This window comes from Amblyomma maculatum, chromosome 4, assembly GCF_055883805.1.
Source record: "Amblyomma maculatum isolate TAMU_Amacu chromosome 4, ASM5588380v1, whole genome shotgun sequence".
Taxonomy (NCBI): Eukaryota; Metazoa; Arthropoda; class Arachnida; order Ixodida; family Ixodidae; genus Amblyomma; species Amblyomma maculatum.
Window position 1 is genome coordinate 124,831,474 of NC_139347.1, and position 248,518 is coordinate 125,079,991.

The 248,518-nt window shown below is 46.9% G+C and overlaps 4 protein-coding genes, 3 long non-coding RNA genes and 3 pseudogenes across 11 annotated transcripts; 5 read left to right on the forward strand and 5 right to left on the reverse strand.

The window, feature by feature from the left end:
• Positions 1-25,817: 25,817 nt before the first annotated feature.
• Positions 25,818-27,057, reverse strand: LOC146192306 (uncharacterized; annotated as a pseudogene).
• Positions 27,058-27,165: 108 nt separating this feature from the next.
• LOC146192307 (uncharacterized) lies at positions 27,166-36,574 on the reverse strand (annotated as a pseudogene).
• Positions 36,575-74,240: 37,666 nt separating this feature from the next.
• LOC146192308 (uncharacterized) lies at positions 74,241-75,605 on the forward strand. Its single transcript, XR_014706393.1, has 2 exons — positions 74,241-74,524; positions 75,117-75,605. It is a non-coding gene; the product is annotated as an uncharacterized LOC146192308 (long non-coding RNA).
• Positions 75,606-99,949: 24,344 nt separating this feature from the next.
• LOC146192309 (transcription factor E2F3-like) lies at positions 99,950-125,813 on the reverse strand. Its single transcript, XM_084602430.1, has 7 exons — positions 125,300-125,813; positions 123,633-123,741; positions 123,042-123,127; positions 115,372-115,649; positions 113,818-113,932; positions 112,986-113,175; positions 99,950-103,186 (listed from the first exon to the last, which is right to left on the reverse strand). The coding sequence occupies exons 1-7, from the start codon at positions 125,516-125,518 to the stop codon at positions 102,960-102,962; spliced, it is 1,224 nt and encodes a 407-aa protein (XP_084458556.1). The 5' UTR covers positions 125,519-125,813; the 3' UTR covers positions 99,950-102,959.
• On the forward strand, positions 107,540-109,454 carry LOC146192310 (uncharacterized; annotated as a pseudogene).
• A 447-nt stretch (positions 125,814-126,260) lies between the features above and the next one.
• On the forward strand, positions 126,261-179,810 carry LOC146192311 (sialin-like). Of its 3 annotated transcripts, none has more exons than XM_084602429.1 (11): positions 126,261-126,619; positions 130,407-130,621; positions 149,019-149,221; positions 155,051-155,287; positions 156,632-156,809; positions 159,152-159,285; positions 161,319-161,468; positions 162,407-162,539; positions 166,173-166,328; positions 171,343-171,428; positions 173,612-179,810. In XM_084602429.1, the coding sequence occupies exons 3-11, from the start codon at positions 149,117-149,119 to the stop codon at positions 173,828-173,830; spliced, it is 1,398 nt and encodes a 465-aa protein (XP_084458555.1). In that variant the 5' UTR covers positions 126,261-126,619; positions 130,407-130,621; positions 149,019-149,116; the 3' UTR covers positions 173,831-179,810. The 3 variants fall into 3 exon arrangements, with proteins under 3 accessions (XP_084458555.1, XP_084458554.1, XP_084458553.1); XM_084602428.1 differs by having other exon boundaries at positions 130,407-130,513; XM_084602427.1 differs by lacking the exon at positions 130,407-130,621 and having other exon boundaries at positions 126,269-126,619.
• A 3,378-nt stretch (positions 179,811-183,188) lies between these two features.
• Positions 183,189-186,990, reverse strand: rb (adaptor related protein complex 3 subunit ruby). Its single transcript, XM_084602426.1, has one exon. The coding sequence runs from the start codon at positions 186,835-186,837 to the stop codon at positions 183,688-183,690; it is 3,150 nt and encodes a 1,049-aa protein (XP_084458552.1). The 5' UTR covers positions 186,838-186,990; the 3' UTR covers positions 183,189-183,687.
• Positions 186,991-190,215: 3,225 nt separating this feature from the next.
• On the forward strand, positions 190,216-199,331 carry LOC146192313 (uncharacterized). Its single transcript, XR_014706755.1, has 3 exons — positions 190,216-190,443; positions 191,176-191,283; positions 199,117-199,331. It is a non-coding gene; the product is annotated as an uncharacterized LOC146192313 (long non-coding RNA).
• LOC146192314 (uncharacterized) lies at positions 192,415-202,792 on the reverse strand. Its single transcript, XR_014706756.1, has 2 exons — positions 202,557-202,792; positions 192,415-192,776 (listed from the first exon to the last, which is right to left on the reverse strand). It is a non-coding gene; the product is annotated as an uncharacterized LOC146192314 (long non-coding RNA).
• A 9,649-nt stretch (positions 202,793-212,441) lies between these two features.
• Positions 212,442-238,190, forward strand: LOC146192315 (uncharacterized). Of its 3 annotated transcripts, XM_084602432.1 has the most exons (5): positions 212,526-212,759; positions 215,615-215,734; positions 216,823-217,002; positions 230,549-230,908; positions 235,657-238,190. In XM_084602432.1, exons 3-5 carry the CDS (start codon positions 216,842-216,844, stop codon positions 235,964-235,966), a joined length of 831 nt encoding a protein of 276 aa, XP_084458558.1. In that variant the 5' UTR covers positions 212,526-212,759; positions 215,615-215,734; positions 216,823-216,841; the 3' UTR covers positions 235,967-238,190. The 3 variants fall into 3 exon arrangements, with proteins under 3 accessions (XP_084458560.1, XP_084458558.1, XP_084458557.1); XM_084602434.1 differs by lacking the exons at positions 215,615-215,734; positions 235,657-238,190 and adding an exon at positions 234,148-234,323 and having other exon boundaries at positions 212,442-212,759; XM_084602431.1 differs by lacking the exon at positions 215,615-215,734 and having other exon boundaries at positions 212,533-212,759; positions 235,657-238,189.
• The last annotated feature ends 10,328 nt before the right edge of the window (positions 238,191-248,518 follow it).

The window sequence follows — 248,518 nt, forward strand, 5'->3', positions numbered from 1 at the left end:
GCTGGATGTGGTGCGCCTTCGTGCGCGTCTGTGCTTCGTCCCGTCTCGGCTCCGAATGCCTTCTCCCCGAGGCGTCGGATCCTCGCGTTTCTTCTCCGAAGTTCGAGGGGAGACATAACTCAGGCGGGGTTCGCGGGCCGCGAAGTCTCTGCGCGGTCGTAACGGAGGTGTGAATAGATAACAGACCGACCGAGCGAACGTGCTCTTCGCGGTATCCGCGCGGTCGTAACCGAGGTGTGGATAGATGAACAGACCGACCGAGCGAATGTGCTCTTCGCTGGGTTCCGCGTGGCGTAAGCACGCCCTCTCGGGTCGCCGCGGTTACGGGAGAGTTGGGTCGTCTCGAGCGTGGTCTCAAGTGATGAACTGCGTGCTGACACTAGCTTATGTCATGGCATGAAAAGAACTGCAAAAGAGGTATTTCAGCAGGCAAACACTTTAAAAATGTGACAATGTGACTTTTTTTAGCATACACTGGCATAAGGTACCATCCCGATGAGATTTTTTTACGCTCAGGCAGTTTAGAATATAGATCGAATACTTACGGCCTTCCTTCTACGCTATCCTTCAAGAATAGCATCTGTTCATAGCAGGGCCATGAAACGTCTAGCGCATCTAGTGCTTCGGTCCCTGCGCCGCTCTTCTGTGAATCCTTCCCCGCCTTTAAAATTCGGCGAAACTTATCCCACAAGGATTTCCACCTCTTCTGCAGCAGTTTCTTCTGAAAGCAACCCATTTCTGAGCTTCATCAAGGCCTTACCGCACTCAGTCCACTGAAGGCGGTGCAGCACGATAGGCTTATCTGCATTAGGTACATTCGGCAGCACGGCAGCCGCAACCTCTGCCCACAGCGCGGTCTTCTTTGGTCAATTTTTGTGTTCCTTGTGTCTGACATCCCACAGAACGGGCCTATACTCAATATTCCTTATCAAACATTCATTATCAATGCTTGAAAACTACATGTTCATGCGCTAGAAGCGATATCCACAGCGCGCGGGTGCGGAGTACAAGCACTGTACGCGGACATATTCTGTCTGTCTGACTCGGACTTTGTTGGCGCTGTGCACTTTTAGGCATAAGGCTAGAATGTCTTGGAATGTAAGACAAATATAATTCCGTCGAAGACTGGGCACGGGATGCGAAGTCTTTTTGTGCGCCGAGCTTGCGTCCGATCGGCTTGCCAAATAGATCTCGAAGCTTCTCCTTACACATATCCCAGGATGCTACACCTTCTTTATGCGCCTCAAACCAGACGCGTCGTACCCGCTGACCAGACGCAGTACATCTCCACAAGGCATGCGCACACAGATTAATAATCAACATATCAGGACTCACCCTCAAGCAGTTGGTGAGCTGAATGTCTGTGATGCTCGCAGCATAATACATCAGTTAGCGTAGATGGGGCGGCACTGGAGTGCGTGCTCAACCTTACTGATCGATTCAGTGCCGTCTCGCTGCAAATATTCCACGGGACCAGCGTTCTGTCTTCCTAACGCCATGGGTGGCTCCACGTTCAGGTAAGCTGCGATCTCGAAGTTCAACATGAGGTGGATGTGCCCCGGCTCAGCAGAAGACTCCTTCATGTCGGCCCGAAGCCAGCAGCAACTCTTACGCAGACTTAACGAGAATGAGCCGTCTCACGTATAGCTGTTGCGCAGAGAACTTCTTATCTTCTGCCCAAGGGTAGCGCACTTTAGCATGTGTGCACTGCTTCCAGGCAAGACACGTGTGTACACCCACCGAATTTTTTTAACGGTATCACTCAAGCCTCGACCGTTCGCTTGATCAGGGCCATATGACGGAACGAACCGGCAAACTCGCCTAGAGTTGCCACTTGCGTACCAAAAAACAGACCGCGGCGGCCGTCGCCTGCTAGGCTATTCCAAGAGCTGCGCGCAACCCCTGTCTCGTTCCTTTGATCGTAAACTGCTGGCATACGCGCCCGATATTCAGAAGCCGCGTTCCGCCCAGCTGCAACTCAGTGTTTCTTGAGCTGGCGATCAATCCTTCGTTTGCTCTTGTATTATGTGCAGTTGTTTGCGCTTATGGTTGTGGCTCATGATTTTGATAAGCGTGAAACGCAGATAAAGAGATTTGTTTGGGGAATGCTTTTGCACTGCTACAATCAACAACCTCTCACTCTCTTCGCTGCTTTAGCTGCTGATTGGAATGTCAGGTAGTGCGGTTAGCAAAGAAAGGTTCGGGGGCTGCGCGCAGCCGCTGGAACAGCTTAGCAGGCGACAGTCACCTCTAAATACAGCGCCTAGAATATGTCCGTATATTCTAGGCACTATACCTCTAAAGTTATAGAGCGTGACGTCAAAATGACGACGCCGTGACGTCTCGGCGAGACGTCAACGCGTGACGAAAATCGGAATCAACCAATGATCGCCAGGGTGCCGCCCCGGGCCGCTTATTTTCACGGCAAGAAATTTATGTGCACGTCGAGGGGCCGTATACTATTTTTTTCTACATATATACGCAGTGAATATAATATTGCCGCATGCCTCTCTGAAAAGAGGACAAAGAAGAACAGAGGACAAAGAGGACGAAACTGAGGTAGCGCGTGAAACGGTTCCGATCAGTGATCGCTGCCTTGTACTCGTTACATTTTCTGGTGGAGCAGCCGGGTACGATTTACCTTTTTGCTGAGTGCAACCCCTCAAGGGCAACCGAGAGCCACCACGGATTTGACACCGGTCCATCGCAGTTGCAGCCGCCGCCTTCGAGGTCAGTCGCCAGAGTTCGGGCCTCTTTCCTGCACGCCTGTGGCCAACATGCATGGATCCAACACGAACATTGCTGCTAACGGAGAGTCTTCACCCCATTTCGTCGTCCTCCAGTCTCGGACGCCACCGTCCTTCCACGGCGAGCTTTATGAGGACGCTGAAGACTGGCTGGACCAATTCGAACGGGTCGCCAATTACAACGGCTGGGATGAGCAAAGGAAGCTCTATAATGTCTACTTTACTCTTGAAGATTCAGCGCGGACGTGGTTCGTGAACCACGAAACGACACTATCAACATGGGACCTCTTTCGTCGCCAGCTGTTGGCGACCTACACCGCCAACGACCGAAGAGAGCGTGCGGAGTCGGCGCTGAAATCTCGTATCCAAGCCCCAAACGAGAGCATTGGAATGTTCTACGAGGACATGATCCGCCTTTTTAGGCGTTCTGATCCAAATATGTCAGAGGAGACGAAAGTGCGCCACCTAATGCGCGGGGTGAAGCAAGAACTATTTGCTCGGCTTGTGCGCAATCCACCTGGCACGGCATCAGAGTTTCTAGCGGAGGCCACCACGATAGAACAAACACTTCGACACAGGGCTCAGCACTATAACCGTAACGTGTCCGCCATGTCACCGGTCGTCTACGGTTCCGGCATCAACGGTTCTGATGATGCCTTAAGGGAGCTGATTCGATCTGTGGTCAGGGAAGAGCTGAGACATATTCAGCTACAGGGTCTAACATCGTCGTCGAGGCTTTCATCACTCGCGGAGGTCGTTCGCGAAGACGTGAGGCAAGCCGTCGTCCCGGAACCGTCTGTGCCTGGTGTGCAGCCACCGCCACCGAGTGTGCCAACGTACGCGGCCGTGCTTCAGCAGCATAACCTCTGTGATCCTCCAAGAGGGAACCCCACTGTGCCGCATCCAAACCAGCACCACAGTGGGTACGGCTCTCCCAGAGCCAGAGTGAACCCCCTACTCTTGATCCAAGCCCACGCCATCCTCCTCTTCTAGCCGAAGCACGATTCCGAAGGACTGACGTCTGGCGTACCCCTGACAATCAGCTGCCCCTTTGTTACCACTGTGGTGAGGCCGGTCACATGTTAAGGTTCTGTCCGTACCGCCGCGCCGGACTTCGTGGCTTCCATCCGCGTGCACGATGTCCTCGGAGTGGTGAACGACCACCCGAGATCGAGGAGTACCTGTCGACGCATACGAATCCTCCGGACGTCCCACAATACGGGTCCCGCGTCATTACCTCTTCCCGTTATCGTTCTCCAAGTCCACGGCCCTCTACACACCGCACTAGCCGCTCGACGAGCCCCCGCTCCCCAAGGCTTCGGGAAAACTAGGAACAGCGACCTGCGGAGGTGAGGCCGCTGACGAGCGAAGTGCTGAACATCCTCCATCAAGCTTAGTACTAGATAACGGCTATCAGACGTCGACATGTAACGGTGATCCTGAGTGCGCAGTTTCGGACATACCGGTTTCTATCGACGATTGTCTCATTACAGCTTTAGTTGATACGGGGGCGGACTATTCAGTTATGAGCAGTGGGTTAGCCAGGAAATTGAAGAAAGTTTTAACCGATGTTACGACCGTGCATCCGCATTTGCGCGCTCTATTGTTCGCCTGTGGGCATGGAAAAGTATTGTGAATATGTGGTGATGGTCCAATGGCTCTAAGTGAGCCTGTTTCCAGGAATCCTGTTTTGTAAGCCTGTTTTGCTTTGTGGACAACCTGCAAATGCCAAATTGACCCTGCCAAGAGAACGTCTGGAAAAACACAAAGAAACGTCCCCCTGCGGGAAATAGCAGGAAGTGCTTTCGTTCAATTGTTCACCCTTCCAGTGGAGAAGTGCTATCCTCCAGTGATGAATGCCTCCTTTCCAAAGGAGACGACAGAGTGACATGTCCGCTGACGTGCAGGACAAGAAAGGAGCATGACGCATACAGCCATTAAGTGATTTCCCAGGAATGCAGGAAAGATTTGCAATTGTCGAAAACGGACAATGCTGGGAGCGGATGCGGCGCCACGTGCACTCGGGTTTCTGAGAAGTAAAACCACTTGTCAGAACCAGCCTGTGGTTTCTTTGCTGAAGAATAGAAATGTACCTCCTCTCCTCGCCGTTCCCAAGCTTTTCCCGCCAACAAGTGATCACGCCCAACGAATGAATGCCGGACCAGTCAGTGCTTCAGACCATCAGTGCAGTGATGTGTTCGATTGGATGCCGATACCTGAGGGGCGTGCCCTGGATTTGGTTGGTCAGCATCTTCAGAGAGGGGCTGGACATAGGGGGTTTTAAGGACGCTGCAGAGCACGAAATGTCGCTCTGGGCCCTGGGTAAACGGCTCATCCAGTCGCTTCTCGCTATGAACTCTTAACGCTTGCCATTTTGCCGATGTACCCTTCTTTTTCTTGTAAATATTCATGTAAATAAGATTTCTCAAAGTGCCATTAAACCTGCTTGTACATATTTCACCAACTTCGAAGATTCAGTCCTTCTTCAACCCCGAGTCTCTGCACGCTACCAAGTGAAGGCCGGGTCGACATAGCCCCAGCGTCACGACAACTGGTGACCAGCGGTGGGATCTGAATCTACAAGCCACAACATCTGATGACTGGAGGTGGGATCTGGATCTACAAGCTACAACATCTGGTGATTCGAGGTGGATCAGAATCTACAAGCCACATCTTGTGATCGGAGGTGGCATCTCAAGCAACAAGCAGGCGCAACAATCGGCCAACAAGACAGCAGCTCGGAACATCGATCGCATGTGTGGGTGAGTGCTTGGCTTTTCTTCTGATGTGGACCAGGTTCTAGAACAGGGTTAGATTTTAAGAACTGGTAAAAAGTGTTGAAACGCCTTTAGGTTTGGTAGTTTGCACTGTTGTTTTGGAAGTAGCCGACACTCGGAGCGATCATGGACCTACAAAAGCTGCAGAAACCGGAACTGTTGCTATTGTGTGAGGAATTGGGAATTAATACAAGTGGTTTGGCACGAAAACCCTTGATTATAAAGGCAATCACTGATCTGGGAACCGATGATGAGGAGCTCAGTGAAGCATGGAACCTCATCGGGCAAAAAAAGGAACAGCTCAGACAGCAGAAAGAGGAAAGGGAGCGTGAACTTGAGAGGGAAAAAGAGGAAAGGGAGCACGAACGTGAGAAGCTTGAAAGAGAAGCAAAAAAGCTGGACCAAGAAATTGAGCTCCGGAAATTAGAACTAGAGTTGAGCAAGAGGTCGGGCGATTGTCCCCAGCTAGCGGTACCTCTTCTCAACAAGGAGGCAGATTTCAAGATGTCAAAGTACATGCAGCCATATGTGATATCAGGGGATATCGGTCTGTATCTGGCTAACTTTGAGCGAACCTGCGAAAAACTGTCCTTCCAGCGAGACACTTGGTCTCAGAGATTATTGACGGTTCTGCCCTGCGAGGCAGCGGAGGTTGTCGCGCGGCTAAGCAAGGAGGACGCGGACAACTACGAGAAGGTCAAAGCTTGCCTTCTGAGAAAGTATAGGCTTAGCGCCGAGGCGTTCAGACAACGTTTTCGGAAAGCTACTAAGTCCAGGGACGAGAGTTACCCTGAATTCCTGCACAATTTAAGAGTTAATTTGGGCGAGTGGCTAAAGAGCACTGATTCCTACAGTGATAGGGACGCTGTAGTCGAGCGAATTCTTTTGGAGCAGTTTTATAGCTGCCTCCCAGAAAAAGAAAGAAATTGGTTACAGGACCGAGGCGACGTTAAGTCGGCAACTGAAGCTGCCGAACTCATTGAGGAGTACGCTTCGCGCCGACAATTCAGCAGCCCAGCAGTGGATAGGCCCCGCAATCCCAAGTTCAGTGTAAATAACCGTCAGAAAAGGCACTTTGCTAGATTTGGAAACGAAGAAAGGAAGGCTTCTTCAGGCAAACGCCCTAAAAAGGACGGCAGTGAGAAAAGTGGGGAAGTGACCAACGCGCAGAACACAAAGAATAAGCTTGAGGCTAGGAAGCCGCTCACATGCTTTAGGTGTAATGAGCCGGGTCACATTGCCGTCAACTGCCGGAAAGAAAAGATTGCTTTCTCGTATGTCAGTGACTGCGATGAAAATATGCAGCTTTTGGAACCTTACATGCATGACCTAGTAGTCAACGGGAAGCCTTGCAAGGTACTGCGCGATTCGGCCGCAACGATGGATGTTGTCCATCCGTCGTATGTGTCGCCTTCCGACTATACAGGACAGTGTGCATGGATCCGCCAGGTAGTGGAGGAACAAAGTGTGTGCTTGCCAATCGCGAACGTGGTCATCGAGGGCCCTTTCGGCGAATTAACAACCGAGGCTGCCGTGTCAGGAAAGCTTCCTAAGTGCTATCCGTATTTGTTCTCCAACAAATCGGACATGCTACTGCGAAAGAGGGGCATCCTTTTCGGAGACAGAGTTGTGCAAGCCTTAACACGTTCAAAGGCGCGAGAACTAGCTACACTGCTCATACCAGAAAATTCCACAGCGGAGGAAACGGCAGTTAAAACAGTGGTAGATGCGGAAGATAGCAGGTCAGAAAACTTTGAGAGCGAGACATCTCAGATAAGTCAACTTGAAGGTGAGCTTGATGAGACGCGGAATGAGGACGTTCTTGAGAGTAACCTCTTGCCGCCAGTGTCTAGTAATCTCACGAGACTTTTAATTGGAACCCGAGAGGACTTAGCTATGGAGCAAGCCAATGATCTCAAGAATAAGCTCGAAGTACAGTGGGAAGGACCTGCTAAAGTCGTTGCAGAGCTTTCTGACACTAACTACGCAGTGAAAATCCCCGATAGGCGTAAAGAAGTGCGCATTTATCATTGCAATCTTATGAAGCCTTATGTGCAGAGGGAAGCCGTGGTAAATCTAACGTTAAACCTTCCCGAGGAGATGGGGGACAACTTGATTTGCCTCAGCGGAAAAGGAAGCAACGCTCAGGAGCTTCTCAAAAAGACGGAGCAGAGAGGAGAACTAAAGAAATCCCAGCTGTCCGATCTGGGCGAGATAATAACAGAGTTTGAGGCCTGCTTCGTGGACAGGCCAGGCAGAACTGATTTGACTGAGCACGATATTGAGCTGACTTCAGACGTGCCAGTGCGATCAAGGTGCTACCGATTTTCTCCAAGGCAAAGAGAAATTCTGGATAGGGAAGTAACTCGCATGCTGGAATTGGGAGTAATAAAACCCTCGGAAAGCGATTATGCTTCGCCTATGATCTTAGTAGAAGCTCCAGGTAAAGACCCTAGGCCTGTGGTAGACTACCGAAAGCTAAATTCTCTCACCAGGGATCAAGTGTATCCTATTCCGAATATTGAGGAGAGAGTAGAACAGGTCAGTAGAGCGGCATATGTGACTACGCTGGACCTTACTCGAGGATACTGGCAAGTACCGCTCACTGAACGCGCCAGCAGATACGCGGCTTTCGTCACTCCGACGGGCAGCTACCAGCCAACAATGATGAGTTTCGGGCTCAAAAATGCTCCATTTTGTTTTTCCCGACTCATGGATAGGGTTTTAAAGGGGTGTGAAACATTCGCAGTGCCTTATTTAGACGACATTGCGGTTTTTTCCGACTCATGGGCGGACCATATGGTACATCTAAGAGCTGTACTGAGCCTTTTGCGTCAAGCTGGACTAACCGTAAAGGCCGAGAAATGTTGCCTGGCAAGGGCGACCGTGGACTACTTGGGTCACAATGTAGGTCAGGGTTTCAGGAAACCCAGCGAGATTAAGATTTCTGCGGTAGCAGACTATCCGCGGCCGAGCACGAAGACGGAAATTCGAGCATTCCTAGGTCTGACTGGGTACTACAATCACTACATCCCTAACTATTCAGCTTTGGCTAGCCCTCTGACCGACGCTCTCCGCAAGACAGAACCGACAAATGTAGTCTGGGACGAACAAAAGGAAGCCTCCTTCGTAAACCTGAAGGCTGTGCTGATTAGCCGTCCGGTATTGCGAGCTCCAGACTATGGCCAAGAATTCACGGTCCAGTGTGATGCCAGTGATCGAGGGTTAGGTGCTGTTCTCTGCCAGAGAGATGACGACGGTAATGAGCACCCCGTGCTCTACTTGAGCAGAAAACTGAGTTCTAGAGAGAGGGCTTATTGCGCGTCAGAGAAAGAATGCGCTTGCATTGTATGGGCCATTCAAAAAATGCAGTGCTATCTTGGAGGGGCCAAATTCACCGTAGAGACGGACCATTGTCCCCTGGCTTGGCTGCAAACTGCGACATCGAAGAACAGTCGCCTTCTTAGGTGGAGCTTGATTTTACAGCAGTACAATTTTGAAATAAGATACAAAAAGGGGAAGTTAAATGGGAATGCGGACGCGCTTAGCCGCTCTTTCTAAGCGGTCCGAGATGTTCCTCACCATGTATCCAAATTGATAATCAGGTTTTTTTTTTTTCGTGCGCTTGTATATGTGTGACTATGTAAAGCAGCACGTTTGGTTTTCTAGGAATACGTGGGTCCTGAACGTCTTGAGAGTGGGCTTTTCTCGAACAACAATGGCAGTTTTCTTTTGACCTGGTCTCTTCAGACGGGAGCCGAGTGCTTGTTTAGACATGTGGTTGAGTTTCAGACAGCTCGAGCAATTTGGCCTACAACAATCAAGACACCGCGACAAGCAACAGCGAGCTTCAAGCGTTCACGTGCAGGCCATTAAGTCGTCTCTTCATGCAGTAGCTGCGACTGCTGCCCTCCGAGACTCTTCTGGCGGGGGAGGAGGCTGTTACGACCGTGCATCCGCATTTGCGCGCTCTATTGTTCGCCTGTGGGCATGGAAAAGTATTGTGAATATGTGGTGATGGTCCAATGGCTCTAAGTGAGCCTGTTTCCAGGAATCCTGTTTTGTAAGCCTGTTTTGCTTTGTGGACAACCTGCAAATGCCAAATTGACCCTGCCAAGAGAACGTCTGGAAAAACACAAAGAAACGTCCCCCTGCGGGAAATAGCAGGAAGTGCTTTCGTTCAATTGTTCACCCTTCCAGTGGAGAAGTGCTATCCTCCAGTGATGAATGCCTCCTTTCCAAAGGAGACGACAGAGTGACATGTCCGCTGACGTGCAGGACAAGAAAGGAGCATGACGCATACAGCCATTAAGTGATTTCCCAGGAATGCAGGAAAGATTTGCAATTGTCGAAAACGGACAATGCTGGGAGCGGATGCGGCGCCACGTGCACTCGGGTTTCTGAGAAGTAAAACCACTTGTCAGAACCAGCCTGTGGTTTCTTTGCTGAAGAATAGAAATGTACCTCCTCTCCTCGCCGTTCCCAAGCTTTTCCCGCCAACAAGTGATCACGCCCAACGAATGAATGCCGGACCAGTCAGTGCTTCAGACCATCAGTGCAGTGATGTGTTCGATTGGATGCCGATACCTGAGGGGCGTGCCCTGGATTTGGTTGGTCAGCATCTTCAGAGAGGGGCTGGACATAGGGGGTTTTAAGGACGCTGCAGAGCACGAAATGTCGCTCTGGGCCCTGGGTAAACGGCTCATCCAGTCGCTTCTCGCTATGAACTCTTAACGCTTGCCATTTTGCCGATGTACCCTTCTTTTTCTTGTAAATATTCATGTAAATAAGATTTCTCAAAGTGCCATTAAACCTGCTTGTACATATTTCACCAACTTCGAAGATTCAGTCCTTCTTCAACCCCGAGTCTCTGCACGCTACCAAGTGAAGGCCGGGTCGACATAGCCCCAGCGTCACGACACCGAGTGGACTGGGCCTCAGATCGGCACTGCAGGGGGACACCTTATTACCCCGGCTGGAAGATGCGTTGCGAGAGTTGCAATTGACGGATTTGTTTATGTTTGCGACTTCGTTGTACTTACCCACTGTTCGCGAGACGTCATACTCGGCTTGGACTTCTTACAGGCTAATGGTGCGATACTTAATTTGCAAGAATCACGAGTGACATTTTCGCCGAGCCAAGCCATTGCGAGATCTAGCGTCGACGGTTCATCAACGTCCGCTTTACGTATTACAGCTGGTGACGTTACGGTTCCGCCACGGTGCAGCATTATGGTCTTGGTAGAAAGCGACTCACCATGCGACCGAGACGTACTGGCAGAGACGAACGTGGGTTTGCTTCTTGAGAAAGGGATCTGCGCTGCAAGAGGACTTGTTCGCTTCCGGGACGGTTGTGCGAAGCTCTGGATTACGAATTTCGGGACCGAGTTTCAGCACATTGCGAAAGGAACGGCCATCGCGTATGTTGCCGACTTTATTGAGCCAAGGAACATCTGTACTCTGGCGCCGCCGTCGCCAGCCCGATGTAATGCACCCGACATTCTATTGAGCGGCGGCGACTCCTAGACCTCCTTCATAAATTTGCTGGATGCTTTGCAACGTCTTCGAAAGTTGGGCGTACCCCAGTAGCCTAACACCGCATTATGGTTGACGCGGAGACCAAGCCGATTTCCCAACACCCATACCGAGTGTCGTCAACGGAACGAGAGGCTATTCGAAGACAGGTGCAGGAAATGCTTACCGATGACGTGGTACAGCCGTCTACCAGCCCCTGGGCTTCGCCTGTAGTGTTAGTGAAGAAAAAAGACAACACCTTGCGTTTTTGCGTCGATTATCGTAAGTTAAATCAGGTAACGAAACAGGACGTATACCCGCTCCCATGTATCGACGACGCATTGGACCAGTTACGCAATGCCAAATATTTCTCGTCGCTTGACCTCAAGAATGGCTACTGGCAGATAGAAGTGGACGAAAGGGACAGAGAGAAAACGGCGTTCGTCACCCCCGACGGCCTTTATGAATTTAAAGTGCTTCCTTTCGGTCTCTGTTCTGCACCAGCAACCTTCCAGCGAATGATGGACACCGTTCTCTCTAGACTGAAGTGGCAAACGTGCTTAGTGTATCTCGACGATGTCGTCATTTTCGCGGCTAGTTTTGAGGAGCACCTTGACCGACTGCGAATGGTACTACAGGCACTGCGTTCAGCCCAACTGACGATAAAACCACAGAAATGCCATTTCGGATTCCAGGAGCTTCGCTTTCTTGGCCATGTTATTAGTTCTGAGGGCGTGAAACCAGATCCCGACAAGACTGCTGTTGTGAAAAATTTTCCGCGCCCAACCGACAAAAAGTCCGTTAGAAGGTTTTTGGGGCTTTGTGCCTATTACAGGCGTTTCGTAGAGGATTTTTCAGTGATTGCCGAGCCTCTTACGCGTCTTACCCGAGACAATGTTCCTTTTGCGTGGCAAGAAGATCAAGAGGATGCTTTCAACGAGTTGCGCCGGCGACTGCAGGCCGCCCCGATACTTGCTCATTTTGACGAAAACGCCGCTACGGATATCCATACCGATGCCAGTAATTTTGGACTCGGTGCCGTCCTGATTCAGTGGCAAAATGGCACTGAGAAAGTTATCGCTTACGCAAGTCGCTCTCTTTCAAAAGCAGAAACAAACTACTCAACCACGGAAAAGGAATGTCTCGCGGTAGTTTGGGCCATAACTAAGTTCTCACCCTATATTTACGGCCGACCTTTTAGGGCTGTGAGCGGCCACCATTCGTTATGCTGGCTAGCCAACCACAAAGACCCCTCTGGACGGCTTGCATCCTGCGGCTTGCATAAGTGATCCTTGGATGGCGACTATAACCTTCGAAATGTGATGCATTTATAAAAAAAAAAAAAATACACAGCGGCACAAAGCCGCGGTGTATAGGCACCGTGCAGGAGTAACTCGCGGTGCGACGCGCGCGCCCCTCGCGGCGGGAACAGTTTGGTAGGGAGACGTGCGTCCGGCCGTGCAGTGGAGACGCGGCAGATCTGCTGTGCGTGGGGCGCATTCGCCGTTCGTTCTTTCGATTCGCAGCATTCTATGGTCACAAATGAATTGCTAGGTTGCAGACCTTGGATTGCTGCTGTTGCACAAATTTTCACTGGCCTGATAAAATATTTTTCGCGTCACCGAATGAGCTTTACGAAGCGAGCGACGCTAAGGCGAATCGCTGGCTTCCTACGAGCAGTGAGCTGGCAATCATGCCCGGGTATTGCCGCGTCCAGATTTACCTCGAAGCATTTTTCCCGAAAGAGGACAGACTATACCTTCACCTGCATTAGCATCCTTTCTCAACCCGCAAAAAAAAAAAATAATATTTAAAGAAACTGGGCAGCTCATAGGCATCAGCGCTACTGGGACCGCCGTGCGCGCCTGTGGGCGGCGCTCGTAGATGCAGTTCTTCATTGCATAATTTTTATTTATGCTGTCCTGTGGTCTATATTTCCCTGTCTACGATAGCTTGCATAAGCACCAGTACAATGCAGAGAGTAACCAACAGGAATGGAGTGTTTAAATGGCGGATTTACTATGTCTTGCGTATTAGTTTCGCGAATTTGCCTTGGAAACTTTTTTTTTGCTTGCTTTCATTATTTTTTTCCTCTCAGCTTGTTCCTTTTCTTCTTCCCACACCCTTTCCTTCCACGCTTATGCCGCTACTTTCCTTCTCCTCTTGGGCGGCTTCCTTTGTCCGTCCCCCAGCCTGATATTTTTTTTTTTTTCCTCGCCATCCTTCGCTGTCCACTTCGCCCTCCTCTGTAGATGTGATTCAGGAGGTGTCATTCCATACGCTTTATTCATTTAGTTGTGTTAATGACATTTCGATGTCTACTGAGTTGTTGAACCTCGAATGATAAGCTGTTTCTCATGCGATACTGCTCAATCGAGACTATAATAAAAACTAAGTAAACAAAATTTTTTTTTTACTTATTCGTGGACACTCTGAACAGATCTTGCATTCATTACATGCCATCCTGCTCCAAACAAGTTGTCGAGCGGCTGGCTGCCACCTGTTACCTTCCCCTGTCAAAACTTAATTTTGTGGCAGAGGACTTGAAAGCACCGTTAAAGAGGCATTAAGGATCGTTAAAAAAAAAACAATAAAAAACGAAAGAACACTAGCATTCAAGTCGGGATGAGGCAGGACGTTCTTTCAACGAAAAAGAAAATTAAGCATGGTACAATTCTGACATGTGACAGAGAGGAAGACATGAATGCGTATTAGAAACTGTGCGGTGCTGTAAGGCAGTTTCCATTCTCATAGCTGTGTCGCTGTATCAGCGACCGCGTGCCATCTGCCATCATTTCCTTTATCGTAAAGAAAAATGTCAACCACCTCACCAGAAAACAGCTAAAGCTCTTCAAAAGCTGTCTGCGTAATATAAGTGCCTGCGGCATCTTCAGGCCCCGGTAATCGCGTTCTCGAGTTTTCAGGCTTGTCCCTTTTTTTTAGGCTTTTTTCTCTTCTTCGACTACAGCTTCATTCATTCCTATTCTTCTCCCATACTCGTTCCACCCTTCTCGGCCGCTTGATTCCCCACAGCTTGCTTTTTTTTTCTCTCACCCACCCCAGCTTGAGGCGTTCAAGCTGGCCTTTGTGAAGCTGTACCACACTTGGGAGGAGGGGCGTTCGCCACAAATGTTTTTTGTATTTTTCTACATTTTTACCGTGTTTTTTACGCCCCCGCCCTCCCACCCCCTTCCTTCGTTTTTTGCTCGGCCTTTTCCAACTGCGCGCGCTTCTCCTGTCGTCTTCCGTTTCGCGTGTTTCCAGCCTAGAAATAAACACCTAGAGGGCGGCCAGGGCTCGTCTCTGTCTCTGCGTCTTGTGTCGTGTGGCTCTCGCATCGTTTGTGCTTCGCTACGTCGCTCGAGCTGGCTGAAACTCCTACCATTTCGTTGCGCAGGCCGCCTTTTCAAGAGCGCGCCCTGCCTAGGCGGCCGCGCGTCTCCCTATCAAACTGTTCCGGCGCTCACTCTTGGCGCTGCCTGTTCGCCGCGAGTGCTGCCCCCTGGGTTTCTGCACGTTGCCTATATTGTAGCCTATCGCGAGGCCTATAGTTTGTCGTCACTGCAGCACTGGAGAGAACGACGCTGGCCACGTGCTAGCTGCAGCAGCTGTGGAATGCACGAGGTAAGTGAGAATTAAGCAGTACAGTACTTTATGAAGCAATATTCAAGACGATTATGCAGTTGTTATATAAAATGTCGATACTTCCATTAACATCGCCGAACAAAGCCGCACCACACTGAGAATACTCTAGCTGCTAACCCTGTTGTGTCACGGCAGCAGAGTGACGCTTGCCACGTGTTCTGCAGCTGCTGCACGAAGACTCGGAAGAATGCGTGAGGGAAGCAGGTAATAAGCACTGTAGCACTTTATTAAATCAAATTTGACACGATTATGCATGCGTGTATTTACGTATAGCCTGGTAAAGAGGCCTAGCGCGCAAGTTATTTTGGTGGCCGCGGCGATTGATACGAAGCCAAGTACAACGTAGAGAGGGAAGAGGAATACGGGATGTGCAGGTCTGCGGTCTGCCAGGAAACATTGGGGCGGCCCTGAAAAGGGCAGTTTGGATGCGCAGCGACGTGACGGCGTGGCGAACACAACGCCCTGCACTCGTCGGCCCTTTGCCGTGCACCGTCAACAGTGGTGCACTACGTCGTACACAGTGCCTAGTTATATGCTGCCCTGGATGCTGTAGCGATGCTTCTACTGTAGACATTTACGAAGGTTGCGGCGATGATCTTGGAGAGCTGATCGATACCGCGATCCCTGACATGGGCTGCTGCGTAGAAAGAAAATCCTCGGCCTCTTCGCAGCATACAGGAAACGGTGCTGTAAAAGAGTAGAAATAAGTTGCATTATGAACATAGTGATTTGATGAATGCGCAACATATTACAAAACCTTCGAAAAAGAAATCTGCGTTCTTGTACCTCAATCAGGGTTGAGAATGCGCACGGCAGAGGTGCGCCTCAACATAGCAGTCAGGCAGCGGTTAGTTGCCGACGGCGGATGTTTTCGTGGAGGTCTCCGTAGCCGCGTGGCCGATTTTTTTTTTTTTTTTTTGAACTCGAGGAGCGTCCATGCCACGAGCTGCTGCTGCACGAGGTCCTGGAAGCACGTGGGGAGAGACAAGCGACACAGCACTTATAGATAAGCAAAATGCGAGACAATTTTGCGCAATTTATACTTACCTTGACGGTGCTTGCGATCTCGCGCAGGTCGTCGCCATTATCAACGTCATTCCGCCGAACGTACAGCACGGATCGGCGTGCTGAAAGCGCATTCACGTAAACGCCCAGGCCCGCCATCGTCGAGCACCTCGGTGACCGAACGCGCCGGTGCCATGCAGCGGCGAGATCCACGAACCAAATGCCGGAATCGCGCGCGTTGCCAGAGCGGGGGGCACCTAGCGATTCCCTAGAGCGTCTAGGGACGAAAAAAAACAAGCAAACCCAATTTTTGACTACGTCGCGTCCGGTTAAGCATCAAGCCCGACCCAAAAAACGTCACGCCTGGCCGCGGCGTGTCCACCAATCAGCGTTTCCAGCCGAGCTACCCCTAAACGCTTCTATAGGAGCGGGCGTTTTAGAGCGGTCCGTAATACGGCCCCTGGTCTTCGTGCGAATGCAGCAACTCTCGCCAAGTTTGTCGGTTTGTTCTGTCATAGGGCGCTGATCAAGCGAACGGTCGATGCTCGCATGATACCGTTAAAAAAATTGGAAGGGTGTATATTGCCATCAAATGAAATGACAGCCCATAGCGATAGACCCGATTGAGACCGCCTGCCTGTCGTTAGACAGTTTTAGTTTCACGTACGTGAGGCGTTCACGGACGTGAACGTGAGAAGTCTACGTAGCCGACGCGCATGTCGTTTGGAACCCTTATAGTTACACGTTCGCGACGCACGCTGCACGTCGTTCCTAGCGCCATCTATTGACAAATACAGACACTGTTACACTCATATTGACGACGTCTTCGTTGACTTTTGACCACGGCGTGCTTCTGACTCACGCTTGATTTTTCCGCCTTCTCACCAAATCTCACGAGATCTCGCAAGCTTCCGAGTTTCACCAGGGGGCACTGGTTTCGCTGTGCTTCGCGTGATCTCGCGAGACCATTGCTATGGCAACGGCAAAAGCTTCTTCGTCAGGCTTAACAGCTGTAAAATCGTGCTTCTATCTAAAAAATAAAGGCTATTTGTCACTTGAAACATTATGCGAGGGTAAGGTTGGGCAAACTGAAGGCGAATACAACAGTTTAGAACACGATATCACGCCGAGGAATTAGCGACGAAGCTGTTATCGATGTGAGGCGGGCGCTCTGGTCGCCGCCATGTTGTCAACGCTACGAGTACGCCAGCAACGTGAAGACGCCAACGTGAAAATCCGAATCTCACGTACGTCCGTGAAACTCCCGCGGACTCTTCACGTTCTGCGCATGCGCACTGGTGACACGTAGGCGCTTCACGTACGTGAAGGTCCCACGTACGTGAAACTAAAACTCTCTGTTGTCAGAGATAGGCGAGGGCATCCGGTTCGCAATAGTTCGCTTTTTTTTTTGGCGTTCATTCATGCTTGCCACCGATCGCAGCCACCGCAGCGCGGTTTCTCTGGCGACAGCAGCTGTCGCCCGCGTGGGTGAAACGAGCGCTGATAGCTCCATTACAGCGCTTTGAATTTGCTCCTATCATTTTTATGTTATCAGCGCCTGGTTGCGGTGCAACCAATAAAGGTTGACCGGTTCAAGAAATAGGTTTTGTCGATGCCGTCGGGAGCACTTACATGTGGAATCAAACGTGCTCTGGAGTCTGCATTTTCTCCATGCGCAGACGAGGCTTTATTATCAGTAACTGCAGCGCCACACTAGACACACTCATAGAAGCCTTGCCGATGTGTCGGTGAATTATATTCGATGAGAAATCTGCAGCTGTCTCTTGATGCACAAAGAGGGAGTTTTAGAATAGGTGCACCGGTATCGGTTAGGCGGATAGAAGGCTCTAGACGAGCAAATACCCCAGAGGAGTAGTCATCCTGCGGGCGCGCATTCTAAAAACGTAACCAATAGTTTCCCTCTTCTAAAACTCCAATATACTTGGTGAAATCATCTGCAGTGGTCCTTCGTGGCGGAATATTGTCGTGCAGCCGGGCCGCAAGTCCGAAGTGCGTAGACGCCCACTTGTACAACGGCTCACATGGCATACTGGGAGCCGCAATAGAGCTAGGGATGCATGAAAAGCAGTAGAAGGTCGCAGGGCAAAGTGCACCGGATCCGGATGAAAGCTCATAAAAGCTCACCGCCTCTTTTCTTGACCCCGTACGAAATGTAAACTCACGGAGGCTGCGAAACGAATTTAAAGGCATTTAGGATTGATAGGTTTCGAGGGCACTGGCAAACGTAATTGACGGTCAACATATAAACGTTAAAGGCACGTGATCTCTCCGGTTTACCGTTGGTTTGCTTAGGGTTATGTTATAGGTTAACTTTATGATGAGGTTGTTTAAATTCAGAGGTTACCATTTAACCATAAAAAAAAAATGAACAATAACATTCCTAGGTTCATAGCAGTTCACCTTAATACTCAGTATGCTTCAAACAGACAATCAGCGCCTACCAGTTCACAAATTCAAGCATAAGTTCATAACTCGCGATCAACTACATAGTGTACCATACCCGCCGCGGCTCAATTAACGCGCGGTTAAAGCTTTATTTCAAAATATGTATAAATAACAGTTAATTTCACCTTCAGTTGCGCAATGTATAATTCTATCAGCAGGCTCAAATGATATAGTGTATATCATGCACGCGGTATAATTCAATGTTGCATAAAAATAGCTGTTTCAATGATACGAATTTTTCACTTTTCTCCTGCTACGCCGACTGCCTCATGGAACGTAGAGGGGAAACCTGCTGTATTGCAGGAGACTTTACATTGATATGCACAATGTTATTTAATGATATATTATAGCAGCAGTGAATACGCGGCTGTGGAAAAGGGGATTCGACGAACTTTATATATATTCTGCATTTCATACCATATTTCTGCGTGTGAGGCTGACGTTGAAGAATTTAACACAATGTAGACCGCCACTGGTGCAGGAGCCGATCGATCCTCGTCATGTTGCGCGGGATTGTCAAAACGCAATCCCTTTGAATTTTCTCAAAAGAACCAAAGGTTACTTCTTGCACAACGCTTGTGTTCGCAGGAAGTTACGTTCGACAGGCGAATCGTCCGGGCGATCGGCTCTTTGCGTGCCTTTCATTATTATTTGGAAACTATCAGGACCACATTTGTGTTCTGGAGCAAGATCAGTCGGCCTCGGCATATTGATATATCAGGAATAAAGCTTTCCTAATCCCCGTGTTTTAACTGAGGCGGGCAAATATTTGTCCCAAGCTGTTCCATTTATCCTCATGTCGGCAATACACTCAAGTTTCGTCTATCGAGAGTGCAGCATATATATGCGAAGCGTTACAGCTCATTTGGTCCAAAAGCCACCTCGCTAACCCGGTTTTCGCTTGAGTATTGTCGAGTTTTGTCTGAAATATTCGGAATGTGGTATTAAATATGGAGATGCGGTTCAGGTTCCCACCGTGATCTGTGACAGATGCTGCGCCTTTACTTTCCTATAACCAATTTACAATTAACTGCGGTTGTCCACCGAAATAGAGAGATAAAGAGAAGAATGAGAAGGCGTTGTATCCCGTCGAATGTTAAGGGGAAGCTTGAGCGTCCCCCTAATTTTTACTTCCTTCTTTAAATTATTTTTAACTATTCCATCGTACCGCTGTGTAAGGTCGTGGAACAATTTACTCTGTGCGACTGCAGACGTGCGTAAGTGTGTGCGTGCGTACGTGCATGCGTCACACACGGCTTCGTGCCGATGTCGGGATAGACTATTAACTCAATAATCTCGGATATCTTGTTCATCCTAAAGTTATAGCTAATGAACGTATGCGCGAAACTTCTGATAAAGCCTAGTGCACACAGGTGCCAACTTTCCCACATCTGTGTTCCTTGATTGTTTATTGATCCAGCCTCCCAATTATACGACCCTGCTTGGCTTAGTACGTGTTTTCTTGTGTATTCCTCTTGCAAAGTCAATGTACTTTGATTATATTTTCACTATAGCTAGGTGGTGGCGCCTATTTGGGTTCCGCCTTGTCTTCATTCTGCCCTTTGTTGTGCGCTATTGGGTATCCGAGTTAGTGGATCACATAGGTTACGTTGGGCGGCCTTAACTTTTATACTGGCTTGGAAGTAGAAGGCAGATGTTTGTAGTGCATGGTCAGGGGAAAGACAGGCGCACGTGTTCGCATAGTTAGAGGAGATGTTTGTAGACGGAGCATGGATAGCCATAACAGTGTCTAATCTCTGCGAAGCGCTCTGCTATTCTGCGCCCCTAGACATACAGTAGAATCTCGATAAACGGAACCTCAAAGGACCGGGAAAATATGTTCCGTTTATCAGGAGTTTCGTTTAAAGAGAGAATAGGTTCAGCATCGCGCAATCCGCTTCCGCGTGAACCCTACGCGGCTGGCGCGCGCGCGCGCAGTTGGCTGTCTCAGCGGATCCCAATTTGCGAAATCTAGGTAATAAGGAGAACGGTACACTATGAGAACAAACTTTATTAGAGAAAAATAAGCAGTGAATTTTTGTTCCAGTAGTACTAGTACTGAAATTAAAAAAAAATGTCAAAAGAGTGGGAATTACCACTTATTGGCTAGTGAAAAAGGATTCCTGAAGAATTCTTGTTAGGCTGCTTTTGGGGACGGCGTACTTCGTCGCTAGCGCCGTTTTCGTGAAGCCACCACTCTCGAAGTCGTTGATGATCTCTATCTTCCTTTCCAACGCAAGTGCATTGTGCGGTCGTTTTTGCGCTGTCATCGGACCGAACAAAAGCTCTAGGGCTCTAGGGCTTAGGCCTAACTGAACACAACCGCCGTGAACGCGAGCGAGCGATGCGGAGGGCAGTGTACGAGCAAACCGGAAACCGCCGGAGACTGAATTGGTTCACAGGAAGGGAAAGGCGCAGTAACTGTCACACTTGCTCTGTGGACACCCGAACCGCGCCGTAAGGGAAGGGAGGAAGGTGGGAATGAAAGTGGAAAGAGAGAAAGAGGAGCCGTAGTGGAGGGCTACGGAGTAATTTCGACCACCTGGGGATCTTTAACGTGCGCTGACACCGGAGTGGTGACGCGGGGAGCAGAAGGAGAGGAGCATTGATGCGTACCGCGATGGCACTGCGCTTGTCCAACTAGTTGCGGTTTCGAGTTTTTCGGTTCCGTTAACGCGGTGGTCGCAAAATTTGTGTTCCGATTAACGAGATTTTTTTTTTACATTGGCTTAATACAAAACCAACCAATCGCGAGGCGTTTGTTCCGTTTAAGCGGTAGTTCCGTTTAACCGATTTCCGTTTATCGAGATTCTACTGTATGTGCCAAGGGTATGCGAAATGGGAGACGCCTATTGCACCCAATCTCCCGCATGCTGTAAGAGACTTTCGGTGGCGCACTGAGTGTGGCGTATTCGATCCCCACCGAATTAAGACAGGCTTTACAGCTCGCATATTGATCCGCACTGTATCAACTTTGGTAAGGTCGAGTCTCACACGCTTCGCAGCTTGGACATTCCGCTGCCTAGCGCCGTGAGCTTTTTCGTCGCACAGTGGAAGGCAGCGCGAAGCGTTCGAACAAAGTGGAGTGAAGTCCGTGGGATTGATCATTTGGCAGAATAGGAACGCGGTCGATTGTATTCTTTCGGTGACCCCGTTGTCTACTGTTCCCCATGCTAGTGCGTCTCACCTAGATATAGCCAGCTGTTAGCTCTTGGAGAGCAAAGCTTTATCCTGCGGTTGTTGACGCGGCACATCCACCTCACGAAGGCCACTTGTACATCGAAGTGATTTGAACTCGGTTCTTGTCTTGAAAGACGCAAGCCTGCGGCTCACGCGTATATGTGAGCACAAAGGATCGAGCAATCGACTGTCTGGAAATTCGTTAGGTGGTCAGAGCTCCCGAGGGATTCCTGTTGCAGCTGCGCATTATTAATATACAACGTGTGACCAGAAACCCACTGCATTATATATTTCTTGTCGCTACCTTATATGTTCGGTACTGTTTGCTGTTTTACTGAAACATTATTTATTGTACCAGTGTGCTTTGCTATTTCCATGTTTATCAATAAGATTTCTTTGGTTCCCTGCTATGTAAATGGTCGAAGTTCACGCCTATGACGTCATGATCGTTTCTATTTCTTATCCCGGTACTTTTCAATTGCAGAAGTCAAGTTTCTGGACCTATGCAGCATTCCTTCCATATGCAGGGCTATTCTACAAGCGATCTCTCGGCTTAGTACGTACGACAGATAATTCGCTTTAATCACTTCCGATACATGTTCACGCCTTAAAACTAAAAGTTCTCCATATTATTAGTCTGTAAGCCACAACAAAAACCCGAAATTGCGGCAGCTGCTTCAGGAAAGAATTCTTTTCAATTAGCTTCTTTTATTGCGCGTACCTCGTCTAGCTCTCAATAAATATTCTTAATTTTCAATCACTCTGTCTAACATAGGGGTCTCAAACTCATATTGATATGCAGGATGCGTTGAGAAAATATGTCTCTCGCGGACCAGGAGTGGACAGTAACAAGCAAGAAAATATAGAAGCCATAATTCAAAACAATCTGTAAAACAAAAGCGAAATGCTAATAAAATAAATAAAAATCATCTGTTTCGTTCCTATGAAACCACACTCCCATTCTTTGAGCAAAAAGAAAAAAGGAACAAAAAAAAACAGAAAAAGCGGAGCATCTTCGATTTTTTGTGTCCAAACGCGCCGGAGGAGCGCGTTACTTCAGGATGGCTTGGCGGAGTTACTGAAAGGATACAGCAGTTGAAAACTACTACAGTCACTTGTCCTGACAGAATATAAATGCGAATGAAAAAGAGGTCTGGTTGTCCAGCGCCTAGTTATTGAAGGTAACAAAGTTGACTGTCTTGTAATTTTAACTAATAACGCGCAACTTTGGAAAACGCGCTTACATTTCCAACATTTCGTTCGCACGTACAGCGTCCTCGCGCGCTCGAGATCGTCTCTTGGTCGCGCTCTACACTTCTGCAACGAGCTTGAAAGCACGCACCCACGAGCACAAGCTGCCGAGTCTTCCAAGAACTGTTGACAAGAAGCGGGGGAGGAGATGGGGGTAGTTTCCGGTCCATTGTAGAATCGGACCGCTCACTGCGAACATGCGCCCCTCCGACTTCCGAAAAAAAAAAATGAAAAGAGCCGCCTGTCCCACCCCGGCAGGTCGCAAAAGAGGATGGATGGGCCACACGCAAAGAAACAAAACCAAATGACAAGGACGCTGGCCCGTTTTCTCGCGGCTCTTAGCTTTACCAGACTGTTTTGAGAAAAAAAGTATGCGATTAATAACCTGGACAATAATCATTTTCCTTCGTTTTTTTTTCTTCATGTATTTGATCGTAAGACAACTATGTTCGAAAAGAGCTCCTTCAAAAATAGTATACAAATACCACAAAACTGCATGCTCTCTTCAAAGTCGGTGTGTACACATCTCTTCTCTCGCCCAGTCAGGAACGCTCGCCACCAACTTTCGAGCTGCGGGGGTGACACAGTTACCCCGACCTTCCCACCATTTCCCCCCTCTTTTCCGCCCTTTTCGAAACGTCCGAGCGCGCGGTCGGTTTGTTTCGTCCGGGTCTCCCTCCGTGTACGCATTTTTTCTCAAGCTGCGAAGTCGTGTTTTTAGAATTTGTCTCTGCTTGCCTGCCGGAGCGTTCGCCGCGGCCAAGGCTTGCCAGTGCCCTACGCATAATGTCTGCCCCCGTGTGCTTTTTCTCTTCTGTCCGCTTCTTTTATTTTACACAATAGCCTTTTCCTCCCTTACAATGCGAAGTTGCGTCTACTCAAGTGCCCTGCCATATAGCGGACGAATTTCAGTGAGTGATACGGGCTAAGTGGGGTGTACGGGAGCTTGTGCGCCAAAATATAACTGATGTTACATCACCTACTTCTGCGCTTCGTAACAAGCAAACAGTATAATGACATGATCTACACATGAAATCGCGGTCACCTTGTGGCTTCCTGTTTATCAGAACTCGGTAAATAATTTTACTAACAGCTATAGGGTTCACTAAAAATGTGAGCGACAAGTTAAACAAACAATAGCATTAATTAATGTAACAAAACATTTACACTAAATAGCATGTATCATTTTGTTCCATACTAAGCGCAAATTACATAACATCGCGAAAAACCAAAGCCAAGTAACAGGCAAATTTAAAAAAAAAGTAGCAGTCGTGCTCTTCATAACTTTTTTTCAATGTACCGCCTCAACAGTCGGGCCGACGCATTGCCGCACTCTTGTCATTAACCTGGCGCCGTGCGCGGCATTTAGTCCGCCCGAAAAATCGGGTCAAAGCCCGCTGCGAACTATTTGCCGAAATGGCTGGCGGCCACCTCCGGGCCGACCGCTTGCCGTGGTTTACTAGCCGACTAAGTAGGCTGCCGACCATTTTCCGAACGTTGGCCACAGGTAAATGGTCGGCCAAGGATGCTTGGGTAGAGGCCTTCGGGGAATGGGACGTCGAGTGCATAAGGCACCATGACGCTCGCGATGACGTCGCAGGAAGGTCCAGCATTGAATCTGCCTTCCAAACGAACCAGCAGACCAAGGCCATCTTTAGCACTGCTCCTCACACACACACACGAAGCAGTGACCGCTGTTGGCAACGCGTTACGGTTAGAGGGCTCAAACCTGAATAACGAAAAAATGGAGAATGTCATATATAATGATCTGTTTCCATCACCAGAGACAGCGAAAATGCCTAGGAAAGAAATTGCGCAAAAATATGCACATAGTTGCCTAATATATCGATACACTACAAAAAAAAATAAAAGCTTGCGTATCCATTTGGGACTTCAACAGTGACAACTTTATTCCCTCGATTAGCTCGATATGATTCCGTTCGTTTTATTCTTCGTAATTATAATCGATTCGCTAGCGTAACCAACTCGCCTGCCGTGGTAAATGTTCTCGTCTCTGTTGGTTGGTTGGTAACAACTTTATTTATAGTCTTGCAGAGCTTTCTCCGATGGGACCTTAAGTCTCCCACGTGGGGACATCAAGGTGATGCCTCGTCGTCGCCTCGCGGGCCTGCTGGACGGACCAGGGTTGATCACCGAGGCTGGGGCTGCCCAAGGCAGCGGCCAACCGCGGCGGGAGGGTTCCGGAGTTATCACCGTGCGGGTTTTTGTTACAGTCCCAGAGCATGTGACTTATACCGGTTTCCATTAGGCGATCAGGAGCGAGAGCAACAAGGAGCCAGAGCTTTCCCCAACGGAACATTCACGCTGCTCGGCGAGCGGCGTAGCGAGAGGGAGCGCGTGACGTCAGGCATCATGTGATCAAACTTGTCCCGCGCTCGCGTTCACGCTGCAGCGTAGCGAGGGGGAGCGCGTGACGTCAGGCGCCATCTTCCTGCCCGGGCTCCGGGCGAATAATCAGAAGTGACGTCGAAAAGGTCACGTGACTTCCTCTGTTCTTCCTGTACTCCGCCGTTGGCGACGGAGCACAGAGGACTGCTCTCGGCTGCTCTCGGGACCCCGACAGCGCGCCTCCTCTGCCAATAGAACGCAACGCTACTGTTGATGGCGCTTCCTACGCTGTTAGCCCGGTCGCACGATCGTTTCACAGCCTGCGCTCCGCGTTTAACAGCGATTTACGCAGGTAATTTCGCCATGATTGCGCTTCAAGAGAGATATTTACTAGAGAGCGCACACGCATCATTTTGAGTGTTCAAACACAGTGGCGTTAAAGCTGCGAGAACAATCGCATGCGGCAGAGACGTGATTTAAATGCCTGGATCGTTAGGTAATGCTACACGGGAGCCTGATTCATGCAGCTTTGAAGATGAATCGTGCTCACATTCTTTGGGAGGGTATCGGGGGTTGTTTTTAATTCAGTCCTGCACAGAACTGCTGCCTACAGCGAGCCACGCAATAGTCGTAATATCGCACGTCGCCGAAAACTCTAAAACCTAAAGCCAAGAACCACTGGTTTGTTGCAGAACACTCAATTGCTAGGATAAGCGTTTTTTAAAGAAAGATACTGATTGATTTACCTCTATGAAAGCTCGCCGTTTTTAAGGTTATAAAGGCCTGAATGACAGGAACAGTAAAAGTACTTCATTTTGAAAACAATGTACTGAATTGACGAAAAAAAAAACATTTTATTGGAAGCAATTTCAGAGGGCCAGAGTCACAGCAAGCGCGCTTTTTTGTTTGCTACAGCCACCTTTTCTTTGCTCTCTAGTCGGTTGTTCACGTTTTGGGAGAAAAAGTGCATCCTTGTCACAATGACAAAGTTCGGTATCTGGCAGTTGAATGATGGCATGTGCTCAGTACAGCCCAGCTGCAGTTTTCCAGCTCCTCTATCACCTTCCAGAAAAAGTCGGTACAGGCACCAGCTTCATCTAATGTAGCAGACACTACACCGTATACCAATTTCATCACACTCAACATCTTAGTAGTTGGGTGCTACATGCAACCTTCCTTGAAACTCCGATAAGTAGTCAAATATGCATCGGAGCCAACAACGGGCTCTGGACTGCTGATGTCTGCAAGCACAGGAGGCATGACGTGTGCTTCTGAAACTTGTAAACGACATATCCACTTAAATAGTAGATAATAGCATCGTCCACTTCCCCTTTGAAGTATGAGTGATCGTCGCCCTGCTTTTCAGGTACCCTGGCAGGATCTGATGTTAACTCGGTTAGCTTTTCTTCAATGAAACCATGCAAGGAACCATTTTTGGTTTGCTGCAGCTCTCTTGTCATTTTCAGTGTGTCCTGTACGCTGACAAGCACATTCCCCGGAACACCTTGCACACTGCCACGTAAAGCAGTCTTTATAGGAGTGTACAAACTCAGAAGGCGGAATATCTGGGTGAAGTTGACTACCGTATACGCTGAGATTCGTCCCCTCCAAATGAACGGACAAGTCCGAAGGGGTGCTGGAAAAGATATTTAGTTTTTTAGACTGCAAGCATATTTATCACTCATAACTCAACACTCATAACACATCAGCAATCACATCCTCACCTCCAAGGGGTCCTGGTTCAACTTTGCTGTTAGGACGTAATGGGCACCCTGATCCAGAAGATACTTGATGATATCAAGTGTTGACAGCAAAATCACGCAGAGATTTTGTTGTGAGTTGAAATGCAAATAGCTTTAGGCCTTTCTCCATGGAGATATTTTCTGTTGCATTCAACATTTCCAGGAAGCTTTTGATGACCTAGATAAATGGGGCAAAATGTCAGCATCTGACGTCAGTCAACATGCATGGAAGGATAGGGACAAAGGGACGAAGGCATTCTGACGTGCCTGAATTTCTTTTGAGCGACGTTTGATGCCTCTTTCTGGCAGCTTGATGTTCAAGGCGTCAAAGAGATCATTGAGCATCTTCGTGAAGGCTTCCGTTCCCTCAGAACCACTCATGTCTTCGGCACCTGCTTCTCTGTATATCCGGATGCCAACAGCTGTCACTCGGCTGAATAGCTGCAAAAAAAGTACATTGATACATTAGGTAAATAACAAAAAAAAAGATTATGCACTGACTTCCAAGAGTACCACCTGTGTAGCAAGCCGGACGCTCATCTTCTGCGGGTTGTCAGGTGCAACATGGGCACTAGTGAGTTTTGGCACGACTCTTGGTTGTTTCCTCTTTTCGGATTTGTACAAAGCAACATAGTGTCCGAAGTTGATCTGATGATCACCAGCCTGAAAGAATCAAAATAGTTTTTGCACTCCACTGTAACTAAAGTAACATATTTCCTCTTACCATTACATATATGTGTGCTTTTTCAAATGGTTTCTGATGCACTTGACAATGTGTGGCACATCACAGATGAAGACGATCTTCTGTGAAGGCTCCCAGGGGTGCTCGATGAAGTTGCACGGAGACATCATGTTGCCTGATATTCCTAGATTCGTCCACATTGATTGGTTATTACCAGCTCCGTCACTTACAACAGCAAGCACTGAAGCACCATGCTTGTGCAGCTGCAGCACAGCACTTAACAGAAGCTGCGCGAGGATCCGTCCAGGTGCTGCACCTTTTGTGGCAAAGGATGTTATGGGGTTGAACCCAGCCCTCAAAAAGCAGGACAAACATGAAAACAAGCGCGTGATCAGCGAGCCCGTCAGTGTCCGCATCTGTCACATCGCCATAATCAACAAGACCATCAATCTTGTAAGATATCTTGCTGAAAGCAACAGATTGCCTTAACCTCATCAATCAGTAGTACACCGCACCTTCTAAGCTGGCTCTTCTCATGAAAATGCTCCTGGATACTCTTCAGCGAAACCTCATTGAAGCCGTACCAGCGAGCTGCTGTTTAGCGGGAAGAATGTCAAGTGCATGTTCCATGCTGTCTTCTGTCATATTCTTAAGTTGTTTCTTCATGGCGGTTACTTCTTTCTTTATCTTTTCTCTCCGCATTGTTGCTCGTATTTACCGTCGACGCAGAGACTTCACTTTGATGTTTTTAGATTTCAACGTGTTGGTTTTGCAGAGGCGCCGGGAAAAAAGCTTGTGCAGACTCTTGCATTCCGGGCATGTTGCAGTCAGACTCAGACTGGTGCATGATTTGCGATATCATGTTTTACCATCTTTGATGGCCACAGTCGATGACAGGACATGTGGGTAACTATCAGCAGGGTAACGTTCACAAACCTTCAGCTTATCAATGTACGAAAGTAGGCATTCTAAGTCATCACAGGATTTCAACTCAACATCTCTGCCATTAGCATACACAGCGGATGGCACTCGTTCACCTTTGGCACTGACACGGTTAGGTGTTTGGACACTACCACAGCCCTGTCAATTTGTGGAATGTCTTTCCTCACTACGAGCTTGTACGCCACAACTGAGGTGCCATAAGCCTCAAGTGACCAACCCTGCATTCGTTGGCCTGCTGCTGCCAATGCAGGCAACTCATCGAATAATGCATGTTGTTCTCCAGCGCAACACTGTTGTCAACACCACCACAGATTTCGCCAGGGTCGGAGTTCAGTGTCGTGGCCTGCTGCCCATTTACTTTTTGCTGCTTTTGCCGCTTAAGACAAGGCGGCGCACGCACGGTAGGGGCCTTGCGTTTTCGTGCTGGCTTTGTCAAATATTTTGGGCAATTGGAAAAAATGCGCGGCATAGCATCTTCCTAAGTGCCCACTTGTCACGCTGTATGACAACTATGTCACCGTGAACTTTGTGGACGAAGTCTTTAAAGATGTCTTCCTCGTGAAAGTGTAGGTCGCAAACAGAGCAAGAGCTGGACTGGACAACTCCTTATCCAGTCTTGGAATAGCCCGCCGCCACTGTTCAAGGCGCGAACTGTCAGCGGGTGGTGTTACGTTTCGCCACCGACAAGTGTGTCAGCTGACGCGGCCACCGCATAGCAACAGTCAGAACAGCGAGCGGATCGGCCATTTCGGCGCCGTCCATCGGCCGCCCAACTCTTCCTCCCACGGGCAAGTCTCGACGTGATCTTGCCACGCGCCAAATGTGTGTGCGTGCGTGTGTGTGTGTGCAAACGCTGGCCAAGCCTGGAGCTCGAGGGAGAGTGCGTCGCCCTCGCCCGTCTGCTGGATGTGGAGGAGATGTGGTCGCGCCACCTGCGATTGAGTCATCGTCTTGTCTGAACTTGAAGGGCTCTCTCCCTTTCCCTGTGAACTGGCAAGCCTATAAAAAGCAGCGGCCGACTCCGCTGAGACAGAGACTACTTTGACGCGTCGCTGTGACGACGCTAGACACCAGCTGTGTGAGCGTGTGTGTATTCTCTCCGGGTCAGCTTCTCTGCCCGTTCCTTCATGATGTTTTAGTAAAGGCTGTTTCGTTAGAAGACGCCTCGTCTTTGCTGCGACCGTTGATGCCGTCCGCCGAGCCACGGAGCCTGCCAACGCTACCGAGGGGCCGCGAGCCGCATGTAATAACGGCTGTCAGCGGTACGATACCAAGGCGCGCAAGCCCGAACATAATAACTGGTGGCAGCGGTGCGATACCCGGGCACGCGTAACTCCAAACCTAACAACTGGCGTGAGCGGTGGGCTGAGCCACGCGAGCCCCAAACCTAATAACTGGTAGGCAGGGGTGGGTTGACCAAGCCGTAACCGTGGTCGGAGGGACGAGCCAGGCGATACCGTCGTCCAACAACTGGTGAACAGCGGAGGGACGAGGATGACCAAGCCGTGACCGTGGTCGGTGAAACGAGCCAGGCCTGACCGAGGTGCAACATCTGGTGGGAAGAGCGGAGGTGTCCGAGGCGTGACCCGTGCAACAAGCAGCTGAGCGGAAAGTCGGGAGCAGTGCAACGAGCCCTGTGTGATGACTGGTTGCCTGCAGCGGAACGACTGCGTTGCATTCTTGGCTGCGAGGTTTGGTGAGTGCGGGACTTTCTTCTACTGAGTTTTGCCAGGCTTTTTTTAAGTAGAGAACAGAGCTGGTAATTGGGTTGTCCTTGTTGCTGGTTTAATTGCAGCAAGGCAATAGTGGGCAGTAGAGAAGGCAGCACTCGGAACAGCCATGGATTTGGATTTGAAGTCGCTGCGCAAACCGAAATTGCTGGAGCTTACGAAGGAGTTGGGTATGGATTTGTCAGACAAACTCAGAAAACCAGAAGTGTTAAAGGCTATTCTTGCATTGAAAGCTGAAGATGACGAGCTTTCGGAATGCCTTGAGATCATTGAAGAACGTCACGAGAAAGAGGAACGTGAACGTTAACGCCAGGAAAGGCTAGAGAAAGAGGAGCGAGTCCGTCAATTCGCTATGGAAATGAAGCGTCTCGAAATAAACGCGGGACGCGCTGCTAGTGCAAGTTGGGCTCACGGTGCAGGAGAACGGGAATCGTTCAAAATGAGTGACCTGACGCGGCCGTTTAAGCTTGGAGAGGACATTGGTTTGTTCCTGGTTAACTTCGAGCGAACGTGCGAGAAGCAAGGGTTTTCTCGGGAAACGTGGCCACAGCGCTTGCTCACTTTGTTACCCGGTGAGGCGGCAGACGTAATCGCTCGCTTGACAAAAGAGGAAGCAGAGGATTACGACAAAGTGAAATCGAGTCTGCTAAAAAAAGTACAGGCTGTCGGCAGAAGCATTCCGTCGGAATTTTCGGGAGTATAAGAAAAGCAAAAGTGAGTCCTATACAGAGTTTGCCTACAAGCTTATGTCAAACATGTATGAGAGGCTCAAAGAAGAAAAAACGTATGGTAACCACGATAAGGTTCTGCAGTGTTTCGGGCTGGAACAGTTTTACAGTCGGTTACCCGAGAACGTGCGATACTGGGTCATGGATAGGCCAGATGTTAGTACGGTGGATAGAGCCGCCGAGCTAGCTGAAGAGTTTGTGACGCGTCGGGCTCGTGGAGCTAAGGACGGTCAACAGGGGGAATTCGGCTCTAAGTTTGAGAGGCCGAAATTCAAGCCCTTTAAATCTAAGGAGAATAAACGTGGTGCAGATGCGAGTGAAAGCAGTCTGGCCGACGATAAAGCGACGGTGGTAACCGAAGCCGAACGGAAAAAGAGGTTCGAGCCAAGGCAATCGCGCGTCTGTTATACGTGCCAGAAGCCTGGTCATTTTTCGGCGCAGTGTCCAGAGACAAAACCAAAGATCGTGTTTTTGTCATTATGCAGAAGTGACGAGAACATGAAGCTTCTCGAACCGTACACTCGAGACCTCCTCGTGAACGGGAAAAAGTGTCGAGTGCTTCGCGATTTTGCGGCTACCATGGATGTGGTTCACCCCTCTTACGTAGAACCAGAGATGTTCACGGGTGAGTGCGCGTGGATCAAACAGGCCGTGGAAGCTCGCAGCGTGCGTTTGCCAATAGCTAAAGTGCTAATTGAGGGACCTTTCGGGGCACTTGACACAGATGCGGCGGTGTCATCTGTGCTTCCTCCTCAGTACCCGTACCTGTTTTCAAACAAGTCCGATCATCTCTTGCGCGAAAGGGGGTTTGTGTTTGGAGAGGGTAGCGTACAGGCCTTGACCAGATCTAGAGCTCGGGAGCTTGCTGAAAAGGCGGTAGTTCCGGAGAGGTGGTCAAGCAATGAGAAAGGGTCGAAGGCACAGCACGCTGAGATTAAGACCACGTACGCCGTAGACACAAGTGAGCCTGAAAAATCAAAGGTACCAGAGAGTGAACTACAGCTTGGGGAAGCGGCCGAGCAACGTGACCGCAGTAGCGAGCCGACCGAGCCTCGAACAAAAGAGCATCGTGTTACCTTGGTCGAGCCACTAGCTGAGAAGGTTAGCGCCGGCTCCAACGGCGAGAAAACCGCAGGGACGCTGTCCAGCGAGGTGAACTGCACGCCGACCCAGGTAGCTGTAAAAGATACAGTTCCATCAAATGAGAGTGGGGAACTGGCAATAAATGAACCGCCTCTCGAGTCAGAAGCAGAAGCTTGTGTAGAGCGCGACGGGGATGGAAAAGAGCTAGGAGTGGAGAAACTTTCAGTTTCCGAAATCAGCTGTGTCGTAGAGCAGGGCACGCAGAAAAACGAAGTGCCGATCAGGGAAACTGCGCAGCCCGCGAGTTGTGATCAGCCAGGGCAGACCGACGAGGAGTGCGCGTAAGCTGAAGAGCGCTGTAGAGAGCGAGACTTGCGAACGACCAGAGCAGAGTCAGAATCTTTCGTGCCCCGATACCACGCTAGGTTGTCTTCACGAGAAAAGCAACCCCAGTGCGAACGCGGACGTGGCACATATGGCCCTCACGCAATCCGAAGCGCCCCAGCTATCGAAGGAGCCTGATCCTGCGCCGGTTTGCGCTGAGCGAGACGACACACTGAGTGGCGAGCCGCCAGATCAAATTCCTAGCTAGGGGTCTGACAGGAGTGGTTGTCGTTCGGACTTGACTGAAAGTGAGTCATGCGCTGCTGGCCGCGAATCAGACGCGGCGCCGCACTTTGACGCTTTGACCGCTTCGACGACACCCGTGCCCTACTAGCTCCGGTTACCGCTAGAACGGTTACCGCTAGCTTGCCAGATCTCGCGCCGAAAGAAAGTAAAACTAGATCGAGTATTCAAGTGCTGCCGACGAAAAACGCGGAACGGCAGGCGCGAGAAAGATTGCCGCCATCGTAAGGAGAGCACTAATACGGTTGCGAAAAGAAAGCAGAAAGCCTGTGTTACAGTGCTGCCGCAGAAAAAAAGCGGAAAGGCAAGCGCGAGAAAGAATGGAGCAAGTTGAAGCTATCACGAAAAAGAAAGCGACTATCCCAAAGGCACAAATGCACCAGTGCCAAGAAAATGCGTGACTGGTGCGCCAAGCGTAAAGAGAGGGATAGGTTGTTTAGAAAAGCGAGTGACTCGTGCTCGTATGTTTCTTTGCTCAGAAACAGGAACGTAAGGTTGTTCCGTGAAATGGACAGCCGAAGCTTTAGTGAAAAGGGTGATCTCAACGGTAGTGCCGATGGCTTAAGTCTGAGCCCATAACGTGAGAAGAAGCCTCAGTTTTCACTTCTTGGCGTTTTTCTTCCTGACAGGATTTTGAACATTTGTATTGCATTATCTTTGTTTGAGAGTGATGTTTTTGAAAGCGCAATTTTCAAATTTGTGGACGCGTTCCAAGAGCTGCTGAGCTGCCCTTTAATATAGGTGGGGGCATAAGAGGGAAATAGTATGGCATAACTTAGTGAAGATTGTGCCGTGCTTGCTGGCTGAACGGTTGAGTTTTTAGCGTGGTTGTGACGTTGTGGGTTGTCAGAAAACTCTCCTGAAGACAAGTTGCAGAGTGCCTTGGAAACCCGGACTTGCCAAAGACTTCTTCAGGCTGACTGGCTCGAGAGAAGCAGAGTCGGATGACCCCGGCTAGCAGCAACATCCCGATCACTCCGGACAGCGGATGCAGTCCCCTGCCCTTCGGGATCTCCCTTCTCCGGCGGGGCAGTCTGTTACGTTTCGCCACCGACAAGTGTATCAGCTGACGCGGCCACCGCATAGCAACAGTCAGAACAGCGAGCTGATCGGCCATTTCGGCGCCGTCCATCCGTCCATCGGCCGCCCAACGCTTCCTCCCGCGGGCAGGTCACGGTACGTGATCTTGCCACGCGTCAAATGTGTATATATATATATATATATATATATATATATATATATATATATATATATATATATATATATATATATCCCATGCAATGCAAAAAGTTTATCCCATCTGACCCACGTGAATAAGATTAGTATTAGAAATAAAACAAGCCAGTTCTTACTATATATATATATATATATATATATATATATATATATATATATATATATATATATATATATATATATATATATATATAGTAAGAACTGGCTTGTTTTATTTCTAATACTAATCTTATTCACGTGGGTCAGATGGGATAAACTTTTTGCATTGCATTATGGGCCTATGCGTGGTAACGTGGTACCCATGTAGGCCTTAAAGGCCCACTGTCCACCCACCCTCCTGTCGAAAATATTTTCTTCCTCGGTGACTGTGAGACTTCGCCCCTAGAACGCAAGGCCGCAAAATGTTTTTGAAAAGAGTAACTAATAACGCAGTTACAGCCGCCGCAATCACCCGATTCTGTCATGCTTCTCTCCTTCCGTTCCCTCGCAAAGGTTTTTCACTCTCCTGCCCGAGGTCGTCTAGCCTCCGCAAGACAAATTCCCCTTCCTCCTCCGCGTTTGGCGGGAGGTGGGGCGTGGCACTCCGCGAGCGCGAAAAAAAAGAACAGCCGAGGGAGCGCGCGCCGCTGGATTTAGTCTGGCCGTGGCGAGGGACAAGCACGCAGCGAGCGGTAGACACCCATTCTTCTCCCGTCAGTAAGCGAGACGGACCAATGGACGTCGTTCGCGGTACGTACGTCATTATTGTGGCTCGTCGGGCCAGCGCAGGAAACGGGGAAGCTGGCTTTCCGAAGGAGAGCATGAGAGAGCTTTGAATTGTATTTTCGATGCTTTGCGGCGCGCGTGTCACTGTAGCATTTTGCACAGACTATCTCCGGTACCTGATCGAAACACTGGGCTCCTTTATTTAAAAGGACCTTCCCTGGACAGTGGCCCTTTAAGGGCGTTCACACTTGCGACTAGCAGCGGTCGCGCGACCGTTTTGGTCGAAAAGCGACAGTCGCAAAAGGTCGCATCGGTCGAAAAGCGACTGCCGCGGGCCGATCGGGCACTGCTCGAATTTCCAGTTGCGCGACTACTGTCGCAAACCATTTCACCAATCAGCGAGGTCCCGGAGTACTCGATCGAGCACCTTCTCAATACAATTAAAGAATACCCCTACCTTTTCAACAAACGGCACCCGGAATTCAAAGGCAGGGAGAAGAATATGGCCTGGGAGGAGATTGGAAAGATATTCAGACTATCTGATGAATACCATGAACTTTTGAGAAATGGGTTTTTCATGCACAACATTTTATATTGACGTACCACGGTGATTGACACCGTCTATTCGTCGTCGGCGTTCTCCTGGAAACACGAGGGCGCGGCGTGCGCACGGGCTCGCCTGAAAAAGCTGAAGTGTCTGGCAAGCGGCTGCTACCGACGTTCACTGTCATCGCCCAGCAGCTCTCCTACTCCCAACTCGTTCGGAACAGAACGAGAAGGCGACAGTCGCAAGTGTGAACATCAGTAATGGCTGGTTCACACTGGCGACTCGCAGATGTCGCGCGGCTCGATTCGTCACGGAGGGGGCGACCCGCGACAAGCGCCGATCGACAACGAGTGTTCACATCGGCATGCGACTCGCTTCACGACAACCCTTTCACCGAACGAGATTTGAACAAAGAGCCGACTTTCGCGCCTTTACGGACTCTGCTACAGTGCTAGTGGTAGATCACTTCGGACTCATTTCGGGTATGAATATGTGCAATTATCAGCGAGGAAGTAGATCTTATGGTTATGCCCATGCTTAGGGCTGTTTCGACAGTCAAAAGCGCTCTAGTTCAACGAAGACGGAAGCGGCGGTGGTGTGCGCGCTGTTGTTTGCAGTCTCGTGCAATAGCAGATCACGAAATCACCTCATGCCAGAGCGTCGAGCACATGATAAAGAGTGCGAGTGCAAACTCGAATTAGTACGTTTCATTCTCGCAGTGATCCTTGACATGTGTGCCCAACAACAGCGAGCGCAGTAATTCGTGCACATGCGCGCATGCACACTTGAATTTTCCCGCCCAAGGAAGAAGGAAGAAGCGCCGCGGGTTGGCTGAGGAGTTCTGCGCCTTCAAGTCGCGTCGCAAGAAATTGGTCAGCGAGCGACTCTCTCAAACTACCTGAAACGGGTCGCTGGCGACTCGTTCGGGTCTCCCCCTCCGTGACTAATCGCCCCCTCCGTGACGAATCGTGTCGCGCGACCTCCGCGAGTCGCCAGTGTGACCCAGCCTTAATGGCGAGCTCCTCTCTGGTCGCAAGTGTGAATAGACCTTTAGAATGAAAGCGACCACAAAAGGGTAAGCGAGGAGGGGTAGAGGATTGCCACATTAGTGCAGAGTTGTACATGCAGTCTCCGGAGTTTTCTGCTTTTATCCGGGATATTAATTGTTGCATAAAATTAAGAGTAAAATGCAGCCTTCATACGACAAAATTCTAGCTTGCCTATATATCTCAGGGTTACCAAGAAATGTATATTTGCTTTAAGTTACTGTTTAATTTAATGATTTTTTTTTTGAGGTCGAGCGCCCGACCTCAACATCACAGTTTGAGGTGAGGTTGAGAGAGGTCGCCAATGGTCACCTGAAAAGTGAGGTGAGGACGCCTGGGGGACCTCAACCTCAATTTATGAGGTTGAGGTAATGAATGCTAAGTGAATTGGCGCTCATATCTATTAACATGCAGCAGGCGCTTGCAGTAATTCACTGCACTGTTCATGGGCATAAGCACCATAAAGCAGCATTTTTTCGCCAGCCTTCAAGTCCACAGGCCTTGTACCTTTCATCGGGACTGCTGTCCGCGCACTGAATGCACGCTTCACGTGATGTCGCTGCATTGTCCATGCTTAACTATGTGGTTTCTACGTGGGCTTAGACCACCAACCACCGCGGGTTTGAGCGTCGCGCGAGCCGAAGCCCCGATCAACCGTCACCACGCGCACACTGAAACACTGCAGCGCGCACTCAACCTCCACCGGGAGGAGAGCACTTTGCTGCAAGGACACAAGCCTCCAAGTTCACAAAGGAGACGTTTATTGAAACGCCATCCTCCAGCGGCACACACATGCACATACACAGACACACACACATACATACATACACATATATACAAACGCACATATACACACACATACTCAGCCACCGTGTTCCGGGAGCGCGCGAGGAGCAAGGCTCCCCTGCGCGCACGAAGTGACACGGAGTGCGCGCCGCAAGCACGAAAGGGCGTGCTGTGATCTCTCTCTCGCAATGACCCTCTGGTCTCGCAGTGACCAGAGGGTTCCATCGAGAGAGAGTGGGCAACCACCGCAAGGTACGCTTGTCGCGGATCGTTGGATCACGATCGACAGACTCGAGCTTCGCTCTCAGGTACGACACGGAGCGGACGAACTCGAGTACACACTGGTCTGCGCGGACAAAGGCCGGCAGACAAGAACAGTCCCGTACGCACCTTGCGATGTCTCGGAGGGGTCTCCTTGAGCTCCGCTCGGACGGTCGCGCGAGCGCGGCCGTCGAAGCGGTGCCGTGTTCCCGCCAAAAGGCGCCGATGGGAACAGTCACTGGAAAGCCAGGGCGGAGCTGTGGCCCGAACGACAGTTACAAGTCGTCCGAGCCTCTCTCCGCCGCCTCAGGCGGGAGAAAGGGAACGAGGAGAACAACATGGCACGGCGGCGGCCGCTCAAAGGGCAGCCGCGGCAAGCCCGAATCCCACAACTAATACTTGCTGTCGTCGCTAAAATTTCCGGAAACTAAGCCCACGTAACTGGAGAATACGTTGGGCGTAGTGTGTATAAGAATTTGGCCATTTTAAACTTTCCTTGTTACATCTGTTACATGATTGTTACGACCTCGCCTTTGGTTCTTTTCTTTGCTAATGCTCCGCCATTAAGGAGTTATCTGAGCTTACACAACTTTCCAATTTTTTCCCAGGGACTACAACAGAACTGGGACTGCAACTGGCTCTGGAGCCATTGAATGCCCAGTCAAAAAAGACCATTGGAACCAACTGGAAATTTTCAATTGGAACCATTTGGTTTGCCAACTGGAACCAATTGTGTTTTCTGACGCTTAACCCATTGCAGCCAATGGGTGAGACCAACTGCACACAATTGAATCCAGTGAGTCACGCCAACTGCATGCAATGGGTCCAAAAGGATATACCAATGGGCCACACCCATTGCATACACTAGTGTCCAACTGGACGTATCAATTGGGACAAAAGGAAGACTGGGGATATGCATATTTACTAGGCATGTGGAAACTGATAATTACATCTTTATGCAAATGAAGGTGTACAGTCAAGCATACATCACACACAAGAACAATATACAGTTGCACAGTAACATATATAACACAAGATCACTACATACACCCAACAAACACACTTCTGCTCCTGCTTATATACACCACTCGTCCTACTCTCATGCTGGGGTCAGTGACTTTTGCCATTTGAGTGCAGTTATTTTATTTTATTTTGTTGCAGCAATAGGCAGATGATGAATTTAGTTTAACAGATGAAGCTGCTGATAGTTGTTATTATGAAGAGAATATTGTTTTTGCTTTCTTTGTGAAATATACGAATGTTCCCATGGATGCACTTAGTGCAGTTGGACAGACCAATTACACTCAATTGATGAAACCCATTGCATGCAATAGGTTTGACCAATTGGACTATGCAGTTGGCAAAGATTCGTTGAGCGGAGTTTTCTTTCGAAACATGAACTTATTAGTACTGTAGTTATGTACAAATGGTGCTCTATAGAGTTTGCACAAATAGCAGATCCAAGTGGCCTTTCCAACTGGAACCAATTGGAATGCTAGAATTCTAAATTGAACCAACTTGACTATTCATTTGGAATGTGACTTCCAAATGGACTTTTTAATGGGTTCCAGGTGGGATGGGAATTCCATTTGGAACCCATTGGAGAGTCCAATTTGTTTGCCCATTTGGAAAGAATTACAACAGGTACCCATTAAGAGTCCAATTAGTTCCAACTGATTTTTTTTTTGGTTAGGTGGCCCCATTTCTCTAGACTGCATTCCTTGGGGTCATTGCCTGTCAATGACTCCTCGCTTGTCCAGGAGACAGGCTGCGCTGGAGCATCCACTGTAGAGCAGGTATGGAGGTCAAACAGCACTAAAAGTTGCACTATTCTAAGCAAAAATGTTGCTGCAATGTAGTTATTGTATTGTATTTTTATATTAATCGGCACCCTGCTAACTTTAAAAACTGTTCTGTATGCGATAGCTATAAGCTTGTGATCATAAAGTAATATGTGCCACATGGAAACGCGAAAAAGATTGGTTAATGCCTTATATAAGGTATACTCAGCATTACGTTTGTGTTATCCCATATTTTATCAGTGGCATGTCACACAGGTCACGGCATGAACTATAGTTCCACTTTCACTACAGTGAAGCTTACTTCAAGTTGCTTCTCAGCATTATGTATGACAGCACTGTCGTGTTTTCTTTTAGCACTGCAAATATTCACTTAATTCAGAGCACCAGCAACTTTACATTTCAAGTGTGTTCATGCTGAAAACGAAAAAATATGCCAGGTGATTGTCAGAAACCAATCGTTAAGGTGATAGGTGAAGGAATCGTGCCTTGTAAAAAGGTATTTCGAAAGCCAGATTGAAGCCTAACTTTTGAGAGTTTCTACTTCCTTTTATAGGAATCAGTAAGTGTGTCAGAAATATTAATATAACTGTATTGTTTCATGACTACTCACTCAAAGTACTGAGTTTTATGCATATTGCTTTGAATGCCATTGCAGCACTGTATTGCATTGCATTGCAGCCATTGCAGCACCACAAACTCGTATTTCATAAAAATGAAATCATTGTGTACTAATCCTCCAGGGGCACCTAAGAACTTCTTGAGGCTGTGATGGTGCAAGTCACAAGGTGAAAGTTACTGGCTTACGAAAATATTCCCACACTTTTCATGCACCTCTTCACCGAATAGAAACCAAGAGACTATTATTGTCAATTCAACTGAAATCAATGTGTTTTATTACCTCCATGTCAATTGAATTGAAATCAATGTGTTTTATTTTCTCCATGAATACCAAATTATATGCAGACCAGTGCATGGGCCTATAGTTGAGGGTCCATTTAAGAAAAGAGCATGGTCACAAGGAGTTGTCACGAGACTTGTGTGGGGAAGCTACAGTAATGAAAAACAAGTAACACAGATATGATTTACAGACAGAGAATATTAAACAAGCTGGAATAACATATTGTTACGGACGAGGGAAGCAGAAGCGGGCACTGGCGTGGGCAGGCGCGCTCACGCTAGGCCCGCCAACATTCATTTAAGCTCCATCTATCATTGCCATTGGTCATGTTGTTTCCTTTCTTCATCGGCTTGCGGCCTCGCAAAGTTACTCATACTTGTTCAATTTTCTAATGTAATTCGTGTCTTTTTTATACTCCATGCAGATCATCCACGACATGATTACCAGCACAGACAGCACAGCACATGAAGACAGTTGTGACAAGACAGTGTGGTTGAATCCAGCAACTGGTACAGATGATGGCAGTCGTCATAGTGAACTCATTTCAGCCGATATGGAAAACAACAGAACTGAGTGTGACGGAGAAGTCCCCCAACCGCAGGTAGCTAGACAAAGGAGGCGAACCACCTCTGCATCCGACTTCAGCAGGCGCTTCACTGAGCAGAGGCTCCTTCGGGAATCTTTGGAGCCATGCCATGCCAGAGAGGTCGAGCTCAGGCAGCGACAGCTGAACCTGCAGGAGAAGTTAGTGCGGTGACAAAACTGTTTGAGTGGTTTTTTATTGCTTACTTATGCTCGTGAAGTTTTTTTTTTTTTGCATTTGCTTGCTTCTATGTCTGACCACGCCTGACCACTGTCTTTCTATAATGATAATTGGTTCACAGGAAGCGAAAGGTGCAGTACCTGTCACACTTGTTCTGTGTACACTTGCACCGTGCCGTGAGGGTAGGGAGGAAAGAGGGAAAGAAGGAAAGGGGAGTCGTAGTGGACGGCTACGGGGTAACTTTTACCACCTGGGGACGTTCTACCTAGACCGGGAATCCATCACAGTATGACAGTGTGCGGATGTAGTTTGTTGAAACCTTCTTGCAGAATGCCCCATAGTTGTTCAGAAATCTGCCCCATATGCGTTGCGCAAGTAGCCTGTATCGAATCGGTATGCATGATATATCTAAGGGTTGGACTTCTCGGTTTAAACCGAAAAACACCGGTAAAGATACGCAGAAAGCATTTTAAGAAGTTCGGTTTAAACCGAAAAAGGTCAGTACCTTTTCATGCACACCGCGAACTTTCAATGACGGGAGAAAATTACAACAGTAGTGGTATGATGTGAGGCAATGGGATCGTTGGTTTATGTACAGCGGTTGAGGGTTTCGACGCATAGTTCATGGTATCACGAGTGTGAAAAAAATGGCAGTCGTTCTTCCCGACCCTCATAGACATGTCAAGCGTTTGAGAAGGGGCGCCTGTGGCGAGGCAGGCACTTCGAGGGGCGGAGGATAGACCTGATAATTTGCAGCGCAAGCTAGTGCATCTAAGAAATCGTGTAGACGAAAGCCCGCCAGTTTCTTTCCACGCGACACTTCTTAAACACAAGCCGAGAGAAGCGGGTTTCTTTTTTAAGTAATTTGATTTATGCAAAATTTGATTGTAATAAGTAATATTTCAGTTACTCCTTTGTCAAAACGTGTGAATTTATCTTTTATGTATGCGTTTTGTCTTAACGCTAATTTTCATCATGACAATAGCATTTTCTTCAAGGTTCTTAACTGTATATATAAGAAACAGTACATTAAATAAAAGTGGATAAAACAACGTGGAAGAAAAAAGAATCCAAAATGTACACTACGCCACTTTTAACTGTACACGGATGCCTTTATCTCACCGAAAAAAAAAACGATATTTTATTAAGCAAAAAATAATAACCGAAAAAAAAAAAACGAAAGTTGTGTTAATAAACACCGAAAAAAGTCAGCCGAATTGTCAGAAAATAAAAACCGAAAACTCCAACCCCTAGATATATCCTCAGAGGCTACAGGCCCAGGATACTAGTGGTTATTTGGAGTGTCTTTGCAAGAGGGGGATCTGTGTAAGGGTGAAGGGTGTATCACAAATTGGTTGCCGCTTGGGATGAAATAAGCAGGCATTCCGACCTGACTGTGTGATGCGCCTGTCTAGCTTTGGTCGTGCCTGTAGGATGAACATGGTTGTTAGCACAAAGATTGTCAGCATAGGTCGGTATCTGTTGGGTAGTTTTTTAATGGAGCTGATTTGAAGGTTATCCTGGAGAGGGGAAGGGGTAGTAATTGGTGTGTTGTTAGGTTTGACATCAGCTTGTTTAGGTATGCAGCCCCATTTGGAAGCTTTTCCTATCTTTTTAGACAAAGGCACAAAGCATACCGCTTTACCCTTTGGTTCATGCCGACAGCGGCCAGGTCAGTAAAAAAGACCATTGAACCCAACTAAAATCTCAAACGGTACCATTTGGACTCAGTGGGTTCCAGATGGAATTTTCCTTCCAAATGGGCAGCCCAGTTGGACTGTTCAATGGGTTGCAGTTGAAATTCACATTCCATCTGGAACCCATTGGAAAGTCCATTTGGAAGTCGCATTTCAAATGGATAGTCCAGTTGGTTCTATTTGGAATTATCATTCTAATTGGTTTTAATTAAATAGATCAATTGTACATAGCAGCTAATTTTGCAGTCTATAGACTCTCATTTGTACATAACTATAGTATTAATCAGTTGTTCATGTTCCAAATGAATACACAGTTGGACGAATCTTGCCAAATGGTTAGCCCAATTGGTCTAACCATAGCCTCCTTTATACTCTGTGCCTGTCAATGCGCCGCGAGAACAATAGAGCGGTTCCGTCGGGCAAAGTGCGGTGCTGCCGCTCCCGTCGCTGAGGGCGCCACTGACGTAACTGTCGATGTGCACGGGTACGAATTTCGGCGCGGGGCGGGAACGCTGTTATTCGCTCGCGGGATAACTGTACCTAAGCATGAATCGTGCATATTCAGCCTATTTACTTGTAAGGCCGACATCCTGTAAGCATAACAAGTGATCATGATACTTGTTAGGCAATAACACCAACGCTATATGACATTTTATGTGAGACGCAGTTTCAAGAAATTGCACATGGCTCGAAAAACTGCATGACTGCTCCGCTTGCGCCAATGGTAATAGAAAAATTACAATTCTAGTCTACGCTGTAGTAAAAGAAAATTTAAGAAGAAAGGCACCAGCATTTATTTACACTGCTACAAGAGTACCATGTAGAAGTGGTGTGATGAATAGTTGCCACGAGTAGGGAATAATGTTCACGGTGACTGCTGTCACTGATAGCACTTCAGAAGCTGCAGCTTGATTTACAGATGATTGGAACAACTGCATCGCAGTTTGCCATTGAGATCTGTAAGGAGAACAATTTTGGTATCAGCTTTTACTTTCAATGATTCAGCGCGTCGTACAAACGTTTTTTGTTTTTTTTTAACTTGAAAAACAAGGAAGGACAAATATATGCGTTACATCTTTGTTTTCGCTTGCTCCAAAGTAATCGTCTTAATAGCAAAGCTTGTGTTTTTATTTTTTCACAGAATTGCGCAGTTCGAGAAACAAAAAATACTGCGCTGGAGCACATATAACATACCACACAGACGAGCTAACCAGGGAGGAAGTTAGCACCGCAGTCCAGAAAATACACGTGCACATTTAATGTTATCATCACCTTACTGACGTGTAATAAACACACCTCTGGTGCTGTCATTATTTTTCACCGGCCTTAATGCGGGTTGAGTGCGGGTTTTGGTGTTTCCGATGCTGGACAGCGATTTAGTTGACAACTAAAATTAATTTAGGCTTTGCACGATTCGGTTTAACTCAATTTAAAGTAGTCATCTTCACAACAGGTAAATCTTGTGTTTCTATTTTATCATAAAATTTCGTAATTAGCGTATACTGCAAAAAATAAACTTCACAGGAGCACATCCAACACACTACGCAGACGAGCTAGGCAGGGAAGTAATTAGCATCTCAGTCCAGAAAGCACACGTGCACATCTAACATTACTATTGCAGTATTGACGCTTAATAAACAGTTTGTGGTGCTGTCACTATTTTTTACAAGCCTCAAAGCAGCTGAACACTACGCAGCGATCGCCGGAAGGACAAAGCACAGCTGGCGGTTACCACTTGGTACAATGCTGCATTCCTGCAGCACCCGAAGGCAGAGAAAAGTAGAAGCATAAAATAGTCCACGAAACAGCGAGAAAGCGAAACAGCGGGACTGATTTGCAACACGGGGCACCCAGCACTCGCCTGGTGAGGGTGGCCCTACATCGCTTTCGCCATCTCTCGACAGCCAGTGCCGTAACTTCTCAACGGAGGAGGAGCGACGGCAGCGGAGCGCGTTGTTGCCAGGCGCAACAAACCCATTGCATTCAATGGGTCTTAGCAATTGAGTCCAGTTGGTCTGTCCAACTGCACTGAGTATATTCATGGGAAGATTCGCATATTTCACAAAGAAAGTACGTATATTTTATTCACAGTAACAACTATATGCAGCTTAACCTGCTAAACCAAATTCATCATCTGCATTATCATTGCAAACAAAATTAAACGAAACAACTGCTCTCGAATGGCCAGAGTCACTGGCCCCAGCATGAGGGTAGGATGATAAGCAGGAACAGAAGTGTGTTTGCTGGATGTCCATAATGATCTAGTTTTATGTTACTGTGCAACTGAATATTTTTTCTTGTTTGAGATATATGCTCGCCTGTAGTACTTGATTTCTATATGCATGTAATTGTCAGTTTCCACATGCCTAGTAAACATGCAAATTGTCAGTCAGTCTACCTTTTGTCCCAATTGGTATGCCGCAATGGTCCAAAAGGTGTTACCGATCGGATCCCATTGGACTCATTGCATGCAATTGTGTGACCAATTGGGTCCCATTGTGTGCAGTTGGTCGCACCCGTTGGCTGCAATGGGTTGTGTTCAAAATTACCATTGGTACGTTCAAGTTGAAAATTTTCAACATGGTTCATAGTGGTCTTTTGTTGACTGGTAGGGGAAGTTCGCTGCTGTGACACTGCTGTCCGAAATCAATTACCTATCCACTTTTAACGATCACTGATTCCTATAAACCTGGGGTATTCGCCAGGAGCTGAGGCATGCCATTCCTGCGGCAGTTTTCTCTCTCTCCACGAAACGAACGAGGAAATGTGCCTGACGACTTTCCTTGCAGACGGAGACATCTCTCCACGGAAACCTTTGTCTTCTCAGTTTTAAGCTACTCTGCGTTATCCTAGTGCAGTTTATAGACGATTTCAGTTTCGACGCCTCGGCGCAGTTATCTTATTTTGATGGTGGCGCCCCGTATGAGCCAAGCTGGGAAAGTCCGCTCCGGCTCGCCTTGCCGCCATCTTGGGCTGTGCGTACGCTAGCGGCAGTGTAAAAGGGCAGTTTCGCGGTGCTCGTAAAAGCTATCCGACGCTTTGGTGCTATTTTGTGTATTGCTTGAGCGTGCCAGTAAACCGTATACCATCCGTATGGCATGGCGGCAGCTGTTAGAACAGAAGGAGCGGTCGGGGCGACTGCGAAGGACTGCACTCCGCTTCCGCAGACAGTTAACAGTGAGTACGTATCTGTTGCATCTTGAACGATACATGTATTTTCAGTGATATTTTATAATTACAGGGGTAACTGTGGACACAAACACACAGCGAATGGACCGTACAGGCAGCTACCGAACGCGGAATACAGACACTACGAGGATGCTTTCCAGTCATCGCGGCATTGATTTACCGTGAATGCGACCAATTTCATGTCGTGTATTTTCTCTCGGCAGTGCATATTTATATTCTATGTTGCACTGCTTTCATTTCGCATTGAAGACACGGGCAGCGTTCGCCGCGTTTAAGCATGGCCCGCATGGAGCGTTTTTCCGGGCCATTCTTCGGCGTCGACGACAGCAGAGCGTTTTTTTTTTTTTTTTTTTTGCCGTCGGAGAGGGCGATTTTGTCAAATCGTCGGGATCTGGCTGAACAGAAAAAATTGGCAGTGGCTTAGCTTGGTTTAGCCTGGTAATTGCGAAAGCTACGCCTAGGTTCAGCTGATGGTGTAACTGGTTGTGGCACGTGCTAGTGGTTATGCAGTGATTCACTCTAGCCACGGCATCTGGTTCAACTAATGTTTATTGCGGGGTGCCACCTGGTTATTCTATGTATAACTAGTAGCGAGGCAAGGAGTGCCGTGGCTGCAACGATATACTTGGATGTGGGTGAGGTTAAGGCAGAATGTACAACTGCCGCTTCCGGCACCGGCTGCAACGGCAGTCTTTACGCCAGCAGAAATGAAAGCATCCCTTGAGACTGCGTTGGTTCTACCTGCAGCTAGGCCACCTCCTATAGTATCCAAAGTTGCAACCCCGGCGGTAGCTGCGGTAGGAGCGGGAGTTACTCCGACGTTTTCGGCGCGCAGGCGCGTGCCGGCTGAAGTCGGATACGTCAAGTCGGCGACGCTGCGCCAAGCGGAAAACCGGTCCCCTAAAGTGCAACAGACTCCACATGCGCAAAAAGCTCAAAGCGTCCAGCCTGCCGCCTGTCGGGAAACTTGCGAAGCAACTTCCTTGTTCCCGGAGGTTCCTTTTTCCCGCTACATCCGCGCAGCCGCGCTACTCCTAGCTCTCTCGCGCGGAGTGGAGCTGTTCGAGGTTGTTACCGTATTCCTTTTAAGATGGCCTGCACGTATCCGGTTCGAAGGAATATAATTCTAGCGTTACTGCTCCACCGTCTGCGTCGAAAGAGGAGGAGGGCTCTCTATATAAGAGAGATCTTCGACAGACGTCCCGAGCATGGAGAGTACCACCACCTGGTACAGGAGCTGCGGCAGAGCGATCCAGAATACCACTTCAAGTATTTCAGGTAAACGATAGCGAAGTATGCTCGTGTTGCTTCCGGGATTATGCAGCTCGAGTACGTGCTGAAATGTGCTGTGCTGGATTTATTGAACGCAGGATGACAAAGGTATCTTTTGATAAGCTGTTGAGCCTCGTATATGAGCGGCTCATACACGCACCAACCCATAGAAGGCCGATTTCTCCGGGAGAAAGGCTTGCGGTGACATTGAGGTAAGGATATATTCCGTTCATATTTTTCTAGAAATTATCCAATGCAGCAATGTGCATGCATAGTGTAGTTTTACTAACATACATTATTTTTCTTTCGTATGCTTGAGAACTTGAGTCGCATAATTTTTAATATGGCGTTGGTCAAATATTTAGGGGAAACCCCCAAGGTGGAGATTTCTAATAAGAAAGTAATTACTCATTATCATACACCCGAGCGCAGCCTTATGGCCACAAAGGAAAGCTGAATAGCTTTCTCAGAAACTTCGTAGTTAAAGAAAAAAAACCATGTATGGCTGCGCTCGGATGGATGACAATGAATAATTATTCCCTTATTATAATTTTTAATATATTGCGCGATTTTATTTTTATTTGGCGATATCAGCATATCTGTAGCAAGCTGCATCACAAGGCTTCTGGGCTCACAGCTGGGCTCACAGAAAATCATCCCAGGATGTTTTTCGTCGCACTTTGCATTTATTAATGTTTCTCCCTAAAACCATCACAGGACTATTTCTGGTCGATATCAACTACAAAAAAAAAACCATCCACGTTTACCTTGGACTCATAGACTTGGCTTCCTTAATTGTTATCACCTTGTCATGTCTTGAGGTTGAAAAACATTTGTTTATTTCAAGTCCCTGTTTCTCAGAATTTTACAGCACCTATATATTTGCTTCTCTACACTTCAAATTCCATGTCTGTTCCTCATGCTATAGTCCTGTAACTGCCCTTATCCTGTTTGTGAAACATGATGCATGTGCTTTTCATTCTTAAGACAATGTTTACAGCAATAAAGTTGTTAGATTAATACTTGAACATTACTACAAAACAATGGTTCTCTTCATATCTTGTTTTGCAGATACCTGGCAACAGGGGTTCAATAGCCGACATCTCAATGAGCTACCGTATGCATGCCTCAACTGTGCTAGGAATCTTGAAAGAGACCCTACCAGCAATCTGGGATTGTCTAAAACCAGTTGTGCTTGGGCGTCCAAGTGCAAAACGATGGGAGAAAATTAGAGAAGAGTTCGAAGTACAATGGAATTTTCTAAATGCCGTGGGAAGTATAGACGGCAAGCACTTCGCCATCAAATGCCCCGACAATAATGGCTCTGAATATTTCAACTATAAAGGGTTCCACTCTGTTGTGCTGCTAGGCACTGCAGATGCCAATTATCGGTTCATAATGGTGGACATCGGTGCTCAAGGACGGCTTTCGGATGGTTCCGTTTTCCGAGATAGCATCTTGAAGACTAATCTTCAACAGGGAACTTTGGGAATTTCCTCCATAGTGAATAGGTGGCTGGCTTGTTTGCTTGGTGACGCTGCGTTCCCGCTACAAACCTATTTAATGCGTCCATATCCAGGGAGGAAGCTTGACGAAAGAAAGAAAGTTTTCAACTATCGTCTTTCTAGGGCACGCAGGTGTGTTGAAAATGCTTTCGGCATATTAGTTGCAAGGTGGCGGGTGTTCCTCGGAACAGTGGAAGGCGAGCCAGAGCTCCTCATGCACATGATAGAGGCAGCTGTGTGCCTTCATAACTTCCTCATGGATGATGCTGCCTACCGCCCATATGATTACGGTGACCGGCTGTAAGGGATCGTCAAGGTGCGCGCGGGGGCGTACATTGCCCTGTAGACTGGAAGTCGACAAGAAGAGGCTGAGGAGTAAACCGGCGCCTAGCGCGCAGGTGGCGGCGCATTGCTTAGTTAATCCCCTTCGAGTTCCTGAATGGGAAGCGGGAGCCGCTCCCTATCTCGTTCGAAGGAATGCGCCGCAAAGCCTCGGCAGCGTCTCTTAATCACTCCTGTGTAGAAGCGAAGGAGACAGGTGTCGTCCGCGGATGGTCAGACAGATGCGTGCCAGATGCGTGGGAACGAACATCTTCGCGAGTGCTCACAGGGTCAACTCCCCCTAAACTAAAAAAGAAAAAGGAAAAGAAGCTCCATGGGTCACCTGCCTGTACTGTTTCAGTGTCGGAAGAGCGCTGGAGACAATCGGTGACCGGGCACGGGGCGAGGGTGAATTTTCTTGGCCCAATCACGCCGCTTATGGCCAGTGATTGGATAGCTCGGGCCAAGGGGTGTGAACCCGAGGTGTAAACTGAAGTTGCCGAAGGTTCGTTGGGTGTTCTTGGTTGGATCGGGTCTTCGGTAGGTGCTCTGCACCATCGGCTCTGTCGAATTTGGGAGTCTCTCCCGGGAAGACCGACCAACAGGTTCCAGTTGTTGCCATGTCTTTGCAATCTTGTAAAAGTGTACATATGTAAATAGATGTACTACATAAAGCTCATAATCAAGTTCATCTGTCAAGACCCTTCAGTCTGGTGTTAAGATACCCGTCCCTGACGGAGCAGCACCGCTGGTGGTGCAACGGGTCCCTGCCTGGAGAACGAACCAGTTCCCGCCAACCCCTGGTTGGGCGGAACGACGGTACAAAATTTACTCCGGCCATGTGAGGAGGTTGTGCAGCACGGAGAGTGGAGGCGCAAGTTGCCCAAGTTGGCACACCTGCACCACCATCGAACCACCGACCGAGCTCAGCTGCCACGGCAATGAGGGATGAAATTGCAGATTATTTCATGTCTGCAGAAGGTTCATTACCATGGCAGCTGAGTGTTGTCAGGCGGAGCTAATAAGCTAACACTACATTGCTCATGATTAGACTGCATGAAAAACCACAGACAGAGACAGAAAATCTGCGCTGTATGTGTGTACGTGTTTTCTGCCTTTGTCCGTTTTTTCACGCAGTTTAATCATGAACGACAAGCACCAACTAGCCCGCCAGAAAACCACATTGCTGTTAATATGCCTTTTTCATAAACTATATTACCACAGTTCAACCACAACCATATATTTCATCTCCCCTAAACCACCGCCCAAAAGTGAATTCCACGTAGTAAGCTATTCATATTCCTTTCCTCCCCAAACAAGCAAATATTGAAACAACTTACCTTTGTCACTTACTAGCATAACCAGCACTGAAAATTTTAAAACAGCCGTTCAAGGTTTTATCTTGTAAGATATAACAAATGACATTGTGCATAATAGCTATGTTTCTTTTACAATGTATTTTGTACTCATAGTTCCGGTCGTGCTACCATGTAACACTCGGGACGATTGATATTTTTGTGTTGGCATTAGTATTCTTGTGGTGTTTTCTATATTTTTAAATTTTTTGTATTTTTACGTTTTATATTTGCTTTCTTGTGTTTGTTTTCTTGTGCAATTCGCCTTTGTTATTTACCCCTCCCCTCTAAATGTACGATACGATGTACCTTGAGGGTATAACAAATGAATGTATACATGTGAGTGCTTTTCTCTCATGATCGTATAGTCTTGTCATTGGGTTTTTTTTTCTGACTTAAGGGAACTCATTGCATGCACTGAATAATGATACTTTTGAATAGGGAACCATGAGCCAAAGGGTTCAAGGCAAAGTGCAATACTATAAACACCACTTGCCGAAAACAGAATCACAACACACTAAATCATAAAAATAACGGATTACTCACGGCTCCTTTTTTGTGTATTATTCAATTCTTTTCATCCTTACCAGGTATCTATTCTGATGTTCAATGCACTTTTGAAACATATGAGATTCCGTTCTTATTTAATTATATGCAAATTCCTGATCTATTTCCATGTAGACACATTTTCAGCACTGTATAGTAGTTTCTTTGAATTTAAGCTGCCAATTCTTGCTATCCATTGCACAACATTCTTTACTTTTTGCTCTTATGCTCGATGCTGTATGCTACATGCTGTATCGTGTTGTTGCCGATACAGTTCCTATAAATTATCTGCCTTTGAATAGCAATCTCCAGTCTGGCTGGATGTGGGTTTTCATGCTTTGGCATAACTACATACTTTCATTAAAACAAAGAATTTCAGGAATCTATAACAGTACCCACAATCAGACACCCATCAGTAAGGGTTTAGCTTTTTCAAAGATAACTAGTCCTTTCTCACAATGGAGGACTCTCTTGAATAATGGTAAAACTGGTCACAACTGTTATATGTGTAAAAAAAGTAATCTAGAAAATAAGCCACAATGGAACTTAATGTTGCAACATTGTGGTGTATAACAGTTCGTGAATAAGTCAAACCACAACATTGCACTTCAACAATAGTATGTTTTTCATCAAATTTATGCCCCTCAAAAAGTAACACAAACAAAACATTGCATCACATATATATTGCACTTTATATACGATATGATGCTTGAAATACAGTAATCATCTCACACTTGGTTTGGACTAACATTTGTGCCAAGGAGCATTGATCGCTCGGTCTGAGGCCCACTGCATGGAACATTTGTGGCGACCGAGGATGGTAGGTGCCTTGCAGCTACCTTGGCTTGGTCTCAGACCCAGCGGCCAACACTCACCAGCGCTGACGCCAGTTCAGGCCACACTATCGAAAAGCTGTTTCAAGTTAGCATGTGGCATTAGCACTTTACTGAAATGAGATCCAATATCACAGCATGCATAATTGTCAGTAAGCCAAGATAGTATTACCAAACAAGTGAATGAAATAAATATTGCACTTTTTTTAATCTGTCATAATGCTGAAATGGCTATATGCAAAATAGAAACATAACTATTAACTTAATGCAACAATGAGATCTGGGACAGTAATGGTATACACATTACTATCAAGAAGCAAATACCCGTAGTTGCACACTATGTGGTGCCTCGGATCACACTGTACAGCCATTAAATAATCAATGTGTTTGAAGCATTCGCCCTGTTAGATACTGCTGCTCTAGTTGTTGCCCTTGTAATACCAAATGTACGCAAGAAAAAGTGTCTTCTGCATGAGGAATGTAATGCCACAAGATATTGGTTCTTGTTAAAGGACAGTAGTTCAACAAAAACATCTCGCCTCCAAGGCAATTCCTTGCTTGGTAGATAATGGATAGACAACTAAAACCATAAGACAGATATTTGTTTCATCCTTCACTTATGTTCTATCAAAATGATGCCTTGCTATTCTTAGTGCCACTTAGAACCACAGGTGGTCAAAATTTCCAGAGCCCTCCACTATACGGTCCCTTGTAGCCTGAGTTGCTTTGGGACTTTAAACCCTATAAATTAAACCAAACCAACACCTGAGTTGCTTTGGGACTTTAAACCCTATAAACTAAACCAAACACCTCAGTTGCTCTGCGACTTTAAATCCTATAAACTAAACCAAACCAACAAAGAAAATGAGCTACATTCATACAGTTTTGTACTTCATCAAAATTAGATTCAATATTGCACTGTTAATATTTGTACTGCTTTATCACAGCATAGCTTAACAGCATGTCACACCCTGAAACACTCAAGCAATTCATGCAGCCTTGTGAGAATAAATGAATTACACTGAAAATTTTGCGTTCTCTCCATTATTCAGCTAGGTAATCTAGCTTAGCATTAATAGAAGAAAATTTAAATCAGTACCATAAGCAAAACATAAATGCACACCTTATATATATATATATATATATATATATATATATATATATATATATATATTCAATTTGTACCTAATCATCTTAAAAATGGGGTAATTAATGCCACATTCATCGACTCTGGGGTATCATTCTATTTCTTCTTCCAGCTCTGCAAGGATCTGCATGATTCGAACCTTACCTTTGGATGCCAATTTACGAGGCATCCTCTCTAAACTCATGGCTACAGTTAGGCCAGATGCCTCACTTTCTGCCATTTTTTTTTCGAGCTGGCCCAAAAGTTAGTCCTCAAAGCTGTCTGTTTTTTTGCCCTTCTTTTTTTGCTTTTGTACGGCCTCAATTTGCCTTTCTGTTGGTGGTGTTGCCAATGGTGGCGGCGTTATTGGTCATTGTTGCTCAAGAGAAGCATCCAGGAACCCTTCCATTGTTGTTGATGATGGTGGGGCACTCAGCATTCTTCCAAAGATGCCCTCAGCAGTCTCGCCAAAATCACCAACAGACTGGGCGCTTCTATGCTGCATGTAGTTCTGCAGAGAAAAGGCTGACATTGTTCAAGGAAAAGCAAATGTGCGTTTGTGAAGCTAAAAAATTGATTTCGGCATATTTTATTTGCATGCATTGTTCCTTAAGAATGCTGAAGACTTCTTTGGAGCAATAATATCGTATATACAATATTGATACACAAACAAGAAAGAAAGTTACAAAAGTCGCTTGCACAATCGTAGGTGTCATGCTGCAAAAGGAGAAGTTAACATCAACGAGACAATCAATTCTGTCGAAATATTAAGTGTTCAATTTATAGTTCTGTGTAAGGACCAAAGACATATGAGAAAAACAGCACTCTTAAGATTTTGTGTTTAAAAAAAAATTAAGATGCGGCCAACTAAAATAAACTCATCTATCTTAAATGAATGCACGCAAAACTAATAATGACGCAAACATGAAAATTCAAAACGCAATGCGAATCAGGATCGCTAGGCTTGCTTCTCCGCATGACAGCAATGTCGTGGTAAAGAAGCTTTACAAAAACAAAGTATGTATGATTATGGAACACAGTTATCAAAGGAGATGAAAGACTAAACAACAAAAAATGCTTTCTGAAAACTGTGAGAAAGCACAAAAACTCACTTTCTTGAACGGCCGCAATCCCTGTAAAAGGCCATGGATTCAGCGAACTCCCACGTTCGCCATGAAACAGCCGCTGCCGCTCCTCTTGGTAGCCTCAATCGCCTTCAATTCGCGCGTGTATCGGTCCCTCAACCGTTTCCACAATTTGAGGCACTCTTCAACTGAAAAGAGAAAAGCAAGCCAGACCTGCCGATGGTGACCGTACCAGATCCGGAGAAGTATCCACACGAGCACTGAAGAGAGACGAAGCATTGACGTACCTGTCGCGAGGCCTGAGTGCAGTCGGATACGCTCCCATGCATTGTTTTTTCGGTCGACGTCACGATAATCAACTCTTTTCGTGTCGTAGACGCAGGGGTGCTGTTGCACGGCGTCCAAGAACCTCTCTATTACGGACCCGGTGAGGTCCACCATTGACACGGAGTCGTTGGAGGCGGCCATCTTGTGCTGGTAGGAAGCGACGGCGACAGAGGGCGCGCAGTGCGGACGACCTTGGTCAGCCGGTGGCGCTCGCGTGACGTGAGCCTGTTGTCGTGAGCCCGTCATGTCATGTTTGTGCATCTAGCGTAAAGCTACGCCAGCGTCACCACATACGCGGCAACTGCGCCGAAGCCTGTGATGACAAGCGGACAACGGTGACCACAAGCGCGGGGTACGTACTGCATCTTCTCGCCTCGCTAGTGCCCGCAGGCGTAGGCCTAAGCTCACTGACAGAGCGAGCAGATGAAGGGTGTAATTGCCGTTCACGATCACAGAAGGCGCCAGCCGACCGAATGACCGCGCCGTAAGCCGCACACTTCGCATCTCCCATCTCGTCTCTCCCGGGCTTTTTTCGCTGCCGGTCCCGTCCCATGCGCGACATGGCGAAGGGAGCGAAGCGACGTCATCTCACAGATGAAGAGCAGGTGCGATGTGACGGTTGCGGCAGGTGGGCTTACCTTGAGGAGACGGGGTTCGACGATCTGAAGGCGGCGGTGGCGGGTCTCTTCGAGTGTAGGCTCTGTAGCGCGCTGGAGGAGACGAAAAGAAAGTCGCAGGCTACGGACGCAGAGGTTGAGGCACTGCGGGGAGTGATTCACGAGCTACGGGATCAACTCCAGGCTCTTCGGAACAGATATGCTCAGGGAGACTTCTCCGACACAGAGGCGGCCTCTGAGAACCAAGCGGCTACCCTCATGCGCGGCGCAGGGCCGCCTAACAGCCCACAGATAGAAGAACAGGCGCGGCCCCCGGCCGCGATTGAGAGCCAAGGGGAAGAAAACTCGCGATCTGGGCAGTCGAACGCAGACCAGTCACTGCCCCCAGTAGACGAGCTCGACAAAGCCATGTCCGCCACCAATGGGAACGACAGTGCAGGGAGGGTCGTAAGGATGGCCAACGCTCAGCCCGTCGGTGCCAGCCAGTCGGGCCAACTGCAAGGGGCCCACCTGGAGGCAGACAGCCAGAATGAGGGAAGAAAGGGAGGTCCATCACTGGGCACTGATGAAGCTAAAATGCGATCGCCGCCTGATAGCAAACCATCCGGCAAGAGGCAGTCTGGAGAAGCTCGTCAAGGGACGCACCCGTCTTGCGCAATGCTGATAATCGGAGATGACAATGCGCAGCGAGTTGCTGGAGGACTCCGGCGTCAGCTGGGTAGGAGGGCGGAGGTGAAGTTCATCCTGGAGCGGCGCATGTCAGTGGCCAATGTGCACAGGGTATTGAACAAACATCAAGGCGCTTCAGTAAATACCAGTCATCTTCTAGTATTGCACATGGGGATAGCCGACATATTAAAGGGCGTCCAGCCGGAAGTGATTGTGCAGGAGATCCGGGAGTTTATGGCCTCGTATAAGCAGCGCCTGGTAGTTTGCTCTGTCCCGGAGGTAGCGACACGCGGAAAGGAGATACAGGCAAGAGCAATGCTCCTTAACGCTCAGCTAAAAAAGCTGTGCACGGAGCAGGCCGCGTTTGTTGATGGATCACGGTTACTCGAGGGTGACAAACGACTGGCGAGGGACGGGTTGCACTACTTAGCTGCCACAGCAAGGCAAGTAGCGAAAGAGGTGGCATCCGTGGCTCGGCCTTATTTAGGGCTACAGCAGCCACCGCGGAGAGAGTCTCGCAGTCCCACACTGACGAAAGTGCAGGCTCTAAAGGGTGCTGGAGGTACCCGAGGAATGTATGGCTCACCTCAAAACAAAAAGAGCCCGGCCGACAGGAAGGGTGGTACGCAAGAAAGACTTGTGTCCGAGGAACTGGAGCAGATAGGAATACTGGGCAGTCATGTGGGAGTGGGCAAGGCGGGCTTCCCAGTAACACAGTCTTGCTCAAGCACAGCCCAACTCAGCTCAGTCACAACGGTGGGACCTGCCACCCCCCGTAACGCAGACCATGGCACAGATACCTATTGCGTGGCCCCCGGGACCGGAGCGGTTACCTGTGACGCCGCCACACAGGGCCCCTATCTCCCTCCGGACGGCCCAACCACTCCCAAGACGGCAGCAGCTTCAACAGTTCACGGGGCCCTTGTGGGAAACTCAGAGCAGCTCGGAACTCTACAGAATGGTAGCCGAGTTGGTCGGCTACCACTTATCTCAACAGTGGCCCCTGTTGATCCAGTAGTGGGAGCACACCCTACGCAGAAAGCGCAAGATAACTCTGCACCACGTTCAGTACAGGAAGGTGGAATAGAGGCAGCAGATGAGAGATGGGGGCAACAGCCTCACTTGGAAACCCATAAGCGTCACGGTAACCTTCGAAAACCAAAGCATCGGCGTGCTCGCCGCCGCGGCCAAGGCTGACGGAGTAGTTTCAGAATTGGGTTTTTGAATATGCACGTGGCTCGTCGCGCCCAAAAGTGGGCAGAACTATATCGTGTACTGGAACTTGAACACATCGAGTTGTATGGCGTTGCTGAAACTCACCTCCGGGATATGGAGGAGCCCCCAATTCACCCTGAATGGTGCTGGATAGGGCGGAACAGAGTATGCCGGGAGCGTGGTGGTGGGGGTATTGGATTCCTTTGGCGGCGGGGCCTTGAATGGTGTCGCCTGGAGGGAGAATGTATGGACCACCTGTGGATTGAAGGCACCACCTTGGGAGTGCCGACAGCAGTGTGCGTGGTGTACCTTGGCGTGCATCACACAATGCACAGCTGCTGGAGTGTGTGCGGGCCGACGCCCACAAGTGGGCTACTGGCAGGCAGATAATCATCCTCGACGATTTCAACGCCCACATAAGTGCCTTGGATGGATACACCGACGTCAATGGCCGATTGCTTCTAGGGCTGGTGGAACAACTTGATCTGTCGGTGATGAATCTGGACCCACAGTGCAAAGGACAATTTACGTGGTGCGCCCGCGGTAGTGCCACATGCATTGATTATGTGTTGGTTTCTGCCCATCTCCATGCCCTTTCCCCAAAGCTTCACATTGATGAAGATGGGGCGGCCAGTATTGGGAGTGACCACAACCGCCTTCTACTACAGCTTTCGCGCCCAGGAACACATAATGCTCGCACACATCATCGACGAGCGAAGTGCCTATACCTGCCGAATCGGGCGCTGGAGGCGGTTTCCGAAGGGTTTGAACTCAGCTCGCAGCGTATGCAGGCCACAACCTATGAAGAGTATGTGGCTGCTTTGCGGGGTGTTATGGAGAGTCACATGGTGAAAGCAAGACAGCCGGCGCGGGGTACACGGAATGCGTGGTGGGACGCGGAAGTTGTGCTGTTATCATCTGTTTTGGCTTGGATTGGCTTGGCTGGCAGCTGCGACTGCGATAGTGGCGCAAGTGTATCTGTGGCGCAAGTGTGGCGCAAGTGTATAAAAGAGGAGTGCGAGAATAAACGGGGGTCATTTTCGTCGTCTGGGAGCGCGGTGTCTAGACTGCTTTCTCGGGCAGCGTTCCGGCGCGGGTGCAGCGGCGCCCCCCCTCCCCTGCCTGGGCTAACACGACATGGTGTCAGAAGTGGCCGTCTACGACATGATGTCAGATGGTCAAGAATCTTCCCACTGAGCCAGGCACCTTACATCCACGATGTCGAAGACGCCTTCAATGCGGCTGCATGGACTGCAGCAACCGCCACCGCTGGACTTTGACCGCACGTCAGAGTGGCCTGCGTGGATCGAACATTTCGACGACTTCCGATATGCAACGGGACTCAACGAATGCTCCGGGGAGGCTCAGGTACGAACGCTGTTGTACACAATGGGGAGGCAAGCTCGTGACATATTCAAGACGTTTTCACTATCTGACGAAGACGCCAAGAACTATGAAACCGTAGAGAAAAAGTTCGACGGGCACTTTGTAAAAGAGAGGAACATCGTGTACGAAAGCGCCTATTTTCACAGACGCGTACAAATGCCAGGAGAGTCGGTAGACCAGTTCGTCACTGCGCTACACGGCTTGGCGGAACGTTGCGACTACGGTGAACTAAAAGAACGAATGATCCGAGACAGGCTGGTTGTCGGGCTCCGCGACGCAAAGCTTTCGGAAGCTTTGCAAATGGATTCTCAGCTCACGCTGGCTTCGGCGCTGTCGAAGGCTCGCTTAAAGGAAAGCGTCCAACAGCAGCAAAGTACTCTACGAGGACAACACAGCCATCAGTCAACGGAAATTCGTGACCAGGACCCCAATGTGGACGCGGTGGTTCAACAGAGGCACAAGGGACGTCTGCATGGGCAACGAACGCCGGAGGTGCGGTGTCCTTTCTGCAGTGGCGACGCCCACCCCAGGACAATGTGCCCAGCCAGAGCTGCCAAGTGTCTTCACTGTGGCAAGAAGGGACATTTCGCAAAGGCCTGCTTGAAGAAAGCAACGGCTTCCGCTCAACGAAAGGTACGCGTCTCAGCGGTCAACCAGGAAACTGGAGAGACTTTCATGGGATCAATAGATGCATGCAGAAAAGCGCGATTTGTTCAGGTGCGCATTAATTCTGTGCCCATTTTTGCAAAGGTTGACTCAGGTGCTGAAGTGTCAGTATTACCATCAACGTTTCCGGGATTACCGTCCCGACTGGTAAAAACCGATGAAATCTTGCAAGGTGCAGGAGGCAGTAAGCTTAACGTACTAGGCAAATTCGTAGCAGAGATCGCATGGAAAGAGAAAACTGTGTATCAAACATGCTACGTTGTCAGTCCGTTACGCGACGTCCATCTAGGATTATCTGCACTTGAGGTCTTAGGTATCGTGAAATTTGCAGACGCGGTCGAGTCGGGAAACCTGCAGTACGAGACGCGTTTTCCAGAAATGTTCCGCGGTCTAGGTACGATGCCAGGGCAGTACACCATCAGGCTACAAGCTGGCGCTATCCCGCATGCCATAAGCGCTCCACGCAGGGTCCCAATTCCCCTGAGGGAGTCCCTGAAGCGCGAAATAGATAAAATGGAGCGGTTAGGCATAATCAGGAAAGTGGATGGGCCCACCGAATGGTGCGCCGGAATAGTTCCGGTAGTGAAACCCTCAGGCGACCTGAGAGTTTGCGTAGACCTCACTAAATTGAACAAATGCGTAGTTCGAGAGCGATTTACGTTACCAACTGTGAATCGCCGACTACCGGGCTTGGCCTTCGCGGACGACCTTGTCTTGATGGCGGAGACACCCCAGGATCTGCAGAGTCTTCTGGATATCTGCCAAAATGAGATCGGTTGCCTGGGCTTGCGGTTCAACGCTAGAAAGACCACGGTTGTCCAGCTGGCAGGACTTGACGGTGCGGAGACTGAGCTGACGCTTGGAGGAGAGCTCCTTATCCGAAGCTCGGGAACCAAATACTTGGGAGTGGAGCTCTGCGACTCTGCAGCCATGTATTCCCGGCACGAGGCCAAGTTGCGACAGACTGCACTGCGAGCCCAATGCGTCCTGCGTCGTCGGTGCCTCTGGGGCTGCAATCGGTTCGTGATGGTACGCGACCTGTGGAAGATGGTCCATCTCCCAGGTATAACGTTTGCGAACGCAGTTGTGTGCCTGACAGCGGATACCCGTGAATGGCTGGAGCGACAACAGTGAGAGGTTGGCCGCACGGCGCTTGGATGTCATGGCCAGGTGGCAAACGAGGCAGTACAGGGAGACGTAGGTTGGTCCACCTTCGAGGCTCGAGAGGCGTACAGCAAGCTGGCGTTCTATGGGCGTCTTCGCTGCATGCCTCGTGCGCGTTGGGCTCGCCAGGTGTTTGACTACCTGGCTGCCACCTGTCTCCGCACGCAGTGGACTAAGCGCCTGTACCAGCTGGAAAAGAAGTATGGCTCTTTCCAGAGCCATATTGACACCGATTCCGCAACAAAATGGGCAGCGGAGGTCCGTCGGCGTGTCGGGGCAGCTGAGAGCGAAATGTGGCGGGACGCAATGAGCAAGAAGACCACGCTCGCGTTGTACAGCCGCCATAAATTAGCTCCCAAGCCCGCAACACTGTATGACAACAGTGTCGGGAGTAGCCTCCTATTCGAGGCAAGAGCGGGGGCTTTGCGGACCCTGGTGTACAAAAGCCGGTTCGACACAACGATACACGACACGGCGTGCAGAGTGTGTGGTGCGGCGGACGAAAGCGCAGAGCACTTGGTTATGCACTGCCAGGGCCTCCAGCCGCCACAACAAGAGGGAGCCACGTTCCTGAAAGCGCTTGGCTTGGCTTCTCGACCCCATCTACCAAGCAGCCGCAGGAAGAGGACGCGGGCGGCAGCGTCAGAGGTGGAGCTGTGGAGACCACCAAGAAGCGCCTAGCCGAGTGGTGGAAGACTGTGCGCCGCCGATAGGGGGTGTTTGGTGGCAGCTACTGCTTGTGTGTGTGCTTGTGTGAGTGACCGATGTGACCTATGTGCGCGTGTGTGTGTAACTCCGCAACTCAGTGTGTAACTTTTTTTTTCTCCTTTTCTCTTTTTTTTTCACTCTGGCCGGATACTGTGTGAGTGTCCACCCGCTTCAAAGGGCATGGCCACCAGTTCATCATCAGTTCATCATCATCATCTCTGACCTCGGCGCGGCCCGCGCGAAATGCATTCGGCGCCGGACGCCGTCGGGCCGCGTCGGAGGCCGCTGAACACGTCGGCGCCGAGCGCCGCTGGAGTTTAGAGGGTCGCGTTTTGGCCGACGTGACGACGCTGTGCCGCGCGCGCGCTACGTCGGAGTATAGGCGATGCGCAAAACGCCGACAGCGCCACCTGTCGCCAAAGCCGCAAAGCGTAGGCGGGCTCGGTCGGGCGCTGTTCGTTTCAGCGTCTATGCGCGCGCGTCGTGTTTTCGTCTTTGGTCGCGCTTTAACAGATATCAGGCCGCTGTCAACCTTTAGCAATGTCCGGGAAGAATTGCTGCGTAGTTGGTTTTTCGAACACGCAAAAAACCTTGCCAGGAACTTGTTTGTATAAGTTTCAGTGATGCTTCACGAGAACGACGGGGGCCGTGAATCGCGGCTGTTCGACGCAGAAAGCAAGCAATCGCACCAAAATGACATTTGTTCAGGTTAATGTCATTATTTCGACGCGCTGCTACACGACTAAAGCTAATGCAATTTCCAAATTATGGTAACTGTGATTGATATGCAAATATTGTAGTGCGTTCATTATGTTGCGAAGATGAAGGTGCTGTCAACGAAAGCAGCCTTTAAATTGACATTCATGTCTTGCATACCTTGTAACCAACCTTTTGATTAAGACTATCAATTACGAAGTTAGCGGCTGTGTCGGCGGCGTTTGTTTACGAAAGGACACGGAAGGTGCGTACGTCTGCGCTTGACTGCGAAGAGCGTATGAGTTTCAACCACATAAACTTTGCGCACTAAAGCAAGTGTCAAGAGCAACACGTAAAATAAGGAGTATCTAGTTTACTGTCTGGCGGCAATTTTATAGAACCTTTGATTATCGCCCTACGGCGCAGCATACAACAGCCCCGTTGACTCCCGTAAATTTTCGCCAAATCGTTCGCTCGGCGTATTAAGGCCCGTCGAAAAATGCTCGAGCTTAGCCTCATCAAGAAAGAATACCGCAAATTCGTAACGCTTGCTACATCAAATGCCGCGAGCTTACCGCAACGACGCTGCCCGCGAAAGCGGCCGACGACGGCGCTCTGACCGTGTGCAAGGCCCTAGTCGTCGCTAGGCCTAAACGCCTAAACGGTTTCGCATAAAAGCCGTTGCTGGAAGTGCTTTGGAAATAGTAAATTTTCTATTCATAATCTGCCTTATACTATCAGTTCAATTGTCGCACAAATTCTCTTACAGTACACGGAAGGTGTACCTTCGGCGACGCCTTAGCAGCGGAGCTAGAGAACGAAATCGGATGAGCTGCGTCACACCGGCGGCAGCTGCTAAAAGCAGAAATTTGCTTGTATTGCTGGTATCACTTCTTCCAAAATCTCGTTACATAACAGCGCTCCTCAGTAACGATAATGTTGTTAGATTCCTTTCTCAAATTAAGCCCGTATTATTTAAGATGGACACAGCATGCTTTCCTGAAGCCTGGCGAAAGAAATCCGCCGTGTCGGCGACTCGGCCCCGGCGGACCGCGGCAGCAGAAGCGACCTGTTCCGCCCGCGCTGAGTGCGGTGGCTACGGGCTGGCTGACAGTGATGGTGCTAGTTCTTTTTTTTTGTGATGCTATTTGGCATATTCCACATAGATGACTAGCTGCAAAATTATAAGAGCACAGTAATATTTAATACAGGTGGCACTTTTGTAGTTTATTTTGGGTGTATCCTCTCACCGAGTGCGACATAACACATTTCCTCGTTGATCGCATTCGGATGAGTACCTCAAAATCATTCGATACCTAATGTCGTTTTCTTCGAATGTCATTATATTTTTTTGGGTAGCAGCAGACATATAATTTTGAACGAGCGTCATTCGATGGAAAAGTATTAAGTTTGCCGTGTAGCAGGGCCGAGTGGTAACTATTTTTCAGTGTTTTCTGCTTGTCATTGCACCTTCCGTGAACACTTCTTGTTTAAACGTGGTCGCGTACGCTAGCCGGGAAGATACAATACGCATTAGATTTGTGAAACGCTTAGCCAGACGATCTTTAGCGTGCACTGGCATCGCACAGCACACAGTCGCATTTTGCGTTTCGCTTCCACCTAAACGCGGGCGGCGCGGTCGACTTCGGTCCGGATAACTCGATCCTCCTCAGTAGTCTGAGCCACTGCGGCGGGTTATTGAACAGATATTTGCCAATATGCGTTTTGAAACTTGCCATGCAATTACATTGAAGACCAGAGCCAGTGTTCCTGTTGTCTGGCAAGATTACGAAAATATAACACGTCGCTGCACTTAATATTCAAAATAAAGGCTCTAGAGCTTGTTATAAAGCGCCCTGTAATTCTGCGGTTGGGCGTGAGGGTGATACAAATGAAATTAAGATGATACTAGAGTAATAAAATAGGGTATAAAACTTAAATCTAATATGTTCACGGCTAATCTGTTATGGAGCTTTTCAGATATTATCTCTGCTGATATCTCACTCCCCCATGAAATTATCTACCCGCTCTGCCTTTTTGACGACGGAATACGTGCAATCCATGCTGTACAGGCAGTGGTAAAGCGCAAGCATGAACAATCTGAACTCTTGCTACAGGAGCCCAATATGCGCTATTTTTTTTATGCTCAGAATACTGGTTTGCAGGCTCGCTGGCTTTTCCTGCGGTCGCCCGGATACGAAACCGTTCGCAGTTTCGACGACGCTGCCTAGTTTACTGTAGCAATATATTGCATGTAAACGAAGTAAGCGTGTACCATTAAGCAAGGAAAGAACATTGGTTCATAGGCCAAGGATGAACGAATTAATGAAAGCGGGACACTCAAAATCAGCTCCACTTCGTACGCAACCTTGTTGACGCTCGTCTGCAGCAGACACTTGATTCATATGGAGGCGATGTAGTTCCAGATGGCCGTGATATCGAACACATGTCCACTATTATAAAGTGAGATCCCTTTGCGCACACTGTCACCGCGGAAGTGCCCGCGAGACGCGCACAAACAGCCGATAGCACGCGCGCACCACGGCCACGCTTGCCGCATGAGGCCCGCCTCGGGTTCCGACGGCCGCCGCTACGCGGCTTTCAGTGGCGCCCCTATAGGCGCTGCGCATGGCGTATAGGCACCGTGCAGAAACCCAGAGGGCAGCACCGGCGGCGAACAGGCAGCGCCACGAGTGAGCGCCGGAACAGTTTGATAGGGAGACGCGCGGCCGGCGCGGCCGCCTGGGCTGGGCGCGCGCTTAAAAAAGGCGGCCTGCGCAGCGAAATGGTAGCAGTTCCAGCCTGCTCGAGTGACGTAGAGAAGCACAAACAATGCGAGAGCCACACGACACAAGGCGAAGAGACAGGGACGAGCCCTGGCCGCCCACTGGGCTTTATTTCTAGGCTGGAAACACGCGAAACGGAAGACGTCAGGAGAAGCACGCGCAGTTGGAAAAGGCCGAGCAAAAAGAGGGTGGAAGGGTGGGGGGGCGTAAAATACGCGGTAAAAGTGTAGAAAATGCAAAAAACATTTGTGGCGAACGCCCCTCCTCCCAAGTGTGGTACAGCTTCACAAAGGCCAGCTCGAACGCCCCAAGCTGGAGTGGTTGAGAAAAATAAAAAACGAAGTGTCTAAAGGTACGTCCGACGTATCCATTCGATTCTCGTAAAGATACGGCGGACGTCGATATGCTCATGGCTATATGCACGTCGAACGCGGCCACATTCCGCTTGCTACGCGTGAATGAATCGTATCCTCGATGATACATCAGCTAGCCGCGACTCTCGATGAGGTGCTACGAAGAGTGCATCCGTTCTAACGTAGATCACGGTCTTCACTTAGGGTTGTGTACGGCAAGCATCGCTGTCACGCATATAGCTGCAGGCGATGCCACGTACTGCACCAGCTCCACCAGCTGGCATCGAGATACGCACATTCACGAGCAGCTTTCGCTTCGCACTAAACTATCACCTCGATCTGGCCGTAATGCGAGCGAGCTATTCCTAGCATTTACGCTGTCTTAGGTCCTGCATTGACCTCCGAAGATCTAGCGCCGGCACAACACACACGCACCTCGCCGTGCAGAACATTCGGCAGTCCAAAGTATGTATATGAAATGGCATTATGCTCGTTCCTCACACGCAGACCGAGGAAACAGGATGTTTCTAGCTAAATTCTTCGTTTAAATTCTACCTCAGAGCCGTGGCAGAAGACATGCCGAATCTACTAGAGGCCTGTGCTGCTATTGCGGCGAGCTGCACATCGACTCGTCGAGGCGAAGACCTACTGCACCGCACCGCAAGAGTGCACAACCGGAAAGCCGGAAGCGCGAATGATCTGAATTCCCTGTGAACAGCAATGTTATTTGGTATTTATGGGAATACTAGAATAGCCTGCATCTTTTTCTTGGCGTTGAATTTTGTGTACATGTAGTTTAAACCCCCGCATGCTCGAGGTTAGCGTGACCCGACTTAACGGCCGCGCAGCTTTGAAACGATCGGGATCGATATGCATGCATCGCCGGTCTTAGGTACGCGGTAGAAAATGTGCGCTGCACATTTCGTTGCAGAAGCTGACTCTTGGAATTTTGCAAAGTGTGCCATGCAAGTGATCGTTGCTACAACCACGCATCCATGTTCCAACGGCTGGCCTACCCCGAGGCGCATAAATGTTCAACCGTGGACGTATCAGTGAACGAAGAGAGGACAGATTTTAACAATATTTGGCGCGAAATCGATAGCTACCAGTTCTCAGTGTTAGAGAGATTCTGCCTTGATCATGCGCAATTCAGTGTTTCAGGTGTGATCAGTAGCTATAAGTTTGAACAGTTCGCCTGTCAAGCCAGCGGCGCCAGCGATGGACCGGCGGAGCGATTTTCCACGCTACACCGCTGTCTTGCTAGAAAGCCTACCTATGCGGCGTTTGACATTCAGCTGCTTTTTGTGGGCCCCGTAATTGAAAGCAACGCCTTCAGAAACGCGTTAAATGTTCAAAAATGTATTCTCTTCAACAGTTTCCCTCCAGGCTGTCAAGGCAGGCGGACGTTGATAAAACAGTTGAGCACTCTAGTCTTTAGAAATCTGTAGAATCGCCTTCAGTTTGTAAAATTATTGGAATAGGTCACTTTCCGATCGCTGGGACATAGACCCTCATGACAGCGCTGTCACGTGAATAAGGACCACACCAGACCGAAAGCTTGTCTCATATAACATAGCTAATCAAGGTATACCTTACAGCATTGTGTTGATTTTTATGGTGCATAAGCGACTAATGCTGTCATGCACCAAGAACAAGGTTTAATGTATTTATTTTGTGTGTAATGACCAAAAATGTATCTTCAGGATGTAGCTTGTTTAGGAACATTTTAGATGTAGCTTGTTTAGGAACATTTTAGGAAACCAAAAATGCTGGAAAGTTGCACGTCTCTCCTAGGATCATGCTGGGATGGAAAGGGATCTGTTGCAAAATTGTACAAAATGTTTCCTCTTATTTTCTCGACTCTGGCGCACGTGTAAGATATGGTTTATTGTTAGTTCATCTCCACACTCCATGCATATTGGTTTGTCCTCTTTCATAAGTATGAAGCTGTGTGTGAGGTGTGGGTATGTGTTTTGTGAAGATTACCTAAAATGGCCTCCATGTTGTGTTTTTGATTACTGCATGATTTCCATTCCTTAATGACAGGTTTGACAAGTATAGTTTGTAGTTTATTTCAATGTTACAAAAATCCTGCCATTTCACTCTCACTTTTCTTTGTACAAGCTTCTTGGTATCTTCATGCAGCATATTCACCCTCTGTAATTTAGTATTGCGTCAAGGTAACCTGGTTATTTCTTTTCATCACCTTTCAAGACAACTGTCCCGATTTCATAAAGTGTAGGGTTTCTGACGACAGGAACTCCTTGGAAGTCATAGAAATAAATGAGATCCACAATCATGAGCTATCTAGGGTATGCATATACATGTCCATTGCTCAGTGGAATGGTGTCAGTACACTGTTAGAACAGGTCTTGTGGTAACAACAACCATTGTCTGAGGTGGTCCTTTAATGGGCATTGAAATGCTATGTAACTACAGGTACTGATAGAACTTTTGATCATGTTATGTGATGATGCGATCCTTGCGTGCATATAGGTATATATTTCAGAATCTGCAGTGCACCACTTGACCATTTGCCACCAGTTTGTGTGAAAATGTATTTTTCATGCATGTTAAACAGTTTTTAACAGATGGCCCCTGCGCACAAGCCAAAAGTGCCACGAGCCAAATGTCACAAAGCCACGCGACATGGCAGGAGCTGTTAAGTCAAGCTTACAAAGTTATATTTAAAATATGTTCTGGGACGTTTCAGCTCCAATTAAGAAAGGTTGAGGCTTACAGAGGTCTATGCCAGGTTGTCTATCACCTAACAGGGCAGCCTACGACCGTATGCTAATTAGTATATCTGAGATAACAGAGACATGAATTAAGGAATTAGTAATTATGTTTGTAGCAAAGGGCATGTAAATTAACGGGAATCCACAGTGGGATCTGCAGACAAGAACCATTAACGCTGGCACACCATACCCTTACAGTTGGAGATTAGGAATCTCCCTAATTTTTTTTTCTGCTCAAAGCTTGTCATTTCCTTCGTTCTTCCAGATGAGGAAGATGTGAAAATGATAGCATCGAAAATTCCAGAGACCATCGTTAACAAGGATGCTGATCCCAACAGCGTAAAAAGGAATTTCAGAAAAGATGGGTGACTAGTAATGCTGGCAACAGTTGAAGCTAAGTGGAAAGGCATGAAATTGAAATGCAACATATGCAGAGATATGTTGCGAGACGGCCAGTCTGTGGTGTGCGACATCTGTCTCCGTTAGTTTCATCAAGTGATTGGCCAAAGCAGATGGGGCTTGTGGTTTTGTGATAAGTGCAGTGTAGTAGCATAGATGCAACCTTGCCCATTAATAATTGGAGTGGAGTAAGTGCATTGTTTTGTTTTTGTAGGATGTTCATGGTTTCCGTGCAAACATTGAGAATTTTTTTCCTAGAGAATGTTTGCTGAAATGTGAATATAATGTGCAATAAAACTACTGTTTTCTTGCTATTTACTTTTCCTTGTATACATTAGTTCTGTGAAGAAAACCACAGGCTAGAAGGAAATGTAATGGCATGCATTTTAATACTTGGCCCCGTTGTGCTGGCTCAGTAGTTAGAGTGCTTGGCTGCTGAACCCAAAGATGCAGATTTGGTTCCAGCCACAGCAGGGGCATTTCAATAGAGGCGAAATAATAGGCCGTCATGCACCGTGCGGTGCCAGTGCATGTAAAAGTACCCCAGGTGGTTGAAATTATACCGGAGCCTTCAACTATTGTGTTCCTCATAGCCGTAGTTATTTTGGGATGCTAAACCAGATATATATCACACCATACTCTGAGTAAGATGCTATTCATGGTCAGTTAATCATGCACTAAATGATCAATTTTTTTCTGCATGGTACAGCAGCTGTTGTACAATTTTACTTTAGCCTTCATGAAGAATATCACACTGGCTCCACATGGCCTTCTGTTGACCCTTGATATGCGTCACAATCACACACCCGAGTATGTATTTGTCTAGGGCACCTATGCATGCAAGGAGGGGACCGTTGCTTTCCATTTGTCAGAACTGAAATGCACGATCCACATCATTTCTGTACTTCAACTGCCTGCTATTTGAACTGTCCAGCATTGATGCAAGTTTCAAAGAACTGCAATTAGCAAATTAATCCAAGCAGGAAACCATGCCAAGTACTGCTTCGGTTTCATCTTTAACAACTGTTTGAGAACTAAAATTAGCCAAATGTTGCAAAACATAAATGAGAGGTTACAAAATCTAAAAAACAATGCAGCGTACCTGTAGTATGTAAGGTTTCACATCCTAAAGTGACATATGTAGCTATGAAAAATACCGTAGTGGAGAGCTCCAGACTAATTTGACTGCCCGGGCTTTGTACTTTGCGTTGACATCTTGCAGGAAACAGAAGCATTTGCATTTCACCTGCACCAAAGTGCGACTGCCATCACTGGCATTAAACATCACGACCTTGGGGCAAGTAGCCGAACGTGCCACTAAGATGTCGCAGCGTCTACGTACATGCTATACACGTCAACCTTTCTAGCATGAAAGCTGTCACATGCATGGCAGATATTCATGTTCAGCTTTGGACTGACAAGTTTAAAAGTGTACTATTTATGTTTGTCTAGCATGAAAAACAAAGGAAACTAAGGAAAAACGAAAAAAAAATGAACATATGTTGAAAAAGCACTAGTCATTAGCACATAAAGCATATTCGTTCCTTTATTAATTATAAAGTGGCCTTCAACAATAGTACAAAGCCTGAACTTTTAGGAAGGTGCTGTGCCAGGCAGCTATTTTACAGAAACCTGAACCACTTCACCTGTAGTAATGCGCATCCCGGCGGTGTGGGCTGGGCACTTATTTTTCGGTCCACTCCAACATGCGAAAACTGCATCATGTGCATTCCCATTTTCCGAGTTTTGAGCTCTGTAGTGCAGGCTAACAAATTGTCGATGACTTATTTTCGTCTGATTGTTGCACAGCGTGTGTAAATAAATTACCACTGCGCCTAATAAACACTGACATGCACGTGCAACATCGCCGATCATAAACGGACACACTGATGTCCGTCCGGACATCGGCGCACTCATCACAGCACTCTTCGTAGTCTCACACAGCACTCTAGCAGGACGTAATCCGTACATCACAACATCTCACGGTAAACAAACCACACCTCCAACAAACACGAATGACGCGATGCTTGGACTAGAGACACGACACCGGCACCCAGCTTTTTCAACGCCGCTTGCATATGTACAGGGGGGGTCAAAAAATCCCAGGCCGCTCCGAACTGTCGCGGAGCAGCTGCTCACCGTTATCGCGGCGCTGTTATCGCACGCATGCCTCGCCGCGCTCGGGTTGCCAGGGTATACTGTGAGAGGGGGTGAGGCCTCCCTCTTTTTCGCTCTCCTCGATAACGAAGATGACAAATAGATAGTGCGGCGTGCGCCTTTACGTTTCGCTCTTCGAGCACGGCTGTGATGCAGCGCTTCGCAGAGCAGGCGGCTGTTTGCCCAAAAGAAAGCGCAATGCTAGCGGCTATAAAATTTAGCGTCTGCTTCATCCTACTTTTCTGCTTACGATATCTTGCGTTTACTTCCAGTGCTCCTTACTTCGAGGTTGTTGTCGCAAGTCTTGTATTATTGAATGAGTTAAGTGCTTCAGCGCAGGTAAAGCAAATGAATTCGCTTGTGTCTGCGCAGTTAGGACGTGTCGCGGATGGTTCTGTGGGTACTTCACGCGTTGCTATTAATATTCTGCAGCTTTCATGTTTACATCTCGGGCCCTAGCACTCATCCGCCCATACTGAAGATACCGAGAATAGGAGTATTCTACTATTATGCCAGAAAACAAGCGCTAACGTCTAGGTTTTAGGACAAGCCGTCATATGACCAGTAAAATTTGTTGAGTTTAAACGAAATGCTCGTATGCCCTTCCCTCGAAATCAGGTGCCGCGTTTCTCTTAGAAGCACCGTTATATATCGTTAACTTCGGATTGGTATAAAGATAGAATGTGGGCTTGTGCCTACATTCTAGCAATTGGAGGGACACACCGCACTTTAATAGGACATTATTTTTTGCCCAGGTAAATAGATCCTCTAGGGCTTGAATTCGATCCTGATGCGGCCTCTGGTATACCTTGCTCTTGGTGTGAGACTTTTCAGTATGCCGCCGACACCATCGCATGCACATTTTCCGTGTGCAGTGGCAAATAAATTCCATTCTACAAAACCTTGCAAACTCTTTCGTGGTAGCAGAGATTCAGAAAGTTATTTTTGTTCTTACACTATGATGCACCTCCATCACAAAAATAGCGCATTTTTTACTCGCTGACCTTTTTCACGATTTTGAGCACTGCGCTCTGAAAAGCATATACTGTAACTGCATCATGTTCCAAACAGCCGCAAATAAAGGCGAAAGACCTCACAGAACCTTCTGCAGTCTTGCTTTGATTCCTGGAGTAATAAACAATTATGAGTGTATGGTGGCCTGCGTGTTTACCCAATGGTAAGAATAGGATGCGTTTTGAATTATGAAGCTTTAATTTTCTGCGAAGTCCATCATCATTACGGCCTCATGTCGATTTAAGTTCACCTCCCGATTCCTAAAATGGGTAGCTTGCTGCTTACTGATAAAATGGTGGATTTTAGGTTGGTTGAAACTATCTGAGCACTTTTCTTGCGTAGTGGTTTGAACTCTGAATTTATCGCTATCAACTTTCCGCTTACCTTCATACTGAGAAGTAGGCGATGTAGGAGGACTTGCAACTTGCTTCTCATCTTCCATTTTCAGAGTACCAGAGTACAGAACAGAAAATGTCGTGAAAAGTATTTCTAAAGTAACGTGACCACAACCATGTCTGTTTAGAGAATAGAACGCAGATGGAAACATTTCTGTAACCAGGATGTGCCACATGACTGTTGACTAGCTTGTTTTATGAGATACTGTAACACCTCACAGCTTTTGAAGATCTTATCTTATGCCATCCAGGCCGATAAAAATGATTCTGTTATCAGCACCATCTGCACCCTCTGCAAGGAAGCAAAGGCGCGCGACTAAAGCGGTCATTTTGCCCTCCTGCGATCTGTTACAGAAATGTGGTCAGCGGTGAGTTGAAACCCCTGCTTGCGGCCTGGATGTATGGCAGAGACGCATGCATTGCTGTGTACCAAACCTAGACCGGATTGTAACAGTTGTCACTTTTCTTGAAGAACTGCCCATAATCCGTAATGTGAAGGGCACGTCGCGTCCAGTTGCGCTTCACGTTTATGTCCGGATCTCTATATAGGCGGACGTTACACCATGTTCATTTGAATTTGATTTGGATTTGGTCCGGACACACTTGCAAAGGAGTTTCGCTTAAGAGGTCTGTATACAACACAAGCAAAAGAATTCTACAGAAAAGTTTAGTTTCAACATGACGTGCTGCACAAAAAACAAAACTGCATAATTTTGCAGAAATAATACATTTTAGTAACATAAATGTCCTAGGTGACATGTATCCTTTATACATTTCTTTGCTTGTAGAATGGCGTATGCGCTTGACATATCGAAACCCCATATAACCTTTCAGAGCCAGTATACTTAACCCTTTCTGTCCAAGATTCGAGAAGGTATTTTTTCAATAGCTAAATCAGCGGAAACTTTATAAGAAATATTTTTGCCCTTTTATAGGCATGTCTGAAAATATCTGCTATCATCGTAGCGTCACTTTCCGCCTATGAGCATGCAACAGACTTCTCATAGGCAAAAGTTGCAGCCAGCCGCACACCACAAGGAGTAAAAAAAAAAAAAAAAAAAAAGGAGTGCCTTTGAGCAAAATTCTATTTTTATCCAGGGAGAACTTTATGGCGCATTTTGATTCGCCCTTCTTCACTGGAATCATCTACAAAATCATTTATTTTGGAGCTGTCAGAGCATTGCAGTGGTCACATCGGTCTAGGAAGCCTTTGGCACCAATGGTTTTCGTAGCTAAACCGACATTTCGACGTGTTTCGTCTCTTTTCCAATCGTGCTTTTAGTTATGAACAGCTTTCTATATTTGGTATCCTATGCTACCCTGCCGTCGGCCCGTCCTCTTACTTAGTCAGCCAGTTTTGACTGGCGAAGCAATTGCAATGAATGACATTGGCATATACACTTCTTAAACTGGAATGAACCATCACGGCGAACGTGTGTATCAGTGAGTCATGGCATCGTTTCAATGGTTCGAAAGAGGAAAGTTGTGCTACGCAACGCAACAAAACTGCAAAATCATAGCTGCCCACTCAAGCACTGAGGACGAGAATTCTTGACGGGCTTTGCTGATTGCCGAGTTACAAGTTAGTCATCGCGCAAAGTAGACGCCATGCCACGCATCGACAGGGACGCACGTATGCGCATAATTGCACTTGCTATAGCTGGCAGGAGTCGTAGAGAAATTATTAGATTAGTAGGGCGCTCCAGGTACTCTGTGGACCGTATTGTGCGCGCTTACAGGGATGAACAGCGCGTTGAAGATGCCCCAAGGGAAGGACGGCCTCGCGCCACGAGCCCCGATGAAGACCTGTGGATTGTCGCCGCTGCAAGCATTGAACCTACGCTGACGATCGAAGAAATTCGGCAGGAGCTAGGCCTGCGTGCGTCAGTACCAACCATTCGCCGCAGATTGCACGCAGCAGGGCTTCACAGCCACATTGCTTGTCAGAGGCCCCTACTAAGCCAACGGGAGAGGCAAGAGCGCCTTCACTTTGTGCAAAATCATATGTCCTGGGGTGAAGGAGAGTGGAAGATAGTCGTATTTACTGATGAATCCACTTTTGTGACGAGATGGGACCAGCAGCAGCGCGTCTGGAGAGTCGTCGGCACAAGGTGAGAGTACCGAATCAACTCTTCGCAGCAGATTCCACTTGACAACAGGGTGCTTCAGGTGACATTTAAAAAATTTCGAAGGCATGAACTGTGAAGAGAAAAGAAACTGTGTTCAGAAAAAGTTTCCAAACACGGCGGAAGTTCCTTTCTATTTGAATGAAAGAAAATGTGATATGACTAAACTGATAAGTTTTATTTAATACCTGTCCGCAGTTAGTGTAATTAGGGCTTTTAAATCTCTGCCCAGAAAGCATTTTCGCAATTACGTTTTGACCTTCGAAAAAATTATCTTTTGAAGATTTCTAAAATGAGGAGTGCTGACACTTCTCCAGTTAAACCTTATTTCATGATAAATGTGAGAGGCATGGATCGAACGGGCCGTCCAATGGTTACCTATGCTTAGATAGGCGGTGCATGATTCGAGCTGCGTGCACTATTTTACTTTATCATGTATCATTCGTCTATATCTTTATGTGGGACTATAAAGGTAAATGTATTGCATATGCGAGGTGGTTCGTTTGAGAGCGGAAGGTTTAAAGGATCTCCATAGCACGGCAGAATACAGCTGGCAGTTTAATGTCAGCGGCACAGTCACTACAGCCCACAATGAGAAAAAGCACTTTTTCTTGCACCTACCGTTCTGCGCTCCGGGTCTGTGCTCCTCATGCACTCAAGGAATACAAATTTAAAAGATTAACCAGGGTTTAACTCTGTAGAACCTAGTTTGACAAGCGATAGCTAAGTTTTGAGAAGTCAAGAGTGAAGTCGTATAGGCGCATGTGACTAGTGGTCATGCATGGTAATTTAACATAGCCTAGCTTAGTAGAAAGTTGGACTGTAGTTTATACTCGGTTGACGCTAGTTGAGATTCAAGGGCAAATGGCCGGTGCTTAGCAAAACCAAAAGATGTAACCCGAGCACAAGCAAATTCGACCTGAAAACAACTGATACAACAGTGCGTTTGTCATGGCTTCAGCCTTCCCATTTACGCTAGCCGCCAGAATATGCGAACTAAACACAATTAAGTACAGTATATGTATTTATCGAACTGCTATGTGCCGTCCATAGTGGTTGAGACTCCTGCGTAAACGATTTTATTTTATTTGAAGTTTCTTGTCTTTAGGAGTTTTCGAAAGTGTTATCTATAACACGAGCTGTATTATCCCGAGCTTGAAAACAAGGAATCTGTTGTTGACGCCATTATGCAAAATCGTCATGGTCTGCTCCTTGCGAATTCTACAACTCATTTGCGTTTTCAAAATTATGATACTTAATCGGTCTTTGAAACAATATAGAATGAATAGCTTTTTTTTGTCAGAATCGGTCGAGCTTTGTTGAATTTCACGCACAGCTTGTTTCGTGCAGCTTCAAGGAAATGTTTCGCATCCTTAAAAACAGCTGTCGAATGCTGCTTAATTACTCGTTCAAAAACTAACGGTTTTATGCAGGTATGAACAACAATACATTCAGCACGTCGCGGCCAGTGGACGCTGCGCTGTCAGTGTATGGGGCGTGGTCACCAGTCAGGGCCTTGGCCCTCTTCATAGAATCAAAGGAACACTGACGGCTGATGCCTACGTGGACATCCTCCAAGAGGTTCTGCTGCCTTTTTTGCTGGATGGACCATTCCCTGACGGCCTGTTCGTGTTTCACCACGACAGAAGCCCCATACACACGGCCAAGTGAGTATAACGGCTAAACGGATAAAGGGTAAGAAAATTGCCCCACAAAGCTCTCCCTAGGTAAAAAAAGGAGTCTTCTGCACAAAGCGCAATTTATTTTCTTGGTTCTTGAGGTATGTGGTTGGTTGCAGGTCATCCATAAGAAAACTGTTACGATCTCTGTGGCAGCCAGTGACACCACGTGAGAGACGACATTGTCTGGACATGTTGAGAATAGGGCAAATAATGTTTCTTCCAGAATTTGTACTGTTCTAACAGTTCTTTACAGAACGCTTTCTCGAATTTTACAAAGAAGCTTGACCATGTCACTTTTCTCACACTACGAGTCAAATGTGTTACGATTGTCCATCACCCTCCTGTATTGCAGTTCTGAAAGCTTGTGCGGGGTTTCGATATGGCTAGCGCGCATAGAGCTAAAATAAATGTGAGCAATATATATGACCTATCGGTTAGGTTTTCAACAAAGCATTATTATAGCTGTAAATTTATGCTCTTTTATCTGCAGCATGACCCGCTCAAAGCATACTTTGCAGTAGAATTCTTTCTCTCTCTTTTGTATACAACTGCTTATTAAGTGCCACTCCTTTTGCAGGTGTGTCCGCAAAACGCTTGACCGACTCGAGATCAACGTGCTGGAATGGCCGCCTAAAGGGGCGGACATAAACATTATTGAAAATGTGTGGGGTTTGATGAAGCGTAACCTGTCACGAAGAGCCCTTCACATTCAGAGCAAAGATTCATTATGGCTTGCCCTTCAAGAGGAGGGGGACAGGCTAAAGGCCGATCCAGCTTTGATCAGCTTCCTGTATGCTTCTCTTCCAGACCGGCTAAGAGACATTGAGGCTGCAAACGGCGGGTTCACTCGCCACTGACCGCACTTTCCATGCAGATTGGAAAAGGTCGAGCTGGACGCTTCAGATGTGGGCGTGTCTTTCGTTTTTTTTTCGGTGTGGACCACAGCCATGGTGTTTTATTGTTCATTTCCTGCCTAGCAAGCATTTTGAACTGCAAGTGGTGTTGTTTATATTCATTTTCTTTTACCCTCAAAGGTATATGAATAAAAGCTTTATATTTCACAAAACCAATTTGTTAACAGGCATGCGGAATATTCTAGACCAGCAAATTTTGTTAGCGTCTTTGCTGTGCTCTGTACAAGGAAGTATTTGTGGACATTTTATGTATAATTATTATCTAGAAAATTTCCCCCTGAAAACTGTCAATTTCTTGCGGGTCAGGCTTGGCACGCAGTAGTTTCTGCGTTGTGGAAGAAATACGCGAATAAAAGTGTCATTAGATTAAAATACAACAAATGAATTGACACTCAACAGGTTGCAGGGCGATGGCTCCGAGTCGAGTATGGTTACACTGATTTCATGAGCAATACTATCACTCAGCTTTAGATGCAACGCCAAACTTTAGGAGATACCAAGAGAGCGAAATCACGCGAAAGCATAGAGGTTAATTGTAAAGGTGGTACGGTTGGGTACCCTGCAATGGAAGGGTGTTAACGTTGTAAATGTTGAAGATGAAAGAGGAGAGATGTGACTGTATATCACAGAAGTCCATCACGAATGCAGAGGACTGTAGGCCTTCTGCAAGGGCCGCGGTCTGTGTATATTATTTTTCGTAAGCGGAATATGGGTGAGGCGATCGAGGGCAGAGCGCAGCGTATGTCATTGCCGTTATATGCAGGGTAGTCACATATTATATATTGTAGCGTCTCATTACCGCCACATGTTTTGCTAACAGGGCTGGCTGACATTCCGAATCGCAATGCGTATTCCAGAGTAAAAGCTACACCTAGTAAGAGGCCACATAACATTGTTGCTTCGTGCCGTGATGAAGGCTAACTGAAAATTTACACAGGTATGCCTTACAAAAAAAAAAAAAACGGTGAGCAACGAACTCCTCGCTGAAGAGTCATAGCATGCGGTGGAAGAGAAAATACAGTCATAAAGAAATTCTCAAATTTTTAGGTATAATTTTGGCGTCATATGTATTTTTGCTCCTCACCACAAAAGTAACGAGGCCAAAGTGAAAAACTAGCTGTGGTTTAGCTTGTGGTTAAACCTGCAGTTGCGCGAGAGCTATCTGCTTGGCTAAACTTAGGTTCCGCTTGAAAGTAAAGACATAGCTTTTGCGCATAGTAGTTTACTCTATTGTTTCCGCATTATTTTTTGCAGAGGGAACTTTTTGCCACTAAAGCGCGATGAGGCGAAAGCCTCTATCGCGCGGTGGTCCGAAACCCTCCAATACGGCACCTCTTTCTCTTTTCACTCCCACCTTCGCGATGGCACGATAACGTAAGCTACCAATCAACGTATACAGCCCCACTTTAACCAAGCCGTATTAAGTTGCCTGCGTAGTGAATGAAGGGGTCTTGGCAGGCTGATTGTAATATCATCCTCCCATATGAAAGGAGAGGCCCGAGTTGGCACCTTTGCCTAACGTAATGTCAGGAAGCTCTACGTCCAGCAAGCGCTTGGCCATGTCAGCTGCCACCTACCCCCTCCCACGACGTCTTATTCTTTTTTCTTCGCTCATCGGACATGCCCGGCGAAATGGCGAGACGGTGGCCAATGTAGCTCTCGCTACTAAAGTTCTCTGACTGGGCAGCAGCGCGTGTACTTTAGAGACACGTATTGCTGTCAAAGTGCGATATGAGTCACTCCCATTGCTGAGCCGAATGCAACAAGCTTGAACGCCGAGATGGGGACAACCCTGGGGCAACGCCAACCAACCGAAACAAAGATGGAGGGAGGAAGGGCAGGACGAAGGCACGGAGGAGGAAAAAGAAACAAGCCGTAAATTTGGCCTTCATTAATATGCAAGGGGGTAGAAGTAGAATTAAATGGGATGAAATTCAGGAGCAGCTGCAAACTGGAAATTTTGAAGTATATGGTGTAGCAGAAACCCACCTTAGAGACAGTGAAGAACCTCCACACATTGAAGGATACTCATGGCTGGGGTGCAATAGAAAAGGGAAGGACCGAAAAGGAGGTGGCCTGGGGGCGCTAATCAAAGGCCAAGATTGGAAAAGGATAACAGAAAGCTGCAGAGAACATATATGGCTCCAGGGTAGAGTGGGAAACCTAGATACAGTACTAGGGTTTGTTTACCTAAAAACAGGAAATGACTCGAATGAGGAAAATTCAGAACATTTCAGATGTTTAGCTAAAGACATAGAGGAATTTGGCCAGAATAAGGAAGTGATAATCTTAGGGGATATGAATGCCCATATGGAATTTTTTGATGGAGCTACCGATACGACAGACAAAATGTTAGGAACATTTTGTGAAACCCAGGATCTCACAATAGTTAATTCAGAGATAAAGTGTGAGGGAAAAATAACATGGGAAAGAAATAACTCTCATTCCACAATCGACTATTGTCTGATGTCCCACAAGCTGTATGACAGGTTAGTAGGTATGGAAATTGATGAAGAAGGGGCGAAGAGCTTAGGAAGCTATCACAAAAGAATTAAACTCCAATTTGGCGGGACAGCGGCCGCAACAAAAATGCAGGTATGTGAAAGCAACCAGAAACTCAATGATATGCAGTTGGAAAAAGGGTCAAAGCGCATTGAGGACATAATAAACCAACAACCAAATAGAGAATGGACATACGATGACCTAGTAGAAGTATTTAAAAGAGAGCTAAAAAAGGGCAAGATTAGAAGAGGAAAGAGAAAATATAAACCAAAAAGCTGGTGGGATGCTGAAGTTAAAGCAGCCATAACGAGGCGTCAAGAGGCATCCAGAGAGCACAGATTAGCAAAGAAGAGGGGAGCCACACCAAGGGAAGTAGAATCCAAATGGGAGGAGTACCTGGAGAGAAAAAGGGAGGCGTCAACCTTAATCCAAATCAAAATAGGAAAAGCTGGGGTCCAGTGGATGATGGACACAAGTAAAAAAAGATTAAAATGCTGCAAAGAGGTTTTGGAACCACATAAGGCTACAAGCAAAAAAGACGGAAGGGGCCCAACACTCACTGACCACGCAGGAAGGAAAAAGAGTGGAGGGAGAGGAAGCACAGGAATATGTTAGGCGCACAATAGAAACAGCCTTTGCCAGTCTGGAAGTGAATGCCGCAGAAGAAATGGAGAATAATGAGGACCACAGGGACGAGGAGCAAGAATACAAGGAGATGACAGCAAGACAATGGGAAAGAATAGAACGGAAGGTCCCCTTGGGAACAGCAACAGGACCAGATAGCATACCCATGGGATTGATTACCAGATTAGGACAAAAAAGCAAAGTAAAATTGCGACAGTTGATTGAACAAACAATAAAGGGCGGTGAAGTACCAAAAAATTGGAAATTAAGCAGGATGAGACTAATATACAAAGGCAAGGGAAGCAGAGATAACATAAAGTCCTATCGGCCAATCACAGTTACATCAGTTATATACAGGGTAGCAATGCAGTTAGTAAAAGTAATGATGGAGGAATGGGCAGAAGGAGGGAATATCCTCGAAGAACTAGAAAATGGTTTCCGCAAGGACAGACGACTAGAGGATAATTTATTTGTGGTTACCCAGTGTATAGAAACAGCAGCTGCAAGTCAGAGACCATTATGGATAGCGTTTTTAGATATTAAAGGGGCATACGACAGTGTAGATCAGAAAAAACTGTGGGACCAGTTGAAGGAATATGGCCTGAATAAAAACCTGGTTCAGTTCATACAAGAAGTGTATGCAGATAATGAGGCAGTGATAGTATGGGAGACGGAAACAACAAAACCAGCAAAAATAAAAAGGGGGCTTAGGCAAGGGTGCCCACTGTCACCGCTGCTTTTCATGATATACATGAGCCAAATGGAAAGGCGCCTGGAGGAAAGTAATATGGGATTCGATGCAAGCTATATGCAGGGAGGACAGAAAGTAACACAAGTTCTACCAGGATTGATGTACGCGGATGACATTGTACTGCTGGCAGATAAGAGGGATGGGCTGCAGGAGCTGCTTAAGATTTGTGGAGAAGAGGGCGAAAAGCTGGGACTGCAATTTAGCAGCGAAAAATCAGGAATAATGGTATTTAATGATGAAAGGGGGGACGTGCTGGAAATACAAGGCACCAAGGTTGAACATGTGGAGAGCTATAAATACCTGGGCATATGGATCAACGAAGGAAAAAATTACCTAGAAAAGCATGAAAGAATTACGATAGACAAAGGGAAAAGGAGTTCGGATATTATGAAACACAGGGCCCTCTGAAATTATAACAGGTATGAGGTTGTTAGAGGGGTATGGAAGGGTGTTATGGTACCAGGACTCACTTTTGGAAATGCAGTCCTGTGCATGAAATCAGAAGTACAGTCAGGCCTTGAAATCAGACAGAGAAAGGTAGGTAGATTGGCATTGGGAGCACATGGCAACTGTTACGTTTCTCCACCGAGAAGTGGTACAGCTGACGCGGCCACCGCATAGCAACAGGCAGAACCGCGAGCGGATCGGCCATTTCGACGCCGTTCATCGGCAGCGCAACGCTTCCTCCCGCCGACAAGTCTCAGCGTGTTCCTGCCACGCGCCAAATGTGTGTGCGTGCGTGTGTGTGCAAACGCCGGCCAAGCCTGGAGCTCGTGAGAGAGGGCGCCGCCCTCGCCCGTCTGCAGGAGGTGGAGATGAGGTCGGACCATCTGCGATTGAGTCATTCGTCGTGAACCAACATGTTTGGCTCTCCCTTTCCTGTGAGGGTGTACCCTTTCCCTGTGAACGGGAAAACCTATAAAAAGCAGCGGCCGACTCCGCTCTAATCTTTCTTCCCCTCCCCCTTCTCCTACTATCTGCACTCGGCAGTGGCGGTGTCGACACCGTCGGCAGTCAACCGGCCAGTGCACTCCCCCTTTCCTCTTCCGAACAACCACCACCACCACCACCACCGCTGGGACAGAGACTACTTTGACGCGCCGTTTGCACGACGCTAGACACCAGCTGTGTGAGAGTGTCTGTAATCTCTCCGGGTCAGCTTCACTGCCCGTTTCTTCATGATGTTGCAGTAAAGGTTGTTTCGTTAACAGACGCCTCGTCTTTGCTGGCACCTTTGATGCCGTCCGCCGTCCACGGAGCCGCCAGGCCAACGCCACCGAGGGGCGCGCGAACCCCAAATGTAACAATTGGTGAACAGCGGTGGGACGACGACGACCAAGCCGTAACCGTGGTTGGAGGGACGAGCCAGGCGATACCGTCGTCCAACAACTGGTGAACAGCGGAGAGACGAGGACGGCCAAGCAGTGACCGTGGTCGGTGAAACGAGCCAGGCCTGACCGAGGTGCAACATCTGGTGGGAAGAGCGGAGATGTCACAGGCGTGACCCGTGAGTCAAAGCAGCTCAGCGGAAAGGCGGGAGCAGTGCAACGAGCCCTGTGTGATGACTGGTTGCCTGCAGCGGAACGACTGCGTTGGATTCTTGGCTGCGAGGTTTGGTGAGTGCGGGACTTTCTTCTACTGAGTTTTGCCAGGCTTTTGTTAAGTAGAGAACAGAGCTGGTAATTGTGTTGTCGTTGTTGCTGGGTTAATTGCAGCAAGGCAATAGTGGGCAGTAGAGAAGGCAGCATTCGGAACAGCCATGAATTTGGATTTGAAGTCGTTGCGCAAACCGAAATTGCTGGAGCTTGCGGAGGAGTTGGGTCTGAATTTGTCAGACAAACTCAGAAAACCAGAAGTGTTAAAGGCTATTCTTGCGTTGGAAGCTGAAGATGACGAGCTTTTGGAATGCCTTGAGATCATTGACGAACGTCAAGAGGAACGTGAACGTAGAGAACGTCACGAGAAAGAGGAACGTGAACGTCACGAGAAAGAGATGCGTGAACGTAGGGAACGTTTCGAGAAAGAGGACGCTCGCGTAAGGAAACTGATGCAGCTGGAGATATCAGCACATAGAATGAGCGTGGAAAGGATTAAAGCTTGCAATGCCATTCAGTGTAACGGTTCAATACCGCGAGATGGTCCGCCACCGTTCCTCATTGCCGAGGATGTGGCCGAGTATTTGGCAGACTTTGAGAATGTCTGCAGAAGTAAACGTTTCGAGCGAGATAGTTGGGCGCAGATGTTGGTAGCTCTTCTCTCCGCTGAAGCGTCGGAAGAAATCAAGCGATTGGTTGGCGACCGCTTGAAAAATTACGATGAACTAAAATAGTCATTGCTGATACGATATCAGATAACGCCTCAGGATCTTCGGAAGAGATATGAGAGCGAGAAACATTGTAACGAGGCATACTTTGATTTGGCCTATCAGTTGAAAGCCGCTGTAAGCGAATGGCTAGACAGTGCGGAAGTTCCGGAGCAAATCGAACTTGCACCGGAGTGTGAGAAACAGCTTGGGGAAACGGCCGAGCAATGTGACCGCAGTAGTAAGCCGACCGATTCTCGAACAGAAGAGTATCCTGTTACCTTGGTCGAGCCACTAGCTGAGACGGTTAGCACATGCTTAATCGGCGAGAAGTCCGAAGTGACGCCGTTAAGCGAGGTGAAGTGCATGCCGACCCAAGTAGCTGTAGGAGATACAGTTCCATCAGATAAGTGTGGGGAACTGATAATAGCTGAACCGCCTCTCGAGTTAAATGCAGAAGCTGGTCTAGAGCGTGGCGGAGATGGAAATCAGCTAGGAAATGAGAAAATCAGCTGTGTCGTAGAGCAGGGCGCGCAGAAAAGCGAATTGCCAATCAGGGAAGCTGCGCAACCCGCGAGTTGTGATCAGCCAGGGCAGACCGACGAGGAGTGTGCGTCCGCTGTAGAGAGCGAGACTTGCGAAGGCGACAGTGAGCGACCAGAGCACAGTCAGAATCGTTCGTGCTCCGATACCACGCTAGGTTGTATTCGCGAAAGCAACCCCAGTGCGAACGCGGACGTAGCACACATGACCGTCGCGCAATCCGAAGCGCCCCAGCTGTCGAAAGAGCTTGATCGTGCTCCGGTTAGCTCTGAGCGAGGCGACGCACTGAGTGGCGAGCCGCCAGAGCACATTCCTAGAAGTGGGACTGACGCGACTGACGTCAGCCGTTGTTGTTGTTCGGATTTGACTGAAAGTGAGTCAAGCGATGCAGCCGCGGCGCTGCCAGAGGAAATGCCTAGCTTAGGGGCAGGCATGAGCGGTTGTTGTTCGGACTTGTCTGAAGGTGAGTCATGCGCTGCTGGCCGCGATGCAGACGCGGCGCCGCACTTTGACCGCTTCGACGACACCGGTGTCCTACTAGCTCCGGTTACCGCTAGCTTGCCAGAGCTCGCGCCGAAAGAAAGTGGAACTAGAGTATTCAAGTGCTGCCACCGAAAAACGCGGAAAGGCAGACGCGAGAAAGAATGCTGCCATCGTAAGGAGAGCAAACCCAAACGATTGCAGAAAGAAAGCAGAAGGCTAGTATTCCCGCGCTGCCGACGAAAAACGCGAAAGGGCAGGCGCGAGAAAGAATGCTGCCATCGTAAGGAGAGCAAACTCCAAAGATTGCGAAAAGAAAGCGCAAAGCATGTGTTTCAGTGCTGCCGTAGAAAAAAAACGGAAAGGCAGGCGCGAGAAAGAATGGAGCAAGTGTAAGCTATCGCGAAAGAGAAAGCGACTATCCCAAAGGCACAAATGCGCCCGTGCCCAGAAAATGCGTGACTGGTGCGCAACACGTAAGGAGAGGGATAGGTTGTTCCGAAATGTGAGTGATTCATGCTCATGTGTTTCTTCGCACAGAAACAGGAAGGTACGGTTGTTCCGAGAAACGGACAGCCGAAGCTTTAGTGAAAAGGGTGATCTCAACGGTAATGCCGATGGCTTAAGTCGGAGCCGCTAACGTGAGAAGAAGCCTGTATTCACTAGTTGGTGTTTTTCTTCCTGACATAGGATTTTGAACATATTGCATTGTATTATTTTTGTTTGAGAATGGTGTTTTTGAAAGCACGATTTTCAAATTTGTGGACGCGTTCCAAGTTCTGCTGAGCTGCCCTTTAATGTAGATGGGGGCATAGGAGGGAAATAGTCTGGCAGAACTTAGTGAAGTTTGTGCCGTGCTTGCTGGCTGAACGGTTGAGTTTTTAGCGAGGTTGTGATGCTGTAGGTTATCAGAAATCTCTCCTGAAGACAAGTTGCAAAGTGCCTTGGAAACCCGGACTTGCCAAGGAATTCTTCAGGCTGACTGGCTCAAGAGAAACAGAGTCGGATGAACCCGGCTAGCAGCAACATCCCGATCCCTCCGGACAGCGGATGCAGTCCCCTGCCCTTCGGGATCTCCCTTCCCCGGCGGGGCAGTCTGTTACGTTTCTCCACCGAGAAGTGGGACAGCTGACGCGGCCACCGCATAGCAACAGGCAGAACCGCGAGCGGATCGGCCATTTCGACGCCGTTCATCGGCAGCGCAACGCTTCCTCCCGCCGACAAGTCTCAGCGTGTTCCTGCCACGCGCCAAATGTGTGTGCGTGCGTGTGTGTGCAAACGCCGGCCAAGCCTGGAGCTCGTGAGAGAGGGCGCCGCCCTCGCCCGTCTGCAGGAGGTGGAGATGAGGTCGGACCATCTGCGATTGAGTCGTTCGTCGTGAACCAACATGTTTGGCTCTCCCTTTCCTGTGAGGGTGTACCCTTTCCCTGTGAACGGGAAAACCTATAAAAAGCAGCGGCCGACTCCGCTGGGACAGAGACTACTTTGACGCGCCGTTTGCACGACGAACCGCCGCGTGAGGATGGACTTGCGACGACCGCTTGCGAACTTCCTGCAGGTGGCCGAATTCACCCTGCAGTGCGAGTACGAGGGGGTCGCACGTGTTTGCCGGCGCTGCGGCGCTAGCGGCCACGTGCGCGCTGCGTGCGATGTCCCCTTGTGCGCGCGCTGCGGGGCCTTCGGCCACGCTTCGTGCACCCTCCCCTGCCCCCAGTGCGGCGCGGATCACGCGCTGATCAAGTGTGGTGCTAGGACGTTCGCGTCCGTGGCCAAACACGCCATGGTAGTGGCCGCTGCAGCCGCAGCTGTGCCACAACCCACCCAGCCTGCTGCCAGAGAGCCGACCGACGCGTTGTCTTCGGAACAACCGCCGGAAGGCACCGAGGACTACGAGGAGACAACTGACACCCCAGTCGCGGTGAGTGACGTTTCTCATACCGCGTCCGAACTGTCCTCGCAGGCCGTGCAGAACCGCCTCGCTCCTCGGAGCGACCACGATCACAGCGGCCCTGCTGATCCCATCAAACAGCAAGCGCCACCATTGGCCGAGAGTCCGGAGCACGTGGCGGTTACGCAGCAGGCAGGCGACCAACTGGAGAGCCAGACAAGCGGCAGCCTCGTCCAGTCCGATGACGAAGAGTTTACTCCCGTCACCCGGAGGAAACGAGGCAGACCGCTGCCGCGCATTCGACACCGAACCCCTTCCGCAAGCAGCTCGGCTACATCGGGAGCTGCCACTCAGGCGAAGCGGCGCAATGAACGATCTCCGTCGCCGCTGTACGCGACCGAAGGCGTGATTGTTGCGCCATGTGTGTTATGTGGTGGGGCTTTTCCAGGCCAATGCGACTGTGTGGAACTGAGCTCCTCGTCAGAGGAGGGGGCAGATGCCCCGTGACCGTAACCGCCTTCCTGGCGCGTTGCGGCCCTTGTCCGGGTAGGACCTTCGCCCCAAAACAAAAAACTCTCCCCCCCATTCTTGGAGGGGGAGGGGGCCTTGCCGGGGGCGTCGGATGAATGATGATGGGCTGATGGATTATGTGCGATCCTGGGACGCGGCACCCTCGGGTGCCAAGTCCCCTTCCTATCTGACAACGGCACCAGCTGTGTGAGAGTGTCTGTAATCTCTCCGGGTCAGCTTCACTGCCCGTTTCTTCATGATGTTGCAGTAAAGGTTGTTTCGTTAACAGACGCCTCGTCTTTGCTGGCACCTTTGATGCCGTCCGCCGTCCACGGAGCCGCCAGGCCAACGCTACCGAGGGGCCGCGCGCCGCAGCGGTACGCTACCCCGGCACTCGCAACCCCAAACCTAACACAACACACCTAATGAAGGAGTCCAGGGAGATATGGGCTGGGCATCATTTGAGGTTAGAGAGGCAATTAGCAAACTAAAATATGATCAGAGACTAACCGAAATGGAGGAATCAAGGTGGGCACGAAAAATGTACAAGCACCTCTTCATGAAAAGCCTGAATACGAAATGGACTAACAGAACCCGAAAGCTCAGATTTATAAGTACCTAGAGTTTGGAGATACACCGCAGCAAAACAGCAATATTGAAAAGGAGGTAGGAAGGAAATTGTGGGAGGAAAGAATGCAAGGAAAATCAGCATTGGGTATGTATAGAACTCGAAAACAGGATATAAAGAAAGAAAGTTTATTCGACAACTCACGAGGGAGCTCATTGCTGTTTGAGGCTAGGACAGGGACCCTCAGAACAAAAACGTACAGGAAAAAATTTCAGGAAGTAGATATATTATGCGCGGCGTGCGGAACTGAGGAGGAAACAACGGAACATGTTGTTCTAAGGTGCCAAAAACTTCGTCCTGCCCTTCCCGCGGAAAAAGCGGCAGATCTGGAGAGAGCGCTGGGATTTGCTGGGGAAGATGGACGAATGGATGAGGAACGTTCTTCTACCATGGAACGCGTTCTGATAACAAAAGAGAGGTTAGAGGATTGGTGGAAAAAGTCAAGAGAATAAAGAGAGGAAAAAAAGGGAGGGGGGCAGATACGGGCGAATTAGATGCTAAAAATGGGGAAGAGATAAATATATTTCTTTTAATTTTTTGGCTAGGCGGCGCAAGCTGCCGTCCGATACAAAGGGCAGAGCCACTATCATCCATCCATCATCCATCCGAAAACACATCCTGGCTCAAGTAGGCAATCCCACATTCTATCTTTATACCTCTCCGGAGTTAACGCTTTATATCAGTGGCTCTAAGAAAAGCGCGGCACCTGATTTCGAGGGAACGGCGTACGAGCAACTCGGTTAATCTGAACAAATTTTACTGGTTATATGACGGCTTGTTTTAAATCTAGACGTTAGCGCTTTATTTCTGGCATAATAGTAAAATACTCTTCTTCTCGGCATTTCAGTACGGGCGGATGAGTGCTAGGGCCAGACATATAAACCGGATAGCAATGCAAGAAATACCCACAGAACCATCCGCGACACGTCCTAACTGCGCAGACACAAGCGAATTCATTTGCTTTACCTGCGCTGAAGCACTAAACTCATTCTATAATACAAGACTTGCAACAGCAACCTCGAAGTAACGGAGCACTAAAACCAGTTGGACATGCAATCCAACTATGCGACCTCCGGTACAATTTAAATGTAGTAAATAACGAGAAAATAAGCACATAAAACAACAATACCAGTCCTATAGTCCATGAAAAGCCAACGTATTGGCTCAATGAGCAACAACAGAGCTAATGTGAAAGTAAACGCAAGATATCGTAAGCAGAAAAGTAGGATGAAGCAGACGCTAAATTTTATAGCCGCTAGCATTGAGCTTTCTTTTGGGCAAACAGCCGCCTGCTCCGCGAAGCGCTGCATCACAGCCGTACTCGAAGAGCGAAGAGGGAAACATAAAGGCGCACGCCGCACTATCTTTTTACCATCTTCGTTATCGAGGAGAGCGAAAAAGAGGGATGCCTCACCCCCTTTCACAGCATACCCTGGCAACCCGAGCGCGGCGAGGCATGCGTGCGATAACAGCGCCGCGATAGCGGAGAGCAGTTGCTCCGCGGCAGTTCGGAGCGGCCTGGGATTTTTTGCCCCCCCCTCCCCCCCCCCCCTGTACTACGTAGAACTTGCAGCACCAAACCTCAATGCGAGCACAAAGCGGTGCGTTACGTGACGCATCTCATCACAGATGGAAGGGACGAAACTTTGAAGAATCAAAACTACACAACGACCGTCGTAGACGTTAATCCACATGATAACGAGGGCCAAATGAGCGGGCGTGCGGGCCGCGGGCTGGCCGTCAACACCGCGATTACATGCGCTTGCGCTCTGGTCGTGCTTGCCACCCTGCCGCGGTCCAACTCACGTAAACCTATCATCATGCCATCACGTAGTATATCACCCATTCTAGGCACTATTCTTGCCACTGTACTATTCTTTGTAATTTCACATTTCACGCATGCAGTATGTAGTATATACTTTTTGCACGCACATCGCACGTACACCTCATACCAACTTCGATTTGGCTACATACGGCTACCATGTTGTTGCTACAATCACATCTGGGGATCTCGGATCCGTCCGGCTATAGTGCCTCCCGACGGATCCCAAGGCCCATATCGGAGAAAAATGCGTTGGGTCCGTCGGAAGAACCCTACCGATCGGGTCCGTCCGCCGTACCTCTGAAAAATATTTCCCGGATCCGTCCGTCGTATCCCGAAGAAAAACGCACCGGGTCCGTCCGACGTATCTTTAGCCACAGCCAAAAAAAAAAAAAAAAAAAGCTGCGGGGAATCGAGCGGCCGAGAAGGATGGAACGAGTGTGGGAGAAAAATAGGAATAGATGTAGTCGAAAAAGAGAAAAAAGCCTAAAAAGAAGCGACAAGCCTGAAAACTTGAGAACACAATTGCCGGGGCCTGTAAATGCCGCAGTCACATTATGCAGACAGATTTTGAAGAGCTTTAGCTGTTTTCTGGTGAGGCGGTTTCCACGTTTCTCGACGATAAAGGAAAAAATGGCAGATTTTGAAGAGCTTTAGCTGTTTTCTGGTGAGGCGGTTTCCACGTTTCTCGACGATAAAGGAAAAAATGGCAGATGGCACACGGTCGCTGATACAGCGACACAGCTATGAGAATGGAAACTCCTTTATAGTACTGCTCAAGCGATCTACACTTTAATACACGTTCATGTCTTCTCTCTGTCACATGTCAGAATTGTAGAATGCTTAATTTTCTTTTGCGTTGAAAGAACGTCCTGCCTCATCCGGACTTGAATGCTAGTTTTCTTTCGATTTTTTTTTTAACGATCCTTAATGCCTTTTTAACGGTACTTTCAAGTCCTCTGCCACAAAGTTAAGTTTTGACAGGCGAAGGTAACAGCTAGGTGGCAGCCAGCCGCTCGACAAATTTTTTGGAGCAGGATGGCATGTATTGAATGCAAGATCTGTTCAGAGCGTCCACGAATAAGTAAAAAAAGAAAATAACATTGATTTCTTTTTCTTATTTTTTACTATAGTCTCAATTGAGCAGTATCGCATGAGAAACAGCTTAATTATCATTCGAGGTTCAATAGCTCAGTAGACATCGAAATGTCATTAGCACAACTAAATGAATAAAGCGTATGGAATGGCAGACAGGGGCTTTATGAATCACATCTACAGAGGAGGGCGAAGCGGACAGCGAAGGATGGCAAGGAAAAAAAAAATAACGTCAGGCTGGCGGACGGACAAAGGAAGCCGCCCAAGAGGAGAAGGAATGTAGCGGCATAAGCGTGGAAGGAAAGGGTGTGGAAAGAAAAAAAGGAACGAGCTGAGAGGAAGGAAAAAAATAATGAAAGCAAGCAAAAGAAAAGTTGCTAAGGTAATTTCGCGAAACTAATGCGCAAAACAGTAAATGCGCCATTAAAACGCTCCATTCCTGTTGATTACTGTCTGCATTGTACTAGTGCTTATGCAAGCTATCGTAGACAGGGAAATATAGACCACAGGACATCATAAATAAAAATTATGCAATGAACAACTGCATCCACGAGCGCGGCCCACTGGGCGCGCACTGCGGTCCTAGTAGCGCTGATGCCAATAAGTTGCCCAATTTCTTTAAATATTATTTTTTTTTTGCGGGTTGAGAAAGGATGCTAATGCAGGTAAACGCACAGTGTGTCCTCTTTCGGGAAAAATGCTTCGCGGTAGATCTGGACGCGGCAATACCCGGGCATGATTACCAGCTCACTGCTCGGTGGAAGGCGGCGATTCGCACTTAGCGTCGCTTGGATTCGTAAAGCTTATTCGGTGACGCGACAAATATTTTATCAGGCCAGTGAAAATGTGTGCAACAGCAACAATTCAAGGACTGCAACCTAGCAATTCATTTGTGACCATAGAATGCCTCGAATCGAAAGAACGAACGGCGAATGCGCCCCACGCACAGCAGATCCGCCGCGTCTCCGCTGCACGGCCGGGCGCACGTCTTCCTACCAAACTGTTCTTCCCGCCGCGAGGGGCGCGCGCGTCGCACCGCGGTTAGGCCGCGGTTGGTAGCTACCGCCTCGCGAGTTGACGGCGCGAGTTGGGGGCCCTGTTTTTGCGCAGCTGTGCTTGGCGGCGCGCCAAAGATCACGCTAAAGGTCAATGGTAGCTACCGCCTCGCTACGCGAAGGGCTGAAAAGTAAAAGTAGTATATCGACCTAGAGGTGGCGCCACCGTCACTCCGGTAGTGTGGATCGGCAGCCGGCGGCGCTCGCAGAAACACACGCTGCGTAGGTCTGCTTCCGAGTTTGCGGCGGGTTTGTTGGCGATGAAAACGTGTCTTCTGCAGTATTTCTGCAATATTGCAGAAACAAAATCCAAGGATTTCGCCAATGCAGCAGAAGAAGAGCGGATTTTAGGAAAACAAAGCACGCAACCACCAGTCTTCTAGATTTACTTTGCACCTTTCTTGCGCTGTACCGCGCTCACGCGCCTAATGCTTGGGCTTGCCTAATGACAGCTTTATTTTTCTTATCGACTTTTAAACAGTTTGCGCGTGTCTCATGCGAGTGAGACCGACGAATTTAGTGTCAAGCCCACGCAGATACAAGGTTCGGGCTCTGACCTGCAGTAATTTAGATTGAATCGAGAAAGCCTGGTTCATTCTATTGTACTTGACTCGAGGATTAAGCAGGTTACAACCACGCACAAGTATTCCCCAAAAATGAGATCACGCCGACACTATACAGGAAACCTCGTCGCACAGGAAAGCTGATTGTTCACGTGTACAGCGCTGAGTAGATTGAATTTGCCGAGATGCTTTTTGCGTCCACTGTCATAGAATGTAATAGTTTATTAATGCATGCGCCACTAACTGTAAAGGATTTCCTGAAACCGAGGAAAGTATAAGGGATTTCTGATGTGTGTGATGTTAATATATAATGGTAAATTAGTAGTGTAATTATTTTGTTTTGCAATGCGAATAAATTTCACCGTGTGAGAGAACTTTTACATACTTGACAGAATTTACAATGATCAGCGAATAATTTTCAGTAACGTTAAAGTGCAAGCTACGAATTACTCGCTGCGAAGACATCGTTATAAACTGCGCATGGGCACTGTCATGTTCTGGGAAGCAATTTTACAGGCTGAAAATTTCTTTATCACTAATTATTTAGCAGTGACTAAATCTTATGCGAAGTAAAATATTAGGGTTGCTTCCAAAACAGATGCCGGATATAAAACTATCCCGAAAGAAATGGAGGTCATCTTATCATGCGACTATAAAATTATATTTTTCCCCGAACTAAACACTGATATTTAAGCCCGCATGAAGCTGTTTTACTCCCCTTGTCAGAAATGACGAGTTTTGACGGAAGACAGCACTTGGACGAAAAGGGATTATAATGATTTTAATAGGCTACCAGTACAGTGCATTTATCTAGGTGTATTATGTAATATTCCCCAAAAATGAGGTTTCGATGGAGGCGAAAAGCAAGGCGCCCGTGTGCTGTGCGATGTCAGTGCACGTTAAAGAACCCCAGGTGGTCGAAATTTCCGCAGTCCTCCACTACGGCGTCTCTCATAGCCCGAGTTGCTTTGGGACGTTATATCCCACAAACCAAACCAATTAGGTGCAGGGAAGATGTTTCCCAAATTTTCGAGCATTTTTCTAAAGCAAAATGTGCTCACTACCACTGTTACGGATGCGCAGAAGCCTTCAACAGAAAAAAAAAAAAAGGATATTGGTCCGGGGTTTAACGCATGAAAGCAACATCGGCTATGACGGATGATTGCATGGCTGGTTTCGGTGTCGTTTTTTTTTTCATTATTGCCACCACATCGACCACGTGGGATTGCTTAATGTGCAGTCACATCCCACACCAGAGGGGCGCCTTTCGAAACGGTTGTGATTGAATCCCCCGTTCTCGAAATCAGCAGTCGAGCGCCCTTACCATTGAGACACCGCGACAGAGGTTTAAAAGCAAAAAAAAATGTACTCACACAACTCTATCGTGCATACAGACGGCATAGTAGGCATAGAGTGGTCTGTTCAAACTGCATTCTGCTATATGAAGCAGTCTGCGGTGGCATATGTTTTAGTAGCTGCAGTATTCCAAACAGAAACGGGAATATGCGATTTCTGAGCATTTGCATTAACTTTTATTGACGGCAACGACCTCTTTTGCTTTGACACGGCGGTAACAACAGTAACACTTCGTTTGAGACATTGCATGTCAAAGGATCTCAAGCGCCGCAGACCGCGATGGATGATGTCCTTATCCAAGCATGACATGCTCGATACGGACAAGTATAATTTTTTTTTAATGAAGCGTGGGGTTATAGACTGTTCATATTTATTTTACAAGAGGCATATAGGTAAGCAAAAGCGCTCAGGAACCATGAAACAAACAAAACACTCCTGTACACGCCGCATGCGCGCGCGTAAATCGCTGCGGGCTGACACGCGACGCGAAAACGCATCCACACTGAGTAGGTTTCGCCGCTGAGCCGCAAGGTGGCGACTCTGCTCGATCTCGAGGCCAATTGCTTTCGTAATCAAAAACGCCGGCGACGCGCCGACGCCGGGAGAGGGCAGCGGCAGGGGGCCAATGAGAGCCTATGCGGGCGTCACGTGATTCTGGACGGAGCCACGCCCCGCCGAGAGAGACGCGCTAGCGTACATGTTGCGCGCGAAAGCCAGCGGCCAGCGGCTCCACTTCGGAGTACAGTGCATCGTGCGCTCGGCGCGCAGTTATATGGCATTTCAAGTCGCTGTCGCACAAGTTTGTTGCAAGAGGAAGAGCTCGGTGAAGGTGGGCCACCCGCTGGGACCACGTGCGAGTGTCTATACTGAGCTCGGAGGCTATTTATGAGCTGCTAGACTTTCCAGCGGAGCTCAGACGCCTGCCTTGTGCTATGGCTTCTGTATTTGAATCCACTGATGTCTGTGCCTGTTTTCCTGACACACGACTCAGAAGGAAGATAAAAACGCAGCTTGGAAGCTCGTGGCGACAAGGAGAACTAGATGCGCGCGACTTCGACGCACGCGCCCGGGTTGGGGCGCGCGCGCATCGCACAACTGGGAGATCTGGAACATCATCGTCATCATCACAGGGTGGCAAAAAAAAAAAAAACGCCGCTCGGCTGCTGACCATGCGGGAGTGAAATCGTCGACACCGGCGTGGGCGTCGGGAGTGCTACGCGTTTTCGCGTGCAAAAAACGCTATCGCGTATCGAGCCTGGCGAATGCATGCGTGTATATATGGTGCGCAGGGGCCCGAGTGCGAAAAGCTTACGGTCGAGTTGACTTGCTTTAACAATGTGCTTCAAAGTTAAACCACGGTTCAAGAACAGCACATGAAAGAAGCAGGATCTAGAGTACCATCCGACGGCATTTTTATGCAGCCTTGGTGTACGTCCGACGGCGCAGCAACAACGTATCCCCATCCCGTCGTAAGAGCATCGTTTGCACGGCGTGTTGTTGAGCAGAACTTCGAAAACGTACGTATGCCCTCAGCTGCACCACGAACGAAGACGACAAACCCGCAGCACTTACAGCAGCGCTTACGAAAACTGCGTCGTCCGCTGGCGCGGCGGACAACAGCTCTCGCCGTGCGCTACTCCCTAGTCGTCGCTAGGCCTAAACTGTTTCACATCGAAGGCGCATATCTAACGGCGCTTTTGTAATTGCTCAGCGCTAGAGTCTCTCGTGGTATTTTCTTACTGCCGATCCCATTGTGTGAATAAAAGAAAGATCATTTCGGTGATGCATTAGCAGCGGAGCCAACGTGCAAAGGCGCGCCGCACCGGCGGAAGCTGCAGCTGTGTTGAGAAACTTGTTTGTATTGCAATTAACAGCAAGACACGGGTCAGCGATCTGCAATAAAGATCTTTTTTTTTGTAGCCGGCCTATTGTTTAAGTAAAGAACAAATATTAGCACGCTCTACTGATGCTGGCGGAAGAGATGAGCTCTGAAACCTACAAAATGAGCTCTGAAAGTTTTGCTGCGCTTTCCAGTTGCCATACGTTGTGTTTTTCTTCTCTTCTGGGATGAAAGTTCGAGCGTGTTCAGTGATTTACAGTTCTGCGTTCCTCCCTCCTGCTTTGTGTGCGAGGGGTGTTGCCGCATCCTGTGCGTTGCGCGGCGCGGGAGCCGAGCCGAAGCAAGACGATGCTTCCCCACCGACCCCTCTGCTACTGTACCTCGTGATCTGCGCCTGGGAGCCCAAGGTCGAGACATGCGGGGGACCGCGCCCCGGCGCCGGAGAAGAGAGAGACTCGCCTGTAGATCATGTTCACGCTGCTTCGTGAACTGACAGAAAGCAGATCTGTGTGTGCTGCGCCCCCTCGGCGCCGAAGAAGATATACTCGCCTGCGGGTCAGACTGTCGGACACTTTGCTTCGTGAACTGAAAGAAAGAAATCATGCGTGTGTTTTGTACCCTTATTTAACCTCTTCATATAATGTAAAGTTTAATACAGTTTTGTCGTTTGTTCTCACGAAAGTGTCTCCGTGTCGTCGTTGAATGTTCTCACAACATGGTGCCGAAACCCGGTAACTGCAATCTCCAGGACTAGGAGAACTTCTGAAACTCGCAACAAGGCTGCGACGGTTAAAGTAAGTGACGGCACGGTCCGCGACAACGCAATTATGCAAAGGACAAGGGAAAAGAGAACGGCGCGTCGACAGCAAAATACAAAACTCGCCAATGAGGCAAAGGCAACTCTACAATCGACAGATATCGGAGCGCTGTGCTCACTCATTGAAAGGCTTATGGCCAACAACGGTGAGCTTCTCAAACTGAACAAAGAGTTGGAAGAAAGACACTTTTTCAAGAATTATGGCAGCGGAACATTGATTGGGACGATCCACTGTCTACTGACATTGCCAAGAAGTGGGAAGGCTGGATGTCAGAGCTAGTGGACCCTCATCACTGACAGTACCATGATGTGCTGCTCCGGTGCTTAAACCACAGAGTGTTATACATGCAGTTGTATATCTTTCTGCAATGCCAGCCAGCAAGCATACGGGACCTGCGCGTATACCTACGAATAGAGGACACTAACAGTTACATCCACACGAAACTTCTATTCGAGAAAGCGAGTTTCGCCGCTAAAGAGTATGACACTTCCCCGACTTGAGTTGATGGGTGCACTGCTATGTGCCAGAGTTGCCAAGTTTCTCAGAGGCTTTTTGAAAATGTATGCAGAAGAGCTGCAAGTGGTTTATTGAACAGATTCCAGCATAACACTTCATTGCTGAAGGGAAACCCTTTGCAGTGGAACCAATTTGTCAGGAACAGAGTGAACGAGATTCAAACCCCCACAGAGAACTACCAATGGAGGCATTGTCTTGGTTGTGAAAACCCCGCAGATCGTCTCACCCGCGGAGTCAGTTTACAAAGCTTTCAGAGCGACCGACTTTGGTGGTTTGGACCGACTTGGCTTTCAGACAATGAAGATTCGTGGCCTATTCTGCAAGAGAACTACGTTCAGCCCACTTATAACAGCTGCAGATATAACGAACGCTCGCTTAGTACGAACGAGGGCGGTGCTACCGTCAAAATATATATTGGGGCAATGGCACAGTGTCTCACATAGAACGAACTGTTGTGACCTCAACACTCGGTTAGAGCGAACGCGAAGCTGTCGGGCCCCCGTAGTTGACCGAGCCGGAGGTGTCTGGCGCGGTTTCGCTCGACTGCGAACCCACGGCAGGCGAATTTCGCGCACTTTGTGTTCCCCTGACACGACTCGAACACAGAGCGCACAAAGCGTCGCCCGGCGCTCCTTTGCGGGTAAAATAAAGTAAAAAAGAAAAAGCGCGCGTTGAAAACTGAATACGAAAAAGCGCGCGCGCGCGGTGACGAAAGAGAAAGTGGCGCCGCCCGCGTCGCTGTGATGCATCCACGTGATCTGCTTCGGCCAATCCGGAAATTCAGGCGCCTGCTCTGCCGGCTCTAACCGGTTCTCCATTTGTTGCTCCGTTGCCACCCCGCGCTGAGGGCATTGCGCCGTCGATTCTTTCTGTGCGATGGCATTGCGTTGACATCGTTGCCGCATCCGTGCCTTTCCCAGATCGGGGAGTTGAAGGCTGCCTCAACGAGCGAGCCCAAGGGCTTGACTTGCGCCTGGTGCGATGGAGGACTGTACGCCGACCTCTTCGTGCTAAAACGAAAGCTGTTGACATCGCAACGAAGATGGCCATTGTTAATGAACTTGCTTAAGGTGCAAAAAACTGCGAACTGGTCAAGAAGTACGGACTCTCGAAATCGACCATTTCAACCATTGCTAAGGGCAAGAAAAAGATTCTTGGTGCTACTGTGAATGCCGACCCGACGACTAGAAAGCGCCTTCGGAAGGCGACCTACGCGGACGTTGAAGACGCACTGCTGAAGTGGTTCGCTGACGCCCGGTCTCGCAACGTTCCGATCAGTGGACCGCTGATGCTCTCCAAGGCTAAAGACTTCGCCTTCCTTTTGGACTTTCCCGATTTCAGCCCAGGCAACGGATGGCTCCACCGGTTTAAGGCTCGCCACGGAATTGTTTTCAAGGCGGTCGTCGGCGAGGCCGCGTCTATGAACAGCGAGGACGTCGATGCGTGGCTCTCAGACAACCTCCCATCAATAACGAGCTATGCTCCACGGGACGTTTACAATGCCGACGAGACTGCGTTGTTTTATCAGATGTTGTCATCTAAAACGCATGCCTTGAAAGGCGACAAGTGCGCAGGAGGGAAGAACAGCAAGTTGCGCATAACCATTCTTCTGTGTGTCAATATGGACGGCAGTGACCGGCGGCTGCCTTTTGTCATTGGCAAGTCACGTAAGCCGCGATGCTTTGGAAGCTACGTGCCCGAACGCTACAGGAACAATACAAAAGCCTGGATGAGTCGTGACTTATTTGCCGAGTGGCTTGTCGAGTTCGACCGCGACATGGCACGAAAAAACAGGAAGGTCCTGCTCGTGCTGGATAACTGTGTGGCGCACCATGTGCAGCCTTCCTTGAGTGCGGTGACATTGCTCTTCTTGCTTCCCAATGCAACCTGCAAAATTCTGCCGCTGGATATGAGCATCATTCATGCGTTCAAGGTGTGCTACCGGCGGCGCGTCATCCAACGCTTGTTGATCGCGATTGATGCTGCCATGCCAGTTCGCATCAGCTTGCTTGCCGCCGTGGAGATGTTGAAAGCGGCGTGGATGGAACTCACTGCGGAGTGCATAGCAAATTGCTTCCGCAAGGTGGGTTTTATGGGCCCAGGCACCGAGGACGCCATAGATCACCCACCGGAAGGCCGGTCGCACGAGGACTCGTGGCAACGCGTCGTTGACACGCAGCTGGCCGGACCTGACGTTGCCTGGGACGATTTCGTTTCTGCTGATGACGGCGCCGACATTTCGGAGACATGCACTGACGAACCTATTGTGCGTGAAGTGCGAGCCCTTCCTGACTGCCCAGAGACCGACGAGGACGATGACAAGGATGCTGCTCTACCGCCGGTTGCTGTGAACGCTTCAACAGCAGAGGCATTGGCGATGAACATATTACCGCGCTGGAAAAATTAGAAACGGCAGTGATTTGATCAGTTTTGAAGAAGCAGATATGCTTCACGGACTTTTTTCAAAAATAAAGTTGACTTTCGTCTCGCTTGCTCTTTTTGCCCGTATTATAGGTGGTCCACTTACTACGAACTTTGGATACAACGAACAAATGCCGCGTGACGATCAAGTTCGTTAATGGGCTACACTGTACATCCCAAAGGCTGAAGTTCGGAAGAACGAAAAGAAGTGAAAGTGTTGCAAGTACGGATGTTTAAGCCGATCTTGAACTTGACCCAATACAGAGGTTTTTGTCGAGTTTTGCATATTCAGTAAATATAATTCTGACCTTTTGATCTCCGCTCGTAGCGGAAGAGATCGAAAGGTTAGAATTGTATTGGCTGAAATCCGTTCAAGAGGAGTCCTACCCGGAAGACGTCTCACGTCTTCGCCAAGGAATGTCGGTTAGCTCTCAATCGAACATCCAGAAACTACAGCCCGTTCTAGACAAGGAGGGATTATTCCGAGTTGGAGGCAGGTTGCACTTTTCCGATGAAAATGAAGAGGTTATGCGTCCCATTCTTCTCCCTCCCAGCCACCCAGCTCGTTATTCGTGATGCTCATTTCCGAATACTCTATAGTGGCGCTCCAGACACCCTCACTGAAGAGAAAGAGTCTGGATTCCATGCGGCCTTCAGCAAGTTAAACGGGCTATTAATTGCTGCAACAGCTGCCTGAGAGGTCGTGCAATACCAGGAGCTCACACGGCACCTTTGCCAGCAGAAAGAGCATGCCGTTCAGAGCCGTTTGAAGTCGTTGGCACAGACTTTGCCGTATCGCTCTTCACTAGACAAGGAAACGGTCTCAAAATCGTACATTGCACTTTTCACGTGCGCTGTCACTCGAGATGTTTATCTAGAACTTGTCTCAAACCTTTCATCTGATGTCTTTCTATTGGCTTTCCGAAGATTTACCGCCCGACGGGGATTACCATTTGTTATACACAGTGGTAACGCGAAGACATTCCAGCGGGCTTCTAAGGAAATTGCAGCACTGAAAGACATCCTATTTGACGGAAAGTTGCACGACCACTGTGCCAAGACAATAATTTGGTGGAAATTCATTGTCAAAAGAGCAGCATGGTGAGGTGAATTCTGGGAGAGGATGGTGAGAACTGTGAAGGTTTGTCTGCGCAAAATTCTAAGTCAGGCAAGACTCACCTTTGAAGAGCTGTTCTACAGGAAGTCGAAGGTATCGTGAACTCCCGCCCCTTGACCCATGTTCCTGCATCGCCAGAAGAGTCAGATGTTCTTACGCCAGCTCACTTTGATTGGAGAGATTTACCTCGTTACCATCATCGTATCCTGCTGTCATCTCGTCAACCCAAGCTTTGATACGAAAATGGAAACATCACCAATGATTGCTTGAGCAGTTTTGAAGGCGTTGACGTAAGGAATATCTTTTGTCTCTTAGGTCGGCTCACACGTTTGAGAGCCAGCGTACTACAAAGAACTCCTTCGGTGACCTGGTTCTTAACAACGAAAAGGCGCCTCGACAGCTGTGGAAGACTGCCAGGATAGTGCAATCGATCCCAGGAAGAGATGGCCACTTTATAGCCTGCGTCGTGAAGCTGGCCAACGAAATCACACTGCGACGGCCGGTTCAGCTTCTCTATCCCCTCGAGTTGTGTGTTTAGTGCTACCCTCCCCCACAGCTTGGGCCCGGGAGGTTGTGATTTTTTCCCTTTCGGGATGGAAGTTCGAGCGTGTTCAGCGATTTACAGTTCTGCATTTCTCCCTCCTGTGTTGTGTACGAGGGGTATTGCCGCATCCTGTACATGGCGTGGCGCGGGAGCAGAGCCGAAATAAGACGATGCTCCCCCACCGGCCCCTATGCTATTTACCTCGTGATCTGGCGCCTGGGAGTCCAAGGTCGCGAGACATACAGGGGACCGCGCCCTGGCGCCGGGGGAGAGACTCACCTGCAGGTCATGTTCACGCTGTTTCGTGAACTGACAGAAAGCAGATGTGTGTTTTGTACCCTTGTTTAACCTCCCCATATAATGTAAAGTTCAATACAGTTTTGTCATTTGTTCTCACGAAAGAGTCTTCGTGTCGTCATTGGATGTTCTCACACCATAAAAAAGTGCTCTATTTACAGGGCGAGATGCCAAATTTACCTGGAGCAAAAAAAAAAAAGTGCTAGCTTTAGCACATTGCGAGAAAAGCAGAGGGTCAATTGGCATTGTACACAGTTTATATGTACCTAAGAAGGTTAAGGGACACAATGCATTCCAAGACATGCAATGGCTTAGTGAAACCCAATCTCAGAACTGCTTTTCTACAAGACTGTCAATGACACAGAAGTGTTTCTCAAAAGTTATCAGCAGTCTTTAAGGTAAGCAGTAGTGGAACATTCTTTGATGCTATCAATTGTGCAGTTGCTGCCACAGAGTTTGTTAAAGCATTGTACAACCATGCTCCACAGTCCCCAATTGCTTGGTCTATAATTTATAAGGGTTTAACATGCCAAAGCTATTCAGACTATGAGGGATACGGATGTGGAAGACTCCAGAAATTTCAACTACCTGACATTCCTTAGCATGCATGGACATCACATGAGCCCCTCACTTTTCACCTCTATCTCAAAATGGTCGCCACCGCTGGGATCGAACCTGTGTCCTTGAAATAGCGCACCCTGATCACCAAGCCCATGTGGAGGGGTGAGTCCAACTGCTGTCCCTGCCAAGTGACAATATGATGATTTGTTTTCCACAAGTATTTTCACACAAGTTAAACACTTAAAAAAAAAACATATGCTGCATTGCTGTATATAAAACAAAGTTTATTTGGCAACAGCTCCAAGCCAGCCTATAAAGCTGCTAGCTTGTCGTCACAAGACCAAAATTCAACCTCCTAAAAAAGAAAATGCCTGTCAACAATCTGAAGCTAACACAAACACAAAACTCCTACAAAAAGTGAAAAATATATGTTACAGACTATGTACAATAAACACCAGTCTCTTGTTGCAAAATATAATACCTTGCATCATAATGGCAGTTTTTGCGACCCCCCAAACAAAAGCACTAGGAGTGTTTGTCCTTGGTAGATGGCGACTGTCCGGCAAGTTAAACCGAGCAGTTTTCTACCACAGTGACGGCTGCCTCAACTGAGAGCCTAGCAGATGAGAGAGCAGCAAAGAGGACAGTTCCAAGGGGGGGGGTGCATGTTTTTGTCGTGGCTTATCACCAAGTCGCAACTCGTGCAAAGGCACAACACTTCTGACTCTTGAGACTGGCTAGAGGCCAACACTTCACAGAGAAACACAGTGAAGTTCAGTGTGCACAAAGTTGAGGAATGCCAGAGGCTGGCAACAACATTGCTGCAGACACTTCCTATTTTTTTTTTTCTTCTTTTACACAGGTCACAAGGCATCTCTGCTTTCTTCTGGTCCAAAGAGATCTTTTGATGCAGTCGGGAAGCAAGCAACATTTGGCTCAAAGAGCATTGCACACCACACGGACCAACAAAAAAAAAGGGGGGCACCTGCTGTGGGAAGCACTCTGTTTAGAGGCACGGCTCTAGCTTTATCTGATAAGGCTCAACACTTCACACACAAGAAAGTGACGCAACTTGCATCTTCAATGCGACAGAAAGATCTCTTACTATACGTGGCTGAAACAAACATCCCTTCTCATAGCCTCCCCTCAAGTGTGACCTACTGTTTCAGCTGGTGCTCGAGTCCCCTAATGCATTTTTCTAGACCTTGACAAAGCAACCAGAAACCGTGTGCTACGGCTACAGTGTTTTAACCAAACAGATGTCTCAGCAGCACAAATATTCAGCCACATCTTTATACAAAGCAAACAGCTTAAAAAGGGCCCAATCTACTTGTATGAAGCTGAGCAAGAATGCACGACCATGTGTCTGCTGTCATATAGGTCAAACTAGCATTAACGCTGAGCATGAAGCAGTGCTTTTCTTTGAAGCGCCTGCAAAACCACCATTCATAATCATGCAGGTATTGCAAAACTCCTAGGTACATGATATTTATGAGGTCTGACCACAAATTCCCTGTAGCAAGAGTACAGTGAGCACACTGGCATGCTAGAGGCTTTTATTTGTTGCTGTCTCAATTGCTCCGATTTGTGGCGACTGTGGTACACAAGGATTGACTTAGAAGTGGGCCTTTGAAATGGTATGAAACCTTGTTGAACTTCCACAATGCCAGCAAGCAAGCTATGTGCAACGCGACATGTACCAGCTATCAAAGAGGTGAGAATTTTTCATTAGGTCCCAGCGCAGCATCCTAATACTGCAGGCTTGCAGATGCAGCGCCTCTGAGCCTACATAACTGACTCCTTGCTTTGGCACTGATGTAGCTTCAGCCCGTCCAATGGCCATGACTGCGGGTGGACTGAAAGTTATAAAGACAAGTGCCATTTAATAAGGAACAACCTCCGAGACACCCGGCAATGGCTTGAAAGAGCTTGACAAAATACAAGGACCATCAGCAGCACCACGAATGCCTAGGGAAGTGCACTTTGAAGCTGAGGAAAGCAGCGAACAAAACCTTACACAAGTGGGGTCAGGTCTGAGTGGAAGTCTGTGGAATATAATTTCCACTCCAAGAGGTCAGTACAATGCAGAGCAGGAACATTTTTTGCAAACAAAGCCTTCATTTTTTGCGATGCACTGAGAACAGCGACCAGAAAAAAGCTCACTAAAGAAACAATACCATCAATCATAGTGTCACTGGATGAATGCCGAAGGTGACATGGTGGAAACTCGTCTGAAAGATGAAATGTCCATTTTGCAAACCAGATGGCCACAAGCCACGGACTAATCACACTAAACAGCATGCTGACAGTAAAAAGACATGTGGCCAATACACATTGTGTAAGCTCAATTTTGTAACCACTGCCAGTAAACAGGTCACAATGTCCAACGGGTACTACAACTCCTCTAGATATCCCATGGATGTCTAAAGGATATACAAAAGGGCTGTGATACTCATTGGGTGTTGTTAAACGCAGAATATAAAGCAAAGTGCAGACATTAAATGTGCATGCACACAGCCCATTTATGAAATTCATCTCTTTGCCTTGCAGCCAAGTCACTCTTCTACCACACCTATCAGCTACACCAACTCCTGTGCATAGAAAGGCAACATTGGTAAGGCCTCCTTGAAACACACACACGCACACACCAACAAGACATCCCTCAAGCTTTCAACATCTTGTGTTTCAATGCTACATGAGCACTGAACATGCTTCACATGCAAGACAAAGGAATATTTTGTAAAACCTTGCTCTCCGGCTGGTAATGAGAGGCAGACGAGATACACACACCTCTCAATGCACTTCGCAAAAGGCCAAGCAAAGAGTGTATAATTCACTTTCGAGACATCAAGAAGGCAGGCTAAAAACCAGTGCTTGAAAGCATAAATATAAAAGACCAAAACAGAAAACAAAACAAACTTGACACACACACACACACATACAGAGCAAGGAGAGAAGGAGGAGGTCACATCAACTGTAGGGAAGAACCACTGTGGGCATCCCAGGCCTACACAGCCGCACACTCATTTGATTTCCCATAGGCAGTTACTATACATTACATTACACACGCTGCCCGTGTGTGCACGCACGAGCAGGAAAGGGCACGGTGACGAGCACGCTGGTTCTCGTGCGCGCTGTGGCAGTGCTAAATGGAAGGGACGTCACCGGGAGGGAGGGCAGCCAGCGGCGACACGTGCACTTGCTTTTGTACTTCTCGGCACAGACTGACTGACTGACATGTCAGCAGGGGGGTCGCAGAGAGGAACACCCTTTTCACTTGGGCGGGCACAAGTCGGAGAAGTCGTAGTCGTCAAAAAGCTCAGCGATGCCCTCCGCCTGGTCCAGCGTGAAGGCGTAGTCCTCCTCAGAGAGTGGGGGCTCCAGCTGCACAAAGCCATCGGCCAGCAGCTGGTCCTCCGTCTGCAGCAGCAGTTGGCGGCTACCCATAGGAGCCAGGTCATCCTCCTCAGAGATGAGGGCCCGCTTCAGGCACAGCTCCTCTGCAGAGTCAAGCAACCCTTCTCAGCATAAGACATCGCATCACGACTCAATCTTTTACGGCAGCAGCCATAAGTGTTAAAGGGATTATGATATGAAATTCCTAAAATGAGGCAAAGAAAAGTGGACGAGAGATAGGTACTCCCTCCCTAGTCACGTCATCACAAAATGTTTTGAGCTAGCTTCATTACCACGGAAGATATCGGTGATTAAAAATGACCTCTACCTCTGCAATCGAACACTCCAAGACACCAGGAAAGAAAGAAAAAAAAAAAGCTCCGTGACTGCGCCCTGCCAATGAAAACACATCTGCCGATGCTCGGTTCATAGACTTCTAGTTGTCACGCAATTTTTCTTATGGATTTTTCCCACATTCTTGTTTCCTTGTTTCTACGTTGATCTCTGCCTTTCCCTTCTTCTCTGCACTTCCACAGCTTTCAACGTTGTCTCTTGGCTGCCCGATTCTGCAGTTTCTTGGCCTGCGGGCGCATGCATGCGGAGCTACTGTAGACACCAGCGGCCGCAGCAGAGAAGCACTCCTCTTCATATCCCTGTCCAGTTGGATGCAAATTAGCGTGCGCTCCTGCCAAGTGCGCATTCTAAAAGACCTTTGTTCTCTCGTGCTGTCCGTCTCCCGTGCCTGTAGCATTGGTGGTGTGATCAATGGCGTCCAGTCTCCTCGCCGAGTTGGCGCGATAGCCAGCAATGACTGTGGATGCTGGCAGACAAGCTTGCGAGTTGCACGTGTGCAAACATGCCGTTGTAATTTTTAGCCAGAATGACCGTTTCCACGATGATCGGTGAGAGGCATCTCTTGTGGTCCATAATGAATGGAATGTACACACCATCGGCATGACCATGGATTGACCATTTCAAGCAACTGCTACAAAGTTTGGATATCGAATTACAGGTAAGCATGAATCACTCGTCAGGGTGTCCTAAGAATAGAGATTAACAAAAGAGCAGTGCTGCATTTATTTTTATTCTTTCGCACATAGTTTAGAACGTGCCAAGCCGTAACATGCATGCTTCTTTACTTGCATCTGTGTGCAACCGTCTAAGCTGAAATCGACGGTGCAAAACATCAGCAAAGCAGCTCGGCCGTGCAGTGTGTCACCAATTTCACAGCTACAAGCAGATGTCATCCGATAGATGGCGCCACGGGTAATAACACCCAATAAGTATATTAAGTGATACAGGAGAGAATGATGCGGATATTGCACTAAATGCTATTATTAAATGAAAGTTAGTTCAGAGAAGGGCATTCAAATACCTCACAGCATGGCTTAACCCACAGGCAAGCAAAGGCAGAACGACGACAAACAATGCGATCGCCACATTCATTTTGTGCCAGCATTGCTGCCACAGCTCAGCAGTCTTTGCTGCGTTCATAGCTTCTATCATCAGAAGTGCATGTGGGGCTTTTTTGGCTTGGCTATCACAAAGCATTGTAAAGGGCGAACATGAGCGAAACACTGCAGCATGCTGCACTGCCACATAACAGCTAGACACCCTAGAACAGTGTCAGCTTGTTTACATCTGAACACTGCACATTCTATAGAGTGATCATTTTGATTTGTGGAAAACTAATTGAGGAACTGTTTAACGCAGTCTAAATAATTTAATCCAGAAGATGTTTAGTTTCTTCTAAGTTTATGCCTAGTATTTCACTTTATGGGGGGCTGCTCTCAATGTTCCTTGGCATTCCAATGGTCATTCTAGAACCTCATTGAGTCAATGTCGATCGAGTTCAATCGTCTTAGAAAACCACTGCATGGCAGCGGCCGATCCCCACTGAGTTCGACCTCCATAGACTCGATGGGCATTGAAAGTGCCCATGTGAAAGAGGTATAAGGTACATCTGCAAACATCATATAGTTATTCGTAACACAGTATTGGGATAAAATTAGGCCAAAAATGAACCCTGTTGGGGATTGCTGACATATACCGAGTTTCTGGTAGAAGTGACAGCTGCGACACAAGCAAGTTTCTATACATTCATGCAGTGGCATATCAGCTGATGCCAGTGCAGCTCGGCTCACTCAGCTTATACGCTAGCCCCACTGCTGCAGCATCACTAGACTCAGTCGTCTGTTTTTATGAAGTAATGCTGTTCACAATAAGCCAATGTCATGCGTAAACAATCTCCTATAGCACTGGCTGATTCCAAAACACCATCCGCCGTGGCTTCGATGCCAAACAAGGCCTAGCGACAACCAGGGAGCAGAGCACAGCCAGAGTGTCATCGCCCGCAGCACTCGCGGATAGCACCTCTGCAGTAACCTCGTGGCATCAGATGCTGCACAAATCCGGCATGAATTTGTACTTCAATGATGCAGATGAGGGGAGACCTTTTTTGACCAAGTTCCATTAAATAACAACACGCCGCACAAAAAGAATAATGCTGCAAAAATGAGACAGGGCTAGAGAACTCAGGCTGAAGTTTGCTCCGAGACGCTAACAATAGCGCTCGCTAACTGAGCAGAGAGAAGCGGCATTACTTAGCGCAGCCGCGGCCATGCACGGCTGACTGCGGAGTCTATGCAATTCGCTTGCGTGGGAGTGCATGCCAGGCACCGCCACAAGTGCACGCGGAGCAGGAGTAACAGTCGTGTAAAGACGCGCACAAAGCCGGCGCTATTCACCATTGGGATTTTTTGGTTCCTCAGCTGACAAAGAGGCTGGTTGGAAACATGTTCTTTATCAGTGCTTCCAAAAGTGAGAAATTTTGATTAAGTGATAGACTTGTCACTGCGTGCTGCTTCAGGTCGTAAAAAACGAGCCGCAAACATTGTTTTCGAAGAGTGCTTGTTGGCAGGCTCCGATCCAAACAGAAAAAGAATCAACGTGGAATCACAACTTGAAGGCAAGAGCTTGAGGGACTCGGGGCGGCACTACTTGTGTTGTTAAGGTTTAGGAGAGTAAAAAATAAAGCTAAAGCCCTCATGTCTCTGTTCCTGCTGTTCAGAGAAAGGAAGGGTGCAGTTTCTTTGTGGAGAATCATTGATACCCGGTGATGAGCACTCCGGGCGCTGGTTGGGGAGCTTCCCTTCCCTTTGTAACGACTCACTTGGAATGTTCCCACTACGTTTTGGGCAACCCCCAACTAGATCAACGACCATGTCCACCTACAATGAACCATTCGCTCAAGCAGGGTGACTACACAGGATGCTACCGACTACTCTTTATTTCTTGCAGTTGTAACCAACAATGCATCAGTGTTCATGCCTTTCAGCACAACTGCTATTCATAAGCAATGACATGCTGCATTCATGAAATGGGGATGAAAGTCAAGCTGAATTGTCTATCATAAGCAACGTTGCTGACCAAAACTGAAAGATAACTCGTTCTGTATATCCAGATGTCTGCCACAGTAAATGTCTGTCACAAGAGAAGCACACTTAATGAAACAGACATACCGGCTAGCCAAATCATGAGGAAAATGCCTGTCATCCCTTATAGACAGGTTCAAATTCCGCATGTTTCGTTGTAGTAAGCGGCGATTGTCATTTGGCAAGTCACGTTCACAACAGGAGCCCATCACACGCGTCTCTTCACAGAAACACATTCGCCGAGCTGGAAAATTCCTCCGTAAAAAACCAATCATTCTAGCAAGATACTGAAAAAAACTGCCATGTGATTCTGGAAAAATGCTCTTCCAAGTTTGTGTGTCCTGCATTTAAGCCGTGCAGTGATTAATTTAAGGGGAGACACAGCTCTTCGGGCCAGAAAATCGGTCAAAAAACCCGATTTTGTATCTTTTCATTTTTGGATTCCTGACATAATTCTTCACTTTTGAGCAAATTTTCATTTAAATCTGATGCGTAATTGCGCAGTAATGTCGATTTAAAGAAGTGTAGTTTCCAAAAGCGCCCTTTAAATTGGACAGACAGCGCTAATTTCGACAGCACGCAGCGCAAAAACGAAAAGCCGCACCTATGCCATCTTAGTCTTGTTTGAAAGATCGCGTATCCGGCTTCCCATCCTCTCTCAGCCAGCCACCATGTGCCAGCAGCAATAAAATAAAACAAGCGCAAAATTTTCTTCAACGCGCATTCTTATTGGTCGGTAAAAGCACGTTCCTGAATGGCATCATCTGATAGGCTTAGGCCCACTGCCCTGGCATGAGAGCTGCACATGTCGCCATTTTGAGCGAGTCCTCGCTGGTGCTACGGCACGGAACGCAACTATGCCCGAGGGACCGAGGAAACAGCATTCGGTGTATCTTTTCGGCCGGAGACGAAGGAAAACGAAGAGGAAAGTACAGGAATCGTCTTCTTTTCCGTCTGAAGTCAGCGATCGATGACGAGCAAGTGCGAACGAACAGCTGCCCGATAGCCGCAGAGAAGCAAACAATGAACAGTGCACCCATCACTTCTGCAAATAGTCAGCTTCACGATAGCCGTGGAGAAACAGATAATGATTCGCTAGACAGTGCACCCAACGCCAACGCCAGACTCTCTGACCAACGCACGGACGGGCAACCGCCCGGCTGCCGTGGAGAACCAGACACCTCGCTGGAAGTTGCATCGCCGGACAGCGCACCCAACACGTCTGCAGTCTCCGGCCGAGTGAGAATTGACTCAAAAAATGTCACTGACAGCGACGTGAGGGAGGCAAGCGCACGTAACAAGGCTTCGCTCGAGCGGCTTGGGTCAATGGCAGCAACGACGCGAAAGATGGAGCCATTCACGGAACTGAGCGGCACGACAGCATCGGTCACAGACAAACGTAAGGCAGCGTTTACCGCCGTCGACATGCGTGCGGTAAACTCCCTCCTTGGAGCTTTGCTCTGCCAGACTTGTCAAGGACGCGCAGAGATGGTGAGAGGAGATCGCGAATATGGCCTCGCGGTGAAACTGATGCTGATCTGCGAGCGGTGCGGCGAGATAGCGACTGAGTGGAGTTCGCGACGGGTACAGGGTAAAAAGAAATGCAACCCGTTTGAAATTAATATCCTTGCCGGGCGTGCGATGCTCGCAGCAGGTAATGGCCAGACAGCCATGCACGACATTTTCTCAGCGATGGGCCTGTCTGGCTGAGGTCTCCACAACAAGACGTTTCAGCGGCATTTAAAAAAAACTTTGAACCCCAGTGCGACGCGTGCAGCTGAGGCTGTTATGGTGCGGTGCGCAGAAAAAGCGGTTGCAGTCTATGAAAACTTGTGTTTTGGACACAAGGAAAACATTGCTGTTTGCTTTGATTGCACCTGGATGACGCGGAGCCATTCTTCGCATATAGGAGTAGGTGCAGTGGTGGAGCTATTTACCAGCTACATCCTGAACTACATTGTGCTTTCAAACTTTTGTTTGGGCTGTGAAGTTGGACCCAAACCTGACTCTGATGAATATGCTGGGTGGAGGGAATCCCATCAGTGCCAGAAGAACACTGATTGCAAATCTGGCCAAATGGAAGTTGAGGCTGGATTGATCTTGTTCCAGCGGTCTCTAGAACGCAACAAAGTAAAATACACAACCATGCTGTGTGACGGTGACAGCCGCACTTTTAATGCTATAAAGGATGCAAAGGTGTACGGCTTCGTGGATGTAGAGAAAGAAGACTGCATCAATCATGTACAAAAACGTATGGGTGCAGCGCTTTGAAACCTGCTCCAGAAGCACAAAAGTGAAGGCATGCGGGGCCTTGGCGGGAAGGGGAGACTCACAGCAGACCTCATCAACAAGCCGAGTGCCTATTATGGTCGAGCACTCAAGCCTTACTATGGTGATGTTGACGCCATGCAGAGAGCGGTAATGGCAACTTAACACCATGTCACGTCAACTGACAGCTGCTCTGACCACAGCCTGTGCCCAAGTGGCAAGAATTCTTGGTGCCGTCATAATGCAGCAAACAGCAAGAGGTGAGCCACAACCAAGGCACAAGTATAACTTGCAAGTGGATGTGGCAAAGGCACTTTTGCCTGTGTACGAGCGCCTAGCAGATGGAAAGCTGCTGGAGAGGTGCAAGCGAGGGAGAACACAAAACTCCAATGAATCGTTTCACACTGTCATCTGGAGTATGATTTGAAAAGAGCAGCATTTCTCCCTTTTTGCTGTGGAAGCAGCCGTTGCAGAAGCAGTGCTACGCTTCAATACTGGAACTGAATATGCAGCAACAGCTATTCTTTAAGAAATGAATGTGAATATAACAGACTCTGGCTCAAAAAGAGCCAAAGAAAAAGACTTTCGTCGCACCACTGCTTCCAGGATGATGGCAAAAAAGAAGCACCAGTCTGGGATGCACCCAGATTATTCTCCAGGTGCATTTTAGTGATTTGAGGAGCTTTTGTTGGCGTAAAGGCACTTGAAACGTTTTTCTTCGTTTTCTCAAAACTACAATTTTGACACACTAGCAGTTTTGGAGTATATTTTTGCTTGTAGTTGTGCTAGCGTAGTAATTTTTGTTTCCCCTGAAAACAGGAACTCTTACTCTCTGTAGTAACACTAATTTGACTGCACATATTGGTCAGTAACATTTCTAAAAAAGATACTTTGTATAAGGCAGGTGCGGGAACTTTTGTTGCAATGGGTTTGGCAGCCCCTAGCTTTAGACCTAATTGGCCTAGGCTCATTCTTGTTTTACTGCATTCCTTAGATGTTAAACTTTACTTTGGTATGCTAAATTTTATCATGGCATCAATTGTTTAGAAAATTATCCAACTGCCAATGAGAAACATAAAATTGTAAATATTTTGAAAACTATTTGTTATATGGAAAAAAAATAAATGCAGTTAGAATCAGCGCATAAAACTTCATAAAACAGCAAAGGTTCAAAGCAATCGATCCGCAAATAAAAAAAATTGTCCAAAGAGGGCTGTCCCTCCTTAAGCTAAGAGAAATTCTAAAGTAGGAAAAACAAACCAAATGATACATCTATGAGCACATTCCTAGAGTAAAACCTCGTTAATTTGAAGGCATCAGGGCCGTGAGAATTATTGGAATTAGGTGGGTTTTCGAATTTACCGAACACACCAAGAAATATGACTCGCGCAAAAAAATTCATTGAAAGAACGCTCTACCTTTATTGAGCATATTTTTTAATTACTTCACCAAAGACGGTGGTTTGCCGCGTCCGGTAGTTTGCAGCTCTGAAGGACACGTTCTCGATTCGTTCACTAGGTGTAACATTTCAGAACTTCCACCGTGGCACTCAACAAACTGCGGACAACATTCAGCGATCCGATAACTTCACCGGGAGCAGGTGCTCTAGGAGGCTGGTCGATGTCATTGCTATTGTCGCTGTCATCGTGTATGTTCGCAACAGCAGTAACCTCACTCTCCTAGTCCAAGTAGCCTGTTAGCACACCACTTCTCAAAGTTCAGATCCTCAGCGAAACTGACTGCGTTGGACTCACCATCCTGTGCGCAGAGTGCATTGATGCGGTCGCAATACCCTGCTCCATCTTTGTCAAGTGTACATGGATAGTCTACATCATCATCAACAGTGCTTTCACTAAAAACATCAGCGCGCTCAAAACACTGTCTGATCAATGTGTGCTCCATTTGTTTCCAAGCGTACACTACGAGGCATACTGCTCAGAGAAGGTCGAAGGAGTACTTGCCATTGTCATAGCAAAAGAGCGTGCACTTGAGCAGGTTGTGTGGTGAATGACGCCTTGGTCCACCGGCTGTGAAATCAAAGTGGTGTTCGCAGGTAGAAATACCATCCTGATGGCCTGGAGGTATGAGATGCCACTATGTGCTGGGCAGTTGTCTATGACGAATAGGACATTCCTGCCCGTGGCTGCGAACTTGCGGTCAAGTTGCCGCACATACTCCTCAAATACTGCACCTGTCACCCAAGCTTTCTTATTGTGCCTGTAGACGAATTCATCCTTTGGCAGCAGCCACGCATTTCTGCAGCAGCAAGGCCACCCCATCTTCTTGACAACCAGTAGCGGCAACTTGTGTGTACCTCACATAGTCACGCCGAACAGCACAGTAAAATACTGTCTCTGGCCTGTTTTCTACCCTTGACTGCAGTGTCCTTTATTGCGAATATTTTTGTTATAAAGAAAGCGCAGCCTCGTCAAGGCTCTAAACGTCATCTGCATTGTATTCGCTTAGCGCCAAAGTGTGCTTTTTCCAATTCACAACAATACTCTCGTTAGCGCTGCCGCTCTCACCACAGATGGTCAAATTATTACATTCTTTAAAATGGCTAAACCATCCGTTACTAAACTTGAACTCCCCAAGTTGCAGATCCAGGTTGTTGGCTTTCTCTCGCAATATCATTCCACTGATGGGAATGTGGACTGCGTTTTCTTTCTGCAGCCAGCGAAGCAGAGCGGATTTCACATCTTGATATGCGGGAGCCCGCACTCGTGACCGCTTCTAAGAACGTGTCTTGCCGTAGGCCTGTAGTATCTTTGACTTGTTCCTCAGTATTGTGGACAATGTCTAGAGGGGCATGCTGTGCATTTTAGCGAACTCCGTCTTGGATCAAGCAGAATGTCTGCTGAAGCGTTAAAGTACTGTACTATGACATTTTGTTCACTGGCACGGTGCACAGCCAAAAAAACAACAGCGCAATAGCCGACCCCTAACAGCCATGAACAACACAAAGAATTGGCGCAGGTGAGGCCTGCGTAGCACGTACTTGCAACGTCGGAGGCACGGGGGAAGAGGGGTCGCAGCACGGAATATGTGCTGGCACTTACGTGTGCGAAGAGAGGGTGGAGCATGTCTTGGGATGGGGAGGGGGCAAAATCAATCATGTCACAAAAATGGCATGCCTGCCGCACTGCAGTGAAGCACGTCTTCTCCTCTGCAGTTGCGCATTTCGGCGGCTCATGGGGTGCAGTGTGGAGAGATTTTTGTGCCAAAAGTGCTCCGGCTGGGGCGCTTCACCGATAAATCATCGCCGTCGCTATGTGGCTTTGCCTCACGGCTCTGTAGGGCTGTTGTTTCACCGGGTTTGCGGCGAAACATGGATCGGACATTGCCGCATAGCAGCCCAATTTTCGAACTAACGGTTCGAATTATCTGGTCAAATTTACATTGGAGAATTTGGGACCACAGAAAACCTTCAAATTATCCGGGATTTCGAACTAACAGAGTTCGAATGATCCAAGGTTTTACAGTACTTTTGTGTGTCTGTAATACCAAAAATAATTTTCCTCCATTAGTGTGTTCCCTAATGTATACTAGTTGAATACCTTGCAAACTGTTTCGGTTACTCCTTGCCTGACTACTCTGATTACTGTGGTCTCTGTACAAAATTTTTGTTATGTGACAATATTACTAATGCTACCCCTCGTGATAGGACGCAGCAAAGGATCTGCAGTATATTGTAAACAAATAGTACATAAGAATCTTGGTTACATGAATCTCATAGGTTAGCAATATTATTTGCAACGCCACTCAAAGTTCACACAAAACAAGCAAAATCTGTATGCTGACACATGGTGAAGCATACTGCAAAGCTATTCATGGGTGACAAGATTTATTTACAGTTATACACCACCGCTTGTGGTGATGCTGATGTGAAGGCAACATGGGTGTGGGCATAGCTGCCAGGTGTTCGTATCACCCGAAGTTTTGCATACAGCACACAATGCGCTTCAGCCAGCAAATTTCACGAATTCATATCGTCCACAATCCTATCGTCTGCATTCTACTTGCAAGTCTCCCCAGAAGCAATGCTATGGCAGAGCAGTAAAGAAGAAAAATAAAGGACGCTGGTTTACACCAAACAGCATAATGGGCTTTCCCTCTGGAGACATTGTCGCTGTCGAGAAATGATGACCATCCTGCACCACCAACAATACAATGGGCGCCCTCTGGTGGCAATGTTACGCACCTGCAGAAGGTCCCCCTGTGGAAGACTGGGCAAGCATCTCTTCTTCCTCGAGGTCCTCCGAGGAAAGAATGGCGGGTGTTGGACTGTCTGCTTTGCTGCTGCTGCTGCTGCCGGACCCTGTGGGGTCCTCAGGGTTCGAAAGGTACACCTCGATCTCACCCTTGTCACTCTTGAGCCATATCTGCAGTCCCTGCTCATGGGAGCCAGGAGAAGGGGAACAGAGAAGTTAGTTGCTATGCGGGCTGCAGTGTGTACGCGAGTTCAGAATGATTTCAGCAAAGACATCCTTGTGTAATAACCATCTGACCTGTGTTATTACATCTACGAATTATGGTTGCCATGCAATCAACACAAGGTGGTCAAAATCATTATAGCCGATGCAACTTAGGGATGTTGAACCCGATATAATATACTATACTTTTTGTTCTTACATTTGCTTGCTCCTTGCTATATTCATTTTGTATTTCCTCTTCTATTGACATACGCGGAGTTTTTTGTGAAGTGCAATTTCAGTACGTGGGAAAAAAAGGAATCAAAGTGAACTCCCGCCACTATTTTCACTGCCTGCTTTTGCACATTAAGTATTTTTTGCAGTAACGATGGCTAAGAATTATGCATTGCTGTATTTGGCAATAAGACAAGCAGTTGATATGCTGAGATGCAGTCATGACTTCTGAACATATCGTTTTAATGCCTACAAGCTGCCTTTTGAGTTTAGGCTTAGATCAAATGCAGACACACAACACTCAGTGAGGTTGCACAGGTGCAATCTCATAGTCTAAGCATGCACCCAGGGCTGTAGCAAGAACAGGTTATCATGATAAACCGTTACCTTGCGGGGATCAGGCACTTCTAGACGCGTCTCGGGTGGTGCCTTGACAGCTATGACTGTCTGGTCAGCCAGGCTGCTGATGCTTCGCAGGTCACGGTACGTCACATAGGCATACGTGCATCGCGAGTCAAGGTTCGTCACAGATCGCACAGCATAGCACCACAAATCTTCGAATTAACCAGGTCGGTGCGGGTAGCCACTTTGATTTGTCCGGTCAAATTTACTCGATAAAAGCACAGTGCTCTTCACTTTCCTTGAATTATTGGGGGTTATTCACTTAACATAGTTCGAAAATCAAGCAAGAACTCTGTAACTGAAGGTGGTGATAGCAGGACCGATTAAAGCATAGGCCCACATGAAGTGATCTCCCGGGTTATTTGCCACCAGCAATGGTGGGGCAAAACTGAACGCGAAGTTGAAATCATATATTGAAAATAAGGACAGCCATTCATGCTTGAGGCCCGTCGTTTCTAAGTATTACTGTATTTATTTATATCCGCTTAGTATTACACGGCTCTTACAGCATTCGCAAATCTGTAATCCAGCTCTCTGGCCAAAAAAAATTGATGTATGGACTGAAACGAAAAATTGACAGTATGAAAAAGTTTTAGCTTACAATTTATTCTTAGCAGGTACTAATTTTCAATGCTTCTCCACTGTTCTAAGAAATGTAGAGCATAAATTTATTATTGTAATTTTTTTTCAATCCGACTTAGTTTTTGCATTCATCTAAAGAATTCAAAGGGGCGCCTGTCACGTGATTAGAACTTTCTTGCCCCCACAAAACAATTTGCTGAAAATTACTTGCAACAGTGCCATAAAGAGACAAATTCCTGAGACGATATAGAGGAGTGTCGAGAGTAAACCCAAGCGCATTTGGCATAGCATAACCCAGTACGAAGCGTACATGAAGTATTAAGGCGAATATTGCCTCATGCGGTGTCCAGCGTCCTATCCCATTAGCTGTATATCACCTAACTTAGCCATGCCGGGCATATGAGAAATGTACTTTAGTTCTCTTTGTCTAGCGTCATGCCAGCACGGTCGTGGAATCATGGATAACCGGAACTGACGTGATGATGTCACATCCGGTCATGATGTCACCAGGCGATTCACGCATATAAGAAGCTGACTCTGCCGGGCGTCCGATCCAGGCGTCTGTGCGGCGCCTTTCATTTGGTGCTTCCTCGAATGCCGCACCACACAAAATCCAAAAGCAGACGCAATACAGCAGGCATCAGCAGCATATAAAATTGGTTGACAGAAACGAAAAGGCACAGTATCTGTCACAATTCTCTGGGGACACTTTATCAGAGCCATAAGGAAATGAAGGAGGAGGGTGGGAGTGAAAAAAGAAAAAAGTGCCGTAGTGGAGGACTTCGGATAACCACGCAAAAGAAGCTTTTGCCTTATATCACACTTTACTGGTCCAAAGTGCCCCCTAGAATTTTTGTCCAAGCAGTTCCCACACACGGTGAGCAATCCCCCAGGCAATTTAAGAGAAACTCTGCTCGCTCTGCTTGCCAGCCCTGGCCATCTTTGGCAAAAGGATATCTTCGGTCGGCGTGTTCTGTGAGCCCCTGGAGGTCGCGAACAGCGTTTTCCAGGAGCTGGTCCACCTCCCGCTCCATGGCTTCACATTGCTCAACCTCCCGCTGCAGGGCCTGCTGCCGGCCGTGCAGGGAGGCTGCCCCACGGCTGCCCTCCCGCCACCGGATGTTGTTCTTGGATTTCTTCTCAATAAGGCCCACTCCTTCGAGCACGTTCGTTATGTCATAGATGCGCCGCTTCTGCACCCCCAGCTGCTCGGACGCACGGTTCAGGTCCACCACCTGCAACAGCACAGAAGGTTCCCCCCACCTACGTTCTAGTCCTGCACGCCTGTGTACACAGCTTGAGTAAAACAAAAACGCCACAATGAGGCCGAATTCTCTGAGCCAACTAGACATGCCTCGCTTCAAACAAGTCAACCTGGACATCACTACTAATTCTGCACATTGTTCACTGATAATCTTTATTGCATACATCTCTTCTGTACCTTCTGTATAATCCCGTCAAGCAACTTTGCAGTACTTAATTAAAGCCCCTTACGTACTGCTTCTTATGGTGCCTCACTTCATGTTCTATTTCTTTATGTTCCAGCTTCGCTGCATTCACATTTTAGTATAAGTTGCTGTACCTTACCATTTTGATATGTTCTTGTTAATTGTAGACTGCTATTCAATTAATCATATCACGCCCTCCAACAAAATTATCAAATTGGATCAGCAATATGTGCGAATAAATAATGCATTTTGCTCCATGTAGATGCTCAACTGTACTCTCAACCGCCCCCATAATCCACACCACGCAGCTCAAAACACAAGCAAAATGATGTTGTGACATTGACGGCTCTGAATTATTAACGACAATGTCATTGGTCTTGAAAATGAAAGGACACCTCTCAGAGGGAACAGTAAAAGACAAGGAGACAAAACGAGCCTCCAATAAGATTCTCCAAGAATAGCCATAGCTTCTAGAAATAAACCAGCTCAGTCACAATTTTTCAGAAATTTTAAAGAATGCCCTGAAATTTAAGGAGCTTCAAGGACCCTCGAAAAAGTTTTCCTGAAATAAAAAGCATTCAAGAACTTTAAGGGCTTGTGCAAACCTTGTGAGAGGCCATGCGTAAACGCCAAGAAAAACTTTACAAATCCTTTGAATGTACAGTAGGAGCTCGTTGATAAGTTCCTGGTTCATACGATCACCCGGTGCACATGGTCAAAATTCTGGGCAGTAACAACGTCCTCACATAGTTGCACTGTTTCAGTGCCATTGACGTACCTGTACAGACTCCACTCCATGCTCAAAAGCGCGAATTGAAAGGCAAAGTTAGCGCATTTGGCCTGGCGTCCATCATCGGCAACATATCTCTAGAAGCTGGTCAGTTGAACGTCATGGAATACTGCACCAACTCCTCTCTCCTTGGGGGGTAAGGGGTATAGTTGCTTATCACTTGCAATTCTTCATTTAAAAATTCGCAGGGATGGTCCTGCCCAGCGTCATGCATTCTTACTTCTTTTTTTTTTATCTTTCTGTCGCTGTGTGCAATACAGGGCATCAAGTTCATGAGGTAAGCGCTTCTACTCCTCCACTGGTCACTTACTGCTACCAGCGCCAAGCCAAGGTCGTTGCATTTCTCTTTTACCATTCCTTCGTAAGTTGTGCTTTACTTTATCTGGGCTGACGGAAGTGCTCCCTCCTTATCGCATGTCACTAGCGGAAACAACCCGACACTGAAAGGGTCATGCTCCAGGGTAACACGGTTTCTTGCCAACTAGTTCAAAATTTCAACCCATTGTGGTCGTATATAATGTTCCACAATCAGAGCCGTACATGTGCTAGAATATGAGCAGCTAAAATGGGTTCACACAACATGGGTGAAACAGCAGCATCCCTCAACCAATATTGAGGATCCTCTGCACTGTCTCAATGCATAGGGGTGAAGCACCGTGGAATGAGTCCCTACTAACAAGACATGCGAGACATTCGTTCCCGCACAGACACCATGTGAATACGACAAAAACAGCAGTGTCTTCCTAATGCTTTAGGGAAATGGGGACGCAATATTGCTGTGCACCTTACAACTTGGGCTTGTCTGGGGGACATAGCATGAATAGCCATAAGGCGGCAACGCTCGGCCTTCATGACAGCTTCTCCGCAGTGCAGCAAAAGTGTAATGAGACAAAGCATGCAGAAACGAGGAAGCAGCCTTGGCTGGCCATTGTCGCCAACCATCAGGATGTCTTGTTTAGTCTCTCAGTTCAGTTCAGTCGTGTCAGACTCTTCGTGACCCTATAGACCATGTCACGCCACGCTTTCCGGTCTCTCACTATCCTCCTAACATCACATAACTTCACCTGCAGCGCCTCGAGGATGCCATCTAACCATCGCGTTCGCTGCCTACCCCTTCTCCGGCGACCCTCAACCTTTCCCAACATCAAATCTTTCTCCAGCGACTCCTCTCTTCTCATCAGATGACCAAAGTAGCTGAGCTTTAACTTTAAAATTTGACCCTCCAATGAGCAGTCAGGGTTTATGGTCGACAATATCGACTTATTTGATCTTCTGGCAGTCCAAGGAACTCTCAAGAGTCTCCGCCAGCACCACAATTCAAACGCGTCAATTCTTCGGCGGTCAGCCTTTTTCACAGTCCAACTCTCGCATCCATACATCACAACTGGAAATACCATAGCACGAGTTATACGGATCTTGGTTGACAGACTAATGTCTCTGCTCTTTACTAGGTGGTCAAGGCTAACCATGGCTCTCTTTCCCAGAAGCAGGCGTCTCCTAATTTCATGGCTGCAGTCTCCTTCGGGAGTAATCTTGGAGCCCAAGAAGAGAAAATCTGTCACAGCTTCCACTTCTTGTCCCTTGATGCTCCAGGACTTGATAGGGCAAGACGCCATGATCTTTGTCCGTTTAATGTTCAGTTTAAGCCCAAACTTCTCACTCTCTTCTTGTACGCGCATCAGAAGTCTCTTGAGTTCCACTTCACTTTCTGCCATTAAAGTGGTATCATCCGCATAGGTTGTTGATACGTTTTCCAGCAATCTTCACTCCAGCTGAAGACTCGTCCAGACCGGCCTATTTCCCACTAAAGACAACACAAATGCAAACTGAATTCTGTCAGCACAAAAAAAAATGTGTTGCTCGTACCTTATGCCAAGAAATGCTAATCAACGCCTTTACGAAGTGAAAATGTCAATAAATGCCTCTGCACATCATTCAGGCAATTTCGATCTACATTTTCTCAGATTATATGTTTTTCTTTCTACATTTCTTTTTCAAAAGTTTCAACAAGATTTGACTGAATTACGAATGTTAAAAACAAGCAGAAAAGGCTTCAAATCAAGAGTAGGGACCAACATCTCCACACAGAATCGCACTTAAAATGTGCGGATTGAATAAGGGGGCTACAGAAACTAGATCAAAACGAAAACAAAGTGGCAACCCAACAGCCCTTCACATCTCCAAGAACGAAATGAACCCAGCTCACATAGAATGTGCATTGACACAACAGAGTCAAGTATTTCTATCAAACAATCCCATACTGGTATCCAAAATTGAACCAAGAACTTCTCCAAACTGGATATGAACAAAGGCGGCTTTTGGATTGGGCTGGATCTGTTAGTGACTAATCAACTGACGCTATCACGTGCCAAACACCAAATCAAATATGCGTGTTTTAATTTTGCAAAGCATTTTGAGAAGGACATAAAAAAGGGGCATCAACATCAACTTTCTCACATATATATCACTAGAGCCAACCATCTGAATTCACCACAGTCTGCAAATGATCTTCCTTTTGGATTAAACTCAGCAGCTCAAAAATATTTCAGGGTGACATCTGGTGAGTTATTTGCGATACTAGGAAGTGTTTAGTATGGGCACCAAGATTAAAATTGTCATTAAAATTGCATTGTAAAACTGGAATTCAATTTTTTTTTTAATATTTGAAAATAATCGAATACACCGAAACTTTTCGAATTTATCGCAGTTCCCCTGTCTGCGCTTCACCGCGATGCTTGATCTCGTAGATTGTGCAGTGAAGCAAACTCAAAACATGATGGGGGCCATTTTGTGAAGGTCCCGACAGTGTGCACAAAGGAGAGTACTTGATGAAGCCGAGAAAAAATGTCGTTCTCACTTTGGCTAATGTTCACCAGATATAATTACTTAATGGAAACGGTGTTTGCCAGTTCTTTCAAGCGCATTCAATAATTCAGGCTCTCGGTTAATTCGGTTTTTCCTCTTGAAGGTCAAATTACCGAGAGTTTACTGTATTTCTAGTTTAATTTTATTTGCAAGTACTACCGCGTGAATTCTGAAATAAACAGGACGAACAATGTTTGCTATTTTTTTTATTTTTCATCCACTGATCAGGTGGTCGATTTGATATTCAAAGGCATTATTTTTCCAATACTAGTATTTCATTCCCATTCGAAAACTTCAATATTCGCACACCCCTACTTAAAACGCATCCAACCTCAACATTTTACCAATTATTACTTTTCTTACTGGTGGGGATGGCCTCCCAAAGAAAGCCACTGCAAATATCAGCTCCACCTCTCCATACAAAAAAAGAAATTATGCGACAATCAGATTTCCGATGCTAGAATTCTGCAAAAGCAGTTAGGTTTACCATCAATGATTACTTTGACGATTTTACTCCAAGCCACACACACGACAAAACTTTGGGCGTAGGTGGGTGGCTTCTACTTAAGTTGAGGGCAATGCAGTGAGCTATGGAACAGAAAATGTTAGGCGTAATGTTAAGATATAGGAAGTGTGCAGAGTGGGTCAGAGGAATAACTCGAGCTAATGACATTCTAGTGGAAATCAAGAAGAAGAAATGAGCATGGGCAGGGCATGTAGTGCGTAGAGAAGACAACCGATGGTCGCTTAGGGTAACAAACAGGATTTCAAGGGAAGAAAAGCGTAGCAGGGGGCGGCAGAAAGTTAAGTGGGCGGATGAAGTTAAGAAGTTCGCAGGGGTCAGGTGGATGCAGCTAACACAGGACCGGGTTAATTGGAGGAATATGGGAGAGACCTTCGCCTTGCAGTGGGTTAACCCGGATGATAATGATGATGAGTAGCTCTGCTTCCACAGTAAAAGTGCACTCATCAATGTAAACCATCATCCACTGAATGCAAATACAACATAACATATTGCACACATATGAACCCCATCCCTCCCTGTAATGCCTCACACACAGGTCTTGGAGCAACAATGAACAAATACCTACAATAAATGATATACATGTAATAACAAGTGAGAACCATACTTGTCTCAGCATGCTCTTTACCCATAACAGCAGCATTATTTCACTACGGTCAGATCCTGTAATTTACTTATGAGGGCAACGGGCATCTACACCTGTAATTATATATAGGCATTTATGTATAGGTGGCATCACCACTGTGACTCGCTGGTGTGAAAGAAAACTTCATGCTACTGTTCACTTAATTGCTGCACAGTTGTTCTTTCTCATTTTTAACAACTTTTATTTTCTCTTTTGCTACTGCACACAAGTGCATACATCACATTTCCCGTATGCCCCATATGCCTAGCTATATTTTTCATGTTCTACGAGCTCCTGAATGACAAATTCAAAACAAAACTCATTTGTGCTTCAAGCCTTCCTTGCTGAATAATACACCACAATCCTGTCATGATGAATGCACGAAAAAGACAAACAATGGGAAGTATCTGATTGGTTTCCCACATCCTCAGTATTAAAGAAGATCCTTTCGAGGCAAAGCGTGTGACGCGTCTTTTGTGTCAGACAAACTTTTACAGCGAACGTGCTCCACAATGGCACCAATGATACTCGCAGAACGCCTCCACGGCACCCTCGAGGCAAGTGGAACAAAAAAAAAGAAATCCAAAGAACACTTCTGGTCAAGAAAACACCCCACAAAACAGCATCCAGTATGCAACCACCCAAAGACAGCTTCTCTGCATGTTCTCGTGAGGATGTGGAGAAGCATCCTTGCGGATGCAGGCAGAAGCAGAGAAGTCCATGCATGCAGCTAAGACATCATAAGATGGGCACCTTTGGTGCCCATTAGAAAAGAAAGCACAAGGAAAAAATGATGCCTGACAGAAGGGAGGGGAGAGATGGCAAGGAATGCTATCTTCAAGCAGGATGGCGTGAACTTGCTTCATGCCCAAGTTTTCAATTGGTATCATGCATAGAGCAATAAGTGTACTCTTTGAAATTGTCTTAGCACTGTAAGGTATAGGCTGATCCAGCATCTTCATGAAAGTGGTGTTTAAACATACCTAGCATATTCTTTTTAGGAATGTTTCTGATAGAAAAAGCTCCTGATGAGAGAACAAATTTTTATGGTCAAATCAAGTTCATTCTAAAGAAAGCATGCTGCTTATAGGGGGGTCCTGCTTTCTCAAATTTTTTTTTGGACTTGTCCCTAAGACAATGACCCCCTGGCCCCACTGTTGTGACACCGCAGTAAACGAAGTAACCTGTTTCAGCTGAGCCTGACAACAGTGGGCAGGAATGCATAACCACTGGTTAGTAAATGTGCCTATTAAGATGAAGTGCGCAGTTGATCTGATGCTGAGAGTGTTACACCTAAACCTAGTACCAGAATGAAATGGCAGAGGGGGAATAATCCTGGCTGTGACTGCATGCTATTATTCCAGGTGGACAGGCATGGAAGATGCAGTGTCCCCTCTCAGTAAAAAAAGCAACAGCTCATTACGATGTCGCTAAAGACCAATAGACAACCCCTATCAAAGAGCATTCAATCTGCCAACACTTGTACCCAAATGGAGAAAGCAAAAAAAAACACAAGTGCAGCTAATGGAATCATGTTCATGATACCAAAACCAAACAATGCTCGCAAACTTGTTCTCCCACTAACATGTGCAGCTTTATTTTTTTTCTTCACTGTTAGAAGTATTAAAAGAATTATTTCTAGCCATGCAATTCATATTTCTCAGAATTTCAGATGCAGTCTGGCATCACCATTGAGACTTTATGGATATTGTTTGCATTACTTGCTATAATTCTATGCTAATAGCCACTATGTACAATGCTCGGGCCTTTCGCGCCGTCAAGAATGTAATAAGCACTGACGATTACTGGTGCTTGCAGCGGTTGCAGAGAAAATGGCTCCCATACTGGTTCTTAGAGGCGCTGCAGCATTTCATACGGTGACAACCTGTCATGTCTAGCAGTTCGAAGACCTACTCTGCCTGCCAACAGCAACCTGACAACCAGCGGTCTTAGACCTTTCCTTCCACTATGCCAACCATTTATGCTACCTGGATAGGATGCCTTCTTGATGAATTTTTTCCAACTGCAACCTACCACAAAGCTGCACTGCTTTATGCCCCTTCAAAATAAAGGTGATACTTATCCACACAGCACTGGTGCGTGCACAGAAGCCAACTCAAAAGTAGCAGGAAGTGCCAACTAAAACTCATGACAAACAAGTGTCAACCACCAACAATACGCCGAAATAAGACATTTTGACTCAGTCGAAAGGAGTGCTCTGATCACTAGTCTCGAGTTCAGTCATCAAATCTGCCTTTTATTCTTCATGAAGAAGCTGCCCTCACACACCAGCACGTAAAATGTTCAGTCTGTGAGAACCCTTGCAGCTACAAGGGCTTCAGATAAGTTTGAGAAAGGACCACACAAGTGCCTCACCCCATCCGATGCGCCCTTCAACAGCTGGACAAACTTCTTTGTGAGGAGACCAAGAGAGGTGTCGTACCGATTGCGTTCTGTGCGACCTGCATGCAGGGGAAATTCAGCAGCATCAATACAAGAAAAACTTTAAAAATTGTAGTTTCACAAACTCAATCTATTGTCACCTTGCAAGACGGAAATATTGCAAGGGCGGGTTAAAAGAAGGTGACTGCACCCCAGCCCCCACCTCCAGGCAATTAAGCATTTCATGAAAAACTACACGCCGCAGTTCTCCACCTTTTTATTTACACCAATGAATGAATTATGCAAATACGACTTGCACCATCTCCAGCTGACTTCCCCCAAGAGATACCTACCATAACCCTTCTCTGTATGAGATGCAGGGCTTTTAATAAGAACGCAGAAAGACGCACGTCAGTGAACAAGACACTTCGAGCTTTATTTTAGGGGGGAAAAAAGTAACAAAAGCTAGTGCTGACATGAGCTCATAGCAAAATATTTATCAGACTACTGGCTACTTCTAAGGATGTGAGGCTGAAGCAATACCCTGCTCCAGCTACAACACCAAGTGTGCAGGGCAGAACATACTTTTTTGGTGTGAGCTTCCAGCAGAACTGGCCAGGCGTGCCTTCTTGGCTGCTGCTGGTGCTTTGAAGGCAAATGGTTCGGGGGACTCCATGTCTAGCCGACGCTTGACCTGAAACCACCACAGCGGGGACCCAAAGCTCAGACATACGCGCCTGTTACTAGGCCAGCACATTCTCTCCACTGTTTACATTCACTCGCATGGCAGATAATTGGCACCATATGTTCTGTAGCATGTGCTGGCGCATTAATTCTCGACGTGGAGCGTATGCACAGAGCTATATTTTTGTTGCTAAGACTTCGGGGCGTCCCCGGAGGAGCGAGACCGCGTAACATGGGCAGGCGCACCGGCACCACGGCCGCGGTAAGAACGAGTGGGCCACGAATCGCACATGGCGATCGACGTAATGCGTACCGTGGGAGCCGCGACTTCGAAAACAGTGCGACACCGCACAGCCTTCATCACCATGTCGTGTTCAGGCCGTGTCCTGCGGCGGACGAGCTAAACTGGAGGAGCACGGGGATTCATGTGCGCGCCGCCACCGCGAGGTCCCGAAAAACGCCGTTGCGGCGGGGAGGGCGTGGGAAAATAACGCGAGCCTCCGCCGGCGCCCGAGCGTGTCGGTTCTAGCAGGTCCGAAAAGAAGAAAAGGAAAAAAAGAACACATTAAAAGGGCGCGACGTCGATCGCCGCAGGCTCCCGAAAATCTCCGAGCACAGCAGCTGATCGCAAGCAAGCCACGCAGGCCAGCCTCAGGCATCTGCGCAGTGCTCTCGTGAATCCACGCCACGCATACACGTTGTTCGTTTCGGCCACCTAACAATAACGCGCTGCATCTCACGCCCCAGTGCAAAGCAGCTGCAACGAGTCCTGCACTGACAGGGTACCCGGCTCTATGCGATCGCCTAAATTGACTGCCGCAAATGGGGCGGGCGCTTTTTCGGCCCGCACGGAAACGTAGCCGCGGTGACCGGACGCACACCTGCGCATAGGGGTGACAAGAGCGGGGCAGGCACGCCATCACACTTCGATCGCGAGCTCGGACCGTGTGTTCACGCCGTTTCCCGCCGCGGCTGCAGTAATTAGCCGAGCAGGGCGGGCAGAGGCACCAAAGAGGCGCAGGTGACCAGCGTGAAGCCCCGGGAGGCGACGTGCATGCTGGGGGGGATGGCGGAGGGGGGACACGTTACAGCGGACACGGCGTGCGCCGCCTGTCCGCTCGCATTGTTCTTCCGGGACAAGAATTTCGTTCGCTCTTTGGTACCAGCAACGAGAGCGATGAGTACACGAACGGACCAAAAATGTGTGATTTTTGCGGCTGCCGTCGGCAAGCCTCAACGAGCACTTCGACTGGTCTCAGGCCCGAAGCCTCGGGGAGGCAGGGAGATTGGCGAATAAAGAGACATTAAAACCCCACTAAGGCTTCTCGGGGTGTCTGCGGGTTTCTAGGCTCACTTTGGAACAAGGGACTACGAGCCGATAGGGTACGAACCCCGCGAAAAGTTGGCCAGTGCGGAAGGTCTCCCGGCCCGATCGCGGAAGTCGTTTGTAAACAAAGGAAGCCAAAGGGCAGAGTGCCCGCGAAATGCCTCTTTAAGATTGCACCCGGCCGGCCTTCGAATGGACCCGGGTCAAGCCCGAGGTCCCCTGAAACCCCCCCGTGACCTACCTGGTTCCTTTCGGCGGGTGGCTTGGCAGGATTGCGGGCCAGGTAAAAGTGGTCGGGCGTCTGTCCGTACTCGTCCATCACAATGGCAGCCGCCGGCAGCTGGCCCGGCTTGACGAGCGAACGCCGCGATCCGTCTGATTCCTTGGCTGTGGGTGTCTTGAAGCTCCCGCTGGCCATCTCAGGGTGAACAAAGTCCACCTGGCGCGTGGAGATCATCATCCCTCGAAGCGGTGCGGCCCGTACTGCCAGCAGCCGGCGCCCAGCACAAAGTAGGCTTCCGCTACGCGGACATGGTGGACTCGAAAAATCGGCCTCGAAATTAGTATTAAATGCTCTTCTGATCAAAACTGTGCCATTATTGCCAAACTAGATGGACTAAGGAGCCGATCCGGCAAAATCCAGAGACGGAACAAAGAGTTAAAGGGACCGGATGACTTCGATTTAAAAGTCCACCACGGACGGTATAACGCTCGGCCGTTTCGCGCAAAAAAAGCGCCGCGTACAAAGACGCGCGCTCTCGTCGTATTTCGCGCGAAAATATTCCCGCCAGAGGGGTGAGGCAGGTTGCGGTGCACGGTTCGTCGCGTCTTGCTCCTAAACCGACTCAAAGCACCATATTCTCACGAAATTTTGGTCCCGTTTTGAAATACATCATTCAATTTGTTGCACTCACCGTCAAGAACGATCAATTAGACGAAATTTTTCGATTGTTTTATGAAAGGATCGGGGTAACTGTGGGAACTGCGAAGCCAGCCGATGTAGTTTCTGTTTCTCCAAACCCTTTTCTGTAAGAAAGCGAAGGTTAATTATAGAATTATGAAAGATGCCGAGCACCATGCGTTGAGACAAGTCACTGTCCTGGGTAGAAAGATGTATTTAATGCGTTAAAAGCACGAACATTTTGCCTTCCAATCGCGATGACTTTGGCAAGAGTCGTCTGCTTTCGATCGGCCCCGCCCACCGGTCGCCTTTCGCCGCCCGCCATTGGCCTGCCCGCAGCCAATGATGTAACAGGCCCTTTAAATATGGCGGCGGTTGATACTCTTGCGATAGCGTGTTTGATCCCAGTTCGGATGCTTGCAGAGGTAGGCCAAGGCTAGCAATGGGCAGCCGGGTTGTCACGTGATGGGACGGTCGTGACAGCTGTGACTGTGTGTGCATGGCAGCAACGTTCGGCATCGTTCTTCGTGCTATGTGGTGGTACGATGACCGCCACCTTGGTCTGCGATGTCTCGGAGAAGAAGAAAGCCGACAAGCGTGTCCACTACGCCCCCTTGGCCGGCGGCCAGAACCCTTCGGGACGAAAGAGGAGCCCCTGCCGTAAGCGCGCGCGGCTCGCACCGCGTCTCGAGCTCTGGCGCGCGCGCCTTGTGGTGGTGGAAGCATGTGGAAGTGCAGTGTGCAGAGAGACAGCCTTCTGCGCATAAATGGATTGTTCTCGGTGCTACTCGCCCGATAACGTGTCGCTGAACACCACGATGTTTCGATTAATTCCGATGTAGTACGCGGTCATATGCCACGTTCCGCTCTGTGTGGCTTTCCGCTGTCTGCCGCGTGTTGTCGTGCGGACGGAAGTGTATCTACACGGGAAGTTGTTCTTGCCGCCACGAATGCCGTGCTTTGCGATGCTGCCATATGCTATGAACATTCCTGCGCTAGCTCATACGCGCGCCTTTGCAAAACAAGCACCCAGCTGCGAGTTTCCCGGTGACAGCGCGTTGACCACGAACCTGCGTCTACGAGCCTAGCTGACGAATTGCATTGTACAGTAGTATACATAATTTCAAGACATAGGCCGGCTTTTTCTTCTAGGTTCCAGCAGCGATCTGGCGGTCAGTTTATGCCCATGCTGTGAGATTGGAAAAGACATCCTTTGTGGTCCTTACACCCGCGCCTGTAACGATGGGTTCTGGGTCGAAAGCTGGTCGCTGCCCTGAAGTACGTTTGGGTACTGGGCTCACCGAAGGGTGGCGAAGTTTTTGATAGTAGAAAATTGGAAAAGAAATGCATCCGAACAATCGCGAGAGGTAAAAAGAGCAAGATGTAGCGCTTTCGTCTTCTCTGCACCTTGCAGAAACGGCTGCAGGACACTAACAGTAGTGAATCTGTAGATTATTTTTCAGCTGCGCCAGCAATACACATGGTATATGTAAGGCTGCATACCAAAGACAGATAATTTATTGTTAAAAGCCCCTTATTTTTTAACAGGAAGGTACAATTATCTTCTGTGGACCCATCAAAAGGGTGCTACAGTGCCCTGATCAGAAGGCTGTGACCCTCATACGCAGCTTTGTGTTAGTATCCATGAGCATTGAGGCACTGTATAATCTGGGCTATGTTTATACTGTCTCTGCTTGAAGTTCGGTATATTGTTAGACTAAATCTGGAAGGTCTGTGTGTCGGTAGAGCCTGCAGTATATGAGCACTTTAGTCAGTTGATGTCGAGCTGCTGCCATTTTGTCAGAGTGTAGGGTATAAGCCAAGTCTGCATTCTTGGCATAAGATTTCTTAGAAAATGCACTAAAATAGAGCTGGCACTATAGTCTCGTATACCCCAAGTTCTATCCATATGTGAAAAGACAAATTAACCTAGGCAGATCAGTACTTCATGAAATTTTCCAGGGGCAGTCTTTAGAGTTACCAACATAAAGGTGCGACATTTTAAAAGCTGGAAAATTTGTGGTGCAGAGGTGTTGCCATCTTGGTTGTCTTTATGGCTTCTAGTTTTTTTTCTTCAATAAACCTGCCTAAACTGACCACAGGGTGCAGTTTTTAAACTTGATTAGGTGCCTTTGTAAGAAGAATGGAATTGGCAGGAAACAGTCAGTTTTGACACTTGTAGACTCTACATTTGCCAGACAATCTTTAAATAAGGCACTTTGTTGCACTGACTAGCATGCATGGGCTGGCCTTGCAGTCAAAGTGAACTTTCAAAATCCAAGATAGATAACCTTAGCCTGTGTTACGAACAGAGGTGTTTAGGGCGACTAGTTTTTGTATGCCTATGATTGGTATTTATTTTAATGACCACAGGGACAAGACTTCACTCGTATGATGTACTGTATGGCAAGTCTGGCTAGTTACGGCATTGTGTATATATAGCGCAGCACACACAGGGCTACAAAATGAAGTTACCGGGTGGAACTTATTTATCGTAAGTGAAGAATGCACGAAGGGTAAAGACAAAGCTTCAGGTGGCAAGTCTGTGGAAGCATCAGGTGGAATGTTCATTGTTCTCCAGTTTCAGAAGTGTACAGACAAGTTGAAAATGCTCGGAAGACATCACTTTGAAGCACTGCAAAGATTTGTTTTGTATATTCATAATTGTAGTGCCCAAACATATTGTTACGGGAAAGATCTGTAGTCCGATAACTGTCCACACAACTGATGTTGATGACAGCACCGATCTCACCACCATCGGCGTTGTCTTCTCCTAGGAGTCTGTTGCACTTAACCAGCAAATACCGCTAAGCAACACTACCCCCTCTGCCTTCCCCCGTAACAATATTAACAACGAAGAGGTGGCTGTGTACTGTGCGATGTCAGTGCACGTTAAAGATCCCCAGGTGGGCAAATTTGTCTCCCAACCACTTGTTGTGGAAAGCAAATGTTCAAATTTTCTAGGACCCTGTGACCAGTCTTGGTTGTGGCCAGTCGCATTACCTGGCTTGTAAGATGGGCACTAATCAGTTCATTAGCCATATTGTGTACCCTCAGTTGTAGCAGACGCTGTGTAGATACTTTCGTGGGTAAAGCCACGTTCAGACTGTTCAGGCTACATGCATTCGTCGTATCATATTTATCGCAGTGCGCATAGCGGCTGGAACTCCCGTTTACGCGCCTGCTCACACTGGGCCGTTCGGTGAGATACGCTCTTTACGACCGGCCAATCACCGCTGTCAACATGGCACTGGTTAGCAAGCGGCTGATAGCGGAGGTCGGGGCTCTTCAAGCTCAAACTGAGCTTATCATTGTCTGTGCGCTCAACCTACATGGGTGATCCCAAAAGTAATGTCTCCAAAGGGCTGCGGCTGCCGGTAAGCTATTTGCGTGGCTGCTCGCCATACTGTTGTGTTTATTGTTCCGTCTTCCAAACAAGTCATGCCTCAGCGCGAAGGGGACTGTCAGTCTTGGCACAACAGCAGTTTGAAATGGAGCTCCCATTTGTCGCTACCTTGAGGTGCGAATTTCGCGCAGTTATTCGATTTTTGAACGCAAAATGCGTTCAACCAATCTCAATTCATCGTCAGTTGACGGAAGTGTACGGAGAGTCGTGCATGGATGTTAAAAACATCCGTAAGTGGTGTAGGGAGCAGCTTATCGCACTACAAGACCAAACAAGAATCTCGTGTGTGGCGGCATTCCTTTCCTCGCAAGCCGCGAAACTTCAAGCGAACACAGTCTGCCGGCAAAGATGGCAGCTGTGTTTTCGGATCGAAGAGGGGTATTGCTGATAGACCCCATGGCTCCTGGCACCACAGTAAACGCAGACAGATATTGTCCCTTAAGAAACACAGATGGGAGATTAAAAATCGCAGAAAAGGAATGGTGAGCAAGGGCGTGAGTCTCCATGACAATGCTCGCCCCCACGTTGCCTGCCAAACCGTCATTCTCCTGCAACAATTTGGATGGAACGTCATCAACCACCCACCCTACAATCCGGACATGGCATCAAGTGACTACCACTTGTTTCCAAAGCTAAAAGAATATCAAGCGAGAAGCGCTTCACCAGTGATGACTAAGTAAAAGATGCGGTGAAACGCTTCAACGGCATGGTGGCGAGCTGTTATGACCTGGGCATACGAAAACTGCCCCAGCGTCTGCAAAAATGCATAGACCACAACAGTGATTATGTGAAAAAGTAAAAATCAATGGTCAGCCTTTTAGTTATTTGTAAATTTCTAAAAATAAAAATTTCTTTCCATTTATTAATGAACTGGAGACCTTAATTTTGGGATGACCCTCATACGTAGACGATAAATAATAGAAGAATATGGGTTTGTCAAATCTTTGATAGCGCATGCCTGTCCACATGGTCTGACAGTGGTCTTGCACGCCAGCTTCAGTCCTCGCGCTTCCCCAATGCAGCATTTTTTTTTTTTTTCAGCAACCCCTGCTCGCTAGTTTCGGCGTGCGGTCCGCCTGCATCCCTGCTTGCGATTTTACCAGTGCCCCGGAGCGATCTTGGAGACAGGCCATGACAGTGACTCAAAGGTCATACTACTGACTCTAAACAATGAGCTGAGGTGCGCGGCAAACACGGAAACGTCCGCGGAACCTCCTCCCCCATCAGAAGTCTCTGTTTTCTTTTTCTCTTTTACGGTGAGCTTCTTCCAAACTTCAATGAATCTGCGCCAGCTCTGTTCTGCGGCCCGACTGCAACGTCTCCCCGCATCGGCCTTTCGCTGCAGGCCAACTGTTCCCTCACTTGTCAACGGAGCCGATGGGCTGCGAAAATGTACTGGGATGAAGCGGGCATCTCCCGCCTCCATAACCTCACTTTCCTAAACTAGAGGAAGCATTTGCTTGTTGAGAGCTTGTTCACACAAGAAAAAGGGATTGAAAATCCACTTCCTGCTTTGACTCAGTGCACTGGCAATGTACAGCCAGGCATCGTTTTGCACTTCTCTCTGTGCTATTTCAGCTACTGGTAGTAGAGAGCCAGCCTCTGCCAAACTTTTTTTTATGACAGGCTGTTAATTCCACAGCCAAAAAGATTCCGCATTGCACATGATCAAGCTGCGGGCAGACGCAATTACTGACACAACACCAATAACACTGGCGAGCCGAGACACTGCAGCAGAGTAGGAGCTTAGATGATGTCGCCTACTAGCTGTTTTGCGCACGAAATCTGAGAGGACCGGAAGCCCCGTGACCGGAAAGGGAAAATCGAAACTGCTCTGCGCATTGGTCGCGCGTCAGAAGTATCTGTGCTAGTCGAAAAAGTCACGGATCCTCCGACATTTACGCCCATGCTGGCTGCGGACATTACACATCTTGCGCTCAGTGCGACAGCAGTCTGAACAGACACATTACGTTTCTTATGCTTACGAACGATACGTATGTTGCGCACATAGTCTGAACGCGGCTTAACCCGAGCGCCTTCTTATAAGCAGTTCGAATGATAACGCCCAAGTGGTTTAGATCGGTTTTCCTCATACGAAGGTATGGGACCACGTACACTACCCTGCAGATGATAAAGGCCTGTATTAGCCTAAGGGTATCTTCTTGCATACCATTCTTCTCGGTTGCGATCCGAGATAGCATACGGATGACCTGTTCACACACCGTTCGGAGCTTGGTGATCGCTGCTGCGTTCACACCCTTGTTCTTAAAAACATGCACCCGGAGCATCTTCATGCTAGACGAGTGGCGAGAAGCAAGAAGATGAACGAATCTTATTCAAGAGAAGGAGCCTTCTTCGTGGACGCTGTGAGTCCTGTAGCGGGGATATAAACAATATCAGTGGTGCACCAAATGCAGGTCGTGGACGGGCTTTCAGTTCGTAACGGGGATACGCAGGCTATGGAGGAAGTAGCAATAGCCCTGGCCACAACGCACTCCACATCGAAATACGTAGTTACAGATTCCCAGGCAGCTTATAGAAACTATATGCGTGGCAGAATCACGCCGCTAGCCTGCAAATTTCTGAGTCAAGCTGCATGGAAGGAGCTAATATGGGTACCACGTCACCAAGGAGTTGAAGGAAACGAGCGCGCACACACTTCAGCCCGAGCTTTTCTTCTCCGGAATCCCTCTACGTCCTCCCTTGCTGATTTAGGCTCCCCCTCTTCGTTAATAACATATTCAGAGACATTACAGCATTTGCGCCTTGGAAGGCAGACATTCCCGAAGCCCACTAAGGGTCTTAGTAAATCAGAAGAGTGTCACCTTTGAAGGTTACAAACTATGCCATTAATAATCCAGCAACACTTCACACCACTGAGCCCGAGTCCTTTTCGGCGCAGTGCAGATTTTGTGGCCAGAAGGCAAACTTATACCATATGCTTTGAGCTTAACAAAATACCAGTATTGACATAATAAATCAGCCAACGTGGGAAGGCTCGGAGGCGGCCCTGTCCAGTTCGGACCTCAGGGAAGAACGAGCATGGGCAGCGGCTTTTACCAACGTTGTCCCGGACTAGGGACTCGATCAGACTTCCCTTAATCTAAGCCAATGTGGCTTTCAATAAACATTTTTTTCATCATCATCCCAGGTGGTTGAAATTACTGCGGAAACCTCCACTACGGCACCCCTTTCTCTTCTTTCCCGCTTTCACTCTCACCTTCTTCCCCTACGGTGCAGTTCAGGTGTCTCAATTTTTCAATCTCGCCATAGCATATCTTACGCACCAAGTAATCTTTTTTTAGACACTATTTTTCAACACATTCACACAAGATGTCGCTTTGAATGGAGCATTCGAATCATTAAATCGATTTAAAGATTTACAATTTGTCAACGTCACTACTACAGAGAGAGAAACTATTTAGTGAAGAACATAGAATTTAGCCGGCATTAAAAATTCACTGGCATGCTACTCTATGCAGGAAAGAGAAAGAGCGAAAGACTGGAAGAGAGCTGTGGGGGAAGATAAAATGCGGCCGTTGAATGCATACTGGCCGCATTGTCGAGTAAAAGTTCGCATGAAATGATGAAATGCGTAGTCCGAGAAATGGGCTAACAAAATTCACATTGTGAAAAATGTTTGAGGTTAACATGCAAAGTGACATTAGATCTTGTCAAGATATCTGATGTCATCTAAATGTGTAAATAAAAGGTGCATTGCATGTCTGTTGCCTAGGGCAGGCTAGGGGCCTAAAGAACTGCCCATTGTTTAGGCAGTGTTCTCCATGCAACGTTTAGAGTAAGCACTCTCATCAGCTTCGTTAGTAGTAAGCACATTCGTCACTCAAGCAGGATATGTTCAATAGTTTCAATCATACCGCAGTTGTCTCATTGCAGACTGTTCTTTTGATTAAAACAATACAACAAGCAAGTTTGTAAATGCAGAGTTCAGATGAAGTCAAGGATCTCAAGTTTCTCAATGGCGAGGAAGTCTGGGAGGAATACTTGATTCTTGTATGTAGGTCAACTGAGTAACGAAATTGATAATGGTGTCTCTGCAAGCTCCAGAGCTGATGTTGATGGCCGTTATGGGCCGTTTCATCTGCACAGGCTGATGATTGGTTTTGTTCAGCACGTTATAGAGAATTCTCAGAAATGTTTTCTAGTCGTTAAAGATAACCTAGCGGCCAGAGATTCGGTGCAGGATATAAGAAAGAACTGCGTGCCGTGAAGCTCAGCTATCGTATACGTCTTCCGCTGCAACTGGTAACAAAGAACATGGCTTGTTGAGAGCACATAAAGACCGCAGGAAGATGTTTCTTGAGTAGTTGAACGGTCAGTGAATATGTTGGTGTGCTGCCTATATTCCTCGGTTAGGTAGGCGAGAGAAGCGTGAAGTAGCACTGCCTACGGCATGTGGCTCTTTGTGTTTACACCAAGAACATACTTTTTCAGCTTTAGATGCGAGAGTGTTCAGGGGGGAAATTTCTGAGGTAATAGCTTCTATGGCTTATTAATAGCAGGGATGAGCAGGAACTGCACAGCTTGACCAATGCGGGAACTACAGTGATTTAAATAAAGAACTTAAATAAGGTATTTAAATAAGTAATTCCTTATTTAAAGGAAATAATTTTCTTTGTAGCCATACAGCTGCAAAGGAAAGCTATACAGCTTTCTCAGAAACTTCGTAGTGAAAGGAAAATGAGAAGGGTTCAATGCTGCTGAACCGAATATGGAGCGAAAGCATTAGCTGTGGGTGACCAAGCATTCTTCGTCTTCTTCGCGGCTGTTCAAGGTCATTCGTGACTGCAGCCACGGACTACGCGACGGGCTGAAACCTGGCGTAGTATTGCTTTCGCAATAAAATTTGTCTTGGTCTGGGGATCCAACCTGAGACCACCGCATTTCCAGGGCAGTCGCTCTACCAACTGAGCTAACCAGGACAGTCAGCAGAACAGATGGTAGGGCGGGAGCGAATTGATCAATAACTCGAAGTGGGAATGGTCTTGGTCGAATATTTAGTGGAATCACCAAGGTAGATTAGATTGTAATTACTCCCTTATTTCAAATCTACTCCACCTTGGGAGATTCCCCTAAACATTTGACCCACAGTGGCTTAAGTGGACACTGCACAGGAAGGACTTCTTCCTTGGAGGACGTGTCTGAAAAGGGTATTCATAGATTGCTGGGCGGCAATCGTATGTAGCGAGAGACGTCTTGCTTCTGCTAGTGTTCCTGGTGCAGAGGAACCCTTTGAGAGTCCAAGGCATATCTGCAGGCAGATGTTTTGTGCTGCCTGAAAAATCTTCTTGCTTGTTGGAAATAGTATTTGAGGCACTGGTAGATAGCAGGGCAATGTTCCTTCAACATAAGCATTTTCAAGCAGAACCATAATTGGTAGTTGCGGCTCCACCGTGCTCCCCACCATGAATCTGAAAACTTGCATTGATCCATGACACCTAGGAATCGTTGAGACCGTACATGAGGTAGTGACCGTCCACTTACGAGCAGCAGATATGGAGTCGTGTTTCTTATGAAAGCTGTGGCAACGCTCTTTACACAGTCATTAATGTATTACCCAACATCATTATGCTTTTTAACATTCATTCGTGGTGGTGCAGTGGTTAGGGTGCTCGACTACTGTTCCCAAAGATGCAGGATCAAATCCCAGCCGCGGCGGCCACTTTTTGGTGGAGGCGAAAAGCAAGGTGCCCGTGTGCTGTGCGATGTCAATGTCAGTGCATGTAAAGGGCCACTGTCCACCCTTCGGTCAAAAATATGTTCGTCCCCAGAACGCAAGGCCGAAAAAATGTTTTTGAAAAGAGTAATAACGCAGTTACAGCCACCGCAGTCACCCAATTCTGTATTGTTTCTCTCCTCCCATTCCCTCGCAGAGGTTTTTCACTCTCCTGCCTGGTCGTCTAGCCTCCGCAAGCCAAAACCCATTCTTCCTCCACGTTTGGCAGGAGGTGGGGCATACCACTCTGCGTGCGCAAGAACGAAATTGGCGAGCGAGCGCGCGCCGCTGCATTCATTGCATTCCGACCGTGGCGAGGGAAAAGTGCGCAGTGAGCGGCGCACACAATTATTCATGTACGCCCATCCTTCACCCATCAGTCAGCGAGACGGACCAGTGGATGTTGTTGCCTTCTGATGTCAGCCTAGCGGCCTGACGAGCCAGCGTAAGGAACGGGGAAGCTGGTTTCCCGAAGGGGAGGATGAGAGAGAGCTTTGATTTGTATTTTTGCTGCTTTGCGGCGCGCATATCGCTTTAGCATTTTGCACAAACTATCTTCGGCACCTGATCGAAGCATTGGGCTTCTTTGCTTAAAAAGTCATACCCTGGACAGTGGCCCTTTAAAGACCCTCAGGATGATCGAAATTTCCGGAGCCCTCCACTGCGGCATGTCTCGTAGCCTGATTTGCTTTGGGACGTTAAACACTATAAGCCAAACAAGCAACCATATGGGGCGATATTTTCGTGCCTTGTTTCTCATTACTATATATAATGCTTTTGCATTATCAACAGTTGTCTAGCTGCATGAACACATAGTAAAAAACGCAACATAAATGCACAACGCAAGCTAACATCACACTTGCATAAACACAGTTTGCTAGTGCAGCTTTCCCGGCTTTTTCCGCGCTTTCTTGGCTTTAGCACTCTGTCTAGTGCTAATGACCTTATGACATCACATCTAATGACCTTATGTTTGTACTAATTCACCACTTTTCACTGGTTCCAACTGGTTGCATCCTTAGCCCTTAACGATGTTTCCATGACATTTTATCAGGGTTTGCTTAGGGGTTCTTTGGCTCATGATTAGAGGCCGGCTTTTTAGGTGCTAATAGACTTTATCAAAATTGCACATTATATCAAATCTGATCATGGAGGGCAATATCTGACAATAAATGAAAGAACGAAGGGATGATTTGGGATATTAATAAGCACGCAGACCTTAGAAGCAGCTTTTTTTAAGGCTTTCCCTTAGCATACCACACAGTTCATACACTTCAACAGACCAAGGCAGTCTGTTGCCTTCTGCCACAAGAAATCAACAGGATTTCGAACATTTTTGAAATGCTTTTGACACACCTGGAAACCAGCAATAAAATGCAAATACAACACTCAAAATTCTTAAGGTACTTAATAATAGACGGTCTATGCTTAGCATTACAATTGGTCTGCCATGCTGCGAAAGTAAAAGCAAAGAGTGAACGTCTTAACAGGAGATCAAGTAATGAGAAATTGATTTCAAAAATGTCATCAATTTAATTTGCCCAATATATGAGTTCAAAGGCTGCACTTGTATAAAAATTCAAACTTACTTATTGCGGGAATACATGATGCCTCAGTGTTAATAAAAGTCGGTTAAAATTAATTCTCTGGCCCTTCCTGGATTTGGTGACGCTTGCCCAGCAGTGCGTTTATCGCCAAGAAAACTAGATTGGAAAACTTCTTCCAGCCGGTCGATGCAAACTCTTGATGTCCTTACCGATAATGACGGGTTGACAGCATTTGGAAGCGAATGGTAGCAAATAGGCTCTGGTGTGCATGCCGGAAAATCTGTGTTGATGCATGCATTTTATATTTGCAGAATCTGCCAGTGGTGGCAATGGGTGTATTTTGTTTTGTATTTAATAGCACATAAAATCTCCAGTTTCAGTGAAAGTGGTCACTTCAAGATTAGAATTTTATGTACCCTACGTGGATAGTGGCTAACTTGTGACTTCTTTTCGCCCTAAGCTTCCCTTTGAAGAGCCTCACCTTAGGTCAGCGTCATTCCTCTCCTGTTGACGTGCCTCTTGTGGTTTATCTCTGCTGAGTTGTAGCCACTTGAGAGGTCCAGTAAGCAGGACCACGACCGAAGTGACACTTGATAGGCCATTTGAAGGGCTGTGGGATTGGTTTTGCTAAATCAGTTTGCGTCAGATTGCTAATCCTCGCTGTGTGCTTGAAGTTCATTAATTGCGGGGGGTCATGCAGTGTCTTAGGTTTAAATGGCCTTTCTTTGCGCCATCGTCGGGTGATCAAAGCAGTGAGTTCATCTTTCATCTTCGTCTTTCATCATCCTTGTTGTCACGCAGAGTGTGCGTTGTTTTTTTTTTTTTTTTTTTTTTTTCCTTTTGCATTTTCCGCACCTGAGTTTTTGGAGGCTTTGAAGCAGTGTGAAAAAAAAAATGACACAACAATTTACCTTGGGTGTGCGTGTGTATACGTGCAGAAACAGTGTTTTGCACTCATTTATCTAGGCGTCTTTGTTTTGCCACATCTTGCCATGTTTAACGAAGAATTTAATGAGTGCTTTAGGCTTTTATTACCATGAAGGAGGCCTAATTAAGTCTTGATTGCAACTTTGTCTTCATCACATCTGACACCGCACTCTTGAGACTGGTAGCGTAGCATATGAGAAAACCATCTGTCGAGATAGCGCAGTTGTTTAATGCAGTGGCCTAGTGAAGTTGATTTCTTTACCTCCGCGTGGTTTCGTAACCCAATAGTGGCGAGTTTTTTTTAATTTCTAAGAATTTGCCCAGGTGTGATGGCAGATTCTCAAAGGCTTCAAAACCAATTAATTGCTTTATATGTTTAATTTTATCCTGAAATATACTTAGCATCACCTGTAGCAATATATGCTTAACACTCTTCACAACAGAGCAGCAAAAACTCTAAGCTGCAGTCTACTTGAGTGGGAGACTACTTTGCAAAGTATACTAGTAGCATAAATTTTCCCAGCCGACACTTTTGAAGCTAGGTGTTTATAAATGTCGCAGCTTTTAGCGAGCAAATCATGAGGTCACATTGTTTGAACAGCTGCTTGATGAGACACCCTGTATGGTTTGACAGCAAACGATAAGATCATGCATATATGGCAGCAGACAGTGGAGAGAGAATGAAATACATCAGCACTTTGTAGCATTTGAGTACTGCATTTACGAATTATCTCCATTTTGCCCTCTCTTGAACGAGCCACAGTCACACACTGTCCCTGCTAATATTCTTGTATCATAACCTAACCCAGCTTTCGACCGGACATTTCTTTTTTTTTTTTTTTTGTACGCAATCTTGCCATAAGGCATATTATAGAAACTCATGTAAATGGTTTTCCGTGAGGAACTGGAGCAGGCTCCCGCTCTTAGCGCTGTCGGTGAGCCATTTAGAAAAGTCCTCTTCCCTTGTTGTGGTTAGTCCTACTTCGCGCAGAATCTGTGTCCTTGATGTCTTTGTCCCTGCACAAGTTCATAGCAGGTGGCGAACATCCACTTCTGCAGCTGGTGGGGAACACTTCAGGCATGTGGTTGGTCCGATGTCTGCTTGAGATTCCCATCGGCATGTTACCGACGTGGTAAGGGCCGCCCCAGCTCTTATCCTTCTAAGGGATACCTCCTCCAATCTCGTTAAGTTATGAGGGAGGGGGAATGTACATGGGGGAAGGGGGGCACGTGTACTTTTCCTTAAATAGGATGCTAAGATGAGAACAGCAGAGCGGACATCAAAAGGGAGGCTGGTGGGGGGCGCATTAGTGTTTGGAACTTCGTGTGTGAGGTGGTCAACTTTTCTCTGCTCAGCGTTCTCAGCATCGTCTTGTGTCTAATGTATCTGGATGTGTATCTTTGTTTTTTTATTGAGTCCGTGGATTTCCTGGGTAACACATAGCGTCTTCGTCACTTTCTTCAGTTGTTTTATGACGGCTAAGGAGTCTGTATAGATGTGGGCTTCTGTTATGGAATCTATTTTATATATGGCCTCCATAGCATCGCAGATTGCATAGAGTTCCATCACAAGCGGGTCTGGGTATTCTGAAATATATTCTTTATGTACCTTTAGTTCGCTGTGTGTTGGACTAGTAGCTGCTGTTCTACCACCATTTTCTATAATTGATGCGTCCGTATATGCAATGCAGGTACCTGGAAGTGCATCAACCAGAGGGCGAGATGCCAGCTTTTCTTTGCGACGAAGCCGAGTGGTCTTGTTTATCATAATAGTCGTGAATTCCCACGGAGGGGGGTCAGCCATTGGTGGTGTTTGAACTGCCACTTCGTTGTACAAGGATGCTATGGGCGCAACATACTTTCGCTTCATATCCCTTCTTGCCTCTCGTTAAATTCATTCTGTCAATGTATTTATCTGTGCAAACTCTTGGAGAATAACGTAATGCGCACTATCACGGCCTTACCGAAACTTCGACCGGATATACTGTGCCTTTTTCCATTTTTTCCGTTGCAGTTTATTCTCTTACCACTATAGACCATTGGGTATCCATTCTCTGCATTACTTATTCCTATTAGACCTTTCTGCACCTCACAATGTCACCTACGGCACGAGTGAATCGAGTTTATTCTCTAAACCATGTTGTTGTCTTTCTGCCTCTCAGCAGTCTGGTGTAATTTTGTTTTCCACATTCTACTGGGCTGTCCCCAGTTCATTTCGTCTTCTCATTGACAATCTCTCGAAAACATTCTGCTGGGTGCCCAGTCATGTTGAGATAAGGGGTAATGAGAGAGCAGATGCATGCGCTGCGCAAGCCAAATCCATGAAAATAAAACATAAGAACATAACCCATTGGGATTGCATAAAGTTGGTGTGCAGCAAAATAAGAGCTATATTTCATCTCACAAGATATCTGCAGCACTGCGAAAAGCAGAGGAGCCCTTGCAATTGTGCTCTTAAGTGCCTCTCGCCGCAGCGCACTATAATAGAGTGAATGAGTAAACTTTATTAAATACAGTCGTGCCTCGTTAATATGTATACTTTGGTTTCCGACCAGAACTGTCCATAAAGCGAGTCATCCATAATAACGATTCATGAATAAAAACAAAAAGGATTTTATTGAGAAAAGAGAATTGTAATTAACGACTGCTTTTGTACATAACGGTGCGCACTGGACTCGAACTTTCACAGAACACCGGCAATTTTGAGTGCATTATCCTTGTCATTGTTGTCTGAAAAATTGTAGCGCAGTCTGAAGCGACTCGCTTACCATGACACCTGTGATGGTGGGCTTTGTGTTGGTCGAACTATTGAGCACGAACTCCTCACTGGCCAATGAATCAGCGTCCGATTCTCTACTCGCCGCCACTTCCAAATTGGCCTTGTCACTGATCAAAGTAGCTGCTAAGTAGCTGCTTGAGATTCTCCTGAGGCGAGGAAACAGCTGAGCTGTCGATACTAGTCCCTCGCAGCTTGGATTGACTGAGATGGCTTTTGCCACTTATATTCACAGATTTCTTCGCGCCTGCGTTCAGCTCTATTCTTTTGCATTTAACTCCCGCCATGCCAAAAGCCAGACTCAAGTTGAGGGTTACAGGCTCCTGATGCTGTGCACTTTTTTGCCTAGTTAACCTTTCCGCCTTTTCGTTCTTCTGATTCTTTCTTTTTTTGCCTTGTACTGTTTCTGTAAGGAAGCAAGGGAGTCAAGTTTGCAAGATGCTATGCAGAGGGTTATCGAACATCCCATCTTCTTGGCGGCGTTTTTACGTGTTCCCATAAAACAAACACTGCAAGCTGAAGTACAGTTTAGAACGACGGCCAGCCGACTACGAAGAGCTCAGACCTTGTCAAGGCCGCATCGTTGACTCAAAGCGAAGCCAACATACGGACCGCCTAGTGTGCATAGTTTGGCAGTTCGGCAGCGCAACAGGGACGAAAACCAGGAGCATGAGAGGGAAGCGCGTCCAGGACGGGACGCCCGGTCCCGGTTGCGTGTTCGTACATCGCCTTTCTTTTGTCGCTCTACTTTGCGAGTGTGTCTCAACTCTCACCGAAAAGCGTTAACGGCTTCATGGAACACACATTGCGCTTTGGGAAAGAAAACTTCAGTTCCCACCGCCACTGTAGGCACTTGTCCTTCTTCCTGTCATTTCTTTCTTACGCTTTTACCGGCCTCTCTGTTCATGTTCAGCAGAATTTATTGCAACCGCATGTTGCTGTTTTCCCGACTGCGGCGGTACTTCCGCTGCACCCAGAAATCTCCTGTTTCCCCTCTTTTATGGTCTTTCTTAAGCTGACCCTCGGTTTGCTGTGTACGTTCTTCTCCGCTCTTGCGCTCCCCCTCCCTTAGAACGGCGACACGCCCGCTTTGGTTCTTCGCAACCCCACAGAACTAGTTCAGGCATCGCGCCGTATCGGCTGTCGTGTAGGTTCGCGGGCGGCGCGCCCTTCTTTAACTTGCGTTCGGACTTCTCTGCTTTGCACTGTCCATATTAACAAGACAAAAATACATGGGCCCAAGTGGGGTGCGTGCATTCTTCCCCTGTCCATTGTCCGGACGGCGAGTTTCCATATTATCGAGGCATAAATACATTGAAATGGTTTCGTCCCCAGAAAAAGTGTTCATAATTCTGGTCGTCCATATTAATGGGGGTCATATTAACAGGGCATGACTGTACTTAAGGGTCTTTTATCGTCGCCTCTTCAGCCGAGGCTGATGAGCAGTTGGCGCCCCCCAGTCCTGGGCACCACTGGCTTTCGCCAGCTTGCGAGCTCTTGTGACCAGGTAGAGCCGAGCCTCCGGGTCAGAGCTGGCCAGTAAAGCCTCCCACTGCTTTTCATTTGGATTTGAAACTGTTTGCATTTGATGTGCACTGCATTCCCATGCTATGTGGTACAGGGTCTTGCCGCACCATGGACGTTCGTCTTTGAATGTAGTGGGATGCATCGCGTGTATGATGTGTAAATTAATAAAGGTGCCTGTCTGTAGCCCCCTCAGATCTATGGCCTCGTCGTTGCTGAGCTTTTTATGTGGCTCCGGATATACTTTCCGCAAGCCTCTGTAGTGCTGTAGTATTATGGTCTAGTCGGGGTCAAGCAGAATCAGGTCCTCTGCTGTGAGACTGTTGGGCGCACGATAGGTTGTATGTTCTCGGGCCACCCTGTCTGCATACAAATTCCCTGTGAACCCTGAGTGCCCCGGAATCCACACTAGTGTTTGTGTGTATGGTTTTGTTGGCTCGCTTGTGGAAGTCAAGATTTGGTGTGCTGTCTTAGATATCTTGCCCCACTGAAAATTTCTGCATGCGGATTGAGCATCCGACAGTATTTTCAGACACTCCCCCATTTCTCTTCCCTGGCTGATCATACAGTTTTGGATCGAGGCACTAACTACCTCGTGGCCCTCACAGTCTGTGACCGAGGCTACCGCCCTCTTTGCATTGGTTTCGTATAAAGCTGCGTCGGTGAATCTTGACGTGACTTATCGGCCGAATGTTTTCTCATAATACTCTGCCCTTGCCTGCCTCCTTCCCGGGTGTGCTCCTACTGTCACCCCCGCCAATTTGAGGGGCAAGAGGTGCGTAGGAGCACAATTGCCTATTGTAGTGCGCATGATCCTGATTGGACCCCGCCAATTTGAGGGGCAAGAGGTGCGTAGGAGCACAATTGCCTATTGTAGTGCGCATGATCCTGATTGGACCGGGGTGCCTCTACCTTTCGCAGTGCTACAAACATCTTGTGAGACGTCATATAGGTGGCAAGCTACTTGGGCAAATGAAGCAAACAACAAGCTACATTCTGTAAAGCCCTTCTTAGGGGAATGGAAATCGTGCCGACATCAAGAACATTTTATCGAAGTTATTTTATGTCGTCTACGCACAGGACACACACACATCACACATAATTTCCTCTTAACAAAAAAAGACGAACCACTGTGTGAAATGTGCGTTGATGAGCTCACATTCCATCACATTTTAATCTCATGCCTGCGACTTGAGAATCTTGGGAAAATATATCTCACTGCATTTTATGATGAACGCATTCCATTTCATCTTGCATTGCTTTTACGCGAACAAGCAATCGTCGATTTTTTCTTGTTTGTACATTTCTTAAGAGAGCCAATGTTTTAAATCAAATATGAGCACCATAACTTTAGGCAGTTCACAAGATAATCTAACCTAGTGTCTGGCGCATCATGGCCAAAGTTGCTTTTGCGTCATAAAACCCCACATAGCTTACGAACTTCTCATTGACATGCAATTTTAGGCCCGTAGGTGACTATTGAAAGCTAGGACATAGCTGTTGTATAATCTTGAAGGGATGTTGCTAAACTGTTGTTCACAACTTGGCAGTGCCTGTGAAGTGCGCTACAACTCGTTCCCAAATAATGAGTCACTCCTTGACCCTATGCTTCCAACACCTCGCTGCTTATTGTAAACTATTCTTTTATTCGCGTTGATACTGCTTATTGTAAACTGTTCTTTTATTTGCGTTAACGTGAGAAGTTGGGCTAGTTGGTAGGTGTTCATGATAAACAAGCGCAAAAAAGACACCAACACGACAGCGCCTTTTTATGCTCATTTACTATGAATGCTGTTTCCTTCATAGGCTGCCGGGCATTACTCTAGGTTTTTGGTAATTACTTACCTGGACAGTATTATTATAAGTGATTGAGAGGTCAGTGAGATGATCTTCTGGTCGAGTTTCTCTGAGGGCACACATTTACCTTTGTTTACCATGACTTCACAGCTAGCTGGACAGTCACTACGTGGCAGGTTGCAGTCTTGATGGCCACACCACTGTACACAAGTTCCCCTTCCTTTAAGGACAGCTTGCCAGTGATCTGTATGCTTTACATAGGGCAAAGCATATATTGCTGGGCTAGCTGGCTTATTTGCGCCAAGGGTTTTAATTTCCTGGAAAGCTTTAAGGAAATCCTAGGTTTTTCGACGGGCAATAGCGGGCAGTGTTTGAACACGAGGTTCTAGAAGCACTCGGCATGCATTGATATAAAAATGGCCAAATCTCTTGCCAAAGCACTTTGAGAAACAGTCCCTTAAATGCTCTTGCATTATTTCCTGCCTGTTTGCATTCTTTTTTTCTGCCTCTTGTTCACTCAATTGAATACTCAGCTGTTCTTTCGAATATACGAATTGCAAGTTGGCACCTGTCCTATTTGTCTTTTTTTTTTTTTTTTTTGCACTCTCTTTTAGCGACAGTATCAACACTGGATTGTTCCCAGGTAACGGCTTTTCCCTCTGAAACATGCAGTGAGGCGAAGTGCAGTAGCATTTTGATGCTGAAAATGAGGTCGTACATTCAACTTCTAGCTACAAGAGCCACACTTTTATTCTGATGAAGTTGTAGTGCACACAAACTAATCAGAGATGCTACTCTTAGTGGGGAACTACTAAATTTTCATACCTCAAGGTGCTCTGGCTCCTAGCATTTGACCTCAAACTCTCGTGCTATGTAGCAAACATCCCCTTCATCGTCGTGTCTGTAGGCATGAGTGCACTATGCCATCGCCGCAGCCGATCACGTCTCGTGTAAGGATGCAACACACTCTCGCTCTGTGCAGAAAAAATTATTGCTTTGATCAAGTTCCAACTGGAACACACATTCATGCTCTGGTGCAAACATTGCCAGTTTCATAAAGTTCCAACTGGAACACATTTTTATGCTGTGCAGCGAACATTGTCATCTTTGTGAAGTTTTATTTGCATCACTTGTTACGCATGTGCCGCCTGGGCAAGTGTGGGTGAGGTTAGCAAGCATAGTGTCAGACAAATAAATAAAGTAGATGAAGCCCAAGACAGAGACTGCAGCCGTGCCAGACAGGCTGTCGAGACCATCAAACGAGAAGCCAGACTAGCCTGTTTCTGAGAAGTTTAACAAGCCAGGAAGCGAGCCAAAATCAGAGCGGCAGCTGTGACTGCAGCTGTGGCCAATAGGTTACGCTCGTGAAACTTAGTTAAATGATAGTCGAACCTGTACAGTTTTATTTGTGAAACACGTGTCTATTGCACGCGAAGTTCACACCCATTCAAATCATTAATTTTGCACACTCTGTCACCGGGACTCTACTCTGCTTGATTATAGTCCCATTTGCTCAGCCCTGTCGTAAGGAGCCTTTATGTAGGCAATTCGGCACATTTTAGGCTTTTTGCTTGAAAAACAAACTAATGGAAACACACGGACCTCCATGAAATGTTGTCTGCTCATCGTAAAACGATTGACCCAAGTTGGTTGCACATGCCTGGTGTGAGAAGGCATGCTGCAAAATGTAAAGGTTTTCACCTATAGGCTTCAACCATTCATGGCTCAGTACATTTGTCTAGTTGTTGAAAGCAGCACCAAACCAGCTTTGTGCAGAGGTGGGGACACTGACTGAAGTGGGACATTAACCGGACCAATATGAGACTTCTTCTGAATGTGATATTTCATTCCATTTTCATTTCAGTTTATTTCAGGCATTTACAATGGCTGAGGAGAAAGGAAAAAAAGCCGCGCACACGGCTTGACAAAGCTCCCATCTCCCGCAGTGGTTCGACATGGCGATGGCGAATAACAGCAAAAAAAAAAAAAAAAGAAACACAAACAAGAGCAGACATGGAATAAAAATGCATACAATATTTTCCGATGGAACACAGAATAGTTTCTGCACAGTTAAACACAAAATCAAAAAGATAACAGCTTCATCTCGCATGGTTAGCATTTCTTACTGTCACATTCTCTTCATTTCTATGTAAGAACATATTTCTTATACTGGTATATGAAACTGAGTGAATGGATTCATTTGTGAAAGTGTAGCGGTTTAGGAATGACGGCAATACATATCTTAATGTTTGGAGTCCGTAGTTTGTGCGTGGGCAAGGTACACACCAGTATTCATAGTGTCTTGTATTGTGGAGCACAGTATTTTCCTGTAGATTAGCAAGGTCAGTTAAAAATGTAGTTTTACTGTGTGCCTGGGATTTATATAGCTGAATCACACGATATTGATGGATGACCTTTACATTCATAATGCGGTATTTTGAAAATAAAGAACTTGTATGTGCTGAATATGAAGCACCTGCTATTGCTCTCACTGCATTTTTTTGCAATATTGAAACCTTCTGAATATTAGTTTGCATCGTTGTACCCCATACCAGATTACAGTATTTGATATGAGATTCAAACAGGGCATGGTACATTACAAGTTTAGTCCTCGTAGGCAACATGCACTTTAACCTTCTAAGTACGCCGACAACCCTAGCCAGTTTAACCTCCTGCTGCTCGATGTGGACATCCCATAACATGAATTCATTAAAGTAAACGCCAAGTGTTTTCACAACATTAGTTATTTCTATTGCATTACCACCCAAGACTTAATCAACGTCTACCACCCATTTCACATTTTTCGCTCTAAAAAATCAGTTTATCAGCAAGGAGTTTATTTCAGCCCAGGAGTTAAGTTTACCCAACATGCTATTGGCCCTTTTGACTATATCATTTGCGTTGGTCCCTGATAGAAATAAAGTTGTATCATCAGCATAAATTACATATTCTGTTTCGGAATCAATCTGTACTAAATCATTAATATAAATATTGAATAATAAGGGACCAAAAATACTTCCTTGAGGTACACCATGCTTTATTTTACTATAAGATGAGCAATGATTATCTATGGAAACATACTGATATCGGTCAGTTAAATAGCTAGTGATTAGAGATAGTGCCTTGTCCCGAACACCGTAAACAGAAAGTTTCAGTAGAAGAGTCTCGTGATTAATCCTGTCAAAGGCTTTGGAGAAATCTATGTAAATTCCAAACGTTATTTGTTTGCATTCTATGTTATTTAGGATTATCTCTTTTTGCTTCAGAAGAGCCATTTCAGTAGAAGACTTAGGTCTAAATCCAAACTGTTTAGTTGTTAGCACATTATACTTCTCAAGAAAATTAGAAACTCGTAAGTGCATATTTTTTCTAAGCCCTTAGAAAAAATAGGCAATATTGAAATTGGCCTATAACTGCCCAGGTCATTTTTGGAACCACCTTTATAGATTACAACTACTTTCGCAGTTTTCATGTCTGAGGGGAAGATGCCTGTAGTTAGGGACAAATTATAGACAGAAGTTAAAATTGGGCAGATAATGTCCAAGACGTACACGACTGGTTTCATTTTCAGTCCAAAAGCGTCTTCACTGTTCGAAACCTTCATACCTTTAAATATTTGAAGCACCTCATTTTCATCGCAGCATGTTAGGAATATGCTGTTGCTTGTGTGGTTAGTAACGTAATCTAATGCTCTATGATTGTGCTCACTATCAACAAGTGTACTAAAATAGTTATTAAACTCATTAGCGAGAGCGAGTCCAGTATATCTAATACCATCAACTGTAATACTGTTAGCTATATTTCCCAAGTTATGGTTTAAAACTCGATTAAGCCTATTCCAAATTTTCTTTTGATCGGTCAAACCATCGAACAAATTGAGGTGATATTCATTCCTCGCTTTCCTCAATGTTGAATTAAGCTTGTTTCTGTATGTCTTAAACGTTGCCCACGATTCTGGACTGCGTCTTTGTAAGAATTTCTGGTAGAGGGAATTTTTTCTAGGAATCATTCGAAGAATATGCGAACTAATCCAGGGCTTACGAGCTCGTTTTGGTTTCTTTATATCTGTGTATGGAAACGTGTCACGATATATGCGCACGAAAATCTCCAGGAAACAACTAAACGCTCTGTCAGCAGTCAAACAAGCAAAAACTGGTTCCCAGTTGACATTCATTATTTTGTGTCGAAATGAATCTAACGTCGTTGGGTTGATCCGTTGTATTTTAACATTTCTCGGTTTACAGTTCGATTTGAATTTAGTATGACTGTTACAAACGATGTACACCGGCAGGTGATCACTAATAACGTAATTAATAACTCCGGTTGAGAGCTTGTTAGTTGCGTTATTCGTGATAAGCAAATCCAGGAGTGTTGCCATCGTTGTGGTAATACGTGTAGGTGATGTCACAACGTTTACAAGACAGTATGATTCCATTAGTAATAAGAGTCGTGACTTTCTGGGTGTATTTTCATGCATGTTAATGTTGAAATCACCACCTATATATATAGTGTAATTATATTCAAAGGCAAACTGAAAAACATGTTCTATATAGAGCAGAAAGTTCTCTATGCAACCATCTGGGGGGCGATATACTACAGTGATGAGGACATTTTTGCTACAAACAGACAGTACCTCATAATCAGGCGTAAGTGAAGTAACTTCATCGACCCTTTCGCATTACACAATATCAAGCACGAACAAACAAACGCCTCCACCTCTTCTATTAGTTCTATTGAGGAAAAATGATTGATAGTTGACCAAGTCAAAGCAGTCAACTTCATCCTTGATCCATGTCTCACTGAGCATTACCACAGAGAACAAGAATTCAAACTCTTCAAGAAATACGCGTAAGATATCATGTTTATCGCGAACAGACTGAATATTCAAACTTAACACTGAAAAATGGTCAGTCAGACCTTGAACATCATTATTCACATAATTTGGAGTGACAAAAGTATCCCCATTAAAGGGCAAGTTTCAGTGAACAGCAGTGGCTTACTGCAGCAGCTTCCTCAAATCGTCATCACATCGAATCACATGTGCTAGTTCACCGCTCGCTTTTCGTACAAGTACTTTGTTGTTCTGGTGCCACACATACTTGTAGGCTGACCGTTGTGTCCACCATGTAAATAACGACTTTTGTGCAGCAGCATGTGTTCTTTACGAATGTATTTAATGGGACTGCTGCAGCCGGCCTCAGGGCCAGGAATAATTTACCGTTGACTGTAGAGTCTTCTGTTAAAAATCATGCCTACTGGGTAATACAGTGCCTACTTTGTGGTGCACCTCCTAGGTACGTGCAAAGATGTTGTACTGACATTGCTGCATCATGTTCGCTGTGCAGGACGGTTCCCATCTCGGTATGTGCTCAGCCTGCTGCTCTTCTGGGGCTTCTTCCTGCTATATGCATTGCGCGTCAACCTGAGTGTAGCCATTGTGGCCATGGTTAATGGCACAGCAGTGCTGGCGGCGGGAACGACAGCCCATGGCGCAGACTGCCCAGCCCCTGACGGCTCCCTCTACAATGCCACCGCAGACCCTGAAACAGTGAGTCTGACACGATGGCTGCCTTCCGGCCACATTGAGCCTTGTTGGGGCACATGCTATATTATAAGTCCAGAGCACCGGCACTGATATTCCAGCTCTCACGCTGTTAACTGCGGTGCTGCAAGCATGCAGCGCCAGTTTCAGCAGTTCAGGTGCAGCGCCGGCACCAGCTGCTTCCTAAACGAATGGTAGAGTGCAGGCCAGGCCATCTGCTAGCCTCGGCGTTGCCAACAAGCTGCGGTCAGCAGTGTGCAATTCACATCAGCTGGCGCCAATTTTGCCATTAGCCAGCAGCGATGCTATTGGCTTGTGCATTGTAATAAACGGTGAAAAGACTCGAGTTAATTATGCCACATTGTCACCTAATGAGAACACGAGTTTGCCAAGGAAATGACTATGCATACTTCGCATCTAAAAAATAAACACGCATGCGGTGTGATGCATGCTATATATACTTCAGTCATGACCATATGTGCATTTCAATCGCCTGCTGCCACAAATAAGTGGTACTATTGAAAATCTTCATGTTTGGGATGATAGCGCCATTGATTTTCGCGAATACACAGCCAATAGGATTCATTCATTCATAAATGTGGTGCACAAGTAATTATAAAAGCCGACCGCTTTCATGTGGTTGGCTTGCATGAATAATTGCTGCTCGCATCAACTGGCGCCAATATGCCGAATAAGATGCTGAATTTTCAAATAGCACATCGCAATGAAATGTTGACGTGCAGCCTCGATGCATGTGCACCATGTGGCAGCTAGCATGAAGTGCACACAACTTTTACTGACCACGATTTTATCGACGCATGCATGTGCTTGCTTGTTACACATGGTTTGAAGTATATGGCATCGTTTCTTTTACTCTTTCTTCTCTTGCCAAGTAGAGAATCTCCTTCCACACTTGGAGGGGGAGAGAAGGAAGAGGTTTAACTAAGAAACACTTCAGCATTAATACCCAAGAAAAGGTGTCTTTGATTTGGCTTGCACTGGCTGCACTAGTTCTGAAAAGTGCTGCAGCGGTGCCAGATGGTCACGTGAGCGTGCAGTGCCAGTTCCGACACTGGCGTGCGGCGGCAGCTGCCAAAACGAGTACGCAAGTGTAGGACTCTGCAACCTAGCAGACGCGTGCGCGCACCATGCATCGCGTGCAGTAACATGATCACATCCAGTTTCGAAGCCAGCTGCCGTAGGCCTACAGCGCTCGATCGGAAAGTGACGACGACTAACAGTGACACCTAGTTGACCAAATATGTGCGACTGCGCACGATCGTTATATCGGACGGTCTGCGAAGGTGCCATTCATGCGCCTGGGTATGAGAGAATTAACGTTGTAAGCAGTTGCCACGAGTACTAGTTTAAATCATTAAGACTGCCTAACAAGACGTTTGATTGGTTTCCACGAACTTACTTCCGTCCAAAAGCACTAGCTGACGCATGTATGTTTGTACCTCATTGCGCTCTCAGACATTCTATGTGCTCCGTGGGCGACAAGTTTGATGTCGCATAGTCGCTGCGCAAGCTGTCTTGTGGCACACACACTTGGCACGACAGAACCTCGATCGATCGCAACTGATTTCTGTTCGCATCCACCCGTCTTCCGAGGTCACAACGCAATAAAAAAAAATACTACATAGGACACCGCGCGCGAAGGTGCCGTATCGCGCCCACGTACCACTACATATGTGGCCACAACTACATATAATACCGCTCCTCCATCAACAAAATGCCAATCACCAGCATGCAGCCCAACTACCTTGTATACGCAACCATTTGCGGATCCGTTAGCAGCGAACCGTCCGGGTTCTGAAGGAGACGGACTTTACAAAAGCTATGCAGAACGATGCGCAGCGTCGTCTGCTCTTGGCCAAGCGGAGCGTACGCCATGCTGCACTTTTTTCTGCACCTCTTCTGGAGCGAGTGCAGAGTGAGCGAGAACTCGTGCAGAACTAGCCCTGCACCTTGACAAAACGAGGAGAGAAGTGCAGACGGCGCGCGCAGCACTGGCAAAACGAGGACGGCGGTGCTGCACTACTTGAACTAGTGCAGCTGGTGCAGGCAGATCGAAGAGGCCTGAAGTAGCAGGGGGGACAGCGGCCGATGTAGCTCAGTTGGAATAGCACCGGACGCGATATTCGGAGGTCGTGGGTTTAGTTCCCACCATCGACACATTGTTTTTTCTTCTACTTTGTGTTTATTTATCTTTCCCCTAAACAGATTACTATTTCTGTAATTATCCAAGTAAAAATTAAAAAAAAAAAGACAAAGTGCAATCCCCAATGCTTTCCTTGGCCTCGCCGACTGTTGGCTACTTTCCTTCATGGCAAAATAAAGAAGCAGCTGTGAAAAGAAGGGGAAGAAATTGCAGCCAATTTGGCTAAGCTTGCCAACTGCAAGGCACGTAATGTTTCATTTTGCTTTTGGGATGTTAGGGTCTCTGCTTCAGACAAAGGTCAGTGAAATCAGTGACTGGGGAGCCTAGTCATAGAACAGTATAAAATATTGGGGCTGCTTAACACACCTGAAGAGGGCAACAGCATGGCGGTATGTTCTGAATTCATCGCACATGGATAGTGAGATGACAGTGCGCAATGCACAGCGTGAGAGAGCAGCAATAACAGGGGGGGGGGAGGGGTGATTTGCTGCAAAGTTGTGTACTCACTTCGTACAAAAAATTCCTGGGTTCGAAGCTGATCTGTTCCAATGCTTTTTTTGTTGTAGTTTTTTCTTTTTTTTTTTTTTTTCTTTTTTCTCTGATCGTGGCACAGGCTGTCGCTATAGTACTAGTTTGGCCAGTGCAAACCGCAAGATTATCATCATCATTTATTGTCCCTTAAGGGCCCTGGGTCGAGCAATACATGGAGGGGGGGGGGGGGGGGGGGGGGGGTAACGAGTAAAATATGTACATGGTCATATGATTATACAGTGAAATAAAAAGCAAAGCGGCACGGTAATGTTATAGATTTCTATAGAACCGTAAGTAATGAAAAGACAAGACAAAAAGAACACCCATTTGATTCATGAGACATTCAATATGCAGTTCTATATGCATAATTATTACAAAAAGGAAAAGAACATACAAGGCAAAGCAGAAAAATATGACGTATACATGGGATTAGGGAAGAGCTACGAAGGTAAATTCATGTTTGATATATGAGTCAAGCAGGAAAAGTTGCTCGGTTTAGGCCGTGTTAAATAGCAGTTACGCGCTAAAATAATACAATTAAAATTGGATTGAAATAAAATCATAACTGGAATGAGCTAAGGATAATAACAGATTCATTTGTGGAAGACAATAGAATCAGGATTAGTACAGAGTGGTGAATGAAAAAAAAAAAGTGTGCTACCACATTTTCTCCGCTTCAGTCCTCAAAATGTTTTGCCCCCAAAGTGCCGATTCTATTATTATTATTTTTTTTTTCATTTTTCATGTTTCATATTTCCTGTTTTGCCAGTAAGTGCCACTAATACCAGTGCAGGTGGTTCAGTTCACTTCTGGTCTCAGGCTGACCAGCCCTTCATGTGGCGAAGCGGCTTGCATTGCCACCTTCATAAGAAGGCCTGGAGATTGCAGCATTGGATATTGTGTCCAGTGCTTCGCATTTAATGCGGCCAGAGACCATCCCAGGAACGTATGGTTTGAGTTGGCATTTCCGTCCTGAACACAAAGCGTAACGAAAATGACTGTATGAGCGTCCCTATGACAGTTACAGGCCACTTAACATCAACCTCACTGCTGCCAAAAACAAGTGCTTCATTTGGTCACAAACGCTGTTGCATCATGTCAGTTAATAATATCAGTTAGGTCAGTTAATAATGATACCTGTGCTGAAGTACTAAATGAGCCTTTTGTTAATAATTTTTCGTCCCAAATCTGTACCAGTCTTCCTACTATATGTCATTATGATTACCTCGTAATGCCACCAGTGACTGTTGACACAGCTGGTGTTGCTCGCCTAATTAATACTCTAAAAGTCCATTCTAGTCTTCCTAGAGGAGAATAGATGGACAAATTAAAAAAAATTAAAGAATGTTTTTTTTTTTAATTATTCTCAGAAGTTTTCATTGTTCGCTGTTTTCTTGAAATCAGCGCGATCATATCTCTCTATTAAAAAGTTATATAAATATAGGCTTTAGCTGTTTAATAACTATGTTGAAAACATAGTCTGGAATTATTTTTGCTCTGCTATAAGCTTTTTTTGAAATAAAGGCCTGCAAAGCAGGTAAAATTTTGTTTCCTGGGTTGATTGTGAGACATTTTATAAAAGTAAGCAAAAATTACCTGAATACAAATAAAAACATGCATATATACAGTCAGAGACTTTTCAGCTACCTAATTTTAACATATTTTGTGTAATTCATAACCAAAGTTGCCCAAAACAGCAAAGATGAGCACTGCGCTCCACCTCTTCATCATTATTAATTCCCTGTACCTTGAAAAACTTTTTGACGGCAAGATCAATAGGAGGTCTCTTCTTTCCAGTCATCAGGCGACAATATATAAAACTTTGAAATAATTATAAAAGGTCGACCGACCACCTTTTGTTCTATCTTACGTAGAAACAACCGTGTATTCAGTCTCTCTCATTATGCATATTAAGGGAGGACAATATCTTATTTGTTTAAGAGTAATGTGTAAATATAATCTTATGTTTGAGTTTAACCACTAATATATGGAATTACTGTGCAAAATTTAGTAAGCATACTCTCTCTCTCTCTTTTTTTTTTTAAGGAAAGGTGTGCTGAAAAGCGTGAGGTTGAGGTCTTTACTGCAAATGGCTGTGATGTGCAAAAGTCACAGTGAATTAAGACTGATATCGTTTGTATAGAACGTACAGAGTTTCACATTAAAATGTGCTGCATTAATTGAGGTATAAAGCAGGGACCAAAACCATTCGTTTACCCTACCATACCCCCCTTAAGCACTCTGCCTTTGAAGGATGTGACGCGACAATGTTATTGGCTCCACTTGGGGATCCTCATTCACATAGTACATGCACTCTGCCACTCGCTTAATCATTAATCTCTTATAACTTGCACTTCTCACGCATACTATTATTCAGAATGCAGTCGCAGGCTACCACAATTTGCGAAACACCACTCAACACAGATGTATAAAGCCACGTTTTAATCAAGCCGTGTGAATATGCTTGCCCAGCCGAGGCTTAATATGTCTGGCTTGGGAGTCGAAACTCCCGTGTTCAGTTCCTGTCTCCCGTCAATTGCTGCCAGCTCAACCGTGTGGTCGTGCAGTAGTCATATCATGTGGTCTCATGATATCCTACGACTTTTTGACCATTTGACGGCCGGCTGTCTCACCAGCCAGCTGCCACCTGTTAGAGGCACGGTTGTGATTTTTCACTCAACATCAACACAAGATTTTCTGTACAAGAGGCCTTTAGTGCTGTCTTATTATATTAGTGCACCCCGCCGCAATGATCCAGTGGTCGGGGCGCTCAACTTCTCTGCCCAAGGATGCAGGATCGAATCCCAGCCACGGCGGCTGCTTTTGGGTGGAGGCAAAAAGTCAGGCGCCCATGTGCTGCGTGATGTTGGTGTACACTAAAAAACCTCAGGTGGTAGAAATTTCCAGATCCCTCCACTCTCATAGCCTGAGTCGCTTTGGTACATGAAAGCCCACAAACCAAACCTTGTTTGTATTAGTGTGGCCGGCATTTTAAAAATGTCAAAAAGCATGTAATGGGTACCTCTTTTGCTTGCTGACTGCCAGTGATGGCATTTTTTTTTTACCCAGCCCCCTAATTCTTGTTACCGCCTAGAATTTTCACTGCTGACAACTGGCATCCTTCCCATTGCCTGTTGCAGACTGGGGGCGAGTTCAACTGGGACGAGCGGACTCAGGGCCTGGTGCTGGGCTCCTTCTTTTACGGCTACGTGCTGACACAAGTGCCTGGCGGTCGGTTGGCCGAGCGCATTGGGGCCAAGCGGCTGCTGGGGGCCGGAATCCTGGTGACATCTCTGCTCACACTGCTCACACCATTCGCTGCGCGCATCAGCCCAGCAGCCTTGATGGTGCTGCGCTTCGGCGAGGGCATCTCCGAGGTGCGTCCCTCTTCCTCTCTTGCTGACCCCTTCCCCCTCTCTCTCTTGCCAGCAAGCACGAAACGCTGCAACTGCCCAGCTGCGTGCAGCCCATGGAAAAGTAAATAATTAGCTTTGCAGATTTGTTTCTGTCCTATAACTGGAGGTTGGTGCATGTGGATGTCTTTTTTAACCTGCTATCACTTCAACAAAAACCAAACCCTGACTTTTTTTTTTTTTCTTGATGGGGGGGGGGGAAACGGAAAGAAAGCGTAGCGTGGGATTGCAGAAAGTTGGGTGGGCGGATGAGGTTAAGAAGTTCGCAGGGGACAAGTAGATGCAGCTAGCACAGGACCAGGTTAATTAGAGAAATATGCGAGTGGCCTTCTCTCTGCAGTGGCTGCAGAGCGAAGGCTGACGAAGTCTGGCTGATGATTGTGATGGTGACGACGACGATGATGATGATGATGATGTGGACCTCAAGTGGTCGCCAAGGCCAAGTGAATTGAACTGCAAGCGCATTGCATGAACAAACCGCTGGTGTTCTCAGTGGTAAAAGGATGCGTCTCTGCCGGGAACATCTGGCAGATGGCTTTGGCACTGTTCACATATGGTAAAGATGGACAAGCTTTTTGAATATTGACTATGTTGAAGTGCATCAGGCTTGTGTTCCAGAATAAAGGTGCCCAGTGTACTTTCTGCATCACTCGATGGTTTCAACATGCATACCTAATTGACTTGCTTTTCAAAGTTACATGCTCTTGTAATCGATGAGAGTGCAGGCATGGAAGGTTGTTAGTACAGGTACAGGTTTCAGTCACTTGGCCAGCATGAATAGATGTTACTTTGCTTCCTTAGCTGCATGATATGGCTTTTTTCCTTAGTGTGGCTGTGCTGTTTGTGTTCACACTGCTATCTACAAAATTGTTGCATTTTTTTTTGTCTTCTTCTGCAGTATTTTCTGTTCCCTTTCTTGCTTTTTTTTTTTTGTATCGGGCTGGGTAAACAATCGCAGTGCCGGCAGGCTTCATAGCTAGTGTGTGTTCTAACACAGCTGACGAATGCACTGAGGGAGGGAACACTTGCAGATGATGAACGTTCATCTGCGGTGCACTTTAAGCCGCGTTTTGAGGTTACCGCATTGTAACCGCAAGAACACAGCTGCTTGTGATCACTGGAGTGAATGCACTGTTGCACTTGTAGGGCAGGCATGACCAGGGATCTTACGGTTTCCCTTGCAGTTGCACCTCTGCATGCAGCATGGTTCCTTTAACTGCTTATGCTAATGGAATGGGGCCTGGTTCATGCGTGGCTTGGGCTGTCGGGTGGTCCTTAGCGCTGGTGTCTGCTTTGGCCGGTGCGCAGGGCGTGGTGTTCCCTTCGTCCCTGGCGTTGCTGTCCCACTGGTCACCCGTTCACGAGCGCAGCCGGCTGGTGAGCCTCAACACGGTGGGCACCTCGGTTGGCACCGTGGTCACCCTACCGCTCACCGCCCAGCTGTGCGCCAGTGACTGGGGGTGGCCCAGCGTCTTCTACCTCCTGGGTAGGTTGGGTGGTTCCTCTCTGCCACGCTCATAGAGGAGAGCCCATTGATGAGCGCAAGGTGTGACCCATAGTGTTATGTGACTGGAATTGGAAGGAAATGCACATGCTGTCCTGAGAATGCTAGCACACCTGCCAGCAGTGCTTTAACCTCACCATGCATTGTAGGACAATGGGTATACATACACTTAGATCCTGCTGCAACAGAATTTAGTGGGTGTACGAAATTGCCAGAAAAAAAAAATTAACTGTGCCATCTGCAGAAAAGACTACACAAAAATCAGTTTGCACGGATTGCTGTGTTGCTCCATATATCACTGGAGCCATCTTTCTGCCTTCGAAATCATTGTTTCTCTTCAGACAAGCAGAATGCTACCATTGAGGCAGATATTTTTTACCCTTGTGTCGACAGGCCAGTTACGTGCACATCACCTCATCAGATCACCTCACGTCACATCACATCACTTCGTGACTTGCCTCAGTCACCTTCTTGTGCTGCATTGATGTGACTGCGGCAAGTGTGGCACCGAAATTGTCGTGGATTCTTACAGTGGATTATATTAATACTCGCTCACAATACAAGGGCTGCGAGGCAGTTAGCAAGCCTACATGTCCCTAGCCGTTGTATACTACATGTATGCACAATCTAATGCAAACAGCTAACATGCACTGCCGTTAACAAAGACGTGAGGAAAAGACAATCAGCCTTCCAGGATAAAATGGGCTAAATGGACCGAGACAGAATACACTTTGGAAAAAAAAGAAAAGAGTATTTGTGTGCCTCCCATCTACTTACCTACCCTCGCCCCCTTTCTCCACCTTGGCTTAACTTGTGTGCCTCTCTCTCTCCTCCTTTCTTATACATCCTTGTTGGCTGTCTAAAAAGTCCAGCTTTCATTCTTTCAAAAGCCACCAGTGCGACTGCTGTCCTTACCACCGCCAGTGCAAAGTTATGACATCTTGCTTCTCTCTCTCTCTCTCTCTCTTTGATGCTAAGGGTTCGGTGCGAATCATAAATTTACAGTGTTGGTGATGTTTTGACCCAAGACGCAGAAAGATGTGTTTTAGCATGCATCTTATTGTCAAATTGAAATGGTCAGGTTGTGAACTCTTGTTCGCAAAAACTTCCTTGACACAGATGCGCACGCTTAAAGTAGTTCATATTGAGAGAACTTTAATCCTGCCAGTTGTATGGCAGGGCTTTGACTAGGAAAAAAGAAAAAAACTCATTGTGGCAAAAGTTTTGTCAGAGCAGCGTTTGTTGCATTTGGATTTATTGCAGTTGTGCTTATAGCCTGAGCTCTTCAGAAGTGCCCTCAGATTCCTGCCTTAGCACTGTAGGCTAAGCTAAGGATGCATTGTATTACGACGTTAAACAAAGTAAGGTCGATTTATCAGCTGGACCTCCCAAAGCAATTCGGGATATGAGGGATGCCGTAGCGGAGGGCTCCCCAACTTTCCACCACCTGATCTTCTTTATTGTGCATCGACATCGCACAGCACACAGGTGCCTTGCATTTTGGCTCTGTCGAAGCACAACCACAGCAGCCACAATGAAACCTCAGCCTTCTGCCTTGGAAGTCAAGTGGTGTGACCACTGAGCCTCCTCCGTAGCGGGACTAAACAAAATAAGACATTATTTGCTGTAGTGTGCAAGCACGTGATGATTATAAGTGGCAGTAATGCGGCTGCAGATACACTTTTTGACAACGCTTTTTGGAAACATTTGCAGTCATTTTTTTTTTAATGTGACTACCTTGATAAACACTTCGTCTTTATTTTTTTTCACCTTCCATTTACTGGGCAAGTTGCAACTTCCCGAGTGCGGAATATACTTGGCTTGGAGTTTTCTAGGCTCAGTTTTTCTGACCACTTGGAGAGTTTGAGAACAGTTCTGTTTTGAGGACTTAACCAAGCATGGTTAACACTTGAGCCGCCTAAACTGCATTTGTACTGTTAGCGCAAATTTCACTAAGAGCCCAGTGAAAGAGCTTCCGCATGCAGCTATTCTGGGAGGAGTAGGGGGCAGTATATTCGGGTGTGACATGTGGTTTTTAGCCAGACTTTTTTATAAGGCCGTAAGGGTTCTGAGCAGCGTTCAAGCGTTTTGATGTCTCCCTGTGTGTGACATGCTTGGGTTTGCTCCACCTATATTGGACAGCGAGAACGGATGAGACCAAAGCATGCTGCCTCCTGGAGAGCATGCCACCACGTGTTAGGTTTTGTTGGTGTTTCCCTCAAATCAGTTTTTCACTAAGAACAAATAGAGTTGTCCTCCTCAGTGTTTCTTTAGAATGTGACCTGTGCACTGATCTGTGCTCTGTCGTGGATTCCTGTGCGCAGGCGTCCTGGGCTGTGCCTGGTCCCTGCTGTGGTTGAGCCTGGTTCACGAGTGGCCTGAGATGCACCCGGGCATCTCCAGCCGCGAGTTGCAGCACATTCAGCGCCACCGTGGAACTTCCTGTTCAGCACAGCAGGTGACACTTCCACCTGGTGTCCACTCTTGCCCTCTTTCTACTCACTAAATTGGCATTGCAGTCTATACAGCATAATCATTGTATGTCATAACTAGAAGCTCCAACTTCTGGGTCAGTATGGTATAACAGTTTCTTTTGGAACCAGTTCTGGCGTCCTTTTTTAATTTTACACCCTTCATTATTGGTTGATAAGATGCCGCACCCTTAGCTTCGGTAAATAACTAGGAGTGAGGTGTAGCATCCCTTCAGCCAGCGGTGAAGGGTGGAAAAATAAAAGATTCTGTGGAATCGGTTCCACAATAGTTATTTCATACTGGCTCTGAACGCAGCTGTTCAAACTAACGCAAACATGCTAGACACACACACATAGCCCTCGTAGTGTTGTTCAAGATGGGCTTGCACTGTAAATCGTGTGATCGGCCAAAACTTTTCTTTAAAGATGTGCCTCATATTAGCCATGCAAGGCACTCCAGGACGAGGAATTGCATACGTGGGAGGTTTTTCAATCACACTGCATTGACACAGGCACCAATTTCGAAAGGAGAAAAAGGTTGTGTACTCATAGTCAACCACACTTCATAACTGGGCTTTGTGATATTTGTCTCCAGAAAGCATATCGTGCGTGTGCCGAATGTCAGCCCACACAGCAGCGACTTGCGTCTGCAGTCATCTTCCTAATGCTGTGTAGTATTGTCTTAACTCTCTCTCTTTTTTTTTTTCCATGCAACTAGGGGGAAATTTTGTCTGACCTCTATATGATTCCCAGTTTGGACTAACTGGAACCAACTGGTTCAATTAAAAACAGTTGATTCCATTAGGAACCAGCTGAAAATTGTGTTTAAACAATTTGGGACAAGTCAGGATTTTCACAAATTCAGATAGCCTTTCGTAAAACAATTTGTGTCGACATAATATATTGTCACACGGTGGTGACAATGCCGTAAGCAACAAACGAACAAGCAAGTGTAGCACTGAAAATTCGACTCTTTATGCAGCTGAATTTTGCCTGCAAAAAACAAAGTAACACGACGGCGATAGCAGCAGACGTGCTCACCAATTGTCATGCTTCGAACGCCCGCTGCTTTCGGCAGCTTTCAATTTAAAGCTGACATCAAAAAAAGTCTAGATGAACCGATGAAATGAAATTCGAGCAGCCTGGAACAGTGTGGAAGCATCCGCGCTGGGCTTCAATCTTTTGAGGTACACCTGGGCACATCTTGTGCTAGAAAGTGATGATTCAGAGTCTAGGCGACACTGAACATAAATGAACAAAGGGCACAAGATTTATTCTGCGCACTACAAGAAAACTCAACAGTTCAATGACAAATAAAGAAAACAAACTGTGAATGAAATGTTTTGAAAAAGTCAACTTTTTTTGCATCATGGTTTTGTCACAGCATCAGGCATTCACTCTGGATGATTGCCTAATCACTACTAAAATATGATTGCCTTTATTATTACTTGCACAGGCCAACTGATTGGCCCAGCCGAACGCTCGGCCGAGCATCGCTCTATGCTATACAGAAAAGGTCAACTTTTTTTGCATCATGGTTTTGTCACAGCATCAGGCATTCACTCTGGATGATTGCCTAATCACTACTAAAATATGATTGCCTTTATTATTACTTGCACAGGCCAACTGATTGGCCCAGCCGAACGCTCGGCCGAGCATCGCTCTATGCTATACAGAAAAGGTCAACTTTTTTTGCATCATGGTTTTGTCAAAGCATGAGGCATTCACTCTGGATGATTGCATCATCACTACTGAAATATGATTGCCCTTATTATTACTTGCAAATTGTGGATGTAAAAGTAAAAAAAAGTGGCGTGATGTAAGTATAATCGAAATAATTGCATTCCTATGTGGCATGTGGAATTGCCTTTATCGTTGCCGCATATTTGTATTACAGCATACTTTCTTCAGTTAGAACGGCCTAACTCAAATGTTCAGCTTATTCTAGCTAACCCATGTGTCCTGTTCCCTTGTTGAGTGTGTAGGATTGAATGTGCTGCGTCGTCTGCACTCCTCGCAGCCGCACGGTGTGCCCTGGGGTCGTCTGCTGCGTTCACGCAGTGTCTGGGCCCTGGGCGTCACCATGTTCTGTGGCAACTGGGGCTTCTACCTCCTGCTCATTGACCTGCCCAACTACCTTCGGGGCGTCCTGCACCGGCCAATCGGAAGTGTACGTGCGTGCCACACAGTTTCCGTGCATGTGAATGTGGCATGTCGGGTTATGTGTATGTGCACGTGTGTATTTCTGCTCTGGTGCGGTGGCTCGGTGGTTAGGACGCTTGACAGCTGAGCCAGGCAACCCGGGCTTGGCCCCAACCTTGGCAGCCGGCATTTCAGTGAAACACAAGGTGCTCATGTCCTGTGCCTGTTAAGAAACCCCCAGGAGGTTGGAGGTTATTGCAGAGACCTGCACTAGGCACCCTCTGTTGCTTTGGGATGGTAATTAAATCTCTTGCAATCAAACCAAACCATTTATACATTTTCTGCAGCTTGCTACGACAGCTGTGGAAGCTGGTTGGTTTGTCACAGCTTTAGTGTGCTGTGCAGCAAGGAATAGCACAAGACAAGTGCCATGTGCTGTCACCTGCATCACTGTATTGTGCCTCTTGCGTCGCACAGTAGAGTTTTTCTGTTTAACGAGGAGACGCGGGAATCGAAACTACCTTTGGTATTTGTGCATGAAATGTAACCAAATTTGGCACAGCCGTATACAGTAGAACCCCGCTCTTGCGTTCCCGGGTGCTGCGTTTTCCTTGCTGCTACATTCTTCTGGCTCATGATATGATTTCATTGGATGGATCAAAGATCAATGTTACTATATCATGAACGGCTTTAAGATATTGAATAGCGAAATTGAAAGTTGTATAACTGAATTGGAAATTTTCTCAGCATAGGAAACACCACTCCCAATAAAGCAGTAGTGCTGTCACATTCCGCGTCTTTCCAGGATTGGTTGAAAGTTCCAGAGTTCCAAACATAAGGTGCCCTGCAGAACCCAGGCGCCTTTTTCACTTTCTCTTGCTGCGAAACTGAGCTTGAAGAGATGTGTATAACTGTGTCATGAGTGTGCCTTGCACTGACATGTGGACCACCTCCTCCTCGTTACAGAATGGCTACGAGAATGCAGCCGTGCACATAGCTGCAGCCACGAGCATGCTGCTGTGTGCCCCCGTAGCCGACCTCCTGCGCAAACGCCAGATGCTCTCGGTCACTGCCATCCGCAAGCTGTTCCAGGCCATAGGTGGGCACACCGGTTTCGCCATATTTTTTTTTTTTCATTGCGCACTTGCATCACATGACCAAGAATATGCACAACCACACTGAATGCCACAAGGGTAGACACAGTAGGGATGAATGAAACAGGATTGAACATGGCAGGGGTGAATGTGGCAAGGATGGACACTGTAAGGATGAGCATAGCGCAACTTGCAAGAGGCTCGAGCCCCTCATTGTTGTGAGAGATCTCTTGCGCCTGTGTCACACAGACGTCGGGACTCGCAGCGAGTGCTTTTTTAATGTTGCTTTTTTCCCGTGCTTTTATAAAGAGAACATGTTTACATACCCCACTCTTTCTGCAATGTCTCACTTCTAATATTTATGCCTTCGGACAGAATCGAAACTAGTCCTGAAGCCATTATCAGTGGTAACAGCGTGAGGTTTCCAAGGTGCATGAAGCTCCGTGGTGATTTCGAGGACACCTTGGACAACAGCATTAACACTTATGAATGAAGTGGGCTTGCAACAAAGCACTGCAAAATTGAAAATAAAGTCCTGCAGTCTCGAGAAATTGTGAGATTCACTAGCTTACCGATTAGTTTTCATTAAAAGGCATTGTGGTAGCATATGCAGACTTAGAGAGTGACATTGTGCCAGGCAGTGTAGTTGTCAATGGCTGGGTTTGTGGATGTGGTCACCACATTTTGAGCACAGCGCACGTCAACACTGTGGGATTTGATCGCATCATAACAGTGTGACCACGCAAAACTTGGAGCAGGCATCGACTGCTTGTTTCAGCAGTTATGCTCCTTCATTGTGGAACATTGAAATACTTCAAAAATATTCCAGGTCTTCTACATTGATGTTTGCTTCAAGGCCAGAATCGAATACCGCTTCATACACTTTGATATTCGAAACATTAACTATTCTCATAGCGCTACTTATAAAGAGTGTTAGCTTTACTGCGTTCATTTTCAAGTTTCGCATTATTCCAACCCTTAGTACCTCTTGTCTTTCACAGATGGCACCACGTGTTGTTTTATCTCGCGCTGTGCAGCAAACATCGTGGTCTTGATCACTCTCCAACTTTAAAACACTCTCATGTTGTGTATTGAACATCGCCGTTTTCATGAAGTTCATACACTTGGGATACGGTGCATGCATACGCCATCCCGCTGCATGCAAATCAACAGGTCGTGGCGGCATTGTAGAATCAGTCTCAACTGAAAGGTTGCGGCAGCATTCCTAAATGACTTTATACCAACCTGCAAACTAACAGGCTGTGCCATCAGCGGTAATAACACTCAATATAGTCATGTCCGACAGCGTCGAAGTGCTAAATTTTTTCTTTCCATTCTACCTATACAGGCATGTATGCAGTGTGTACTTTTCACGGCACGGGTACTTATATGGGCAGTTTTACGTCCATGACAGCATGGTCAAGAGCTCCATTGTCACAGGATTAACTTCCATTCTTTTGCGTCTCGAGATAGCCCTCTATTTCTATCTAGTGTTGTCAGCATTGTCAGCATTGTCGAAGTCGTGAGTGAAAAGTCAAGGGCATGGCTCTGGCAGATAGTATAGTTGGCACATGACAGGGGTAGTCACTGACTGGTTGGGAGTGTTGTGTGATGCCATGGCTTTTGAGTTTCAAAGGTGAGATCCTTGGATCCGAGTTGTACACTCTGCCCTTAGCCATGCAAAGACATTCGTACGGCTGGCTTAAAGCAAGGCATTATGTGTATGTCCTGCGTTCTCTTGCATAGTATGGTCGCTTATCTCTGTATGCTAACGAGTGTGTCTGAGATAACCAAGGCACAAGTAAGGGGTTAATTATTAAGCGAAGTGCATGCTGCGTGCACACAAACAAGAGTCTGCAAGGTGAGCTGCAGACAGGAGTCACTGAAGCTATTGCGCATCATAGAGCTTGTAGGGCAAAACGTAGGAGAGCATGGTTATCGATCTCATCAAGTAATCCTGAGTGAAGCTCTAGCTCCTGACAAAAACTCGCTGTGATTTGTTGTCGGTATGGCAACACAACCAGTTGATGCCATTGGCCATTTCCAGTTGATTAGCTAACACGGGGGAACTTATTATCCGAGAAAACGTATGATCCGAACTGCCTGATTTAAAAAAATTTATCTGCTGAATGAGGCACAAAGTACAAGGCATTTAAAATTAGGACTTTCACCGGCTAAAAGTGCAGATTAGCATTTATAGACATCAGGTATGAATGGCTCCTTTTTTTAGCTCACCCAGAATTCAGTCCATATTTGCGCTGGCCTAAGCGTAGAATTGATTTAGTAACAAATCAGTGTGTAGAAGGCGGTAATGAGCTGGGATAGCTTCCTTGATTGCTTCCGCATACTTCTCCCCCTTACACCAGTGACATGCGGAGAAGCCATCACGATGGCTTACAGTCACCGATTTTTGCTTATGCTGCATTTCCTGGACCTGGCCTGCTCGTATGCTGGCAAATAGCCGTAATTATCAAATGGTTCATCCCTAATGCACCGCAAAAAAGCCACCACATTTCTCCTAATGAAGTCGTGTTTCCGTAGAAATGGGTGCCTCATAAGTTGGCTCATTGGCTTTCTTTGATGCTTCGCCCCTTTGCACATAGGTACGGCAGGAAAGCAATTATGATGGGTGAACACCGCTAATCAGTTTTATACGTCGCAAGCACTCGTTAGCACATATCCGGTTGATTGCAAAACATATTTTACGACCGCAATTTGTTGAACCTTCTAACACAGTTACCGGGAAATCGTGTTATCCGGGAACGCATTAACTGGCAGAAAAATAGTGTAACCCTGTGAGAGATGTTACTGCCAATGGAGCGCATGATTCACTAGTTTTTCTCTGCTTTCACTGTGAATAATGTAAAATCGGAGAAAGTTTTCTTTAGTTCTGGCCAAAAGCCGAGCTGTCACATGATCAGTTGGCTCTGTTTTCTTTGAGTGATCAGTCAGTGGATGAGCAGGAGCCATGTAATGTGTGTGTTGTTTTGGCCGCAGTGCCAACCACCCACCATGGAGTCCAACAAGGAGACGGGGTAGGAGCTTGCACGTCCTGCCCATGCCAGCTATACACCACATCTCTAACCGAATACGGCAAAACTCTATTTGTTTCGCCACCCAAGTTTAAACCCTAGTCACCCGGAAGAAGTAAAAAAAGCTAGAAGATGGGAGAAGACAGGATAGTTATGAGAAAGGAGATAGGAAAGTGAATAGTAGAGGCGAGGATAGCAAAAGGAGGATAGGGTAGGAAAGGATTTTTTCCACAGGGGTCAGGCCAGAGGTGCCGCTTCATAATCTCATGCCGTCCTCGCATTTGAAAATGCACAGCTTGCACACAGCTTTATACTCGTGGAGGGACAAGGTCGCAGAAACCCACATTTTGTTCTCATGCTCGAAACTTGGTCAGTTTAACAGTCCGTTTAACTCCTGAGGTTGTACTTGTTGATTTGTTGTACATCTTGATTGGTTTCTAAAGGGCAATGGGTGTTTTGACAAATCTGCAGGTTTGAAGAAATTTTACTGCCTTTCGTTGAGCAGAGAGACATTTTGGCCGCGCTCTTGATATATGGTAGCCCGAGCTTCTTATGACCGGCCATAAAATTCCACGCAGCTGCTTAATTTCCTTTTGGTGCATGCAGGCTTGCTGGGGCCTGCCGTGTGCCTTTCGTTGGTTCCCCTGATGGGTTGTGATGCCAGGGCAGCCCTGGTGTGCCTGGTGAGCGGGATGGCCCTCTACGGATTCACAGTGGGAGGACAGAGCCCTCTGGCTCTCGACATTGCGCCAGACTTTGCAGGTCAGTGTTTGCACGGGATCGGAGAGGCACGGATGGTGCTCGTGGCGCGCTCCGTGAAATTTGTGCATGCTGCAGGAGGCCTTTGTTTAAGTGTGCGCCAGCGAAAATGATTGTACACAAGTGTCCGGAACTGCTCAGTTTTATTTTCTCAAAGAATGCCTGAGCCAGCAGCTTTGTGCATGTAAAGATGCCAACTGTTTCAGCGAACACTTGCACGAACTCGTTGAAATAGGGAGTTTTCGGTTTAATAAAGGTCGTTTTAGCAAGGTATTTTCAGCTGCCAAGGGCATAATTTTTGTAAAAATTCTTCTAATAGCAAATCAGCACATCACTAAGAAACTTTTTATTAACATTTATACATATTGTGAGGCAGAAAAATGCTGGCGTTGTAACTTAGGCTGTTGAATTTTTCCCGATTTCTAATTGCTGATTAAATTACTACAGGTGCTGGAGTGCGGCTTCGGCTCCAAGTCTCTTATGCCGTCACTACAGGGGAACAGAAGGCACAAAGTTTTAGGTTGCAAAAAGATTTAAAAAATTCCACACTTTCCAAAACCACACAGTAACCAAACCGGTTGAAACGGGCCTCTGTTTCTTAATGAACCCTGTCTAGGTCACTCGACCTTCATGCCTGTGTCGAAACCGGTAGAAGTGGATAGGCTTAAAAACGTTCTACGAGTTTGCATCGCTGCCAGTGCAGCTAACGTGACACGTTTGCTCTGACTTCATTTTACCGGACATATTCATGCACAATATCACCTAAAAATTAGGAGTAGCGGTCCCTATAGTCTGTGGCTTCGAGCTTCCTATTGGCAGCAACCATCCAACTGTGAAAGTTAAAAAGTAAGAAGTTAGTGAGATTGGCTAATTAGCTGCATAATTAGAAATTTTCGAAGTAAATTGCATTTGCAACAGCTGAGTTTGGTACTTAAGATTTTTTTTTATCTTGAACTCCCTATTTCTTAGAATTTCTGAAAGTATTCGTGACCGAATCTCTTGTAACTTGCGTCGCACTTTTATGTCACGAGAAGGGAATTGAACCCCCCTGGACCCTCAGGAACGTGTATGAAGGGCAAGAGGCCACAGTCAGAACTGGGCATGGTCTTACTGATTGGTTTCCGATTGAGAAAGGAGTGAGACAAGGCTGTATACTGTTGCCTTGCCTATTTAACATATATGCTGAGTGCATCATGAGGAAGGCCGGTCTGGACGAGTCTTCAGCTGGAGTGAAGATTGCTGGAAAACGTATCAACAACCTTAGATATGCGGATGATACCACTTTAATGGCAGAAAGTGAAATGGAACTCAAGAGACCTCTGATGCGCGTACAAGAAGAGAGTGAGAAGTTTGGGCTTAAACTGAACATTAAAAAGACAAAGATCATGGCGTCTTGTCCTATCAAGTCCTGGAGCATCAAGGGACAAGAAGTGGAAGCTGTGACAGATTTTCTCTTCTTGGGCTCCAAGATTACCTCGGAAGGAGACTGCAGCCATGAAATTAGGAGACGCCTGCTTCTGGGAAAGAGAGCAATGGTTAGCCTTGACCGCCTAGTAAAGAGCAGAGACATTAGTCTGCCAACCAAGATCCGTATAACTCGTGCTATGCTCTTTCCAGTTGTGATGTATGGATGCGAGAGTTGGACTGTGAAAAAGGCTGACCGCCGAAGAATTGACGCGTTTGAATTGTGGTGCTGGCGAAGACTCTTGAGAGTTCCTTGGACTGCCAGAAGATCAAATCAGTCGATATTGTCGACCATAAACGCTGACTGCTCATTGGAGGGTTAAATTCTAAAGTTAAGCTACTTTGGTCATCTGATGAGAAGAGAGGAGTCGTTGGAGAAAGATTTGATGTTGGAAAAGGTTGAGGGTCGCCGGAGAAGGGGTAGGCAGCGAACGCGATGGTTAGATGGCATCCTCGAGGCACTGGAGATGAAGTTATGTGATATTAGGAAGATAGAGACCGGAAAGCGTGGCGTGACATGGTCCATAGGGTTATGAAGAGTCGGACACGACTGAACTGAACTGAACTGGACCCTAGAATCTCGAGCCAGATATGCTACCACGAAAAGGTACATTTGTGCAGCTTTGCTGCACATTGGCTAATGGTACTATTGCCAACAAAAGATTCGACCCACTGCAGTTCGGTTAGAAAGCTTTGAGAAGTTCAGCAGCATGATGACGTTGGTTGGTTGGTTGGTTGGTGGGGTTTAACGTCCCAAAGCAACTCAGGCTATGAGAGACGCCGTAGTGGAGGACTCCGGAAATTTCGACCACCTGGGGTTCTTTAACGTGCACTGACATCGCACAGCACACGGGCGCCTTGCTTTTCGCCTCCATCGAAAAGCTGCCGCCGAGGCCGGGATTCGATCCCGCGTCCTTGGGAACAGTAGTCGAGCGCCGTAACCACTGCGCCACCCCGGCGGGGTGCATGATGACGTGTTTTGAGCTCTTGTGTACATGCTACAGAGGTTGGCTTAGTGTAAATGATGGCAGCACGCCAGTAACAAAAAGTATAATGCATCTCATGCAAGGCCTAATGCACATCAATTTTCATAAGCTAGAACAGCATGGATCATCATATTTGTTTGAATTTAAATTTTAAACTAGCCACAAACAATTGGAGGGAAATGATTGTGAAAAAATGATGTATGCAGATGACATAGCACCTTCTCCTCCCCTTTTGAATCACTGGCGGTGAGAGAGGAGAGAGCAGCGAGTGAAGCGGACACCGCAAACTGCCACGAGTTGTTAGGAAACTTGTCTGGCTACAAGAACTACACGAGTTGTTCTAATGGTTCTGCTGTGAAAGCAAGCATGTGCTTCACCACCGAGCCTTTTTGTCAATAACAGGCGTGCCATGCCTACATCAGACAAAGGCTTAATTGAAGTGTTGTGAGAGCATTGTCTGGAAGGTTTCAGTCAAGAAATGTGTTGCTCAAGCAAAAACACAAGGAACCTCTAACAGAAGGCTGTGATGTAAAGAATGTGAAGGAGGGAAAGGCTGACCTTGGAGTGCCGTCTATCCTCCCTAAAGGCACTACTGACCAGTGCCCAGAAATTTATCGGCACAAGTGTAGGATCAAAAAGGATATTCACGAGATAGAGAGTAGACATGTGCTGCTCATTGATGTGAACTCCAATCCAGCAGCAGTCGCTTGAGTGCATTGAAGTGGAATGTTCAGTTACAAAGTGTAGAAGCAAACACTGCTGCTAATCTGTTCCAAAATGTTGTTCAGATCAGCTGTATTACTTTAAGGTTCTGAATATGTTTTGATTGTTTGCTCTTTCTCACCAGAGACATGTGCATAGTTAGCAAAGCATTGAACCTTGAATAAAAAGAAATTAAATTGGATTAATTGAATTAAATTAGAGGAAAAAATTGCAATCATTAAGAGCATTAAGTACTGGAAGCATGCTCCAGAACATAATTCGAATGCTCCAAAACTCTCAACTTATTGCTCCAAACCTTCTCCAAAACAGCTTTATTACTGCTCCCTGAGCTGCTCTAAAATGCTCAAGCCTGCTTCCACCCCTGCATTTACAAAATGTCAAAAGCTGTGCAAATTTTTCCTTGCATGCAAGGTTTCGTTACTACTAGCGATTTTCATGTCATGGCTCAAAAGAGCAGTAGTTCGAGGATGCAAACTCAAACTTGAAATAAAGGTGAAGCCACCTTACAAGCATTATCTGTGAGCTGCAGTTACTCAGTCATGAACGTAGAGACTCACTTCACAGATGTGCTTTGGTAGCGTGACTGTGACAGCAGCCGCCACCATCTCTCCTGCTGTGTGTGGGTCGGCCAGAGTTGTAGAGACAGATGATGAGTCGGGGAGACAGATGACGAGTCGGGAGTAGCGTCGAGAGCACCGTCCGCCATCTCTGTTCCAAGCGCTTGCTAGCTGTTGACGCCGGAACCACGCGAGCAACCGAGTGGCAGTGATAGGCATGCGCTGCTCGTCTCTTGTCTTTGCCCTGTCCTGATCGGCAAACAAACTTAGGGACAAATTAGGCCTTCAATATAAGGTGCACACGTAGGGAGCCGACGGCCACTGACTCCAAGGAAGGCATAAGAAATTTTTTTGGCGTTGTTCAGTGTGAAATAACAGTGTAGTCACGTAGGTAAACAATTGGCAAGTAGAAGAAAAAACGACTTGCCGCTGAGATGTGGTTAGGTCGCATTCTGCGTCACACTCGAATTAACACACAATGTTCCACATTCGCTGCTGTAGACAAGGATGGCGTTTGTGAACATTCTTGAGGATAGGTTATACGCAACATGAATAACTAAGAAAGTACAAGATTGAACAGCCATCACCCTAGCTCAGTTGGTAGAACATGGAACGCAAAATTTGGAGGTTGTTTGATTTAACCATCAGCATGCGGTTGTTGCTTTCTTTTTCTACCTTCTATTCATCTGCCTACATGATGTATTCCACTCTGATCAAAAAAAAAAAATCCTCAATGCTTTCTTTTTTGTGCTGTACTGTCATTTTTCGCTGCTTTTAAGCATGAACTGTTGCAGTGTCACATGTTATGACGTTAGAAGAGCAAAATGTATGGAGAATTCTGTAAAGCTGCCAGTCATGCTGGTGCATGATGCATAGTGTCAACTGCATTTGCTCGTTGCGATCATAGATGTCCCTCAGTTCGTGTTTGACAGTTACGAAACTTTCACATTAGTTGTTCAATTTTTTGTACTGGCTAACGATTAGTCGGCATAGAATGCGTTACATACCGAGGTCAACTGCTGCAATACTTTTTTTTTACTGCAGGTTCTCTAATAGTACATGCACTTTTGTGGGGTCAGTGCTGGGGAATTGAGAAACTTCATGTCAACAAAGGATTTGCTGCATGGAGGTTTAAATGTACTGCAGTTGCTGATGTGAACGATTACAGTTTGGCAGAATCATTTTGGCTTGACACATGCTCTCTGGCATGGAAGCCAACCGTCATCTCTGTGCTACTTCTGAGCGTCCTGCGTCAACATTCAAGCGATGTTTTGCCGTTCCTTGCAGGCACTGTGATGGGCATAGTGAACTGCATGGGCAACCTGTCGGGCATGCTGGCTCCTTTGGTGACCGGCTACTTCATCGAGCACGACGTGAGTCACTTGTGCACGCGCATGTTTTCATACCAAGCGTGCCTTGTCGACAGCGTGTTGCGCTGCGCGGAATGGCTGAAACTATCCTGCGAGCAGATCAGTTTTGCTACAAAAACAACTGTTGTGGGCAGGTTTCCTTATTCTGTAGCATTGGTGAAATGCGGACAAAACGGTCTCAGTGCTGTAGCAAATGGAGGCAGCATTGGCACCGCATCTCGCCATTTACTGACACCCGTGCAACAATCTTCAGGCAGGATTAGTATTCTTGTCCTGTTTGGAAAGAAGTAGAGCTGATCCAGCTTTTTTTTTCCCGCTTTCACCTGTAGCCTGCTTTTGTGTGGCTGGGATGACCACAGAGCTGGGAGAGCCAACACATATCCTTGCAAAGCCCACATGTCAAAAATGATGTGCTTTATTTTTTTCATAATTAAAGTGGGTTTTTCATTTTTCTTTTAAATGCTTTGGAGTAATCCCTGGATAGATCTTCAGTTACAGTTATCTTTTGGTAACTGTTAGCTTGCGTAGCGAAGCCAAAAATAGTTGTGTCGGACAGAATTTTGTCTCCTATAATACCGTGAACTGATGTGCCTGTTTTCTTATGGGAGATGCTCTTTTGTATGCATTCCTATTTGTACCAATGGGTGAATGTTGCAGATTTCAGATATAAATTAAACATGTTTGTTGTCTGGTTCATTTTCAATTTCAGAAATTGGTATTCTGGGATTTTTAAAAGGTCTGCATATGTCAAACACTGTACCAACTCGCACAAACCCAACACTTGCGCAGCCACGCTATCTGGGCAAACTTTGTGTATCTCGAACTTCAGTATTCATCAGGAAAGTGGTACGAAGGTGCCCTCCTCCTTCTCTACCATTAGGAATGTGGACCGATCGCTTTGAGACTCCACTAGTCTTGTACTCGCGCAAAATCCTGCGAATATGTTTTTCCATGTACCGCGCCAAATGAAAACAAGATTCTGGACTACCCGCATTGAGCAAGCACAATGACTAAGCACGCAATTTCTTCTTTTATTCTTCTTCAGTTAAGCTTAAGTTCAAGGAGACTGGCTGTGGCGATAACATTATGCCCTCATGCAGTAGCCAGCCTCTTTGCACCACTGCAGGATCAAAGCCTGGTCTGAGCGCAGTTTGTGACCATATTTATTTTATTCGAGATTGAGGTGGCAGTGACCACACACGCACAGCCTAGCTTAGGAGCTCATTGCAGCATCTAATGCTGGTGCACTAAAAAGAAAACCACTGTGAATGTACCCTAGACTGTTTCAGTATGCCACATGGTACACCATTATCTTGCTTGAGTGATGACGGCACCAACACATGTCCTTTTGTTTCGTCGGTCCTTTTCTTTTTTCTTTCCCATTTTGTACTGGCAGCCCTCCTGTGGCTCTTCCCACAACTAGGCCTGCTCTAGCAGGTGCCTTTGCCAGAATACAATGTGTCACCAGGTGTGGAAACTACTGCCACATACTGCTTGCTGACATGTTTCGTTCACTCTGTTCAAGTGTATCTCTCTGAGTTTCAGTGATACCCATGCAGACAGTCGTGCATTGAGTGTGGCTCAGGCAGGCTGCAACCTGTAAGCACACCTGCAGCGTCAGGTTGCTTTGATATCACTAGACAAAGGCATGACAAGTTTTAATGAACTGGATAAATGAGGGAGTAGAAAATGAAATGCAGTGAAGGCATGTGAAATTAATGTTTTGAAGCCCATTACGTGTTCCCTATTCGCAGCCAGACCGAATTCACTGAACTCCAATTGGCTATGTATAGGAAATAAGCTCGTCACTCGATTTCTTGGTGCAGGCACTTCTCTGAACACCAGCTTTCCTTCCAATGGAACTTAACACACGCGGGCGCAGGGATTCTTGGTTTCGCTCATGGTACCAGCACGCTTCATATAAGAGCTGAAAAAAAAAAAAAGTGCATAAAGAAGATGAGCAGACAGACATTGGCAGGATTACAGTACTATTGACAAGATTGCAGTAAGCTGCAGTATCCGGCAGCGACCACGGTTACATGTTACCAAATAAGAGTAGGCTCTGAAGGACTGGTTGATAAACTGAACTCTGGGAAATTACTCACGTGCATACACTTACGGTGTCACACCGATTGGCTTCTGCGAGAAAAACTTTACTTGGCTCACATATGAGTTTCTCATTGCAGGAGAGCCTGGTGCAGTGGCGCAAGCTGTTCTTCCTGGCATCGGCCATCTACACCTTTGGTGCTGTGAGCTTTGCGCTGCTGGGCTCAGCCACTGTGGAGGAGTGGGGGGTGGCACCCACCAGCAAGAACAGCCTGGTCAGCTTCCCACATCCTGAATCAGACTCGGACGAAGATCCGGACGACTTTCGAGCTGTGGCTGCCGAGATGCACCTCATGTGATGCACGCCATTGCGTGACAGTGTGTGTCGTATGTGACCAGGCCAACGAGTGAAGTACTTCAACACTCGCTGTGATTTACGTACAGTGACAATGGAGAAACCTCCTGTGATGCTCTTTGTGACATGCATTGCAACTACATACTGCGTGATAGCAGTCCCTCTGCCGTGGAACTGCTAACTTTGCAGTATGGGCCCTTGGCAACAGCCATTCCAAGTAATTTAATTTTGAATGTTCGTCCCACCTGCACACGGCGTCATCACAATACATACCTGCTTTGACCTGGTGACCATTTGGTGTGGTCTTCTGTGGCTAATCAGGACTGCTAGGTTCTGCCCACCGTCATACACCTCCTGGGAAATGCACTTCGGCACATGTGCAACGTGTGTTGGGAATCAGGTGACGTGCAGGGAAGATCGCTCGTGTGATGCGTGTGCTTCAACTTTGACACGAGTCTGCGCTGCACTGTCTCGGCATCAACGCTGATGAACTGGGTGATGCATACTCCCGAGAGAGTGTGTTTTCTGGATTTCAAGAAGCTGTGAAAGGCTTCACGTGGCTGCAGCATAAGCTAGTCACACCTGGCAGGCCAGCAGACACATCTGTATCAGCATTTGTCCCGCCATGGGTGGTGGTGCAGTGGTTAGGGCGCTCTGCTATGGTGCCCAAGGATGTAGGATCGAATCCCGGCCGCGGCGGCTGCGTTTCGTTTCGATGGAGGCGAAAAGCAATGCGCCCATGTGCTTTGCGGTATTGGTGTGCGTTAAAGAACTTCAGGCGGTCAAAATTTTCGGTGCTCTCCACTACAGTGTCTTTTATAGCCTGAGTCACTTTGGGACATTAAACTCCACCAACTAAACCTGTATCAGCATTTGGCAAGTCAGCCTTCAGGATGGGGGCTGAGAGAGGCATTTGCTTGGCACCAGGCATTTTAACTGCTACCCAGTGTTTAGCACTTCCAGTGGCTCATTAACTTGCCAGGCAACATTCCAGAATTTGTTTTTTTGTTTTGCATCACTAGACGCCTTGTCAAGGTGTTTCACAGCAATGCCAGTCTTATTTTTTGCACTCAGTGCACCTTAGACTGGGGCACTGTTGGCCTGTCCGTAGCGTCACTCAAGCTAAAAATTGTTTTTGTTTGTGTGTGTGCATGGAACATTGACTGGATCAAACTTGCCAAGTTGAAGCACAGCACAGCAGGCTGGTTTGTTGAGGGAATCTCGTGCGGAATAGTGCAAGCCGAAAACAAAAATATAAAACGAAGCAGCCTGGTGGAGGTCTGAGCAGTGAACAAAGCTTCGCAAGCACTCGTGGTGCCTACATTTCAGTTCTGTGTGAAATGTGACTAGCGTGCAGTACACTGCATCCTTTCCAGACAGCTTCAGCCATTGCTCATTTGGGCCCACATCTGTTAGCTTTTTATCCTGTTTATTTCTTGAGCATACATTTGATACTGGGGCGCAAAAGGGTTGGCAGGAGTCCAGGCCACTTGAGAGCTACTGCCTGATGCCATCATGTGCTAGAAGAGGGCCCTTCGAAGATGTTACTTGCAAAACTCCCCTCAGTTCCTGTGCATCATACTGAAGTTTGCCAGCCTAACTGAGCCAGTTATGTGGTTACCTGGATCTCATGACACGTATGGGCAGTTAAATTAACTAAGCTCTTATAGCTTAGTTGGCTAAATGCGAAATATGTGCACTAGCACTTCGCACCATCTGTTGGGCAGCAGTGTACATGAGATTGCGGGGCTTTCGGTGGTTGCCACATGGCGGCGCCACTATGCTACTAGAAACTACAGTAGAGAAATGCGAGACAGAGGGACCACACAATTCAATTATCCAATAGGCTTACTGACTGGTTCACTGATCGGACAGTGTCTTTTCGGCACAGTGGAAATCCTAGACTTAGTGGTCTAAAAAATTTGGTCAAGTTGCAAGCTTAAGGGATGTAGTAATCAAAATGTACGAACGTTAAATCAGCCAGGAGATCAAGAACTACAACAAGCCATACATTTCAGTGTTCTTTGAGTGAATCTTGAGAGACTGAGGTGGGGTGGGAGGGTCGCTGTCATTATGCTGTAGCTTACAACTGTATTCCAATGAGTATGCGAGATAATACACGCAAAAATTAAGGAATTAATGGCTGAGCGAGTAGCAAAGTGAAAGTATGCAAAAGAGGATCTGCAAATGGAGCCAGGAGATGAGAGCTGTTAATGTTGCTGTGTCAGCCCTGAAAGACCGAGCTTAAGTGTCCCCCAATTTTTTTTACAAGATGTGGCTGTCTAAAAGCAGCTGGAGGGAGAGAACAGCACGAGGAAATGGGTGGCTGGTATTCACGAAGCATAGGAAGCCCTAGACGAGTATGTTGTCAGGGTTGGTGCTTGCATCTGTCTTGCTTTGCATATGTCTCCATGTGAACTATTTAGGCATGGTGTGTATGGCTGAACAGTTGTCTTTTGAGGACATGGCACATATCGGCTGAGGAGTGGCAGGGATTAGCGGCTGCATTTACTGTCTTGTTATTGTCGGTGATGGTCCAGTGAATATTTAGAGTGCGTTTGTACTATGTTCCATTGTTTTGTATTTGAGGTGCTGAGTTGATACACGCTTGTGCAGTTTCTAGGTGCTAGGTTTAAATTGTAATGATTATAATTGCTTGAGGAGGTGGCAGTCTTCATTTTTTTGCACAGCCAAATCGAAGCCAGCACGATTGTTATGGCTGTTGATTGTGGAGTGCTTTTGATGCGTGATATATTTAACGCCTTGTATGTAGTCCAAATATACAAGGGCATTAGTATATTAGTTTGACAGTCCGGAGGCAGACTGAGGGAGTATGCTTCTCCCAGTTGCCATACACTGTTGTTGCTGCTATTGGCAGTCATTTAGGCATGGTGTGTATGGCTGAACAGTTGTCTTTTGAGGACGTGGCACATTTATGAAGCCGTAGACCTCAGACGTGAAGCCTGAGGTCTGTGGCTGCATTAGCTTTTGCTGGGCATGATATGAGATTCAAGACCTTGAGCTGAAGAGCTCCTAACTGGGGGTCGACTACCGATTTTTAAGGACCCAGTGATTCTCAGCGCAGCAGGAAGCTTCTATTGCGAGGTCTCCTTGTTGTCTCTTCAGGGCATAAAATATCATCAGGAAGACATTTTCAATAAGTGGACAAAGTGTGATGTGTCTCAATGATGGAAACGAGTGGTTACAATGAGTGTGACAAACTGAAAGCTAATGCCACCCCAGCATGACAGCAATCTTTTCAGAGCACTAAATCTGGAACAATGCTGTTGTCCTCGGGACACATGACCCCGGTACTGCTGCATTACTCTTATGCTCACATGTACTCTCCTGTGCATGCTTTTTCTTTTTTCTATCACATATGTGTACAAAATCACTGGTGGTGCACTTTTCTGCCGTTCCCCTTGGAGTGGTGAAACATGGTGGAGCGAGAGGGTATGGCGGGGTATGCACTTTAAATAAAGGTTTTTTGGGGAAAAAAATTGCTAGATTTAACAGTATCCAAGTTGTGTATATCAACATGAAGTCACTTGGTGGGATAGACCAGCATTAGTTTTAGTAGATAACTTTGCTTTGGCTTGCATCTTCCAATCTGTGGCAGATAAAGAGATGCATTTGAAATTTCTAGTTTAACTACTAGATTAGTGCCCGATTCTTGGGTGTAATGAATAGTCTTTGCATTTTTGCAACAATTTTGTTATACCTTTTGACCTGTTGTCTCTCCCCTTGAGACAGCAGTCTTTTGGGATGCTTTCGACTTGTGTATCCAACGCAGACGAGTTATGGAAATGGCACTGTGTTAGATAGGCTAGCCCTGAGTGAATTTACTCATCTGTTACAGACCCTGCAGTTTACTCTGATCAAATATAAATATGTATAGTTTTAGTAAGGACTTTTAGCAGTATGGTCCATAGTACATTGTTCAGTCATCCCACTGCCATTTTGAGACTATTTCTTATACCTGCTGTATACGTGGTCAGATTGAAGAACTCAACAGCAACGAGTTAGGCCAGTTGATGGAGTTTGAGAAGATGAAGGGAAAGCTAGCACACCGATGCTATGTTGAGATAATTTTGAAAGCAAAGATTTATTGGTGGCATTTTCAACATTCGACTCGTTGCTTCATGTATATTTCTCTTGCGCATGCGTGTTAGACAGTACACTGTGAACAAGTTGAAGTCGGTGTATTCTGTTGTAAAAAGGCAACTTTTTCTGAAGATTGGGCTTTATTTAAGAGCAAAAAATGAGTGCCGGTATCAGTCCCTGCTAACCGTTCTTGCTAGTGACCAGCAATACGTGGAGATGGTTTTTGGGAAGCGTGTATCCAAGACTTGTGTTCTACCATCGTTCACACCCAGACAGGGATCACAAAGTCCTTTTCGGTATTGACATATCACAAGTTTGAATTGTGTTGCAAAAAGAAATTGCACTTTTAACAGCCAGTTTTGTCAGTTTTTACTAAACAAAAAAATCACTGATCTCTGATCAGAAAAAAGCTGGCTTTAAAATGTGGTGCTGACCTAGGCAACCTTTTAATGCAGTGGGAAATGGTTCTCTAACACAGTCTTGAGATTATAATTGAAACAAGCTGACGTCTGCTTTCATCGTCTATTTTTTCTTGACTGTGGACATGGGCTCATAAGTGAATGCTGCTTACCTTCATCAAGCATTGTTCATGTGGCAGCAGCCTCAACTTTTCCAAGTTCCTTAGTTTTCTGTTAGTCAAAAGATAGAAGAAAAAGGTGAATAACACCCCGCCACAGTGGCGCAGTGGTTAGGGCTCTTGACTGGTGAACCCAGGGATGCAAGATCAAATCCCAGTCGCAGCAGCCGCTTTTCGATGGAGGAGAAAAGGAAGGCACCCGCGTGCTTTGCGATATTAGTGCATAATAAAGAACCCCAAGTTGTCGAAATTTCCGGAGCCTTCCACTATAGCGTCTCATGTAGCCCAAGTCACTTTGCGACATTCAACCCTCTTAAACCAAACCAAACCAAAAGAAAGGTGGATAACATCACAACTCATTGTTTCATTTCAAATTGGAGGCATGTCTGAAGTACGGGCAGAGATATTGGATTTCATTCTGCCTGTATGTTTTTCTAATCAGCCAACCCGAAGAGCTTGACAAAGTGAAATTTTTTCTATAAGGCATGCCTACCTAAGTTGGAGCATGCCCTTTCTCACTTCTTTCTAGAAACAAGTTTCAGATGCATGCGTTTGGGAAACATTTTGAAGTCTTAAGAACTCAACGTATTGGCATTTAATTCCTTTACTGCAATTGAGGAGTTGGGCCCTTTTCTGTTGCATCTGATCATGCTCTTTGTGAAAGAAGACTGATATGACCGCGCATACTCTGCCGCATCCATCACGAAGATTGTCTGTGCATTTTGTTTTTCCTTGACTGCTCAAAGAGATGCATAGCACAAGTGTTCCCATGCACTGTAATTACATGCTGCAATTACATGCAATGACATGCTGTAGGCCCTGCAAAGGCTGTGATATAACGGTTGCTCCAAAGCTGCCACATGTGTTACAATCCTTGCACTCTTCAAAAGAGCGTGAAGACAACATTCCATTTTATTTGTTCCATTGGTTCAGATGTCCACAGAACAAGTGAGACAGATATTGCGCCTTTCCTTTCTTGTGAACCAATTTTTTTTTTTGCACACTCAGATCTTTTTTCACTCAACAGCACTGAGCACTTGTTCTCTCAATTGTTGCTTTTAATTTTTGGCACCAAGTGTTGTTGCTAGTCTCAGACTGCTGCAAACCATTGAGGAGTGTGTGAGATGTACTGTTTTGAGATGTACAACCGGTGATATACAGCGGAGGATATAAAGACGAGTGCACTAACCTGTACTTACACCTATAAACAAGTGCAGTGGTCCATTTGAAGACAGAGTGATCTGCAGACGGTGCACTGATGGAGTGATGCATTTGGAGATTGAAATAAATATTTTTTAACTTACGAACCTTGTTTTATTGTAAACAGAGCTGTGTATAGACACACATTTGCGGGCATACGTGTTTGGTGGGTCAGTTCGATACTAACTAGCAATTCAAGAACATTGATGTGTTCCTGTGTTGCTGCTTATATGACCTCAAATAGGGATGTCATTGCTGCAAACAGCTTGTCATGCAGTTCGGGTTCACTAAATGTGAAGCTGAATCAAAATTGCTAGCAGTCGCTAGAACCAAATTGCCATCAGTTGGGCTATACCCACTGCAGGGTGAAGGCCTCTTCCATATTCCTCAAATTAACCCGTTCCTGTGCTAGCTGCATCTACTTGACCCCTATGAACTTCTTAACCTCATCCACCCACCTAATTTTCAGCCATCCCTTGCTACACTTTTCTGTGTTTGGAATCCAAATTGTTACTCTCAGCGACCACCGGTTAGCCTCTCTTCACACTACATGTCCTGCGCATGTCCATTCTTTCTCGATTTAGACTAGAATGTCATTGCCTCGTAATTTCTCCGACCACTCAGCATGCTTCCATCTCAACATTATATTTGCTATTTCCATTCCATAGCTCTCTGCATTGTTCTCAACTTCTGTACTATAGAACCCTTTTCGTTTGCCTCCACCTTTCAGCCCCATAGGAGAGTACAGAAAAGATACAATTGGTGTATACTTTCCTCTTGAGCGACGCCGGTAAGTTACTAGTCATAATCTGCGAGTACTTGTCAAATGCGCTCCATCCCAGTCTTATTCTCGTAGTTATTACCTTTTCATGGTCTGGATCTGCAGTTCCTACCTGTCCTAAGAAGACGATTTCCTACCACTTCCAGTGCTTCACTGCCTACTGTAAACTGCTGTTCCTTACCGAAACTGTTGAACATTACACCTTAGGCTTCTGCATATTGATTTTTAAACCTACCTAAGGTGCTTTTTTGTAGAGACATTGTAGATCATGACGAAAAACAATGCTGCAAAAGGCTTTACTGGGGTCCTTTCTTTTACTCTAAAAAGATGTTGAATGCTGCATTGTAGAAAAGACAATGATTGGTTCGGTTTAACAAGAGGTGCACTGAGTTGACGGCCACCAGCACATGAAAGCCAGTAGTAGGAGGTATGGAGTGTGTTTCCCTGCCACAGGCATTTTGTACTTTATATGCTTCGTTCAGATTGCGAACACATGCTTTTGCAATAACGCTGCCTCAGAAAAAGTTGCTTCACAGTTGTTTCTTTCAAACATAGGTTGTATACTGAAACATGTTTTTGGAAACTGTTCAGTCGGTTTCAGCAAATTTAATTAGCAGTATGAACATATTGCTCCTTGCTCAAGGGTGCAAATGTCACAGGCCCATAACATAGCCTTTCTTCATTTTACAATGTTGGGAGACACACCATAAAGGTGTTCCCCTTTTGTTCTTGTTCCTTAGTGGTGTGTGTGTGTGTGTGTAAGTGCTTTATGTAGCAACACGCCCAGCAACTGGTTTTTTAGGATATTTGTAACAATTCTTAAAACTTAACATTTAGTTCTGCTTGGAATAGGTAAAGTCTGCATACCTATACCAAATAAACTTTTGTAAGGTTGAGAAAGTCCTGGTCTGATACTTTTACGTATCCTGGCTGCGCAGAAGGTTGGTGTTGTTTTTCTGTCCAACTGGCGTCGGAGTTCTAGGCATGGCTTCCACAAAGAACCATGGAACGTAATGCTGCATACGCCATAGATTTACATTCTCAAACTCCCCAGTCTACTTCAGTGTACTTGCCACAGAGCATTCGAAGATTGTGACCTTCAGGCATTTGCCACACGGTTACCTTGTTTAAAGACACTAATTTCTTGCAATAAGAGCTGGCTGCTATCTTTAAAACAAAAAAAAAATTTTTTTTGCTAAATCCTCACTGAATCAACAGATCTGCCGTGCTGGTCTGCCCATACACACCACCATGCTGTAACAGATCAGTCGGCACGCAAGTTCTCTAAGCCAATCCTAAATAGCTCTGAAAGCAAAGCAAAGGAGGGAGGAACAATGCTGACACACATGATATACAGTCCCCACACTGCCTGCAAAGCAGATGCCTAACCGCCCACGTGCCCATTTTGGGAAAGCTCTGTGGGGTCGAATCCCGGCTGCATCGACCACTTTTTGATGAAGGCGAAAAGCAAGGTGCACATGTGTTGTACGATGCCAGTGCACGTTAAAGAACCTCAGGTGGTCGAAATTTTCGGAGCCTTCCACTACGGCCTCTCTCATAGTCCAAGTCGCTTGGTGATGTTATACACCACAAGCCACAATTTTTTTAGGAAATCTGGCCCACTCCTCACACTGCACAGTGTTAAATACCATGTCCATGTCCACTGTTCATTTCCCGTATCACCCACATGTTGGGAAATAGAGATGCCAACTCTCGACTTGATAGGACACAAATGTGGGTCGAAGAATAGGTGTTCTCTCCCTCCTTGACTTTCTCGATGACCCAGTCTTGCATGCCCAGGCCTGGAATGAGCAACGCAACCTCCCAGTGCAAGGGATTAGTGAGCTGCATTCCCAGAGGTGATGAGTCCTCGGGGCATGCCTATAAAATATGTGGCCGATTGGCATTTCGGCCACATAAGTTACGTAGGGGTTAGTTTACCAGCGGGAATATAGCTACATGCAGCTGAATTAGGGAGAATTTTTAGAGTTGCCTCCAGATAATTCCTTGCTGTTTGATTAGAGATTTGTGTCTCGGCGGGGAACCAACAGATCTAAGCTGACAACAGAATGGTGTAATTTTTCAATGGTCCTCAACAAAGGATTTAACGCTGCTCCCTCGCCCTGTTCATTAATTTTCGGACTGTATTGTAGGTAGCCTCCTTCTCAAGGACGGGTAGGTGTGCGCAGGTACCCATATGAGTTGAATTGAGCATGTGTGCAGCTTGAGCAAGCGCTTACGAATTAGAAATAGCAATAGGTGTGCCCATTCTTTGGTGTACTTCTCGGCTGATTTGAAGTCGATTCAGACTTGGTAAGAATAAACCGTCCCGTTGTTAGTGTTATAACCAGTGCGATGGCTGCTTTCTCTGAACTGGCATGATAAATCGAACTGATAACCACTTATATACTTCCCTGGTTAGTTAAAGCACAAAGGCATCTTGGAACCTAGGAACCAGTTCACAGGTTACTTCAGCTGATAAAAGCATCCTCCCCAGCTGATGCTTGGCTATCATCTTGAGCAAACAGTCTGGGGCTTTTATTTGCCAAGGTGCACTGCAGCAACTTATATTCTGATCATCTGGAGTTAAAGATGTTGGTCTGGAGTGTGCGCTCTGAACACAGACATGCCTGGCTCACACTGTAGAAAAAAGCAGGATTCAATAAAATACATATCAGAGAAAAAATATACACAATCAACTATAGCAAAATATACATCCTTTATGCGCTAATGGGCAGCCTGAATACAGTGTCACTCGCAACCACAATAAAGTTTGCATTTTACGCAATACAAACGGGTGTGCCGGATAGCAACACGAAATGTAACCTGTGTCAGATCTTATTAGCATTGGACCAAAAGTGATCTGCACATGTCACAATGCGTAATGTGAGCTATGTGCAAGATCGCAGATATTGTACAGACCTCGCAAGCAGTTACAACAGTCTATTCTCTGAAGAGCTTTGCTCTTCAGTAGGCGACAGCATTCGAAAGGCAAAGCCCATAGCCACCGAAAAGCATCTTTAGAATACCACTAGACATCACAGAGCCCCATTGCGAGTAACTGAGGCTGGAGCACGAGTGCATGGTCCACACTGCCTAACTCCAGCTCTTTCACACCAAAGAATATACAAGGTGCCCAAAACTTGCAACCATATAAATTGCATCCAGTGACCCTCGACTAGCAGCGGGACGAGAGCTCTCAAGAGAGGGCTGTGCGAAGCTCCTGCATCAGCATGGAGCCGACAACCATCTTCTCGCAGTTGACAGTCAGAGTGGCCTTACCAGAACCCTGCGGGAGGCATACACTGACTAATACAAGGGAGCCCGAGGCAAGAGTCTGGCCTGCAAACCGCAACCATCCAGACTGCTGGTCTTCAACACCGAGCAGATTGGCAGCACGGTAGATGCGCTTCTGCACCTGTTCCGCAGCCTCTGGAACCTTTTCAATGGTGCAGCTGTGCTCATTCATGCCACGTAGCCGGCCCTGCTGGGCCAAAAACTCTGCACAGTTCATGCGCACTGGACGAAGAATCTCTCCAACAGGGGGCTGGAGGCTCAAAGTGTGACGTGCACCATTTTCAATGCTGACCTCCAAGGTCACCGACTGAGTGCTGTCTCCAAAATCTATGCCCAAAGTAGCCAGACGAGTGGCACCGGGAGCCAGGGGTTCGGGCGCAATGCCTCGAACCTCGGAAACAGTGCCAGGACCCATTCGATCAGAAATTTGCACACCCAACAGCTCCTCGTCACTGTAGTTAGTTAGTGTCACCTCAATAGAGGCCATCTTGGGCGAGAAGAGATGCGGACTACGGGTAAACCGGCCACTGATGGCAAGACCATTTCCAGACACCTTATTCAGAAGCTCTTTCCACTCGGTAGGCACAAAGGCAGGCGTTGACACGGCAACAAAGCGCGGTGCTTCCGCTCGTCCCGACACCATGGCAGATGTAACTGTGAGGGCACTCATTGGCTGCAGTGTGGCAGCGGTGGGCACATTAGTCACATCATCCAGGTCAAGGAGGAGGTCTAGGTTTTTCCTCGAAGCAGGAGTCTTCTTCGGCGGAGCTGCTTCCGGTGCTTCGCTGCTTGAACTGGACAGCTCAGAGTCCTCATCTCCGCTGCTGGAACTTGTGCTCGTATCCTCCTCACTTTTTGCATCCGCAGCGCCATTGATGTCACCAGAGTCATCTGAACTCTCACTGACACCACTCTCCTCGGATTCATTGGTGCCAGTTTCACTACCAGAAGCAGTCTCCTCATCTGATGACTCCTCGCTGGACTCTGAACTTGATTCACCTGCCGAGCGACTCGAGTCAGTTTCAGAGTAAAAAGACTTCTTTTTGACAACCTGCTTCTTTTTCTTCGAAGTCTTCGTTTCCTGCCATGCTGCAGGAACTTCCACATTGCGCACCGATGGGTCAGGGGCTACCTCGGGAAAATCTGGTAGCTCCTGGTATCCGTTTGCCTTGCCATTAATAAAGTGTGATAATGAACCAATTTGGTAATGATCTCTGTCCTCAAACTTCGACTGTAGTACTGGTGCTGGCTTGGAGGCAAGAAGGAACTTCTTGGCGTGCTTGTGCAGTGTGCCCCCGGTTTCACCCTGGGGCATCACCAACTGACGCAGAAATCGCACCCTGTCTCGGATATCATAGTTCTGATCATATTTTGCAAGACTAAACACATACTGAGTGATAAGTCTCGTTTGTTTTGCATTGGTCAGGTAGAGCTTAGCAGCAAGGTTGAGTGTCTGCAGTTTGACAATGTCCTCCTCCTGAATGAATGTTTTGGCTACCTTGCGTAGCACATCAGGTGCAATCTTGGGAACACGGTCAGCATACTCTCCGAGAAGCCATAGGATGGACGCCCGTGCCATAGGAACCGCAATGCTGTCCATGAGCTTGGCCATGTGGCCAATTATATCTCGGTGCTCAGAGGGCTTCATCTGAAGTAGCTTCTTGATGACAACCACGCTCTCTGCAACAACAGCCTCGTTCCTGTTAGAGAGCAGTGCCACCAAACCATTGAGGCAAGTGTCTGCGACCTCGGGAATGGTGCTGGCGCAGCGCCCGATGGACTGGATCGTCGCCGCCACAAACTCAGTGTCAGCGCTGGCCACATACGTCTGGAACTCTCGCAGGATCACCGGCACGTTGGTCTCTCCGGCCAAGTTGGTGAGAACTTCTAGCTTGAGCAGTTTTATGTGCGTCGGGTCGCTGGAACGCACGAAGAAGCTGCGCAGGAACGGCTCGAACAGGCCGCGACAGCGGGTCGACATGGTCGCCACGTTGCTCAGCACCACCGTCTGGATTTCGCGGTGGCTCCGCAGCAGCCGGATCAGTGACTTGACGACCATCGCTACCTCCGAGCGAGGTGCCAGGTGATAGTACAGCTGAGCCACGGCCATCACGACGGCAGAGTTGCGGCTCTGCAGCAGGGGTTTGCAGTTGCGTAACAGAAGGCGCAAGTCCGGATCCAGCGCGGGACCGCGCTCCTCGTCATCGTCCGGACGGGCGTCGTCGTCCTCCGCGCCGCCACCGGCCGCGTTGGGGTCGACGAATTGCGTCCTCGCGTAGCGCGTCAACATGAGGATGATCTCCACCTGGCCCCATTCCTCGACGTCGACGAGTAGATTGCACAGCTTGCGGTAGTTTCGGTGCACCAGGTCGATGCGTTCAGGGCAGACCTCGTCGAAGGCCATGACGGCGCTGCCGACGACCAGCGTCGTCTTGTCGGCCAGCAGCTTCTCGATCACCTCTACGAGCTGGTCCTTCTGGTCCGGGTCGAGCCGGTACAGCTTGGGGATGGCGTGCGCAGCGGTTTTGCGTACGTACGGCGACATGTCGCTCACGGCATCTTTGATGGCCAGCATCATGATGGGAACGATGACGGGCACACGGATGCTCGACAGCACACGCAGAGCGCTCGCCCGGATTAGCTGGTTGGGGTCGCGCAGCGCCCGCTGGAAAGTGGAGATTGAGAGCAGCGCCAGGTCCTGCTGCTCCTCCGCGTAGCGCACCAAATAGACGTATACAAGCTTCTTGACCTCGAGGTTCTTGGAAACCACGTTCTTGACCACGGCCGGGAACAGTTCCGAGGCGTCTTTGCCCTTGGCGATCATGCCGATGATGCGCTTCATGGCTTCCAGCTTGAGCCCATCCTTGCTGCTATCCAGCATGTTTTTGAGGTCTTCGTGTCGGCGAAGGTCCGAGGAGAAAAATCCTGGCACAGACTCTGCCGCGGTGGCGACGGCGTCGCCCGCATCGACGGGGTGTCTCGATGCCATGGCGGACCCAGGGCCTCCAGATGGGGAGTTTATTTGGTCCTTGTAGGCCCACGAAGCTATCATTTCCAGAGCCCCGCTACGCCCACCGCAAATCCCCGCCGACAAGCCTGGGGTCAACCAAGGCGGCGGATAACAGCCCGGGATGCAAAAATCGGCGAATACACTACCGCTGAACTCTCCACTATAGTGCTCTAGAATATTGGGCAGTGTGACGACCGGCACCGGAGAGCGGGCCGCTTTTGCGATGACAGGAACCGACTCCCGCGAGAGGGCGCGACGTGCAACAGGGGTGCCACGTTCGCCGCTCGGCGCGTAGCGGCCGCGGGATAGCGGGGGTACAGAGGAGGGGCGCGGTTCTCTTTGGAGCTATTTTGACACGCTACGCAAATGGTGCGATATTTAATAAAGGGGCTACTTATTACAAGTGCTTAAACTCATCCCTGTCATTCCATTACGTTAATCTGGAGACGCCGTGCTCGCTTGGACAGTCCTACGGAGCAGCGCGCGATGTTTGAATCGCTAGTTGAAAACTCTTTCAACATTTCTTCCTGCGGACAGCTATAAATCGTCCAGATGAGCTTGTACTTAATGTTTTCAAAGAAGCGTGGTGTTTTGCATTCGTTCTTCCAGTAAGGGAATAAAGGCTACTGCCGAGGAGCGCTATTAACACGCGGAGAAAAACAGTATACATGCGAATCAAAGCTTGTGCTTCGTAAGGTCTCTTAGGAACAGCTTATTTTTTACGAACCTTATTTACGAACACCTCCTTACATTTTGCAGCTTGTGCTTATTAATACATAACAACATTTATCTTAAATCGTCAGTAATCTGTAATATATCTCTTTATTAGGTGTTCTTTATGTGCCCTAATCACCGCTTATAGAAATTACAAATACAGTGTGCGAGCAAAACACATTTATTTATTACCGTTCTAACATAAAGCACTGCGGTATTTAGCGGCAAAAAAAAAAGGAACATATACACGACTCAAGCATTTATTCTTTGTTCGTAATTAACAAATACATACATCGCGGACATTTGTTTACGTGCCGCTGACCAAAGGGAGAACCAGCTGTTTAGATTTATTAAATGTCAAGTACAGCTAGGGCAATACTTCAGATAAAATATGAATAATTAAACCTGTCACATATGCATACGAGGGAATACGTTCATAGTGGGCACTTGAGAGCGGACGCTTTGCTGGCATCAAATGGTACAGAGCAAAAAAAAAACACTTATAATTGCGCGTCGTATTGGCAGATATGATGCAGTTCTTGGCGCGTACCGCAAGAAAACGAAAAATGCGAAAACGGTGACGGGCACCAAATGCACATGCAATTATTATAAGGCCCAGTTCAGATGCGGGCACTAATGCGAGTTTATTCTTCGAGTGTGTGGTATCGAAATGTGAATAGTCGACTGGATATACTCGCCAACTACTGCTTGCCGGTCTATATTCGGGCTACTTGCCGCGGGTACTCTTTGCAGAACTAATCAGGCTATAATTGTTAACAAGGTTGATATTACGCGTGGAATACTTCCAAGGGAATTAAATTATTTTCCCTTTGAGAACTCTTGTCGTGGTTCGCTTACTTCGCAAGAGTGAAGCCGCAAAAACACATGAGATTTCATTACTTCAAGTGTGAGCTTTCTGGCGCTCTAAGTAGGTAAAATTTTTGAACCTCCACATTTTAGATGAAGGTTGCAAAATCTGAAGTGAAAAGGCGTCCAAAAGGATCGTACACCCGAGCCAAATTTTTGGGTAAATTGCGACTATAGCTTGGAGCCTATGGCGCAGTTTTTGTTCGTGGCGAAAAACCGTGCCGGCCTCACAACCACTCTTTCGCTGAAGGATTATGTAGCGGAAGCGAATTAGGCGTACACTATAGCCTCTGCGTCCTCTATTTTCCATCGTTCTTTCTTTTTCAAAGCTATTCTCTTTTTTTTTTTTTTTCATTTTATATGTGCACCAAAACAGGACTAGAGCGATCTTCTGGGTTCAATGACTTACATATTACCGGTTGCTTGAGCACGCAGAATAAAAACTACCTAGAATGAAAACATTTTCTGGAACAATTAAGTCATTGTCAAACTATAATGCATTGAGATTAAATATCTTAAGTATAGCGCGCATCTCTGGGTACTTATAAAGCTATCCGTTACAACGATGTTGCAACTTATGGAACAAAAATAAATGGTTTGTTCTTATATTAGTATACAGTTTTACAAAGTTGTTGACTTAAATTTCGACGCCTATATGTACGCGTTTGATTGCAGCCTTTTTGTGCACTGCTTTCTTCTTAATTCCCATGCCTCCATTTGGTTCTTAAACTCGATTGTTTCCCCCTTTTTTTATTGCCTGTCATATTTCTCAATTTTTCTTTGTCTTTAGCTGTCTGCTTTCTTCTCCGTCGTGCGTTTGCCGTGCCGCACGAGAATTCCAAACCTTTGTTCGCATTCGCGGTCGCTTTTCATGGCGCTGCGGGCCTCCTTTCTCCCTCCCTTGTAGGCGACACGTTTCTTTTCTTTTTTTTTTTCTCTGCATCCTTTACTTCCCACTTCTTCCACCTTTCCTGACCCACTGTGTTTAGTTATTTAGTAGCCGTTTACCTGGTGGTGTAGTGTCGTTCGTTCGTAGTGTAGTCTACCTCTATGCGGGGTAGTCCATATTTAATTCATTCGAACTGAATGCCAACTTTTCTTGTGGCTTCAGGTGACTTACTGTAGTCGGCATAGTCTGCGCGTGAAATAACGGAATATACCATTTTTGACTGTTTTGATAATGGGGTTACTGTGGCCAGCTTTAGTCAGCGCTCGAACGCACATGTTGCATGTATGACTTCTTCATACATCCTGTCTCCGCATTGCCCTCTTTTCAAAACGAGCGCATTTCTGGACGTCAATTAGGTGCTTCAGGAATGCTAAAGCAAGCTGTACGGTGAGTGAAGCGTGGTGTGCGAGTCTGAATTTGTACGCCCTCTGCAAGCTGTTTTCTTCAGAGCCCAGCTCCTGTCATGTTGCTTCCGCAAGGTGTTGCCGACGGCCAAAAGGGAAAATAAATTAGGTGATTGCTAACAGTACTGAGCCCCATTAACGGCATATTTATAAAATCTTGTCGCGAACAGCTCGAGACGACGCACAAGCAAACAAGAACGTACAATGCGCGCGCAATCCACCCTGCTGCACAGCGCGCATACGCGGGCGCCCGGACGGCTGACACACCAGTTGCTGGTGGCGCCCTCTGCGCTGCGGCGCCTCCGTCATCGCAAAAGCGGCCCCTCCCATGCATTTCGCGGCGCGGTCGACACACTGCCCAATCTTCTAGAGCACTATATCTCCACTTATCTCTCGAACAGCCAGCCATGTCCATGGGTGCGTTCCAATTCTTAGACGTCTAGCAAGACTGCTTCGTAGACGTCTACGTAGACGTCTACAGGTTGGCGCCGTCTGCTGCGACCCGGTTGCAGCAACGAAATGCTTCCTGCAACCGGGTTGCAGGAGCAAAATGCTTGCTGCAACCCATGACGTCTTATCCGGTTTAAAAAAAACGTCACGTCCGGCTATTGTTTTGTGGGTAGGTGGTTGTTTTTTTAGTAGCAGAATGGCTGGTCGTCGTCGGAGCCGTGGGAGCTGCGTCGCCGTGCCAGACGTGCGCTCTCGTGTTGTACGGTACGTAAGCAATTTTTTCTATTTTTTAGATATTTCAGTATGCATGTATTGAGTCATTGCCTGTTGTCTGGAACTCTACATTTAGTTTTCAACTTCCCTGCGCCCGAATGTTCTGTTGACGACCATTGAGCCTGCTTGGCCGGCAGTGGGCCCGAACGGCCCAAAGGTTTATTGTAGAAAGTTTCAATCGAAAGCTCAACGTAGTTCGACACCAAGGAACATACGGTCAAATACCGTTTATTAGGCCAACCGCACGAAAGTCTCAGTCATGTAAAACACGCCTGACTACCAGTCTTGCGTGCGCCTGAAAACGGCGGGAAACTTGGGTAGGCTTTCCTCAGCGGTCTGGATGAATAGTTAATGATTGTAACGTCTTTGAGCTGATGGAGGGACTTAAGGAGATACTAGGACATGACAAAACAACGCGTAGAAGCAGGAAAGGCGAGGATCACACAGGCCTGTGTGGGAAGCTTTTGTTTCGGTGCACCACGACGTACTAACCATTTGTGCGACGTGACCCTTTGTGTGACCCTCATTGCTATGACGCGGTGTAGAATAATGATTTCATACCTCATTTTATGACTGCGCACTGTCAAATGTATGCAAGGCCCCTTTCTAATTACGGTGAGGTAAGCGATTTCGCCTTGTGTTTACATCAACACGTACTTGTCTTAATTTCTTTTGTGTGTGTAAACATCGCTTATATGCTGACGTCTAATATTTGGTACGCAGGGACCTTCCTGATATGTGTTTTGGAGTCTATCATGGGCTTGCTGGTTGCTGAGGCTGAACAAAGGGGACTATGAAAGGCGGAGGCAGCCTATGCACCAACGCCACAAGGTGAGCCCTGTACTTAATTTCAAAACAATTGCTGTGCCACCGGGACTGGTCATTTGTTTTAACTTTTACACCGGGCAGGTCACCAGTTTGCATAGAGTGCATGAATGAATCGAACAAGCAAGCATCCCTGCAGCTTCCTGCAGCTGCAGTGTCCAGCTTGTAGTTTGCAGCCTTTCTTCCTCAGCTGCAATTAATGCATCGCAAACAGTGTGCAATGTAACAGTTGATTCAGACTAAGAAAACCAGACTAGCTCCAAAAACAAAGAAATGTTTGCACGAGATGGAAGATCAAACCACGCTATATTGTCTTCTCAATTCGCTGTGAGAAACTAGCAAAGCTGCCTTCTTTAACGAATGGTATTCCTGCACAGATTGGTTGTGTCGCTTTTTTGTGCGTGTAACAAAGTTACTGCAAGAACTTTATTTATTTATTCGGTTACTATCAGGGCCGTTGAGCAGCTAAAAACAGTGACAGTTTCTCTGGGCACCGATATGCCTACTAGCCGATTGTGGCAGGGTTGCTTCACATTAATCAAAGCAGCCTAGCAAATAAGGCTCACTGTAGCAGCAAGAATTGTGAGCACGCCCTCACACTCACTTGCTTTGTCATCTCCTGCATCTTCTGGCACAGCAGCGCCGGGCAGTCTCTTTCCGCTCATCAGAGATGATCCTTTTATGCCAGGGGTCTTGGAGCACGGCCAGCGAAGCTGCATGATGCAGTCTGCCCAGCTCAATTTTCAGCCGGCGTTTTGAAAGCATTACCACCAGGCCTAATTTCGAACTAAAATAAGCTCAGACTTAGTACCCAGTTAGTATGCATTCATTTTTGATAAGGCGTTGACCACTTAATCTGCATGAACTTTCATTTGACATCACTATGCCTTCAAAAGCAAGGAGCCGGACATCCTGCCTTTTCTTTTATTTCCAAGTGTGCTTTTCTTTTTCTTGCTGAGGATTATAAGTGTGGTATTTATTAACAGGTATGTCATTTCAGTACCTCTCTCCGAGCGATCCTGAAGCTGCTTTTGTCCGGCATTCAAGCGGAAAGGAGCACACGTTGCTTTTCTTTTGCAATAATGGAAGGGCTTGGTCTGGAAAAAAGAAGTTTTGCTTATTTTTGTTCATTTTATCGTTATTTATTGTACTTTGTTTCCTGTTGTTTTGTTATTTTCTGGCTCCTGGGTCATGAGAGAAAAGGCTTTGTCAATGCGGCCCACGTAGCAATATGAGTTTGAGACCGCTGCTCTATGCCCATAATGGCATGGCTATCAATAGATATTTCATAATGAGTTTGTCTGAGGTAATTGTCAAGCAAAAAACTACCATATGCCACTGGTCGGCCCGGACCCACAACCTCCGCATCATGGTGTTAGAATAGAAGTGCGTGAGCGGGCTGCTCTGCACCGAACAGTAAGTGGCAATACCGATGCGCTGACTTCTGTAGGCTGCAGAGAGGCTGCGTTGACTGTTGGTGGCCGCGGGTTCGCTGGTTGCTGCAAGGAATGACAGTCAGTTCTCAATTTTCGCTGACGCCCCCGCTCCACGCCTTTCTTCGATCATGGTATATTCTAAGTTGTAATGTAATATGGAAAAAAGTGCATTGTTCTCCACTGCGATACAGGCTACGTATTCTGCAGTGAAAAATGTCAGCTTTTTTCGGTGCGAAAAGATGTCGAACAGCTTCAGCTATTGCGGCCGGCATACCAAGATAGGACCGAGCTATACAGTTACTGTTTGTGAGGAGCATTTGGAGCCCAGGTTTGTGTCCAAAACATGGATGACAGAGTTAAATGGGCATGTGCTGCAAAGCGTTGCTAGCAAAGGAAGCGGTCCCCACGATATTCTCTGCCGGCCTTGCCTACCTTTCAGACTTCGAAAAGTAGAAAGCGACCCACTGAAAGGCAGCCCCAGGAACCGAAAAAATAGAAGATCGTCAGACCTTCTGTAGAAGTGTCAGGTGAAGGTAGCACGTGCTTCACACGACACTGCTTGGGCATGGGCCGGCTCAAAAGCCGGGTGCGGCTCAGCCCACGGGCCGTCTGGGCCGACTCATGAACATTTTTGCTGGACCCGGGGTGGGCTTAAACGTGCGGGCCCAATCCAGATTCGGGCTTGTACACAGAGAGCCGTGTCCGATTTATAGTCACTTTGTCAGAGTAAAATACACATCTGCGGCGTCGCAGCAACGAAACGGATAAAATAACCATGGTACGCTCCGAGAAAAAGGTTTAGTCTTCATAGCTTATTTATTTACTTATTACGACACCGCGGTGGCTTAGTCATTAACGCTCTCGAGTACTGAGCTGGGATACCCTAGTTTGATCCTAATTGGGAGACAGCATTTCGGTCGGAGCTGAAAGCATGGCAGGCATATGCTTATAGATGACAGTTTCATTGAAGAACCCCATGTGGCCGAAGTGATCCGCACGCCTGTGCTACGGCGTCCTCATACCTCGAGCCGGTTTGGGACCCTTTTTTTTTTTTTTTTTTTTTTTGTGAGAAAATTCAAAACCAAACATAGGTATGGTTTTCATTTTGAGCTGTTGATTGGATGATTGGAACGTCTCACAACAGAAATAGCCGCAAAGGCTTGATAGAGTTTAGAAATCTCCTTGACGTTGAAATAAGATAAATCTTGAATGAACAATGTTTAAATGAGTCGATTAATGTCGTAAACAATTAGACATGCGCCGGCCACATTGGACGATTCAAACTAATATATGAAATTACTCCCCCTCTGTGACTGAAGAGCAGCAGTCAGACACCGCTCTTGCATGTTTTAAAGCGTAAAATGCCATGTGCGGGTTACTCTAGTGTGGTGCTGCGTGGCGTTCGCCTAATAAATTAGAATAGCGCTGGATGAGGCTGTTTCAGCTATCAGCGAGCACAGACAGTCTGGTCTGCGATAAGGTGCTTCCGCATATGATCAGTTTTGTATACCACTGGAGACTAGGAACTGGAAACCTCATACAAACCACTGGGAAGGGCCAACGTCTGAACGCTTTGTGAGGTGTGGCCTTTTCCAAGGTTGCTGTTCAACACTCGGGACGCCTCAGCCACAGATACAGTCTTGCTGCCGCAATGGCGCCATCTTTCTCGAAAGGGGAAATTGGAGGCGGGGGGGGACCTTCTACATGCAGAATCAGCGAAGAGCATTGCAGCCAGAACACATGCTGGCCCTGGCGGCGGTGCGATAAATATAGCTATGATATAACAGCACCTCTTGCACACCACAGGGCGGACACGCTGCCTGAGCTTCTTGTCATTCTTCTACCACCGTCGCCTCCAGTTCACAGATACATTAATTCGAGAAGAATATTGGCTTTCTCTTTCTTTGACGGAGGTGATACCTACGCTTGACGAACGGCCGTTTTGGCATGGCGTGAAGACTACATACGCATGCAATTGGCTACTTTGCATTTCCTCGAGATTTTAATCAGTTATATCTTGCTGCACGCGGTGTCTAAATATTAAAGCCTCCTCACAAGAAGTCCAATTACTTTTTCTTTTTTTTCTTTTTTTTTTTTTTCCCCGGAGGCCCCCCTCGAAAGTTTAGACTTGGTGGGGAAGGAGGAAGCCGCTGTGGCAGTGTAAAAGGCAGCACACGAGCTCACTGACTGCCGGCGTCTCACAGTCTGGCACACACCTGCGTCGATCGGCGTCTGTCTGCGTCCCATTGTCGGGGGCGCTCCTGCGTCGAACCATGTCGAACGCGCCACTGCGTGCCGTCGGCAAGACGAATTGAAAAAGCGCAGTGTAGATTACTAGCGAGGAGCTCGGCGCCTTTTGGTCTGGGCCACACCGTCTGCGTTGCAAGGGCCGTTACGCGCTGTCGGCCAGACTAAGGGGGTGACCGCGTGGCCGGCTTGAGGGTACTGACCCAGGCGGGAAGACGCCGGGATTCACTTGAACCTTTTTTGTTTCCCGATGGCCCGACTTGGGCTGCTGTCGCCGTCTGGCCAAACACCCCGCGTTCCTTTCCGGTGGGGAATTCTTGTCACAATAGTTGAAAGCGGCAGCTCTCGCGCTCGTCTCGTTGTCGCCATCCTTAACAGGCGACATGGCTCTTGAAGCTATTTTTCCTGCGTTTTTCAACAAATTTGATAAAACCTGGTATTTTGATATAGTTTCTTGCACTGATTTCAAATATATAATTGTTTCCAATTGGCCAATTAGTTCAAAAGATAAAATGAAATTGTTCATAATTTGCGGGAACAATGAAAAAATAACCACACTACAAAAAATTCACATGAACACTTTGCTAGGTACTAGAAAGCATAACGAATACAATGTTACGCGCACTTTTGTATAACAAATATTAGCGATGTTATAGCAGTTCAGAATTCACTGCTCCAAATGTGAATGCCTTCCTGTCTGATTTAGAGCAAAATTGAAAACTTTGAACTGCTATAACATCGCTAATATTTGTTAAAAAAACAAATGCTCCTAACATTGTATTCATTACGCTTTCTAGTACCTAGCAAAGTGTCCATGTGAATTTTTTTGTAGTGCTGTTATTTTTTCATTGTTTCTGCAAATTATGAACAATTAATTTCATTATTTCTTGAACTAATTGGCCAGTTGGAAAAATGGTTGCATGTTTGAAATCAGTACAAGAAACCGAATCAGAATGCCAGGTTTTATCAAATTTGGTCAAAAATTGGAAAATAAGCAGAAGCGGAATGCAATACAGCTGACATATTTCGTGGTGTGTTTAGAGACTGTAAACGGCCTAAACTAATACATTCTTTTTCAGCGAATTTCTAACAGTGTAGAGTTATCATGGGAAGACGAAAGAGTCACACTGGCCATACTGCCCGAATCCGTGAGTCTCACTGCCTGTCGGAGGTTGGGCACACTACGAGCAGTGGCGTGCCGCGCCAGCGCGGCTCGTTCATGCACAACTCTTCAGACACCATGCTCCACATCATGTTCTACTTGGCACTTGCTGTATTTCATTTTAAACCAGCCAAAGGATAAGACAGAGAATAGAAGCGAACGAGATGAGTCTGGCTGCTCTGTTTCTTGTCTTTTGGCTGGTTTAAAATGAATGATTACCAACTCGCCCAGTCGTTAATCTTGTTGCTGTATTTACAGGGCATTCCCACGTCTGCTGCTGTGGTTTAGTTTAGCACTGGTGAACGCTGTCTATGTTGGGATACATGCAACATAAATAACTTGAAAGTAAAAGATTGCACAGCCATTATTGTAGCTAGTTTGTAAAGCATGGGATGCATAATGTGGAGGTCTCGGACCTCAACAGTGGCATGTTTCTTGTTTTGTTTGTTTGTTTCCTAGTTTGCAATGAGTTTTTTCTCATTTGAGAGTAGATACACTGCTAATTACCGTTCATCACCAATGCAGATTTTGTTTTTATTAGTTAATTATATGCTTTCCTCAATTTCATTCTGTTCGTTTGCATACCTGTGTCGTAACAGGGCCTTTATATATTTTTCCTTTTCTGCTAAATAGAAGAGCATGAGCCTCTCATAGCCTGTGTTGCTTTGGGACATTAAATCTCATAAGCCAGACCAGCATGAGCCTCGTTTCTGGCAGTCGTAGATCTATTTCATTGAACCTCTTTGTTAATAATAAGCTTGTCAAACATACGTCAGACAAAAACATACAGTATTATGGGTGTGACACCGTGAAGGTGTCAATCATTAGAAATGTTACAAGTGTTGGGCAGGCATGGAGGGCCTATCATTAACATGTTAAAATTAAGGAAGCTCCGGTGCCACTCAAGCGAAAACATGAGAAGCCACTGACAGAAAGCCATGGAGTAGGGCATCTGAAGGAGGAAAGGGCTATCCTTGAGGGCAGTCTATCCTTACTGAAGGGATTACTGACCAGTGCTTTGGAAATTTTATCAGAACAGGCATGGGATGAAAAAAATTATATGCACAAGATAGGGAGTGGAAATGTGCTGCTTACTGATGTGAACTCCGAACTAGTCTAGTGGTGCTTGAGCACATCATAGTGGTATAGTCCACATTCCTCAAGCTAAAAGAGTCATGTTTTTAGTCAAACTTATCGTTCGGGCATCAAGTATAGAAACAAGCATTGCATTTTCTACTAGTTTGTTCCAAATTGTTTCTGAGGTCATTTGTGTTATTTTAAACATCTGTACATGTTTTGCCTGTTAGTCTTGTATTTTCACCAATGCATTGATCTTTGAATAAAAAGGAATCAAATAGGTTATTTTGGTATGCCAGGTATAAAAAATTCAGCTAATAAAATCTTTTGACTTTAGAAACGTGCTCCAAAACAATTTGAATGCTTCAAAACTCCCGTTTTATAGCTTCAAAGTGCTCGAGCCTGCTTCCACCTCTCCAAGTTGGTTTGTGGTTCAGGTCATTATTGACAATTCTGCATGACTCAATTGATGTCTTCAATTTGGAGTTTTGGGAAGGGTTTCATCCATGGGGAAGAGTGAAAAATGCTGGCCGAAGGTAAGGAACGCTGCATTATGAAAATTCCGATTGCTATTGGGCAACCATCTCATGGATGATGGCACTTGAAAGCGTTTTGACTGGAGGTACTCGCACTGCTTGGGCTAGGCCAGTGCAGCACTTCATCTTACAGGAGCATATGCACCTAATTTTGATCGCATTTTGCTTGTTAATGACATGCAAAACATTACTCTGTACAGATCATCACCTGGTTTTTATCTTCAACCGCTAAATAATTTATAATTGAATTTTTGTCTTCTCTGTTTCAGGGTGTCTATACTCCATTAACACACTGAATGTTAGTAGTGCTGCTACTGCACTTAAATTCAAGTGTTGGTCTCTGTTTGCAACATTTTTTAGCTGCTTTGAGAAGTATGATGCTCATGGACAGCCTCCTTAACAACATGAACTGGTGTATTTGTGATGAGGACCATATATCAAAGACAGCCAGAGGTTTTATGATGCTAGCATTGTAGCAACTGTTGTGGTGCTGTAGTTCGGTGAGGGATTTGGCCATCTTGTAGTTTTTGCCTGTTTGCTGTGGCCACCCTCAAAGTAAATAGCTATGGTCCTGTCACATAGTTTGAGAACTTTTTGTTACTTGTATGGAAATTACTGTTTGGCACAAAATGACTTATGGCTACCATCATGTGCGTTATAGAGGGCCAGCGACTACATTTCGGTGGAACAGTTCCTCATTCTTTTTCACAGCCCATAGGAAGGACTTCGCAAGTTTAGAAAAATGAAATGTTCACAGCTGAGTCAGTCGCAATTCTGGAATCATGCTGTGTAGTCGACAAACGCTACAATCCGAGGGCAACACATGTCGTCTAATGAACAGTGCAAGCGAAACTTCTTGGATGCAGCAGCAAATGAAAATGTGCACACATGGTTTTCAAGATGTCTCAACGTTTATTTATATGCTTCGCAACCTACCAAAGCACAATCAGCTGTCTGTTCTAATGTCTGCGGCCAGTGTTGATAACTTCATATCAGTTCTTTACCACCTATGGTGTCCATTTCTGCTGTGCATGTACACTGCAGTGATACATTGTCACACGCATGCAGAGAGCACTAGTACTGGCCTTACTTGGGGTAACCTTTTTGTTGTTTTGACTTTTCTCATTCTTGAGCTATGCTACAGGGTGCACACTTTTCTTTTTGTCTGGTTCCTTTGACGAGTCATGAATTCAGCATTTGTGCTCCTTTCCTTTTTGAGGGTGTAGTGACCATATGCAAATCCACTATTGGAATATATGAGCTGCTGCATAGTCTGCAGTCCTGTTATCTTTTTATTTCAATTTGGTACGTCTCTGAGTTGCTCTGGGTGTTTTGTTATTGTTCTGAGCTTGCATTCTTTTGTTTTTTCGCCCCGTGACAGCCGATCCTGCACGTGACTGATACTAGTCGAGAGATCACAACAGCTGCCCACCTTTCAAAGCATGGCATTCCCTGGCCCAAGTTGACTGCTCCCTGTGCTACTGGCTCAACAGTGTACTCACAAGTCTGCACTTCACTTACGAGCGTAATGGCAACACACACACGTTGGCCATAGCTTCCCATAGCTTCTGTGTCAAAATAAAGTATTCCTACTTATGTGCCTTTTCATTCATTATTAACACACATGATTGGAGTAATAAACACTCCAGTGCCAAAACACCATGTTGACACACTCATTTATGTTTAGACTGCCTACCTTCTGCATTACTTCCCTTTTGTAACCTACCTAGAAAGGTAAGTATTTACTTTATGTGTCGTAGAACCACATGTATTTGTTATTTCTTTTGAGACTGGAAATAATCCGCAAAACCAGTGAAGTAAGAAAAGTTTACAGATATGTTTCGTAGACAATTTTTAGAGGTAAGCCCAATGAAGATGTTTCGAACTGCAGACAGGGACTGATGATAAAATGGCAAAGTGGGTGGTGTTTGTTGAATTGCACAAGATTGGTTTAACTCAGTATTTTGCAGATGAGCAGCAACTTTCTTAATTGCAATGCTTACTTACACCCATACTGTCACCTCATGTAATGCTTAAACATTTGGCAGTGCTAATCACTTTACTAAAATATTGAACTCTTGGCCCTTCAAAGTGAATTGTGTTCAATAGCGAGGTGACATGCTTGTAGCAATGAGATTAGATCTAACCTTGGATACCCGCTTAATACACTATTGCTGTGCCTCTATGCTACTGGGATGGTGAGGCAGCATACTAAAAGGGCATAAAAAAAAGCGTGTGCAGTAATTCTTTACATGTAACAATAGTTGAAGCCCTCGGCTAATTTAATGTGACTGCTTAAAAGGCCATATTTACCAAAAAAGGCAATTTGAGCGACAAGGATGAGTGGCAGATAGTATGACCGGATGGATTGGTCTGTGTGAAGTGAGGACCATGGTATGGTCCAGCTGCCTACCCAAGCAGCTCCTTTGACATGAGAAAAACTCATTGCCTTTCAGAATCCCAAATCAGATGTGCGAGTTGGGAGTTCATTTGCATAATGTGGTAATTAGTAATTTTACAAATTGGTATGTCTGATAAAAGTGCAAACTAAGATTGGTGAGTCAACAAGTAGCCAACTAAATGTACAGGGATGAGGATACAGGAGTCATAAATGCTGTGGCATGTTTTCCTTAACAGCGGTGCTGATGTGCCCCCAAAATATTTGTTGCATTTGCTCAATTTATGTGTATTTCAGTTTCTGGTATAACCTTTCCCACACCTTTAACCTTTAGGCACAGTAATTGTAAGTAAAATTGGCAGTTAAAAAAATAGCATTGTCAAGATGACAGCGTTCCAAAAAATTGAGAAATAGTAATTAAGGTACGTATAGCAGCAAAAGTTGCTACACTGTACCATCAGCATACACGTGTGATCCCAGCCATTTTTGGAACCATAAATGCAGTATTAACATCAGTAGTTTATCAATTCAGTTTCGGACTATCCTCATGTTTGACAAGATTTTAATCATGAAACTTTCAGCTTAATGCCTCCAGTAGCCTGAGTATTCTGAAGCATAGCATTGTTGCCTTACTTAATTACTTGGCACACTTTCCAATTTTGCAGTGAGAAATTTTCTTAGCTTAAAACTGAAAAATTTGGCAGTACTCTGTCAGGGACGAAGCAAGCTTTTGGAAAAGGAAAATAGAGTAAATGTCTCTGAGTGGATATGTGCACTGTGAATGAAACTAATGAGCAAAAAAAAAGCATATGCTTTCAAGCAAAGTATTGCAATGCTTAATATTACATAGAATTCCTCCTGGCACACATAGATTTCATATTTCAAGCTGCCAGTTTCCATCATGCAAGGACGACTGGCAAGCCATGTTTTGCGAGAGGGTACCTTTCTAAGTGGACTCAGCTGGGCTTAACCTGATTTCCATGAAATATATATGGAAGGGTGCTTAAACCAGATGCTATCAGGCTTTAAGTATACCTGCAGGTAAGGGCCCTGCCAACTACTATTTTTAATAAAGAAAATTTGATATATCTAGTCGTCACTTAGTGTTTGTCATATATACTCCCTCAAGCACAATTAATAGTGGTCTAATCGAGCTGCTTGGTTGATACTAAAAGTGAAAACGCAGCACTGACACCAAACATGGACGGGCTACTGCTCAATTAAAACGCCTGGAGAGAGTGCAACGTAAGTCAACTTAATCGCTTTCACTTCTTTCTTGCCGACTGCGACGTAAAGTATCGGCAGCACTTGTGCAGTGGTCACCTTTACAAACCAAGCATGCTATGCGTCTGGTCATCGACTGGCAGCTGTCGGCCGGCGCATCCTCGCCGTCGATTCTCCTAGCAACGCCACGCCCTCCGCGGCACGGATTCAACCCCCTTTCCAGTTTGGTTGCTAATGGCCATCAATTTTCGCTGATTATTGCACTATAAGCAGGTAAGCCATCTCTACTAATTGAGCACATAAATAAAATATTTTATCGAGTTTAGTTTACAGCGCAGCCCTATGGCAGTCGCGTAACCGGCGAAGCGAATAAAGAGCACATCAGAGGATGAAAGTTCGGCCATTCACTCTGATGCATATCTTATGCACTGGATTTGTTAGAGACCAACATGGAATAATTTGAACAAATTGTTCGATATAAACGGTCGTTTGGCTGCTGGATATACCATTGCTTGTAAATCCGGCCGCGCAAAATATATAGTAAAAAAATTTACTTCTTTTTCCATATTTTATGTTCGCAACAAACATATGCATAACCACGCACTGAGATCAAGTGCCACATGAAAATTCGCCCTTCCACTTCAGTTCGAATAATAGCTCTCGAGGTCAAATGTTCGAATGAGTCACGTTACATATGCTGTATGCGAGGTGGGTACGTGGGGGACGAATTAAACTGCACTGCAAAAGATGGTTTGGTTTGGTTTATGAGGTCCCGAAGCAACTCGATCAGGCTATGAGATACGCCATATAGTGGAAGGCTCCGAGAATTTCGACCATCTAGCTGGGTTTTTACCGTACCGCGCAGTACACGCGGGCGCCTTGTTAGTATTCGCTCCCATCGAAAAGCAGTCACCCCAGTCAGGATTGAATCCCACACCCTTGAACACAGAAGTCGAGTACGCCAACTGCACCAGCACAGCGGGGGAGGGAGGGGGGGGGGGGGAGACTGCAGAAGACACTGTTGCGTTGTTGGGTGCTTGGTTTTGCCCGCGGCAGCTACGTTTTTGTGACGTGGCCATGCAGTCCCGTTCCATCTAGCTTCCACTGGGCCATCGCAATTCAATCTCGACTACCTATAAAATCGCAACCATGCAATTCCTGGCACGAAGTCGCCTCCTGGTCGAATTAGCATGGCTTACCCTGCTCGAGTCGCCAGACAGTTCGTTTATACACGCTGGCCAACAAAGACGTACGGGATCTGTTGGCTCTTAAATGATCACAACGGTGCACTGCAATGCCGATCGACGCCACGTACACGCTTACGGGCGGCATGCAATTCGTTGCAGCCTCCGCTGCTGCGGGTGCGAGTCGTGAAAAAAGAAACTATGCCGGGACTGCGGGCATTGCAGAATTAACATGCAGTTTCACGGGTTGGTTCGGCTGGAGGCTTTTAATTGTGCCCGTGTATGCGGTGCGATAACAATTAATTAAGCAGGTGCTGGTATATAACTGATAATACTTTTTAACTAGTCATGCGCACTAGCGCCTCATTCACTAACAGCTATAGGTTTGCTGAGGTCGCAATTATAATATCTATATCAGTTGTTTAAATTTTGGAAACACCATTATCGTCCCCGCTTTTAGCACATGAATTTAGGCCGCGCATGGCAGAAAACGAAACCTCTCGGTCGAGGATAATTTAGTGCGCGCGGCATATATATTACGGGTGTACGTTGTACGATCGCTTCGCTAGCCATTCCTCCCGGGCGCTCCCGAACATTATGAAAGGAGTGACACCCGCGGCGGTGCGTGGCGCGTATTCAGCATGCATGACTAGCGTGGCGATTTGCGCTCACCCGCTATATAGTTTCGGTTTCGCCTGTGTACGGCCGAAACTACCCGAGCAGGTAGCGTAGATGGCAGCGTACTGCTCCGAAGTTGTCACTTGCTCCTTCGTAGCGCACAGGAGGGACGGCAAGCTTCGAAAGCAAGGTATACCCGCACATATGAAACGGGCTCATAAGAGAGCCAGGTCATAGCCTGCTCTATTTTTTCGAAAAAATAGAGGAGGTTATGGCCAGGTACGCGCTCGATCATCACAGTGGTTTCAATTTAGCCCGCGCATAAAAATTTCTTGCGCTAAATACGCCAACAGAATTATGTTTTGGGAAAGTTTACACTGATATACTGACATGGGCGTCGGCATGACCCCCTGCATGGTGCCAACAGATTCTTATTCACTGAAACTGCATTGTCAGGACACTTAGTGACATAATTTGTTCATTCTAGAAGGACAAACTCGTGGAAGTTTAAATTTTGGGGCTTGTGTTATTAAATTAAGGAAAAAAGTATGGGAGATGGAATAAACCCCACCCTTTACAACCCCCTTTACTGATACATTATCACCAGGTTTGATTTGGTTGTTTAATCTGATGCAAAAATTCATAAGAATAGCAATAAATGGACAGCAGAAGACAATTAAGTAGTTCAGTTTGGTAGTTAAAATCTTAAGGGTCACTGTATCAAATGCTTTTTGAAGATTAAGAAAAGGCAGCTAATTTTATTTGAGTTGAACATGCCCATGCTTCTCATTTAGTGAATCAGTATATACAAAGCATTCCTCATCACCTGATGGGCCAGCTCATCAAGACACTTACAGTAATTGCTTAACTGTGGCTGCATCCTCTTTGTATGAAATAAAAAACTAATTGAATTTGAGGCAAACATTTCTAAGAAAGGAAAAGGCGCGAGTACTGAGTCATCAAAAGTGCTTTAAAATTGAGATACCCGCTTAAAATCAAGAGACTTAGCTGCAGTATATGCAGCCAAAGAAGAAACAGAAAAAGGCTTTTGAAATGTCAAAACAAGTGATTTTAATAGCACCCCCAAAATTCAGCAAGAGTACTGGGCAATTTTAGAGTGTATGGTTAAAGCAGAATTCATTTTACCCAAATTTAATACTCACCTTGGCTGTTCTGCCAATGGAAAATTTTTCTAAAAAATTGTAACACTTAGAAGCACAAAAAAAGCCTAGCCCTGAAGGCTTTTGCTTTCTTTTCTAGAATGCATTCATACCTTCAGTTAGAAATGTTAAGCTATAGAAGCACGATCAAAAGCGACCATTCAGAGCTTCATTGGAACTATCCAAAATATAAGTTATGAATTGCAAAATAAAACGACCCACGTTTAAGGTCTAATTGTGTTTTTTAAGTTTCGCTCTCAGCTATGCTGGTCCCTGTAGACCTTTCCTCAACTCTTTAAACTGTACTTCAAGACCTAGTAGAAGTAGTAGTAATAAACTTTATTTGGCTACAAAAATGAGTGCCAAAGAGGTTTGCAACTTGTAGAACCAGGGCCATCTGTCACTTCGACATGGAGGACTCCAGCCAGGTACACCAATTAAAAGGAGGAGAGTCAAGATAAAAGGGGGACTGAATGGCAATGGTGCAAAGGAAAAGCAGTGTTCTAGGTAGAGAGAGAGATATAGTTGGGACAAGATGCTTTAGGTGGAAATGGTAAAGAAAGAAATTCACTGGGAGAAGGAGGAAGAAACTTTAATAACATGGAGTATTAGGCACCAAGAATGTCCTGAGTACGGGTCACCAAGGCCAACCAGTCCGTCAGCTGATGCAAGACTAGCCAAGCCCACCAGGTCGGGAAACAAAAGTGAGGAAAATGAAATGTGCCGGGATGGTGAGAAAATTTGTTCCCATTTTATGTTTGACATGAGATTTAGTGACAGAAGAAATGAAGAGGTGTCAAAAGAAGAATGAGATAATCTCGAAAATGCTTGGAAAGCAGCTCCATTCATCAAATTGACAGGTTGAAAGAAGCCGGCTATCCGGAACATGGTGTCATCTCAGTTGCTGAAGGAACCTATAAAAAAATGAAAACAAACAGCAAGGAAGCTATGCCTAACACAGTGGACAGAATACAACAACAAAATCTGGTTGCAATACCCTATCTGCACAGCATATTGCATGATTTGAAACGAATAGGCAAAAAAGTAAATATCGAAGTAGTTTTTACAGCTTCGGAAAAGTTATCGAAGCTTTGTAGGATCACTCAAACTTGTGGTGTGCAGCGACGCGCATGTAGCATAAAACACCAGACTTTATTTGTACCCTGCAGCACAGGTGTGGTGTATGAGATCCCATTAAGCTGTGGGAAACGTTACATTGGACAAACGGGTAGATGCCTCAATGAACGGCTCTGAGAACACAATTATACCTATGAAAAACTTGCAAGAAAGAAACATCTGCGAAGGAAACGTTGCTTTGCACTGCAGCAGGTGCACAGGTTGTATGCCCTGGCTTCTACAGGGCGTAAAGCCAGGGGGTGCGTCAGAGACCCCCCTCCTCCCCCCCCCCCCATAATATTTAAGAGGGGTCCGAGATCCCCACAAGCTTGAATTCAAGCACGAGGACTGTGAGAATACAAACCAGGTAACCATTGTTTTGTTCTTGTCAGTGGTGTAATTGGAAGGTTTTTTCTCTACCGTTTCAACAGTTTCACATTGAGTATTAATAAAAACCAGAGATGGAGAAAAATAATGATTTCTTCCCTTTGTATAAAACGATTTGCAAAACAGGCAACCAGCCACTTTCTCTCTTTATTTCCCTTTCCACCAATGCTCGAATCACTACAGACCCCCTCCGATTGAGCCAGACTTTAAGCACTGGGCTTCACAAAACAAAGATTATTGGTAGAAGCAACAAGCAGATTACAAGAGAGATTCTGGAGGCAAGAGTCATCAAACAGAAAAAGGGCTTGTGCGTCAGTGCACCTTTGATAATGCTCAGTGAAAAAGAACTTGAGATCCTGTAAGTAGCGTAGGCTTACTCAAAACGCTTAGTATGTTATATCTTTTCTTGTATGGCAGTTTTCGGTTCTATATCTGGTGGTTTTTAAGGCTAACGACACGACTTAATCCTGCTCATTCATACTTTACATTTTGACAACAGAAGCCCATATACAGCTCAACCTGGCTTTTTCATTTGTCTTCATCGAATGTTTAGCGGTGAGGCATGTGCTTGCTCATGGTGTATACTACTTCACTTGCGTTTTGGATTTTTGTGATTTCTTGTTTATTGTTACTTTTTTTTTGTCAATGCTTTGTTAGGAGAGAAAACTGGTATACGTGTATATGACGTTTTGACTTCGGCTGAGTCACATGTTATGAAAATGTGCATAAACTCCTCCGTTTTCCAATAAACCTCAGTTGACAGTCAGTGATGTGTTCATCTCCCTACCTCTGACCACATCTATCTCAATCTCAAAGACCTCATTCCAAAAGTAACATGCACAAGTATTGATACAGCCATAAATTTATTACAATGAATAAGACTTTGCTGTCAACCATGATGAACTTGACTTTCTGCAACATCTAATGTCAAAGTGAAAGTGATCGCTTCTTCTACTTATATGCTTCGCTTATTATTAAGGAGATTATTAAGTTGGTTTAGACCTTAAGGCAGAATATTAGTTTAAATAGTTTAGTCACACAAACAAAAAAACACGGAAAAAAAATTATAACCGAGCTTTTTCTTGGTTGAAGCGCCGTACAGAGGAAGAAAGTAATCATATTTACACAGGTGGAAGCAGGCTCAAGCATTTTAGAACAGCTCAGGGAGCAGTAATAAAGTAACTTCGGAGCAGCTTTGAAGCAATAAAACTAGAGTTTTGGAGCAATCACATTATGTCTTGGAGCAAGATTCTAGACTCGCTTTTAATAATAGAATTCTAGCTTCCTCACTTAACTCTTTGACTGTCGAATATTCCGAAAAAAAAAAATCACCTCCAGTGTCGAACTATTTCAAACGCTATGCGTTTAGCGCAATACCCGTACTGCAAAAACGCCGCGGGACGGCATGCAGCCGCAGCACCTGTACGGCAAAACCAGTCAAAGGGTTAAATAGCAGCAAATGGAATGCTGCCTTCTACACTTCATAATTGAAGATCGTTTAACTAAGAGATTTATACTGTTTTGTAAGATTCAAAGGTGGACTTCACCACTTTGATGCACTCAAGTATTGCCACTAGTTTGAAGTTCACATCAATGAACAGTACATTTCTGCTTTCTATCTTGTGCATATTCTTTTTGATCCTGCGCCTGTGCCGATAAATTTCTGGGTACTGGCCAGTAACGCCTTCAAGGAAGATAGGTGGCACTTTAAGTATAGCCTTTTTCCCCTTCAAATTCATTACTTTATGGCCCTCTGTGGCTGCTCAAATTATTGCTTGAGCTATCTTAGTTTCAACACACTGGCGATAGGCCCTGTATGACTTTCCAACACTTTTGAAAACACATTTAGTGACTGGCACCTAAGTGGCATCACCTCCATAAGAGTTCCAAGTGTGCTTTTTGTCTGTCGTAGGCATGACAGGCTAGATGGTGAAGCACCTGCTTGTATTCACAGCAGAATCGCTATAAGCAAACCGTGTAGTTCGTTGCAGCTGGACAAGTTTCCAATGGCTCGTAGTCATCATCGGCCAGACTATACCAACTGCAGGGTGAAGGCCTCTCCCATACTCCTCTACCTGTGCTAGCTGCATCCACTTTACTCCTGCAAACTTTTTAACCTCATCCGCTCACCTAACTTTCTGCTGTCCTCTGCGACAGTTTGCTTCCCTTGGAATCATTTATTACCCTAAGCGAACATCGGTTGTACTCTCTACGCATTACATGCCCTGCCCATTTCATCTTCTAGATTTCCACTAGAATGTAATTAACTCAAGTTATTTCTCTAACTCACTCTATGTGCTTCCTATTTTTTAACGTTACACCTACCATTTTTCATTCCATAGTCATCTGCGTTGTCCTCAACTTAAATAGAACCCTTTTCGTTAGCCTCCATGTTTCAGCTCCATAGGTGAGTAAGTGTAAGATCCAACTGCTGTATACCTTCCTCTTGAGCAATACCGGTAAGATACTAGTCATAATCTGAGAATACTTACCAAATCCACTCCATCCCAATCTTATTCTAGTTATTTCCCTTTCATGATCTAGATCTGCGGTTACTGCCTGTCCTAAGTAAACATATTCGTCTACCACTTCCAGTGCTTCGCTACCTCGTAGTAGTTTGGTGCGCCTACTTCACTCGCTGATCTCATTTCCCTCACCAGAGGCGATTCAAAAGGCCGGAAGTAGGCGCTATATCAAGTGCACAGAACATTTTCCGTAACGAATTCCTCAAATTTGCTTATAAGCAAACATTATGCTGCATACTAAAAATAATATTAAAATTTTATATGTATTAGGCTCGGGTGAGATGCATTACACCTCTGCTACCGGTGTGCTGCCATCGTTTTGACTACACCAGCCACATACCCTGTATACAGAACTCATAACAGACCATTGCCCAGCTGCGCTTCTCATAGTCGCTTAACTTAATTGTCTCGGATTGCGGTTCTTGCTGCCAATACCAGTAATGTCCCACTGTGCGGCAAAACCGTGCTGCAATAAATTTAATGTCAGAACATTGATGCAGTCGAGTTGGAGCAATTTTGGAGCACTTCCACCCCTGCATTTAGGATGAATGCAAAGAAAGGAATACTGCAATCAAATTCTAAATTCTAAGTTCATTCTAAGTTCAAAAGGCAAGCCACCATGTCAGTGTTATCACTCAGTATCCTAATTTCTAAGTTCAATATCACAGGAAAGACAATTGTGCCAAGCTCAAGCTTAACACCGTTCAACATGATCCAGTTACATATATATATATATTCCTGCCGAACATAATCACAGTTCCCATATTGTAAGGAATCTTTATCAACCATGCTTTTATTTATGTGTTTATTGATACCTCAGAGGTCCTAATGCAAGACTTTACAGAAGGAATGGGCTTGTGCACAGTGATAAATGGCGACAGGTTAGTGGTATACATGGCTATGATTAGGCAGGTTCTTCGATGGCAGTATTGAAGCTTACAGGATCCCTGATGAGGGATGATTCCAGTTGTGAACAGTGCTTGCAAAGAATGACTCATGAAATGTAGTTGTGCGGGCATGCGGTGAAACGCCACTTTTACGATGACCTGTGCGAGGTGTTCTATACACAGGTTAGCCGAGACGACTGCCATGAGGTCTTGTATGAAAAGCTTGTGATAAAGGCAGGGGCATGAAGTACAGTGACGAGAACAGAGACTGTAACAGAGATTTCATGGCAGAGATGCTGAAGGAGTATTCGAGGGAATGAAACTGGTGGCATGGTTTTGAACAGGCTCATAAGGTTCAGTAAAGTTACAGTAGTGTGGATCAACTATATGATTGGTATATTAAAGTTGTGATCACACAAGGATTTTGTAATCTAGTAATTTTACACAAGAAGGTGCCAGCTATGGGTAGGTTACGATAGAGGTATCCAACAGTTCTATTAGAGTAATTAGTTACATGGCTTACAAGGCAAGACAATGTTAAGCCATTAGTGAGGTGAACACCAAGGTACTTAAACGAATTCTTTGAAAAAGTAGTACTAGTGTTAATTTTGTAAGTAGGATGTGTTGTTTTGGCAGTGGTGAGAAGAAATCAACAGTTTAAAGCTTCTCAGGGACGGAGGCCACATAGCACATCACTATTGTATGCAAATTAAATATAGATATAAGGCAGAAGCGTCGGACGAGTTGGTTACAGAGCAGCGAAGTACACAGTCATCAACTAAAATGTGGCTGGTAGAAGTTACTGAAGGGAGATCGTTAAGAGTAAGGGACAGTGCTTTGTGGAACACATAGCCGAAAGAAAACTTTGAAAAAGAGGACTGGGTATTAGCAGTAACAAACCGCGAGCGGTCGGTCAGAAAGCCTTGGATCAAACTAGTGGATAGAGGTTTGTTCAATTCAGGCAGCTTCAGCAGAATGCGGGCAACGTGAAAAATGCGTGCAGACAGGCGACGCAACTTGGGAAAAGCGGTAAAAGAAAATCGAGTACCGAACCTGCTGGATATTTTTTTCGAAGTTAATACTGGGATATATTGAGAACGAAAGGCGCCATTTCGGCTCCATCTTAGTGCCTATACCCTGCGCGATTCAGGGAACGTAGGAACGGGTGAATGCTAAATACTTTTTACACACTCTTGTACACTACGCGAACGCGCACACTTCGTGAATAACGCGAAATAGAAGTGTCCTTTCGCTAAGGCAGTTTTGGGAAAACTGCTCGCAGCTTCGAAAAGACCCGTTTTATCTGGAGTGCCCGGCATTGCAAAAGAAAGAGCACATAAACACCCTTCCAGAATCAGCCAAGCGATCACATACGGTGATTACATAAACACCGCAACCTTCAAAACGAAAGCCAAGACCACCTACACGTTGAGAATATTCTTCTTCCATGGCAGCACAAACCAAATCACGATCCCCATACACAGGCCTTTTACATACGCTCTTGGTTTCTAGTATGCCACACTGTGCACCATTCATGCTTCAAAAATAAATCCAAGACGCCCTGTTCGTGAAGCAACACGCAAATATGATTTGTTGCAGAATAAACGGAGAGACCGACGGGGTCCGCAGGTAGGAGCACTCTTTCAACTTCCGTGGATGCACGAAGCCTCTACTGCGTTTATCGCCTCTGTCGTTACTAACGTAATCCATGAAGAAACTGCAAGATGAGCACTGAGGCACGAAATGTGCACGACGCAAAAATCGCGATTCACACGACCACACATTCCAAACGTCGTTTACAAACACACGACACGTGATCTGCCTTGGGCTTTCCTGCAAAAACCCCAATCCGAAAATAATAAACAAAGCCAAGCCAATCCATGGGTTGCAATAACGGTTTGCTTATTTTCACCCGGTTGCACCAAGCTTCTAGCTTATTCCAACCGGGTCGCAGCAACGCCGGCCCTACAGGTTCGCGTATTGGAACGCGTCTACCTGTTTACGCCTAGCGTCACCTCGCGGCATAAAGGTTGAACTAAACCGTTTCAAGAACTATTATAACGTTGTTTTCTTTAAAGATTTACGACAATACAGGTGAAAATCGTGTTTTTAACGGTTCGTCGATTTTTTGCAGCAACAATATTACATGTGTAATCGCCACAACGTAGATAGACTGGTAATAGGTTAACTTGTAGCAGACAGACTTCTCACGCAATGAGCCCCATGAGAACGTTAGTCTGTTTTTCCTTTTTTATTACTGATGCTGAAGTGTACATGCTTCTCAGATGTCTCATTCACACAGCTGTAAGAATGAAAACATGCAAAATACTGTAAACTTGAGGGGATTACGGATGAAAGGTGATAACCGGCTACAGCAAACGAAAAACTGTGCCGTTACACCTGTTGTCTGTAGTCACTAGACGAGGAAACCAAATACAACAACTCGTTTTAATAATGTACAGGCACAAAAAAAAAAAATCAATGCGCAACAAGTCGGCATCGTCAGGCGAGTTCGTTCTTCCGAGATTAACTGAAAATCCGCGGAAGAGTTTGCCACGGCTACTACAGCAAGATAGAAACACACACGTGCGCCGTGCAGCAGCCGTCCTGACTCCCGGCGAGGTGCCCAGAAAGCGACGAGTTCGTCGATAACATCACGACAAACTCGTCAAGTTAAAAAAGAGGACCAACAGCATCTAACGCACGCTTTCCTCTTAAGCGCGGTAAAAGAATCTGCAGTGCTATGAATCTCACGACCATAAAGACAGCTAAATTAGCCTCTAGCCAGCGCATACATTGACGTAACAACTCACGTTTGAAAGATCGTTCATATGCACATACTCCGGCGTTCGCAAAGAGCACGACAACCGTACAACTACTGCAACAACCGCACGCACGACTCGCTCAGCGCGAACGCGCTCTGTCCGCCATGTTTAGACAGCAAAGTAGTCTGCATCGATGTTGACTTCGGCGAAGCCGTCTTCGCGAGACTGCTTCGCGAGAATTGGAACGCGTCCCAAGATGGCGGCTGCTCGCGTAGCCGTCTAAGTAGACGTCTACGAGGGGGTATTGGAACGCACCCCATGACAGGAAGAGGGAATGACGTGTGAACGTCAAAAACGGAAACGGCAGTGGTGCCGATAATGGTGATGGGTAATTGGGATAATGCATATGCCTAACTGCCTTCTTTTAATAGCGCAATTCACATACTCTAATCATACAGTAGAGATACCTTTTTTTATATTTTACTTGCCTTTGCCTTGTCACGGCCAGTCACGTTTTCTTCCTGCCATTAGCGTCAACGCTGCGCATGCGCAGAGAGCAAAAATGCATGAGAAAGTAAACGCTCTGTTTTGAAGTCGAGTCTAGCCGGCGGTACTCGTGCTCGTACAGTGCCGGCTGGCCGGCGGGATATTTGGCTGTTTGATCCGAGTACAAACGAAAGTAGCTGCAGTTTTGGGCAGCGACTGTCACGTTGTGGATGGTCGTCTCAGGCTGTTAGTGTTCTCCCGGCTGGAAGTCAACGTAAGTGAGCGTTTGTTGCAGATCAGTAGCGTCGACCAAACTGCATGTAACGTTTACCAACTGTCGGCACTGCTTTCTTTTTAAATAGGTTTTTAACTGGTGCAAACCCTGAAATGACTGACGAGCTTGTCGGTTCGGAACAATCAAGAAGCTTGCAGCACGAGTAGCAGCAAGAAAACGTAACGAACGCAGCGCTACAGCTAAAGCTGACGCCGAAAATGTAACGGGAGAAAGTTTTGGTTTTTGGGTATTTAACTTACCGAAGCAACTCAGGTTGTGAGGAACGCCGTAGTAAAGGACTAGGGAGGTGATTTCGAGCATCTGGTAATAATCGTGTATCATGGCTTGTACTGACCCGTACTACATGGGCGCCTTGGGTTTCGCCTCCGTCGTTTTAAAATACGGCCGCCGTGTCCGGGATCAAGCCCGGTTATCCCGGCTCAGTAGTCGAGCCCCCTAACCACTGATCCACCGCGGCGGGTGCAGAAGAAAAGGAGCAACCGAAGCTATCATGGAGAATGCTCCAGGAGTGAGTCAAATATTATCACTCCCCCAGTGATAGCACGAGGGACGCTTCTGTCAGCTGTTATGCTTACCCTTCAGTAATAGCGTCTCGGTGTGGTGGTCCCACTCCTGGCTTCAAAATCTTGCACGTTTTTTTTTTTTTTTTTTTTTAAATTTTACCGACGAAAAGTGATTTCTGTGAAAGCGTGGTCTTCGGCTGGTAGGACCTTCCGTCAGCCACGGCAGAAGAACAATTGCAGGATTCTACGGTACCGGTGGCGGCAGTTCTTACAGATAGCGGCACGATTTTTGAAACTCTTTAGCGGCAGCTGCTTCCTCGGCCTTCTGACCACCGTCCATATATTCGCCAACGAAGTTCCTTTCGTCTGCATAGCTAAGTTCGTGGTCGACATAATGGTCACGCAAAGAAAGCGCGCATGACATTGGAAAAACCGCTCACGTATTTTATTGTATAAGCAATACTACGCGAGGTTTCAGCCCATCGCGTAAAACCGGCTGGTAGCCACGCCGCGCCGCAGATGACGCGTCGTTGCCATAGCAACAAGAGTGACCGCACATGGGGCACCTCTTCAAGCCGTCGGGTAAACCCGGTCGGTAGCCACGCTACGCCGCAGAAGAAAGAACATAAATAGAAGCTACGTCGGTTTTTGCTTAACCAACCTACCGGGTTTAACTAAAGCTAAACCCCAGCTAATTTTTTCTTTTTAGGTTCACTGCAAAAACCGGTTTTAGGTATGAGCTTTCTCATACTTAAATTAAGGAATTAACCTAAGAAATTAAGGAACAAAAGGAAGGCCATAGCAAGCCCCTGCAGTTTTAACATTCCTATTGCAATTGTTTGTGGCAGCCTTGAGGTTAACAACTTGGAGCCCACATTTGTAGCTTTTCATCGGACTGCCCCAAGCAAGTGAGAGCTCTAGCTAGACTGCCAGCGGTGCTGCGCTTACGTTTTGGACCACGTTAGTTTTGCTGCATGAGTGGTTTTATCTGCGTAAGCAATGTTACCGTTGGCTTTGTTACCAAAAAACTACCTTTGCTGGGCACTGGGGTGTGTGTTTTTGAGACTGTCGACCCATGTCAGCTCTGGGTGAAATTTGGGGCCCTTATGAAGGGGCAGCACGGTCGTCACAGTCGCCAGCATGATAGTTGTTTCCTTCCTCCATGATCATCACAGTCCATTTGCAACAAGGAACTTGCACAGTTCCAATTTTTTGACAACCATGAAATTTTCTTTTCAGAAACTGAAGTGCATTCCTATGCTGCTACATGGCTGTAATTTGATTGACAGCTGATTTTTTTTTTAAGGCACTTCCTTCATACTATTGATTTCCTAAGAGCTGATTTGTCCTGTACATTCTTATGCTGCTATTTGTGCTGCTATTACATGATTAGGTGCTGTTAGTCTATACGCAGGGATGTAGGTCTTGTTTGGTTTATTGTTGGAAACATTCCAAAGTGACACGGGCTATGAGAGAAGCTGTAGTGCAGGGCTCTGAACATTTCGACCACCTGTGATTCTTTAACCTACACTGACATCACACAACACACCGAGCGTCTTGCTCTTAGCCTTCATTGAAAGGGGGCCACCACGGTCGGAATGCTATCCCGCATCCTTGGGTACAGCAATTGAGCGCCTTAACCACTGCGCCATTGTGATGGGCCGCACAGATATAGTATTGCATGCTGTGTTATGATGAGCACTAGTGGCAACAGCAGTGCTTGTGTGCGTCATCTTGGAGCGGACTTTACAGCTTGCAGCTCATCAGTGAATGAATTTGTCTTTTGTTGCAAAAGAGAAAAGGCAAAAAATACGGGCCATGCAAAGTTTGCTGCAGTTTGCAACTTGCCATGTTGGTATGAGTACATCATAAGACATAGTCTTACTTGCATATGACGCAGGTGAGGCAAGGGATGGAAAGAGTGCTAGGCTTGCACAACAGTCATGCATCTATGTATGTAATAATGCTAAAAAATTGATTACGCTAGGTATGGCCTAGCTAAACAGCGTGAGCAAGCTGCAGTCGCTTCATGCTGATGCTCCCTATGGTATCGCTCCAGTGCGGCCCTCCTAGCAGTCTTCATTCGAAGCAGCAGTTCTGAAATTTCAAGGTCCTTCCTTTATGCGATGTCGTCAAGGCAGCCGTTACTGCTGCCTTGCCTGGCTTCCACCAATCAGCCTCTCAGTCAGTGGCTAGCACAGGTTCCTCTTGTCTTCTCTATCATTGAGCCTCGCGAGTGTCACGAGCGTCCTTCACATCACCGACACCGCTCTGATGCAGCAGCTGCAGCACCACCCACATGCGCTGGTTTCTGGTTATTTGTTTCCTCAGCTGCCTGTGAAGCAAATCTTGACTGAGCTGGCTCCTGCAGAGTACTTCTGCTTCTGAGCTGCAGTTTTTCACCCTAAGAGTGAAGAGGTTAAGACAAAACGCTAGGAGAGTGAGAGCGAGGTAAGCAATCATTAAAGCCACTTAAGACTGCTTACATTCTGTGTGCAGTCCATTTTATTTCACTGTAATCCGGCTAATGTGCCCATACCCACCATCATCTACCTTAATCCAATGTAATCTACTTTTATCCTACTTCATTTTGCTCTTAATTCGTTGCACTCCATCTTATTCAAGTTTAATTTAACATATTCTACCATAAACCACCTTACTGCAGCTTAATTCAGCATAATCCACTCTGAATCTACTGCGATTCGTCATGTGTGATATCACATAGGCCAAGTTCTGGCCACTTTGATTGTGGACTTGGATGAACTTCAACCACATGACGACTAAAAATGCGCTCCAATGTACAACCTAAGCATCTGGCCTAATGTCACTGTACTACATGAAAAATAACTGCTCTTCTCTTTTGCACTTCTCAGAGTGCTCTGCCTCGGAGAGCCTCAGTCATTGGAAAGACTAGAGTGTGCTGTGAAAGGGTGAAAAGTGCAGATATTTACAAACTGTAAGTTGTGCAGTGTGCCAACGACCTGGGGTATATGAAAGTATGTTAAGTGGGGATTTCTGCTGTAAAGCACCTCAGATTGTTACATGAAGTGTAAAAACGCTCCTAAGGAGTTTGTGAAACCTTTGCGAGGTGCATTTTCAAACTGTAAACGGTACAGTGCGCCAGTGTCCCAGGTCAACTGAACGCAATGTATACGGTGATTTCAGTCCTGAAGTTATCCTTTGTTTCCAAGGATGGCATCAGGAGATTTGTAGTGTGATACAGGGGTGGAGAGGAAGAAGGGGATGCAGTGGCAGTGAATTCAGTTTTAGGTAAATAGGATGCTTCCGTGGCATAGCTCGTTAGAAAGATAAAATAAATAAGACAAGCAAAATGCAGCAGTGGGAGCTTGCTATATTCGCTTACCATCGAGGAGGCCTGATGTGGACTTCATTATCAGGAAACGTCTCTCGGCTAAGACTCTCAAGGCAATGACTAATTCACTATTATGTGGCCTGCAAAATTTTTGTGGAGGCAGCTGATGCTGTTCGCCTCCCCATGGGGTCGTCGCTGAATGTTTCGCTTGTCAATTTTCTCGCAGCGCTCTACCCGTGGCACGGATGGCGGCCACGGCATGGGAGCCCAGTGGCAATGATGCTCTGGCCGTACGCTTACTGAAGATCAACACCTGGAGCTGCTACTATGGGCCTTCCCTCTGGAACTTCAGTGCCGAACGACTCAAGGACACGGTGCGAAGGTTTCTTGCGGATCTTCCCAAAAGGTGCGTTTCCCCAATACATTCAGCTCGTGAAGCCTGTAAATTCTTGTGCCTTTAAACTTCTGCATTGCACATCACGTGCTATTAATGATTTCAAGTAGGGGACACACAGCTACCTAATTTGCCGATTTCTTGAACTTCTAGTATTTTGCTTGAGAGCGGCCACTTTAAGGGGGGTGCACCCCGACATATTTCCCGCTGCATATTATTTTGGTTAAGTGAATTCCTCATGCAAAAATAATTATTGAAATCAGAGCATGCAAATGTATGTTATTCCTCTTAGAAAATCCAAGATAAAACGATCGGACAAAAATGCGTTTCACTTGCCCTGTGCAGAGATCGCACATTACCAATCAAATCTGCCCCTTGCATATGTATGCCATTGTTGGCTTTCCAGAGCAGCCTACATCTACACATTTGGAAGGCGACATCTCCCTACATAAACACCGTAGGTGGGGCAGGGGCAACTAACTCAACAAAGAAAGCTCCCCGATGTTTTTTAATTGATTGGCAGGACTGGGTGGCTAACACCAGTTCTTCCCAAGCCTTGACTTTTCTTTGGCCTTTGCACATTTCTCCCACTGCGATGGTGCTCTGGTTAGGGCACTAGATTACCGAGCCAGGAGACATGGTTTTTATTCCAGCCATGGCGACTGTGTTTTGGAGTAATGGAAGGAGCCCATGTACTGCGCAATGCCAGTGCTCGTTAAGGAATCGTAGACGTGTAAATTATCCAGAACCATCCACTATGGCGTCCCTCACAGCCTTACTAGCTTTTGGGCCATTGAACCTTTTAAACCAAAACCAAGAAACTGAAACTGAAACTGCCTTCCCTATTGGACAGCTGTGGGCACTGCAGTAGACTAACGTGCAGTAGTGCATAATTCATGGGTAAAACATTGTTTCTTCTTTTTTAAATATTCTCTTTAAGTGTGCATTGCTGTTTATTTCCCATCCTCTGCTGCAAATGTGATGTACCGAATTGATATTTGCACTCCCCTTTACAAAATTTCATATGCCTTGAGGCTAGGAGTGAATTAAGTAAGGTTATTATTGTACACTACTCCTGAAATATTGAAGCAAAAGCTTCACTACACTATGTATTAGTCAGCATGAACCGGTCCGGCTGCTTGACCTTCTAAAAGGTGGTGTAACTTTGACCTGAATAAATGTAGGTGTTCACCATTCCATGATGCCCACCCGAAAGTATACTGCACCTCCTTTGCCCCTAAACCTAGCTGATAGAATAATATGAAAAAGTGGTGTTGACCGCATTCAGTGTAAGTGTCCACCCAAAAGTATACTGCGAATTCCGAATTCCTAGGAAAAGAAAAAATTGCGGATTGAAAATACGGTGTTACGGAGATATCTCGGCTACTCTCAAGGCAAAGCTCGAGCGCCTCCCTAGTTCAAACTGTCAAACCATGCATAACCATGCATAACCATGCTTAACGCGGCCTTTGCTCATATCACTAGGTTCAAACCATGCTTAAAACCCCACATGTCTTAAGCTTCTTCCATGGCGCTTTGTTTTTCAAGTACCTTTTTTTTTTCCCCATGACGTTGTGTAGTGCAAGAGATGTGGTAGCTTGGTACCATCCAGCCTATGGAATGATTCAAACGTTGTTGGAAAACAAACTCATGACCCAATGAGTGCACAGAAACGTGCAGCTATATACTGTATCTGCCTACAGCCGTGCTGCTCACCCCCAAGCTTCTCCAGGCAACCGTGCAAGGTGCCAACCGACCGTAAAATTCCGAGCAATTCCCCTCTTCCCAACTATGTGGCGAAATTATTGGAAAAGTAGAGGGGGACGCTCCGTCCTCGCTCCCACGCCACAGTTTCCCGTTTCCTACCTTTGGCATGCACCTCACCCAGGTAGCACTGCCATCCAGTTCCAGAATTCAATCCAATTTCAACTCTCACAAACATCAAAAGCCAAAGGGTGCGTGCCCCCCCCTCCCCCCCCCCCCCCCCCCCCCCTCCCTTGCTACCCGCTACACTCAGCAGAATTGGTTGCCCTACCTTGTGCAAATCTTCTTGCGGTCAGCCACACTGGGGACAGTATCATCAGCATTCACTTGAGCTCATGATGGTTTCGCCAGCATGCTCAGGACGATGGAACAATTTGCGACAGTAGATGCAATCTTCACTTTGAGTTTGCGGTCTTCTTGTCACGTGTAGAGCAGTTGCAACACCTTTTGGCTCCTGCAGCTGAAGCTAAAAATTGTGGGGCAGCACTCAGGCTCAACTGACGGAGGGCAGCATTTCTACCGCAATGAACTATCCGGCTCTACCTTTAAGGGTATGATGAGAAAGCATTAGTGGCACCTGTCTACAGCTGCCATCATGGATCCTTGTTTGCATAAATGCAGTTTGCTGCGCACTTAATGACTGACTTTTTAATTTGTGCCTCTATTATTCTTCTCATACCTATTAGCATGCAGTCATAAGCTACTGCATTATGTGAAAGACCACCCAACATAGATATATATCCTTGCGTTAACCCTTTGACTGTCAAATATTACGAAAAAAGATTCACCCCCAGTGTCAAATTATTTTAAACGCTATGCGTTTAGCGCAGTACCCGTACAGCAATAATGCCGCGGGACAAAATGTGGCGGCAGTACCCGCGCGGCAAAAACAGTCAAAGGGTTAACGAAACCGTGCAGGTGTGCCTGCATGGCCTGGGGTATCATGTTTGACTCGGGATACAAGGTTCCAGAACTGTTAGATTCTTATCTCACCCTTCCCATCTCAAAGTAGCCGCCCTAGTGGGCAGCTCCCACAAGCTGGGCTATGTCATGTGGTCTCATGATGTCTTGCAGCCCATATCACCAGCCAACTACCACCTGCTGGATGCCCGCCCGTGATTTTTTACTAATGATTCCAGTGCTGGATGTTCTGGAGAACGGGGCCTTGAATGGTACAGGAGAATAAATCGGTGTAGCATATGTTAGAGTGAACACCAGTGCCTTTAGGTAAAACTGATAAAAATCTGACACCCTGGTGTATAGGGGCACAGACTGCTTTGGGAGGCTAATGAGGTGGTAAGACGTGCTTGGAAGGGAAGGAAGAGTTGCCTGCATGTTCTGTGGTAATGAACACTGAAGCCCCCTGCTACTGCAGTTTGTCACTAGCAGGCAAACACAGATGGTCACCAGCGGGCAAAGCAGGCAAACAGATGATCCTGGAGGTGATGCTTCCCATGGCAAGCCACTTCAATAGATGGACGGATCAGGCGCAGTGGTGTTTTGAAGAGAGCGACCGCTTCTTCACGTGTTCGCACATGTATTGGACGGCCCTGTACATTGCTACTCGCTGGATCCATATATGCCACAACTTTAGTAATTTGAACAGAACTACAATATTCTTTTATATTGTTACGGTACGCAGTGAAAGAGACGATGACGAAGTGCTGGGCTAGTAGAGAAAGACGACGCTGCAGCTACGTCTGGTTCTCCTGTGAGTGTGTCCCTGATGGTGAACTGTTGCGGCTACGACGTACCATCGCCTTCTAATCTCTCGACGTGCCTCGTAACATCTTGGTGGAGCTGCTGGGTTAGACACCAATACCACAAGCTGGATCTCCGTAGTGGCCGCCAACTTGGTGCTAGCACTATGCAGTCCGACGCAGCTACCTCTACAACGGCACAACCGGCGCCCACTGTCGTTGTTGCGCAGCCTCGTGATCCGGGAACCTTTTGCGGCACCGATGACATCGACGTTGAAGACTGGCTCGCTATGTACGAGCGAGTCAGTAAGCACAACCGATGGGACGCAACGTTGATGCTTGCAAATGTCATTTTCTACCTGGCTGGTACGGCGCGCGTCTGGTTCGAGACGCACGAAGAAGATCTAACATCCTGGGACATGTGCAAAGAGAAGCTTCGGGATCTCTTTGGCAAGCCAATCGGACGCAAGCTCGGCGCTAAAAAGGACCTGGCATCGCGAGCACAGTCGTCGACCGAATCATATCTGTCGTACATACAAGACGTACTAGCTCTATGCCACAAAGTGAACAGCGCCATGCCCGAGTGTGACAAAGTGGGCCACATCTTAAAGGGCATTGCTGACGACGCTTTTAACCTTCTATTTTGCAAAGATTGTACGATGGTCGACTCCGTCCTCGAGGTATGCCGGCGGTTTGAGCAAGCTAAACATCGTCGTATTGCTCCCCGCTTCGACCGCTTGCCAAACACAGTTGCTACGTCTTCGTGCAAATATCTGCCAACACTGCAGCAGCCGTCCCATGAGCCAAACTTGACCAGGATCGTCGCATTCACACCTCAGCCGGCGGATGCTACTATAGCACTGATCCAAGCTGTTGTTCGCCAAGAATTCGCGAACGTGGGCCTTAATGCGAGCGTAAGCCTCAGCTCTGGTCAGCCGTCCGCACAGCCATCTGTCCAGCCCACCGTTCCGGTGGTAGCTGCTGCGGCTCCAACTGCGCCCTTCCCGACGCGATACCCTGAATCTACCCGACACTACCGCAACCCAGAAGAATGGCGGACCTTGGACAACCGACCCATCTGCTTCAACTGCTCACGTGCCGCATTGCCGCAGCCGTTGGGTTCCACCACCTCGACCTTGCTACTATCATGGTCGCAGCACCGCCTACGGACCACACCCAACCTCTCTCCGCGATACGCCTTCTCGTGACTTTAACCCGCCATCCCCGCGCATGTCCAGCCGATCGCCGTCTCCCCAGACCCGCCGTTCCCGCTCGCCCCTACCTCACCGTTCCTCGTCCCCTCGCTTCTCTGGCCCGCTCCCGGAAAACTGATCAATGCAGCTCCCGGAGGTGAAGCTGCATTGACGACCCGGCCCGAAAATCCTCTGCTGACCCTCGCTCATCGCCGCAATCTTCTAGATATCTGTGTAGATGGTGTGCCTGTTACCGCCCTCATTGACACTGGTGCCCAAATTTCCGTCCTCAGCTCTTCGTTTCGCCGCCGACTCAAAAAAGTTGTCACACCCGCCTCTTCATCAGCCGTTCGTGTCGCCGATGGAGGCGTCGCTGCCGTCGTGGGACTTTGCACTGCGCGCGTGAGCATTTGTTGTCGAACTACCCCTGTGCTCTTCACTGTAATCGACTGCTGCCCTCACGATGTGATCATCGGCATCGACTTTTTAACGGCGCACTCTGCCCTGATTGATTGTTCAAGTGGCCTCCTTCGCTTAGACCTGCCTTTCTGCTCCGACCGCACAGATATCAAGCCACGCCTCTGCTCCGTCGAGTTTGTTCGCCTACCGCCCGAATCTGCCATGTATGTTCCTTTGGCCCCGTTTCCTGCTATTCCTGATGGTACATACATCACTTGTCCAATCACAGATGTTGTTCTCCACCGTAACGTCATACTCCCTCACACTGTCCTGACCGTCACGGATAACAGAACCTATCTTCCCGTCCTTAACTTTAGCCGCTCTGTCCAAGTTTTGCCCCATGGCATTGCACTCGCTGACTTGCTTCCGTTGGCTGACTGCGAAGCTTCTTCCCTCAAGCCTGTGCCTCTGTATGAACCCCCCGTATCAGCTTCTCGTTCGACCCTATTTACTCCCATGATAGCACCGGATTTGACACCTCAGCAAGCCGGTGCTCTCTCCGACCTTTTGCTTTCGTACAAGGACATTTTTGATTTTGCCGACCGACCTTTGGCCCAGACATCTGTCGTTACCCATCGCATAAATACTGGTGATGCCAGCCCTATTCACAGAAGGCCTTATTGAGCCTCTCTTGCTGAGCGCCACGTGATACAGAAGGAGGTCGACAAGATGTTGACAAATAATTTATTGAGCCTTCCTGCAGTCCCTGGGCGTCTCCTGTTGTTTTAGTCAAAAAGATCAAACTTGGAGATTCTGTGTAGATTACCGCCACCTCAATCAGATCACTAAAAAAGACGTTTATCCGCTCCCGAGAATTGACGACGCCCTCGACTGCTTGCATGGTGCCACCTATTTTTCCTCGATCGACATGCGTTCCGGCTACTGGCAAATAGCTGCCGACGAACGGGATCGAGAGAAAACCGCATTTGTCACCCCTGACGGACTATACCAATTCAAGGTCATGCCATTTGGCCTCTGTAACACTCACGCGACCTTCGAGCGCTTGATGGACTCACTTCTCCGTGGCTTCAAGTGGACAACATGCTTATGCTACTTAGATGACGTCGTTATTTTCTCTCCCACGTTCACAAGTCACCTTGAACGGCTTTCTACGATACTGGCAGTCTTTCGCCGCGCCGGTCTTCAACTCAACGCAAAAAAATGCAGCTTCGGCCGCCGCCGGATCAAAATCCTGGGACATTTGGTTGACGAAAATGGTGTGCAGCCCAACCCTGATAAAGTTCGTGCAGTCCGCGAGTTCCCTACACCATGTAATACAAGTGATGTGCGAAGTTTTCTCGGGCTCTGCTCCTACTTCCGTCACTTCATTCGGAACTTCGCTGACCTAGCACGTCCCCTTACCTCCCTTTTGCAGAAAAACGTGAATTTCTCGTGGAGCCGTGAACAAGCTCAGGCCTTCACAACGCTCATTTCCGCGCTCACCGCTCCTCCTGTACTGGCGCACTTCGACCCGTCTGAGCCTACAGAACTGCGCACCGACGCTAGCGGACATGGTATTGGCGCCATCCTTGCCCAGTACCAGCACGGCCACTCTCGTGTGATTGCCTATGCCAGCCGCCTTCTATCTCAGTCCGAGCGCAATTATTCCATTACGGAGCGCGAATGCCTTGCACTTGTTTGGGCGTTGACCAAATTCCGCCCTTATTTGTTTGGGCGGCCCTTCAGCGTAGTGACGGACCATCATGCCTTGTGTTGGTTGTCATCACTTAAGGACCCTACTGGCCGCTTAGGTCGCTGGGCCTTGCGATTACAAGAATACACGTTTACTGTTGAGTACAAGTCAGGCCGCCTACATCAAGACGCCGACTGCTTGTCCCGCCACCCCGTTGACCCTCCTGAACTTCCTGACAATACTGCTGACTGCGTTTTGTCCATTTCGAACTTTCTCCACATCGGCGTCGAACAGAGTCGTGATCCTTCCCTGCGTCCCATTATTGATCGCCTGCGCAACGACAGCACCGATCCGCCCATCAGTATGTTTGTGCTGCTTATAACACATTATACCGACGCAATATGCGCCCAGATGGTGTAGACCTTTTGCTTGTTGTCCCGACACATCTACGCTCTGCTGTTCTTGCGCACCTTCATGATGCTCCTACAGCAGGGCACTTAGGAGTGTCCCGCACATACGACAATGTTCGACGGCGATTCTACTGGCCTGGCCTCTACCGCTCTGTTCGTCGCTACGTCGCCGCCTGTGAGCTGTGCCAGCGCAGGAAGACCCCTTCTCTTCACCCTAGTGGGCCCCTGCAGCCACTCGCAGTTCCAGCTGAGCCCTTTTCTCGAGTTGGTCTCGACCTGCTCGGGCCATTCCCCACATCGACTTCAGGGAACAAATGGATTGCCGTAGCGACCGATTACGCCACCCGGTATGCCATAACCAGAGCTATCCCCACCAGCTGTGCCTCCGACGTTGCAGACTTTCTTTTGCATGACGTCATCTTGCTTCATGGTGCTCCTCGTCAACTGCTCACTGATCGCGATCGCTGCTTCCTTTCTAAAGTTGTTAATGACCTTCTGCGCTCATGCGCTACGCGCCACAACATCACAACGGCCTACCATCCACAAACGAACGGTCTTACTGAGCGCCTTAATCGTACCCTGATCGATATGATGTCAATGTATGTTTCTGACCATCACCGTGACTGGGACATCTCTTTACCTTTCATAACATTCGCTTATAACTCCTCACGGCATGATACCGCCAGATACTCTCCCTTTTATCTACTCTTCGGCCGCGACCCTCTACTTCCCTTCGACACCTTACTGCCTCTTGACGATTCCTCCTGCAGTTACGCTTCTGATGCCATCGCCCGCGCTGATGCCGCCCGTCATATTGCTCGAGACCGGCTTCGTGCGTCCCAGCGTTCTCAAAAGCACCGTTTCGATCTCCAGTACCGTAACGTCTACTACCCTCCTGGCTCCCTCGTCCTCCTCTGGCTCCCTGCTCGACGTGTAGGCATGTGCGAGAAACTTCTGCTCCGCTACGTGGGCCCTTACCAGGTCTTGCGGCAACTTACCGACGTGACGTACGAGATTATCCCTGTGAACCGCCACTCTCCGGCAAACCATCATCCAGAAGTCGTGCATGTCGCCCGCCTCAAACCTTATATCTCACGCTCACCTGTGTAGTCTACGCACCAGGACTGTGCTTCTTCCGCGGGGGGGGGTATTGTTATGGTACGCAGTGAAAGAGACGATGACGAAGTGCAGGGCTAGTAGAGAAAGACGACGCTGCAGCTACGTCTGGTTCTCCTGTGAGTGTGTCCCTGACGGTGAACTGTTGCGGCTACAACGTACCATCGCCTCCTAGTATCTCGATGTGCCTCGTAACAATATTAAAAAATGCAAAGAAGTTTGGCTCAAAAATGTAATATCATCTGAAAGCAGTGTTATACAGGTTATGCTGTTTTACAGCCCAGCCTTGTATAATTGGCTGGAATGAGACACACACTTGTCACCAAGTAAATCTCTGGTTTTACTGAGTGTCTGTGTCACTGTAGCGCCACATTATGGGACTTGTCATTGCATCAGCATCGACACCAGCACTGGAGGTGATTTCACTCTGTGGAGGTCAAAGGTTACGTTCATATGGCATGGTTCAGGTCAAAGGCCAAGCCATCACTGACCTTGGTCATGGCTGCCATACATAGGCACAATGTCATGACTATGCTTAGCTAACCATTATTGCATTGTTATGCGCAGGCATGCCTACAAAGGCAAGACAAGATTTTGCTCGAGGTATTAGCCTCGGGCACAGTGTTTCACTTCAAAATCAGAATAAATCATTTACATTGCTGGAAATATTTTTCTCAACACTGACTTTTGAGCTGTTCTGCTACGTGGGATAGTTGGATGCACTACCTGTTACATATAGTAAAGCAGGAAACATTTGACATCCACTTTGAAATCACATGTATCACGCACAATGGTTCTTACCGCACTTGTGAAAGTTGTTTGTTTTATAGCGAAAGCTACACTGCGATAGGTTTTCAAGACCTCAGGTGGCCGCAGCTACGTCGTGAAGAGGCGTAGCTACCAGAACAAGAAGAGGAGGAAGAAAGAAGAAGAAAAGGAAGAAAGAGGAAGAAGAAGAAGTACGCTCGGTCACCCGCAGCTAATGCTTTCTCTCCACATTGGGCTCCACACCATTGAACCCTTCTCATTTTTTCTTAAAGTATCAGTGTAATTTGAAGGTGGTGTCCAGAGGTGAGTGGCAGAGCTTTCTGAGTGCCCATAACAGAAGTCTTGCACTGCAAAAGTTTAGAGCCTCTTGAAGCCTCGCCTTAACCATGCCATGCAAACGTGCCTGCATGGCCTAGGGTAGCCTGTCTAACTTGAAATCCAGAGGCCCTTGGTTACATTGCCATCTCGCCATTCCATCTTGCATGAGCTCCTTGGGCTGGTAGCTCCTGCCAACTTGGTCATGTCATGCCGTCTCGTGACGTCACACAACCTGGCAGATAATCGGTGCCTATGTTGCCTGCTGCTAACTACTACCCACAATTTTATATTGCAAACGCATCGGCACGTCGCATAGTCCGTGGCCGCAGTCACGCATGACCGTGAAGAGCTGCGAAGAAGAAAAACACTTGGTCATCCGCAGCTAATGCTTCCGCTCCATATTCGGTGCAGCAGCGTTGAACCCTGCACATTTTTTTGTTCTTGACACCGACTGCGCCAATGCCAGAATTCCCGCAGAACAGGGCCTTTAACATTGTCACCTTAGAACTTGGATCTATCTACTCCGAAAAATCTGGTGAATTATAAGGGACAAATGCTTCGGACTGATACTCGAGTGGTAAAAATTCAAAGCGGTTGTAAACTGTAGCTGTGAATCCTGTTGCAATTTAAGTGCAAAGTGATGGCCTTCTCTTTTGTGACTATTTGTATTACTGCTGTAGTAAGGGATTATGAATACGCCAGCAGCATGGACCTCCTGCCCTTCGCCGTATCAGCATGACATGACTTGCTGTGCTCCTTTGCGCGCAAATCATGCTGTGAAAGGAGTAGAGACGCCAAAATTTCATTGAGTATTATGTATGAATAGCAGTGTGGATAGTGCAAAAAAGTTATAAATAATTTGTGATTTAGTAGAACTTGATAATTTAGTAGGTTTAGTAGACTAAGAGAAAGGACAGGGCAGGTAAAAATAAAAATAAAGAGATATACACTATGGCGCAAGGTGTGTCTGATTTTGTACCCTGTGCATTTTTGGTTTTAACTTCTGAACAATTGCTACGATGTCGTTGACGCACTGAGGTCCAGTGAGGCATGCAAGAACTACAGTATGGTCGCTGCTTTGTTTATTTTAATTACCAGCAATTCATATGCAGCATTCTCAAAGGCTAAAATAACAAAAAAAATGAATAAGCGGCGAATATATGTTTTCACATGTCTCAAATGATCAAAATGCTGCCATAGCATCACAGCCATCGTTTGGTGGCTGAAACCAAAACTTAAAACTACATGAAAAAAAAAAAAAAAAGTATTTAGCTTGTGTTGTGGTTTTTCACATCGTGATTCATAATATTTAGTTTGTCTTTACATTATGCCATCATTGAGGCACACTTAATTTACATTGGTTGGGTGCCGATCCCGCAATGATTACAGAAGCTGCTCATCTTTTTTTTTTTTTTTTTCGGGCCACATAATACATATGAGAAATGTGGCTAACTTGTGACAAGCATCATGGTACAGTCATGTTTATATGGCAGCACCTGCAAAACATGTACAGAAAATGGTTTTTGGCCTCTCCCTGTCCCCTTTTCTTTCCCGCCGGCCGCCGCTCAGGTGCTTCAGATTTTTTAGATAGCAGTTGCCATGGCCGGCAATACTTTTTTTCTTCTTTTTGATTATTTAATAATAATAAACCATTACCACCACCACCATTCAGTATGTGTAGAGGAGTACGGAGGAAGAGAAATAGTTGGCAAGAACAATGAATTGTTTGGCAGCTGCCTTTTAAAGCGTGCGGACTGCAGGGGAAATAAATGGCTGATAAGGAGGAGGAACAGAGGCGAAGCGCTGTTCTAATACACTGCACCAGGTATGGCTGCAGGTAGGAGTCCATTCAGGCACAAGACTTTGTCTGATGCAAGGAACAGTACAAACTCTTTGTTAGAAAAGCAGTGCTACACATTTTGCAAGGGGTCATGTGAAGCAGAATGTCGGCGACATACTGCCAGGTGGCAGCCACATTGTTTCCTCAGCTCATTCGAAACTTAGCTCGGACAAAATGGTTAAAAGGCAGCCACCCGGAGCAGGTTTGCTATTCCTTTGTAGTGTCTGCCTATGCCACAGTGCTGAAGCTGAAAAGAAGAGGAGGATAAAGTTGGGCAGCGCGAGGGTTGTGTGAGTGAGCATAACACAAGAAGTTCCATTCCGGATGCCTGCTACGCTGGTCTCTTGCTGTGGCACTGCACGCAGGTTATTGACGACTTCTTAATTTGTTTACTGCAATTGATTGTGTAGCTTGGGCCAAGAATGCGGGAACGCGCAGCATTATAGGGATTAGCATGACGGCACTACGGAAACAGATCAACAGAGACAAAGACTCCGTATATGTTGTATGTAGCAGCGTCTTGTTGTCTGCTGTGTTTTGTCCCATTGTGCTGCAAAGAGCCATTCTTCCTGGAATGCCTTTCGCTTAGATTTTGTCTTCCTATTCATTCCCTGGATGGCTGATTGGTATTGCCATATAAAAGAGCGAAAATGATGAAACGCGAAGTAAAGAACTAAAACTGAAAAACTATGCAATGTCCCATTTCGTGCACTTCCAAAGGCTGACTTCTAGGAAAAGCCACTTCTGACGGCTTCACAATTGGGTGCCCAATGTGCCATCTAGATCCCTTGTGCGGATCTGTGGGTGTGACACATTAGAGGTTTAATCCATGGTTGTACACTGCACTCTGTGGGATGCGTGACTCAGTGCCGCGGAAGTCTGGAGAACGAGTCGGGTCCGAAATTTCAGTGGCCGGAAAATTTGTCAGCTGTTCTCATATTTAAAATCACCAGCACGTAAAGAACTGTATTATAAAGGCTCGAGACTGTGATGTTCAGTGCACTTTAGATTTGGGGTGTTTGTACATTGTCTGGTGCAATCCTGAAAGCATTTATTTCTATTTTGTTTCATTTCCTATTTCATTTGTTTTAGCAAGTTCTTCAAGTGATACCAAGCTGTAATGAATCACCTTTATTTATTTATTTACTGCTACATCGACAAACAACATGATTGGTGCATGACAGCCGTAGTTGCTTATGCGCCAGAAGATCCCATATAGCTAACTACCTAACCAAACTACATGCAAAAATATTTACTTAGATTCAACAATGTTTGCAGTGCTTTGAAACCATGTAAACAAAATGCCCGCCCTCTTCAAACAGAAAATTCATTACTCGCACGTGCCAGCATTAAGTGCGTTTAAGCTGAGTGTTTTGTATAGACCATACTCACTCCGTGCTGTGTTTGTCTGCAGCGGACATTATTGAGTCACTAATATGACAGTGTGTGAATGGCACTAAAGGTGACCTTCGTGTATTGAAAGTGACACTAGGCTTGCCCATGTGACAAGGGTACAAATACCAAAAGGCTTCACTCACCAAACGAGCTTGTAAGCACCGCTGTTGTGGAGATAAGCGCATGGAAAAGAGGGGAGTGCGAAGGCTTAGTTGATGGCCATTTTTACATCATGAAAATGCAGTTTCTATGGCCAGTATTGAGCGCATAAAACTCCTGCCGAGTAGCAGAACGCTGTGGCCACTGATCCACGGCAGCAGTTCGTGTATTCTGCATAAGATGGCTTTGCACTTTACTATTTCGTCACGTGAAAGCCTAAAGGGAAAGAAAAACAAAAGTACAAGTGGAATGTGACCGCAGCTGCTTCTTTCCATCATCTCTCTAGTAGTTGAAATTGGATTGATCTGGGTACATTCGTCCCTGTTGTTACTTCTCATTCTTTTCTCATTCCAATCAGTGGCTGTGGGAATTGCTTGGGCTTTGAACAAATGTGGGCCCTAAAGTAGAATCCCTGACAGTGTTAATTTCATTATGTGTGGTCAATTGATGAAGCAGGAGCAGCAGCAAGAGCTAACGGCTGAATTTCTGGCGACTGTGCTTACCCCTCCCCTCTACCCCCCCCTTTTTCACTGCTTGGCACAACATGCAAAAAGTTGATCACTTGTGCAATTTTGTCGCAAGGTCAGAGCAAGAAGAGACAAAAGAAGGTACCATGAGGAGGGGAAGGAACGTGAGAGTGGTGCCCAGCATTTTGTGAAGCGAAAGCTACTTGGTATTTGCGAATAAATACCTGTACGGCATGTCTTCGGAGCCTTCCTCTACATTTGTGTTGGTGGTTTTGTGTCAGCTGGGGGCACCATCACTGCGATACGTCCAGATGAAGCATTCGTGTTTACGTGCAGGGGAGGACATCGGCTTCCTCTCTTGTCGCGACCATGCAACCTGCTTGGCAACCTTCGGGAACGGGCTGAGCAGGCCTTCTTCTGCTTGGCGCAGAAGCGCTCGGAGAAAACCCACGCAGCTGCTGTGGTGCTCAACGAAGAGAGGCACGTACTGGTGCTTCTGTCGGGGCCATCCGAGCTGTGCATCCGCTTGGTGGCATGGCTGAGTGTGGAGTTCAAGGCCCCCCTACACCGTCTGGAGCTGGCCCCCTGGCAGCTGTCCATGGCTGCTGGACTGGGCGTCTCGTTGCTCAACCTGGGCCGGGATGTCGAGCAGTGCTGCCTGGAGGTGGTCATGGACGGCATCAAGCTGGCATTCAGGTACAGGAAGGGAACAAGTGTGGCCTTATGGTTGGCTGGTTGGTTCATGGGGTTTAACGTCACTAAGTGACTCATGCTATGAGAGATGCTGTATTAGAGGGCTTCGGAAATTTAGACCGCCTGGGGTTCTTTAACATGCACTGACATAGCAGAGTACACGGGCACTCAACTTTTCGCCTCCCATCGAAAAGCAGCAGCCGTGGCCAAGGTTCAATTCCGCATCCTTGGGAAAAGTAGTCGAATGCCCCAGCCACTGAACCACCACGGTGTGTAAGTGTGACTGTATAGTATGCTAGTTTAAGTCGAAAGGAAGAAAAAAATTTTGGTCGTTTAAGCTAGGCTTTTGTACCTTGAGATAAGAGTGAAAGCTGTGTTAAGCGTGATTGTGCGTGGTTTAGCGAGGTTGTACATGGGTTTAGGGTTTGAATTAGGGGGACACTTCGAGCTTCACGTTGAGAGGGGATGCGATAGCTCCTGTAACACTGCCTTTTTATTCTGCAGTTTTTTCATATTTTTTCTTTGAGTTAGTTTTTGGGTAAAGGAAGGTGCAGTACATGTCTCACTTTTGGGTGGACACCTACATTTAATTAGATCAAGGTCACGCTGCCTTTTTATTTCACAATCTTTTTTTTTAATATGTCCAAAGAACGAATGGCGCATAGTATTTCTAGGGTGGTCATATTTGGCCTGACGTCTTCTATTCACGGCCCAACGACTAGGATTTATCAATTGGCGACTACGACTTGCAACCAATTCTTCCATAGCTCTGCAAAGCACCGAGCAGCATCTGTTCTTATAGCAGGCAAACTGCGTGTCATGCAGTGAGGCACATTTGCCATGCGAGCGAATTACATATGCAGTTAGGTGCGTGCTTTCAAGGTCACTGGTGTGGAATGACATGCCCTCAAGCTTTGCATGTGTGAAGTTGCAGAGCTACTTATGAGCGCTAACGCACCCTCACTAAGGTAAGGAGGCTTCTAAAATTTGGCCCTTAGTCTGAAGCCCTCCACTATGGCATCTATCACAGCCTGTGTATAGCCTCGAGCTACCAGTGGGCTCAGTTGGCTTCCTCATGCAGAGGATGGATCCCCGAGTTTGAACCTCAGACTAAGATAAGTTTTTGTTCAACTGTGAAGTTTCTTTTAAAGCTGTAGTATGGCCTCCCCAGTGATGGCGTTGGGGCTTGCTGGGTGCACCCATTATTCGGGCACTCCTAATTGATTCGGATTGGATGGGGCGTGACAGGGTGCCATCGCGACCTGTTTTCATCTTTTCTTCTTGTGTGCCGACGTGGGCTTTATTAAAGGGGGAGAAGAGGAGCATCATTTTCTATCAGCCATATGTTCGATGCTAATGGCGCTAGCTTAAACATTTTTCGATTGCGGAAAGGATTGATGGGGTAACTATTGCTCGTATGAGTTTTCTAGTTTTAGCGTTAGCTTTCCTTGTGCCCTTTAAGGCTACTCACTTGTGAGAATGCAAAACCAATATAATGACTGTGAGTGATGACTGTGCATAATGTTTGTACATATGCTATGCCTTACAACACTTTACTATAGTAAAGTGTTGAGTGACGCTCACATTACACAATTTATGCGAGTCACGACTATGTAAAAAATTTATGTTTCAGCATTCATGACTATACATGTCCTCTTACATTGTTGTTGCACCACGCACCGGCATGGCAATAGCATCCGAATTTCGTGCCACAGATGCCGATGCTACCGTTGGGCCATCAATCATTGCCTGCCCTGTTGATGTCACCCGTCAACTACCACTTGCAAGACAAATGCTCGTGGGGAGGGCATGGATGCTACACAGGTTGGCAGGAGCAACATAGATATAAAGCCCCACTTTAACCAAGCCGTACCAACATGTCTGCGCGGCCGGCAGGTAGCGTGTCTTACTCAGAATCCCAGGGTCCCGGTGGGTTTGATTCCCACCTCAGATCTGCCGCCCAAGTTTTTGAAGCACTTTCAAATTTGGCCATGACATGTGGCCTTGTGACACCACACAAACAACCGACCAGTCAGTACCATACCATGTCACTTAACAGCTACAACGTGCCAGAGGCATGTTCACGAGGGGGACCATGCAGACAGACACAGAGACGTGCCAATGCTGAGGCTGCAATCCACATCAGTCTGCAACACCACCTACCAGAAGCATGCTTATGATTTCTGGTGTCATTTTTTTACACACCGACAGCGTTTCTCATAATGGGGCCAAGCATTCTCACATTAAAGCATGCAGCATGCTTCGACATTAAAAAATGGTCCGGCTAGCTGCAAAGCGTAGACAAAGCTTTTCCTTCCCACCAGTCCAACCTTCCAGCAAGAGAGAGAGAACAGGCATCTGCCTGCATCAGGAATGGGAGAAGCACACAGCAGGGAAGTGTGGAAGGCTTCTCTGCTTGTATCACTCCTACGGTCAGAGAACTCTGAAATTAAATTTTTTTTTTTTTGTTAGTGTCAACAGCAGCTAGTTTTCGTGACCTGCATGTCATGCCGCAAAACAACAAGCAGGCCACCTGTAGCGCGTCATAAAGTTCTTACAGTGTTCACAATTCAACTCGTGATGGGCAGGCAAACCTCGGTAAGGGATGTGTGGGGAAAAGTGGAGTTTCTAACGTATGGCAGCGGCCGCATTATCCTTAAGCCACTCGCTCTAGTCATGTGCAGTCTTCGTTGGCTTTGTTTCATGTGCTAGTGAGCCGCCACGTGGAGTTCGTTTACTGTAACAATTTTTTCATCATTTTCTTGAAGGCAGTCGCAGTCTTTATTTTATTGTGGCAAATGAAGCCGCAGGAACATTATTTTGCTTTCTCACAACTGCCATATCAGCATTTACAGGCGGTAGTGAATTTTGTTTTTACTTGCATTTGCTGTTCTGTACCGTCTTGCTCTGCATTCGCGGTGGCTCATTAATTACGGCGCACAGTTGCTAAACTAAAAGGGGTTGGTCAAATCCTGGCCGCGGCGGCCGCTTTTCGACAGAGAAGAAAAGCAAGGAGCCCGTGTAGAGTGCGATGCCATTGCACGTTAAAAACCCCAGGTGGTCGAAATTTGTGGAGCTCTCCACTACGATGTCTCTCATAGCCTGAGTCGCTTTGGGGTATTAAACCCTATAAACCGAACCAAACAAACCTTGAGTGTTGGGCAAACCCCAAAAGTTTACATGCGACATTGTTGTTATTGTAACTGCTATATAAACTTTAATAGTAATATCCCATGTTTCAGGTCATCTGAAAGGCAACAGTAAACAGTGCAATGCACTTGCTTCATCGATATTCGACCATCACGGCTGTATACGGAAGGAGGCAAAATACAGATATGCCCATGTACTATGTGCAGTATGACTGCTTGGTAAACGACACACGTCTTGCTTTGGAACAGTAAACCCTAAAATTTACAATTTTGAGCTGTCTCCTTGCTGCTTTGTAATGACAGTAACCGTGAATACACTTATGGCTCAGTGATGCTGGCTGGTTAATACTGGTGTCGAATGCATAATAAGAAGAAAGGGGGGGGGGGTCGAATGTAGCCAGAGACAGCACGGAGTCAGGCCGGCAGATCAGGAAGCTTGTAATGGGAAGGTGGCCACGGATGGTTCAAGGCGAGGCTAATTGGAAAGAGTTGGGGTTGCTTTTAAAATGCTATTGGGGATAGTGGGAGTGGGGGGGGAGTAGCCAAAAACAATATTGTAATGACTTACAATATATTCATTTGAATGATATTGGAGTATGCTTCTGTTGTCTAGAATCCTCCATCAAAGGTGTTTCAAGTTGATAGAGAGGGTACCAAGACTTGTGGCATGTTTTATCTGTGGCTGGTTTAGTGGTTTAGTTGGTGAAACTGGTATCTGTCCTGCAACCTTGAGCTGCTGGAAACAAGAAAGAAAAAAGCAAAGGTTGAAGGTATTATACCAGGTGCTGCATGGGAATTTAAAATACAGGAACAGGAGGTCTTGATGCAGCCTTCATGCATTGTGACCTCCTTCTGTTTATTCATTGATGTACAAATTATATGACTTCATAAAATTCATCTTCTTTACTAAAATAAAATTTCCACCCTCCAGCTAAATTAGCATGCGACTGAATCAAGATGCAGCATTGTGCTCCTGCTACTCCTATTGTGCATGCTGCCGGCATCACCACATTTCAAACAGGTCTTGAGCAAGATATTTTAATCAGAGCTGACCCAATATTCTGTGTGCCATACACTGATATCTTGTGTGCGTGTTTTTGGTTTCAATGCCACTAGCCCTGGTATACCGGCACTTCGAGGTTGTGTTTACGTTATTCTACCTCAAATAGTTCATCATATTTTAGCAGGATGTAACAGGATGAGGGCAGAGCACAGAAGAATGCGGAGGACAAAAAACTTCTGCTTCACGCTGCCGAAATATGGTGGAAATTTAACTAGCCCACCAGCCTGTCCTTTTACTATAATATTTTATGTCTGTATTAGTGCTTTGTTTATTTGTTCTATGACTCTCATTTCACGACCATCAGATGAGGCTTAACATAAAAAAATATATAAAATAAGCAAATGCTTCAGTCGTAAAAATAAAAGGTTCACCTGACGAGCACTTTTCCTAGAACCTCTATTCATCCAGGCCATGCAAAAGCATATTGCTGGGAAGAGCATCTGTGAGCAGGGACGAAAGTTTTATCAGTGTTTAATGCTTTGTATCACGAGGGGCACTGTGATAAGCTTGTTTGTCTTCTGCCTTCCTACAACCCACAGCGAGGAGGTGATTCAGCGGCTGGCACCGCCAGAACTCTTGACGGAAGAGGACGGCCGGTCATTGGTGTTGGCACTGTGCCGGCACGCACATGACGAAGTGCTCGACATCCCATTCGTGTGGTTTCCCCTGCGTTGCGTGCGGCTGCCATCCCTCTTCTCCGTCAACCACGAGGGGACGGTCGAAGTGTACGCGACCGCGGCTATTCCCCAGCTTGTCAAATACCTCTCGAATTCTGCAGAGATCACGCTGACTGGTGCCCAGCCACCGGAGCTGGACGAAGATATTGTTGAAAGTATGCAACGAGGTTAGGCTGCAAAAGCTGTTTTCGGCGAGGACTTTTTGATCCACTGGTATTAGAGTACCCATCGTCACAAGAAGTGTGTACCATTTCCATGTGACGCCTACACTTTCTAGGCACCCAGGAATCCCCCACCTACGGGCGTCCATCTGTCATCCGTACACCCTCTTACCTCTACCAGCTTCCATCACCCTCTTATCAGAGGGCTCCATCTGCAGCTTCTTTTTTCTGTGAGAGAGATGAACAGTGTTGCAGAATGAGTTTGGTTGCTTAAGGAAGCGAATTAACTGTTTCTGTTTACTGTAGGGAAGGTACATTGACACTGAGGCACTGTGAACAATGTCTGCGATAATCCTAATAGAGTGTGTACCAGGCCCCTGTGAGAAAGCTACAGCGGGTTCGCGAATGGTTCTCGAACTAACCACTCCAAGGGTGGGCAAGTGCAGGACAGCGAAGATGCGATATGGAGAAAACAGCTCCGATAATGGGAACTAAAGCCATGAATAGTGTGCCCCAATCCGTTGGGAATCATGCATGATTGATTTATTCGAGACTCAAGCGCAAGTTCACACTTGCCACTTTGGATGCAGTGTAGACTGCTGAACAATACTCAGTGCGTGCCACTATTTTGCTGTGAAGCAGAGCCGGAACTTTCATCTTGTCAACATTGCCTCCTTGTGCCTGCAGTTCCTTTTAGGCAGCCCGGAATACTTAGTGTGGAATTTTAGCTTTTGCGCACACTGTTTCCTTGGGCCAGATGGACAAGTACCTTTGTAGCATGCATATTTACGTCATAAATAACAAAGTATCTGCTCATTTTCGTCTACTTGTCATCTACTCATCTTAATGGAAGTATTAATTGACAAGCAGCCTTTTTAATTTTTAATTACCCATGCATGGCACTACAGGAAAGCACAGGCTGCAGAAGCTAGACATCTGTAAGAGCATTCATTCTTCTTATTTGAAAACAAAGTGCTCACTTGGAAGCACCGTCGTGAAGAAATCTCAATCTGTAACATATTTTCTGATTGTACCATTGCGTTTTTCAGGTCCCCAAGGTAAGGTATTGCACAAAACAAAGAAATGATTTCCATTAACAACTGTGAAGCTTCACTGTGAAGTTGCACTCCTTAATATGTTGCTTCTGCATTGTAAAGTTGTTTCACAATGTCTAATCAGTATATTGAAGAAAACAGTACTCGCCGAGCACGCACCTCGGCGAGTGCTGTTTCCTTCAATATCCTGAATTTTCCTCGCCGGATGTCTAATCAGTGTTTTGTTCTTTTTAGGGATTCATAAACCAAGTTCAAATGCACTTCGTCATAACATATTGCTTGCTTTAAAATTGAGTGTACCTTAAGCAAAATTTAGGGTGCTTTGGTTACAACACGCTCACTACTAAAGCATAACAAACAAGTTATTACCTCTGATACTAATCATGATAAGGAGCTTTGTTTAACGTGAGAAGTCAAATCTCTACAGAAGACATGTATCGAGGCATGCATGTAAAAGATGTGGCACATGTATGATTTGTGCAAAAGTAGCCTGTAAAAAAAGGTCATTAGTTCACAAGCCTCCAGCGCAAGGCACTCTCGTTCACTCTACAAGTTGACGACCATCTACAACACAGTAGGTTTACTGATAGCAGATGTACAGAGAAGCTTTCAGTTGCGGTATTCCAATGTACATAAACATTGTTATTGTGTCATGTTGTAATCAGCGGTATTAGCAGTGTCATTTTTACAGTGTGATCAATGTTGCTGTAGTGTGGCACATTGTATCTGAAAGCAGCTCTGTTCACCTGCTCGCATAAAGAGGATGTTGCCATTAGGATGTAAAAGACATTGGCCTTTGAAGCCTTTGCAAGGGCACTTTTGAGGATATGTTCCTGAGCTGTTTAATAGCAGTTAATTTGTAAACTTAACCATGAGAAGCTATTTACAGGAACTATAAAATGAGCACGAATAATCAGTAGTCTATCGACCATTTTCAGAGCGCAAAATTTTATAAGCTAGCTTCACCTACTCTGAAGGTATGGGTGATAGAATATGATGCTTCGAGGGCACTTTTTAAAAATTATTTATATTGTGAGCCTTCCGTGGATGTTCTTTAATTTGTTCATTCCATGATCTTCCTCTTTCATTTGTACATACCATCATCATCGTCCCGCGGCGCCGGCTCCGGCGCGCGCCTGGGCTTTATCATCGGAGTAAAACGCTGCAGACTCGGCATCTCTTGCTTTGCCGTCTCGACCTGGCCTTTTTCCACAAGTGGTGGAGGTGCTGGGTACAGTCGGAGGGGGTGGTGCAGCCGAGGTAGAGGGTGCTGCCGATTCGTGGGTACTCTCGGTAGTCATAACGATGGTGGTAGGCGGTAAACAGCGACCGGAACGTAGCTCCAGCGAGAGGCAGGGCACAAAACAGCAAGAGGATCAAGTCCTACCTCCACCACTTGTGGACCAGCTGCAGTCCTCCCGATTGCAGCCCGGCATTGCTACTGGCCCGGCCTCTGCTGACCTAGATCTCCGGCACTGATTCGAGCCATCATTCGGGAGGAGCTCCAAGCCCTCAAGCCTGTCTGTCAACACGGGTGCGATCATTCTTCGGTGCCTTCTAATGACGCCGGTCTCCGCAACATCATGTGTTGCAGTTTCCGGAGGTCAAACTGCACTCTGCGAACTTACTAAAAGTCCTCCTGATCGCCCGTATAACGTGATTGCTGTTATCGCTGAAGGTTTACCGGTCGAAGCTTTGATTGATACCGGGGCTGCAATTTCTGTCATTCACGCTGATTTGTGCTACCGTTTGCGAAAAGTGACAACACCATATGATGGGCCTGAACTCCGTGGAGCCAGTGACGTCCCTTTGCGCCCTTCAGCGAAGTGCACCGTACGAGTTGTTATCGACGGCATCCGCCATCATGTGCAGTTTGCTGTACTCTCACCTTGTGCGCATGTGATGATTTTTGGATGGGATGTTTTGTCAACCGCTTCAGCGTTAATTTCTTGTGGTGAGCGTGTTATCCATATGACAGACAGCGATTTTTCATCTGACTTTCCTGACCGACATCATCCCCTCGTTGCCGCCGCTGATACTGTTTTGCCTCCTCAGTGCGAAAAACTGCTTACTGTTGTTTCTGACCACCTAACTGACGGGGACGTACTCATAGCACCATCATATAGTCATCTTGCACGCGGCATCGCCTTTCCGTCAAGTCTTGTCCGGTTCCACAACGGCTCAGCGACAGTAGTGGCCACTAACACTGTGAATCCCTCGTGCTCCCAAAAGGAACTTCTCTGCATTGCATGGTGGATGTTCAACCTTTTTCCCTGATGGTGCTCACCGCCCCTCCGCCTCAGCAACCTGTTTCGTCAGACGTCTCTCTTTCTGTTCTCGCAGACTATTAATCCTAAACTCACGCCGAACCAACGCCAAGAACTGCTGACATTGCTTCGACACCACCAAGCCATTTTTGATGCCACTTCCACACCACTGGGACAGACTAGTGTTGCGCACCATCGCATCATTACTGAAGGTAATTCTATCGTTCGCCGACGGCCTTATCGGGTTTCCCTCTCTGAACGAAAAGTAATTGAAGAAAATGTAAATGACATGCTCCATCGCAATATAATTCGTCCCTCAACAAGTCCATATGGTGCTCCCCAGTAGTGCTAGTTAAAAAAAAGGACGGCTCGGTACGCTTTTGTATTGATTACCGCGCCCTCAACAAAATTGCCCGCACGAATTGATGACGCCCTTGACTCTCTCCAAGGCTCCGAATATTTCTAGACCTTGGACCTCCGCTCAGGTTATTGGCAAATACCTATGCACGAGGACGACAAAGAAAAAACCGCTTTCGCAACACCCGATGGCCTTTACGAATTTAATGTTATGCCTTTCGGATTTTGTAACGCACCAGCGACATTTGAAAGAATGATACTGTGCTTCGTGGCCTAAAATGGAGAACCTGTTTGTGTTACTTGTACGACATTGTTGTCTTTTCGGAAACCTTTAATGACCATCTCACGCGCCTGAATGAAGTCCTCACCTGTCTCGCTTCGGCAGGCCTTCAGCTCAACACCAAGAAATGCCACTTTGCACAGAAGGAAATTAGAATATTGAGACATCTGGTCAGCCATGACGGCATTCGCCCAGATCCTGAAAAAATAATCGCGGTCTTGAACTTTGCTCGTCCACAACGGACTACAGATTTGCGCAGTTTCCTCGGCCTCGCCTCTTATTTCCGGCGTTTTATAAGGCATTTTGCAACTATTGCTGCACCACTTCATGAGCTACTTAAAGCACGCAGCCCTTTCGTATGGACGGAACAGTGCGAAACTGCTTTTAATGACCTAAAGCACGCCCTCACATCAGATCCTGTTCTTGCCCACTTCAGTGACAGCGCTCCAACTATCCTGCACACCGATGCCAGTGGTCACGGTCTTGGCGCTGTACTTCTGCAGCGTGATCCAACATCGCGTGAGAAAGTGATTGCCTTTACCAGTCGGACTCTGACTCCAGCTGAGAAAAACTACACCATTACCGAGCAGGAGTGTCTTGCCGTCGTCTGGGCTGTCCAAAAATTTCGCCCTTATCTATACGGTCGGCACTTTACAGTTGTTACCGACCACCATGCTCTTTGCTGGTTGTCTTCACTCAAAAATTTGACAGGCCGACTTGGCCGCTGGATTCTACGCCTGCAAGAATACCTTCGACGTCACTTATAAATCTGGTCGCCAACACCAAGACGCCGATGCTCTCTCTCGCTGCCCACTTACGGAATCAGCCTGCTGTTTTTCTTCGCAACGCATTTCTACCTCTGACCACAGCCGACCATCTCTTCCCCCGACGCATATCACAACAGTTTCTTTTGACGATTCTGAGCACAAACACGCACTCCGCTCGCAGCAATTAGCTGACGCCTACTGCCGTCCTATCATCGACCGCCTTATCGGCGCTTCGGACCCGCCCAATGCTAGGCTTCGCCGACAGCTTCGCAATTTCAAGCTCGAAGATGGCATCCTACTCCGTTACGTGTATTGCCCTGATGGAACTCGCTGGATCCCAGTCGTGCCGCGTGTGCTTCGCCCACGTATACTGCCGGCTCTCCACGATGACGCTACTGCAGGCCACCTTGGTTTTGACAAAACCTACGACCGCGTGAGAAAACGATTCTTTTGGCCTGGCTTATCTTCCACCGTTGCCAAATACCTCGCATCCTGCCCTCTGTGCCAACGTCGCAAACGACTGACTTCTTCGCCCGCTGGCCTTCTACAACCTCTTCCTTGTCCCGCCACGCCATTCGACGTAGTCGGCATCGACTTATATGGTCCCCTACCTCTCTCCGATGGGGGTAACCATTGGATTATAACAGCTGTCGACCACCTCACACGCTACGCTGAGACAGCACCTGTACCCACTGGTTCCGCTGAAGAAGTAAATAAAGTTAAATTGGTTCACAGGAAGGGAAAGGCGCAGTAACTGTCACACTTGCTCTGTGGACACCCGAACCGCGCCGTAAGGGAAGGGAGGAAGGTGGGAATGAAAGTGGAAAGAGAGAAAGAGGAGCCGTAGTGGAGGGCTACGGAGTAATTTCGACCACCTGGGGATCTTTAACGTGCGCTGACATCGCACAGCACACGACGCCTCTTCGTTTAAATTTCTTTTTGCGATCAATTGTATTGCGTCATGGCGCTCCTCGGGTGCTCCTAAGTGACCGCGGTACAGCCTTCTTATCGAAAGTTGTTGCCGAAGTTCTTCACGCGTCATCCACCCTTCATAAGACAACCTCAAGCTACCATCCCCAGACTAACGGTCTGACTGAGCGATTTCATCGCACCTTGTCAGACATGATATCCATGTACATCACACCAGATCATCGAAATTGGGACACTATTCTACCATTCGTCTCATTCGCCTATAACACAGCAGTACAACGGACTACCGGTTATTCTCCATTTTTCCTCGTTTATGGCCGTCCTCCCACTACCATTCTTGAAGCTTCCTTCTTCTCTACGCCCGACTACTCCACATCAGTACCTACCAATTTTTTATCTCGTGTGGCCAGATGCCGTCATCTTGCCCGCCTCAACACGGCAGCGTGCCAGGAAGACCGCAAGACTCGCTATGATTCTACACATCGAGTGGTCTCTTTTCGTCATGGCGACGAAGTACTGCTTTATACACCATTGCGCACCCCTGGCCTTAGTGACAAATTCCACCACCGCTACGTAGGTCCCTATGAGGTCATATGCCAAACTTCCCCAGTGAATTACAAAGTGACGCCTGTTGATACCCCAGCTGATCGACGCCACCGTGGAACTGAAATTGTTCATGTGTCTCGCTTGAAACCGTTTGTGCGCCGCGATGCATCGCTTAGTTAGGAGCGGCCAGGCTGGCCGCTTCCGACCCCCCGGGCAGATTGTGTGAGCCTTCCGTGGATGTTCTTTAATTTGTTCATTCCATGATCTTCCTCTTTCATCTGTACATACCATCATGCATCATCGTCCCGCGGCGCCGGCTCCGGCGCGCGCCTGGGCTTTATCATCGGAGTAAAACGCTGCAGACTCGGCATCTCTTGCTTTGCCGTCTCGACCTGGCCTTTTTCCACAATATACAGGGTTCATGCAGAGCTATTAAATTTGATTCCAATAATCGCAGAAACCACTTCTGTATGAATAATTATCATAAAAATTGTTTTAGGGTTCCTTTAAGCAAGTGCACAGATCAGCCATTACCAGCTGTGGCTGAACATGCCACAGCTATGTTGTGTTTTATCCTTGAATTATAATGATGCATAAGACATTATACTAATTTTGTACAGAACTATTAAATTTGTTTTGAATACTCACGAAGGCCATCCCTATAATTATCTTGCATTAGAATGTTACCATAAATATCATTTCAAAATCTCTTAATATTTAAGCAAGCAAACACCCAGTAGTTGCCATTTACAAATGAACACATAAAAACTTAGTCCCTATACTATAGATGCCTAGTTCGTGTTTTATTCTTTGTAAGGATGTGTGGAACATTACTGTAAAAGGATCACTACGTGATATTTGCCCACTAATTTGCTAAATAATTAATACATAGTTTTACAGGAATTGAAATTGTGCAGCATATCTCTCACATTTTTTGTTGGGAAAGCAGCATTACGCTAGGTCTGAGCGATTTCGCGGAGCCCCGGAGAGCCCCAACTGCGCATGCACGAGGAGCGAGTGCACGGTGCACAGCTGGTGCGCCGAGGCTATAGAGGCTATACCGAGGCCACCGCCGACTGCTGCACAGTCTCTCTTAAGGCGAAAGCCTACCCTTCCTCTCCTATGTGCTTCGGCGTTAATTGGATTACAGGAAGGAAAGGGTGCAGTATCTGTCACACTTTCTTCGGCAGGTGTGTTTGGACGGGACACGACCGCTCCTGTCCCGTGGAGTTCCATGGACGCGTTCAAGTCTCCTCAGAATGATAACAGCGCCCTTCAAGCCCTTCAAGGACTCAGACCGAGCGCCCTCAGACTGTAGCGCTCCGCTTGGCCCCAGCGGCTTTCACACTCGGAGGGCCACCCATCGCTATGGAGAGAGCGTCGCGTTCATCACACCTCTCATTCTAGCCACCCTACCATAGTGGAGGGTAGCTCGGAGTAATTTCGACCACCTGGAGATCATTAATGTGCACCGACATCGCACAGCGTACGCCTCTCCGTGTTGCCGCCATCGAAACACAGCTGCCAGCGGTCGTGTTCGAGCACGCATTTCGATGGAGGCGAAGCGAAGTGGCGTCCATTAAAGATCCCCAGGTGGTCGAAAATACTCCGGAGCCCTCCACTACAGCACCCCTTTCTCTCTTTTCACTTCCATCTTCCTCCCTTCTCCTAGACGCGGTTCAGGTGTCCACAGAACAAGTGTGACAGATACTATGCCTTTCCTATGAACCAGTTATTACTCTAGATGCCTAAAACGCCGGTGAACTTTGATGCAGACAGAATCAGTCGCCTTGCAGGGGCGTTGAAACCCTCAGTTTTTTGGTGGACACCTGAACCGCGCTGTAAGGTGAGAAAGGTGGGAGTGAAGGTTTGGTTTGATTTTGAGAGCTTAACGTCACAAAGCGAATCAGGCTATTAGAGACGCTGTAGTGGAGGTCTCCGGAAGTTTTGACCACCTGGGGTTCTTCAACGTGCAGTACACTGACATCGCACAGCACACGAGCGCTTGGCTTTTCGCCTCCATCGAAAAGCGGCCGCTGAGGCCGGGATTCGATCCCGCATCCTTGGGAACAGTAGTCGAGCGTCCTAACAACTGCGCCACCCCGACAGGGCGGCGGGAGTAAAAGCTGCAGTGGAGTAGTGGGTAATTTGGCGACGTAGTTATACATCTAAAAAATGAGGCGGATGAGGGTGGCTGCTCCTGGCCCTGATGGGGCTGGGACAGGTAGGTCACCGCCGCTTGCGGCGGTGACTAGCCTGCCACTGAATTTTTATCTGACGTAGGCCGTCATTGCACCCACCACCGCTTCGGTGGTGGACGACGGCTGTTGCGGCGCGCGTCTTTCTCTCCCTTCGTTTTCTTCTCTATTTTTTCTTCTGTCCGCACGAGTCAGCGGAGGTGGCTCAGCTCGCCAGGAGTAAAGTGACTTTCGCCAGGAGCGCGCTAGCTGCCTCTGACCTAGGGTGCCTCGATACCAGCGCCGCCGTACAGGGTGGTGACACCCTTTGGCATGCCTCGTGCCGCCGCGCTCGCCATCTTGGGGCAAGTCTCTTCGGGCCGTTGCTGTAGAGTGTCCGAAACGGTTGCGCTGTGCGCTGGGTGCTGGGCGATTGAACTGTGTTCAGTCGCGAACACTAGCATGTCAGGCTGTTGTGTTCCATTGTGTGCTGGCTCAGCAAAAAAGAAAAAAAAAAGGAGCCAGATGTTTTCGTTCTTCATGGGATAAGAGACGGAGAAATGTATGGGACGCGAAAGTGAAGCGTGAAGACGGCGAAGTAAGCCACAATACCTGTGCTTCTTTTATGCATTCATATTTTTTTGTTTGAGCGAATAGGTGCATTTCAATCATGTAAAAAGGTCTAGCGCAGACACAGACCACTAAAAAGATGACACACACAAGCGCTTGCGTATGTGCGCGTGTCGTCTTTCTTGCGGTCTGTATCTGTTTATACGAGATCGTTTTAAAAGATATTTTTGTACTCGCCCAACGCAGTTGCGCACTTCTGTTTGGAATGACTATCTCACGCCGCTTCACCCATCTGCTTGTAATCACGAGCTTTGTGCGGTTTTTGGCTTCCCCATCTAGCATTGTGCGCAACAGATTTTGGTCTGCCTTCTTCAACGTTGAAGCAGGTCGAAGCATCGCATTGCCTGGCATCGCGAGTAGCGCGCTGTGTTTTTAAGTGTAAATTTTGAATTTTCAGCGTACGTGAGGGCTTATAAACTAAATATATGGACAATTGCGTCTGCTTATGTTAATAGTCACTCGGGGAAATTTAGTGTAACTTTCAGTGAGTGACACTCGACTTTAGTATCATACGCGTAGTGTCACACAATAATATCTGTTGTTGAGGATCTGCCTTTCTGTGTTCATAGCCGCATCAAGAACATGTGGAGAAGGTCGAGCCTGGTATTTGTCAAAGCAATGCACCATTGTGCCCTTCCGATCGCTCCCCTTTACACTCGATCTTGAAAGCTGGTGGCAACCGCCGAGGCTTCAGATTCACACAGATTACATTTCCTCTGTTCTTCTCGGGAAATAATACATTGGAGAGCGACGGATGGCATGTCATCTCGCGACAGAGTAGAAAGTGAGACGCAGTTCGTAACAATTATTTTGGTCGAAAAAAAAAAAAAAAACACCCCGTGAGTTGGCCGCGCTGGAATTTGGCAAGTGGGCTTATCGTTAGTACAATATTTCGCGAAACGTAGATAACAGGTCCTCTGAAGCCGTTCTTTTTTAATTATACACAGGGGCAGTTTTACGCGAGGTTTTTGAGATTCGCAATATAAAAAGTTGGGTTCTCACGAAAATTAGGTCGTTTTAAGCATATGATTGGCAGCTCGACAAGTCTCAAAGAAACTGCATGCTCTCGTGAGCTGGAAGGTGTAGCGGCATCATCTTGTGAAAGCGGTCGTGAGGAAGCAAGGTTCTTGCGCAGTACAACAGTTCATCCCGAATGCAGCTTTTTCTTCCCTGTATTATAATTACGCATCGCGAGGCGATATTCACACCGCAAGTACTCGTCGGAGGTTAAGCCAAATTTAGGTGAAGCTAAATTTGACCGCCTGACACCCGAATTTGTGCAGTCGCTGGTTTGGCATCCATGGAAAAATTTTGCGATCGTACATGTAAATATAGCATTGCTTCCATAATGTTTTTATTATTTCATTCATTTGCGTGCACACTACAAAACACGCAAAATGACTGTTTCGTCGCCTATCTCATTTCAGCGCCAGTTCGAGGGCAAACACAGTGTATGGACAGTGGCTCCTCAAGTCAACGGCTGTCCCGACATTGTTTGATTGCGTGTAAAATTTTTTGCTCGGGATACCCAAAGCTTATGAACAGACTGTTAGAGCGGTTTGGGACGATGCGCTTGCGCATTTACTTCAGTTGGCTAAGTCAGCCAGAAAAATCGAATGATGGGTACGGCAGCAAAACTGTAGCTGGCGCCAACTTTTATTAAAAGATGTCTCCTAGGCGTGCATCTAAAATCAGCTTCAAAGTCTTAATGAGGATTGTTTTGGAATAAAATGCCGTGTGCATCAGCATGCGACACGTGTCAAAGGTTGATTTACGCATCGTTTTTTGCTATGTCTTTTCTACGGTTTACGATGGGCCATTGCGATACAAATTATTTTCGATATACGGCTCCCTGAAACGTACACATGGTTGTTCATCTATAGCAATAGACGCAACTGTATGTTATGCACCTCATAAACTCATTCATGTCCGGCAGTGCAAAATGCATTGTTTTATAAAACAGCCAGTCGTCAAAATAACCGCATTTGAACATCCGTGACGGCGAAAGAGTAATGCTTACCATCTGCAATTTGATAATTTCCTCTTAGAACTACGCATGCTAGCAAGCAGTAGTTGCTTTCTCATTTTTTTTTTTTTTTTGAGCAAGAACGCGCCCAGGATTGCGAGTATGTGTGTAAAAACGGTACACAGTTGAGCCTACTAGCGCAAGCGCGTGCTGAACAAGAAATCGGACCGACGCTCCATAGCCCGCCGTATCTGAGCTTGCCCCAACATGGCGCCGTCGAAGGCGGTGTCTCCACCCTGTACGGCGGCGCGCTACATCGAGGCACCCTACTCTGACCCGGCGGCCATTTAGAAAACGAAAAAAATACAGCCATCCGCTCAGAACTAACCCGAATTATGTGTCTGCACTAGTGTAATCTTGACTTAAGAATAAAGTTGTAGTGCTTTCTCAATATTCTTGGATATTTGTTCAGTATACCTTTAAAGAATTTATAATCGATTTCATTCCTCACAGGTTTTGGTTTCGACGTTCGGTTTCAGGAGCCGAGCGATGCCAGTGATGCCTTTTCACAAAAGATGAAAAGGCAACGATATAATCGTTCCTCTGTCCCGAAGCCAGCCTGCCTAAAGAACAGTAATAATGAGAAAAATTATATCGCTGTTTTAACGCGACAATTAGATATTCACACATTTTGTTCATCCTCACACGACTTGACTTTGATGCTGCAGCCAGTCAGCCTTCGCTCATCAGTTAAAAATGCACCGAAACAGGTAAAACATTGAATTATGAATCATTTAGTGGTTTTAGGCGAAAATCATGCGGTGATTCATATAGAATAATGGTAATGCTTTTCGCATCATTAACAAGAAGAAAAATGCAACCAAAGTTTGGGGGTGTCTCAAAACCGAAACTAACCGCATTCTGGCCTGCTGAGCATGTTGTAGTCAAGCCAAGTTTACTTTGTTAGAAGTTTGTCGAACCTTTACGTGTGAGCCATGATAGAATTGTGTGAGCAGGTGGGATGGGCTTGGCAAGACAGCTTTCGTAGGTCATAGGTATGGTTTTGTATTGATGGTTGCACTTCACTTTTTTCTTTTAATGTACGAAGTGTCCTAGCCTGTGTCTCATGCCTCAGAAGTGTTTCGTGCCGGACTGCCCGGACGCTGTTCCGGACGGCGAGGCGCGCCATTTCTTTCGGCCTCCGAGAGATGCGACCCTGCTCGAAGCTTGGCACGACGCGATCGCCAGGCCCGACAACAAGAGGATGGACGCAAGGTCCCGGGTATGCCACGTCCACTTTCACGCGGAGGACATCATGAGGGAGTTCGTGCACGTCGTCAATGGCGAAGTAGTAGTCATTCCACGCGACAAGTGGGCGCTTAAGGAGGGAGCCATACCGCTCCTGTTTCCCTCTTACCCCAAGTTCCTGTCGAAGCAGGCCTTCCAGCAGCAGCGGCAAGCCCGGCGGGAACCGCAGCTCTTCGAAGATCCCGATGATCCCGTAGCCACAGTCGCACCTCCGCCTCCGGTCGCCGCGAGCGCGATCGAGCAGGCCAGGGAAACATCGCGTCGTAAGTTGTGCGACGAG

Coding starts and splice junctions, on each gene's coding strand:
- LOC146192309 (XM_084602430.1), bottom strand. CDS start 125,518: ATGATGATCTCCACGCGCCAGGTGGACTTTGTTCACCCTGAGATGGCC. Junction 123,742..125,299: donor CACCCGCCGAAAGGAACCAG/GTAGGTCACGGG, acceptor TGGTGGTTTCAG/GTCAAGCGTCGGCTAGACAT. Junction 123,128..123,632: donor TGGAAGCTCACACCAAAAAA/GTATGTTCTGCC, acceptor CCCTGCATGCAG/GTCGCACAGAACGCAATCGG.
- LOC146192311 (XM_084602427.1), top strand. CDS start 126,505: ATGACCGCCACCTTGGTCTGCGATGTCTCGGAGAAGAAGAAAGCCGAC. Junction 166,329..171,342: donor CATTGCGCCAGACTTTGCAG/GTCAGTGTTTGC, acceptor CGTTCCTTGCAG/GCACTGTGATGGGCATAGTG. Junction 171,429..173,611: donor GCTACTTCATCGAGCACGAC/GTGAGTCACTTG, acceptor TTCTCATTGCAG/GAGAGCCTGGTGCAGTGGCG.
- rb (XM_084602426.1), bottom strand. CDS start 186,837: ATGATAGCTTCGTGGGCCTACAAGGACCAAATAAACTCCCCATCTGGA.
- LOC146192315 (XM_084602432.1), top strand. CDS start 216,842: ATGGCGGCCACGGCATGGGAGCCCAGTGGCAATGATGCTCTGGCCGTA. Junction 217,003..230,548: donor CTTGCGGATCTTCCCAAAAG/GTGCGTTTCCCC, acceptor GTTTACGTGCAG/GGGAGGACATCGGCTTCCTC. Junction 230,909..235,656: donor GGCATCAAGCTGGCATTCAG/GTACAGGAAGGG, acceptor TACAACCCACAG/CGAGGAGGTGATTCAGCGGC.